The 228094-nt window shown below is 40.9% G+C and overlaps 1 protein-coding gene across 3 annotated transcripts; it reads left to right on the top strand.

The window, feature by feature from the left end:
- Window positions 1-78428: 78428 nt before the first annotated feature.
- On the top strand, window positions 78429-194444 carry CBFA2T2 (CBFA2/RUNX1 partner transcriptional co-repressor 2). 3 transcript variants are annotated; one of them, XM_070744875.1, is made up of 11 exons: window positions 78429-78608; window positions 167351-167494; window positions 175851-176092; window positions 179556-179645; window positions 180662-180843; window positions 181568-181818; window positions 183803-183888; window positions 185276-185471; window positions 188415-188486; window positions 191578-191768; window positions 192983-194444. In XM_070744875.1, exons 2-11 carry the CDS (start codon window positions 167377-167379, stop codon window positions 193271-193273), a joined length of 1719 nt encoding a protein of 572 aa, XP_070600976.1. In that variant the 5' UTR covers window positions 78429-78608; window positions 167351-167376; the 3' UTR covers window positions 193274-194444. The 3 variants fall into 3 exon arrangements, with proteins under 3 accessions (XP_070600976.1, XP_070600973.1, XP_070600975.1); XM_070744872.1 differs by having other exon boundaries at window positions 78435-78633; XM_070744874.1 differs by having other exon boundaries at window positions 78436-78633; window positions 191581-191768.
- The last annotated feature ends 33650 nt before the right edge of the window (window positions 194445-228094 follow it).

Genomic DNA, 228094 nt, shown 5'->3' with positions numbered 1-228094 from the left:
GGTAAAAGGGGCGATCAAGAGAGGAATGGGTGAATGAATGGACGGAGGGTGGGAAGGAAGGAAGGAAAGAGGGAAGGGACAGGAACAGAGGAAGGGTGCAAAGAAAGCAGGGAAAGGTGTGAAAGGGGAGAGTAAGAGAAGAAGGAGTGAAAGAAGGGAATGAGGGAGGAAACAAGGGAGGAAGGAGAAGGAAAGCAAGAAATGGAGGGAGGGAAGGAAGGAAGGAAGGAAGGAAAGAAAGAAAGAAAGAAAGGGGGAAGGGACAGGAACAGAGGAAGGAAGCAAGGAAACTTATGAAAGGGGAGAGTAAGAGAGGAAGGACTGAAGGAAGGGAGGGAGGGAAGAAGGTAGGAAGGAGAAAGAAAAGAAGAAATAGAGGAAGGGAAGGTAAAAGAGAGAAAGAAAAAGCAAGAAAGAAAGCAAGAAAGAGAGAAAGAAAGAATGAAAGAGAAATAAAAATAGAGAGGGGGAATGAAAGAAATGGAAGGAGGGAAGGAAGGAGAGAAAGAAAGAGAAAGAAAGAAAGCAAGAGAAAGAAAAAAGAATGAAAGAGCAAGAGAGCAAGAGAGAAAGAGAAAGAGAGAAAGAAAGAAAGAAAGAAAGAAAGAAAGAAAGAAAGGCAACTTCAAAGAAAGGCTCACTGAGCATCTCTCACTCTCTCTCTCTTTCTATCCCTCTTTCTTTCTCTCTCTTCCTTTCTATCTCTCCTCTTCCTTTCTCTCTCCTCTCTCTCTCCCTCTCTTTCTACCCTCCTTTCTCTTCCTTCCTTCTCTCCCTCCCTCCCCTCCTTCCCTCCTTCCTTCCTCTCCATTTCTCTTTCCCTCCCTCTCTTTCCCTTTTCTTTCTTTTGGACCACTTCTCTCTCTCTCCGCTTCTCCACTTGCCTCCCCCTCGCGCCTCGCCCTTCCCACCCGGCCACCCGCGCGCGCTTACCAGCAGCAGGAATTCAAGTAAGCCCAAAAGAAGCCATTGGCTCCGGGCGGCGTTCATGGCCCCCCCGAACCCCCAGCCCAGCTGGAGCTCCCTCTCGCCGCCGCCATCTCCCTGCGACTGCCTGCGGCCGCTGCAGCCCCCCCCCTCCCACCGGGCCAGAAAGGACATTTGCCGCCGACGCCAGTGAAGCTTCAGCTGGGCGGGGCGCTGCCGGTACTTCCCTCCTGGGGCTCCCGCTCGCAGCTATCCCCCGGCTTCTGCTCGATGCCGCGGTTTTCGGCGCTGTCCTGCTGTGCCCCAAAGACGGAAGGCGGGAAAAAGGCGAGAAGAATGGAGCTCTCCTTCTTCCTGCCTTCCGTCTTTGGGGCCCAGCAGGACAGCGCCGAAAACCGTGGCATCGAGCAGGAGCCAGGGGACAGCTGCGAGCGGGAGCTCAGTGCTAGGAGCCCTGTCTGCGAGCCAGATACGGCCATCAAAAGAGCCATATCTGGCTCGCGAGCCATAGGTTCCCGACCCCTGCTCTATAGTATCATTACATAACCCCAAAACTTTACCCTTAGACTATCCACTGTTGACCTCTCCCGATTCCTAAGAGGTCAGTAAGGGGCGTGCCTTCCGTCCCTGGTCCTAATGTTTCTCTCTTATTAGTATCATGTATATAAATATTGTTAAATCTTTTTATACCACCAATACATACTCTGAATGAATGAATTAATGAATAAATCAATCAATCAATTAATGGAAACTTGCTTTCAGTGTATTCCTTTCCAGAACATAACTTTGCACTTTCCACTCTTTACTGGTGATGGGCACCATTTTCCTCTTCATTTAAACTTCCAGGAGAGATTGAATAGAGTCCATTCCCACCCAGAAAAAAGAACCCAATTGAGCCTGGCGTTTTGAGGTAGAAATTGCTTTTTTCAAATTGGGAAAGGATTAACCTGCTGCATAAATTTCCTTGTTGGGAAAATCTTGTAAACCACATTTTGAAAACTTGTTGAAGTCGTCTACTATTCCACAAGGCTTAAGATCAGGAGTTACTTTCCGTCTGCCGCTAAGCGCAATTCGGGCTGAATTCCACTGGTATTAATGTTAAAATGGGAATAACTTTTGGGCGGATGATCTAATGCAGGGGTCCCCAACCACCGGGCCGCGGACCAGTACCGGGCCGCAGGGCATGTTGCACCGGTCCGTGGAGTCAGCAGCTGCCGGCCCTCATGCCGCCACCCCCTCCCTCCAGCGCTTCGCCTCCCGCCGGGCAAGAGGCCTCGGGAGGCAGGTTCTGCCGGCCACAGGACGATGGATGGGACAGAGGGGCGGGAAGGACCGAGAGGCTCAAGCCTCTTTTGGCTTCTGCCGCGGGGCGCTTTTGCGTTTTTGGCTGGGGGGAGGCAGGAGGGCCAGCCTGACCCCCTCTCTCCAGCGCTTAGCTCCCGCTGGGCAAGAGGGCTTGGGAGGCAGGTTCTGCCGGCCACAGGACGATGGCGGGAAAGAGGGGAGGGGAGGACCAGCACCCCCATGCTTAATCCCGCCCCCAACCACGCCCCTTTCCGCCCCCACTGGGCCATAGAAAAATTGTCTTGCTGAAACTGGTCCCTGGTGGAAAAAACGTTGGGGACCACTGATCTAATGGATCTCAAGACTTTTCAGTTTGAGACACAGCATTACTTGATTGAGTCTAAAATAATAGAAGCAAATTGAAATTTGAAACAAAATAGAAGAGTGTTGCTATTTTATGTTGATTCGGTTTCACCTTCTCTTGAATGTTGTGTTGCCTGTGTGTATACAATGAACAGCACTGCAGCATTGTCCTATTACAGTATAGAATTTCTGACACTTCCTCCACCCCATTTCTTTTCTTAGATGTACTGCTTGTGAAGAACACCCTTTCAAGACTGTGCAGATTAAAATAGGCACACTTGCTTTATATTCGTAACCATAAAAGTAACTATCTCCTGAGCCACAATTAGCAAATGTCAAGAGCAGTCTCCTTCGATGAAGTCCTATGAGTGGCATAACCTGAAGAATTTCTGAACTTAACATGTACTTCTGTTGCCATTTACATAACAGAGACAGGAGAAAGAATGTAAGAAAAAGACTTCTTGAATGTTTGTGAACTCCAGTGATGGGAACACCATTCAATACTGATGGTGTTAACCAGTTAGGTCAGGAGTAGGCAAAGTTGGCTCTTCTATGACTTGTGAACTTCAACTCCCAGAATTCCTGAGCCAATCATGTTAGTACAGAAATTCTGGGAGTTGAAGTCCACGTCATAGAAGAGCCAACTTTGCCTACTCCTGAGTTAGGTAATGCAACAACTACAATCAAGCAGCCAAGTTCAGAGAGTACCAGGAACTTCAAACCTAAGCTACAAATATTATCTCCTGTTGGAATCTGTATTATGCAAGGTTGAAGAAAAGACAAGGTCAGGTAAAGGACAAAGGTCTAAGGCAGGATTGTCATGTACTGGACACGTCCATCTCCCATTTAGTGAAAGAGAAAAAAGGTCCCAATATGTCATGTAATGATGTCATGACTTTGACACTCCTGGTTTAAGGACAAAGATTGGAGACAAGGAAGGAGTATATTGGATGAAGGATCTAAATATCTAAAGAGCCGGGGTGGCGCAGCAGGTAGAATGCTGTACTGCAGGCCACTGAAGCTGACTGTAGATCTGAAGGTCAGCGGTTCAAATCTCATCACCGGCTCAAGGTTGACTCAGCCTTCCATCCTTCCGAGGTGGGTAAAATGAGGACCCGGATTGTGGGGGCAAAATGCTGGCTCTGTTAAAAAGTGCTGTTGCTAACATATTGTAAGCCGCCCGGAGTCTAAGGAGAAGGGCGGCATAAAAATTGAATGAATGAATGAATAAATGAATAAACAAACAAACTAATAAATAAATAAATATCAGGCTCTAAGATTTAAATATAATTAATTTATAAGATATCACACTGATAGGCTTTAATGTATTATATTCTAGGTTACAAATATATGACAGCAAGTTGATAGCACAATAGTGGGGGAGGAAAGGTGGCATTTGGTGAATCTGGAAATTATGATTTTTATTTTATTTTTTCCATTCCAGATGCCCTCTAGATATGTCAAGTTGTAATTGCCATTATCCCTGTGCTGTACTGATCAGGAGTGGTGGAAATTACAGTCAAACACATCTAGAGAATACCAGGAATATAAAAGGCTTCTTTGCAGCAAGCTATAAGTTAATGATAAAACAGGTTCTATGACACTGTCAGAAAGAAACATTGATCAGCCGTTTTTGTTAAAGAATGAGAAAAGGCGCCTTAAAATAGTACACACTGTGTATAAATCAATTAATATTTACCAAACTATTTCTGTGGTTAAAAACATTGTTATGTTGCAATAGTTTAACAAAGCAACAGAGCTCATGGCTGTTATCCCCACTTCAAAATCCCTGATGCAGTCTAGTTTGTTAAAGAATTGTTTTGGGAGATTCTATTACAGGAACATATAGTAAGTCTAGTAAATGTTCTGTTTTGTTAATGGAAAATGAGAGTTCTCCACCTTGGAGATTGTGCCAGTTAATATTGGGATCCCTCATCTAACATTTGGGTTTCTTCGACCATTTAACTGCAGAGACAGAAATTATTGAAAATCTTAATCTCATTTTATATTTTATACCGTCCTGACTTTTGCTGTTGATATTCATATATTACTTGGATTTTAATCATGATTTACATTTTGGATATATATTTTATATTACTTGGATACATTTAAATATATATGGTATAAAAGAAAATTCAGGAAAAAATAAAAAAGTATATAAGAAAATTCAGGAAAAAATAAAAAAGTATATGAGACAATAAAAATGTAAAGAAAAATAAATTAAAGTGACTTCTGATCTTCTTTAGAGTTGTTACAAACTTATTATTCCTCCTTTTCGCTAAGTTCAAATTGCATAGTTTCCCTCTGTCCCATATTAACCCTTTTTACTTAGCAAATCCAGAAATCATCATTTCACACACACACCATTTTCGGTTTAAAAAAAAAAGTCTGTAAAAAGTTTTAGTCTTTTATAAAAGTACTTAGGGTTTTATCTGTGATCAAACAGATCAATTTTGACATTTTTGCAAGTTCTGCCATCTTCACAGCCCACTCCCCCATTGTGGCTATCTCAGTATTTTTCCAGCATCGTGCATAAAATCTCTTGGTGCAGTAAGACATATTTTTTTTAGTGGTAATATTCAATTACTTCAGATATGAAATACTGAAATATTCTTTTTGCAATGTTTGACAGAGTAATGATAGAAATTTTGTCACAGCAGAATGTATAAAATTCATGTTCAAGTGCACACACACTCATCACTTCCACTACAGTATTTGAGACATATGTTGCTATTTAGCAAACAGCAAAAGCAATATCATTTATACTGCCCCACAGTAAACTACACTCTCTGGGCAGTTTACAATGTAGAAGCATTATTTGCGTAATACCCCCAGCAATCTGTGTCCACATTTTACTGACTTCCTGAAGGATGGAAGGCTGAGTCAACTTAGAACCCCATCAGGATCGAACTCTAGACTGTGTCCAGAGTTTGCCTGCAATACTGCACTTTAACCGCTGTGCCAAGCCCTGCATCTTGTTTGTTTGTTTGTTTGTTTGTTTGATTTTTATGCCACTTTTCTCAAGACGACTCAGGGCAGTGTACAACATTAAATACAACAATATGTAAGAAATCTAAATAACTATAAAAGGTTATAGAAATTTACTAAAAAATATTTTAAAATCCCATATACAATCATACACATACATCCAATTCAATCATACTGTATATACTGTCGGCGAGAGAAAGTCCCATCACTCACAGCCCCCATGCCTGCTGGCAGAGGTAGGTTTTCAAAGTTTTATGAAAGACCAGGAGGGAGGGGGCAGTATGTACCTCCAAAGGGAGTTCGTTCCAGAGGGCCGGGGCCACCACACAGAAGGCTCTTCCCCTAGGCCCTGCCAACCAACATTGTCTGGCTGACAGGACCTGGAGAAGGCCGACTCTGTGGAACCTAACTGGCTCCTGGGATACATGAGGCAGAATACGGTCCTGAAGATAATCTGGTCCTAAACCATGTAGGGCTTTGTAGGTCATAACCAGCACTGTGAATTGTACCTGGAGACCAATTGGCAACCAGTGCAGCTCACAATTGCACATATGCAATTGTGGAATAAACAAGGCTTTTTGTATATGGCTTCTAACTCCAGAAACTTGTAAAGGAGACAGCAGTAACACAGTGATATCACTAGGACCAAGACTAAAACCCCTTTTACCTTTTCATGTACTTTCCTTGGCTAGCATGGGGTGGTGGTGGGTGGCAGTTACTAAGTCTTGAAGTTGGTAGAAAACAGGAGAGTGGATGCTGAATTGCTAGAATAATAATTAATAATAATAATAATTTATTGGATTTGTATGCCATCCCTCTCCGTAGGGAAGGTAGGCTCAACAGTGGGATTTATCCAGTAATGGGCAGCTAAATTTTTTACTGCCACACTGTGGGTGTGGCTTATTTTGTGGGTACGGCTTGATGGTCATGTGACTAGGTAGGAGTGGCTTGCTGGCCATGTGACCAGGTGGGAGTGGCTTGAATGATCATCATCATTCAAGTGATCTGTTAAGTCCTCTACTTATAACCTTACCAGTGTCACTCACTGGGGTGACAATTTGCTTTGTGTTTCCCATGCTCTACATCCTGGGTCGCCCTCTGCCTCAGTCTGTTTAGCTAGGTGAACAGGTGCCAATCAGCTGTTGAGAAAACTGTGTTCCACCCCGTCCTGCCTGCTGCCCACCCTGGCTTTATTCAACAAAATGCTGTTCAATGTCAAGAAAAGTTCTGCCTCTAGGTAGGAAAACATACATGTACAGATATAAGATAGGTCATGCCTAGCTCAGCAATAAGATTTGTGAGAAGAATCTGGGTGTCCTGTAGATCACAGTTTAGCAGTCTTTTTCCTTTCATATTCAGATTTCCAAAACATTTTTTCTCATTCACGCCTGCAAAAATGCATACATTGAATTTTCATGATCTAAATGCCACCATGGTTTTAAGTACCTGAATATCCATAATAGGAATCAAAAAGTTTTGTTTTGCACTTCAAATGAGGTCCTGTTTCTCAGCTCTTTTCTTTTGATCAGTTTGTTGTTGAAATTGTCAACAAGCTTTTAGGTGTCATTTTAAAAGATTTTCTTTTCTGGAAGACTTGGGAATGGAGGCAGACGGTACGGTGTGAAACAATAGAATATTTTTTTAAAAAGCTCCTTTGAAATCTTGTCTGCAGTGGCGGTGATGTCTTGAATGTCTAAACAACAGCCTCCTTTGAAAATGTAATCCTGCAACTCTTCTTCACATAGTTGTCAGCAAAAATGTTTTAAAGGACCTAGAAAATTGCAAAGGTTTATTACATATTATATATTAAAGATCTAATATTTCTTGCTGTCAGGAAGTATTAATACACTGGCGCTCACATTTATTGATGCTGTTAGCCATAGACTTCTTCCAGAAGGTAACCGCTGTGCACAATAGCCTCCCCCAATATGGAAAATGTATTGGAGTTCAACTTTCATGTTTCCCAATGTTCACAGTAATGAAAAAATCTGGGTCTTGACATTTAACTGATCTGAGGGCCTTTACCTTTACTAGATGCGGGCACAGCGCTCAAAAATCCTACCCTCAAAATGTCGCTATAGAGCACTGCACGCTAAGACAAAAGAACAATTTTCCCCGAATGCCATCACTCTGCTAAACAAATAAATCCCTCACCACTGCCAAATTATTCACTAAGGCTGTATTACTATTACTGTTAGTTTTTTTTCATCATTTCCATCATCCATCTCCTCCCACCTATGACTGTATGACTGTAACTTGTTGCTTGTATCCAGGGGTGGGCTACTGCCCAGACAGGGGGGGGGGATGCATTGGGGTAGCGAAAATGGAGCTCCACCCCAGAGCACCCAATTTGCACTGAAAGATGTTGAAAGAAAATGCATAAGCACAGTGTGGTAGTAAAGGTACACTGCTTGTATTTTTATGATTTATATTAATATTGATTGTTTCCTGATTGCTTATTTGAACCCTATGACAATCATTAAGTTTTGTAACTCATGATTTTTGACAAATATATCTTGTCTTTTATGTACACTGAGAGCATATGCACCAAGACAAATTGCTTGTGTGTCCAATCACACTTGGCCAATAAAGAATTCTATTCTATTCTATTCTATTCTATTCTATTCTATTCTACTCTACTCTACTCTACTCTATTCTATTCTGTCATTTTTGTTTCCCAGACACACCCTGGACACTCAAGTTTACAGTGGTAGCGTGGCTGCAGCCGCAAGTTCTTTCCTAGTCTGTCTGCTGTTCAAATTATTGCTAAAAAAACCCCATTAATCTATCTTTGAAAACTACTTTGAAGATTACCTTTATATCTTCCCTTCCCTGTCCCGTTACTCTTTGGCTTTGCCTCATCTCCACCATTTTCTTTCCCTTCCCATCTCTGCTACTCTGTCCTATCGCCATTTTGCTGTGTTTTCTCCTCTTTTTACTGTTTCTGTTGGAAAGAGGAAAGGAGGTGTCTGTACTTTTAACAGAAGAGTTTGGTGAAGAGTTTAGGTTATAGCAGGGGGTTTTTTATGGCAAAGAGTCTGATGAAGTAACCTCAGTCTGAAAAGCCTGAATAGATGGAACTCAACTTGCTTGCTAATTTATTTATTGAACACATTTATATGGCTTTCTACCTATCCAGTGAAACTCTAGGTTGTGAAGAAATAATAACATAACCAATCCATTCAAATCACAAAAAAATCATATTGTAACTATAAAAATATCAGCTCTTCCATGGCACAAGTAGCCATGCCATAGCTCCAGTAACTAACATCCTAGCCTCAATGCTGGACAGAATTGCCCCTGTAAGACATTAACACCCTTGAAAATGTTCAAAGATACTTCACCAGAAGAGCCCTTCACTCCTCCACTCGAAATAGAATACCCTACGACAGAGGTCCCCAACCTTTTTTGCACCAGGGACCGGCTTTCAGCTAGACCAGTTTTCCATGGCCCGGTGGGTGGGGGGAGCTAGCTGTCAGCGGCGCCGTAAAAGGGGCGATCAAGAGAGGAATGGGTGAATGAATGGACGGAGGGTGGGAAGGAAGGAAGGAAAGAGGGAAGGTACAGGAACAGAAGAAGGGTGCAAAGAAGCAAAGAAAGGTGTGAAAGGGGAGAGTAAGAGAGGAAGGAGTGAAAGAAGGGAATGAGGGAGGAAAGAAGGGAGGAAGGAAAAGGAAAGCAAGAAATGGAGGGAGGAAAGGAAGGGAGGAAAGGAAGGAAGGAAGAAAGAAGGAAAGAGGGAAGGGACAGGAACAGAGGAAGGAAGCAAGGAAACTTATGAAAGGGGAGAGTAAGAGAGGAAGGACTGGAGGGAGGGAGGGAAGAAGGTAGGAAGGAGAAAGAAAAGAAATAGAGGAAGGAAAGGTAAAAGAGAGAAAGAAAAAGAGCAAGAAAGAAAGAAAGAAAGAGAAAGAAAGAAAGAAAGAAAGAAAGGCAACTTCAAAGAAAGGCTCACTGAGCATCTCTCACTCTCTCTCTCTTTCTATCCCTCTTTCTTTCTTTCTCTTCCTTTCTCTCTCTCCTCTTCCTTTATCTCCTCTTTCTCTCCCCCCTCTCTCCCCCTTTCCCTCTCTCTTTCTCTCTCCCTCTCTTGCTATCTCTCCCCCCTTTCCCTCTCTTTCTCCCTCTCTTTCTCTCTCTCCCCCTCTCTCTTTCTCTCTCTCTCCCCCTCTTTCTCTCTCTTCTTCTCACTTTCTCTCTCTTGTTTTCTTTCTGTCTCTTTTGCTTTCTCTCTCTCTCACTCTTTCTCTCTTGTTTTGTTTCTCACGCTCTTTCTCTCTCTTGTTCTCTCTCTCTTGCTATCTCTTTCTCTCCCCCCCTTTCTCTCACTCTCTCTTTCTCACTTTCTCTCTATCTTGCTGTCTGTTGCTTTCACTCACTCTCGTTCTCTCTCCGTTCTTCTCAGCGGTGACGCGCGCACGCCCTGCCCGCCTCACATTTGCCGAGAGGACTTTCGCCCCGGGCTCTCAGCAAGGGGGTTTGCATGAGAGGCGGGGCCGGCGGAAGGTGATATTCAATGTCGGGGGCGCACGGGCGGTTTTGCGCGCGCTCCCTATCTCCCTGCTAGCCCACTCGGAATACGTATTCAAAATAAGAAAAGCCTTTGCCGGCGAAGGCTTTTCTTATTTTGAATACAGTATTCCGAGTGGGCTAGCAGGGAGATAGGGAGCGCGCGCAAAACCGCCCGTGCGCCCCCGACATTGAATATCACCTTCCGCCGGCCCCGCCTCTCATGCAGCCCCCTTGCTGAGAGCCCGGGGCGAAAGTCCTCTCGGCAAATGTGAGGCGGGCAGGGCGTGCGTTCCGGGTGCGGGAGGAGCTGCGGTGAAAGGCAGGAGGTGGCAGAGGAGCAGAGGGGGCAAATCGGGCGGTGGGCAGCGCGGAAAGGCCGAGGGGCCCCTGGCGCCGCGGACCGGCTGAAAACCCCCAACGGCCCGGTCCCGGTCCGCGGACCAGCGGTTGGAGACCCCTGCCCTACGAGACTAGACTTTCAATCCTGGGCCTAGAAAGCTTAGAACTAAGACGCCTTAAACAAGATCTAAGTATTGCCCACAAGATCATATGCTGCAACGTCCTGCCTGTCGGCGACTACTTCAGCTTCAACCACAACAACACAAGAGCACACAACAGATTTAAACTTAATATTAACCGCTCCAAACTTGACTGTAAAAAATATGACTTCAGTAACAGAGTTGTCGAAGCGTGGAACTCATTACCGGACTCCATAGTGTCATCCCCAAACCCCCAACACTTTACCCTTAGATTATCTACGGTTGACCTATCCAGATTCCTAAGAGGTCAGTAAGGGGTGAGTACAAGTGCACTAGAGTGCCTTCCGTCCCCTGTCCTATTACTCTCCTATATATCCTATATCTCTTCTTCTATTCTTTCATGATATACTCTATTCCTATATATATATATATATATATGTATGTATGTATGTATGTATGTATGTATGTATGTATGTATGCGTATATGTATATGTATGTGTATATGTATGTATATATATGTGTATATATATGTATATGTATGTATATATATATATTCTGTTACTATATTCTATATATTCTATATATTCTGTTCCTATATATTCTATTCCTATATCTTCTTTTCTATTCTTTCTTAGATATATTTTACTATGAGTATCTCCTCTATAACCTTCATCATGTATTTTACTATGTGTATATTGATATATACTCACTAAAACCCTCATTGTGTATTGGACAAAATAAATAAATAAATAAATAAATAAATAAATAAATAAATAAATAAATAAATAAATAAATAAATAAATAAATAAATAAATAAATAAATAAATGTAACATTGGTGTAACATAGACACATTTTGGTGCATGAAAAACTGCACATGCTGCTACACTCTGGACCACCTGAAGTTTTTGCATGTGCCTGAATCTCAGCCTCCAGATAGACTGCACTGTAGTAGTCCAATTTCCCAAAGAGACTCCCTTTATTCAAAAATGTACTTTTATCATTTTGCTAAGAATTTTTCGGAAAGAAGGCTTAGCCCTAGATGATTTCTGATTTACTGCCAGGATATCATAGACGTAGCATGTCATCCATTAGACCAGTGATTTTCAACCTTTTTTGAGCTGTGGCACATTTTTTACATTTACAAAATCCTGGGGCACACCACCAACCAAAAGGACACAAAACGACACTTTAAGACACTCTCCTCTCTTTTTCCATCCCTGTCTCCTCCCTCTTGTGTGTGTGTGTGTATGTGTGTGTGTATACATACTCTTGAACCATTTCCAAAAACAGGTGAGGGCTGGGGGGGTTTCTCTCTTATTTTTTGGGTGCTTTTTATCATATGCTTTAAATCAAGAGTCACTTCTCCCTCTCTCTTTCGTTTCTCTCTCTTTCTTCTCATTCTCTGTCTCAATCATTTTCTCATTTCTCTTTTTTCCTCCCCTATTTGCTGATTTCTCTCTCTCTCTCCCTTCCATGCAGTCAGGCGGTAGGGAAAGCAATTAGGATGCTTGGCTGCATAGCTAGAGGTATAACAAGCAGGAAGAGGGAGATTATGATCCTGCTATATAGAATGCTGGTGAGACCACATTTGGAATACTGTGTTCAGTTCTGGAGACCTCACCTACAAAAAGATATTGACAAAATTGAACGGGTCCAAAGACGGGCTACAAGAATGGTGGAAGGTCTTAAGCATAAAACGTATCAGGAAAGACTTAATGAACTCAATCTGTATAGTCTGGAGGACAGAAGGAAAAGGGGGGACATGATCGAAACATTTAAATATATTAAAGGGTTAAATAAGGTCCAGGAGGGAAGTGTTTTTAAAAGGAAAGTGAACACAAGAACAAGGGGACACAATCTGAAGTTAGTTGGGGGAAAGATCAAAAGCAACATGAGAAAATATTATTTTACTGAAAGAGTAGTAGATCCTTGGAACAAACTTCCAGCAGACGTGGTAGATAAATCCACAGTAACTGAATTTAAACATGCCCGGGATAAACATATATCCATCCTAAGATAAAATACAGAAAATAGTATAAGGGCAGACTAGATGGACCATGAGGTCTTTTTCTGCCGTCAGACTTCTATGTTTCTATGTTTCTATGTTTCCTCTCATTTTCTCTCTCTCTCTCTTTCTCTCTCTTTTCTCTCTCTCTCTTGCTTTCTCTCTCTCGCTTTCTTTCTTTCTCCCACTCTTTCTTTCTCTCTCTCTCTCTCTCAGCAAAAAAGTTGTGAGACCAGAACCTGAGCTTCCTTCTTCGCGGCACACCTGACCATGTCTCGCGGCACATTAGTGTGCCACGGCACACTGGTTGAAAAACATTGCATTAGACAAACCAAAACTCAGACTTCTTTAAAAGACTGCATTCATTTATCTCTTGCCTTCTACCCACCCAAAAAACATAGATTCCATAAAACAGAAGAATGTTCAAAACAAACAATATTAAATTATGTTGAGAAGTACAAAAAACCGAGGAAACTTTATTTTGAAATGGGCTGTGAATGTTCTATTTTTGTTTTATAACGATCCATGTGATAGCTAGTTTTTTTATAAAGTGAAAAGCAAAATAATTGAAACTGAGCTAGCTAGGAGTCAAGTGAAAACCATCTCTCCCAACCAAGAGTAGCTTCAAACCTGTTATGCCATGTAAAGTGAGAGAAAAAGGTGCTAGCATTTGAATCATATTTTACAATAATTGAATCTGATAAATAGCAATCCCTGAAATTCTTTTATAACAGCTTAATCAGCCCTGTTTTTTTTTAAAAAAAACCCCATTTAGCAAGTATTGTGTCCTTGAATGCCTTTTGCCTTCTATTTGTCTAGCTTCTTAAGAGTTGCCAGACAAGAAGATTGTTAAAAATGGTGATAAAAAGTTTGTTACATTTTCAAGATGTGAATATAGTTCTGATTCATTCTCCAACTTGTCATTAAATGAAGAATTCTCAATGGATCGAGCTTGGATGAGGGTGGGGACTTCACCTGTTCAGTATTAGAAAGACAGAGCCATTCCAGGTAGATAATCTTGGATTACACATATGTCCTCACTTTCCATTTATGCACAACAAAGAATGTTCTTTCTGTGCCTGCTCAGGAAGCTCAAACTGCCCAAGGAGCTGCTGATACAGTTCTACAGAGGAATCATTGAGTCTGTCATCTGCACCTCTATAACTGTCTGGTTTGGTGCTGCAACCCAACAGGACCGACACAGACTTCAGAGGATAATCAGAACTGCAGAAAAAACAATTGCTGCCAACCTGCCTTCCATTGAGGACCTGTATACTGCAAGAGTCAAAAAGAGGGCGGGGAAAATATTTACTAACCCCTCACATCCTGGACACAAATTGTTTCAACTCCTACCCTCAAAACGTCGCTACAGAGCACTGCACACCAAGACAACAAGACATAAGAACAGTTTTTTTCTGAATGCCATCACTCTACTAAACAAATAATTCCCTCAACACTGTCAGACTTTCTACTAAATCTGCACTTCTATTCTACTAGTTTTTCTCATCATTCCTATCACCCACTTCCTCCCATGTTGACTGTATGACTGTAACTTGTTGCTTATATCCTAAGATTTTTATTAATATTGCTTCTTCATTGCTTATTTGACCCCTATTACAATCATTAAGTGTTGTACTACATGATTCTTGACAAATGTATATTTTATTTTATGTACGCTGAGAGCATATGCACCAAGACAAATTCCTTGTGTGTCCAATCACACTTGGCCAATAAATATTCTATTCTATTCTAGCCCTTTTATAACACAAAAACTGACATTATTATTTTGTGCATTTAGAGGTTTGAGAAAAAGGTTTGAACTGTATGTAATATAATAATATTTTGCTTTGTTCTTTCTGAATTTGTTTGTTCTTCTTTTTTTAAAAAAGTAAGCAAAACACAAAAACCCACACCCAGTGAGAACTGGCTAGGATAGAGAGATAAAGAAGGGGGAAGATAGAAGAACATAGAGGCTCTTGCTATAAACATTTAAGCAAAAGGCCCAATTAATTAACCTGACATCTGCTGGAAATCTAACTCAGCCAATAGATAGTGGCCTGACAAACTCTTGTTCTCTCTTGCTAATAGCTTCATTTGTCACAGGTGAAAGGAAAAACAAGAGAGCTTGCTATTCTGAACCTACTTCTTAAAAAAGGGAGGAATTGATTGAAGAAATATGACCACCACTTTGTTGGAAAGTGATCACCTTCTATCCAAAGAAGGAGTGACAGAAGAGTTCAACCCACATGCTGGACTTGAAAATCTACATCAGGTATCTTCCAGGTGAAGAATTTTAGTTATTTAAAAACCATCACAACAGTAAAAATAACAGTCTTGCTATCTTATGGTTTGCTCTAACATTACATTGCCACTTTAATATTTCCTGGTCATATTTTTTGTTAACTATTTCTTTCAATATTGAAAGTTTGCATTTTGGATATTTAAAATATATTTTCCCTTTTTAAAAAAAAAACCCCATGATTTTGTTTATCTTTATAAGACTGGTCTGGTTCCCACAAAAGAGAAGAACAGGAAAGGAACAGGAACAGTAGTTCCACATGCATACGGTATACTACAGAGCAAAGGGAAAATAATGTATTAATAATCTTTTATTTAACCGAGTAACTGGGTTGGAAAGGACCTTGGAGATCATGTAGTCCAATGTTGGCAAACCTTTTTGGCATCAAATGCCAAAACGGGAGTGTGTGCATGGGAGAGCACCGGAAACCAGAAGAGCAGCTCCCTGGCCTGCATGTGCGTGGCAGGAAGCTGAGCTTCCAGTGTCCTGATCAAAAGCTTTTGGATCACTTAGCTACTGAACTCATATTTTTGATGGTCGCAGTGTTTCCAGGGGGTCACGTGATCCCCTTTTTGTGCCCTTGAGACAAGCAAAGTCAATGAGGAGGCCAGATTCACATTATTATTATTTATTATTTATTATTTATTATTTATTATTTATTATTTATTATTTATTATTTATTATTTATTATTTATTATTTATTATTTATTATTTATTATTTATTATTTATTATTTATTATTTATTATTTATTATTTATTATTTATTATTTATTATTTATTATTTATTATTTATTATTTATTATTTATTATTTATTATTTATTATTTATTATTTATTATTTATTATTTATTATTTATTATTTATTATTTATTATTTATTATTTATTATTTATTATTTATTATTTATTATTTATTAGATTTGTATGCCGCCCCTCTCCGAAGACTCAGGGCGGCTAACAACAATATAAAAAGACAAAGGAAACAAATCTAATATTAAAAACAATCTAAAAAACCCCAATTTAAAAAACCAGTCATACATAAAAGCATACCATGTATAAATTTTATAAGCCTAGGGGGAAGAGAAATTTCAATTCCCCCACGCCTGACCACAGAGGTGGGTTTTAAGGAGCTTGTGAAAAGCAAGGAGGGTGGGGGCAACTCTGATATCTGGGAGGATCTAGTTCCAGAGGGTCGGGACCGCCACAGAGAAGGCTCTTCTCCTGGGCCCTGCCAAATGACATTGCTTAGTCGATGGGACCCGGAGAAGGCCAACTCTGTGGGACCTAACCGGTCTCTGGGATTTGTGCGGCAGAAGGCGGTCCTGGATATATTCTGGTCCGATGCCATGAAGGGCTTTATAGGTCATAACCAACAATTAATGATTATCTGATGAACAACTGCAGCAATTCACTTAACAACTGTGGCAGGAAAAGATAGTAGAATGGGGAGAAACTCCCTTTACTGTCTCATTTAGCAACAGAGGAAACAGGCTTGATTATGGGTGTAAGTTGAGGACTAGCTGCACTCACTTCTTATGTTATCCTTAAGCTTATTACTGTATTTTTCGGATTATAAGATGCACCAGGTGTATAAGACGCACCACAATTTCAAAGAGTAAGTAAGAAAAATGTTTATGTCCCCCCTACAGGCCTCTCAAACTCTCTGCACACAGTTTTTCGCAAAAACAGACCCATTTTTCACCCATTTTTGTGAAAAACCTGGCATGCAGAGGTTTAGGAAGACTGCAGAGTGCTCCTGGGGGCTGGGGGAAGGCACAAACGCTCATTTTTGCAAAAAAGTGGCCCATTTCCCATTTATTTATTTATTGTATTTATATGCCGCTCATTCCAAAGCAGACTCAGAGCGGCTAACAAATGCGATAAATACAATAACATTAAAATACAATCACAAATACATAATAAAATCAGTAATAACGATAAATAATAACTTTAAAAGAACCATACACACACAGCAGTCAATCTAATTCTGGGCCTGTTGGAAAAGCCAGGTCCTAACAGCTTTTTAGAAGATTGGTAGGGATTGGGGGCCGTTGATTCCATAGGGTCGGAGCTGCCACAGAGAAGACTCTTCCCTGAGGTCCCGCCCACCCACATTGTTTGGCGGAGGGGACCTGGAGAAGGCCGAATCTGTGGGGCCTTAACTGGCTGCAATGGGGGAGGAGGTGGTTCCTGAGCCATTTAGGGCGTTAAAGGTGATAACCAACACCTGGAATTGGGTTTGGAGACAGATTGGCAACTAATGCAGCTCGCGTAGAGATGGAGTAACATGGGCATACCTAGGTATACCCATTATTACACGCGCCACTTCATTTTGCACCAGCTGAAGTCCCTGAACACTCTTCAAGGGTAGCCCCATGCAGAGCGCATTGCAATAGTCAAGATGACAGGTGATGAGGGCATGAGTGACTGTGTGGAGCACCCCCTGGTCTTTCAGTTTTTGGCATGCATGTGCACATGAAGACCAATTGGTTGCTCAGAAGAGCAACAGGCAATGGCTGTTGTGCCCGGAGAGATGGCTCTGTGTGCCACTTCCAGCACATGTGCCATAGGTTCGCCATCACAGATCTAGTCCAACCTCCTGTTCAAGCAAGAAATCCTATGCCACTTCAGACAAACGGTTGTTCAATCTATGATTTCACTCAAACATTGGGGTAGGGGGAGAATGTCAGGTGATCTGCTGTCTGGAAGATAGGGGATAGCAACTAGGACTTTCAGACTGCTAATCAAAGCAAGGAAGCAGGACCTGGTGTTAGACTCAGGGAATTCAAGTTCAGACATGCCATAACACCGTTTTTCCTTCTTTTAGTTATATTTCTTTCATCCCAATAAATGTTTTATACATAGTGATTTGATCTCATTGAAAGGAATTAAAATCTTCCCTCATGCCAGAGTGGTCTTGTCTATACTTTGCCTTTTAGAACTGGGACAAGGTTTGTTAAATTATGTAACACTGGGCTTTGGATGGGAAGATGTAATTCATCTTCCTTGCCAGAGTACTTTTCCTAAAGCTATCCAAAAAGGAGAAGTTCTCCTCAAAAACAAGGGTCAAGAGTTTTAATTCAGCTGGTAGCAGCCCTCTGTAAATAACTTTTATTGAATAAATCTTGAAATAAAGAGTCTTTCAGCAAGTGTTAAACTGTCCTTCGGGTTTGCAACAAATGCTTAATGTCATAATTTTAATTATTGGTTTTAATTCAATTACAATGCAATGTAATTGAATCCTAATTCTGCCAGTGTTGGTGTATGAATACATGTACACAAAAAGTATGAATATATGCATATCACAAGCACATTGGTGTGTGTGTGTGTGTGTGTGTGTGTGTGTGTGTGTATTGGGAAAAATAAGATTGCAAAATGAAATTGACAACCATGGCTGACAGGGTAGAAAAATTGTGCACTGCACAAAACTGTTGTTGACATGTATTGTCCTACCTCCCCGAGTCCTATTGTGTGATCTCATTCAGGATGTGGGGAAGGACATTTCTTGAGAGGGCTAAGAAAAAAATGCCAGGAGAATATAATTCCAGCAGGATCACTGAGCTATGAAGATCATTCCAGCTGCCCAGATAAAGAAAGCAGCACCTGTAGCAGGCATAGTGATATAAGCAGATGCTGGCGACACAAGATCACTCTAGTGACAAAGTCAAGGGGATATTTTTGTACTGGGCAGGAGAAGTTAATGGTCTGACAATATAGCAGTGATTGATAGTTCCTTCAATAGTTCCTTCTTATCAAATGCTGCGCAACATGTTCCAGAGGAAGATTATTATTATTATTATTATTATTATTATTATTATTGTTGTTGTTGTTTTTGTTGTTATTGTTATTATTGTTCTTGTTATTATTGTTGTTGTTGTTGTTGTTGTTCTTATTATTATTATTATTATTATTATTATTATTATTATTATTATTATTATTATTATTTAGATTTGTATGCTGCCCCTCTCCAAAGACTCAGAGCTGAGGATTGGTTAAAATACTAGTAGTGTTTATGATGTGGCTAAATTGAAATATTTGAGATTTTCATCTTACCCTACAGCCACAGGAAAAGAGAATCTAAAGATGCCAAACCAGAATTACAGTGAGGATATGAAATACAGTATAAGTGTCGCTATGGAAAAGCTCAATACTGCGAAATTGACATTGACATATTAGCCATCAACAGATTGAGGCTACTCAGTATTTATTTGATAACTACCCATTATGTGAATTTCATTGCAGTTTACCAATATTAAAACTCAGTAAATAATTATTTACACGTAAAATGTATTTTTTGGAGGAGATATCATATAGTTTTCATGCATCATTTTGGAAACCTGTTTGAGTTAAAGTTACTATAGTTTCGTATATAGCGCCAATGTAGCTTTTTGGCACCCTCTACTGGCCCAAAATACAACATTTAGAGTATAACTTGAAAATAATGAGACATAGCAGATGATTCTAATAGAAGTGTCAGCATTCCAACTAACATCTAAGTTTAAATCAGAGTCCAAGGCAGATACTTCCTCAAAGTTCCAATTTATTCTTAGAGCCATCTTGGCACGTCTCTGGGGAAACCCAGATCTGATTTCCTCAGAATTTCTACTTCTAGGTTACGGTTCAATCTCCTGTACCACACCCATGAAATTTGTCACTAATCTTCTGCTACCAAGTCCATACACGCCCATCTTCTTCCGTCCCGGTGCTAACAAAAGATGACCTTCAAACTCTAAAAGGAATTCAGTTTGTCTACTTCTAATTCCTCGTGCAACCGCCCCTCCTCTCTTCCCACATCAAGAAACATCCCAAAAGAACATAGCATAATGTGGCAGGCTAAAACCTCCAAGCATTCTGGCTTTGGCCTGACAAGAATGTAATTAAACATACAGATGGTTCTTGACTTACAACAGTTCGTTTAATGACCTTCAAAGTTACAACAGCACTGAAAGTAATGATTTATAAATGTTTTCATGCTTGCGACTATCCCCAAAGTCATGTGATCAAAAGTTGGATGGTTGGCAACTGACTCATATTCATGAAGGCTGCAGTGTCCCAAGGTCATGTGATCATCTTTTGCAACCTTTGGAATTTTGGGTTCAATTGTGGTCATACTTCGAGGACAACCTATACTAGTGATGGCGAACCTATGACACCCGTGCCACAGGTGGCACGCAAAGCCAAATCTGAGAGCACACAAGTGATTGTCCTATGTCAGTTCCAGTGGCCATATGTGCCCTAGCCAGCTGATTTTTGGCCTTAGAAACATAGAAACATAGAAGACTGATGGCAGAAAAAGACCTCATGGTCCATCTAGTCTGCCCTTATACTATTTCCTGTATTTTATCTTATAATGGATATATGTTTATCCCAGGCATGTTTAAATTCAGTTACGGTGGATTTACCAATCATGTCTGCTGGAAGTTTGTTTCAAGGATCTACTATCCTTTCAATAAAATAATATTTTCTCATGTTGCTTCTGATCTTTCCCCCAACTAACTTCAGATTGTGTCCCCTTGCTCTTGTGTTCACTTTCCTATTAAAAACACTTCCCTCCTGGACCTTATTTAACCCTTTAACATATTTAAATGTTTCGATCATGTCCCCCCTTTCCCTTCTGTCCTCCAGACTATACAGATTGAGTTCATGAAGTCTTTCCTTCCAGAGAGTGGTGGGAGGTCCAGAGGGGAGGGAGGGAGGATCTTCTGAAACCTGGGGAAGGTGAAAAACAGTCCAAGGGCCCAACCAGAGGTTCATTTCCAAACTTCCAATTTGGTTCGTTGGGTCTGTTTTTTGCCATCCATACACTCCGTTCATTTTCCTGAAACCTGAAGAAGGCAAAAATAATCTCCCACCCTCCGGAAGACCAAAAATCAGATGGAATCTGTTTTTTGCCATCTACAGGCTCTGGAGGCTTCAATGAGTCCTGCACACATGCGTGGGAGGGACGGCAGTGCAGGGGGCATTTGTGCATGCATTCATAGGGGGGGCATTGCATTTTGAGTGTGGTACTGTTCTGCTGGGCTCTCTGATAGGAGCCTCCCAAAAATTCAAGGGTACAAATTTCACACACACACACGTTTGAAAATTCAAAACAATGGTTCTTTATCACAAAATTCAAAATAAACAAAGCAATCTTTTTGTATTGCAACGAGCACTCCTCCCAAAACAACCGGGTAGTCTGTACAATTTCCCTTAAGCAGTCATTAAGTACTTAGCTAGCAGCTGTGAAGAAACTTCACACCCCTTCTTCTTCCAACGAAGTGAGACACACACACACACGTTGCTCTGCTTTGGTTTCAAAGGCGTGAAAAAGCAACCAAGTCCAGCAACACAAGATTCCTGATGAACTCTGATCAGATATTCTTCCACAACAGACAAACCCACATGCTGCTATTTATAGCAGCAGCCCTAATTACTGGAGCCCCACCCAAACACAGGTGGCCTCCCTTATTTCCTGTAATATGTTCTTATTTGGTCTCTTCTACACATAATTCTGTGCTTGCATGGGTCCAAAATGTCATCATCTGAATCAACGGAAGATAAGGGAGAGTGACTGCCTGGGCTGTGTGCCAAGCTCTCCTCTGCCGAGTCACTCCACCTTCTTCTTCATCCAAGGAAACTAAACTCTGAACTGATTCTGTCGGCAATAACACAGGCCTGTGACATGTTGAATTTCCCCCTAAATCCACCTCCCCATTCCCTGGGGAAGGAGCTGGGCCAGAGCCAACCATAACAGGTACGTTCACGTGTGCACTATCATGCGCGCACACACCCTTTTGGCAACCAAGCAAAGAAAGGTTTACCATCACTGATCTATACTATACTATCAACATGTATGCATCAGAGATAGTTTTGGTAACATCATTGTGCATCCACTGTTTTTACCAATGGAACTGAACGTTGTAACTCTCTGAATGAGACCAACATAGAGTGGTACCTCTACTTAAGAACTTAATTCATTCCATGACCAGGTTCTTAAGTAGAAACAATTTTTCCCATAGGAATCAATGTAAAATCAAATAATGCGTGCAAACCAGTTAGGAAAGAAATAAAAGCTCGGAATTTGGGTGGGAGGAGGAGGAGGAGGAGGAAGAAGAGGAGGAGGAGAGTCGCTGCCAAAGGAAGAAGGTGAGGTGAGAGGAATAAAAAAAATCCAAAACTTTAAGGCTTAAAAAAAAGAGGGACTCTGAGGCCGCGAGGAGGAGCACGCGCCTTCAATACACCTGGTGCGAGGCTGCCTCCCATACACTGCCTCCCACACACTGGCTGCTGCTTCCTCTTCCTTCCCATGCTGAAGGGCTCCCCTTTCCTCTCGCTCGCTCGCTTTGTAGCCAGCGCCTTTCCTTCACTGTGGTGACTCCTCGGCTGCCCAGAGCGAAGGGAGCGTTTCTTTTCTCTGGGCGCTGGCAGAGATTTATTCCCTGTCCAAGTGCCCAGAGAAAGGAAAATGCTTCATTCGCTCTGGACTGCCAAAGCCTCCTTAAACACCACCAAAAGGCTCCTCTGGCAGCCCAGATGGCCAGGATTAATGGGGGAATGGCAGGAAACTGTCCGGGCCTTCATTCCGCTCTCAAATTTCCTGGGAAATTTTTCTGGGCTCGGGTTCTTAAGTAGAGGCAAAAAAATCTTGAACACCCAGTTCTTATCTAGAAAAGTCTTAAGTAGAGGTGTTCTTAAGTAGAGGTACCACTGTATCTGCAAGTTTCGTCCACATGAAATTTACTGCAGTACAGTGTAACTATCTCCCTAATCTACTTTATAGAATTGCTATTATCATAAAATGGGATGATCCTAAGGAAGGAGACTACAATTTCAATAAATAATTGGTGAGATTTATTATATTCCTGTTCCACTCAATGTGTTCTGAAATATATCCATTTTACAAATACCCATTGTTCAAAATTTTGTGGGTAGAACTAAAGCTTGACCTCAGTTTTCCCTGACTGGCCCTGCTTCGAAATGTCTCCATTAAGTTGTCATTTTGAAAAAAAGTGATAGATATTTATGCCATAATCACTCCAGTGATGTGAACAATTTCTCTTCCAATTAATGTATACAGTTAATCACACATGTGTAATTTGTGCCCTCTCTTTTAGATGGCTGTTGGGCATAATTACCCTTTTACAGATGTCATTCAAATGCAAGAGATGTCACAGGATTAATTGGACATTCCGTAGTTTATTAAGTTAGAAGAGCATATTTCCCATACAGGCGATGTACAATTCTTTAACAGATATTCAGATCCACATTATGTATTTGGGGATCCCCCAATGTTTGTGAAAATGAAGAATCCTTTAACCATGCCTGTTGTAGGAAAAGATGAACTATCTCATTATCTTGATTTCATTTTATTTTATTTTATTGGATTTGTATGCCGCCCCTCTCCCTAGATTCGGGGCGGCTCACAACAGTAGTAAACAGCATATGACAATCCAATATAAACAGTTAAAAGCCCTTATTGTAAAACCAAACATACATACAGACATACCATGCATAAAATTGTAAAGGCCTAGGGGGAAAGAGTATCTCAATTCCCCCATGCCTGGCGGCAGAGGTGGGTTTTAAGAAGCTTACGAAAGGCAAGGAGGCTGATGCCATATCTGAAACCCGGCTGGGCAAATTTCAGAAAGAGGAACTCCTCCCTCTGGGCCCAGCCAGGTTTCAGTTACACATGCCAGGTCGGCCTCCTCATCCAGGATCAAGTCCCGGATGAGGAGAGCTTTATTTACCACCGACCTGGCATTGAGTAGAAGCAGCTTGAGCCCAGGGCCAGAATCTTGGGGAAAAACCACTTAAAGCAGGAAATACATTCATAATTATTCCAACCATGAAATTTAAAATGAAACATTCGGGATCTCCTGCACACGTCCTGGCCAGTGGTAGAACTGCTTAGCTTCAGCAATACGTCTTCAGATGGGAACCTAGTACTGTTGAGTTATACAGCAGAAATAGCTTAATTCATGGGAAGCATTTTAATATTTAATATATTACAATTATATTCAGAATTTTTCCTTGAGAAATTTAATTGCTAAAATTTAAAGCTGCAGTGTTTATGAAACAGGGAAATAGTAAAACAGGATAATCATACTGTACATATGTTGTCGATAATAATCAGCAGTTCAGTAGAATGTCAAAAATATGAAGACGATAAGGGTCGATCATCCTATTAAATTAGAATCCCAGATGATTGGGAGGAAATGGAGATTTTGCAGTATCCTTCCCCTGCTATGCCCACCAAGCTGTGCTCAACAAGCCACACCGCACCACACTCACTAAGGCTGCTGCTCCTCCTCCTCCTTTTAGCCATTGTTTGTCCACTGCAGGATGAAGGCCTCTTCTACATATTTCCAACCAATAAGATCCTGAGCTTTCTTTTGCCAATTGGGCCCGCAATAATTGCTGATGTTGTTGATCCATCTTTGCATCTTACAATGCGCTAAATTAGATCTTGGAACCACTTGATATAGAACCTTGCTTTACTCAGGGTTTCCCAAATGTGGGAACTTTAAGACTTGTGGACTTCAACTCCCAGAATTCTCCAGCCAGCTATGCTGGCTGGAGAATACTGGGAGTTGAAGTCCGCAAGTCTTAAAGTTCCCACATTTGAAGACCTCTGCTTTACATCAAACTTCATAAAAGTCCTAAGTAGTACAACGAATATAAAGTACAAAAAGATCCAGTTGTTAATATAGAACTCCTGGTGGCTCCTCCTCCCATTATGCAGAACTGCTTCCCCCTGTTCTGTCAGGTCATGTACAGTGTGCATGCAATAAGAGCAGAACTCTCTTATATTATGCCTTACTAAGTGGCAGTGACCTTGAGTGAGGGAAAATTAAGCAGATTCGGACTTGGTGGATACTGTCTTGGAGGCAAGACCATTATGAAATAGCAAACCTGTAGACCAGACTAGACATTTTTTAAGACTCTCCCACCCCACCCCACCCCAAAAAAAGGCAGTGGCAAGAGATTCCATAATTTTGTCAAAAAACTACATGGATGAGTTTTTGAAATTGTCAATTTGAAATTAATTTCAAAACATTGCCTTCTATCTTGTACAACATTTTTTTTTCTGTGGAGGGGGAGACACACAAAAAAATATATAATTTAGGTCTGCCAGTAGGGGGCAGCCAAGAGCTATTCAGTGAACAAAGAAGGAAGGAATTCAAATGAAATGCTTTCATTTTCCTGTGATATAACATAAGCAAATTTTCAAAGAAATTATGGGGTTTAAATTTTCCAGAGAAAATAGTCCCTTGGAGCAAACATGACTACACTACAGCAAGCATGTCCAATCTGTGTTCCATAGGCCGTCTGTGACCCTGGACATTTAGTAATGTGACACCACAAAATCGTAAACTTTTGACATTATGTAATTTTATATTATAAAACTATACTTTATATGTGTCCCAAGACAGTTTCTCTTCACTCAATATGGCCCAGGCAAGCCAAAAGATTGGATAACCACTCTACAGCAGAGTTGAGGCTCTTTTATACTTGTGCACTTCAACTCCCAAAATTCCTGAGCCAACCATACTGGCTCAGGAATTCTGGGAATTAAAGTCCATAAATCATAAAGTGAAGAGCTGCAAAAAAAAATTACTACCACACTGTGTGAATGGCTTATTTTGTGGGTGTGGCTTGCCGGCCATGTGACCAGGTAGAAGTGCCTTGATGATCATGTGACCGGGGGTGAGTTGAAGGTCATGTGACTGGCTTAAAGGTGGCCAACTTGACATTACTCATGTCAAGGGTTGGGTAAGGGTTAGGGTGCCTGGCTCTCCCCGCCTCAAAGAGATACAATTTCCCTTACTATTATTGAACATCCAAAATATACTATTTAATTCTATGTATATATGTCATATGTGTACATACATATTACACACAGGCACACAAAGATATATATTATCTACTATATAATGTACACACACACAGGCATACACAGCTCTTCTAAAATTATACACATTCAACCTCATTTACTGCGATAAGAAAAACATACCCAGACCCAAAAGGGGGGGGAAAAGAAAAAAAAATCATTTTTTTTCCTACTAGTTTTGTGTGCCTGACCAAAATTTTACTACTGGTTCTGCATATATTTGCTATATATGCCATATATATCTGCTCACGGTCACTCATGCCCTCATCACCTCGAGACTTGACTACTATAATGCTCTCTACATGGGGCTACCTTTGAAAAGTGTTTGGAAACTTCAGATCGTGCAGCATGCAGCTGCGAGAGCAATCATGGGCTTTCCCAAATATGCCCATGTTACACCAACACTCCGCAGTCTGCATTGGTTGCCGATCAGTTTCCGGTCACAATTCAAAGTGTTGGTTACGACCTATAAAGCCCTTCATGGCACCGGACCAGATTACCTCAGGGACTGCCTTCTGCTGCACGAATCCCAGCGACCAGTTAGCTCCCACAGAGTGGATCTTCTCCGGGTCCCGTCAACTAAGCAATGTCGCCTGTTGGGACCCAGGGGAAAAGCCTTCTCTGTGGCGACCCCAGCCCTCTGGAACCAACTCCCCCCAGAGATTAGAACTGCCCCCACCCTCCTTGCCTTTCATAAGCAACTTAAAACCCACCTCTGCCGCCAGGCATGGGGGAATTTAGATCCTCTTTCCCCCTAGGCCTTTACAATTCTATGCATGGTATGTATGTATGTATGTTTGGTTTTTATATTAATGGATTTTTAATCATTTCTAATATCAGATTACTATTGTACACTGTTTTATTGTCGCTGTTAGCCGCCCCGAGTCTCCGTAGAGGGGCGGCATACAAATCCAATAAATGAATGAATGAATTAATTAATTAATTAATGAATTAATGCCCATACCTGTAGGAACCCATCATTGGTTCTACAGGATTGATGTAGTAGGAGAAGGGCAGTTGAAGGCACTTCTTTGACAGTCTGTCTGGGACTTAAATAGATTCATGACAAATGACTGGCCAGAAAAAAAAAAGAATATTCAAGGGGTGAGGAATAAACTGATGCAAATGACAGAATGATTCCTAAGTTTAGCCATCCAACAGTTAGGCGAGATGATGCCCCCCACATCAGGACACACTAGACTTAGTTGAATAGAGTCAGAAGCAGAAGTCAGGATTTTGCTTATGGTACCTTATGTAGCACTATCTTCTATCTTAAGGACTGTCCTGTCCAGATTCATCTTAAAAGTTGCCCATTAGCAGTTTATCCAGTATGTCTCAAACTTGGTGGACATCAACTCCTGGGATTCCTCAGCCAGCTGGGAGCTGATGTCCATATATTTTACAAGTTGCCAAGCTTGAGAAACACTGTCTATACCTCAAAGTAGGCATATATGTATCCAGTAATGAGCAGCCAAAATTTTTACTGCCACGCTGCGGATGTGGCTTATTTTGTGGGTGTGGCTTGCTGGTCATGTGACTGGGTAGGAGTGGCTTGCTGGCCATGTGACTTGGGAGTGGCTTGAACGATCATCATCATTCAAGTGCACTGTTATTGCCGCACAATGCCTTTTCATCTCAGCTGTGGGCAGAGTGAGGGCTTCACGAGGGGAAAAAGACCGCAGCCCAGACTGTTTCGGCTTGGCTTTCCTGCCTTGGGAGGTGGCCGCATGAGGCTGGAGAGGAGCCAGGCAGGAGAGAGGGAAGCTCGTCTGAGGCCAGGAAGGAGGAAAGAGGAAAAAAGCGAGGAGCGTGCAGCACCAGGGGGGGGGGAAGGAGAGCCGAGCTGATCCAGGAAGTTACTGCCGCTGGTCAGCTGGAGCTGTGAATGCAGCTTCATTTCCGCCAATGGAACTGCCTGCTGCCCACCCCTGTATGTATCCTAGGCACTGTTCTTGTTGTGATAGAATTTCTCTATTTCTTTTTAATTTTCTAAGACATTAACCTTTCCCCTTATAACTTCCTCATTTTGGGAGACATACATAAGTGGTTGTTTTAAATCATAAATCTATTGGTGCTATCATGCCATAAAAACCAGTATTATTTTGGCTTAATCTTCTGAATTCTTATGATCAATATGTTAGATTTCCATATACTATGTGGCTTTGGCTGAGTGGGCTGTGTGAGCACAGCCAAAATGGTTTGTAAACCATGGTTTAATAGCCCAGAACATTGGGCAAAAGTGGCAGTTGTTGTTCATCAACCCATAGCTTCATATGATATACAAGCCATGTTTCAGTTGCTTCTGGTATATCCTGCAGCATCTCAGTTTGTGGCTGGGTCAACCACATCCAGAAGTGCAGTACTTACTATAATACCTCCCAAAATGTAATTCATCTTCTCTCAGAATATGCCATACCATGCAGATAAAACAACTGAGCGATTGAACGCATGGCTTTTTTTTAAAAAAAGAAAGAGTGGGAGGGAGAGGAGAAAAAGAGAAAAATCCCTCTTAAAATATCCTTATTATTCCCTTGAAAACAGATGTTTTCATTTGCTGCTCACTAGATTTCATCCAAAGCAATTCCCTAGTAATTTCTTCAAATCACAGTAATTACCTCATTACTTTGATATTAATAGAATTCATATGGCACCAGGCAGCTAATTGAAATTAGCTCACTGCTGTCTTTACTAAAGAGAGATTTACAGGCTCTGAAACTCAAGGCCCAGTCCAGATAATGAGACTGTCTGCAAACAGGCACTCAGCTCTCATTCACACAGTCCAGCCTTGGAAAGCTTATGCTTTGCATTGGGAAGGTGACCTGTCTCTTATTGCTTGACAAGTATAATTTTAGGATTGCTTTTTTGGTGGCAAAGAGAAAAGCCTGTATTTCTGCTTTTATGCCAGGCAAAGTAAAGTAAAAGTCTTGGTAAAAGGGATTTATAATACATGATGTTAGATCCTGAATGAAGAGGCCAAGAGACAAGGAATGGATAAGTAACCTTTAATGGAAATGCTAACAGGAGCAACTATATATAAGTTGCCCAGGGGAAGAGCTTTCTTTGTGGTGGCCCCAGCCCTCTGGAATCAACTCCCCCCTGGAGATCAGGACTGCCCCCACCATCCTTGCCTTTCGTAAGCTCCTGAAAACCCACTTATGTCGCCAGGCTTGGGGGAATTAATATACCCCTCAGCTATTATGATTTATGTATGATTTATGTGGTTTGTATGATTGTTTTTTATTACAAGGATTTCAAATACAGTGATACCTTGTTTTACGAACTTAATTGGTTCCAGGATGAGGTTCGTAAGGTGAAAAGTTGGTAAGATGAAACAATGTTTCCCATAGGAATCAATGGAAAAGCAATTAATGCGTGCAAGCCCAAAATTCACCCCTTTTGCCAGCTGAAGCGCCCGTTTTCGCGCTGGTGGGATTCCCCTGAGGCTCCCCTCCATGGGAAAACCCACCTCCGGACTTCCGCGTTTTTGCAATGCTGCAGGGAAACCCAATAGGGGAATCCCAGCATTGCAAATACGGGCGCTTTGCTGGCAGGTTGGGTTTCCCAGCGAGGGAAGCCTCAGCAGAGGGGGGGGGGAGTTGAGAAAGAGAGCTTTGGGAAAGATATGTCTTGCGGCTATTGATTTAAATAGATGTGGTCCCCACCCCTCTGCTGCCCACTTAGACTGAGTATTGGCCATTGTGGTCTGGAAAAAGACACTGTCATTTGGAGTTCACATAAGTGGAGAGATTCTACTTTTTAAACCCAAATGTATTAATTATCTACCCAAGGAATAAAAATATCTTTCCTCTACTTCATGGAAATTTGTTTTTCACGGGTGGTCTTGGAATGCATCCCCCTGCAAAAAAGGAGTGATTACTGTACATGCTATAAAATACCAATATTTGGTAGAGGCCAAGAATTTGCTTTTATACCCACACATTTCTGTAATTTGCATCTAGAATAGGATGATCATAATTGAGCTACAAAAATTAAGACCATCAGTCAATGGCAGTGGTTGTGTATGGCATTGGGCTTTAACCTTAACCATAATAACTTAATTGGAATGCAATGCTTCCAATTATGGTAGCCTAAAGCAGTGTTTCCCAACCTTGGCCACTTGAAGATATTTGGACTTCAACTCCCAGAATTCCCCAGCCAGCGAATGCTGGCTGGGGAATTCTGGGAGTTGAAGTCCAGATATCTTCAAGTGGCCAAGGTTGGGAAACACTGGCCTAAAGGGTCTCACTATAGGATATTCATAGCAGAACATTACTACAGTCCAATCTTGGAGAACCTAAGTCTAGATGAGCACAAACAACTATAAGAGAAAACAAATAATTGTCTCTAAGCATGCCTGCATTACACAATCACTTCTGAATTGGGCCACATTGCCATATTTCCACAAGATCAATGGCAATGACAGAAAACGGTTCTTCATTAGCGCTCACTGATATGCCGTATTTGCTGAATTAAAAAAACAAAACAAAATCGATCTTTTCAAATTACAGCCAAAGATCTATTGTACTTATTGAAAGCTCCCCTTTTGAAAAATTCATGATCAGTTTGAATAGTCCTGAGGTCTGGTTGGATAAATTATGTCCTTCTTCTCCACAAACCTTATTGGGGGGTGGGGGGGGGAGTTGAGAAAGAGAGCTTTGGGAAAGATATATCTTGCGGTTATTGATTTAAATGGATGTGTTGCCCACCCCCTCTGCTGCCCACTTAGCCTGAGTACTCTTGGCCATTGTGGTCTGGAAAAAAGACACTGTCATTTGGAGTTCACATAAGTGGAAAGATTCTACTTTTAAAACCCAAATGTATTAATTATCTACCCAGGGAACAAAGATGGTGCATTTGCAGAATCTGGTTGTCCAGACATCATCATCACCCCTGAGACTATCATCTCCCCCTCCCTTTTTTATTTTCACAGTTCTGATTGAATCTTGTCTGTCCCGTGTCTCTGTGGCAGCTTCGAGCATCTTATGGAGCTATTGAGAGGATCATCCAGGGAACAGATTTTCTCCCACCTGCTCCTCTAGTCAGATGGCAAATGACCCCAGAAACAAAGGGCCTGGTCACCCTATCACCTTTTTCCCTGTGTGCCTTGCCCCAACACATGTCTCTTTAACCTCTTTCTTGGGCCAGCTGTTCAGAAGGCACCCTCCTTTGTCATGATTAATAGGGCCCTGGATCACATGAGTACGCAGACATATCGCCCCATCTGGTCAATGGTCTCTTGTTTGTTTGAGACCCAATGCCCTGTATGAAAATGATATTAAGTCTGCCAGCATAATGCAAACGATGTCCTTCCCTCTCATCTGCCCTGCTAGAGAAGGCAACTGCTGAGGAGGAGAGATTCGAAGACACTGAGTTGTGCACTCGTTCTGCAAAGGTTGCCAGTAAACATCCCCTATCACTACATAAAGACAGAGGTTTATAACTGATATTTGATGTGCCTTGCATCTCTTTAACTAGAGAGGGTTGTTCATGTGCACTTGCTGCTAATTTCATCTGTTTTCCTATACTTCTGCTGCATGCCATCCTGAGAGAGGGGACTTTCGGATAACAGGCTGATAAGAGGCTGAAGCTCAGAAGATCCAAGTCCCCTTCTCCAAGAAGCTGTGTGGGTTTTTTTTTTACCAATCATAATTTCTCAGTGGTGTAATCTATCTCACAGGTAGCTGGAAAAATTAATGAAAGAGGAGATGGCCCATGTATAGAGTTCTGAAGGAAAGGCACAATATCTATATCTATATCTATATATCTATATCTATATATCTATATGTCTGTGTCTATATATATATATCTATGAAAACAAATATCTATATCTCTATGTCTCTATGTCTCTATGTCTCTATGTCTCTATGTCTCTATGTCTCTATGTCTCTGTCTCTATGTCTCTATGTCTCTATGTCTCTATGTCTCTATGTCTCTATGTCTCTATGTCTCTATGTCTCTATGTCTCTATGTCTCTATTTATTTATTTATTTATTTATTTATTTATTTATTTATTTATTTATTTATTTATTTATTTATTTATTTATTTATTTATTTATTTATTTATTTATTTATTTATTTATTTATTTATTTATTTATTTATTTATTTATTTATTTATTTATTTATTTATTTATTTATTTATTTATTAGATTTGTATGCTGCCCCTCTCCGTAGACTCGGGGCGGCTCACAACAACAATAGAAAACAGTTCATAACAAATCTAATAATTTTAACGATTAAAAAAGAAAACATTAAAATCCCCATTATTAAAACATACATACACACAGACTTACTATACTTAAATTGTATAGGCCCGGGGGAGATGATTCAATTCCCCCATGCCTGACAGCAAAGGTGGTACATCTATATGTCTATGTCTATATTTATATCTATATATCTATCTATCATATACCTGCCTGCCTGCCTGCCTGCCTGCCTGCCTGCCTGCCTGCCTGCCTGCCTGCCTGCCTGCCTGCCTGCCTATCTATCTATCTATCTATCTATCTATCTATCTATCTATCTATCTATCTATCTGAAGGTCTTGGCACATTCGAGCTTCTTCGGCTTTGTATTTGGGCGAACAAAGCACCCTAGCACAAAGCAGAAAGCACTAGTGGGACCTCGTCGAAATGTCACCAGGAATCTCTGAAACTTACACAGGAAGAAACCTGAATGTGCCAATACTTTCCTACCTGTACCTGTGAAAAAACAAATTATATATATATGCAAATGTGTGTGTGTGTGTAATCCTGATTCCATGCATGTGCCTTTTTTTCTGTAATGACTGGGCCTTATTAGTAACTCATATTGTTTACTTGTACAGCTTGCCAGAGATCTGAATGCCAGGACTCCTTATAGAGCTCCTACACACGCCCCAACACTTACTTGATTGGGTGGTGTGGCTGTATAAAGGAATTCCAAATTCCCTTCCCTTCTCCTTGCTCAACAGGTTCAGCGCAACATTTACTTTTCATTTCATAAATGGAACTGCAAGGTACACTGTATGGAGACTTGCCAGCCCTACCATTGTAATGTGTTCTTCCCTAGCATCAGCCCTGTTCATCCAACATAATGGGAGCCGTGCTCAATTACACTTAAAACATTTTTTTCCCTAGCCAATTAAATGTTTTATGTAATTTGAAAACATAATTGCAGAATTGCACCTGGGTCTTAATGAATTGGAAACATAAAGGTTTAATTGTGGTATGTATTAAATTCCACACCTCACCAATGATACTTTCATCAGGAGGTCACTGTCCCACAAATAGGGAATAATGTGCTTCTCCCAACAGGAAAGAGATAAGTTTAATAGATCAGACACTATTGCAATAACTAGGGAATCACATGGCTGCCTTTGCTAATGTACAGTGGTACCTCTACTTAAGAACTTAATTCATTCCGTGACCAGGTTCTTGAGTAGAAAAGTTTGTAAGAAGAAGCAATTTTTCCCATAGGAATCAATGTAAAAGCAAATAATGCATGCAATTGGGGAAACCACAGGGAGGGTGGAGGCCCTCTTTCCTCCCAGGAGATTCCTAGAGAGGCCCCACGGAGACTTCTCCCCACCTTTTCCAGACCTGTTTCCTCCCAGGAGATTCCTAGAGAGCCCCCACGGAGGCTTCTCCCCACCTTTTCCAGCCCTGTTTCATCCCAGGAGATTCCTAGAGAGACCCTACGGAGGCTTCTTCCCACCTTTTCCCGGCCCTATTTCCTCCCAGGAGATTCCTAGAGAGGCCCCATGGAGGCTTCTCCCTGCCTTTTCTGGTTACAGTTTCGGAGGCTCTGGTTTGTAAGTGGAAAATGGTTCTTGAGAAGAGGCAAAAAAAATCTTGAACACCCGGTTCTTATCTAGAAAAGTTTGTAAGTAGAGGCATTCTTAGGTAGAGGTACCACTGTATTAGGCATGTACCTCTTCAGACACTGAAATTGTATATTTTATAGGTCTCCAGCACATGTGAACATTATTAATAAAATCAAGAAAATTTGGAGGCAGTGAAAAGATGAGCTATGCTGAACTTGAATAAACCTTCATCTTTATTTATATGCCCATTACATTTCCATATAGAAACATAGAAACATAGAAGACAGACAGCAGAAAAACACCTCATGGTCCATCTATTCTACCCTTATACTATTTCCTGCATTTTATCTTACAATGGATATATGTTTATCCCAGGCATGTTTAAATTCAGTTACTGTGGATTTACCAACCACGTCTGCTGGAAGTTTGTTCCAAGGATCTTCTACTCTTTCAGTAAAATAATATTTTCTCATGTTGCTTTTGATCTTTCCCCCAACTAACTTCAGATTGTGTCCCCTTGTTCTTGTGTTCACTTTCCTATTAAAAACACTTCCCTCCTGAACCTTATTTAACCCTTTAACATATTTAAATGTTTCGATCATGTCCCCCCTTTCCCTTCTGTCCTCCAGACTATACAGATTGAGTTCATTAAGTCTTTCCTGATACGTTTTATGCTTAAGACCTTCCACCATTCTTGTAGCCCGTCTTTGGACCTGTTCAATTTTGTCAATATCTTTTTGTAGGTGAGGTCTCCAGAACTCACCTACAAAATATCGCTTTCTTGGTAGCAGTGCAGAAGTGCTTTTTCAGGATCAGCCAAGGTAAAGCTCTATTTATTAGCAGATGGTCTTGGGAATATGGGTTCCTATTGTTCAAATACCACACTTGGTTACTTTATCTAAATCATAGGAAGTTTCCTTCAAGTGGAACTTTTCCATCTCAATGCCAATTTGGAACATTGAGGGTACATGATGAGGAATTTACAGCAAACGGAAGACAAATTTTCTGTTGTCGATCCTCTACTTTGGAATAATAGAAATTCCCTGGGGGATATGGATGACATTTCCTATATTATTGTTCTGAAGGGTCAAAACTGATCTACAGCACTTTTAATTTGTACAGATTGTGGAGTTCGGCTGTTGCAATTTGTAGCCTTTGTTTTCATGTTTCCTCAAACTTAATGTGATACAAATAGTCGAAAGTGAAATGAAAGAAATAGTAGAAAATATATATAAGATTAAGAATACAAGAGTTAAAGAGATGAGAAGAAAAAATTTACATAAATGGTACTATACACCAGCACAACTTGCACACTTCCAGGGGAAAGGGAAAGGTAATTGTTGGCATGGTTGCCAAAAGAAAGGAATTTTCATGCATATGTTCTGGGAGTGTGTTGAAATTCAGAAATTTTGGAAGGAAGTGCAGAACAAAATAAATAAAATGCTAAATATTAATTGGATAATTACAAAAGAAATAGCGATATTAATTAAACAAAGAGAATTAAGAGATTTTAAAGAAATTAAAACTGCAGCACTGGAAAGCGCTCAAGCGGTAGTGGTATTGGGTTGGAAAGAGTCTATAAAATGGACACTACAGAATTGGTACTGGTACATGGTGGATCACATTCATTTTGAAATCATGGAAATAAGATTAAACAACTTTGATGAAAATAAATTGGAGAAGCTGATGGCACGATGGAATAAGGTGAAAGGTTATATGCTGAGTAGAATCTGTGATGAAAATGTGAAAAATAAACTCCAATCACTCTTATATATATATATATATATAAACTAGTAAATATTTGAATCCCCTGCAATCGGTGGTGGTGGTGATGGTTATTGTCAGTCGGGTGATGGGCACATGCACTGTGCACTGTTTTATGTTCGTTTTATGTAACCTTATGTGCAAAACCAATAAAAATATATTTTTTTAAAAAAATGTGATACAAATAGCACTTAAGTCTAATTTCAAAGCATCTCATAAATACATGGTTGTGATTTGCAACCTTCCACCAACATGAAGTCAGGCTTTATACCACATGGCTTTGGCGAGGGAGAGTTGGATCCCAATTATTGTCATGAAGTGAGAACTACCTGCATTTTTAATAAAACTGGATATTGTAAATCATTGAAAATCATCAACATGCTAAGCTCTAATAACATCCTAAGCTCCAATATGATGTAACTGTTTTGCAACTCAGTATTAGCCGGTGTAGTTTTTCAATATATTGTGGGAGCCATAGTTCCCTTTAAGCTGAGCAGTGAGCAATCGCTCACTTAAAAATCATCATCAACTCAGAGTTTTCCAAACCTGCCCAGAAGCCGAGAGGGAAAGAGTGAGAGGGAAGGAGAGAGAGAGGAAGAGAGAGAAACAGATAGAAAAAAGAGAGGAAAGAAAAGAGAAAGAAAAAGAATGGGAGTAAGGAAGAGAGAAAGAAAATCAAAATCTAGTTTGAAACTAGCTCAACTATTTAAGTGGCATTTTGATATTGATAGAGTTGCCCTATTATGAGCTCACTGTTATAGACACACAGTACAGTATTTTATTTTGAAATTCTCTGAGGCAAAACAGGGTGGGTTTTTTATTTGTTTGTTTGTTTGTTTGTTTGTTTGTTTGTTTGTTTATTATTTCTGTGCCGCCCAGTCCCAAAGGGACTGCCGCTCAGACACTATACTTTTCCGCCCCCCCCCCCAAAAAAAATTAGAGGGAACACTGGTGGGAGCCCCAATAATTTGCTCAACTCAGTAAAATATAATTTGGTAAGCACTTTGAAACAAACATACCCCTTCTTCCCATGCCAATCTGCCTCAATGTCTTGCCTTATGTTTTCTTTCCTTTCTGTTTCTCAACTGCAATTTTCTCAGTACAGAGATCTGTCTTCTTAATTCTTTATGAAGTGCCTAGTGTCTACTGCTATTTTGATTATTATTCATGCCACTATATTTTAATGATTTGGGTAATTATGTTATGCATGGAAGCTAAGCTAAAGTTATCCCCCACTGGTTGACAGAATCCTCCAACTTGGAGTTGCCAAGACAAGTCAGATGGAAGGACTGTCAATATTCCATTGTTAGGGTGCAGAAGTCAGCTTGTCACTGAGGGCTGCTTTGTTTGATTCCTGTGTGACAGCCTAGCAAGAAAGACAGGGGAAGTATTTATTTTATTTATTTATTTATTTTGTCCAATACACAATGAGGGTTTTAGTGGGTATATATATATACACACACATAGTAAAATACATGATGAAGGTTATAGAGGAGATACCCATAGTAAAATATATCTAAGAAAGAATAGAAAAGAAGATATAGTAATAGAACATATCAATGAAAGAATAGAAGAAGAGATAATAATAATAATAATAATAATAATAATAATAATAATAATAATAATAATTATTATTATTATTTATTGGATTTGTATGCCGCCCCTCTCCGTAGACTCGGGGCGGCTAACAACAATGATAAAAACAGCATGTGACAATCCAATAATAAAACAACTAAAAACCCTTATTATAAAACCAAACATACACATAGACATACCATGCATAACTTGTAATGGCCTGGGGGAAGGAATATCTCAACTCCCCCATGCCTGGCGGTATAAATGAGTCTTGAGTAGAACCATACAGGTATAGGAGATATAGGAGAGCAATAGGACAGGGGACGGAAGACACTCTAGTGCACTTGTACTCGTCCCTTACTGACCTCTGGATAGGTCAACCATAGATAATCTAAGGGTAAAGTGTTGGGGGTTTGGGGATGACACTATGGAGTCCAGTAATGAGTTCCATGCTTCGACAACTCAGTTACTGAAGTCATATTTTTTACAGTCAAGTTTGGAGCTGTTAATATTAAATTTAAATCTGTTGTGTGCTCTTGTGTTGTTGTGGTTGAAGCTGAAGTAGTTGCTGACAGGCAGGATGTTGCAGCATATGATCTTGTGGGCAATACTTAGATCTTGTTTAAGGCGTCTTAGTTCTAAGCTTTCTAGGCCCAGGATTGAAAGTCTAGTCTCGTAGGGTATTCTATTTCGAGTGGAGGAGTGAAGGCCTCTTCTGGTGAAGTATCTTTGGACATTTTCAAGGGTGTTAGTGTCTGAGATGCAATATGGGTTCCAAACAGATGAGCTGTATTCGAGGATGGGTCTGGCAAAAGTTTTGTAAGCTCTGGTAAGTAGTGTGGACAGGGTGGACTGCAAATACTAGTGAAGAACAGAGGGACGAAGGAGACAATGGCTGCCTTCTTCCTAACCTGGCTCTTGAAAAGATGGTTGGGTTTTACACATGATTTAACAATGCTTTATTCAAAAGCAACAACCGGCTGACTTTTCGTAGCACTCAGCACCAAAACTAAACAAAATGCATAATGGGTTAGCATGCTGGGTGAACCCAGCAATATGAGAAAGACTGCTGCCTTCCGACATCCTTTGACATACTTACCCACGACGCAGGGGGGATTTCTGACTTACCTCACTGCCAGTTCACTTCCTCACGCACTGCTACTGTGTAAAGCAGCTGCCAAAAAAAGCCAACACAGCTCTTCTCTGCACTCTTTCTAGGATCTCAACATCCTTTTTGCATCATGGCAACCAAAACTGAATGCAGTATTCCAAGTGTGGCCTTACCAAGGCCTTATACTGTGGTATTAACACTTCATGTGATCTTGATTCTAACCCTGTGCTAATGCAGCTTAGAACCTAGAAAGTGCACAGATGTGTCCATGTAGCACCGGACACATTAAAATATATCTCCATTCGGTTAAAGACCTTGGTATACTAATAACAAAAGATTTAAGTGCCAAAGCCCACTGCAACAACATAGCCAAGAAGGCTTCAAGAGTTGTAAACCTAATCCTATGTAGCTTCTGCTCTGGCAATCTCACACTGCTTACAAGAGCTTACAAAACTTTTGCCAGACCCATCCTCGAATACAGCTCATCTGTTTGGAACCCATATCGCTCTATTTTTTTGCAGTGGTTGTTAAGGGAGCACCATGATTATAAAGTAGAATATTGTGGTCATAAAGTAGGATGTTGTGATCATAAAGTAGGATGATGTAAACCAGTGATTCATTATGGCCACAGTTTTACTGAAAACTGAAGTAAATGCTAGTTTTCAGCAAACCTGCTTTGAATGTGGTGATATCACTGTGAGACACTGCAAATGCCTATAAATGCAAGTGGGTTATTAAGAGGCTGAAGTGTTGTCATGTGACCATTGGGGTAACCATCAGAACTTCAATTCTGTATTATAAGTACCTCCGTTGTCTGTCATAACTTTAAAAGGTCATTAAGTGACAGGTCATAGGTCGAGAACTACCTTCAGATACAGTATTCCAAATGCCAATCTATTATGCTCCTACACTCCCTCCTACCTTTTCTTTTACATTCTCATTTTTATGTATTTTAATTGATACATCTTTTTTTTCCTGTTTTTTAACACCTTTTTTTGACTTGGGTGTATTTAAGATTTTTTTCAATTACTGTACCCCACCCTCCTTATGATGTTCCATGACAGGGCGAGGGGGGGGGGGAGATTGGATTTGGTTATTATTTTTTATTATTTTTATTAATTGGATTTATATGCCGCCCCTCTCCGAGGACTTGGGCGGCTTACAGCATATAAAAGAAAAATAATACAGTACAATGTCCTAAATCCAATTAATTTCACTTAACTAATCTAATCTAAAAATATAAAATCCCCAATTACATTAAAAAACGAAGCATTCCCATTCAGACAACAAACATGCTATCACTTTGTTGGTAGAAAGACCATTTAGTATTATTACTGTGATCTTACAGTCTTCCAGAAACATATTTGGGACTGCTTTTTGAAAAGTCATCTACGAATCAGGAGCCCTTTATTCCTAGGTATTACTTTGCCGGAATTTATGGGCAAACTGTGGTTCAATTTCAATTCCATCTGATATGCAATAAGAAACAACAATTAGGCCACGGAGACCAAATTTCTCTTCTATAGGCTGAAATTTGTAGCACTTATAGCAATAATCAGTCCACTGAAATTTGAACCTAAAACCTGATTGGAATTAAAAAAAAAACTTGTACTCGTGCTGCAACACTGAATTATTTTAACATGAATGGGATATTTTAAAAATGGAAGAGTAATTAAGGGGTGACAAGACTGAATCTCACCTATTGATCTGAGCTATTGCTTTATTAGATGTCGTATCCTGTAGCGGTCATTCATCACCAGAAAGAACATTGTTGGTGGAGTAGATCTTCCCCCTCCTCTTTGCAGCTACTACACATTATATTTCTCCAGGGAGCTGGAGGTCTATCAAGAACAGATTGGAGGGAGGTCACAGTGTAGTAAGGAAGAAAGCAAGCAAGGGGAAATGTAGTTATGCTGCTCTGTTGGATGTAGCTTTACATTTATGCAGCCTGCTTGTCTTCCAGAGAGCTTCAGGCAATGTAATTCTCCCTCCTTTTTTATTCCCACAGCAGTCTTCTAGGAGACTGTTTAGCCTGGTTTAATCACACATTTGTTTGGTTTAGGTTTTATCTATTCTTTCTCTTCATGCAGAGGCAGCTGCTGGAGAGCAACAGTGGAAAAAGGTATAGAGATAGAGACCATGTGGAGGTTGTGCACAGCAAACTGCCTACCTCAAACGGGCCTTTCATACCTACATGATCTCACCCAGTTCACATAGCCAGGATGATATAGGACAATATCCCTGGCTGGTACATGATCTCATCTCGATTGTATCAACAGGATAGCAATAGCATTTAGATAAAGGCACTTCACAGTGCCTTACAGCCTTCTCTAAGTGGTTTTCAGAGAATAAGCATGTTGCCCCCAACAATTTGGGTCCTCATTTTACTGACCTTGGAAGGATGGAAAGTTAAGTCAACCTTGACCCTACTGAGATTCGATTTGCCAAAATGCTGGCAGTCGGTGATCAGCAGAAGTAACTTCTGAGGCTCTCTAACAGGATGTTCTTAAGATTGGCGAGGAGAATTCAACAATAAAAATGCTGTTACTTATTCAATTGTATCTTTGCAAGTACAGTAATACCTCATCTTACAAACCCCTCGTCATACAAACTTTTCAAGACACAAACCTGGGGTTTAAGATTTTTTTGCCTCTTCTTCCAAACTATTTTCACCTTACAAACCCAAGCCGCCGCCACTGGGATGCCCCGCCTCTGGATTTCTGTTACCAGCGAAGCGCCCATTTTTGCGCTGCTGGGATTCCCCTGAGGCTCCCCTCCATGGGAAACACCACCTCCGGACTTCCATGTTTTTGCGATGCTGCAGAGGAATCCCAGCAGCGCAAAAATGTGCACCTCGCTGGTAACGGAAGTCCATAGGTGGGGTTTCCCAGCGAGGGGAGCCTCAGCAAAATCGCAGCACCACAAAAACACGGAAGTCCAGAGGTGGGGTTTCGAGGACTTCTGTGTTTTTGCAATGCTGCAATTTCACTGAGACTCCCCTTGCTGGGAAACCCCACCTCTGGACTTCCGTTGCCAGTGAAGCACCCGTTTTTGCACTGCTGGGATTCCCCTGCTGGGATTTCACTGCAGCATCACAAAAACACGGAAGTCCAGAGGTGGGGTTTCCCATGGAGGGGAGCCTCAGGGGAATCCCAGCAGTGCAAAAACAGGCGCTTCGGCTGGCAAAAGAGGTGAGTTTTGGGCTTGCACGCATTAATCGCTTTTCCATTGATTCCTATGGGAAACATTGTTTCGTCTTACAAACTTTTCACCTTACAAACCTTGTCCCGGAACCAATTAAGTTCATAAGATGAGGTATCAGTGTATCTTGTTGACTATGTATGTTTTAATTGTACAAATAAAGTCTATTTGTTTCAAAAAATAAAAAAAATTAAATTAAATTAAATTAAAAAATGCTGTTACTTTCTTCTACCTTTTGCTGCTCGGAAAACTGTATAATAAGCAATAAACACTGCAAATGCAGTCAGACTTCTTAGCATCCTACAATGACCTGTCTCTAATGCCATCAAAAGAATTTGACTTTCCTATATATTTTTGTGAACTCAAATGCATCTGGTTCGTCATTGCCTGATACAGAATGCTGGATTCAGAAGGGTCCTACATTCTTATATTTAAACCATAATTTTACAGACCCTGAGTTTTAAAAGGGAATTTGCTAAATTTCTACATGCTTCCTCATAAAAATGATGTCCAATTCCTGAAATAATCAAGTTCCTCAAGTTATTATTTTATATAGTTTTACTATGCCTTGCTCTTGAATTCTGGTGCTACATGGACACAACTGCAAAATGGCAAAATCATGAAGGTGTTTTACTTGACACTGCCCTTCTGTTGCAATTTTTCAAAAACATAGAATCATAGAGCTGCAAGAAACCTCACAGGTCTTCTAGACCAGGTTTTACCAACCTTCAGACCTGAGGGACCACTCAATTCATAATGTTAAATCTTGTAGACTAGTAATATGATCTGCCTAATGATTGGCTGGATGGGCGTGGCTAGGTGGTCATGTGACTGGGTGGGCATGGCCAACTGGTTGTCATTCTCATCAAGGGGCACCTCGCTGGCTTCTACTTGCCCTTCCCCTCCCAGCCACTCCCCTCCCCTCCCAGCCACTCTTTGTGTGCCCACCCGGGCTCCTTAAGGCCCAACAGGAAACAGTTGTTGTAACTAAGCAGCCACTACAAGAAAGAGTTGGCAAAATAGCTGGCTCAGTTTAAATTGGATCTGGCCAAGAAGGGGGTTTAGCTGAAGCACTTCACTGAGGACTATGGGCATAAGCTTTCCGAGCAGAGGGAAGACCTGAGGGAGTTTAAGGCCAGACACCAGTGCCTGGAGACTCAGCAGGCTGAGTTGGTCAGCCAGTTCCAGGCCATGAGGCAGTCCCACTGGAACAAGACCCTCTAGCTCTTCACCACCAGCCCAGGGCCCCACACCAGGAAGCTAAAGCAAATCCTGAGTTGGAATTTCTGCCCCTCTCTGCCCCACACAAAAAGACTCCAAAGGGAAAGACTCTTTGCAGCAACACAAATGTTCATTGCATGTATTCAGCCCAGGGGTCATAGTTTGTGGACCCCTGATTTAGTGCAATTAAAAATGCAAATAATTTTTTGGGACCACCAAAATTTTTTCACTGACCACCAGTGGTCCACAGACCCCCAGTTGGTGACCGCTATTCTAGACCGACCCCGTGCGCCCAAGGCAGAGGACTTTATTTTACCTGACTTGTCTGAAATATTTGAGGAAAGCATTATTTTCAGGATTAATTATAGTCCAAATTGGACGTACAATTTACATGTACATGATGCACATCTTGAATCAAGTTGATAACATCAGCATTAATTACGGGTGGAATAAAAATCTTGAATACATGGAGTCAAAGAGTTAACAAGCACAACAAAATACTGTAGAATGTTAAACACTCATTCCATCTCATAAGACATTTCAAAAAGCCCAAATTTTTGTAGGGTGTTTTCCCCCTCTTTGGTTAAAATTCCAAAGATCTTTACATGGTATGTAGGGTTTGTTTCTGAAAAGTTATCTGTTGTCCGTTTCACCTCAGTAACTAATCCTTTCTGTATGATAACGTAGTGAGGTCTGTAGCAATGAACTACTGTATGATGCCAAAGGTAAGGGATCATTGCTTCAGTAGTTAAAAATATAAGCCTGGGAAAGAGTTTGTTTTTGCTACAAATGTCTTTGTATATAATGAAGGCAGAAAATGGGAATGTAGAAACTGACAGGTAAGGAAATAATCTGAATTCATTACACAGGTCTACAAAAATATTTTTTGTAATCATCAAAGTTGACCATGTACTTTTCTGAATCATTTTTTGTTCTGATTTCAAAAATGTGTATAGTTTTTCTGTGGCAGGCATAGTTTCCATGGAGAAGCATCATTATTATAAGGTATAGGAAATATACTGGTGACATTAAGAAAACAGTTAAAAAGGTAAAAAGACATTAGGACAGGAACGGTAGGCACAAAGGTGCACTTACTGTAAATTCTCCAAACTGCTCTAGTCTTAAATTTAACTTGTAATTTCTCTATTTTCAGAGTGATTTGACATAACTATAAATATCTTCCCTTGCACTAGAATCATTAAAGGCATTCTTTCAAGCATTGTTTTGTTTCTTTTCTTACTGTTTTGATATTGTTTCAAGCAACATATCCATGTTTATTCCTCTTAAATCTTCAAATGATTCCAAACTTGGAAATTAAAAGATAGAATACAGTTTCAGATCCAATATTTTACTTTGATATAACTGATTCCATCTTTGTTGATTGGCAAAAAACACAGTTAGGCTTTGGTCTGATCCTGTGATTTCTCTCTCGTTCTCTCTTTTTTCCCTTGTGAATAGAAGGAATGCTGCTGCTTGGTATCATTCCCCCCTTTTTTCCTTCCTTACGTTTTTAGATTTTCTTTCATTTCTTTTCTTTTTCTTACTTTAGATTAATTTTCTTTAGTTTTTATTTCATTTTCCAAACTACCTAGTAACAATTACATAAACCAGAGCTGGATTGATTCCAGGATATCAAGTCATATAAAAGAGCAAATGTGAACACTTTAAAGATAATGAGAAATAACCTCAGCAAGAAACACTAAGTTACTTTGAGTAAGTTGTGTTCTTCAATTAAAAAATCTACAAAGACTGGGTTTGGAAAACATTCTTTGCAGAGAATAACAATGAAAGAACTTTCAAGATGGTAAGAGCTGGGAACCTTGTTAGCACCTGGTTAGGGCTGGAAAGAAACTTATTCAGAGCAAGTTAGAGCAATGAAAAAAAAAACTGCAAAGACTTAGGGCTTGGAAAACATATCAGAGCTGCATTTGCGGAAACTAGCCAGCCCAACCAGCAAACCAGCCCAACCAGTTAACCAACCCAACCAGCCAGCCATAAATATGGAGTTTGGTTGAAGTCTTCAATGAAACAGAGCAGCAGTAGGAAGTTGTGGAAAAATATATTTACTTCTTTATACTACTAGTAGAACTACTACTACTACTATCTATACTATACATATAATAAACTAGTATCTTACTAGTACCTTGCTACAACTACCTTAGTTCAATAACTGACAGGAACCAACTTATACAGCAATACAGCTTCTTCAGAGCACTTCTCATGAACAGCAACAGATCACAGCTAACAGCGAACTGACAGAGAAAGAGCAGAGAGCTCTTGCATAGTTAAATACTTTTCATATAATTGCTAGGTTACTGCACACTCAACTGCCTCAGAATGACTCAGCATTCTCAACAGAGGCCTACCTTCTGCATTAAGATATTATCTCAGGATTTTTAATTCCTGACAAAGCATTCTTTGCAGAGAGAAACAATGAAAGAGCCTGCAAGGTAGGAGCTGGGAGGATTGTTAGCAGCTAGTTAAGGCTGGAATAAAAAGTTACATTCAGAGTATAAGATGCACTCAAATTATCAGCCTCTTTTAGGGAGGAAAAAGGTGCGTCTTATACTCCAAATATGTTATGTACAGTCTGCATTTTCTATTTTTGGTGATGCATGTATTTATATAAAAAGCATGTTTGTGGAAGGATATTTCTTCTATCAAATTCCTAGCTTGCAATATCCTTGTTTCCAATGCCACATGGTGTAATAACCCATCTAGTTGCCCAATCAACACTATAGATGTCCCAGCCATTTCAGGCATTTAACCAAGGTCTCCAACAAAAGTGTTCCTAATATGTACGTGGAAAAATAGTACAGCCTGTACTGCAACTGCTTTTCTGATTATTTTTATCATATTATTTCAAAATGAGAAGGAATAACATCACAAGAACAATTTGTACATCAAAAAATAGATTCTAGTTAAACGGATTTTGAAGACTGCTGTACTAGCAGTGGGCATTTCTTCAACATCTATCTCTTCCTGAAATTTATGCACCTGCCTGGTCTCTTGACCTTCTGGAAATAAAAGTTAATTAACACCTTTTAAATGTGGAGCACTTTAGTTATTTAGATGACTTCCCTATCACTTTTGTAATTTTCCAGGGCACTTTTTAAAAAAAAATAAAAACTCAAATCTGTAATTTTTGTGACTATTTACCGGTATTTATTGTAGTTATTTTCTGAGCAGGAATATAACAGCCAGTCTCAAGTTTCAAATCTATACTGTACTTATCATCTCCTGCAGACTGGGCCCAATTTCACAATATTTCTATCCCAGTCCTTAAGCATTATATAAGGAAAAGATAACAGTTTAGCAAATGAGCATTTAAATAAGACTGGCAACCTCACAGATGTTCAAAGGCAAATTTGAGGTAGACCATGACACCTGGGGGGGGGGGACATGGGTTTTGCTACAGAAACCCATGTTAGTTAACTGCCAACATCCCAGACAAAAATGTGATAGTGTCAAGGGCTGGGGAAATCAGCATATTCAGGCAGTTATGAGTATATATGAAATGAGTATAAAGATTTATTGCAAGTTTCAATTCTCTGCAACTACTAACAGGCAAGGGAAATTACCGTATTTTTTAGAGTATAAGAAGAGGCACCTAGGTTTTAGAGGAGGAAAACAAGAAAAAAGGATTCTGAACCAAATGGTATAGTAATATATTATTCAATAAAATACCTGTGTAGCAGAACACTTTTTACAACCATGTACACTTTTTACAAACTTGACAACTTTAAGATTAGTGGACTTCAGTTCCCAGAATTCCTCCTCCAGTCATGCTAGCTCAGGAATGGGAGTTGAATTCCTAAAGTCTTAAACTTGCAAAGTTTGAAGACCCTTGCATTCCTAACCACTAAGTCTTCAAACTTGACAGCTTTAAGACCAGTGGGCGTCAACTCCCAGAATTCCTCCACCAGTTATGCTAGCTCAGGAATGGGAGTTGAAGTCCACAAGTCTCAAACTTGTCAAGTTTGAAGAATCTTGCACCTCTATCCCCTAACCCAGGAGTCTTCCAACGTGGCAACTTTAAGATTAGTGGACTTCAACTCCCAGAATTCTTCCTCCAGTCATGCTGGGTGGGTTAATTAGAAGGCAAAAAAATGGGGTGGGTTTAGAGTTTAGGATGCTTTGGTGCTGGGGGATGGCAAAAATGCCCCTGTTTTCGTGCCCAAGCAGGGAATCCAATAAAATATGCCAGACATTCAGTGGAGTTCAAATAAAATATATTTATTCAACTCAAGGTTGTCAAGTAACATTAGGTAATATCAGCGGAGGGCTATGAGCCAAATGCTAAATTGCGCTTGCCACCGTGGCTCATAAGTTCTTGCGGGACCAGCATGATTTCGCTGCTGCACCTGTGGAGGAAGCAAAATCGTGCATGGAGCCGCAGGTAAAACTTTGTCGAATTTTGCTACCTCCACAGGTGCAGCAGCAAAATTGCACTGGTCCCGCAAGAACCTACGAGCGGTGGCAGTGAGTGCAATTTAGTGTTCCGGCTCATAGATTCGATTAGATTAGATTTATTGGAGTTATATGCCGCCCCTCTCCGCAAACTCGGGGCGGCTCACAACAATAATAAAAAACAGCACAGTACATAATACCAAATCCAATGCCCACCAATCTAATTACAATTTAAAATTAGTAATCTCATAAAAACAGTACCGTATTTTTCGCTCCATAAGACGCAGTTTTTTTCCTCCCAAAGTAGGATGAAAAATGAGCCCTGTCTTATGGAGCGAAGATGCAGGCAGGGGGGGGGGGCGCTGGAGCAGAGGGGGGGGCGATATACAGTAGAACCTCGACATACGAATTTAATTGGTGCCGGAAGGAGGCTCGTGAGTCGAAAAGCTCGTATGTCGAAACATTGTTTCCCATAGGAAACAATGGAAAAGCGATTAATGCGTGCAAGCTGGATACTACATTACTGGCAGCGAACTGGAGCAGCAGCTCCGCCTGCATCCCAGGAAAGCGGCCGCCCGGGCCGAGTGGATGGAAGGAGCCTGGCGGCGGGCGGGGCTTGGCGGCGGGTGGGGCTTGGCGGCGGGCGGGACGCGTGAGGGAGCGAGCGATCCGGCGTGTCGGGCTGCCCGGGAAGGCGAGCGGTGCGTGGTAGGCGCGGGGACGGGGACAGGGGGGGGAATTGTCTGAATGCGGTTCTGAGTTGGGGGTTTGGGGGGGGTGCTGGAAAGCCCCCCAGGCCAGCTGCGATCTTTTAAAACAGCCGCGCCGCTTCCCAGCTGACTCCTGAAGGCAAAAGCGAACTTCCGCGCTTCAGGAGTCAGCTGATAAGTGGCGCGGCTGTTTTAAAAGATCGCAGCCGGCCTGGGGGGCTTTCCAGCACCCCCTTGAACCCCCAACCTGGGTTCGGGGGGGTGCTGGGAAGCCCCCCAGGCCGACTGCGATCTTTTAAAACAGCCGCGCCGCTTCTCAGCTGACTCCTGAAGCCAAAAGCCAAAGGCGAATTTCCGCGCTTCAGGAGTCAGCTGAGAAGCGGCGCGGCTGTTTTAAAAGATCGCAGCCGGCCTGGGGGGCTTCCCAGCATCCCCCGAACCCACTTTCCAGCTGACCCCTGAAGCCGAACGCGGAAGTTCGCCTTTGGCGTTTGGCTTCAGGAGACAGCTGGGAAGCGGCGCGGCTGTTTTAAAAGATCGCAGCCGGCCTGGGGGGCTTCCCAGCACCCCCCCCGAACCTCTAAAATCTAGGTGTGTCTTATCAGCAGGTGCGTCTTATAGAGCGAAAAATACGGTATATATAAAAACAGGCACACAATCAATCAATCAACAAAACAACATGGGCAAGAGGGAGGTGTTTTAGTTCCCCCATGCCTGACGGCAGAGGTGGGTCTTAAGGAGTTTCCGAAAGGCAGGGAGGGTGGGGGCAATCCTATTCTCAGGGGGGAGCTGGTTCCAGAGGGTCGGGGCCCCCACAGAGAAGGCTCTTCCCCTGGGTCCCGCCAGACGACATTGTTTAGTCGACGGGACCCGGAGAAGGCCAACTCTGTGGGACCTAACCGGTCGCTGGGATTCGTGCCCATTCATAGCCCACCACTGGGTAATATCCACGATAGACTGTTCTCTGTCTCTTCTTATAAGCTTTTAGTTTAAAAATTTAGTCAATCATCAGTAGACTGGAATGTGTTAGCTTATTACAATAGTTCTGTTCTATTAGCAGGAACATCTTTCTCCTTTTCATATTCTGTCAAAACAGATGTTTTCTTATCTATAGTTAACCACAGTGCCTGTATATATGAGTATTTTATCTTTCCTATAGATATCTCTTCCTATGCATATGATCTATGTCTTCCTTTATGTATGTTTTGCTATCTGATGTGCAGGCGCCAGCCTTTTCCTTTAACAAAATAGCATTACTGCTACCTAGACAATCTTTCATCAATTCTTAATTTAGACTTATTGTATGCATATAAGGAAAATATACCAACAAAAGGACAGGATAACAGATAAGGTATTTTCTTATAGAGAAAGGTATGGTGTTAAAAGGAATTAAACTTGAGCTTCCCAGCAGAATCATTTAAACTATTGAGTTGTTTGGGTTTGTTTTTTTTTAACTTTGGTTGGTCCCAGTCACTAACACAACAGCTATGTTTTGTCCTCTCTAAATTTACAGGCCCTCTTCTGTTCTGTCGAGCTCTCTGATAGAATCTTCCCAAAAATGCACAGATACAATTTCAGACACACACACATTTGAAAATTCAAAACAATGTTCTTTACAATGAAAATTCACTTAAACCAAGCCCTCTTTTGGGATAGCAAAGAGCACTTGTCTCCAAACAAACTGGTAATTTGTACAAGTCCCTTATCAGTTCTGTGATACTTAGCTTGCAGCTGTGAGGCAATTCACAGTCCTTCTTTTTTCACAAAGTGAAACACACTTTACCCTGGTTTAGTTTCAAAGTGGGGGAAAATCAGCACACAAAAGGTCCAAGTCAGTAAAGCAGTCACGAAACACAATGATTAGATAATCCTCCACAATGGCCAAACCCACAGGCTGCTCTTTATAGCAGCTTCACTAATTACCAAAGCCCCACCCAACCACAGGTGGCCTCATTTTCTTTGATAATAATCTCTCAGTTGTTGTTGCCTATGCATCACTCTCCGCAGCCATGGCTGTATCATTAACTCTTGTTCTGAATCCAAGGAGGAGCTAGATAATTGATCTCCTTCTGAGCTGTCTGCCACACTCTCCTCCTCCCTGTCACTCATGTCTTCTTGGTCAGAGGAGCCTTCATCAGCAGATTCCACGGGGGGGGGGGGCAAAACAGGCCTGCAGCATGTGGATGTCTCCCCCACATCCACAGTCCTTGGGGCAGGAGCTGGGCCAGAGCTAACCACAACATCTTCAAAGGCTTCATAACAGCAGATCCTGTTTTTAAAAATAGGTTGAGCATTGGTTGAGAGCTGTGTTCTATGATTTTTGTTTTACAACATTCACTCATCAAGTTGGGCACTGGGATCAGATGGAAGGATAGAAGAGTGGACTTTTAAAAGCTCTTCTGACTTCACTGGTACTGCATTCCATCATGGGGACACCAGCTGTGCATCTCAACGAAAAGATAAAAAAGATGTCCTAGCAGCTGCATCCCACATGGAGCAACCCCAAAAGAGGGTAAACAGGATACATTTAATGTCTTTCAACTCTCTTTCCAGTATTTAAATAACATGAGCTGTACTGAAGGCCATCGCTGTACGAGTATATCAGAAAGCAACTCCGTATCTTTGGCCTTTTAGTACTAACACTATCTCAGACAGGAATTACCTTCTTATATCTTAAATGGGACCAAATCTGAGCTTTTAAAATCAAGTATTGTTACCAGAGTAAATACAGTTATCAGTGCAATGTTTCAGTGACAAAATGCTGCAGGCTGAAGTGTTATCAACAATTAAATCCAATGCTTTGACCTTCATAAGGGATTCACTTATGTTTTAGAAGCTGCCCATGACTCAGAAGTAAAGCAAGCCCTTGCAGGCAGAAAATACCAGACTCAATTTTCCGTATTTCCAATTAGAAAAGCCTCTAGAAAAGCCACCCATTAAAGCTGACTGGGTGACTTTGAGCTAGAAACACTCTCGCAGCCCAATCTATCTCATAGGTTTTTTGTTCTGAGGAAAATAGGAGGCAATAGTATTAGATCTATTTGCTGCCTCAAATTCATGCACGCCCACTCACACACACACAGAGAGGTGGATAAAAATCTAATAATAAACCAGGGTTGATAGAACTCTGTAAGCTTTTTGAAGTATAACATGCAGGTGCATTCATTTGTATACATGTATAGGATTGATCAAATCATAGTGAACTACCTTTCATAAATCTGGGGCTCCTTCTATATCTTCTGTCTGTCTGTCTGTCTGACTAGCTATCGTGCAGAATGCAGCTGCGAGAGCAATCATGGGCTTTCCCAAATATGCCCATGTTACTCCAACACTCCACAGTCTGCATTGGCTGCTGATCAGTTTCCGGTCACAATTCAAAGTGTTTATCATCACCTATAAAGCCCTTCATGGCACCGGACCAGGGTACCTATGAGGCCGCCTTCTGCCGCATGAATCCCAGCAACTGGTTAGGTCCCACAGAGTTGGTCTCCTCTGGGTCCCGTCAACTAAACAATGTCGTTTGGCGGGACCCGGGGGAAGAGCCTTCTCTGTGGCAGCTCCAACCCTCTGGAATCAGCTCCCTCCAGAGATTAGAACTGCCCCCACCCTTCTTAAAACCCACCTCTGTCGTCAAGCGTGGGGGAACTGAAACATCTCCTCCTGCCTATGTAGTTTTTGTGTATGATATGACTGTATGTATGTTTTTATATACGTATTGGGGTTTCCTGTTTTTTAGACTTTTTAAATGTATTATTGTTATTTTAGATTCTAACTATTAGATTTGTCATTATATATATTTTTTATCATTGCTGTAAGCCGCCCCGAGTCTACGGAGAGGGGTGGCATACAAATCTAATAAATAATAATAAAATAATAATAATAATAATAATAATAATAATAATAATAATAATATCTAGTTATCTAAATATCTAGATATCCAGCTATATTTCTAACTATCCATCTCTAGCTATCTATTGTCAAACCTGGAAGCCATCTTGGGCATTGGATTTTCAGGCGTTCCACATTTAGTGCTGTGGGAAACTGGGAGGTGGGATTTTAGGGAGCTGGGGAGATATCATAGGTAGGTTCCTACCTGTTCAGACCGGTTCTATAGTAATTTGGTGGCCTGGGTTGCAGGAACTGGCAGCGATCCAGGCCTGCCACGTCTCTGAGCTGGTCCTCTTGGTGGAGCAATAGGCAATAAAAGAATCCAGAACCCAACCCTGGGAGATATATAGACATAATGACATTCTTTTCTCAGAGAGTCAAGCTCACTCTACCCTGCACCTAGAGGGGTATGGCTGGGAGGCATCTCCAGTTGGGATGGTGCATTGATTGGACCATGTTAAGGACATGTGGATGCAGGGGAAAGGACTTGGACTTTCTTTTGAGTAGGGAAAACCTGAAAGCTTTCAGATTCAGGTTTTCCCAAATGTGCCAATGTGACATCTCTAATAAAATGGAACTTTGAGGAATGTCTAGCCTTGGAGCCTTCTTTTCTTGGGGATGTTACTTGGAACCTGATAGCTATCTCCAACCAGCTGTGTCTAGCGAGTTATCTATCATCATAGAGGTTGGTCCAACCTATATGCAGTGCACCAGGTTGTGAAGAGATGCATTAAGCCATATTACAGTTTGTATCATTTTAGCTTAGTAAAACTTCTTGAAGGGTTATAACCAGATATGAAGAGGGTTTCTCTACAATTCATCTTTTACTGACCTTCTGGTTCTGGATCTGACCATATGTGTGATCAAAGTGCCAAGGTTCATTTTCAATATATTTTGCACTCCATGCAACAAACTCAGCCCATTCCTAAGTGCTACCCAAAGCAATGTGGCTAGGTTCTTAGGATCGTGCTTCTAAAGATGGTCACAGATGCACAAGGTATTATTATTATTATTATTATTATTATTATTATTATTATTATTATTATTATTTATTGGATTTGTATGCCGCCCCTCTCCGTAGACTCGGGGCAGCTAACAACAGTAGTACAAAACAGCATGTAAATCCAGTACTAAAACAGCTAAAAAACTCTTATTTGTAAAACCAAACATACATACAAATAAACATACCATGCATAAATTGTAAAGGCCTAGGGGGAAAGAATATCTCAGTTCCCCCATGCCTGACAGCAGAGGTGCATTTTAAGGAGCTTTTGAAAGGTGACGAGGGTGGGGGCAATTCTAATCTCCGGGGGGAGTTGGTTCCAGAGGGCCGGGGTCGCCACAGAGAAGGCTCTTCCCCTGGGCCCCGCCAAACGACATTGTTTTGTTGATGGGACCTGGAGAAGGCCCACTCTGTGGGACCTAACCGGTCGCTGGGATTCATGCGGCAGAAGGCGGTCTCGTAAATACCCTGGTCTGGTGCCTTTATCCTGTTGTCTTCTTCCACTACGCTCATCGCCAGTGTTAAGTTTGCATGGGAATGAAGAGTTGAGATGTAGGAACAATTCAGCACCTTTTATTGAAATCAACTCGAACTGAAAATGGACTGCCAGCAAGCTGCAGGGAAGCCTCTTTTAAGGGCAGCCCTGAAACTGGCCAGCCAGTGACAGCAGTCTGGTACTGCTACACTGGCCAATCAGTGGCAGCTATGCAAATTTACTTTGTACGTCATTACATAGCATAATGAATCTTCTTAAGGAAAAGATTCATTATGAAAAATGTCATAAACATCAGATAGGTTAGTAATGAAAGGCAAGGCAATTGTGTTTGTAAGTGCTGTTGAATGTAACAATCCATCTAGCTTGCTGACAGAAGGCTTGATATGGTGACAAACATAGACCTTGATATCTGGCCTGATGCAAAGCCATCAAAAATAACAGCAGAGAAGAATCATTTGATGTATCACAAAACGTCCAGCTATCATGGCAAAGTGCAAGATTTATTTTTTTAAGGATGCAGGAAGCCAGACATTGCGATCTATTTCCCTCCATCCTCTCCACCTAAGTGTAGAATGGACTTTTCATAATAAAAACCATTGTTAATTAAACATCCGTGTCCGTCTTTCATGTCAATTTGGGGGTAACCTGATAACATACTGTATGTGACTATGAAGACATTCGAAGAGTCCAGAAATTATAAGAAGAAAATAATGATTTCTAATAGTTACAGAATTCAGAGGCTGGTAATCATAGAGCACTAACAAGTAAGATGGATGTGTTGTATTTATATTTAAATACAATAAATGTTGTTATATTGATTTATATTTAATGTTTAATGTTGTTATGTTTATTTATATTTAATTAAATAAATGTTGTATTTACCTCCAGAACCGCCTTCTACCGCACAAATCCCAGCGGCCGATTAGGCCCCACATAGTTGGCCTTCTCCAGGTCCTGGCGACAAAACAATGTCATTTGGCGGGCCCCAAGGGAAGAGCCTTCTCTGCGGCGGCCCCGGCCCTCTGGAATCAACTCCCCTCGGAGATTAGAACGGCCCCCACCCTCCTTGTCTTTCGCAAATTACTCAAGATCCACCTATATCACCAGGCATGGGGGAACTGAGACACCTCCCCAGGCTTTTATATTTTATGTTTGGTATGCATGTGTTGTATGGTTTTAATTGTTGGGGTTTTATATATACTTTTTAAAAAATATTAGATTTGTATTACTATTATATTGTTTTTGTTATTGTTGTGAGCCGCCCCGAGTCTTCGGAGAGGGGCGGCATACAAATCTAATAAATTATTATTATTATTATTATTATTATTATTATTATTATTATTAAATTATTATTTAAGATGGCTGTGTTGTATTTATAGGGGAGGAGGATGGGAAGATGCTTTCTGTAAGTTCTCCTTCATACGTCCTTCATGAGGGGTTTAATATTGAATAGTGGTTTTTGTAGGAATCTGTACTCTAGAAATGATATTGAGAAGAGAATAACAAAACTTCTCTGTTTCCAAACATATAAACAAAGTCTTCATATTTGGTGAAGAGGATAGAAAGGATTTCCTAATGTGATGTGTTGGGTGAACATCAGGCCTCAGGGCTGGGAGTTATACAGGCCAGATAATCAGAAGCTGAATCCTCTTGGTTACATGAATATGCAGATTACTAGTCTGAAAGTGTCACTAGAGAAGCTAAATACCTTTCGGAGATTCCTGATATTGAGAACAAGACAAAAAAGATCCATTTGCTCAAATCTGGAACTGAGCATAAACACTAGCCATTCATAATTATACCTTCAGCAAGCTACTATATGTCAAACCTATGGAAGATTCAGTAAATCTGCTACAGAGTGCAGGTCTATTTCAAAGCCTACTTGATTCTATAATACAACAGAAATGACTAAATGTGGAGCATCCCATTGAATGTCTCAGATAACATTAATTTCTGGGGGGCATGGTACCCAATGCCTCCGAAACTGAGATTTTATTACTTTCAAAAAGACCATTCCTAGAGAATTGGAGGTTCATTTCTTTTACCACAAATATTGCACTTAGTTGGTGTTTCAGAAGTAGGAGAAGTAGTGTAATTATGCACAAAATGGTCACATTCTTCATAGAATAAACAGTAAGATGGGATATAAATATAATAAATTTGAGAGTTGGTTATTTGATGCAGTATTTCACATAACTCTAGACAGCTGTGATTTAAAAGTCTGTTATTAATATTATTCAGGGACATCCTGTGTATGTTTATTTGAATGTTAATCTCTTTACAGTCAGTAAAATGTACTCCCTGGAAATTGTGTATATAGAACTGCAGGTTTAATGTGTTTTAGTATGGCCTCAGTAATCTTGTTTAAAATCTCATTGTTACTTGAATGCCATTTTGAAGAAGGTTGTTGTACAATTATAGATCAACCATCAAATCAAATTTTCAACTTAGGGTGGGGGAGGCAGTCTATAAATGACATACTACAAAACCTCCAGAAGGAAGTGGATTCAGAAACATATAAAAATGAGTGACAACTGAGTAGGAAACTCTTGGACCATATGGCAGCCTTGAATGGTTATTGCAATGTTGAAAGAGAGCTGACCAGCTGGGGAGCTAGTAGTTGTTTGCAATGGTAATAATGGGTATCAGATGGTTGGTATGGAATAGTTTATCGAAAAGAATAGACAATAAGCTACATTACTTGTCAGGAAATAATTTCTAAATGTTTTGAAGCTGAATTTTTAAAATATATATTCTCATCTTCAATTATTCCTTGTGACTGTTTCTTACTGTAGGAACCATGCTATAATCATCAGAACTTTTCTGTAAATTTATAAAATGTATCATACATCAGCCATTAAAAGTTATTATGTGTAAAATAACATGCAGCCACTCCCAAAACTAATATAAAGAGGAACTCATTCTAACTTTGAGGCTAATCATCCCCCCAGTATCTGTGAGTTGTATAGGATTAGGAATGTAACCAATCTGGGCAAAAATTCAAGGAGAAGAAAAAGAAAAGCAGAACTCTTATTATATCCAGATATTCACTGACTTCTTGCTGAAGGAAGGAAGTTTAACTGCTTCTTAGAATAGCAAGCAAATGCCAGATGCTTTTCTGAGCCATAAGCTTCTGCTGAGAGCCCGAGGAGTTTCTGTATGCCAAATTTTCAAAGTGCAAGGAATATGGCAATTGGGAGACAGATTGGACAGAAACAAAATTAGGATCCCACTGGACATAACTGCATATTTAACACTTAATGAGATCATCTATGACCAGAATTTCAAACAGAACTCTGGGTCTTGCGCCTAAATCCACTAGCTTCCTTTTTGGAAAAACAAATGATTTCATTGGTACTATTGTTATCTTTCTTCCACATAGTACTTCATGTGCAAATATAATATTACCAGATCCTTAATGTAGCACTCTAGACAGTAGATTACTAATGTGCTAGCAAAGAATTAAGAGTTGTTTACTTCTCTTTGCTACCATATGGTGTTCCTCAGTATTTTTGCAGCCCAAATCTGGTAGTCCTAATAAAATGTTCTGACAGTAATAAGTATCAAAGTTATAAACATTTTATTTCAGGTTGTTTTCAAAGAGGATTTTATTCATAATGCTCCAGTCCAAATGCAGACTCAAAACAGTCAATATCACAGATCCACAATTTATATACTTTATTTTTAAAATTTAGATACTGCCCTTTGTAAGAGTAGCTTCTATATTGATTTACAAAGTTTATTTATTGATTTGATTTTTGATGCCAGCCAACTTCAATGCTAATTACTGAAGAGAATTTTAAGAATCTTATTACAGGACCAGGTAAATGAAGTATTAAATTAAAAGATTTGTAAGAAATTGTTCTATTTAATGGCTCCACCCCAAGGATGAAACCACAGAGAAGACTTGAATTTACTCCTCGGGTTTAGCTCTTTTCTATCCATTGTAAACTGTTTCATAGATGGAAATGGAGCAAGAGACAAGTATGCTATTTTTGTCCTTCCTCTGCTATTATGGCCCATTTATAGAAACATTATGGAGCAAACACCCTCTTCTAGGGTAGACAATTTGGTGCCTCCGATCCCCCTTTTAATCCTAGATTCCTCCTTTGGTGCCCACAATTGTTCTCTTGACTTAGAAAGCTTATTGTAATTAAATAATAATAATAGTCTGGGATCCTGCAAAGGACAAATTGTAGCATAAATTATAAGAATGTGTTTGGCTCACATAAGCTAGATGTTCCTTTGGCCTGGCAAAGAAGATGCATGGGCTACTTTAACTTCTGGTGAATTCATGCTGTGTGACCTGTCAAATTGTAAAATTCATTATAATAGTTATCTTATAAATAGGCAAATCTTCTATGTCCAGTGGGATTCTCATTTTGTTTCTGTCTAATCTGTCTCCCAATTGCCATATTCCTTGCACTTTGAAAATTTGACCCTATAGGCTCTCAGTGTTCTCCTCCCAATGTTTTCTACTTCTTATATTCATGGAAATAGGAATTAAATGCTACTGGTTTGGTCCTGTTCGTGTATACTGGTAGCAGCAGTCATCAGTGGTTTCTTCAACACTCTGTGGCTTGCATTGGCTGCTGATCAGTTTCCGGTCACAATTCAAAGTGTTGGTCATGACCTTTAAAGCCCTACATGGCATTGGACCAGAGTACCTCCGGAACCGCCTGCTACTGCCCGAATCCCAGTGACCGATAAGGTCCCACAGAGTTGGCCTTCTCCGGGTCCCATTGACTAAACAATGTTGTTTGGCGGGCCCCAGGGGAAGAGCCTTCTCTGTGGCGGCCCTGGCCCTCTGGAACCAACTCCCCCCGGAGATTAGAACTGCCCCCACCCTTCCTGTCTTTCGTAAACTACTTAAGACTCACTTATACCGCCAGGTATGGGAGAGTTGAGACACCTTTCCCCCAGGCTTTGGTATGAATGTTGCTGTTTGGTTTTTTAAATAATGATAGGGTTTTATATGTTTTTAATATTAGATTTGTTCCACTGCTATATTGTTTTTATTGCTGTTGTGAGCTGCCCCGAGCCTTCGGAGAGGGGCGGCATACAAATCTAATAAATAAATAAATAAATAAATGAATGAATGAATGAATGAATGAATGAATGAATGAATGAATACATACATACATACATAAATACATAAATACATAAATACATAAATACATAAATACATAAATAAATAAATAAATAAATAAATAAATGAGGCTCCACCCATAAACCCGGGCGTCACTATTTTTTTAACCCCGTGCATGCAAAAAGCCTTCTGTGCATGTGCAGAGGGTGAAAAAGCGTGCATGATGAAATGCCAAATTTTCAGTAGGGAAGGTAAGTAGATTTCACCGCTGCATGCAAAGCCTATGCATAATTTAGACTTAACTCTAGAAAATTGAATTGAAATTGAGACAGCATCCATCTACACAGGATGCTGTATCCTACAAAGAACTAACTCCTCCATGCAGATGATAATTAGGGGTTGTACGTCCTTCAATTTCCTGGAGATTGCTGCTACATCCCATACAGCTGGGTGAAAGAACTACACAGTGAGTTTTCTTTAATGATACTCTTGCGGAGCATATAGAATCTTGGAAACTGCAAGAGAAATTTCTAATCCTCATTTATAGTAAGTTTAGAGTTCCTTGAATGATTTGAAAAGTTTGTTCTTAGTTGCTTTTTTTTGCCTGCTGACTCAATTTCCATTTATAAAAAGCTGCCAATTGATTTGCCTTCTATCTGTTTATTGTTTATGTCAACTTTCCCTTCCATTACTTTCCCAGACTTCACATCTTTGATAATCTCAACCTGCAGTTCCACCGGCGGAAATGAAGATGCGTGCGCCGCTCCAGCTGATTGACAACGGTCACTTCATGGATTACTGGTCTCGGCTACTCTCCTTTTTTCCCCTGCTGCTGCTGCTGTGTCTGCGCTCCTTGCTTTTTTCCTCTTTCCTTCTTACTGGCTTTGGACAAGCTTCCCTCTTTCCTGCCCAGCTCCCCTCCAGCCTCATGCGGCCATTTCCCACTTGAGATGCAAGCAGAAAGCGTGGGTGGAAGCAGCACTGGAATCATTTATGCTTCTGGCAGCACCCGTTCGCCTAGCTACCCAGCCTGAGGTGGGGGGGGGGCGACCCAGGAAGGAGAACACAGGAAACGTGAAGCAAATTGTCACCCCAGCGAGTGACACTTGTAAGATTGTAAGTCGAGGACTTAACAGTTCTCTTGCACGATTATGTTCATTCAAGCCACTCTCACCTGGTCACATGGCTGGCAAGCCACTCCTACCCAGTCACATGACCATTAAGTCACACCCACAGAATAAGCCACACCCACAGTGTGGCAATAAAAATGTTGGCTGCCCATTACTGCCTTTTAGTGTCCTGCAACATGGGGTGGGGGGAATGTCCTATACTTGTCATTTTGATGCGGGGAGGGACGGCATAGAAATCTAATTAATAATAATAATAATAATAATAATAATAATAATAATAATAATAATTTAAGGTGTAAACCTAGGCATTATGGTCCCTATGTATTATCTATTCTGGCAATGCGAAACCTATGGCACGTGTGTCCAAAGTGGCATCCAAAACCATGTCGCCTGGCATGCATGGCCTTACCTGTTTGTCTTTTGGGTTTCTGACGTGCATGAACATGTGACAATCAATGTCCATGTGTGCAGCAGTGTTGAAAACTGGTGTGGCCATGCATGCCGGCCAGATGATTGTCGGATGTACATGTGCACCAGCATCCAGAATTTCACCTTTTCCAGAATGTGATCCCTTCATGCATGTGACAATGCTGAAAACTGACCTGTGCATGCGTGCCAGCCAGCTGATCATTGAGTGTGCATGCGCATTAGGACCTGAAAGTTTGGTTTTTCCAGTGTGTGATCTCTTTGTGATGCAGCAGTGCCACAAACTGGCCTGTGCATGTGTGCCAGCCAGCTGATCGTTGAGTGCACATGGACGCTAAAACCCAAAAGTTCAGCTTTAGTGGAGTGCGACCCCCGATGAGCACGTGAAAAGGTTTGCCATCACAGATCTCTTCTATGTGGCAGTTTCTCTCCAAAGTCTGTCACCTTTTTGGGGTTTTTCTCCCTAAGGTGCTTCGTTAGGGAATGAACTAAGCTAGTGAACTAAGCTTTGTTACTTTTTTTATTCAAGCAAGATTTGCAGCTTTAGCACCGCTGAACAACTTGTTAATCTCAAAGCCTACTTTTTAATTTGCAATGAATGACCCTGAGTGTTCTGCAATTTGAGATTTTATTGCCCCACTGTACAGCTACAGAATGGTACATTCTTCAGTTTTGTTTGGTTGTTTGTATGTTTTCCAAACTGCTCTAATTCAGGCTGTCATGCAGAGGGTGTCATCAGCATGAGAGCCAATGGAATCTGCTGTCAGCCTGTCAGAAGCCAGATGGTATCTGAAGTAGCCATTTGTCTAGTTTGCATGACTCCAACCTGAATGAAGTACAGTTTGGGAAGCAGTTGCATCAGCAATGAAATCAGGGCCGTTTTTATTTATTTTTGGGTACATTCAAGTAACCAGGATGAAAACTACATCTTTTTACTCGTATGTGTTCCCCATTTTTAAACGCCAAACATTATAGATGTTCTATTGTGTAAAAGAGAAAACATGGGATCATTGGGCTGGTAGGCTAGAAGGTCTTCAATCACTTTGAATTTCATTAACATTGGACATAATGTATTCAATATTGTAGCAAGTAATGTATACAGACCAATACTGGTCATATTGTTTCCCAGAATCCTTCTAATAGGTTAGAGAAGATAGCTATTCATTTCAGAGAAAAACCTGATTGTAAACACTGGTTGCGTTCAGGAAGAATGTTTTAGAATTTAAGTGTTGTGGTTGGCTCTGGCCCAGCTCCTGCCCCAGGGAATGGGGAGGTGGATGCAGGGGGAAATTCAACATGTCACAGGCCTGTGTTATTGCCGACAGAATCAGTTCAGAGTTTAGTTTCCTCGGATGAAGAAGAAGGTGGGAGTGACTCGGCAGAGGGGGGCTTGGCACACAGCCCAGGCAGTCAATCTCCCTTATCTTCCATTGATTCAGATGATGACGTTTTGGACCCACGCAAGCGCAGAATTATGCGTAGAAGAGACCAAGTAAGAACATATTACAGGAGATAAGTGAGACCACCTGTGTTTGGGTGGGGCTCCAGTAATTAGGGCTGCTGCTATAAATAGCAGCATGTGGGTTTGGCCGTTGTGGAAGAATATCTGATCGCAGTTTGTCAGGAATCTTGTGTTGCTGGACTTTGTTGCTTTTTCACGCCTTTGAAACCAAAGCAGAGCAATGTGTGTGTGTGTGTGTGAATCACTTCATTGGAAGAAGAAGGGGTGTGAAGTTTCTTGACAGCTGCTTGCTAAGTACTTAATGACTGCTTAAGGGAAATTGTACAGACTACCCGGTTGTTTTGGGACGAGTGCTCTTTGCAATCCAAAAAGAGTGCTTAATTTATTTTGAATTTTGTGATAAAGAACATTGTTTTGAATTTTCAAACATGTGTGTGTCTGAAAATTGTACCCTTGAATTTTCGGGAGGCTCCTATCAGAGAGCCCGGCAGAACATTAAGTGACATCCATATTTACATTTCAGGACTGTTTTGAAGTAATTCTACTCAAGAACCATTCCAGATGTTTACCTAAGCACATGGACAGTGATGTATCCCTATTTCCAGCATTGGACAGATGGTGCACCTATTCTCTAGATATTCACATGACTCAAGGGAGTTTGGTGTATGATTTCCGTGAAAACAGGAACTTCAGTGACAGTTGTCTACTCATATGGAAGACTTTACGATGCAACTTGATATGCAGACATTATGAGAAGAAGTACAGGTCTGCAATATCAGGGACAAGTCTACTTGACATAACTGTTTCTGCTTGGATGTTTTCATACTAAAACTAATTCTTAGGAAGCAAACATCATAAGCATCATCTCTGTCTGAGATCCATATTAGACCAGGATTGTGATACATTAGGGAAAAAAGTGGTCTATATATTATTTCTCTATCATTTCACGTTATCAGTTTTCTTCCCAAGAAACTGAGGGATGGCTTAATCTATGATACCTACTGTACATTGAACTATCCTAATACTCTTAATTTTCTCCTCTCCAAGTACAATATTGATGGAGAGATTTCAGGCATGGTAATTCCCAAATGAGAACAATTTCAGTAACTCATTTATTATATATAGGTTACAATCCTATCTATCTATCTATCTATCTATCTATCTATCTATCTATCTATCTATCTATCTATCTATATATTTGATTTGTATGCCGCCCCTCTCCGAGGACTTGGGGCGGCTCACAGCAACAGAACAATACAAATACAATACAAATCCAATAGTTAAAAACGAGTCTTCGGAGAAGGGCGGCATACAAATCTAATAAATAAATAAATGAATGAATGAATGAATGAATGAATGAATGAATGAATAAATAAATAAATAAATAAATTTTAAACCCTTAATATAAAAAACAATCATACGTCTCATACAAACCATACGTAAAGTGGAAACGGCCTAGGGGAATCAATTTCCCCATGCCTGATGGCAGAGGTGGGTTTTAAGGAGTTTACGAAAGGCAAGGAGGGTGGGGGCAATCCTAATCTCTACGGGGAGTTGATTCCAGAGGGTCGGGGCCGCCACAGAGAAGGCTCTTGCCCTGGGTCCCACCAGACGACATTGTTTCGTCGACGGGACCTGGAGAAGGCCAACTCTGTGGGACCTAACCGGTCGCTGGGATTCGTGCGGTATTTATTCCTTTTGTATAAATACACAAGTTATTGGATTCAATTATCTAAGGTTTTCAGAGAGAGAACATATCATCCTTGCATGAGTCTTGCCTTCCTGATTGTTAGAATTGGCTAGCAGGATATTTGTCTATAGGGCTGCCCTCTGCCCATGTATTATAATTGAATCTGGAATCATTCCAACATGCAGTTCTCACCTGTGACTCCTTGAAATACTATTTGTGTATTGATGTCACACCCCAGCACGTATACCAGCCAGCTGTCTTATTTGGTAGTGAGGTTTGGATGAAAGAGGGTCTTCTTGAGAGCTATGTACACAAGGAACAAGAATGGCACTGAGATATAGAAGTAGCCAAGTGCAGAAATAACAATAGGTAAAGATAACTTCTTTTTCTCAGAGTTGCTTTTTTGTTATTTGGAATCCTCTTGATCAAAATAATGTGCTCAATTCTGAGCTGAAAGTACATGGATGTACACATGTAATTCCTATTTGCAATACTCTGAAGCAGCTGTAGCTTTCCCCAATTCCAAACAAGCAAAAGAAGAATGAATAAACAATGAAAATAAAACACAGAATGGGTTGCTTCATAGTTGTGTTTTACTTTTTAAATATATTCCCATTTTCTGTTTCAGGATAGGCAGCATCTTGTCTACATATGAGGCAAGAAAGCACATAATACTATCCAGCCTCCATGTATTTGTCACTTTAAATGCTAACTAAAAGGGCAGGGTGGCTAAAACTATGACCCCCAATTGTACTGGTCCAGATCCAAAGAATCTCTACAGATTGACAGAATGTCTGCTTGTGTAGGTTGGCATCTCTACCATCAGCCAGCCATCTGCAACTCCTTCTGCCTACTCCCGTATGAGGAAAGAACCTGGACTGTATCACCCACTGCCAGAAGCAGAAATACTACAAATTGACAGAAGGCCAGCTGCTATGGGGTTGGCATAATAATCACCAGCACCCTGACCCCAAGTCCACCATCTGCAGCTCCTCCTGCCCCTCCCTCTGGAGGCGAGAACCTGGAACGTGTATTCTGACAACTGCCAGGAACCAGGAGAGAACACAGATTAGTGGAATCGTTGCCTTGTTGTCTGGCATCTTCATCACCACCCTGTCCTTGTGTCCATTATGGCTGAAGTTCTTTCTGGAGAGAAAAGCTAGAACTTAGTCTAGGAGCAGTTATGATTTTCCATTGAATTTAGAGATTTAACAAACAGAGTTCTGGAAACCCTGGGGTTTCTTGGATTCTTATCAAAGGCTACTCTGTGAAAAGATCAATAATAATGAAGAAGTTTTCCTCACCCTGCCAATATTCTGCACAGCTACTGTTCTATTGATTATGTTCTCTGGCAATACAGTCTCAAAACATGTCAAACAGTGATAAGGCCAATAGTCTTGATATGAACTGATCTGTAACACTTATTGGCCTGTTCCTTCCTTGTCTTCTTCTAGTGTTATATTTATATAAAATTATTATTATTATTATTATTATTATTATTATTGTTATTATTATTATTATTATTATTATTATTATTTATTGGATTTGTATGCTGCCCCTCTCCGCAGACTCGGGGCGGCTAACAACAATGATAAAAGACAACATGTAACAATCCAATTTAATAAAACAACTAAAAATCCTTATTATAAAAACCAAACATACACACAAACATACCATGCATAACTTGTAATGGCCTAGGGGGAAGGAATATCCTAACTCCCCCATGCCTGGCGACAAAGGTGGGTCTTGAGTAATTTGCGAAAGACAAGGAGGGGGGGGCGTTCTAATCTCTGGGGGGAGTTGATTCCAGAGGGCTGGGGCCGCCACAGAGAAGGCTCTTCCCCTGGGGCCCGCCAGACGACATTGTTTGGTCGACGGGACCCGGAGAAGGCCAACTCTGTGGGACCTTATCGGCCGCCAGGATTCGTGCGGTAGCAGGCGGTTCCGGATGTATTCTGGCCCAATGCCATGTAGGGCTTTAAAGGTCATTACCAACACTTTGAATAGTGACTGGAAACTGATCGGCAGCCAGTGCATGCCGCGGAGTGTTGCAGAAACATGGGCGAATCTAGGAAGCCCCATGATGGCTCTCGTGGCCGCATTCTGCACGATCTGAAGTTTTTAAACACTTTTCAAAGGTAGCCCCATGTAGAGAGCATTGCAGTAATTGAACCTCGAGGTGATGAGGGCATGAGTGTCTGTGAGCAATGACTCCCTGTCCAAATAGGGCCGCAACTGGTGCACCAGGCGAACCTGGGCAAACGCCCTCCTCGCCACAGCCGAAAGATGATGTTCCAATGTCAGCTGTGGATCGAGGAGGACGCCCAAGTTGCGGACCCTCTCTAAGGGGGTCAATAGTTCTCCCCCCAGGGTAATGGATGGACAGATGGAATTGTCCTTATTTTCCCCCTCTCACTCTCTGTGCTGCTTCTTTATCCCCCTTTCTATCTAAAATCCACCCTGCCTCTGCGCATGACTCTTACCTGCTTTGGCTTCATCACCTCTTGACACAGCCAGGTTTTGTTGTGTTGGGTGGCTGGGCATACTGAATTTTGTCTTTACCTGCATCTTTCAGTCATCTTTTTGTGGCAGCACCTGCATGGGTCTTCAGGAGCATATAAATGGTGGTTCGGTGTGTGTGTAATTTTGCTTTGAAATGCTTCCAGTCAAGTTCGAGGATTTTTTTCAAAACTTTAAATGAGAAGAAAAACATCTTTGTGCATACCAAAAGGTGCACAAATGCTAGCTTAAGGCATTGAGGAGCAGTTTCTGAAGAGAACTATACACAGATGGCCCTGCTGAATGAAATGAACTGGGGATGGCAAATAAAAATTATAGAGCAGCTGGGTTAACTGTTTTCACTGAATATAGCTTGGGTTAGTTGAACACTGTAAAATCATTATGAAGCTTACTGTGCACAGCAGTATTTTTTTCCTAATCCAATGCAGTTCTGAAGAATTTCTCAGCTGCATGTATATATACTGTTCTGTCGGGCTCTCTGGTACACTCCTCCCAAAAATTCACAGGTACAAATTTCAGACACACACACACGTTTGAAAATTCAAAACAATGTTCTTTAGAATGAAAATTCACTTAAACCAAGCCCTCTTATGGTATAGCAAAGAGCACTGGTCTCCAAACAAACTGGTAATTTGTACAAGTCCCTTATCAGTTCTGTGATACTTAGCTTGCAGCTGTGAGGCAATTCACAGTCCCTTCTTCTTTCACAAAGTGAAACACACTTTGCTCTGGTTTAGTTTCCAAGCGGGGAAAAATCAGCACACAAAAGGTCAAAGTCAGTAAAGCAGTCATGACACACAACGATCAGATAATCCTCCACAATGGCCAAACCCACAGGCTGCTATTTATAGCAGCCTCACTAATTACCACAGCCCCACCCAACCACAGGTGGCCTCATTTTCTTTTATAATAATCTCTCAGTTGTTGTTGCCTATGCATCGCTCTCCACATGTGTGGCTGTATCATTAACTCTTGTTCTGAATCCAAGGAGGAGCTAGATAATTGATCTCCTTCTGAGCTGTCTGCCACACTCTCCTCCTCCCTGTCACTTATGTCTTCTTGGTCAGAGGAGCCTTCATCATCCGATTCCACCGGGGGGGGGGCAAAACAGGCCTGCAGCATGTGGATGTCTCCCCCACATCCACAGTCCTTGGGGCAGGAGCTGGGCCAGAGCTAACCACAACATATATAAGGTTCATGTAATCAGAAGATGGGGGAAGGTCAATCTTGAGAATCTATCAGCACAAAATTAGGGAATAAAATTTTCTCAGGAAAACTAAAATCTTGAGTGGAAAGGATGGATACCCAATTTCCTAAAATGGAAATTCTAGGGGAACCTACCAAAATACAGCAACCAACTCCTTCAATCTTGTTGAGTACATTTTCAGATACCTGGATTATGAAGGATTTATTATCACAGAATTAAAAACGATTTAGATACGGGCAGATGATGCCTCTCAAAAAAGCAAGATGGAAAAATTCTCAAGTTGTTAAACAGGGTTCATTAGCTTGTGCTTTCTCCTACCATTTTTGTGGTAATGCCTTTGATTTCAATTGATGCATGCTGGGCAGGTTCAAGTGTGAGTATATGATTTTTGAATGGCAATTGCACCTTCTTATTGACCAGTAGTCCAGGTTATCTGCAGCAATTAGTGAACGGATGTCATCTTTTTTCCTCCCAGAGCCACACATCTAAATGGGTCTCTTAGGACTGTTTGAGTGACATGCTGAAATCTTCACTCCATTTTTATTTGTTTTTGTAGGGTGGGTGGGTTGAGGGGGGAAGGATTCTAACAAAACTTGACTGTAAAAAATATGACTTCAGTAACCGAGTTGTTGAAGCGTGGAACTCATTACCGGACTCCATAGTGTCATCCCCAAACCCCCAACACTTTACCCTTAGATTATCTACAGTTGACCTATCCAGATTCCTAAGAGGTCAGTAAGGGGTGAGTACAAGTGCACTAGAGTGCCTTCCGTCCCCTGTCCTATTGCTCTCCTATATCTCCTATACCTTTCCTCTATTCCTATATCTCTTCTTCTATTCTTTCATTGATATACTGTATTCTATTACTATATCTTCTTTTCTATTATTTCTTAGATATATTTTACTATGACTATCTCCTCTATAACCTTCATCATGTATTTTACTATGTGTATATTGATATATACCCACTAAAACCCTCATTGTGTATTGGACAAAATAAATAAATAAAATAAAATAAAAACTATATGTTCTAAGGCTCCTGATGCCTTAACATAATTTGTTTAAAAACAGAGCAAAATAGCACCCTTTACCTGTTAATTTACCTTGGATCCTTCTGGAAACCATACAAATGACATGATCGAAACATTTAAATATGTTAAAGGGTTAAATAAGGTTCAGGAGGGAAGTGTTTTTAATAGGAAAGTGAACACAAGAACAAGGGGACACAATCTGAAGTTAGTTGGGGGAAAGATCAGAAGCAACGTGAGAAAATATTATTTTACTGAAAGAGTAGTAGATCCTTGGAACAAACTTCCAGCAGACGTGGTTGGTAAATCCACAGTAACTGACTTTAAACATGCCTGGGATAAACATATATCCATTGTAAGATAGAATACAGGAAATAGTATAAGGGCAGACTAGATGGACCATGAGGTCTTTTTCTGCTGTCAGTCTTCTATGTTTCTAAATGAGCTTTGAACAGTTAAGATGTCTTAACACAAATGGTTGAAAAACAAAGGAAAACAGCACCCTTTACCTATTAATTTACCTTGGATCCAGCAGTGGGCTACTAGCCAGAACGCTAAATTGCGCTCGCCGCCGCGGCTCATTTCTCCTGCACCTGTGGAGGTAGCAAAATTGTGCACGGAGCCGCAGATGCACCTGTGTTTTGGCATGCGTGAAAGCAAAAAAACCCCACAGAAACACGGGCGCACCTGCGTCTCCATGCATGATTTTGTTACCTCCACAGGTGCAGAAGCAAAATCACGCTGGCCCCGCAAGCACTTACAAGCCGCAGCGGCAAGCACAATTTAGCTAGTAGCCCACTGCTGCTGGATCCTTCTGGGAACCATACAAATGAGCTTTGAACAGCTAAGATTTCTCTTCCCCACTTCAACCCGGTGGAATTCACTAAATAAGAATGAAACCTGGCACAAAAACCTGGTTACAAAATTGTAAGGGTTGAGGAAAGAAGGAAAAAATGGTCTGGTATTTTTTAATTGACCTCAAAGCTTGAAAAAGTGGCCAGGCGAAGTTCTTTTTTGATTTGGGTAGCCTGCCTGCATAAAATATCTGGATTAATTTTGCCTCTTGAATAGATTAGGCTGGACAGCCTGCATTTTGCCATGAGAAGTACTTCTTTTCCTTCTTCCCCTTCAGAATCAAAGTGCAACCTTCTCCTTTACAGTGTTCCCTCGATTTTTGCGGGTTCAAACTTCGCGGATAGCCTATACCACGGTTTTTCAAAAAATATTAATTAAAAATACTTTGTGGTTTTTTCCCCATACCACGGTTTTTTCCATTCGATGACGTCATACGTCATCACCAAACTAATAATTTTGGCAAATAAATAACAAAAAAGTAATTATTATTAATAAATAATGATGTTTATAAATATCAGGATCACTATTCAGTGGTGAGTACCAGTAATAATGGTGAGTAAATGGTTGTTAAGGGAATGGGAAATGGTAATTTAGGAGTTTAAAGTGTTGAGGGATGGCTTGTGATACTGTCCATAGCCAAAAATGGTGTATTTACTTCTGCATCTCTGCTTCGTGGAAATTCGACTTTCACGGGTGGTCTCGGAACGCATCCCCCACGGAAATCGAGGGAACACTGTACTTCATTATACTGGTAAAGTGGGAGAAAACAGCCACCAGAATTGCCCATTTCTTGTTGCCTTGCCTTTTCCTCAGCCTCCGAGCCCACATACAGTACCAGCTCCTGGGTTAATGGGTTTACTTTATCATGCCTAGAAGGTAATGGTCTTGGCAAGTGGATGTTAATTTGTTATTCTAAACCAGCAGCTGTGTGGTGGGTTTGAAAGAGCAGGTGGCAGCCTAGCAGTCACTGGGGAGAAGTAGGAGGGGGCAGCCTAGGAGAGGAGAAGGTTACTCGGGAGTTCACGATGTCCTGTATTGATGGATTAAGCATCTTGTGACATCAGACTTTGGATTCACGCCAAGTCTATTTATTCTGTTTCATATGCATATTCTCCACTTCCCAAGATTTACTATTAACCAGTCTTTACTTCCAGATACGTTCTTTGATGCTTCAGCTGTTGCCAAGTTTTTTTGCTCTAATTTCCTGATCTATTGTTTCTCACTCTTTCTTTAAAAAGAAGATTGGGAATACAATAATGAGCTGAAAATTGCAAATTATATGTTGGAGTCCTCTTCCATAGAGCAGGCTTTGAGTGGACAAAGAGAGAAAGTGTTTCGATTTTCACTCCTAAAGAAACAGTAAAAGAATGAAATATATGTAGAAGAAATCAGTCAAATTACTGATCCTCACATGAAATAAACCACCCAGATTCTTCTGCTGATAGTTCATGTTTTGACTTTCTATCTTGTTTTGAGTTGATATTAAAATGTTGCTGCATCAAATAATCTTGTTTGCTTAATATTTCCCATTTGTTGCAGAAGATGCTGGCTTTCCAAAACCACTTAGATTAACATTACAACAAATTTGCTTAGAAAGGAGTTAGATGATTTGGAAAAGGAAAATGGCAGGTTAGGGTTGAATATATATTTATTTATTTATTTATTTATTTATTTATTCATTCATTCATTCATTCATTCATTCATTCATTCATTCATTTATTTATTTATTAGATTTCTATGTCGCCCTTCTCCACAGACTCAGAGTGGCTTACAACCAAAATAAATACAATACAGTATTACAATATATAAGAAATCTAAACTTTAAAATCAGATCTAAAACCCCTGTTCATTAAAAACAATCATCCACATTCATCCCATATACATTCGAAGCGTTGGCTGGAGCTAGGTGTAACACTCAACGGCCCCAAGCCTGCTGGCAAAGGTCAGTTTTTAAAGCCTTCCGGAAGGCCAGGAGGGTGGGGGCGGTATGGATCGCTGAGGGGAGTTGATTCCAAAAGCTGGAGCTGCCAAAGAGAAGGCTCTTCCTCTAGGCCAATGATGATGAACCTATGGCATGGGTGCCACAGGTGGCACAGGGAGCCATATTTGCTGGCACGCGAGCCATTGTCCCAGCTCAGTTCCAATGTACATGTTTGTGCTGGCCAGCTGATTTTTGGCTTGCACAGAGGCTCTGGGAGGGTGTTTTTGGCTTCCAGGGAGCCTTTGGGAGGATGAGGGAGGGCATTTTTATGCTTCCCTGTCTCCAAGGCTTCAAAGGGAAGCCTTTGAAGCCTGGAAAGGGTGAAACACAAGCCTATTGGGCCCACCAGAAGTTGGGAAACAGGCTGTTTCTGGCCTCAAGAGGGCCTCTGAGGGAGTAGGGGAAATTGTTTTCACTCTCCCCAAGCACTGAATTAACTTGTGGGCACTCATGTATGTGCGATAGCACGCACATTTGCTCTTTTGGCACCGGAAGAAAAAAAGGTTTGCCATCACTGCTCTAGGGCCTGCCAGGCAACATTGAGTGATGGTGAGACATGGGCATATTTTTAGGAGGCCCATGATAGCCTGCACGGCTGCATATTGTACTACCTGAAGTCTCCAAACATAGCCCCATGTAGAGAGCATTACACTAATCGAATTTCGAGGCATTAGTGACTGTGAGAAGAGACTCCCTGTCCAAATAGGGCCGCAACTGGTGCACCAGGTGAATCAGTGCAAACGTCCCCCTTGCCACAGCTGTAAGGTAGTGTTCTAAGCTCGTCTGTAGATCAAGGAGGACGCTCAAGTTGCGGACCCTCTCTGAGGGAGGCAAGAGCTCTCCCCCCCACCAGAGTAATGGATGGGCAGATGGAATTGTCCTTTTTTTGATTCCCCTCACTTCACCTTCTTCCTTCAGAAGCGACTGTCCTCCTCCTCTTCTTCCTCCTCCTCCTCCCACCCAAATTCCAAGCTTTTATTTGTTTCCTAATGGGTTTGCACGCATTATTTGCTTTTACATTGATTCCTATGGGAAAAATTGATTTTACTTACAAACTTTTCTACTTAGGAACCTGGTCACAGAAAGAATTAAGTTCTTAAGTAGAGGTACCACTGTATCAGCCAGCAAGCAAAGATGTTAAGAATATACAAATTTATCACCTGATTAATGAAACAAATTGTCTATGGGTCTCAATCTGGAGCACAGTGGGACTTCAGTTTCCCTAGGGTCATCAAGCAAATTTCCCCTCAGGAAAGAACTGTTGTTCCTAGCATCTGCTAAGCAGAATGCTCCCAATGTCTATTTACTTTTCAAAAAGCAAATACTAATTTCAGGATGCTGTTTACGTAACAAAGCACATATAGCTTTAAGCCATTGCCTTTTTCTAGGTGTCACATGGCATTGCTGTGTATTTAACATTTTACTGTATGTTGTTTTGCTAATGGCAGATGGCAGGCAGTCTGCTAGGCTAGGCACTGAGATAGGTTCCTGCTATTCTGCAAGTGAGAAGTTTGTAAAATACAAGACAGAAAAGTTTTTTAACAACCTATCTGAAAATTGGGGGAAAGATATTTGAAAACTGCTGATTGGGGCACTCAAAGAGAAAAAGATAAGAGAAGCTAAAGGTAAATTTGCCCTGTGACCGACTTCCAAATACAGTGGTCCCTCGATTTTCGCGGGTTCGAACTTCACGAAACGGCTGTACCACGGTTTTTCAAAAATATTAATTAAAAAATACTTTGCTGTTTTTTCCCCTATACCACGGTTTTTCCTGCCTGATGACGTCATACATCATTGCCAAACTTTCGTCCGCCTTTAATAAATATTTTTTTTAATAAACTTTAATAAATAAACATGGTGAGTAATAATCTAAATGGTTGCTAAGGGAATGAGAAATTGCAGTTTAGGGGTTTAAAGTGTTAAGGGAAGGCTTGTGATACTGTTCATAGCCAAAAATAGTATATTTACTTCCGCATCTCTACTTCGCGGAAATTCAACTTTCGCGGGCGGTCTCAGAACGCAACCCCCGCGAAAATCGAGGGAACACTGTACAGACTGTAAGCAAAATTATCAATGCAGATCAGCCTTTGGAATTCAACTTTACATGACTTGAGGCTTTATATGTGCATGTATGTATGTGTTTGCCACTTTTCTTGAAATGTATTTTGAGTGGAAGCTAAAAACCAAAATGTTCTATGTGCATTTTTATTTCATATTAGTTCTATCAATGTTTTAATAATCCATCTTTGGGAAAATATGAATTTTAGGCAGGCCAGGGCAGCATATTAGTGATTCTAACCAAAAAACAAAAAAACATCAGTTAGAGACTTTTCCTACTTTGTTTTAGATTTATTTGACAATCATCCGTCACTATGTGATATCACCAGTATATTATGCTCATGGTACTCATTTATATATCTCTAACCTGGGTGAAATGAATGATGCTCTAGACATTTTTTCCATGGTGCCTAGAGGCTATGGGGGCTTATATGGGGAACAACAGACTTCAGCTGCACTCTAGTAAGATGGAGTGGCTATGGATGGGTATCCAGAAGTTTGTTATCTTTGATTTTGGATGGGGTTGCACTGGGTTAACAGCTCCTGCTCAAACACCAGGTGGCAGCTGCGGTTAGAGGAGCCTTTTGCTCAACTTCCTATTGTGTACCAGTTACACCCTTCCTGAATAAAGAGGCTCTCCCCTTGGTTACTCATGCCCTGGTCATCCCCCATCTGGACCATTGCAATGTGCTCTACACGGGGCTATCCTTGAAAAGTATTTGGAATGTGGCTGTGTGAGTGATCTTGAGTGCCCAAAGAATGGCACATATAACACCTTTGCTGCATGAACTGTGTTGGATGCCAGTTTAATTCTGGGAACAAATTTATTTATTTATTTATTCATTCATTCATTCATTCATTCATTCATTCATTCATTCATTCATTTATTTGTCAAACAATTATAGGGTGGTAATTTGTACATATAAAACATTAGATAAGTAATGATAAAAAGTAAACAATAGGACAGGGACGGTAGGCACAATGGTGCGCTTATGCACGCCCCTTACAGACCTCTTAGAAAGGGGGAGAAGTCAATTGTAGATAGTCTAAGGTTAAAGGTTTTGGGGTTAGGAGTAAAAACCACAGAATCAGGTAGTGCATTCCAGGCGTTGATTACTCTGTTGCTGAAGTCATATTTTTTGCAGTCAAGTTTGGAGCAGTTGACATTTAGTTTAAATCGATTTCATGCTCGTGTGTTGTTGCGGTTGAAGGCGAAGTAGTCGCCAACAGGTAGGACACTCTGGTATATGATTTTATGTACTATAATTAAGTCGGAACGGAGACGACGGAGTTGTAAGTTGTCTAAACCAAGAATTTCAAGTCTGGCGGAGTAAGGTATTTTGTTGTGAGAAGAGGAATGAAGGACTCTTCTTGTGAAATATTTCTGGACTCTCTCAATTGTGTTGATGTCAGATATGCAATGTGGGTTCCATACAGGAGAGCTGTATTCTAGGATTGGTCTAGGATGTTGTGGATCCCATCAGTTAAAGAATTCCAATTAGTGGGTCCTGGAAGAGAACTTTCTCTTCCATTGTCCCCACCCTTTGGAGCATCCTCCCCCCTCAGAGGAGCCAGGCCCCCACTCTCCTGACATTCCAGAAAAATGCAAAAACATGGCTCTGTGCCCTTGTGTAAGGAACTCAGAGCAAAGTATGATGATTTCCTTTTGCATCAAAAGTGGGGGAAAGAAGGGGATGCGAAGTACATTTTGCTGAACAGAGAAACCTATAAATCTGGACTCAGCCCTCAGGACAGAATTTATTTTTTATTTTATTTTATTTATTTGATTTGTATGCCGCCCCCAACCCCTCTACTGGTATGACTGCCTTGAGTATGATCAATGGGCCAAATATATTCACACAAACATACATACTAAATTATTGAAATTTTGAAAGATCTGAATAATTTTCTTCCTAGTGTCCCCCCCATTGCAGATGCAAGTTTTTGATTGCAAGAGAAATTGACTGAGCAGGTTGTCACCCAAGCCTGAGAGACTGGTCCAAAGTCACCCATTTTAGGCTTTCATGCCTAAAATGGAACTAGAACTCCCAGTCTTCTGGTTTATAGCTTAGAGTCTTAACCACTCATCCAAACTCCCCAGGAAATTTGGGTGATGCCTTTTTCAGCTATCTGTCTTTTATCTTTTCGATTCCCCCCTCCCCAATTTTGCATGCAAGTTAGGGTGATATTGGAGCCCATAAATTAATCAGGCAGAATAAAAACTTTACTAATCCTCAAGCCCATCCCATTTACCCTATCATTTAATTTCAATGACAAAACATTTTTAAAGTGTTCTTAAAGCTATCTCTCTGAGATAGATCACTATCCTTATCTTTAGTTTAGATCAGGAAGTTCAAATTAACAATTGCTGGCCTTTTTAAACTGCCTTCTAAATTAAGTTAAATAGAACTTCCACATTCTATTTGAATAGTTTTTTCTGGGTTGATGCTCATCCACTTTGGTAGTGTAGAAGACTCTTGATAATATGGGCTACAAAAATGGTGGAAGGTCTTAAGCATAAACCTTATCAGGAAAGACTTAATGAACTCAATCTGTATAGTCTGGAGAATAGAAGGAAAAGGGGGGGGGGACACATGATTTAAATATGTCAAAGGGTTAAATAAGGTTCAGGAGGGAAGTGTTTTTAATAGGAAAGTGAACACAAGAACAAGGGGACACAATCTGAAGTTAGTTGGGGGAAAGATCAAAAGCAACATGAGAAAATATTATTCTACTGAAAGAGTAGTAGATCCTTGGAACAAACTTCCAGCAGACGTGGTTGGTAAATCCACAGTAATTGAATTTAAACATGCCTGGGATAAAAATAGATCCATCCTAAGATAAAATACAAAAAATAGTATAAGGGCAGACTAGATGGATCATGAGGTCTTTTTCTGCCATCAGTTTTCTATGTTTAACCCTGAACTACAAATATACTCCTTTATTGGTTTACACTCTCCTGGATAAAATTACAGGAAAACTTTGTGACACATTAAACAAAAAAAATATCTGTACTGTGCTCTTTCATAGAAACATAGAAACATAGAAGACTGACAGGAAGAGAAGTTTGCCAATCTAATCAGTGTTTTCTTGGAATTCCTTTTTAAGTGCTCAGAAGATACCATGCAAATTTCAGGCTAGTCTTCTAAACCATTTTTTGTGTGCATTAAAATAGAGTATTTCTCTTAGGGCTGATAAGAAAACAAGCATGCTGTGGAGATTCTGTCCCCCAAATCATAGTTATCCCCAAAGCAACTGGACTATTTTTAAAACAAAGCCAATTTTCCTTTTGAAAAAGCACCTTTGGCACAAGCTCACTTCAAAGTTATCTATTTTATAGCAACATGTTTCATCATTTTTAAATTTAAGGAGGCAGATGTCATATCATTTAGCAAGGCATGAATAGTTTTAACAAAGTAAACATTTACCGGTATATGTATGTATTTATGTATTTATTTATTTTATCTCTCCTGTCTTTATTATTTTTATAAATAACTCGAGGTGGCAAAATACCTAATACCCCTTCCTCTTCCTATTTTCTCTACAATAGCCCTGCGGCATGGGTTGGGTTGAGATATAGTGACTGGTCCAAAGTCGCCCATCTGGTTAAAAAAACATAGGATTTTTCTGTAATACATTATGTATCCATACTTTTTTCTTCTTAGCATATTTTTCATCAAGTGCAGAGGTGAGTTCCTACCGGTGGGGTCTGGTACGGTAGTCCAATAGTGGCCTGCTGATTGCGCAATTTGTGCACGATAGCATCAGTGCTGTCTTTCTGGTCTGTGCGTGGCACCATTTTTAAAAAACTAATTTTGGGGCTTTTTTGCTTCTGCGCATGCACGGAAGCAAAATTGCACAAGGTGACGCTTGGGTGCACCCGATTTCTGGGTTTTTTTTGCTTCTGCGCATGTGTGGAAGCAAAATCACATGAAACATCATGAAGCGCATGCAGCGCACCGGTATGGAGATAAGAAGAACCCGCCCCTGATCAAGTGTAATACTTGTGGATTACTGTTGATCCATTGGTTGCAACATTGACCTACAGACTTGTCCTCTAAGCCTGATGCTGTAGGCTGGGAGAGAGTAACTGGCCCAAAGTCACCCAACCTGTTTGTATTTTTCTTGCATACATATATGATTATCAATTTTATTCCCAATCAGTATCTTTTGTCCTATTTTTAAAACTATATTGTACTATACAGTGATCCCTCGAGTATCGTGAGGGTTATGTTCCAAGACCCCTCGCGATACTCGATTTTTCGCGATATAGTGGTGCAGAAGTAAAACCACCATCTGCGCATGCGCGCCACTTTTCCATGGTGTTTTTACTTCCACTACATACAGCTCGCTGCCCGCCCGCCCGCCGCTTGTCCGCCGCCTGCCCGCCCGCCGCTTGTCCGCCGCCCGCCCGCCCCTTGTCCGCCGCTCGTCCGCCCGTCCGCTCGCCGCTACCGCCCCTCTCACCGCTGAGTCCTCCTGCAGCAGCGCTGGCGGCCACCGTTCCCCGTAAGCACCCACCCGCCCGCCACTCGCCCGCCCGCCTGCTCACTCGCCGCTACCGCCCCTCTCACCGCCGAGTCCAGCGCTGGCGGCCACCGTCCCCCGTAGGCACCCGCCCGCCCGCCAACCCCCCCGAAAGAGATGAGAGAGGGAGGAAGAGAGTGTGAGAGAGGAAGAAAGAGAGAGAGAAGAGTGGAAGGAAGAGAGAGAGAAATGATAGAAAAAAAGACGCCATCGGGTGAGAAAAACCATGGTACAGTATAGCAAAAAAACCGGGGAGTATTTTTAATTTATTATTTTTTGAAAAATCGCGATATAGCGTTTCGCGAAGATCGAGATCGCGAAAATCGAGGGATCACTGTATACTGTAAGTAACCATAATAAAGCCGAATTCTATTAGCATTTCAAAGACAGTGACTTTCAGAAAAGGGTTGAATTTCAATAATTCCCTACTACTGGAAATTAAGGAAAGGAAGAAAACTTTTTCATATAACAGCAGTTGTTTATATATTCCTTTCTCTAGACACTGTTCAGACATCCCATGGTCTGTTATCTGCAAAAGCTTGTGATAATAAACATAGTTAACCTCTATGACCACGTTTGGTGATGTATTTTAAAGATAGACCTAACTTTTTAGATTTTTCCTGATAAAAATGGAAAACCAATGTAATGATAGATCAATAAAAGAACAGAGAACAGAAATATAGAAATAACTTTGAGTCAAGCTATATTCCTGTAGGCTATTAGCCAAGTTTGAACCCGTGAAAATTGAGGGAACACTGTAATGCTATACAGGACATAAGGTAAAAATAATAGAATAGTAAATACAGTAGTCAAAAGCATAACCAGTGACTCACTACCTGACTCTGTAGTATCATCACCTAACTCCCAAACTTTACCCTTAGACTAACCACTGTTGACCTCTTCCGATTCCTAAGAGGTCAGTAAGAGGGGTGCATAAGTGCACCAGCATGCCTTCCATCCCCTGTCCTAATATTTCTCTCTTACTATTATCATGTATATAAACATTGTTATATCTTTGTATACCACCAATACGTCCTTGACAAAATAAATAAATAAAATAAAAAAAAACTCAAGGCAACCAAACTCCTTTGAACAAAATGAGGGTCCAGGAATTAAGTCTGAGCAAAGTTCTCAGTGGTGCAAAGGAGTAACAAAAAAATCTCTTAAGAATTCATTAAATGGGAAAATGAGCATTGCTGCAGTAAGCAATATACTGTACACTGCTCAAAAAAAAATAAAGGGAACACTTAAACAACACAATATAACTCCAAGTAAATCAAACTTCTGTGAAATCAAACGGTCCAGTTAGTGCACATTCAACTTTGTACAGAACAAAGTATTCAATGAGAATATTTCATTCATTCAGATCTAGGATGTGTTCTTTGAGTATCCCCTTTATTATTATTTTGAGCAGTATAAAGTATATGGTATCCATATAAAATGTCATGCAATGAGAACACTCACACATATATTAGCGGAATAAGGAATAAGCCCCGCCTCCTCCTCACCCCAAACCCTGCCAAAGCGCAACTCCAACCGCTCCCCCCCTAGAGACGAGACCGCGGTGGGAGGAGCAAAGTGGCGTCACGGGAGCGGGGTGGAGCCTAGGCAAAGGCCTAGCGCGGGGCCGGGAGTACCGCTGCTGCTTTCTTGCTGGCGCTCGTGTCCGTGTCGGGCTCGGCTTGGAGAGAGCGAAACAAAAGGAAGTCCGTGCCCGGATCCGGCGATGGTGGGCATTCCGGGAGCTTCTCAGTGTAAGACCCCCCTCCTCCTCCGCTCTAGGAGCGATGCCATCTCCTTTCCCTTCCACCTCTCCTGATTTATCCTCTCGCTTAGCGCTTCCCGCGTCCTCAGGACGGCAAGCCGGAGCGACGCCGAGGCTCCGAAGGCTGCGGTCCCAGGGAAGGGGCTTCATTCTCCGTAGACGTGGCTGCGGGCAGGCTGGGGTGCGTGTCTGGCATTCCCCAGACAATGCACGCGCACCTTCGCTTCTCTATTGCAACCCTCTATTGCAGTGTTTCCCAACCTTGGCAACTTGAAGATATTTGGACTTCAACTCCCAGAATTCCCCAGCCAGCGAATGCTGGCTGGGGAATTCTGGGAGTTGAAGTCCAGGTATCTTCAAGTTGCCAAGGTTGGGAAACACTGCTCTACTGCACCAGCCTTGGGTTTCACTTCACTATTGCACCCCCCTTTGCTACATTGTTTTTTTAATCCTCTGTGGCTGGAATAACGTTGCGTATCTTTCCTTACTGCTGGACCTTTTCTCCGTGTCCTCCGTTCTCTTGTTATACTTCTTTCCTCCCCTGCTTTCCGAATAGTTTCCCCTGCTTTCCAATAGTTCGGTTTCCGAATATTTACAACAGCCTTTCCCAACTGGGTGGCCTGTGGAAGTGTGTTTTATAGTTGCCTTCATCCTCAGCTGAGGATAAGGGGAGCTGGCTTTAGTTAGGGAAGTCTTGGTCTGTAGGACCTGGTTTGTATCAGGTAAAGCGGAATAAGGCCTTCTCTTATGAATGGTAGTTTCTTATTTTTCTGCCAACCTGTTTAGGGTTTTGCTTTTTTTGGTACTTCTGAGGAGTTCTTTATCCTAGTTTATTCTTTCACCAAGGACAGTTTTTGTACTTTCATTATTTTCTTCTTTGGTCTATGTAGATTGGGTTGCCTAATATTTTGGATTGTGCTGGTATGTGCTTCTGTGACAGCATTTGGAAATCAGAAAGCGACTAGGTTAGTGAAGAAGTGATATTTTAGAACTGATTTGCTAAAATATATATACTGCTCAAAAAATAAAAGGAACACTTAAATAACACTTAAATATGAATCAAAGAAATATTCTCATTGAATATTTCATTTGCACAACTATTCCATTTGCACAACAGCATGTGAAATTGATTGTCAATCAGTGTTGCTTCTTAAGTGGACAGTTTGATTTCACAGAAGTTACTTGGAGTTGTATTCTGTTGTTTAAATGTTCCCTTTATTTTTTTTTGAGCAGTCTATATACCAGGCATTGACCCTGCGTTTTTTCACTCTTGACAGTTAAATAACTCTGCAACAGTTTCTTCTCAAATAGTGCTGGAAAGGATGCCTGCTTTGTGGAATAATCAGCTTTATTATGGTAAATAAATATGTAAGAAGCGTTTGTGTTAGCATTGCAGACTTGTATTACTTTTGGAACAGAGATCATTATTAGGAATGCCTTAAAACATTAAAAAAAAATCTTCATTTCCATTAGAGAAATCTTGTTGGGTCCAGTGTTACCAGTTTTGAACAACTTAGGTAAATGTGATCTTAAATATTCCCATCTTGTTTTTTGACAATGGTAGCATATTGAAACTTTAAAAAATGTTGCCTGTCCTCAGATTTAGATTTACATGTTTCCCCTTTAATCGTGGGGTGTGTGGGTATATGTATTTCAAATTAATTTTTTTCCATCCTATTTTCTCAGTGGAGGGGAGTTATACATTTTTATACATTTCAAGAATGGAAATACATCATGAATAAATGATCATATTTTAAGTTGGATTGTACATGAATCCAAAAATTGGGTTACTAACAATTCTTTATTAGTATCATAGATTAGAATCAGCATGTTACTCCAGTGAAACCACAGTAGAAAGAAAAAAAATTTGGGAGGGAGGAGAGAGTATATTATTGTACTATTCAACCCAGACAGCTATAACATTTATTTTAAAACCAAACTTGTTAATTATTTTATATTCAGTAATTTTTAACAGCATTATGCTCAAATTATTGTAAAGTGCATTCATCATTGTTCCATAGTATGATTTATTCCAGCATTATAACCTGGAATCGTTCAGTGTTCAAAGCTGTTCATGTTGCCAACTGATTGAGGGTGATGGATTTTGTAGCCTAAGATTGTTGGAAGATGCCTGGCTAGAGGATAATTATTTATACCAAAGTGTTGTCTTTACAACATGTATAGTGTCACAATTCCTTGTGGTGCAAGACTGAATGAATCAAAAGAGCTATTTTGCTAATTTTATTTGTTCAATTCAGACATTTATAAGTTGCATTTAAAGGCAGAACTCTGAGGACAGCATAAAACAAGGTCATAATACATCAAGCATCAATAATACTGCAGTTTAAATTGGATATTACTTTTGAAACAGTGCTAAATTTACTCATTAAGTGCCAGCAAAATAGCCCCACACATATCCCTCAAATTGGGGAATATGTACTGGCTTTTTTTCCCTTGTGTCTACCAGTTTATTCATCTGATACAAAGATTGCCTTATGAACTGAAAAGCTGTCATTACTTGATCGTGCAATATATATCAAGTCAATTTCAGAAATTTAAATTTGGCCTTGAAAATCTGCATAAATACATAAACAGTATAGCATGTTATAATTGGGTTCACAATTATGCTTGTATTTTATGAAAAAATTAAAAGACTGCAATACCTATGTTGCAGCCCAATAATCTAGAAATATACAACATTAGAGAATCTTTGCAACGTCAAACCAAAAGTCTGTACAATTTAGCGTTCTATTTACACAGGAGCTTACTACATATTTTTGAGTAATACATAAGGAAAATATGGGAGGAGTAGGATTCTGGTAGCTACATTGAAAAATACAATACTACCTTTAATAATATAAAAGATACTGAGCTATTATGATTAGTAGCAATTGCTAGTACTGTACTATCTTTCATAGAATTAACTTTTCAAGGTAACCAAATGAATGGCCATTATTACATTCTACCATTTACCTCTGTGCTTCATTTTATTTCTATGCTTTATTTTAACAAGAATCATCAGCATGTTTAAGAGCTCTATCTTTTTTTGTGTGTGGCCACAATTGCAATGAGATTCAAATACTGTTAATTGAAGTTAAATAAAAGTATTATGATACTAGTTGTTTTCTTAAAATATAAATTTCTACTGATGTCTCATATATGTTTGTCAATGTAGAATGGGCATATATCGGCTAGATGTTTGGTACACAGCCCATTTTATCCTAGGATTTTCCTTATTCCACTAACGTGTGAGATATTGTTCTCAATGCATGGCATTTTATATGGATACATGTATGCATTGCTTCCTGCAGTGATGTTCATTTAATGAATTCTTTGAAATTTTTTGTTACTCCTTTGCACCACTGAGAACTCTGCTCAGACTTAATTCCTGTACCAGTTTGATGAGTAATCTTGGTTTCTGCTTCCTATTACTACACTCTATGTATGGGTCAATTTTTCATCCATCAAACTTCTTAGATATTTCCCAAGGTTGTTAAATTTGCTTAGAATGTGGGAGCCATTATCAGAAGTCTTTAAAAGTGATTCCAAACATATGTTATACTCAACATTCAAAAAGGTTAATGATGTATACATTTACAAAACCATGTTTTGCATTACATTCTTTAGCAAAGATTGTCTTTGTGAGTACTGACATCTTTCCTGATTTTCCCAGAATTCATGTTAATCTGACCAGTTTATATATATTTAGCCTAATTTTAAAAACTAGCATTACATTTGTTGCTTTTCCTGGTTTAGTGACTATTCCTAATTGATCTTTCCTTAGATAATGAGAGATTTAACCTTTTAATTCTAGAAAAGTTTTAAGATAAATGTTATCCTATAATTCTGTTATCACTATTTACCTTGATTTACTTCCTGAACATAGCAATTTAGGCAGAGTTAACTTACCTGTATATTTTGTAAGATCCACTTCCCATTTACCCTGTTTCCCCGATAGTAAGACACCCCCGATTGTAAGACGTATCGGGGGTTTCAGGGGGGTCGGCTAATATAAGCCGTACCCCGAAAGTAAGACATATGTCTTACTTTTGGGGAAACACGGGGGTATTGCCAGGGGGGAGCCCGATGACATCGCTTCCAAGCTCCCCGCGCGCCCCTCGCCTTCGCCTCACTGCGGCGCCACCACCTCTTCCCCGGCTTGGCAAAGCGAAGGACGGCGCTGGTCCGAAGCGAGCCGAGCAGGCGGCGGCTTGCAGCGAAGGCGCTCGTCCCAGCAACCGAGTCCTGCCGAGGCTCGGCTGCAAGCGGCCAGCGAGGCCGACCGGCTCCGAGGCGAGCGGCCGGAGCTGCGCCCTCCTTCGCCCGCCTCCTTTCCGGCAGGCAGGTGGGGCTGCCCAACTGCGCAGAGCGGCTCCTCCCCTCCAGACACACGCTTCCCCGACATGCGTCTGTGGCTCCACGCGTGCACGCCGCTTGGAGCCCTGAGGTTGAACTTGGAAAAGGGCTCACGAGGCTCCTGTCCCGCGGCTGCCCTTCTGGACTCTGGGGAGATGCCTTCAGGAACGCGACCCTTTCAATTTTTTTCCAATGTAAGACATACCCCGAAAGTAAGACGTAGTGGGGCTTTTGGGGGTAAAAAGAAAGTAAGACACTGTCTTACTTTCGGGGAAACACGGTATTAGTGATTTGGTTTTTACCCCCCTTTCCTTTCAATTTTTCCTAACTTGCATGTCAATAATACTTCCCTCCTTCCACTCCCTTTAATGGACACAGCTCTTCAAGTGATTCTCCAATGCACTTAAGTCAAGGTTATATCAAAGGTTGTGCTGAAGAACAGCTCATCCCTACCTTGTGGTATATGTCCATCTGTTCTAAAAACTATGAAGAGCAATAGAGGCATTGTAGTACTCTATTTGACATTCTGACCCATTCTAAAAATATTTCGAAAACAGCTTGGTTTTGAGTTTAAAAAACTTCCAGACAGGTATATAAACAATCTATTTTAAAATTGAGGCAACTCTTCGGAATAAGAAATTGAATATTTTCTGCTTTAAACTTGAAGTTTAGTTTGCTATTTTGTAAGGATAAGAGTTTTATTTAAAAAACTACTTACCGGTAATATGCCATTACGAGGATTCAGTACAAAGTTACACGCTAGTATCTCTTTTGACATGAAATTCCTGAATAGAATTTAGCAGCAGGTGTGTTTCTGTTCAGTTAGATGACCATTGACCATCTTTCCTCACTACAGATGTTAAATATAGAACTAATTAAGATTGTCTTATTACATTTCTTTTGAATGAGTTTGACTGTGTTTGCTTTTTTGTATGTTTAAGCAATGAGATCATATTGTTAAAAACAATTACAGTTCCATGCATTTAAGTAAATTTAGGGCTATTGTTTAATTCTCTCTTCCCCTCCTCACCCAAATCATTCAAACATGTTAGTTATCACATCTGCCAATTTCATATAACTTGTCATGCATCTTATAAAATAGCCTTTATTGCATAAATGTGTCAACAAATCTACTTGCATTTGAGATATACACTAAATTCTTTGTTTGATGCAGTAAAGTAACAAAGCTCTCCCTCTGGAAATTCTTATATTTTTTCCTGAAGGTTCAAAACACACAACATCTTAGCTTTCAGCATCCTATTTTCTTTTAAATGAAGCCACATCTACTTGTCCCTCCCTTTTGTTAGGTTTCCCAACATCTGCAAGAATTCCCATTCTTGCTGTTGCTTGTGGCATTGTAGGAGTGTTTCTTTTTTGTCTAGTATTCCTATCTTCTCTCCTCCACTAAAGAGGATAATTTAATCTTACAAATATTTTTATATTATTTTCCTATTATAGTAATAGTTTTTACAATAGCTTTATTTTTTTATTTAAAACTACTTTCTCCTTCTTTCATGATTCAGTGACTGAAAGCTTAGAAAGTTTTGATTAAATAACACTCTCAAACTCAAATTTATTATTACACTCATAGGCCATAACAAATAAAAACACTTAGTAAATACACGACCAAAAGTTGCAGGATAAAATGATAACATTTCTGTAGTTAGTAATCTGACTTCTCAAGAAATTGGAGACAAGAGACTGGACTTGAAACACTTTCCATTTTCTAGATCAGTGATGGCGAACCTTTTTTTCATCGAGTGCCGGAAGACCATTTGGGCACACTGTCATGCATGCATGAGTGCCCATACCCATAACTCAATGTCTGGGGAGGGCGAAAACAGCTTCCCCTGCCCCCCGGAGCCTCCCTGGAGGCTGGAAGTGGTCTGATTTCCAACTTCTGGTGGGCCCAGTAGGCTCGTGTTTTGCCCTTTCCAGGCTTCAAATGCTTCCTTGGAGCCAGGGGAAGGTAAAACACCTCCCCCCCAAGGCTCTCTGGAAGCCAAAAACTCCCTCCCAGAGCCTCTGTGTGAGCAAAAAATCAGCTGGCCGGTACATGCACGGTGGAGCTGAGCTAGGGCAACGGCTCACTTGCAAGTAGACATGGCTCCCTGTACCACCTGTGGCACTTGTGCCATAGGTTTGCCATCAGTGCCCTAGATGTTACCTCCATCTCTGTTAATGTGACTTCAAAATTCTTTTTTGGTATTAAAAAATCATTTGAGGCTTGCTTACTCTCTAATCCTGATCTTAGACAAGTGGCTATTGTGATTTTGTTAATTATGACGGTAGTAATATGATGTTGCCATAAATCTTTCATAAATGAAATATACTCCCATGGGTGATCAAATAGAGAATTTTGTTAGATTTTAATGAAAATGCTTTTTTTATTTATATTGTAATCTTTCTTTGAGAATCCTATATTCACAGTTGATCTTAATTGTACTAAAGTCAATTGAGAAAAAATATGATAGATGCATAGTTACCAAGTGGGTTTCTGATCTGTGCAATAAATTAAACCTGGATTGCTCAAATCTACACCCAGAGTTCTATTCTCTCTACTACTTCCAACTGCTTACTATTGATAGCTATAAAAAAGAAAGGTCCTCTAAAGATGACAATAAAAGTTCAAGAGCATTTAAGTAGTTTTCCTTTAATACTTGAATATTCATTATAGTCAAAGCTCATGTGATACAGTTGGTGCTTAAAAAGATACTGCCTCTGGGCTTGAAATCAGCCTAAAAAAACCCTTGTCCCATTGATAAAAGACCCAGTGAGAGTAAATAAAAACGGTTTCTCTTTGTGATAGTTGTGCAGAGTTTGTTTGTTTGGCAATTGAATAAGAATTTACTTTAGATTTTTGAGGTTTGGCACTTTTGTTTTCCTTTATTGAAGGCTAATACTATAGGATTATTTTACTCAATTGTTTGAGCATAAAAGCAAATAAAAGGAACACTTGCATTTTTGTAATATTTGCATACTGTGCTTAAACTTTTTCTGTACCTGTGAATATCTCAGATTGGGAAACTAATAATAATAGAAACATAGAAACATAGAAGATTGACGGCCCTTATACTATTTCCTATATTTTATCTTAGGATGGATAAATATTTATCCCAGGCATATTTAATTTCAGTTACCAACCACGACTGCTGGAAATTTGTTCCAAGCATCTACTAGTCTTTCAGTAAAACAATATTTTCTCATGTTGCTTCTGATCATTCCCCCAACTACGGAGTCTATGGAGAGGGGCGGCATATAAATCAAACAAACAAACAAACAAACAAACAAACAAACAAACACACCTTAGATTTTGCCCCCTTGTTCTTGTGTTCACTTTCCTATTAAAAACACTTCCATCCTGAACCTTATTTAACCCTTTAACATATTTAAATGTTTTGATCATGACCCCCCCTTTCCCTTCTGTCCTCCAGGCTATACAGACTGAGTTCATTAAGTCTTTCCTGATACGTTTTATGCTTAAGACCTTCCACCATTCTTGTAGCCCGTCTTTGGACCCGTTCAATTTTGTCAATATCTTTTTGTAGGTGAGGTTTCCAGAACTGAACACAGTATTCCAAATGGGGTCTCACCAGCGCTCTATACAGCGGGATCCTCCCTCTTCCTGCTTGTTATACCTCTAGCTATGCAGCCAAGCATTCTACTACTGCCTGACCGCACTGTCCACCCATTTTGAGGCTGTCGGAAATCACTACCCCTAAATCCCTCTCTTCTGAAGGTTTTGCTAATGATTGCCAAACTAGTGCAGGGAAATACACAGAAGAAAAAAAAATCATATCTGTATTTCATTACCATCCTGGGGGCATCAAGATTCATAGTGATGCATCCCAGTGGTACCTTCCTGTTCCTGGAAATGAGGCTTTCTTAGTATTAGTTCTGACATAATTATCCATTTGTGAGTGCTGCCAGACAGCTCTTAACAACATATAATTTGCTTTGCTGGATTAGACCAAAGTCCATTTAACCCTACTCCTTGTTTCCAACAGCAGCCAGCCAAATGCCTCTGGATATTCACAGTAAGTAATAAATAGTAAACCTCCTTTGAGCTGAACTCTACTACTGATGACTTCATTGACATGTCCAAGTTGTTTTCTTGGCAACACCGTGGAAAATATTTGACACAGCTGTGGGAATCTTCCCTAACAGATGTTTACATACATAATATCCCCACCCCAGGACTGTATTCCATGCATCTGATCTGTGAAAGCTTACATAAAAATAAGTATGTTAGTCTTTTATGACATCCTGGCTATTAAAAACAGATAAGCATTAGATAATATGCATTAATAGATATTTTGGATACAGCTCAAGGTTGGTTGGATACTGCTGTTTTACCCTTTGGGTGATGAAAAAAGCTTTTGCTGTAGTTCAGATTAACTTTCTAAAGCAAGTCAGAAAGGTATGGTATGGATTTTGCCTATTTTATTAAATTCCATTTTATTAAATAGATTGCAATTTACTGTTCACAACCAACAACAATAATAATGGCAAATTAATTTATGGGCAAATTGAGTTCTAGTGTGAAACCAGTCTGGTTTGTCCACTTTCTCCATTACTAATTAATAGTCAAGCCTTTAGCAAATAGGTCATCTCATTACTAATACATTTAAGGAATATGTTGTTTTTATGTTCTTTTATAATTTGGCAATATTACTGCCTAATATTTAGGCAATATTTCATAATTATTCTGCTTCATTGTCTAACTTGAAATTGGTGATTTAGCAATTTGGTAAAATATTCTGATTGTAAAATTAAATTGGGATATCATAAGGCCCTTTTATTCTAGTCTTTTCAGATTATTATTTGTAATAAGAAAAAAGGAGCAATCTAGTAGATTTGGAAAGAAGCAGGTGGAAATAAAATTAAAGTGGATATTAAGGAAAGCTGTGTGTTTAAAATGTAAATTCAAATCTCCTAGGCAAGTTTGACTCTTGTTTTCATGGAAACATGTAATTTTATTGGCAACAGCATAGAAGTAGTTTGTCATTCCTTTCTTCTGAAATATGTTTTGATTTCCTGACTTTGGTTTGTAGTCCTGGCTTTACATACAGATTCTGAATTGGGTTGATCATACTTAACTCACAATTAAATAGCAAGCCAAGCCAAGATCATCAAGAGGCTACTACTGCCTACCACTGTAGGTAGTAGTAGCTTCTAACAATTGATTTTGTTGAAGATAATCCTTTTTTCAATAAACTTTGATCAATATTATTTTGAAAGTTGACTAAGATGATAGCTATAGCCACTGGTATAATACATTTTGTTAATTAGATATATAATCTATTATGCAAGAACAAAAATGCATACATAAAGGTATCAATTGGCCCAAAGAACAATTTAATCCAGCACCCATTTCTTCCAGACAATGTGGACAAGATATTAGAAGAGGGAGTTGAGCTATTCTCCAAAGCACCTGAAGGCAGGACAAGAAACAATAGATGGAAACTAACCAAGAAGAGAAACAACCTTGAACTAAGGAGAAATTTCATGACAGAACAATTAATGAGTAGAACAACTTGCCTCCCCAAATTGCGGGTACTGCAACATCGGAAGTTTTAAAGAAGACATTGGGCAACCATTTGTCTGAAATGGTGTAGGGCAGTGATGGCAAACCTTTTTTTCCTTGGGTGCCGAAAGAGAGTGTACACACGCTATTGTGCATGCGTGAGTACCCACACCCATAATTCAATGTCTGGGGAGGGCAAAAACAGCTTTCTCTGCCCCCCTCTGGAGGCCAGAAATGGCCTGTTACCCAACTTCTGGTGGGCACAGTAGCCTCATGTTTCGCCCTCTCCCCTGTAGCCAGGGGAGGGTAAAAGCACCCTCCCGCATACTCCCGGAAGCTCTCTGGAAGCCAAGAACGCTGGCCAGCATACACATGCATGTTGGAGCCGAGTTAGGCAACGGCTCACATGCCAGCAGATATGGCTCTGTGTGACACCTGTGGCACCCGTGCAGTAGGTTCGCCATCACTGGTATAGGGTTTCTTGCCTGAGCAGGGGTTTGAACTAGAAGACCTCCAAGGTCCCTTCCAACTCTGTTATTCTGTTGGAATGGGTGCATGTATCTTATGATTTGTGCTTTTACTGAGGCTCAATGGGTGTCCATGTAAATTGGATTGGATTGGAATAGATGAATGGATGGATGGATGGATGGTAGGTAGGTAGGTAGGTAGGATGGACCTATGTGAAGTCCACATCAGAATATGAAAGCAATAGCGTTCTCCTCTAGATTGCTCTGCAGAAGTAATACTTAATAATTATGACCAGTAGTGATCAGTTGTCTTTTTCTCCACAGGTTTGTTTTCTTCTCTTTCTTTAGTCAAGTCCTAGTTTACTTCTTGAAGTATATATAAACTTAATTTTTGAACTGAATCCATATTCAAAATATATTTTATGAATGCTAAAGTATTTATTCACTTATGAGTCTGAAAAAAGACATGCCTGCTGAATCTGTTGTTGAGTTTCTTTCATTCAGTTCAGTGGTCATCTTGTTTTCTTTTTGCTAGATACTTCTGCCATTGAACTCTTATTATTTAAATTCAGAAAATTCCTAATCCAGGATAGAAAATGCTATTGCTCTTTCCTTGAGCATGATTTACTTGTTGCTTCTACCCTCATTAAATAGCTGTGATTGGAACTTTTAGAAAGGGATCAATGAGAAACAACCGTTCTGTTTTGAAATTGCCATCATAAGATTATTTCACAAGATGCCAGACGTAAAATCCAACAAATATGTTTTAGAATTTTAATATTTTCCATTACTTTGCTGGTAGCTAACTAAAGTAAATATTTAGTGTCTTTTACTTTTTACTTAATCTTTAATTTGTTTGAAATAATACTGTAGAAGAATCATATTATTTGTTTAAATGTCAATAATGATCTCAGCAGAATAATTTAAAGTTTGGACTTTATTTAAGCTGCATGTGTGTATGACACATTTATAACTCATTTGTGTTTCTTTTTTCTCTATGTTCATGTTCTTAAGAGCAAATCCAATTTTTATTTGTAGCTGATGTATCTTATAAAATATTTCTATTTTTCATATTACTAGGTAAAATCTGATTTTTTTTCAGTAAGTACAGCCTAACCATAGTTTGAATCAGCTGCAGTTGGCTATGTTTAAACATGCTAGGTCCTAAATTATGGTTTACAACAGATTAATCTGAAATTAAACTAAATTAATTAAACTTGGAATAAGCAATGATATTTGGAATAAGTTTTGAATCATCACTATTTCCAAATATTGGAGATTTATGCATTAATAATCATACTTTCCCATTGTTGGTATGAGATATATTTTTGTTCATTGCTGTTGTCAGTTATGGGACTGATTATTAAACTTTACTAAAATAATGATTAAAAGAGCTACAATCATGTACAAAGTCTGTTGTACTTCTTCCATTAGTCTCCTTATAGGAAACCACTCCACCGCACATGAAATAGCAATAACGTTTAGACTTATATACTGCTTTACAGTGCTTTACAGCCCTCTCTAAGCGGTTTACAGAGTCAGCATATTGCCCCTAACAACTTTCTAAGGAAAAATTGGTACTGTACTCAAGTCATTACATCCAGTAATTTAAATTTAGCTTTGCATTAATTAAGCTCCTTTATAAGAGAAAGAAGATTGATCTATTGAGTACCAAATATTCTAGATTACAGTATTCCTTTTTCTGAACAATTGACTTCAGTCTTTATTATGTAGAGATCTTTAAGTATCCAAGCAAACAGCCTTTCAATACTTAATGATATAACATCATTGAAGCAAAATTGGGCCTTCTTAACTGTTGAATAGAAATAATTGTATCCTCTCATGCAAACTGAATTACTGTATGCTTTTGTTTTTTGTTTTAAAGAGCAAGCAATAGTGGAATTAGTTTTTCTTCTATCCTTTCATTTCTTCAACCACTCTTAGAGCAATTACGTTAATATTTTGTTTTGGCGGAATAATTTTTCTGTGTTGTCTGTACTTTGACTCCCTAAGAGTCTTGTCCCTCTTCAGTTGTTAACATGGAGCATAAGGCATATAAATTTTTCCAGGGTTAGAAACTAAATTTATCTGATGACATCACTGCCTTTTCTGGCATTTCACTAACAGAAACAGTAACTTGCACTAAGCTTGCTTTATCTTTGGCCATGTTTTTTTGATTAAAGGCAAAGCTCTGTAAATATTTTTTAAATGATTGAATGTCGAAGCTATAGAAAACACATGGCAGGAGTCAGGCGCACTGAACACCATGTGTGTTCAGCTGTAGCATCATCTTTGAGCTTATGAGTGCTAATGCAGATCTGAGAACTGTGGGTGATAGGTTTATCGGGGATGATTGGCAAGGATTTATAAAGCAAAGGGGGATTTTCTTACTGACCCCCTACCCTCCTTTTCCATCTCCATTTCTTTTTTCTCAGAAAAAGGAAATTGGGATCACATTAAAGCCTTAATTGGTTTGGCTCCAGAAGTAGTTCAGTGGTTGCCAAACAGTTAATTTATTGTGTGAGTTTGGCCATGTGTTGAACAGCAAATTTGTTCTAAGCAAAACATTGTTCCATGTGTCTGGGTTTGTTTCTTTGTGTGTGTGTGTATGCATATGTGTGTATATATGTGTATGCATATACATATACTTATACATATACATATACTGTATATGAGTATAAGACACACTTTAGTTTTTGGGGAGGGAAGATAAGAAAAAAGCTAACTGTGGGTGGATGGGCCTCCTGGAATACCCACAATCAGCTGTTCCCATTGCTTTCTTCCCCTGCCTCTGAAATCTCATTATCAGAGGCTTTTTTTCATCCTTTGAAACCCCCATTTAAGAGGCAGGGTGGGCTGCATTCAGAATACTGTATAAGATGCACCCAGATTTTCACCCTCATTTTTTTTGGGTAAAGGTTGTTCTTATACTCTGAAATACAGTGTGCACACCTACCCTAACCAAATGAATTGTGCATGGCATAACCATAGGCCATGTTTTTCAAAAGTCCTGTTTTTCAAAACAGTTAGACTCTGATAAGGGGGATTTCATATACTATTGATGTCACTCACTAGAGAAGAAGTTTACCTTTCTGGATTCTTTTGAGATATACCTTTGTTAGTCCATCTTTTTCACTGATCAGAAGGCTATCTTAGAGAAAGATTAAATTTCATAATTCAAAGGAAGACACTGTTGATTGTATGTCATCATTTACAACCATATTTATTTCGAATGGGGACATGTGTTCTGTGTTTGGAATCTTTCTGAAATGTCTGAAATGTATTTTATGAAAATTATATTTATTGGCAAATCCTTTAATGTTAGAGGGATGGGTTTAGCAAAATTATGTAATATGTCCTGCTGGCTGCTTACCAGTAAAATCTACTTGGCATTGAAATAACACTTTTAAAAATCATTGAGAGTTGTCAGAATTATGAATTTTTAAAAGGCTTAAAATACTTATGGAAAGTTGTTTTAGGGCCTGCAAACACTTCATGTCAATTGCTGTATAGCTATTTAGATGTCTGTGCACCTACATCAGTGTATAATGCAAGTACGTCATATATTAAATGTTGGATTAGATATTTCAAAAATTCTACATATATAGTATTAATTGAATTAATTTTTTAAAAGATCTTCCTTCCTATACTCTTATTGTGGGATATGATGTTGTAGGCCCGTGATGGTGAACTTATGGTACATGTGGCACGCAGAGCCATATATGCTGGCACGAAAGCTATAGCTCAGCTCCAGCACTGGCCAGCTGATTTTCGGCTTGTGCAGAGCCTCAGAAAGGGCGTTTGCAGCCTACAGAGGGTTTTGGGGGGGCTGGGGGGCTGTTTTCACCCTCCCCAGGCTCCAGGGAAGCCTGGAGCTTGGGGAGGGCAAAAAACAGCCCTACGGGACCCATCAGAAGTCAGGAAACTGGATCATATGTGGATGCGCAGGAGAGTGGGGCACATGGGATGCATTGAATTATGGATATGGGCATACATGTATGTGCAATAGTGTGCACACACATGCTTTTGGCACCCGAGGAACAAAAAGTTCGCTAGCACTGTTGTAGGCTATTATTATTATTATTATTATTATTATTATTATTATTATTATTATTTATTAGATTTGTATGCCACCCCTCTAAGCAGACTCGAGGTGGCTCACAACAGTGATAAAACAATATACAGTAACAAATCTAATCTGCTCCACTGTTATATATCCCAAAAACATTTAGTCATCATAGATACGGCTTACAAGATGTATCTCAGATCTACATAGCTTTATCACTCTAACTGTAGCTCAGTATAGAAACACTTTGACTTGGATCAGATGAAACATTTGTCTTACAGTTTTCACATCTATGGTATGGATTGCAAAACTCCAGACACACATTAGGTGGCAGGAAAAAGACACAAGTTGCTTTTATGTCATAAGTCATCTGGATTTTTTGCAGTGCAAACATGATGTCCCTAATTCTGATATAAATTACAGGTCTCAATGTTGTATGTTCTTTTTCAATGAGGTGCCACTGTATTACCACAAATTTAATGCAGGACTAATGAATGATGGATTGTCCTGGCACCTAATGGATAACTGGGGTTTTACCGACCAGGTATGACAGTTTTTGATAGAGATAAATCTAATTTTCTTCATCATAGAGATCGGTTACTAGGCTGAAAGAACAAATAAGTGCTTCTTTTAATCCTCATACTTTGGGTTATAGTAATCTCATCCAATATGTGATAAATCTAGTAATCTTTAAGGCAAATATCTAACAAAGCCTTACTATTTTTGTTTATGTCTGCTACATTTGAAAGCCCCAGGGTCCTTATGAAAGGGTAAAAAACAAAGGCTCCTCCTGCACCCAGTTTCCTTTTGAGGTACAGAAACATCAGCATTAATATAGCTAAATGTTAACCATCTTTTGCTGAGAACTGTAGGGAGGAAGATGAGAACAAGCTGTTGAACTTCTTTGTAGGCAGTCGGCTTTTGCCTGAGGCCGTCTGGAGCTGCCACATGTTCTCCTGACATACTAGCTAACACACTCAGCGTGTGTCAGTTTTTAAGTTTTTAACAAGGCCATGTAGAAGTCACTGCTTTTATCCAGAAAGTCTGGAAGTATACCGAGCCAGGAAAACAATAAGAATCTGCAGCATTTGCACATGATGGTCTCCCCTCCTCCTCTTTTCATTCTACTGCCAAGCTAAATTCAGCATGTTACAATTAATGGAAATGTTTGATTGTCAATGGCTTCAAGGAAAGAAATTGAATATAGGCCAGTGATGGTCAACCTTTTTTGGTTCACGTGCCAAAAGGGGGAGCACGGGGTGGGAGGGTCGCGCATGTACCTGTATCATAATTCCATGTGCCATAATACCATGTGCCCCCACAAGCATGCGCATGTGGCCCCCTGCTCTCTCTCTCTCTCTCTCACACACACACACACACTTACTTATTTATTTATTTATTTCATTATATTTGTATGCTGCCCCTCTCCGAGGACACCTAGCGGCTTCCAATAAGCAATACAGTTTACAAACCCAATATTTAAAAACAAAACACATTAAGAAACCCTTATTAAAAACAATCACACAACTCAACAAACCAGGCATAAAATGGGACAGCTGGGGGAATCAATTTCCCCATGCCTGGTGACATAGGTAGGTCTTTAAGAGTTTGCGGAAGGCAAGAAGGGTGGGGGCAGTCCTAATCCCCAGGGGGAGCTGATTCCAGAGGGCCGGGGCCACCACAGAGAAGGCTCTTCCCCTGGGCCCCGCCAAACAACATTGTTTTGTCGACGGAACCCGGAGAAGGCCGACTCTGCGGGACCTAATCGGTCACTCGGATTTGTGTGGCAGAAGACAGTCCAAAAGATATTCTGGCCTGATGCCATGTAGGCATGTGATGGCACACCCATTTGTCACTGTCCCTGGGCTTCAGAGCATTTCCAGGAGCCTGGGGAGGACAAAAACGTCCTTCCCCACCTCTGGATGGCCTATTTTAAGTTGGGAAATGAGCCATTTCTGGCCTCCGGGAGGGTGGGGAAGACAGTTTTCATTCTCCCTAAGCTCCTGGAAAGGCTTTAGGGGAGAGCATAAAACCCCCAATGGAAATCCAACCAGAAGTCGGTAAATGGGCTGTTTACAGCTTCTGGAGGACCTTGGGGGGGGGGGAAGCCTCCTTTGCCCTCCTAGGCTGGTAGAAAGGCTCTGGAGCTTGGGAAGAGCAAAAAATGAGACTTCCCCACTTCCAGAGGCTGTAAACAGCCTATTTCCTGACTCCCAGTGGGCCCAGAAAGCCTGAAAATCAACTAAGCTCACATGCCCACCAATATGACTCCATGTACTACTTGTGGCACTCATGCCATAGGTTTGCTATCACTGATATAGGCTATATTTGGGTGTACATTTTCCTGGGGAGCAGGTTTGCCTCTTAAAATCATATTAAATAACGTTGAGTCTTATTGAGAAAGGTGCCTATCTGCATAAATTCAGGGCTTCTTCACTTTTTGATATTCTTTTAATAAATATACTGCTATACTGGAAGAGACCCATGTATTTGGAGAGGTAAAAGAATGGGGGAGAAGGGCTTTGCTTTGAGATAAGTAATAAAGTAAATAGATTTGTTAAAGGAAAAGGATTATGGAAGACTGTCCACTTATTCAACATTTTTAGCCTACAATTTTAGCATACAAATTTATTAATTTTATATTGAAAATAGATACGATGAATCAAGCATATTACTGGCAATTCCAGCAGCATAGCTGTCCTCTCTTTCCCACTTTTTCTGCCAAGTTGCTGCTACTTGTTTTTCACTATACAGTAAATTAAATTATAATTTGGGGGGGGGGGGGAGGAAAAGCCCAATAAATTCTTTGAAAAATCTAAACAATAATTAGAAATAGCACATGGAATTTGTTTGGAATTAATTAGATCAGCTGCATCCTAGGTTGGTACTGATGAAGCTATCACTGTCAGTTGTTTGTTGGTCTGCAAGAAGAAGTAAACATTTTAATTTTAATGTTATATTTATTATTTTATTTATGTCCCATTTATAGCCCTTTTTCAGCCTTTTCCAGACCTGTTTTGGGGGCTTTTTTCCGGCCTGATTTTTAGGCCTTTTGGGTCTGTTCTTGAAGCTTTTTTCTGTCCACTTTTTGAGGCTTTTTCTGGCTCGTGTTTGAGGCCTTTTTTGTCAATTTGAGGCTTTCTTTGGGCCTGTTTTCAAGGCTTTTCCCATCCCATTTATGAGGCTTTTTTTTACTCTTTTTCTGGAAAACAAGGAGCAAAAAGTCTCAAAATCAGGCTGGAAAAAGCCTCAAAAATGGGCTGGAAAAAAGTCTTGAAAATGGGCAGAAAGAAGGCTGGAAAGGGGTTGAAAATGGGGTGTTACTGAGGTAAAAAACTTTTTTTTGTTTCTTTTCCCCTTCAAAATTTAGGCCCGTCTTATAGTCTTATAGCCCCAAAAATACAGTATGTAAGAGAAAATGTGTAGCTAGGCATTGGATGTGCTACTAAAAGTGTGATGGGTACCTCTGAGCTGAGTTTATATTGAGCATGGATTTCTGTAAGGAGAAGGGAAGTGCAACAGTGTGATACGTGGTTGCAGCACAAGCCATTTTACTTGCTACAGGTGTCAGGGTACAAACATAAAAGACTAGGATTTGCATTCTGATCTTATGCATGTTTGGCAATTTTTCATCATTATGACTTGTAACAGATGCCTATACCATTCGCTGCACGAATCCCAGCGACCAGTCAGGTCCCACAGAGTTGGCCTTCTCCGGGTCCCGTCAACTAAACAATGTCGTTTGGCGGGACCCAGGGAAAGAGCCTTCCCTGTGGCGGCCCCGGCCCTTTGGAACCAACTCTCCCCAGAGATTAGAATTGCCCCCACCCTCCTTGCCTTTCGTAAGCTTCTTAAAACCCACCTCTGCCGTCAGCCATGGGGGAACTGAGATATTCTTTTCCCATAGGCCTTACAATTTACGCATGGTATGTTTGTATGTATGTTTGGTTTTATAGTAAGGTTTTTTTTAGTTGTTTAGTATTGAATTGTTACATGCTGTTTTTTATCACTGTTGTTAGCCGCCCCGAGTCTGCGGAGAGGGGCGGCATACAAATCCAATAAATCAATCAATAAACAAACAAACCTTAGTAATACATAATTGTAACTTAATAGAAAAGAAGCTAGTAAAGCATAATATGTGATGTCTGTGCAAAAAAAATTAAAACTTTGTTGACTCTTTTCTGGAATATTTGTAGGCATTTAAGTCATTCAGCAAATAAAACTAGTCTTGTTTAATAAATCTTTATTAAAGTCTTTAATAAGCTGAAATTGATTGACTTTAACACTGTCTAAGCCAATAATCATGGTTTATCTGATTGTACTAGCTTGGCTTAAGGTAAAGGTAAAGGTTCCTCTCACACACGTGGGCTAGTCATTCCCGACTCTAGGGGGCAGTGTTCATCTCTGTTTCTAAGCTGAAGAGCCAGCGCTGTCTGATGACAATTTCATTGCCGAACTGCCAATCTTTCTGATTGACAAGCTCAGCATCTTAGCCCCTGAGTTACTGCATCCCCTAGTTTGGCTTACATAACATCAATTAAAAACTAAACAACCTACATTATCCTAGTATCATTGAATTGGCACATAGGTCAGACATTTTCTAGTACAAACCTCTGGCCAGTGTAGGGAATTATTACTACGGCTGAACACGATAGGTGAACCCATTAAAGTAATTTATTTATTTATTGGATTTCTATGCTGCCCCGCTCCGAAGACTCAGGGCAGCTAATCTTTAATATTTTAGCTGGGTTCATGCTATAGCAAGCTAAATTTTTAGATTGCTGCCTATGAAAGTCAATATGAAATTGTGCATTTTGTGGGGGGAGGGAGGGGGGAAGGAAAGAAAGAAACAAGCACTTTAATTCTGTTTGATGCCATATGTATGTATATGCATGAAAATCTCAAGCTTGAATGTATGGAGTACATAGAATGTTGCTTGTCCCAAGTCAGTCCGTTATTATATTTAAATGCCTGTTCGTGGTTTTTCAGGTGTTAAAATTGGAATCTTTCTCAGGACAAACCTGAAAGGCCAAGGAATAAATCCAGGATCTTTTGAAGACAAAACTGCTTCTAGTTTTTAACTGATTTTCTGGGTGTGATTTAAATGGTTGAAGAATAGTTTACAAGGAGATTATTCTATTCTTTTGAATATGTGTTTATGAGGGGACAATATTGGGATATTTACTTAAAATTACTCAGTAATGTGGGTTAATTTATTTTAGCTAAGTGTGATATTAGATCTTCCCAAGATAATGATGCAAAAATATGATTTGAGCTGGTCATTTATTCTTCAAGTGAAACTTTAGGTGATGCTCCAATTATTCATTTGTTTCAGTCACTTGGTTAAAGTTAGGTCCCCCAAAGGGCTTCATGGTCATTAATTTCTCCTTATTTGGGACATTCACATCTCATATATCTTCAGTTTCTTAATTGCTGATAGTAGTCATATTACAGTTCATTGAAACTTCCAAGTCTGTTGCTGACATAAGAGACAATACAAACCAGTGAAATAGGTGTATTTTTTTCTCCTGAAAGACAACTTTGCAGCGCCAGAATTAAATAGTTAAAATGCTAAATATTAAAGCAGAGCATATTGTCTATTCTAATCAGCTACTACCTAGATAAAATTGTCTGCATTTCAGCTAAATATTCATCTCTTTTAAATACTCACTGTGTAAATGGGAAAAACCAGGTGTTTGCCTAGAACTGTAGCAGCTGTAGAGCAGATGGAGATGTTTAACATAGCAGGCAAAATTCACCTGGTCATAGTTAAGGAAAATCAACAAGTGAATTGTTCTCATCAAGATGGAATTAATCTAAAATACATCTTTGAATACTGAGAACATATACTTTCATTCAAAAATTCCTAAACTGCATCAGAAGCAGTAGAATATATGGTACCAGATAAGCAAACAACATTTAACACAGGGATGGCTTCAAATCAGGTAAAGGATAGAACTGTCCTCAGATTCAACCACAACCATCCCAACACAAACCTAAGTTGTACTTTCATGGTGTTCACAAATACATCATTAAGCTTTTATGATGCAAAAGACTATATTTATCCCCAAAAAGGAAATAGAAGTTCTGAGAAGGAACAATTGAAGGACAAGGACATGGGGTGAGGTATCATCAATATGCCGATGATACCCAGCTTTACATCTCCACCCCATGCCCAGTCAACGAAGCGGTGGAAGTGATGTGCCGGTGCCTGGAGGCTGTTGGGGCCTGGATGGGTGTCAACAGACTCAAGCTCAACCCGGATAAGACGGAGTGGCTGTGGGTTTTGCCTCCCAAGGACAATCCCATCTGTCCGTCCATTACCCTGGGGGGGGGAATTACTGACCCCCTCAGAGAGGGTCCGCAACTTGGGCGTCCTCCTCGATCCACAGCTCACATTAGAGAACCATCTTTCAGCTGTGGCGAGGGGGGCGTTTGCCCAGGTTCGCCTGGTGCACCAGTTGCGGCCCTACCTGGACCGGGACTCATTGCTCACAGTCACTCATGCCCTCATCACCTCGAGGTTCGACTACTGTAATGCTCTCTACATGGGGCTACCTTTGAAAAGTGTTCGGAAACTTCAGATCGTGCAGAATGCAGCTGCGAGAGCAGTCATGGGCTTACCCAGGTATGCCCATGTTTCACCATCACTCCGCAGCCTGCATTGGCTGCCGATCAGTTTCCGGTCACAATTCAAAGTGTTGGTTATGACCTTTAAAGCCCTTCATGGCACTGGACCAGAATATCTCCGAGACCGCCTTCTGCCGCACGAATCCCAGCGACCGATTAGGTCCCACAGAGTGGGCCTCCTCCGGGTCCCGTCAACTAAACAATGCCGGTTGGCGGGCCCCAGGGGGAGAGCCTTCTCTGTGGCGGCACCGACTCTCTGGAACCAACTCCCCCCGGAGATCAGAACTGCCCCTACTCTTCCTGCCTTCCGTAAACTCCTCAAAACCCACCTTTGCCGTCAGGCATGGGGAAACTAAACATCTTCCCCTGGGCACGTTGAATTTATATATGGTATGCTTGTGTGTGTGTATGTTAGTATAGGGGTTTTTCTTAAATTTATAATATTTTAATTAATTGGATTAATGTATTGGATTGTCTTTTCACTTGTTGTGAGCCGCCCCGAGTTTTCGGAGAGGGGAGGCATACAAATCCAAATAATAAATAAATAAATAAATAAATAAATAAATAAATAATATACTTCCACTGCAAAGCACTTTTCATTTTATTCTCTGTATTCTCAGTTATCCAATCTGACTATTCACTTTTTAATGTCCTGAATAGCATAAAGAGGCAGAATTAGGAAGGCTTTAACCTTTCAATCAAGGTGGGGTATTTGTAATGAATGAGAGGCTCCACAGAGAGTGATTCCAATATACAGTATAGTAATTTGCAATGAATGACAATAGTACTTTCACTCTTTTTTTTAAATTGCAAAATAGGCAGCAAGGGCAATTCTTTAGGTAGGGCTAGCATGAGGTAGGGATTTCATTTATGTTAAATAATAAACTCCAGAACTGCCTGTGCAAGAAAAATTGGCTCATTGGGCAATTAGCAATCTTCTTGATCTAAAACAACATATGGTAAGTTTTAGATATGTTTCCATTCCCAGTAAGAAAAGTCCACTCTTTCTATAGTATTTGTGTGATTGAGAAGGAGGCACGCACGCGCGCACACACACACACACACAAATTTTAGATAGTTCCCTCAAATATTTAGGGGAAGGATTTAGGGGTAGTGATTTCTGACAGTCTCAAAATGGGTGAGCAGTGTGGTTGGGCGGTAGGAAAAGCAAGTAGGATGCTTGGCTGCATAGCTAGAGGTATAAAAAGCAGGAAGAGGGAGATTGTGATCCCGCTATATAGAGCGCTGGTGAGACCACATTTGGAATACTTTGTTCAGTTCTGGAGACCTCACCTACAAAAAGATATTGACAAAATTGAACGGGTCCAAAGACGGGCTACAAGAATGGTGGAAGGTCTTAGGCATAAAACATATCAGGAAAGACTTAATGAACTCAATCTGTATAGTCTGGAGCAGAGGTCCCCAACCGCCGGTCCGCGGACCGGGACCGGGCCGTTGGGGTTTTCCAGCCGGTCCGCGGCGGCGCTGCCCTCCCGGCAGAGGACATTATGCAGGACAGGGTGGGGCGTCGGGCAGGGCGGGGAGAATCAGAAGGCTCCTTTGGCGGCTGGGGGCTGCCTGGCTTTGTGATTTTGGCTGGGGGGGAGTTAGGAAGGTCCTACTTCTCCCCCCCAGCCCAAAACTCAAAGCCTATCTGCTGGATACGGGCGATGAGCGGGACGAGCGGCGCCGAAGCCGGTGGCTGTGGCAGCTGCTGCAAGAGGCTTCCGCGCCGCTCTGTCCCACTCATCGCCCGTATCCAACAGATAGGCTTTGAATTTTTGGCTGGGGGGGGGAGAAGTAGGACCTTCCTAACTCCCCCCCCAGCCAAAATCACAAAGCCAGGCAGCCCCCAGCCGTGAGGTGCCCCCTCCCCTCCCATGGAGCCCTGCCCTGTTTGGTGCCCGCTGGCCGGGCAACGGCCTCCCTCCCTCCCTGCCTCGTGTTTGCAGAGCTCCGCCGGGCAAAATTCGGACGCCTTCCGGGCGCACGCACACATCCACACCTCCACCCCCCCGGGAGGAATTCGCCCCCTGCCCAGAATTGGTCAGCCCAGCAACGCTGCCCTGCTCCCTTCGGAGGTGCGGAGAGGGCGGGGAGAGGAATTTAACCCCGAAAGTGGCCGGGGTTGCGCAGAAATTCCCCCAACCTTCGCTGGTTTCGGGCCAGGGAAGAGGGGGCCGTGTTTACCTGGCTGATTCGGGGATGAGAGACCACCAGGAGCTCCGCAAGGCTGCGTGACTTGGATTGGGAAGTCCGAAAAAGACCCCCGGGATGGGTGAGTGGAGGGAGAGGGAGAAAGAGAGAGGGAGAGAGGGGGGAGAAAGAGATAGCAAGAGAGGGAGAGAGAGAAAGAGATAGGGAGAGAGGGGGGAGAGAAAGAGATAGCAAGAGAGGGAGAGAGAGAAAGAGAGAGGGAGAGAGGGGGGAGAGAGAGAGAAAGAGAGGGAGAAGGAGAAAGAGAGAGGGAGAGAGGGGGGAAGAAAGAGAGAGAAAGAGATAGCAAGAGAGGGAGAGAGAGAAAGAGAGAGGGAGAGAGGGGGGAGAGAAAGAGATAGCAAGAGAGGGAGAGAGAGAAAGAGAGAGGGAGAGGGGGGGAGAGAGAGAGAAAGAGAGGGAGAGGGAGAGAGATGGAGAGAGGGGGAGAGAGAGAAAGAGAGGGAGAGGGAGAAAGAGAGAGGGAGAGAGGGGGGAGAAAGAGAGAGAGGGAGAGAGAGAAAGAGAGAGGGAGAGGGGGGATAGATAGCAAGAGAGGAAGAGAGAGAAAGAGAGAGGGAGAGAGGGGGGAGAGAAAGAGACAGCAAGAGAGGGAGAGAGAGAAAGAGAGAGGGAGAGAGGGGGGAGAGAGAGAGAAAGAGAGGGAGAGGGAGAAAGAGAGATGGAGAGAGGGGGAGAGAGAGAAAGAGAGGGAGAGGGAGAAAGAGAGAGGGAGAGAGGGGGGAGAAAGAGAGAGAGGGAGAGAGAGAAAGAGAGAGGGAGAGGGGGGATAGATAGCAAGAGAGGGAGAGAGGGAAAGAGGGGGGAGAGAGGGGGCAGAGAAAGAGAGAGGGAGAGAGGGAGAGGAGATAAAGGAAGAGGAGAGATAGAAAGGAAGAGAGAGAAAGAAAGAGGGATAGAAAGAGAGTGAGAGATGCTCAGTGAGCCTTTCTTTGAAGTTGCCTTTCTTTCTTTCTTTCTTTCTCTCTTTTGCTCTCTTGCTCTCTTGCTCTTTCATTCTTTTTTCTCTCTCTTGCTTTCTTTCTTTCTCTTTCTTTCTCTCCTTCCTTCCCTCCTTCCATTTCTTTCATTCCCCCTCTCTATTTTTATTTCTCTTTCATTTTCTTTCTTGCTTTCTTTCTTGCTCTTTTTCTTTCTCTCTTTTACCTTCCCTTCCTCTATTTCTTCTTTTCTTTCTCCTTCCTACCTTCTTCCCTCCCTCCCTTCCTTCAGTCTTTCCTCTCTTACTCTCCCCTTTCATAAGTTTCCTTGCTTCCTTCCTCTGTTCCTGTCCCTTCCCTCTTTCTTTCTTTCTTTCTTTCTTTCTTTCTTTCTTTCTTTCTTTCCTCCTTCATTCATGAAGGTAGCCTCCATTTCTTGCTTTCCTTTTCCTTCCTCCCTTCTTTCCTCCCTCATTCCCTTCTTTCACTCCTTCCTCTCTTACTCTCCCCTTTCACCCCTCCCCAAAGAAGGTAAATTTCATACATAATTGGTATGTCGCAAAATAAAGTAGTTTTAAAATGGTGGGGAGGGGGGGCCCCCCAGACACTTAGGCTGTATGGGGCCCCAAAATTCCTGATGGCGGCCCTGGCTCCACCCCTCCATAACCCCACCCCCATATGACCAAAGCCCCCCCCCCCCCACCGGGCCATGGAAAACTGGTCTAGCTTAAAGCCGGTCCCTGGTGCAAAAAAGGTTGGGGACCTCTGGTCTGGAGGACAGAAGGAAAAGGGGGGACATGATCGAAACATTTAAATACAGTATGTCAAAGGGTTAAATAAGGTTCAGGAGGGAAGTGTTTTAATAGGAAAGTGAACACAAGAACAAGGGGACACAATCTGAAGTTAGTTGGGGGAAAGATCAGAAGCAACATGAGAAAATATTATTTTACTGAAAGAGTAGTAGATTCTTGGAACAAACTTCCAGCAGACGTGGTTGGTAACTCCACAGTAACTGAATTTAAATATGCTTGGGATAAACATAGATCCATCCTAAGATAAAATACAAAAAATAGTATAAGGGCAGACTAGATGAATCATGAGGTCTTTTTCTGCTGTCAGTCTTCTATGTTTCTATATTTCTATTTATATAGAGGAATTCCCACTATAGTCAGAACTGCATGACTGCAGACACAAGAGTAGTGTATTCCCATCTCTCTGTTCCCCCTAAACTGTCCTAGTATAGTTTCTACAAAGCCCAAAAGATGAGTACACATGCACACTTACATGTGGCTTCTCAACAGTATTAACATTTGCTCATATCATTGAATAGATTATTAGTATGGAGGGGAAAAAAACATGGCCAGGATCAGAAAAAAAGACAGACCTTTTGTGCCTGCCCTAACATTCCAAGCTTCCTGCTCCTGGCTCCACAAAGTCTGATTCTGCAGCAGTGCTGGAAGTGATTAGTTTATGAAAAGACCAGCCCGCCCACCCAAGCACAGACGGACTGAGAGGGTCTCCTCTTACACCATCACCATGTGCCTTTCATTCTGTGCTAGAGAAACCCAAAAGGTTGTGGTTTTCACTTAAGACAGAAACCAATAAAAAAAGAGAAGAGTCAGAAGAGAAGAGACCAGAAGTCAAAAGAACAGGCAAGATTTCTGTCCCAGGAAATATGAGTTGATGTACAGCTTATTGGACAATTTTGGCACATTACTATCAATTAGCCTATTCAGTGGGAACTAATGAGTTCTTTGCATTTTATCCTGCCCTTTCTGCTTTTATTCCACTACAGTACACCCCCTTTTCCCATTTTTCTTTCCTCATAGAGAATAGGCACTGCTAAATGCATTTCAAAATATCTCAGTGATTCTTCATTTCCTGTTTTAATTTTTATAATTTTAGACACATTTTGAATGGAATGTATGTGAAACTATCTACCAAAACAACTGTAACCCCTAAGAAGTGGATTCCGTCCTCTTATTCTCTGAATTCAGAAGTTAAACAGGGATAATTCTGGGTAGATTTCAGTCAGAGGCCAGCATAAAATTCATAGCTATACCTACTAGGAAGTTTAAAAATCCTTTGAGAAAGCAATGGCAAAACATTTTCAGATTGTTGAAAACTACATCATTTTGACCATCTAGGCCAGTGTTTCCCAACCTTGGCCACTTGAAGATATTTGGAGTTCAATTCCCAGAATTCCCCAGCCAGTGAATGCTGAGGAATTCTGGGAATTGAAGTCCAGATATCTTCAAGTGGCCAAGGTTAGGAAACACTGATCTAGGCAACAGGAGCCAGGCTTCATTTGAGAAAAACTACCCTTTTTAATATTAGTTATGATATATAACTATGGGGGAGAATTATTACTATGCAGCAGGTCAGAGGGTATGTCTATGCTTATAAATGCAGGGGTCTACAAATAGAAGCCTATATAGCATGTTAGCATATTGTTTGCAGCACAGTAATGAAAAAGCAGACAAAAGATTGAAAAATGGATTGACACCAAGGTCCTTTGGGTCATCAAAAGTGGAACTCTTTATGTATACTCCTGGAAACTGAAGTGAGAATTCTTTTTCTAGTACAGTACTATACTCTGAAATATATTCCCAGGAAGTGTTCTGGTTTTCTTCTGTACTTGACATTGGACATTAAATAAAGCCCCCTGCCATTTGGCCTAATGTCTGGTGCTAATCAAGATTGTATATTGGTCCTTAATTTTGGGGGCCAGTCATATTTTGTTTTGGTTGTTCGGCTTTTATTTTACTTTGCTATGCCTTTTTATTTAATTGGTGGTGGTTTTATATTTGGAGAGCCTTGTTGGGTGCAAAGATAGAGTACTCCTCCTTTTTTTAAAAAAACATTGGTTGGTATTTTTATTTCAAAATTGGGTTTTCTCTTCATTATACTGTAATAATAAAATTGCTGCTGTGAAAACACTCCCCACATTATTGGCAGCAGGATGAGTAGTCTGTTGTATTGGGTATCTCTGCAAGCTTGTTTCATTTTTAGTCCCCAAATCTCTGATAAAAAGAATGTAAGATAAGCATCAAAATTAAGTGGGTGTGCAGCTTGCTCCTTCCATTTGCTATAAAATTCAATCCTGAAAAACAGTGGTTTCACAGAGTTGTAATTGTTATTGTTGCGCAATTGTTTTCATGAAATTGAGCGTATAAACTGACCCAACCTTTGTTGTGATTGCAAATGTGAATAGATACTTTCCAGAAATAGTTTAAATATTAAATAGTTAAAAATTTAAAGCATCAACTATTTACTGCAGTGTCAACTATAAATTGCAATCCTGTTTAAACTACTTATATATGTACTGCAGCCTTTTGAAGTATCACTGTATAATCAAATGTGGTAAAAATTGTTGCATACCTCTTGTTCCTTTTAGAAATGAACAGAGAAACAGCATCCAGCTAGAATTAGTCTCAGAGAAGTGTGTACCTCTGGTTTCCTAAAAGCTTCATTAAAGCATGCCAAGCCTATGCTTGCCTTAAATAATCAATTACTTTTAGTGGAGGCAGCAAATCTGTGAAAACAAACCTAATGATGTCACATCATGAACATTAATACAAATCAGTACAAGTTCAGCTTTGTCGGAGTTCAGGAAATGTACTATGATAGGCACAGCATTTTTGGCTCAAAACTTGATATACCATATTTTTCCAGATTTACTTGTGTTTCCTTATAAGCCTCTTTAAAGTACAAGCATGAATAGCCTTCTGTCCTCAGATATTGGTTTCTTAATAAGCTGCTTGGAAAGTGTGTGAAAAAACTGAAAACCAAATAAGTGATTTTCCTATTCATTTGAGGCAGCGCTATTTATTTTCATAGAATTTTTACTGTCTGGGTTACAAAATTGCTGGCAGTCTCTAATACACTCATTGAGCTAGAATTTATTTATCGATGCCCAAATATATTATATTATGCCATTTTTAGCATGCTTATTTTCTATATGCATTTGTGAATAGTTGATTGGGCAGATTTGAATAGGCAACACTTTTAAAGTTATATTTCATAAAAGACTTAAACTAAACTACAGTGATACCTTGTCTTATAAACTTAATTGGTTCCAGGACGAGGTTCTTAAGGTGAAAGGTTTGTAAGATGAAACAATTTTCCCCATAGGAATGAATGGAAAAGCGATTAATGCGTACCTCTTTTGCCAGCTGAAGTGCCTGTTTTTGCGCTGCTGGGATTCCCCTGAGGCTCCCCTCCATGGGAAACCCCACCTCTGGACTTCTGTGTGTTTGTGATGCTGCAGGGGAATCCCAGCATCGCAAAAAGGAGTGCTTCACTGGCAACGGAGGTCCGGAGGTGGGGTTTCCCAGCGAAGGGAGCATCAGTGAAATCGCAGCATCGCAAAAACACCAAGTCCTTGAAACACTACCTCCGGACCTCTGTTTTTGCAATGCTGTGATTTCACTGAGGCTCCCCTCGCTGGGAAACCCCACCTCTGGACTTCCGTTGCCAGTGAAGCTCCCGTTTTTGCGCTGCTGGGATTCCCCTGCAGCATTACAAAAACACGGAAGTCCGGAGGTGGGGTTTCCCATTGAAGGGAGCCTCAGGGGAATCCCAGCAGCACAAAAACAGGAGCTTCGCTGGCAATGGAAGTCCGGACACGGGGCATCCCAGCAGCGGCGGTGGGTTTGTAAGGTGAAAATAGTTTGTAAGAAGAGGCAAAAAAATCTTAAACCCCGGGTTTGTATCTCGAAAAGTTTGTATGACAAGGCGTTTGTAAGACAAGATATCACTGTATTACCATTTTACAAGTTTGGCTGAGGTCACCAAACTGTCATAGACAAAGTTGATATTCCTGAAAATAGTGAGGTAATTGAATTCATAAAAACATTTAAAAGCAAGGTTAGCTAACTTGCCGACCATAAGCTATTTCAAGGATCGACAAACCCAGGCGCCTGGTCGCCAGTGGCGCCTAGAAAATGTTGTCTGGCGCCTAGGTCCCCAACCGCCGGTCCGCGGACCGGGAGCGGGCCGTTGGGGCTTTTCAGCCGGTCCGCGGCGCAAGGGCCCCCTCGGCCTTTCCGCACCACCAGCAGCGCTCCCCCCGCCAGCCAGCCAAGCCCCGCGCCCGCCGGAACCGGCTCCTCGCTCTCCCCCCGCCGCCCGCCGCGTTTGCAGGAGGTGGGGAGGGTTGGGCGGCCCGCCAAGGCCAGGAGGGACGCCGCTGCCCCCCCCCTTCCCTCTCTCCGCCCGCCGCTGCGCCTCCTTGACGCCGAGAGGAAATGCCGGCAAAGGCTTTCCTCAGCGGAGGCCGGCGAAGGTGATATTGAATGTCGGGGGAGAACGAGCGGTTGCACGCGCTGCCTATCTCCCTGCTAGCCCACTCGGAATATTCAAAATAAGAAAAGCCTTTGCCGGCGAAGGCTTTTCTTATTTTGAATATTCCGAGTGGGCTAGCAGGGGGATAGGCAGCGCGTGCAACCGCTCGTTCTCCCCCGACATTCAATATCACTTTCGCCGGCCCCGCCTCTCCTGCAAACCCCCTTGCTGAGAGCCCGGGGCGAAAGTGCTCTCGCAAAGGTGAGGCGGGCAGGGCGTGCGCGCGTCATCGCTGAGAAGAACGGAGAACGAGAGTGAGTGATAGCAACAGACAGCAAGATAGAGAGAAAGTGAGAAAGAGAGAGTGAGAAAGGGGGGGAGAGAAAGAGATAGCAAGAGAGAGAACAAGAGAGAGAAAGAGCGTGAGAAAGAAAACAAGAAAGAGTGTGAGAGAGAGAAAGCAAAAGAGACAGAAAGAAAACAAGAGAGAGAAAGTGAGAAGAAGAGAGAGAAAGAGGGGGAGAGAGAGAGAAAGAGAGAGGGGGGGAGAGAGAGAAAGAGAGGGAGAGGGAGAAAGAGAGAGGGAGAGGGGGGAGAGATAGCAAGAAAGGGAGAGAGGAAAAGGGGGAGAGAGGGGGGAGAGAAAGAGAGAGGGAGAGAGAGAGGAGATAAAGGAAGAGGAGAGAGAGAAAGGAAGAGAAAGAAAGAAAGAGGGATAGAAAGAGAGAGAGAGTGAGAGATGCTCAGTGAGCCTTTCTTTGAAGTTGCCTTTCTTTCTTTCTCTTTCTTGCTTTGTTTCTTGCTCTTTTTCTTTCTCTCTTTTACCTTCCCTTCCTCTATTTCTTCTTTTCTTTCTCCTTCCTACCTTCTTCCCTTACTCTCCCCTTTCATAAGTTTCCTTGCTTCCTTCCTCTGTTCCTGTCCCTTCCCCCTTTCTTTCTTTCCTTCCTTTCCTCCCTCCATTTCTTGCTTTCCTTTTCCTTCCTCCCTTCTTTCCTCCCTCATTCCCTTCTTTCACTCCTTCCTCTCTTACTCTCCCCTTTCACACCTTTCCTTGCTTCCTTTGCACCCTTCTTCTGTTCCTGTCCCTTCCCTCTTTCCTTCCTTCCTTCCCACCCTCCGTCCATTCATTCACCCATTCCTCTCTTGATCGCCCCTTTTACGGCGCCGCTGACAGCTAGCTCCCCCCCCCCCCACCGGGCCATGGAAAACTGGTCTAGCTTAAAGCCGGTCCCTGGTGCAAAAAAGGTTGGGGACCTCTGGCCTAGAAAATGTTGCCTGCTGTACTGTATGTATACAGTATATTTTTCCCGCCTTGTGTTTACGCCCAGAAATGGTACATCTTGGCTTCCGTAGCTCCGCCCATCAACCTCGGAGCGAGCTGCTTTCCCAGCGTCCCCTGCGCTTGCGTGCGTCTCTCCCTCCCCCCCTTGCCTCCATTCCGCCTCCTACTCGAACCCCTTCACTCCCCCCCACCGCACACAGACGCTCCGATCTTGGCCGCTCACCCGCCTTCGGAGAGAAGCGGAAGCCCCTCCCCTCCCGGCGTGAGGTTTTGTTCATTCCTCCTCCGGCCGCGTGCGCGGTGACTTCCGACCAGTAACCCCTCCTCCCCCCTCCCCCCCCTCCCCCGCGTCCCCGGCCCGGTCTCCCTTTCCTTCTTCTCTGTTTCGGTTTCTGACTAACGGTCTCCCCTCGGATCCCGACGGGAGTACAGCAGAGCCGGCTCGGCGGAGCCAGGCCTGCGCCGGGGGGGAGGGGGTGAAAGCGATGTCAGGTGGAGACTCGGCAAAAAACCAAGTTTGCTTAAAAAAAATTCTGGCTCCTAAATTTTTTGGCTGGCTCCTAGATTCTGAACAACTTTGTCGACCCCTGAGCTATTTATCTCTTTACTCAGTCAGATAGCTTGGTACTTAGTTATCCCAGGCTAATGAAAAGGATGATTTCAAGGTTGGATGTCTGTCTGTCTGTCTGTCTAGTATGTTTTTGTGCTGTGCGGGTAGTTGGACTAAATAATATAAATGTTGCCTTTCTGCGATTTTGTACATGCATTTGTAGTTCATGTGACAATTCAAAATGCATTGATTAAATCAAAAATAGTGTGTGTAAACATTTGAAAAACTACCTTTGTAGCCATTCCAAAGGTTATCTGAGATGAAGAGGACAATCATATGTTCACCGTCATGGCAGTTGTCATTTCCTTCTGTTAGACCTCAAGTGCCTTTTGACAGCTGTGTGACATGCAGACTTGTAGCAGATCAAAGTGCTTTATTGTAGGTTGTGAGTGTGTCTGAGTGACTTCTCTTGGATTTCTACATACACTTTCGGGTAGGGAAAAGATAGGCCATACCTCTTATCCTAGAATTTATGGGCTACGGTTAACTACCCACATAGTGCCTTTTCTGAAAATATGTCCCATAAGGTTCCCCAGCACTCCAAAGCTGCTTCAAAACTATGGAGTTGGGGGGGGGGGGAGAACATGGAAAAATAACTATCCATCAGTCCTTAAATGGACAAAATGGAATTTGCCATGCTGTCAGGAAACCAAAGGCACTCAATAATCCTGATGGTCATATGAGAAAAAACCTAACCTTCAAATACTGCAAAAGCAGGGAACTTGTGCATATATTAATGATCTTTTTAGCTCTGCTTAATTGCTCTACAATAAGTAGGCTGTAACATAGTCTATTTTCTGCATATCAGATTTGTTATTTTTATGGCAAGTACTGTAATAAAATAATTAAGCAAATACACTGTGGCTTGTAGTGTTTCCAATGCTGGGGACAATATGCTGACTCTATAAACTGCTTAGAGAGAGTTGTAAAGTACTCTGAAGTGGCATATAAGTTTAAATGCTACTGCTATTGTTCAGGTGTTGTAAAAATGCTTTATTTAAATCTTGTGAACTTAGTATTTGGCTTCACAACTCATGGAGGTTGGTTTTACTGGTAACTCACAGAGTTATTGGTTCTCTGAGCCTTATCCTGTTGATTGGCTGGATTCATACAATAGATGTGGCTTATTTGGTTTTGGATTCCTGTATACAAAGCATCATGTGCTATCTAAATCCAATGATTAAATTGTAATTAAACCTATTGTATTATTAATACAGCATTATATTTATTATATAATAAATAATATATTTTTATCCCACTTTTTATATACTTGGCCAACTCAAGATGGTGAACATATAAAATACTCCTGCTTCCTATTTTCTTCACAACAGCCCTGAGCGATGAAGCGGGTTGAGAGAGAGAGAGTGACTGTCGCAAAATCACCTTTCATGCCTAATTGATGGATTAATCTTAGCAATGTAAGATGTGTATTTTAAAAATGGTTGTATTATGCTAAGGTATAAACCGTTTCTAGGCCAAACCAAGCAAACTATTCTACTATCTACCTCTGTTTTATTTGAAATTTCTATTATTTCTGTTAGGAAATGAGTTATTTATTTATTTATTTATTCGTCCGTCCGTCCATTTAATTAATTAATTAATTAATTAATTGATTGCCGGTATTTATTTATTTTACTTATATGCCTCCCTTCTCCTTTAAAAAAAAAACCTAAAATTTTATTTATAAACATATATACACATAACACACAAAACCAGGACTTTTAAAAGCATTGGATATTTGTGTAGCAAATCTGAGTTACAATTCTTACTGTGCTCATAATCTATTACACAGGACTTAGGGTGGCTCACAAATTTCCAATTGCTGAAACAATTTTCTTAGTTCTTTTTTTAAATTCACATGAAAACCACTATAGCAAAAGTAATTGAATGGTTATGTCACTTCAAATGTATTGTTCTGGATAGACTGGATTTAAATGGTATTTGTTATTAGTGGGATAAAAATCCTCAGATAAAAATTGAAAACATAATTTTTCTCATTTGTACTTTCTATAATTTGGGTGGGGTTATACACACAGTTAATATATGAAAAAGTAAAAGTTCAGGGCTATTAAGATATCTATTACCTTGTTCAATTCCGAATTGTGTTGCCTTCCATCCATTATTGTTAAGCACAGGGTTTTTAAGAAGTTTATTGGAACAATGTGTGATTTTGACTCCAGGAATTTTAAAAGCCTGCTTTAATCATTGGCACCCATCTTTAGATGTATAATTAATGGGAGTCAAGCCTTCTTAATTTATGCTGTGTTTGCTGTGATGGCTCAAAAATCCCAGAAGTACTAATCCATTATTATGTGCTATGCTCTGAAGCATATTTTCTTAACTCAAACCACTGGGACTTCCTATCAGGGAGGGAGGTCTTCTGTAAGCATGCAATTCCTGTGTTTAGTATTTCTCCCCAAACATCAAAAGCCAATCGGTCCTTCCCCTTCCCCAAAACCTGCCTGCTAATTGCTTGCATATGTCACATTTGGATCGTTGCACATATTGTGGCCAAGATAGGGGAGGCAATTTTTCAGGAAAGATGCACATGCTCTTGGGTGTCTTCCGAGAATGAATGTGCTAACTTCCAAAACTGGAAACCAAGTTTTCCAACCCTAAAGGGGCTGGAAACCAAGACATACGAAGAGAGGTGCTGGAACTGGGCATGGATAATTTATCAAAAAGGAGGGCCAGAGGGGACATGATAGCAGTACAGTGATCCCTCAATTTTCGCGATCTCGATCTTCGCGAAACGCTATATCGCGATTTTTCAAAAAATATTAATTAAAAAATACTCCACGGTTTTTTTGCTATACCGCGGTTTTTCCCACCCGATGACGTCACTCTCTTCCTTTCTCATCTTTCTTTCTCTCTCTCTTTCTCTATCTTGCTTCTTCCTCTCTCACACTCTCTTCCTCCCTCTCTCATCTCTTTCTTTCCTTCTCTCTCTTTCTCTATCTCTCCCCCTCTTGCTCTCGAGCGGCGGGCGGGCGAGCGGCGGGCGGGCAGCAGCAAGGAGCCGAAGATCGGGGTTTCCCCTTTGCGTGGGCGGCGGGGAAGACCCAGGGAAGGTTTCTTCGGCCGCCCAGCAGCTGATCTGCTCGGCAGCGCGGCAGCAGCGAGGAGACGAAGATCGGGGTTTCCCCTTTGCGTGGGCGGCGGGGAAGACCCAGGGAAGGTTTCTTCGGCCGCCCAGCAGCTGATCTGCTTGGCAGCGCGGCAGCAGCGAGGAGACGAAGATCGGGGTTTCCCCTTTGCGTGGGCGGCGGGGAAACCCCGATCTTCGGCTCCTCGCTGCTGCTGCGCTGCCGAGCAGATCAGCTGCTGGGCGGCCGAAGAAACCTTCCCTGGGTCTTCCCCGCCGCCCACGCAAACTCCACCATCTGCGCATGCGCAGCCATGGAAAAAGGGCGCACATGCGCAGATGGTGTTTTTACTTCCGCACCACTATATCGCGAAAAATCGAGTATCGCGAGGGGTCTTGGAACGTAACCCTCGCGATATTCGAGGGATCACTGTATACAGATACAGTATTTGAGGGGTTGCCACAGAGGGGGTGACACTATTTTCCAGGGCGCCAGAGGGCCAGACCAGGAGCAACGGATGAAAACTTACCAAGGGGAGATTCAACCTGGAAATAAGGAAGAAATTTGTGACTGTGAGAGCGATCAACCAGTGGAATGGCCTGCCAGCAGGGGTTGTGAACGCCCCATCACTTGATACATTCAAAAGAAAATTGAACTGCCATCTGGTTGGGGTGGTTAGGGTTTCCTGCTTGAGCAGGGGGTTGGACTTGATCACCTGCAAGGTCCCTTTCAACTCAAACAATCAAACAAATAATAAAAACTGTTCTACCAGATCTTGTGACAAGTTTCAGAGAACTTCCATATATTGGCCTAAGCATTTGTATTCATTTTCTGTTTTAGCCCACAAAAACTAAAATGCATAGGTTTGAATTCTTTCATAAATCATCCATCTTAATAAGAATTAATTCAACATATGGCTCTCAGTATTTATGGAGATTGTCAGTCATCCAGGTCATAGTTGTCCCAAAGTTGCTTCTTCAGTGGCAACTGGACTTTCTGATTTTTCTTTGAAGACATTCCACTTCTCATCCAAGAAGCTTCTTCAGCTCTGAATGAAGAAGAGAGCTTCTTGGATGTGAAGCAGAATGTCTTCAAAGAAGAAAGTCCAGTTGCCTCTTTAAAGAAAAAAAGCACCTTTGGGACATATAGCTCTCAGGTTCTCCTCCTTCCCAGTAAGGGTGGCTTCAGCCATCTAAAAGTTGCTCTCTTCTGTTTTATAGTATGGGAATCATTACAAGGGGATCCTGGTTTTAAAAGATTATTTGATGGAAATAATTGGATCAGATATTTCTCAACAGTTGAGCACATAGAATAATAGCATCTTCAGTCACAAGCAGAGAAGAGCAACAAAGATGATTAGGGGCCTGGAGGCTAAAACATATGGAGAACGGTTGCAGGAACTGGGCATGGCTAGTTTAATGAAAAGAAGGAGCATGATAGCAGTGTTCCAATATCTCAGGGGTTGCCACAAAGAAGAAGGAGTCAACCTATTCTCCAAAGCATCTGAGGGTAGTACAAGGAGAGAAGTAACTTAGAACTATGGAGAAACTTCCCGACAGTCAGAATGGCTGACCAATGGAACAGCTTGCCTCCAGAAGTTGTGAATGCCCCAACACTGGAAGTTTTTAAGCAAATGTTGAATCTGTCTGAAGTAGGGTAGGGTCTCCTGCCCGAGCAGGGGTTTGGACTAGAAGACCTCCAAGGTTGCTTCCAACTCTGTTGTTGTTGTTGTTATTATTATTATTACTATTATGTAGCTTCTCAAGTGAAATGGCGATACTTTTATAGCATCCATGAAAGTGGAGACTATAAGAGTATATTATTGTTCTGTTCTACTCTACTCTATTCTATTTTTATGGTTTTACTATTAAAGACTTCAAAGTTTCTGAACACCTTTTAAGGATAGTGTTTTATGGGAATCAAACATGGAAGTGATTTCAGCATAAATTATGGCAAAAGGTTTAATGTACACAGTTGATAAATCAAATGAAGAAAGAAAACTTTAAAACTCTTGGAATTTGGATTCCATATGGAATGGAAATATATTACAAAAGCAGTTTCCCTTCTTTTAGTTATTTTTCTATGCTGATTTATGGTTTCTAGTTGGAGTGAGCCATACCATTCTGATGGATTGGCTCTGGAATTATTCGATGGCTGTTTCTGTTCTCTCTTTTATCACATGAGCATTACTTTGTTAAACACCACAAACGTAACAGATTGGCAGTTAGATTGGTACAAAGGAGCCAACCCTAGGTTCAAGGCTTCCTCTGTCTTGAAGGCTCACTGTATCTTGCTTGCAGGATAGTTGAAAGCACTCTGTACACCCTTCTTGAACTCCAGAACAAAGAGGAGTCTGAAATGAAACAAAACTAATGAATATCTCATATATTTGTCCATTAAAGTCTTTATAGACACAGACACATATATATTTATATTTGCAAAGTCGGGTGAAATGTAAAGATTCATATGAAACACATTTCATGTACTGTTAGTTTGCAAGGGTTCTGTGGTTTTTCTTGCTTAAGAGGTTTTATGAAAGTTACGGTACTTTTTATTTACAAAACTCTCAGAACATGCCCTCCCCACTCCAAAAAAAATGCTCCAAAGCAAACAAAAAACGATTTCTGACAGTCTCAAAATGGGTGAGCAGTGTGGTCGGGCAGTAGGAAAAGCAAGTAGGATGCTTGGCTGCATAGCTAGAGGTATAACAAGTAGGAAGAGGGAGATTGTGATCCCCTTATATAGAGCGCTGGTGAGACCACATTTGGAATACAAAGTACTGTGTTCAGTTCTGGAGACCTCACCTACAAAAAGATATTGACAAAATTGAATGGGTCCAAAGACGGGCTACAAGAATGGTGGAAGGTCTTAAGCATAAAACGTGTCAGGAAAGACTTAATGAACTCAATCTGTATAGTCTGGAGGACAGAAGGAAAAGGGGGGACATGATCGAAACATTTAAATATGTTAAAGGGTTAAATAAGGTTCAGGAGGGAAGTGTTTTTAATAGGAAAGTGAACACAAGAACAAGGGGACACAATCTGAAGTTAGTTGGGGGAAAGATCAAAAGCAACGTGAGAAAATATTATTTCACTGAAAGAATAGTAGATCCTTGGAACAAACTTCCAGCAGACGTGGTTGGTAAATCCACAGTAACTGAATTTAAACATGCCTGGGATAAACATATATCCATTGTAAGATAAAATACAGGAAATAGTATAAGGGCAGACTAGTATATCCATTATAAGATAAAATGGACCATCTTTTTTTGCCGTCAGTCTTCTATGTTTCTGTGTTTCTAAAACACAAGGTTTTGAAAAGGGGGCAGTCCATTGTCCACAAGGTGCAGTCCTGGTCTTTGAAGTTCTTGCTCACTCGGGATGTAGTTCTATCCCAATATCGTTTGTACTGTTGGCCAAAAACAAATTACGTGTCTTTCACACATTAATGTCTTATTAAATGAAAGCTGCTGGTAGGTGTGGATTTAGTGACATCAGTTGGCAAAGATCCCTGGGAGAGAGCAAGCAGCAAGGAGGCAAAAGAGAGCTAGTTAGAAGGTGTGTGTGTGTTTGCGTGTATGTATGTATACATCTATACATAGATACACACATATCTAGAGATTCTGGCAAGGTAAAGAGCTTGTCTGTTTGGCAGGACTTCCCCATCTGGGATCCATCTGTGTTTCTCTGTAATCGGACAGGCAGCTCTAGCCAGTGAAAAATCGCAGATGTGAGGGAGCTGACACATGTCCAGCTAATGAAAAGAGAAGGAAGGCTAGTTCCAGTCTGAGCTTGAAGATTAAGAGCCACAAAAGAGGGACCCATTTTTATTCATATTTTTAAAAAGCTTTTTCCAACAGCGGCCTGCTTTGTTTTAGCATTTGAATATATACGGTAAGCAAACTGCTTTGGATGTTTATCTAAAGGTTGTAGATGTCAGGATTCCTAGGGTCCTGTGTGTGCACACGCTTAAATTGGAAGCCTAATTTTCTTGTTGTGATGTGACTGTGTGCCTGTGTAGGCAAAAAATTAAATGTTAACAGATGATGTACTTTAAAATCCTTCATCCTGTTCTCTTTTTAACCATCCTCAGTTTTCAGTGCAATGATGTCAAAACTTCATTAGAAGAGCTGAACGCTTACATGGATTTTTTTGCGGTTCCAAAAATAGCTAGCAGAACTAAAGATCCATTTTTCTTTTATTGTAGCTTGGAGGGATGCTAGCTTTTCAAACTCTTAATTGTCTTCAAAACTGTTTGATCATTTTTGATATATTAATTTAGTACTATTTCATATTTCTTAACCACCCACCTTCCTCGGATGTGTGTGTTTGTGTGTATTTCACAATCAGTAATCTATCTATCTATCTATCTATCTATCTATCTATCTATCTATCTATCTATCTATCTATCTATCTATCTATCTATCTATCTATCTGTCTATCCCAGTAAGGGTATGGCTAGCTGATGAGAGCTAAACAGCTTGAAATAGTTCTATATTAGTCTACCTTCATTTTCAATATGTTATACATACATACATATGCACATATACACATACATACAGTATGTATGTATATATGTGTGCGTGTATACACACACATATATACATACATACAGTATGTATGTGTATATGTGCATATGTACACATACACATATACATATATATATACGAGTCAGTCATGGCTCATATGCTGTAATACGTTTGAAACCCAAAGGCAACTGATAGAGTTGTTCATGATATTTATGGTGTGTGTGTGTGTGTGTGTGTGTGTGTGTAGACAGGTGTACTCTGTTTCATTCTTCTCTGTGTTTTCTAGCAAAATAATGAGTCTTTCCTTAGATAAAAAATGATAAATTGAAGATTCTGGTACTTTTAGTTGCTTATGGTCAATTTTCCTTAGTTTTCTCAATTTGAGACATCTTATTATATTCAGCATAATGTCATCTTTAACAACCTAGATGCTTTCCTGAACCAAAAACATTAGGATTGTGTTAAAATTACTTTCACCTTAGTAATTATTCAGAGATGACACTACCTATGTGCATATTATCTGTTGTTATGTAGTAACATAGTGATGCAAAACAAATGTAGCAGCTAGGCATTATTATTTTTTCTAAGCGGTCCAGTTTAAAGCAATTACTGCACCCCACAAATTGTCAGTTATTATGCCATAATTCATCATATTCTAGTGTATACCCCTTCTTCTTTTTCTTTTTGTACACTGAGAGCATATGCACCAAAGAAAAATTCCTTGTATGTCCATTCAGATTTGGCCAATAAAGAATTATATTCTGTTCTATTCCTATTCTATTCAGCATTCCTATAACCTATTTAGTTTCAGTTGTATATAATACTATGGTGGGAATACAATTAAAGTTTGTTTTTTAATTGAAACAAAGTAAACATCAAAGATAACAAGCATACAAGGGCAGACTTGGAAGCAGCCATATGTAATGTCCATTAAATGTTTTTTAAAATAGGATTTCAAAGTCTGAGATACCACAAAAAAGTAGAGGATGCTAGAATGAGACAGAAGACAGAGAACAAGAAGTAAATGCAGATGAGGACAGAAGGGAAAAATACCTGAAAAGGGGAACTATCACTAATTTAATACCACAAGATTAATAACTGTAGAATGTTGAGAAAGAATGTAAAGCTTTTGAACATTCTTGTACATAACACAAGAAAATAAATGTTTGATTTCCAAAGAGCACCAAAAAACCAACAAATTACAATATCAGTTGAATGTGAGTATGAATTGACATGATAAATGATAGAGCTTGCATTGAAGAGAGTGATGGACTGGATGTAGGGAGAGTAAGTTGTTATTTAATAGTGATACTATGATATTTAGCCATCAGTGATCCCTTGCTAAAGTTAAAGCAAAACATGTATATGCATGATGGGCTATGCAAATTTTTTTGGGGGGCAGGGGACACACATATAGAGAACAAATGAATATAATAAAAGGAAATAACCATTGTATAATGAAGCCTTCATGAATATACCAACCTATATTCACTATTTAAGAGAACCGATCTGGTTTTGTGGTATAGTACAAGATATAGTAAAAATAGTAAAAGACAAATCGTAACACAAGACTCCAGTTAGCAATTCTTCTAAAAGTGCTATGTCCCATTGAGTTCATGAAAACAAATATCTTGCCAAGATATACAAACAGATAGGACGAAAAAAGTTTATAAAAAAATCAGGGTATCTGGAGAATAACCAAATTTTTAGCTGTTACTTCTTAATTTTACAATTTTAAGAATAACATATACATACATAACTTTTAGAAACAGGTTGGTGTTAGAGTATTCTTTAAAAGTTTAGAGTCATGAATAGTTCTGCAACCCAACAAGACCAACACAGACTTCAGAAGATGATCAGAACTGCAGAAAAAACAATTGCTGCCAACCTGCCTTCCATTGAGGACCTGTATACTGCACAAGTCAAATAGAGGCAGTGAAAATATTTACTGACTCCTCACATCCTGGACATAAACTGTTTTGACTCCTACCCTCACAACGTCGATACAGAGCACTGCACACCAAGACAACTATATACAAGAACAGTTTTTTCCCAAATGCCATCACTCTGCTAAACAAATAATTCCCTCAAACCGGAGCCTCCGAAACTGTAACCAGAAAAGGCAGGAAGAAACCTCTGTGGGGCCTCTCTAGGAATCTCCTGGGAGGAAAAAAGACTGGAAAAGGGGCGGAGAAGCCTCCATGGGGCCTCTCTAGGAATCTCCACCCTCCCTGTGGTTTCTCCAATCGCATACATTGTTTACTTTTACATTGATTCCTGTGGGGAAAATTGCTTCTTCTTACAAACTTTTTTACTTAAGAACCTGGTCATGGAACGAATTAAGTTCCTAAGTAGAGGTACCACTGTACCTATAATTTCCAATCTTCAGAAGTACTTTTCAAATGAACTTGTTTTCTTTCGTCTGCACTACACTGGCACAGTGACTTTGAATATGGCCTTCAGTGTAATCAAACAAGGCTAGTCAGGTTGGCCATAATGAAAGCTAATGAGGTAGCCATAGAGAAAGTCTTCAATTGTTAGGGATTATGAGATTTGAAGAACAATGTGCTGGGCTATGCTTTTTAATTAAATTCAAAAAGGGTACTAGATATTTTTACCCTTTTTAAAACAAGTTATATCTCTGATTTAACTTATATTGTCACAGTTATAATTGTGGACAAATAAGCTCTACAAAGAATCATTAAAACTGCCCAGAATATAATTGGGCTCCAGCTACCGGCGCTGGATGATATTTTTGCATCTCTCTGTTCTAGGAAATTGCACAACATTCTCAGAGATTCTTCTCATCCTGCTTACAATCTTTTTGGACTGTTGCCTTCTGGCAAAAGATACAGAACAATTAAAACTTGGACGACACGTTTTTTGAACAGTTTTTATCTCAGAGCTATAATTGCACTTAACAATGAACTAAAGGGTCACCATCAGTGTGCTGATGGACAGTGTTACTTGGTTTGTTGTATGTTTGGATGGTTCAGGGTGGGAAATTTGTGGTGGGTGAGGGCATGTTGATGTATGTTAGGCCTGATCTTTAGGTGTTATGTTAATTTCATTTTATAGGTATACTGTGTATACGTGTACAATTACAATAGTAATATTATTGTCATTGTACATGTATACACAGTATACCTATAAAATACCAAAATTATGGCACATTCTGATCATTTACAATTTACAACTATTCATTTAGAGTCTACTTGAATTTACAACAGCACTGAAAAAAAGGGTGGATCTCCAGCGCTCACAATTGTGACTAGCAACATCCCCATGATCAGGTGATTGTGATTTGGTTGCTTCACATTTGGCATGTATTTGCAACATTCCAAGCTGACTTCTGACAAGCAAAGTCAATCGGAGAACCCAAATTTGTTTAACAACAGTGGTTAAAAAAAAGCTATAAAATCAGTTTCATTGTGGTTAACAACCACATTGTTTAGTGCAGGGCTAGGCAAAGTTGGCTCTTGAATGACTTGTGGACTTCAACTCCCAGAATTCCTGAGCCAGTCATGCTGGCTCAGGAATTCTGGGAGTTGAAGTCCGTATGTCATAGAAGAGCCAGCTTTGCCTACCCCCTGGCTCAGTGAATTTTTTAGCAGAAAGCTCTGGTCCCTATTGATAATACATTAAGAGCTACTTATATAAATTTAGAATAGAACTGCATGCTTTCAGAATCTTTGCAGTGACTCCAAAATATTCACCATATTAAGTGTAATTATATCTTGCAAAGATAGTACCTTAAAAGCGAAATATATTCTGATCATAATCATATTTAACCAACCTGTTCCTTTTTAGACATTTTCATTAGTGTGAAACTATTTTAAATTCAAGGCGTTTCATGCATTAGTTTGCAGAATATTCTGGACCATTTGGGAAATGAGAGGATAAACATGGAGTAATAGGTTGAATTGTGTTTTGATATTATTGTCATAGCTGTCAGAGTAAAAAAATTTGAAACCATACATCCATAGACTTGGAAAACTTCCAGTTCTGTGATGCACTAGTGCATAGAATATTAATGCTGCTACTCATGATTTGTTTTTCTTCACAGTGCTAATACGATTTCTACAAATACAGTGGTACTTCTACTTACAAACTTAATTCGTTCCGTGACCAGGTTCTTAAGTAGGAAAGTTTGTAAGGAGAAGCAATTTTTCCCATAGAAATCAAGTGACATATAATGACATATCGTGATGTTTTTTACCTTTGCAGAACCGGAGTGGGCGTGGCACATGATGCATCTGGCCCGCAGGCCACCAGTTTGATAGGCCTGCCTTAGGTGTTTTGATACAAACGTATGGTTTATATGAGATGTATGATTGTTTTTTATATTAAGGGTTTTAAATTGTTTTAACCATTGGATTTGTACTGTTTTGTTGTTGTGAGCCGCTCCGAGTGTCCGGAGAGGGGCGGCATACAAATCTTAATAATAATAATAATAATAATAATAATAATAATAATAATAACAACAACAACAACAACAATAATAATATAATAATAACAATAATAACAATAATAAGAATTAGAATTCCATACCGTCTGCTCTGAGCTATATTTAAAATCCTAAATAAGATACAGACAAGTATTGGACAAAATGAAATATGAGATTTAAAAAACTACTACACTCAAAACAAACGTAGATGATGTCCTTTATTTTTTACAGTTTATGCAGTAACAGAAGAAATAAAGCCATGGTGTAACTTCATATTTGGCACCACTTTCACTTCAACTGTTAAGTTTCCAGGTCATAAATTATTTCAGGAAGTGGATCACTCCTGCTATAGAGAATAAGTAGCTCTTAGTTCATCAGTAGCTGCACAAACCATGGTTATTTCTGCAAGCTAGAACCTGCATAATATTGAAAGGCTCATCCGTCCTAAAAAACAGTAGGCTGTCTTCATTTGCAGACTTTTAGGTCCTTTTTATTATGACATTCATGGTTTTACTAGGGTCCCCCCCCCCCCCCCCCCTGTTCTATGAGACTGTGACAGCTTCAACTCCTTCTAGGGAGCTATAGCAGACTAAAGGAGCTTTGAAAGAACTCAAACTTGTTGCTGAACAGCAGAAGCCGTGAATGTTTAAAGATCTTGTGTATGGCTGGTGGGGAAGGAAAGGGGGATGGGTAACTTATGGAGGGTTACAGATGTGTCCTACGCTGTTAACGCGTGCCAGCTCTGTTCCTCTGCTCCTAACACCAGGTGCAACTATTGTTCTGGTAGGTCTCTATTCATCCAGTCTCGTCTGTTTTTCTGCTCTTTCTAGTGCATTGTTTTGGAGGGGAAATTAGCATTAAAAACCAATCCTAAACCTCCATGTCTCTCAACTGCAGGTGACTGTTATTGGCCCCAGCTGCTACTCTTGCGCTTGATTACTTCCATATGGGCTTGTAGTATCCCCCTACCAGTTACTCCAACCTGCAACACATACACTTTTTTTTTAATCTGCAAAGAACAATATCCCAAAAATCAATTAGACTACCCCATAGACTTTCCATCAGCCCATATTATAACTATAGTGAATTCATTACAAGTGAAGCTAATTATGCCCTTTTCTGCCCTATTTTTTTTCCTTCCCAAATGGGCAATAAAATTGGCTACTGAATGAATGCTCTGAAATAATGTTCTCTGAGGATTCTTGCTGCCAGCATTTCAATGATCTCTAGTGGAAAATATTTAGTCAATGAAGTCTTAATCTAGTTGAACCACTCCTATAAATGAGATGAACAGAATGATGCCACAAGATTAAAGTGATATCATGTTGCACATTACTTTGCTGAAGTTGGTTCAATATAAGCAAAAATTATAGTTTTTCTTTTAGAGTTAGCTTGCCTAGGAGACCTCTGAGGCTCCTTCTACCCCCTTTGATTCTGTGATTCAAACTGTGACCAAATGTTTTCCTGTATAAATACTGTTTAAGTGAATAGTAGCTTATCTCTGCTTATGCTTTAGTAACATCCACTGAAAAAAATTAAATCACAGTCAACGCATCCTTCTGCAAACCTACAGAGGAATAATAACTTGTTGACTATGATTTAATATCAATAGATGTTACCAAAGCATAAGCAGAAATGGGATTTATTTTTTTTTGGTATTCATACCATATCATTTCTAAGTTGGTGGAAATAATATTTTGAATAACTAAGAGGACTTTATTTTTTAAAGGTAGAAGATAGGCAGTATAATCTGAACAAGAAAATGCTGTAAATTTAGGAACAGGGAGGCTAAATTTTAGACCAAAAGCTGTTCTTAATATAATGGTGTCTTGAGATCACCTGAGATGGAGTAACATAATGAAGTGATTGAATGCAGCATTAAGATTTAAGCCCAATTTTATTCCTTTACAGGTACATAAAGACTTTTTTCCCAATTTTGAAAAATTATGTTCTTACTTATCAGATTATGTTGAATTTAAGGAGCATAACTTTGATAGCCTATGACAGGGGTGTCAAACTGGCAGTCCATGGGCAGGATGCATCACACGCAGGTCACGCCCAACCCAGCTCCGCGAAAGGAGGAAAAAGTCACGATACATCACCTGACGGCAACGTGACGGCACGAGTTTGACAAAAAATATTTGGGGTTGCATACATCCCATAGGTTGCCCGCCCTTCCATTAGTTTTTTCAGGCAATAGTGAGATTGTTTTGTTGTATTTAATAATTAACATGTTTTTCAGGACAGTACATATTTTTTTTAAAAAACTATGTACTTGGTCAATTTTCCTATAAATGAGAATAGCCATACTTGCATCTTGTATATGTTCTTGTAGATGAGGAAACTTGGGAAAATAGCTCTGTCAACTCTTCTAACAGATGTCTTCAAGTAGATGTTCTCACAGTATCCCTTCAAAGCGCTTTGCCTTAATTGTACAGGGGTCGCCCAGAAGGTAATGCACCAATTTTTTTTCCTAGGCTACAATAATGGTACAAATGCGAAACTTTAGATATTCATTATTTGAATTGTCAGGAGTGTGTGTGTAAATTTTGCGTTTCTTCAGACAGATAGTGTAGCTGCAGGAGTGTTTTGAAATGGCATCTGTAAGTGATGTACGTTACAAGCAGCGTGTCGTCATTGAATTTCTCACTGCGGAGAAAGAAACTGTTGGGAACATTCACAAATGTTTGTGTATAGTTTATGGAGAATCTGCATGGATGCCATTCGCGGAAGACATTTTGAGAATGACGAAGAGGTGATTCGCGCACAGTGCAGAAATGGCTTCATGATCAGAATAAGGAGTGGTATCGACAGGGCATACACGCCCTTATGTCTCGCTGGAGGAAAGCCATAGAACAGAACAGAGATTACATGGAAAAATAGGGAGGGTAGAAGAAACATCATTCTTTCTTGTGTGTAAGTTTCGTTGTGTTCAATAAATAATTGTTGAAGAAAAGAAATGTGGTGCATCACTTTCTGGGCGACCCTCATAGCACAAAATCTGCCCATGATCCAAAGGTTGGTGTAAAGCATACCATTCTCAATCCTGTCCCTCTTGTATTTTTTTTAACCCAGGTCATTCCTCTGATTGACTTATTTCCAAGACTTTATTTGCAGTTGGCAAAATATGACTTATACAAACAAAAAAGGTAAACATTAGAATCAAGGAATTAATGGAGTAAAGATAGAGTGACAGCTTGTGGCACCTTCCCAGACTTCCAAATGGAAAATAATGTCCTACCTTAATGAATGGTCTCTTTAAAAATAAGAAAAAGAAATGTGATGGCTTCTAGTATGTGTATTTTCATCCCAATCTTTAAAAAACTGTCTGGAGTTGATGCATGGAAATATTGATATCTGTCTTTGTAGTCTGTTTCCCTGAAGTAATGAATGATATACATATAATGTGTATCTGAGGCTCATTTTAAAATAATAAGCAAGTTCAACATTTTCATTCTGAAGGAAATATTGGTATATCCACCAATTCAGAGTGGTTGAGGCTGGATTATTACCAAAGCAATGTGTATGTAGAACCAATCAGGACGTCTGGGTACTTATATATATCATCTGCAAAATGTTTCCATCTTAGGATATGTTGTAATTGCTGGGCATATTCCACAGAGGGCCGTGGACTCATGAGTAAAATATTTATTTTATTCTTATAGCATTCTTATAGTATTGTAATACCGTATATACTCGAGTATAAGCCGACCCGAGTATAAGCCGAGGCACCAATTTTTGCCACAAAAACTGGGAAAACGTATTGACCCGAGTATAAGCCGAGGTTAGAAAATGCAGTGGCTACTGGTAACTTATAAAAATGGAAAACAATAAAATTACATTAATTGAGACATGTTTTAGAATATTTATTTTAAAGAAAACCAGTAAACTAGCTCTGTAAATTTAAAAGAGGGTAAACAAATTAACAATATTAACAATAAATTAAAAAGTAAAAAAAGTAGCTCGATCAGGAACAAAGCTAAAACCTAACAGTTAAAATCCTTCAAAACTGGATTCCTTCTCATCATTAATTGGATTTACATTATTGTTCTGTTTTTATATATGCTGTGAGCCACCCTGAGTCCTTGGAGAGGGATTGCATACAAATCCAATTAAATAAATAAACAAACAAACAAACAAATAAATAAGTGTATCCAAAGAAGAGCTTCAGCATTAGCTGCTGTGAGGTTATCAGCATAGAAAACCAAATAGATAGATAGATAGATAGATAGATAGATAGATAGAGATAGACAGACAGACAGACAGACAGACAGACAGAAAAATAGATAGATAGATAGATAGATAGATAGAAATAGATACAGATAGATAGATAGATAGATAGATATAGATAGAAAGATAGACAGACAGATAGACAGACACACAGACAGATAGAAAAATAGATAGATAGATAGAAATAGATACAGATAGATAGATAGATAGATAGATAGATAGAAAGAAAAATAGATAGATAGAAAAATAGATAGAAAGATAGAAAAATAGACAGATAGAAATAGATACAGATAGATAGATAGATAGATAGATAGATATAGATAGAAAGATAGATAGATAGACAGATAGACAGACACACAGACAGATAGAAAAATAGATAGATAGATAGATAGAAATAGATACAGATAGATAGATAGATAGAAAGAAAAATAGATAGATAGAAAAATAGATACAGATAGATAGATAGATGATAGATAGATAGATAGATAGACAGATAGATATAGATAGAAAGATAGATAGACAGACAGACAGATAGAAAAATAGATAGATAGATAGATAGAAATAGATACAGATAGATAGATTGATAGAAAAATAGATAGATAGAAAAATAGATAGATAGAAAGATAGACAGATAGAAAAAGAATTCCTGTCTAGCTCTGCCTCATAACACATTATTAGATCCTATCCAAGCAAGGACAGCAACTACCACAAAATACCATTTTTTAAACAGTTTAAATCCTTTCAAAGGAGGGGGAGGAGAATCTGACAGCAGGGGGCCTTTTTAATCCGACTAAGGACAATGCAGAGAGAGCAAAGAATAGTTACTCACCATTGCTTTTCCCCCCTCTCGGTTGGAGCAAATGGCTGCCTCATTTGCTTGAGGCAGGGAGAGGAACTACGGCGTGCCAGAGGGGACAAAAGCTGGTGCCTCCTCGCTCTGGCTCAAGCAATGGCGCCCTCGTGTGGTGACTTTGTCAATGACCCAAGTATAAGCCGAGGCTGTGTTTTTCAGCCCATTTTTTGGGCTGAAAAACTCGGCTTATACTCGAGTATATACGGTATATACTTGCAATTTTCTCTAAACCAAAATCGAACAAGTTTTGAAAGATGGATTAATTTTATTGTACAATTTTTTTTCTGCAATGGAGACAAGAATAATATTTAAGCACACATTTCAGACAACCATAAGAATATATAATGGTACTATTAGTACTGACCTCTTAATCTTTGTAGTTTAAAAAAAAACCCTAAATGCTTACAATGTGACTGCGGTGGGTCAAAGATTTCTATTCAAATTGTCTCCATACAGGAGAAATATGAAGCTGCTTTCTCAAAGGGAACTGTATAACCAAATGAAAATGGATGTGTATTCCTTTCTAGAAAGTGTATCCCCATAGAAGAAATGACAACTGCTTCTTATTCTTCTATTGTATCAGAAGATTAGGGAGTTTATGGGAATATACAGTGGTACCTCATCTTACGAACGCCTCTTCTAATGAACTTTTCAAGATAGGAACCCGGTGTTTAAGATTTTTTTGCCTCTTCTTCCGAATTATTTTCACCTTACGAACCCAAGCAGCTGCTGCTGGGATGAAGGGGTTTCTTTATTTCCCCTTTTTTGAAGAAAGAAAAGAGGGGCTGCTTGGAGTAGGAAACACTTTGCAGAGAACAACGTGCTTGCAAAGGAACTGAAAGGGTGTCTTTTTAAGAAAGAAAAGGGAGGAGGGAGGGGCAGCTTGGGGGAGGAAAATTTTTGCAGAGAACAACGTGCTTGCAAAAGAATTGAAACGTGTCTTTTGAAGAAAGAAAAGGGAGGGGCGCCCCTCTTGCCTTTCTTCCTTCCCACTCACCCTTTAGCCTAGCCTTGCTTCTTCCACCCGCCCCCTTTAGCTGCTCCTCCCTGCCCTCTGTTCGCCTCCCTTCTAAAGTTTGGGATTTTCCTGAAGGATTTGCACGCATTATTTGCTTTTACATTGATTCCTATGGGAAACATTGTTTCATCTTACGAACTTTTCACCTTACGAACCTCCTCCTGGAACCAATTAAGTTCGTATTTGACATGGTCAGAACTTATAATGCAGACTGTTCTATATGTGTGTGTTTGTATGCACATACATACAGAAAGACAGATGGATAGATTCATACACACCCTAAAGAGTTTTTTTTCCAATTACAAGACATGCAGAATTTCAAAAGTAACTGAAATAAAATGAATCTTGCCTAATAATAAATAAGTTGAAGTCAACTTTCACTTCAGTGTTTTAAAAATTACTGAATTTAGTTTAATGATTGTGGCATTTGTTTAATGACAGTGGAGTTTGCTTAACTGTTGCAAAAAGGTTATAAAAATCCTGATGATCCACTTAAGTTACTTAATTCTGGACTCAGTTATAGTCATAAGTCAAGGACACCCCGTAGAACAGTGTTTCTCAACCTCAGCAACTTAAAATGTGTGTATTTCACTTCTCAGAATTATCCAGCCAGTGTTGAGAAAGATTGATATAGAGCACAACCATTATGTTCAACTATAATACTAATCAAGAATCAAAAATACAGATTATCAGTTTATATAGTGCGGTGCTTAACAATCTATTTCTCATGAATTGTAGTTAATAGCATATTATATGGTACAGTGGCCTCTCAGAAAAACTAGGTAATTTATATGATTTGAGCATACAGTAACATTATATTAATATAATAATGTTGCCTGCTGGTTAACCTGACTGTGTGATAAAATGTAGGTATTATATTGCCACAGTATAGCACTCATAATGTGTAAGCATCGGTAAATACTATAATTACTCACTTTTCTCAACCTGTTTAGCACTGTTAGTTCCTGCTGTCAGCAAATAGGGGTCTGGGCAATTAATAACTTGGTTCCCACCAGTTTCTAACAGATCTCACTCTAATTTTATCTTTCCATAACATCTCCTGAATTAGAGCTGAAAAAGCAGATTCAGGGTTCTGTCCATCATTGGTGAATGAGAATTAATTTTTTCTGCCATATTTTTTAAAATTGACATGAAAATCTGCTTAAAATTTGAATTAGTTGGTAGTAATTAAGAAAGCAGTTTGCGTCCAATTGTTGACATAACCTTTTAGTTAAACATGGCTGCAGAAACCTACCGTACTTTGAGAAATAACCAGAGGAAGTTCTAAGATGCTAGGATTCAAAATTCTGTCAGAAGAGAATTTGCAGGTGATTTTATCTCTGTTTTCTGTGCTGCTTCTGTAGCACACAAACAAGAAGTTAATAGTAAAAATACGTATCGAATGCCGTAGTAGTATTGCTCAATTTTCTCCTGTCATGGGACGTCCTGTCATTTTCCACAGATATTTTTCGTAACAGATACAAAGTTGCTCATGATATCTATCAAATCTAGCTGGTGTTTTTACCCAATGTTTCTATGAGAAAAATGAATTTGTATTTGTAGTTCAGCTAAAATTTCTTCTTCATCATAGTTACAGTGATCCCCCGCTCTTTGCGAGGGTTCTGTTCCAGGACCCCCCGCAACGAGCGGGTTTTCGCGAAGTAGCGCTGCGGAAGTAAAAACACCATCTGCGCATGTGCAGATGGTGTTTTTACTTCCGCAGCGCTAGCGAGGAGCCGAAGATTGGGGGCGGCGCGGGTGTTTTAAAACGTCCCCGCCGACATGGGGGGCTCGCTAGCACCCCCCTAACCCGGGTTGGGGGTTCGGGGGTGTGCTAGCGAGCCCCCCATGTCGGCGGGGATGTTTTAAAACACCCGCACGACTTTCCAATGAGTCCCGAAGACAACGCGTTTGTCTTCGGGACTCATTGGAAAGTCGCGCGGGTGTTTTAAAACATCCCCGCCGACATGGGAGGCTCGCTAGCACACCCCCGAACCCCCAACCCGGGTTTGGGGGTGTGCTAGCGAGCCCCTCATGTCGGCGGGGATGTTTTAAAACACCCGCGCGACTTTCCAATGAGTCCCGAAGACAACGCGTTTGTCTTCGGGACTCATTGGAAAGTCGCGCGGGTGTTTTAAAACATCCCCGCCGACATGGGAGGCTCGCTAGCACACCCCCGAACCCCCAACCCGGGTTTGGGGGTGTGCTAGCGAGCCCCTCATGTCGGCGGGGATGTTTTAAAACACCCGCGCGACTTTCCAATGAGTCCCGAAGACAACGCGTTTGTCTTCGGGACTCATTGGAAAGTCGCGCGGGTGTTTTAAAACATCCCCGCCGACATGGGAGGCTCGCTAGCACACCCCCGAACCCCCAACCCGGGTTTGGGGGTGTGCTAGCGAGCCCCTCATGTCGGCGGGGATGTTTTAAAACACCCGCGCGACTTTCCAATGAGTCCCGAAGACAACGCGTTTTGTCTTCGGGACTCATTGGAAAGTCGCGCGGGTGTTTTAAAACATCCCCGCCGACATGGGAGGCTCGCTAGCACACCCCCCGAACCCCCAACCCGGGTTTGGGGGTGTGCTAGCGAGCCCCTCATGTCGGCGGGGATGTTTTAAAACACCCGCGCGACTTTCCAATGAGTCCCGAAGACAACGCGTTTGTCTTCGGGACTCATTGGAAAGTCGCGCGGGTGTTTTAAAACATCCCCGCCGACATGGGAGGCTCGCTAGCACACCCCCGAACCCCCAACCTGGGTTTGGGGGTGTGCTAGCGAGCCCCTCATGTCGGCGGGGATGTTTTAAAACACCCGCGCGACTTTCCAATGAGTCCCGAAGACAACGCGTTTGTCTTCGGGACTCATTGGAAAGTCGCGCGGGTGTTTTAAAACATCCCCGCCGACATGGGAGGCTCGCTAGCACACCCCCGAACCCCCAACCCGGGTTTGGGGGTGTGCTAGCGAGCCCCTCATGTCGGCGGGGATGTTTTAAAACACCCGCGCGACTTTCCAATGAGTCCCGAAGACAACGCGTTTGTCTTCGGGACTCATTGGAAAGTCGCGCGGGTGTTTTAAAACGTCCCCGCCGGCATGGGGGGCTTCCTAGCAGCCCCCCAAACCCGGGTTGGGGGTCCGGGGGGTGCTGGTAAGCCCCCCATGCCGGTGGCGACGTCGCGCCGCCCCCAATCTTCGGCTCCTCGCTAGCGGGCAGGCAGGCGGCTCCTCGCTAGTGGGCAGGCAGGCGAGAGCTAGCGCCAGCGAACAGCTTGTCCGCGCTCGCTCTGGCCGCGAGAATGAACGGTGTGGGCGGGCGAAGGGCGGGCGGCAGCGAGGAGTTTGCGTGGGCGGTGGGGAAACTCCTTGCTGATGCCCGCTGCTCGCCCTCTCGCCAGCAAGAGGGGGAAGACCCAGGGAAGCCGCCCAGCAGCTGATCTGCCAGGCACCATCTACGCATGCGTGCCCATAGAAAAAAGGGCACGCATGGGCAGATGGTGTTTTGACTTCCGGGTTGAAAAATCGCGAATTACCCTGTTCGCAATGGTCGGGGACGCAATAACCGGGGGATCACTGTATTTCTAACTCATTGAGGCGTCTGTTACAAATATACTCTGTAGCTGTGTTAGCATTGTCCAGCAGCAAACCTCCTGTTGGGTCTTCTGTCTGTTCAGTGTTCCATTATTTATTATTATTATTATTTATTAGATTTGTATGCCGCCCCTCTCCGTAGACTCGGGGAGGCTTACAGCAATGATAAAAACAATATATAATGACAAATCTAATAGTTAGAATCTAAAATAACAATAATACATTTTAAAAGTCTAAAAAACAAGAAACCCCAATATATAAAAACATACATGCAGTCATATCATACACAAAAAAGCTACATAGGCAGGGGGGGATGTTTCAGTTCCCCCACGCTTGACGACAGACGGGTTTTAAGGAGTTTACGAAAGGCAAGGAGGGTGGAGGCAGTTCTAATCTCTGGAGGGAGCTGATTCCAGAGGGTCGGAGCCTCCACAGAGAAGGCTCTTCCCCTGGGTCCCGCCAAATGACATTGTTTAGTTGACGGGAGCCGGAGGAGACCTATGGTGACAAGGCCTAGGAAGAACTTTAGGACTAGGTAAATCCTTTACAGTTACAGATGAAAAACTGTTGAGATGGCAGCCCCTTCTGAAACTTTGGTATGGCTGCTTTCCTGGCTGGTGTAGATCAGGTGTCATCAACCTACGGCTCCAGAGCCACATGAGGCTCTTCAACCCCTCTCCTGTGGCTCCCTACTCACTTAGTTGCACAGCCTGCCAAGAAGGCATGAGTCTCTGCAGAGCCGCGTGGCTGGAGCGACCCTAGTGTTTTGTCCACACCAACCATGACCTGCTTTTTGTGATTCTGCCTCCATTAATGGACAGGCAGTGCCATTCGTGGTCCCCTTCATGTCAGCTCAGGAAGAAGGGAAACAGGGAGGAGTAGCTGTTGCAGCCTGATGCCGGAAGGGAAGATGGACAGAGTGAACGAGGGAGAGGAAAGAGAGAAACAAATGAGAGAAAGAGAGAAGGGGGAGAGGGATATAGAAATGAGAAATGAGGGAGAGAATGAGAGAGGGAAAAGAGGGAAACAATGAGAGAGAGAGAAAGGGAGAGGGAAATGAAAAAGAAATGAGAGGGAGAGAAAGAAAAAGAAATGAGAGAGAAAAGGGGAGAAAAAGAGAAATGAGAAAATGATGGAGAGAGAGAATGAGAGGAAAAACAGGGAGAGAAAGGAGAGAGAAAAGAAAGAGGAAAAATGTGAGAGGGAAGGGAGGATAGAAAGGATAGAAAAACAGAAGTGAGAAGGGTGAAGAGAGAGAGAAAGAGACAGAGACATTTTCCAAAGAAAACACCAGGACCCACAAAATCTGGATAGGCGTGGTTGGGGGGGGGTGTCGTGTCATGATTTGGAGTGACATTGAGTTAGCCACGCCCACCTATGTTTTGTGGCTGCTGGTGTTTTCTTTTTTGTGGGAAATGGGTCTTTGACTGTTTAAGGTTGCAGACCCCTGGTGTAGATGGTTTCTACCAGGATTAATAACAAAGCATAAGGTCGGAATGCTGTGATCCTGGTGTCCCTTTGAAGGATTTGTCTAGGCTTGATAATTTTCTTGCATTCAAGTCTTCATGATCATTTCCAAGTTAGTATTGTTGAACTCTGGACAATAACCCTTATATGTCATTCCCAACATTCTCTTGTTTAAGAAGAAGAGACTACTATATAGAATGCTGGTGAGACCACATTTGGAATACTGTGTTCAGTTCTGGAGACCTCACCTACAAAAAGATATTGACAAAATTGAACGGGTCCAAAGACGGGCTACAAGAATGGTGGAAGGTCTTAAGCATAAAACGTATCAGGAAAGACTTCATGAACTCAATCTGTAAAGTCTGGAGGACAGAAGGAAAAGGGGGGACATGATCGAAACATTTAAATATGTTAAAGGGTTAAATAAGGTCCAGGAGGGAAGTCTTTTTAATAGGAAAGTGAACACAAGAACAAGGGGACACAATCTGAAGTTAGTTGGGGGAAAGATCAAAAGCAACATTATAAAATATTATTTTACTGAAAGAGTAGTAGATCCTTGGAACAAAATTCCAGCAGACGTGGTAGATAAATCCACAGTAACTGAATTTAAACATGCCTGGGATAAACATATATCCATCCTAAGATAAAATACAGGAAATAGTATACGGGCAGACTAGATGGACCATGAGGTCTTTTTCTGCCGTCAGACTTCTATGTTTCTAAGATCTCCTTTCATTTCAGATTTCACTGTGTGCACACATTTCATTCTGTCAGCATTTTCTTTTAATTTTGTATCAAGTGTTCTATAGTTGATTCATATAAGTGTGAAGTTTGTAACACCTTGAAGCATTAGATGATAGGTAAATCAATGATTTAGCTGAAAATTAAACTGATTGCTTGGACTGTTTTGCTCCATAATAGCTGGAAGAGAAAGTCCAGCTTTCAGCAGGAACAATAATTTCCAGCATCTGTTTACATAATTCATGGACATATTGTATCTATTTTTTCTTAAGGCCTCTTTCTTGTGATGCTTACCTTCGCCTGTAGAAACCCAATTTGCTTAATAGCCTTGTAAATGTAATTGAAAGACTTTCTGTCCTAAGTAATTGTGCGGAAGCTCACCTGTGTCCAAGCTCTGCTATGGCTCCATCTGCGTTGTTAACGGTATTACTGGCCCCATGTTACCAACTGTCTCTTTGAAAAATGAGGAGCCTTTATTTCTTTTTGTGTGGTCCTTATGACTGCAGCGTTTAAACACTGTTATAGGAGTGGTTTTTATCTATTTTTGTGATTTTATTAAACCATTAAATCATTACCAACATAAGAAATATGTTTATTGCTTAGAAACATATAATAAATATTGTTTATTCCCAAATAATAGCCATGTCAACAAGCTAAAAAAATAAATAAATTGATATACATAAACCATAATCTAACACGCTGTAGATTGGTGGTTTTTTTCCAAATTCAATAATTGGTCTGTTTTTGTTTTTTCTTGTGCAGTAATCAGTAATAAACTTGAAAAAAGTTTATTACTACAGTATGACCAAAATTTCCCTAAGATTTAAAAAAAGAAAACTGCAGTGAGAACTATTATATTTGCAACTCTTATTTATCTTTATGCTTAGTGATGTTTGATTGGGCTTTCTTAAAGAAAAACTTGGACAATTAATGCAACTTCTTTTCAATATCACTAATTATTCTAGTCTGTGTGGAAAAAAGGGGGGCAGTTGGGGATTGCAAACTACTCTACTTTGATGACCATGGTTTTCCCCATTTCCTAGAAATAAAATAAAAGTTTACCAGCCTTTAATCATAAAGACTTTCACTCAGTTTGAATTTTGACATCTTCAGATTCAGAGAGAGAGTTTTTTCTGGAATGATTTCATGGTCCATTAATAATGATATGTATACCCTGTTTCCCTGAAAATAAGACCCTATCTTACATTTTTTGAACCCAGAAATAATCACTTGGCCTTATTGCCATGCACTCAAAAGCCTGATTGGGCTTATTATCAGGGGATGTCTTATTTGGGAGAAACAGGGCAGTATTTAAGCAAATTCCTTTAAAGTTGCTGGAGTGGGTGGGGCTTTAGTTTTCACAATTACTGCATGAGGAGAGTTTACTTGTTAGATATCAAGAAAAGTTAATTTTGCACAGACTGCTTTCTTATTTATCTCTTTCTGCTTGCAAGCTTGTTTAAATATTCTAGAACTTGGATATTTTGTATTTTAATTACAATATTCCTTTCCTACTTTTGTATTTGTATTCTTTTTTCTAAATTGGTTTCCTGTTGGGACCCAAATTAGCTTTCCAAACCTAGATAAACTATCCAAAATGATTAAAAGTGATTTTTCTTTCAGTTATGACACATGAATCCATACATGGTCTTACAGAGCAAATGACTGAGCTGAGGTCAAGCAGTCAATGCAAAATGTTATTTTAATTTGATTCTTTCTAGTTAACAATTCATGATGAATTCCCTGTGGGAGTTGATGATGCCATGATGCAATTATTGCTACTTCCAAGCAAGTTACAGATGAAATAGGATATTACATGATATTACATACTCTAATAATTACACATAAATTATAATGAACTTTTTATAATCTAAGAAGCTCAATTCATTCCTTCCAGTGTAATTTTTAAAAGAAGTTTATAAAATAATGATGAGGTATTATATGTGGTCCAAGACTTAATTTTATATTTGTTATATATTATTGTTAATGGAAATGGACTGTATTAAGAACCAAGAAGCAATTTTTGCAGCTTATTTGGTAGAAAATTGTGCATATCATTCTATTTAAATACCAAGTAGTTCAATAATCCATTTTCTAACATGATCACGTCGAGATGAATTTGATATAAAAATTTAATATAATGATTCAAATCACAATTTATTATTCAGGAAAATGTTATTATTATTAATGAAAGTGCATTTTTTCTGAATGTGTATTCTTCAGTACAGTTGAAACTTGAAAAATTAGAATATCATGCAAAAATTCATTTATTTCAGTAATGCAACTTAAAAGGTGAAACGTAATATATGAGAGACTTATTACATGCAAGGCAAGATAGTTCAAGCTGTGATTTGTCATAATTGTGATGTTTATGGTGTACAATTCATAAAAACCCCAAATCCACCATCTCAGAAAATTAGAAAATTAGAATATTACATGCAATCAATAAAAAAAAGGATTGTACAGGGGGTCCTCGAGTTACATCAATCCAGAGTTACGATGGTTCGTGGTTATGACATGAACCCCAGCCCCTCCTCCTGCCGCGCTCGCTTGGCTCGCTCTCACCACGGGATAAATACACAAAACAGGAAGGGGGGTACATGCATCTCATGAGCAAATTGATGCACAGCATCAGTATTAAGCTACAAGATGTTTCGATAGCAGCAAAGCCCATTTGGGGAAGCGGGGGTAGGGTTGCTCCCTGTTGTACACCAAAATCTGGTTCGGAGCCGAACCTTGGCGAAGGGTTTGGGGGAGGGGGGGCTCAGGCTTGTTGCCTAGCGAGCCCTCCATACAGCTATTATTAACCCTATCCTCCGGGCCCCCTCCTCCTGCCACACCGCACTCGCTTGGCTCGCGCTCACCGCATTTGCTGGCTCCAGTGCTTTCTGAAGTGCAGGGGTGGGAAGAAGGCGCGAATGTAGCGCTTTAGCAAGCAGGCATTTCTTTAGTTGCCTAAAGTAGCTGGTTATGCGTGGTGATGACATCATGATGTGGCGACCTGGGGGGCAGCAAGGCCCTTCAAACGTGCAAACTCAGTGTAGCTGGCCATGCTTCAGGGTTGGGGGAATCAGACAAGCGAGCGTTAGAGCGAAGTGGAGGAAGATCAGGAATGTCCCGACTTACACCGAAATTCGGTTTATGACGCGACGTAGGAACGGATCAATGTCGTAAGTCGGGTCCCCCTATACATAGAACAATATTGGATGTCTGAAAAGTATAAGGATGCATAAGTACTCAATACTTCATTTGGGCCCCTTTTGCAGCAATTACTGCCTCAATGTGGCATGGGATGGAAGCTATCAGCCTATGGCACTGCTCAGGTGTTATAGGAGTCCAGGATGCTTCAATAGCGGCATTCTGCTCTTCTGCATTGTTTGGTCTCATGTCTCTCATCTTTTTCTGGGCAACGCCCCATAGATTCTCTATGGGGTTCAAGTCAGGCGAATTTGTTGGCCAATCAAGCACAGTAATCCCACAGTCATTGAACCAGGTTTTGGTGCTTTTAGCAGTGTAGACAGGTGCCAAGTCCTGCTGAAAAATGAAGTCGGCATCCCCATAAAGCTCATCTGTGGAAGGAACTATGAAGTGCTCCAAAATCTCCTGGTAGACGGCTGAGTTGACCCTGGACTTAATGAAGCACAGTGGACCAACACCAGCAGATGATATCCCCCCCCCCCCAAATTAATTAATTAATTCTATGCCGCCCAACTCAGGGCGGCTCACAACAGGTATAAAGAAATATAATTGGGGGAAAGATCAAAAGCAACATGAGAAAATATTAGTTTACTGAAAGAGTAGTAGATCCTTGGAACAAACTTCCAGCAGACGTGGTTGGTAAATCCACAGTAACTGAATTTAAACATGCCTAGGATATATCAATCCTAAGATAAAATACAGAAAATAGTATAAGGGCAGACTAGATGGATCATGAGGTCTTTTTCTGCTGTCAGTCTTCTATGTTTCTATAAAGAAGGTTTTAATTTAAAATAGTTACAGTCATCCATACATTCATGGGCTGACCTCGCTAATCATGCCACCAAGGTCAGTGGTCCCTGGCCTGTTGGAAAAGTCAGGTCTTTACGGCTTTCCAGAAAGCCAGTAAGATGGGGGCTAGTGTGGATCTCAGGAGGTAGCTGATTCTAGAAAGTCGGCGAACCATAGAGAAGGCTCTCCCCTGCGGACCCACCAGTTGACATTGTTTAGTTGACAGGACCCAAAGGAGGCCAACTCTGTGGGCTCTTACCGGTCACTGGGAGGTATGTGGTAGAAGGTGGTCTTGAAGATACTCTGGCCCTGAGACCACTGGGAGAAGGAATTGCTCAACTGGATAAACCCAGTCCTTATCCACCAGGGCACTGGTTAACTTATGTTTTAACAAGTGTGCATACTGATTGGAAAATATAATAATAAAATGTACTGATTGGCAAGTAGACCCTTGAATCTACAAATGTTATCTGATCATGTGTAGAGGAAAATATGGACTGATAATGAAAACACTTGAGAATGAATGAATTCTTATTTGCTCTTCTCAGCTGTGTAAGAACATCAAGTGCTGAAAAAGCTAGAACTTTCCAATGTTGGGTGGGAGATATAATGATTTATGAGATTATCAATAGTTAACATATGGTAATACTGTGTGCTTGCACTTGCAGGGCCAGCTGAATTGCTGATTGCTTCCCTTGGCAGGAATGAGGTGGAGCTTTGGCTATAAAAACAGAATTCTTGAGCAAGGGAAAATCAATGTAATTCTTGGAATGTAGATGAAAATCTGTAAAAAATTATGCCTTGAATTGAATTGGAGCTAATAACGTGTACAGCTTGAAATATATTTCTGGGAGTAAAAGACTTTATTTTTATTTTTGCATTTTTAAAAATTAAACACCCTGATTTAAAAATCAGACATCAGAAATTGGACGACCTTTAGAGACATGTATGTTTTTTAACTTTTAACTGTTTTAATTACTGGTTTTATATTGCTTTGATCTGTTTTAATAGGGTTTTATATAATATTTTTGGTATATTTGGCTGTGAGCTGCCCAGAGTCCTCTGGGAGTTGAGTGACATGTAAGTCCAAATAATAATAAATAAATCCTCTCCCTTCCTGATTAGGAAAGGAAGTGAAAATAGGTCGGCAAGTGTTGTATTGCCTCTGTACAAATTGATTGTGAGACCATATTTGGAGTACTGAGTATAGTTCTGGTAACCGCACTTCAAGAAGAAGTCGGGTTTCAGGCCCGGTTACAGCACGGAAACCGCTTTGGTCGCGTTGATGGATGATCTCTGGCGGGCCCGGGACAGGGGTTTATCCTCTGTCCTGGTGCTCCTCGATCTCTCAGCGGCTTTCGATACCATCGACCATGGTATCCTTTTGCACTGGTTGGAGGGGCTGGGGGTGGGAGGCACTGTTCTTCAGTGGTTCTCCTCCTACCTCTCTGGCCGGTCGCAGTCGGTGTTAGTGGGGGGTCAGAGGTCGGCTCCGAGGTCTCTCCCTTGTGGGGTGCCTCAGGGGTCGGTCCTCTCCCCCTTGCTATTTAACATCTACATGAAACCGCTGGGTGAGATCATCCAAGGACATGGGGTGAGGTATCATCAATATGCCGATGATACCCAGCTTTACATCTCCACCCCATGCCCAGTCAACGAAGCGGTGGAAGTGATGTGCCGGTGCCTGGAGGCTGTTGGGACCTGGATGGGTGTCAACAGACTCAAGCTCAACCCGGATAAGACGGAATGGCTGTGGGTTTTGCCTCCCAAGGACAATTCCATCTGTCCGTCCATTACCCTGGGGGGGGGGAATTATTGACCCCCTCAGAGAGGGTCCGCAACTTGGGCGTCCTCCTCGATCCACAGCTCACATTAGAAAACCATCTCTCAGCTGTGGCGAGGGGGGCGTTTGCCCAGGTTCGCCTGGTGCACCAGTTGCGGCCCTATCTGGACCGGGATTCATTGCTCACAGTCACTCACGCCCTCATCACCTCGAGATTCGACTACTGTAACGCTCTCTACATGGGGCTACCTTTGAAAAGTGTTCGGAAACTTCAGATCGTGCAGAATGCAGCTGCGAGAGCAGTCATGGGCTTACCTAGGTATGCCCATGTTTCACCATCATTCCGCAGTCTGCATTGGCTGCCGATCAATTTCCGGTTACAATTCAAAGTGTTGGTTATGACCTTTAAAGCCCTTCATGGCATCGGACCAGAATATCTCCGAGACCGCCTTCTGCCGCACAAATCCCAGCGACCGATTAGGTCCCACAGAGTGGGCCTTCTCCGGGTCCCGTCAACTAAACAATGTCGGTTGGCGGGCCCCAGGGGAAGAGCCTTCTCTGTGGCGGCCCCGGCCCTCTGGAACCAACTCCCCCCGGAGATTAGAACTGCCCCTACTCTCCCTGCCTTCCGTAAAGCTCTTAAAACCCACCTTTGTCGTCAGGCATGGGGGAACTGAAACACCTCCCCCGGCCACGTACAATTTATGTATGGTATGTTTGTGTGTGTGCTTGTTAATATAGTGGGGTTCTTTTTAAAACTATTTTAAATACTTAAATTTATTGAATTTATTTGGATTTGTACGATTGTTTATATTTTTTGTTGTGAGCCACCCCGAGTTCGCGGAGAGGGGCGGCATACAAATCTAAATAATAAATAATAAATAAATAAATAAATAATGGAACTGGAAAAAGTGCAAAAAAGGACAACAAGAATGATCAAGGAAATGGAGCACCTCCCTTATGAAACCAAGTTGCAACACCTTGGTCTTTTCAGCCTTGAAACACAGCATTTAAGAATTGACTTGATCGAAGTGTATAGCATCATGCATGGGATAGAAAAGGTGGATAGAGAAAAATTCTTTCCTCTACCACACAATACTAGGACGAGGGGGCACTCCCTAAAGCTCATAGGTAAGAAAGTGAGGACAAATAAAGGGAAATATTTTTTCACCCAGAGGGTCATTAGTTTATGGAATTCACTTCCAGAAGAGGTTGTGACAGCTGTCAGCCTGGATAGCTTCAAGGGAGGATTAGACAGATACATGGATGCCAAGTGTATCGGTGGTTATTGAAACAGATATCCAAGTGCCTCCTCTATGTTGGTTGAGGCAGGCAGGATTCCCTTGGGTACCATTTGTTGGAGGTCAAGGGAAAGTTTTGCCTTCTTTCTTCTCAAGATCCCCATGGTGGACTCGATGTTGGCCCAATTCAGCATGGATCTTCCTATGTTCTCCCCTAAATAATTTTGGAGTTTTGAATTCGAGGCATTTTTTGAATAAAGCAGGCAAGATTTGCCACACATTGAATTAAGCTAGCATATACTTTAGAGACCATTTCACATTGTAATTACAGTACACTGTTCAATGTGCCAATTTTCGATATGCCAATTTTATCTGTGGCTAATTCTATCAACAGCAGAGTTTAATAAGTCACTTCTATATCACCCTGCAGCTTTCAGATAATACTGTGTTACCAGGTTCTATGGAGCAGCACCTAAAATTCATCAGACGATACCTATGCTATAAATTATATTTAATGAATACCTGGTTTGCCATATTACAGTACTTTGTAACGTCCACATTTTTGGGCTGCCTTACACCAGGCTACTACAGTGATCCCTCGATTTTCGTGGGTTCAAACTTCGCGAAACGGCTATACCACTGTTTTTCAAAAAATATTAATTAAAAAATACTCCACGGTTTTTTTTCTATACCACAGTTTTTCCCACCCGATGACGTCATACGTTATCACCAAGAGTCACTCCTCTCTCTCTTTCTCTTTCTTTCCTGTCATTCTCTGCTTCAATCATTTTCTCATTTCTCTTTTTTTCTCCCTTTTTCTATCATTTGTCTCTCTCTATCTTCCACTCTCCCCCCTCTTGCTCTCTCTCTCTTTCTCCCTCTCTCTCTCCCTCTCTGTGAGAACGTCTGCCCCACCTCTCCTGCAGCCCCCTCGCTGATAGCTGGGACGAAAACGCTCTCAGCTAAGGGACTGTGAGAGGGGCGAGGCAGGCATTCTCAAAGCGCTTAGAGCGGCTACCGGCCGAATGAGGAGGATGAGAAGCCGTAGCCGCCAGCGCTGCTGCAGGAGGGCTGTGTCCCAAGAAAGCCGGTGAGACGGGTGGATCGGGCGGGCGGGCGGTAGCGGCGAGGGGGCCGGAGGCGCTGGGGGGGCGGGGGCAGCCGACATTCAAAGCAATCTTTGCCGGCCTCCGCACTTTCGTCGCTCCCCGCCCCCAACTTCAAGCCCGGCTCCTCGCGCTGCCTTGAAAAAGGGTGCGTGGGGGTAGTTTTTGGCTGTCCATAGCCAAAAATGATGTTTTTACTTCCGCACCGCTATTTCGCGGAAATTCGACTTTCGTGGGCGGTCTTGGAACGCAACCCCCGCGAAAATCGAGGGAACACTGTACTCCTATCCCTTTTTTAAGATTCTTATATATATGGTTAATTTTTAATTCAAGTATATTTTATATCTTCTAACTTTTTGTAATTGTTTTAAATTTTTAGTTATTCTTGCTGCCTGTACCCACTTTTGTACGCTAGTCTAAAACTATAATAAAGATTTGATTTGATGTAAAGATTTATGTACATTTATATAGAACGGTTCCAAAGGAATTCCAGTTAGTACTATGTAGTAAATGCAAGTGCTATTTCTAGTTCAGATTCTTGTCGTCTTTTTCTTGCCTGCAAGAAAGTCTTCTTGTTATTCTCTTTTGGGCATAGAAATTATTTCCACCTGGTTAGCAGACAAACCCTACTGCCAGACTCTGTTAGGCAATTTTCTAAGGTTTTGGTTCTTGCTCACATCTGTTTCCAAGCTCACATCCTTTCAAAGCTGCTCCCAGTTTGTATGCAAAGCTACTTTGCATTTTTATGAGCATACCCCATGCATATTATAAGGCAACTCTGGGTGGTTTACAATTGTTAAAACATTTTAAAAAACAAAGAATACCAAAAACATAAAAGGACACCAGACAAAGGACAATAATGGTAGAGGGGAAATAAAAGAAGAAAGAGGGATCAGTCTTCCTCTGCAAAGGCCAAGTTCTCAAGCACCATGTCTTTAATAAAGCTGTTGAATCCCAGCTGTTCAAATTTGGGGTGGGGTGGGAGACTTTCTTCTAGAGATCGGGCACTGCTGCAGAGAAGATGCACTTCCAGGCTCTTGATAAGGTGGCATTGTTTAGTTGATGGAACCTGGAATGTGCCAACCTTGTTAGATCAAATTGGTTGGGCAGCTATTATGGGAGATCCCTCATTCTGAAGGATTTGCCCACCTATTTCCACATTCTGGCTATTATAATACTTCATTAGAGGGAGATTGTGATCCCCTTATATAGAGCGCTGGTGAGACCACATTTGGAGTACTGTGTTCAGTTCTGGAGACCTCACCTACAAAAAGATATTGACAAAATTGAACGGGTCCAAAGACGGGCTACAGGACTGGTGGAAGGTCTTAAGTATAAAACGTATCAGGAAAGACTTAATGAACTCAATCTGTATAGTCTGGAGGACAGAAGGAAAAGGGGGGACATGATCGAAACATTTAAATATGTTAAAGGGTTAAATAAGGTCCAGGAGGGAAGTGTTTTTAATAGGAAAGTGAACACAAGAACAAGGGGACACAATCTGAAGTTAGTTGGGGGAAAGATCAAAGGCAACATGAGAAAATATTATTTTACTGAAAGAGTAGTAGATCCTTGGAACAAACTTCCAGCAGACGTGGTTGGTAAATCCACAGTAACTGAATTTAAACATGCCTGGGATAAACATAGATCCATCCTAAGATAAAATACAGGAAATAGTATAAGGGCAGACTAGATGGACCATGAGGTCTTTTTCTGCTGTCAGTCTTCTATGTTTCTATGTTTCTTCAGGAGCCAGGTACAATTCGTAGGCAGATGTATTGTTAAGGGGGAGACTTGCTTGTGCCAATCCCAACAGCTGAGAAACTATTAATCAGATTAATTGTAGATAAGACATAGCTAAGCAAGGCAGGTTTCCAAACATATCAACCCAATGTAAAGCCAAAGATTTATGATGTCGGATCAAGGGTGGCCAAGTTAACAGAATCCCATGGTTGTTAGAAGAGCCAAGGAGGGTGGGAACAGTTCCAATCTCCAGGGGGAGCTGATTCCAGAGGGCCAGGGCTGCCACAGAGAAGGCTCTTCCCCTGGGTCCCGCCAGACGGCATTGTTTAGTCGATGGGACCCGGAGAAGACCAACTCGGTGGGACCTAATCGGTCGCTGGGATTCGTGCGGCAGCAGGTATTGTAACTTAACAGTTGCTGAACATAGTCATAAGTCTGCCGCACGAATCCCAGCGACCGATTAGGTCCCACAGAGTGGGCCTCCTCCGGGTCCCGTCAACTAAACAATGTCGGTTGGCGGGCCCCAGGGGGAGAGCCTTCTCTGTGGCAGCACCGACTCTCTGGAACCAACTCCCCCCGGAGATCAGAACTGCCCCTACTCTTCCTGCCTTCCGTAAACTCCTCAAAACCCACCTTTGCCGTCAGGCATGGGGGAACTAAACATCTCCCCCTGGGCACATTTAATTTATACATGGTATGCCTGTGTGTGTGTCTGTTAGTATATGGGGTTTTTTAAATCTTTAAATATTTTAATTAATTGAATTATTTATGATTTGTTTTACACTTGTTGTGAGCCGCCCCGAGTCTTCGGAGAGGGGCGGCATACAAATCCAAATAATAAATAAATAAATAAATAAGTTGACATATAGTCACATGGTCCTAGGTTGAGGACTACCTGTAAATGCATCCTGCTCATGTGCATTACTTAACTGCTCCGGTGAAACAGTACATGGGCTAATTTGCCTGGGTGTATGAATTGATAATGTAACAAAATGAAGTATTTTTAGTTGCAGGGATGGTGAATCCCTTTTCTCTCCAAGAGTGCATTCACCAACCAGCCACATGGAAAGGCTAAACGTTCAATAGATATACACTGCTCAAAAAAAAAATAAAGGGAGCACTTAAACAACACAATATAACTCCAAGTAAATCAAACTTCTGTGAAATCAAACTGTCCACTTAGGAAGCAACACTGATTGACAATCAATTTCACATGCTGTTGTGCACATTCAACTTTGTACAGAACAAAGTATTCAGGGGGAATATTTCATTCATTCAGATCCAGGATGTGTTACAGGGTTCCCTCGATTTTCGCGAAAAGCCTATACCACGGTTTTTCAAAAATATTAATTAAAAAATACTTTGCGGTTTTCCCCCCTATACCACGGTTTTTCCTGCCCGATGATGTCATATGTCATCGCCAAACTTTCGTCTGCCTTTAATAAATATTTTTTTTTAATAAACTTTAATAAATAAACATGGCGAGTAATAATCTATATGGTTGCTAAGGGAATGAGAAATTTTAATTTAGGGGTTTAAAGTGCACCGGGATGGCTTGTGACACTGTTCACTGTATTTACTTCCGCATCTCTACTTCGTGGAAATTCGACTTTCGCGGGCCATCTCGGAACGCATCCCCCGCGAAAATCGAGGGAACACTGTATTTCAGTGTTCCCTTTATTTTTTGAGCAGTATAGATCACAAGCTAGGCATATCATTGATTCCCCCCCTCCCCCCTCAAATTCTCCTGTCTAGATCCTCATAACAAAACAGATCAGATTATTCTAGCTAAAAATCTGACCCGGCTGCTTGTTTAGGACTATTGAATCTTGGCTGTGGGCTACATAAAAGTTTAAGTTGAGTATGCAACCTAAATTGTCTATCTCAATTTATTCTCACTTGCGTTAGTGCTCCAAGGACCAGAATAAGACCTTTCCTTTTAAATGAGACCTCATGCTAAGTATGTATTGTGCCAGTGAACTGTAAAGCAACACATCACATTATTATTTGTGATGAGCACTGAGCTTAACACTGAGCACCAGTAGCAAATGCCACAGCTCTCAGAATTGCTGTATTGTTTCGTAGATCACCACCTATTTCTGATGCATGCTGTCTGGTGGCCCTGTGCAGTGGGTACATTTCTTTGCAATCCATATTTTATGGCCTTTCAAGGATGCAGCAGGCAATAGTGTGACCTTGTCATCTCAGACTGCAAGAAGAATTTCTGTAGTTCTTCTAAATTTTGTTGTCGGGCATATGGTGCCGCTTCAGTTTCCTTTATATATAACGATGGATTTTTAAAACACGGCCAACCTTCCACACTGTGATACTTCCAGCAGAGTACCTGTCAATCCTGGGGCACTTAATCCAGTGCATTAGAAGAGGCGCGTAGTAGGGAAAAGACAGGGCATCTTGCCCAGAAGCTGAGCAAATTTTCCTAACTGTCACTGAGAGGTAATCCACGCCTTACTCTCAAGTACCAGCCCTTTTTAAGTCTATCATATGTTCCTATTCACAGTTTGGCTTCTGGGCTGGAGAAAATGTAAATATATATCCTTAGTTTTGAATGATAGTTATGTACCAAACTTTCTACTTTGGATGATGAGTCTAATCATTTCGGAGCTTAGGGTTTACTTGCTCGCCAAATCTTTGATTTGTGGGTGGCCTGGAATCACTCTTGTAATTCTAAGTTGTAAAAAAAAGTATGCGAAGAATTTTGCTCCTCGCCCTATGTTTCAAAGACAGCATAATTAGTGAAATAAATTTCACTTTAGAATAAGGATAAATACGTATTTCATGTTTGAAGCATTGGAAGATGTCCTGGGTTTAAAGAAGATTTAATAATAGGAACTATCACTCCAGAGTATTCTTAAATTTTCGTTATGACTGACCAGTTCTGTACTTTTGGAGTCATTAATCTTCCTCATGTTTTCTTGGCTGGAGCATATCAGAAACAGATGTTCACATCTGGAAAGCTTGTGCTGGTCTTTGTTGAAGTAAAATAGTTTAAATTGCAGCAGAGATTGCTGGAGGAAAAAACAATGCTTGTACTGCATTGAAACTTATCTGCCACATTATTAAACTTTTGTCATATTCAACTTTAATCAATATTTAAAGCAGAGGGATGGGGATTAATGCACTTTTTATTAAATTTGTAGAAATTTCCTAAAGACTGTTGTCCTCTATATAGCTACTCTATAATCACACGACTTTCGTTGCCAATGACAATTCGTTGTTTTGACAATGACAATAAATTTATTATTATTATTATTATTATTAATAATAATAATATTAATATTATTATTATTACTTCTGAATGTTTAGCAGCCAGTTCTTCTAATTAACATTTTATTTTGACTGCTTAAGAGCAATTTTTTTCTCTATTCTACACCATTGAATTATTGATGTTTCCAGAAAATGTATGTACAAGAAACTCTATTAAGAATAAATTATTGGATGCAATCAAAACAAAGCTGGAAGGGATCTTGGAGGTCTTCTAGTCCAGCCCCCTGCTCAAGCAGGAGACCTTATATCAGTGATACCGAACGGTTTTTTTGCTTGGGTGCCAAAAGGGTGCGCATGTGTCCACACTTATAATGCAATGCACTCCCCCTCACGCATAAGCGCACAATGCCCTCGCACTGCCTCCACACACATGCGTGCAGGGATCACTGAAGCCTCCAGACTTCCGTACGCCTGTTGGGCCGTTCTTCGCCCCCTCCAGGCTGTGGATGGCGAAAAACGAATCCAACAATCTACCGCAATTTCAGAACCAAACTTCCAGTTGGGCCATTTTTCACCTTCCCCAGCCTCCTGAAGCCTGGGGAGGGTGAAAAATGGCCCAATGGCACAACTGGAAGTTCATTTCTGATCTTCCGATAGGCCTGTTGGATCCATTTTACGCCATCCACAACTTCTGGTTGTGATTCCCTTAGCTTAGCTTTTACCACACTCTTTAATTTGGAGATAATAGCGAGTTCACTTTCAGGGTTTCTGTAAGAAAGTGTGGTTTCTCATAATGTACACACTTGTGACCAAGTATTAAATTAGCATGAAATAGGCAAATAATGTTGTTACCTTGAAAAACTTTGTCTTACTTTTTGGTCATCTCATGCTTACAATCTCCATGGCATTCTTTTTTTGCCACTTTACACCCAGCACTCTGCTACCATAATAATTCATCCCTATGTGATCTGGCATAATCTTTATATTGGCATATGTTTATTTCCTGATCTTCTGCAAACACTGTGTGTTTGATTGTTCAGTACACTGCTGCTGCCTATGATATTTTTTCTACTCTTTTCAGTTGCCCAAAGATTTTGCTGTGCTCATTTGAAAACAAACATTACTTTTTTATTTTGCTTCCCTGTATACTTCCAGAACACTTTGCAGTATTATTTTTATGACTTCATTCAAAATCCCCCTTTAACATCTCTTTCCACAAAGCCTTTGGCATAACCTATTAGTTATCATTCCCTAACTTGATTTAGCCAATCAACAAAGATTTAAGCAGTATGTATATTTGAAAATACCATCCCTGTTATCTTAATTTTCTCTCTCCTTTTTTTTTTGTATCTCTCAGGTTTAGTCTTAACTTGCATGATATATGGAGCTGGGAAAATATTATTTTAGATTGTTTTATCTATAGAGATTATTATTCAGAAGATAAATACATCAGTGGCTTACATGCATAGAAGAAGATTTAAAACTTTTTTAAATATTTAAATTTATTTGAATCTATTTGGAATTGTACGATTTGTTTATGCCTTGTTGTGAGCCGCCCCGAGTTTGCGGAGAGGGGCGGCATACAAATCTAAATAATAAAATGAATAATAAAATAATAAATAAAGATTGATGATACTACAATTTTGATGGGATTGTATGAGAAGTGGATAACCCTATCACAGCTATGGCAAACCTTTTTTCCCTCCGGTACCGAAAGAGTGTGCACATGCACTATTGCGCATGCTTGAGTGCCCACACCCATAATTCAATGCCTGGGGAGGGCGAAAACGGCTTCCCCCAACCCCTGGAGGCCCTCTAGAGGCGGGAAATGGCCTGTTCCCCAACTTCTGCTGGGCTCGTGTTTCACCCTTCCCAGACTCCAAAGGCTTCCTTGGAGCCGGAGGAGGGTAAAAATGCCCTCTCTCATCCCCCTGGAGGCTCTCTGGAAGCCAAAAACACATCCCAGAGTCTCTGTACGAGCCAAAAATCAACTGGCCGGCATACACATGCACATTGGAACTGAGCTAGGGCAACAGCTCGTGTACCAGCAGATATCGCTCCATGTGCCACCTGTGACACCGTGCCACAGGTTCGCCATCACTGCCCTATCAATGCAGAATGCTGCTGAAAAGATGCTCTTGTACCAAGAGTCTAAAATCGCAAAAAAATTCTGCCGCTGTTTGTTGCAGAAATCCTTGTATAATGACGTAGCTTGCTTTGCTTGTTCCTTGCTTCTGAATCTGAACATTTTGTTGTCTTTATAGAAAAGATGGGATCAAAATCCCTTGTAAAAGATACCACTGTTTATGGGCATGTGACATTTCTCCAGTATTAACAGATTAATAGAATTGGAAGGGACCTTGTAGGTCATCCGGTCCAACCCTCCCCTCAAGTAGGAGACACTACACCAGTGAGGGAGAACCTTTTTTAGTTTGCGTGCCAAAAGTGTGAGTGTGCTAGCATGCGTGCACATGCCCACACCACTTCACTCTCCCTCATGCATGTGCACACACAGCCATGCTGCACCACACATGCGCACTATCTCCCCTGTCCCTGCACATGGGTACAGGCCTAATTGAAGCCTGAGATGTGAAAAAAACCGGGCAAACCGGAAGTTAGGAAAAATGAACTTCCAGTTTGCCTTTTGTGCTGTTTTTTGCATTCCGGAAGGTTCAGGGAAGCACAACGGGCAAACCAGAAGTTTGGAAAATGCACTTCTGGTTTTCCGTTGTGCTCCTTTTTTTGCACTCTGGGGCTTCATGAAGCTTCCCTGAACCCCCCAGAGTGCAAAAAACACCACAAGGGCAAAATGGAAGTGCATTTTCTAAACTTCCGGTTTGCCTGTTGGGTGGGTTGTTTTTCATTCCAGGGCTTCAGGGAAGCTTTCCTGACATTCAGAGTGCAAAACAGCCTTTCCCAAGGCCGAAAATCAGCTAGCCAGAGCACACATGCGCGCTGGAGCTGACAGGGCAACATCTTGCGTGCCCTCTGATATCGTTCCATGTGCCACCTGTTTCACGCGTATCATAGATTCACCGTCACGGCCCTACACCATTTCTGACAAACGGCAGTCCAATCTCAGAGATTCAAAAGAATTTGAGGACTTCGCTCTGCTGACCCGCATGGTGCTTACAGATTGGTTGGTGCTTTGAAGACTCTTCCCCTGCCTTTTAAGTTTTAATACATTCTATCCTTGTTTTATCTGTCTCCTTTTATTGAAATATAGTATTTTTATCGTCTCTCTAATGTGTTTTCATTAACCACCCAAAGTTGCTCTGAGTAATGGATGGTCTCTTAATTTGATAAATAAGATAAAGTAATTAATATTTAATACCTTTATAGATACAGAAAGTTCTTAATTCTCATAAATGAAAGCAAATATCTGTGTCCCAAGATAATATTGTAGCATCCAATCTAGGTTGATTACTGTGACCGAAGGTTTAGTCTTCTGAGCTTTTGGACTTGTGCTGTAACCACATTTGGAGTACTGTGTTCAGTTCTGGAGACCTCACCTACAAAATTGACGAAATTGAACGGGTCCAAAGACGGGCTACAAGAATGGTGGAAGGTCTTAAGCATAAAACGTTTCAGGAAAGACTTAATGAACTCAATCTGTATAGTCTGGAGGACAGAAGGAAAAGGGGGGACATGATCGAATCATTTAAATATGTTAAAGGGTTAAATAGGGTTCAGGAGGGAAGTGTTTTTAACAGGAAAGTGAACATAAGAACAAGGGGACACAATCTGAAGTTAGTTGGGGGAAAGATCAAAAGCAACGTGAGGAAATATTATTTTACTGAAAGATCCTTGGAACAAACTTCCAGCAGACGTGGTTGGTAAATCCACAGTAACTGAATTTAAACATGCCTGGGATAAACATATATCCATCCTAAGATTAAATACAGGAAATAGTATAAGGGCAGACTAGACGGACCATGAGGTCTTTTTCTGCCGTCAGTCTTCTATGTTTCTATGTAACCCACCTTCATGGAATGTCTCTCTATTGGAATGTGATACACATACTCTCTGTGTGTGTGTGTGTGTGTGTGAGAGAGAGAGAGAGAGAGAGAGAGAGATGTATGGATATGTATGTTTTTAAATAATGGAATATTCTGCTCCATTAACCTTTGCACATATTTTTATTGCCGAATTGAATATGAAATGAAGCAGCTGTGTGTGTGGGAGAGACATGTATTTATTTTAGAATTACTTAGTACAGTATCTTGTCCATGCTTCAAGGGTTGAATGCTACAAGCTGCTGAGAGCTCACAAGAGGTGTCAAATCCCTTCCCCTCCCACTACATCCTGTGAAATCTGAATGCCAAGGGATCCCTTTCCATCAGTTCTCTGACATCCACTTCTTTAAACATTATGATCATGGTGGACTGATTTCTGGAAGGAGCACGGAAGAAAACAGCAATAGGATTTAAAATATTCTAGACATTAAGATTGTTTCAGTAAAGAGGCCTGTTTCCAAAAAAGCTACGTGTACTTTTTCAAGTCCATCATTGTGGTTAAGAATATAAAAATATCTGTCAACAGATTGTAAAATCTAAATATATCTTCTGCCCATCCCAAGTGACAGGCACCAGTCCAACTGATTTTACCAGCTATGAGCTGGTATCCTCACCCTGCTATATTCTATCTCTGAATAAATCCAGATCAGATCTATTCTAGAAGAATAGATTATTCAAACCATCCAAATGTTTTCTCTCACAAGTGATGAAGCTAAACTGTAGAGGGATATAGAGATTGGTGAACTATCTATATTGAAAATATTTCTATTCAATTAATGTTGATTGAAACACGTAAAAGGAGATGTTGGAAATCTGTAATCTGAAAAGAATGCTTTGTATGGCCTTTAATCTTGAAAAATCTGGATGTTTTCTATAAAGCATTTCTTTCAGGCTTTCTGAAAACAATTTTAATTAAATGTTTTTTGAGAAGGAAAACCCCCTTTTAATGTAAAAGATGTTGTGGATTACTTCATGGTAGTAATTAATTCTGTTGTCTGAAATAAATTTAGTGACAAAAGAATACACTTATCTATGCACATTCAGAGTAAGTGAATGTATATATATTGATTAAAACAGCCTCTCTATATATTATTATTTTCTTTTAGCGTGAGAGACCTTTGAAACCTCTGTAAAATGATCCCATAAGATGGCAACAGCCTGCTCCTTCCAATTCTCTTTTCATACAAACATGTTCAAAAATAAGTAGATAGGTAGATGGATGGATGGATGATCAAAACCAATCAGAAAGGGTTTTTTTATTGTATTATTTTCTTCTCTCCCTCATTATTTCTGTTCAGGTAGAAAATCCATTTTGCATGGTTGAAGAAACCATAGGTTTCAGTCAAAACGGCCACTCTCTTTTGTTACCAGAATGACAGGTCCCATCAGGCAAGTAGTGTCAGGTCACCCAATCAAGGCCTTGGCAATATACATATACATACACATATACATTGCCAAGGCCTTGATTGGGTGACCTGACACTACTTGCCTGATGGGACCTGTCATTCTTTATGAGTTATATATATATAACTCCTGATTTTCTACAGCTAAATTCTGGATTTCACAGAAATGTCATATGTCCAGTTTGGCTCAGTAAATATCATTAGTGCTGGTAAGAAGGAAGACATAGAGACATTTGATTGTGTTAAGTACCTGTTATACACATGAGAGCTCAAACCCATAGCTTTTTCTTCTTGCATACGTCTTACATATTGTTCAGTGTTTGGTAGCCTTGAACACTTAGGTTGTCAAGCATTTATATGATTGTCAGTTTTAACTTAGGTACTACTAGTCCTTTGTGTATCACACCTGGATGTGGGCAAGGTTGGGGCTCCCAAGAGCCCTTTGTCTTTGCCCCACAGATGTGTTTATGGTACACCCACTGGACATGCAATGAAACCTTCAACTGTGAAGATGCTGTTGGTAGAGCTGGTCCTTTCCAGTTCTCTCCTAAGCTATCTCTGTATTTCTTTCATCACTCCAGGCAACTTTCATGTTTATATGTTTTAGGGACATCTTGCAATAACTCAGGTTCTCCAAGGATTCATGTCTCAGTGGAACTGCTATTTTACTTAAATCAGAAACTTACTGGCAAATGTCAATTTTCTTTAACAGAAAGAACTGAGTTAAAGAACCAACCTATATGTATTATTTCTTTTTCAAGATAATTCCTCCCCTTTCCAATGTGAAAAAATATCTTATGGAAGCTGAAAACAGATGGTGAGCAGATGAAGTACATAAGTGTGTTTCTCCGTACTGAAGGAGCGGGTCCAGCAGTCACATGGGTTGCTCATGTCCAATCCGGTTGAACTGAGCCTAGTATTAAAAAAGCTTGCCGGATCCGCCCCTTCCCCAGAATTCGCTCAGTTCGCATATCCTGCGGTTGTATTGTGATAGCTCGTTCAACATTCTAACACCTTCCCTTCGATCCTTTTCTTCAAAAGTAGTAAGAATTGTTTTACCATTATTATTTACTTGCACTAATAGCGCCAGCCGTTTGCGGCTCGGCTTTTTTCCCTTGGAGAAGTTGCGGTTTCGTTTTCCCCCGGCGGTTTTGCCGTGTACGATCCCCGCGGCCGCTTGTGGATTCTTTTAATCCTTTGGCCTGGAGGTTCTAGTGCAAGTATTAATTGATTGCCTTATTGATTCTTTATTGCATATATTTTAAAGGGCTTAAGAAATACCTCCTGCGGAGTGAGACGGCTTTCTAGTCTCCTGGACTTAGTCGATCGCTTCCCCTTTAAGGCATATTCGGAGCGATTTTTCGGCGCGAAGGCCTTCGCGCCCTTTTTAAATTTAGGCCTCTCGTGTTGGCCTCCTGCCAGCCGCGTAGGCCTCAGTCCACCGCGTGGATCCCGGAGCGGGCCTTGGGACGCCCAGGCTAAATTCTCCACCGGCTAAGCCTCCAACCAGAGTGCCTTGGTTTACTTAATTGAAAAGTTTAGGGAGGCTGGCCCCGCTGGATTTGGGGGCACGAACTCTGGGTTTGCCCAGATTGTCCTCACGTCTCAGCAGCTTCGAGGCCTCGAAGCAGGATCCATTCCTCTTGGGAAGTCCTTAAGATTCTTCTCCTTTTCTATTCAGTTATTGGCTCAGCCTTGTCTTCTGTTAATTATCAGACTATGGCTTCCTTTCCCAAGAGAGGCACAACTAAAGGTCCCAGAGAGGCCAGGCCTACAGGTGATGAGATTACTAGTATCCCCCAGGCCTCTTCCTCCTCTTCTCCTGGGGCCCGCCCCTCGACTAAGGTCACCAGGGCCGAGAAGAGAAGGGACCTAGCCCTACAAAGAATCCATGACAAATCAGCAAAACGTTTAAAAGTGCAGGCCCAAGTACTCAGTAGTCAAGACCCCCCAGAGGCTTCTAGTCTACCTCCTTCTGGGGTCCCTGTGTTATCTCTGGATGAGCCTAACCTAGACAGACCCCAACCTAACCTATGGGGCATAGGGCCAGAGGAACCAGATATTATTGAAGATTCCCCCCAGCCAGGATCCTCCCAGGCCTTTAGGGATTCTTCTGCCATTCCTGCTGATATTTCTAATTTACCTCCTGAGTTCCAATCTATTTTTGCTGTGTTGTCTAAGGCCATTGATGCCAAACTCTCTTCCATCAATGAGCTTCCCTTACCTCCTCCTCCTTCTCGTCCCTCCCGCCCCTTGGGTTCTTCCCCAGCGGTTAGGGCTCCTATTCAGGATGATTCAGATTCCTCTCAGGACGAATATGAGGATATGGAGGATGATGAGGACCCTTTCCAAGGGCTATCAGATGATGAGGAATCCCAAATAAAGGTTCCTTCTCCAATTACCATTTTCCCTTCTCAATTATTCAAATCTCTCCTCCTCAAAGCTAGGATTTCTACGGGATTAGCGGCCCAGGAGAAACAAGCCTCCACTTCCACTGATCCCCCGGAGGAGAATTTACCTTACTTCACTGAGGAACAGGAGGATAACGAGGTAATTCCTATGCCTAAATTGTTTAAAGATGCCTTACTCAAACAGTGGGATTTCCCAGCCTCTAGTCTTAATCCCTCCACCAAAGACAGAAAGTTGTACAAACTTTCCTCTTCCTATGAAGAGCTTCTATCCTTTCCCAAACCGGATGAACCTGTCAAGATCCTTCATTCGGCAGCGGCTGTGCCAGGAGAGGCGGAGGAAGTCCTCCGCCCAGAGGACAAGCGCATTGAACAAATGCTCAAAAGAGGATTCACGGCAGATTCCTGGGCCATTAAAAGTTCTGCAGCAGCCTCCTTTTTCTCCAGAGCCATGCTGCTGTGGCTTCGCCAACTTCAACAGCATATTCCTCCCGATGACTTGAGAGGTCAACAAGACTTCAACAAGGTCTTTGCAGCTGCCCAGTACGTGGCTGATGCCACCTTGCAATCTACCAGATTTTCTGCTAAGTCTATTGCAGCTTCTACAACGGCAAGGAGACTCCTATGGATTCGCCCTTGGCAAGCGGGAGTACGCCAGAAGTGGCAGTTATCCCAGGGACCCTTAAAGCGCGACCTTCTTTTCGGTGATCTTCTGGATCCACTCCTCACGGAAACCACGGATAAGAAGAAAGTTTTGGGTCCAACCACAAAAAAGGCTACCAAAATGCAGTCCTTTCGTCGCCCGGGGCGCCAGCAAGATCAAGCGGCTTCCTATCAGAGATCTCCAGGTCAGTATTCCCCCCGCTTTCGTTCCCAAGGTAGGAACTCCAGGGGTAGAGGTTTTCGCTTCCAAAGGGGAGCTTCTTCTAACAGGGCCTCAAAAAAACCTAGATGGTAATCTTTCCTCTATTCCCATAGGGGGTCGCCTAGCTCATTTCGCCTCAAATTGGCGTCTCACCTCCAAGGACCCCTGGGTCATTGACACTGTTCAAACAGGCCTTCTTTTAGAATTTATTTCTCCTCCCCCCAAACGTTTTATTTCCTGCCCTTCTCCCAGGTCCTCCTCAGATTGTAACCGTATGGAGGAGGCCATTTCTCATCTATTGTCCATCAGAGCCATTCAACCGGTTCCTTCCGGTCAGAAGGGCCTAGGCTTTTACTCCATTTTATTTATGGTTCCAAATCCTCCGGAGGTTGGAGAGCTATTTTGGATTTAAAGAAACTAAACCTATTCATCAAATATAGGAAGTTTAAAATGCACTCCTTATCTTCTATTTTGGCCGCCATTCACTCGGGAGATTTCATGGTCTCCTTAGACCTCACTGAGGCCTACCTTCACATTCCTATAGCCAAATGCCACAGGAAGTTTTTACGTTTTTCCTTTCAAGGCAGGCATTTCCAGTATAGGGCGATGCCATTTGGCCTTTCCTCGGCCCCTCGGGTCTTTACAAAGCTCTTGGGGTCCCTGGCGGCCTATATCCGGGCGTCTCCCATTCACATTTTATGTTATCTTGATGATATTTTGATTCATGGGAACTCCCTAGAGAAAGTGAAAACAGACCTTTCTGTCACCATGTCAGTCCTTCAGGACCATGGTTTTTCCATCAACTTTGAAAAAAGTCACCTCCAACCTTCCACATCCATTTCTCACCTGGGTTCCATTATCAATTCAGAATCTTCCCAGGTTTTTCTCTCTCCCGAGAGAAAACTCAGTATAGGGGAGTTAATTTCTAACATTTTATCTAATTCTTCAGTATCCATAGTAACTCTGTCTTCCCTTTTGGGGAAGATGGTGTCATGCATAGGCATCATTCCCTGGGCTCGCCTTCATGCTAGGGAACTCCAGTGGCTCCTATTACCCTTTCAGAGATCGGGGCACAGCAACTCAAATCGGCGCATTGTCATCCCACCAAGTGTTCGCAGATCCTTCAAGTGGTGGAAGTCTCCGGCCATGGACAAAGGATCCCCGTTCAGGTGCCCGGATCAATTTGTCATCACTACAGATGCCAGTCTATCGGGATGGGGCGCCCACGCCCAGGGGATGATAGCCCAGGGCACGTGGTCCCCGGAGGAAGCTTCCAGGCCAATCAATTGGCTGGAGTTAAGAGCCGTTTCCCTGGCTCTGAAGCACTTCTCTCCTCGCATTCCCAACCGGCACGTTCTCATTCTCACCGACAACATTGCCACAAAAAGCCATATCTGCAGACAAGGGGGCACGAGATCCAAGGCTCTCATGAGGGAGGCCCTCAAGTTAGGCCTTTGGGCGGAAAAACATCTTCGGTCGCTCCTAGCCGATCACATCTCGGGGAGCCTCAACGTCCAGGCGGACTGGCTATCTCGAGCAACGATAGACCCAGGAGAGTGGAACCTCCATCACGACCTGTTCCACCAAATCAGCCTCAGATTCGGCCTACCAGTCCTGGATCTCTTCGCGACCAATGCGAACGCCCAACTCCCTCGCTTCTTTTCCAGATTTCCATCCCCGGGAGCGGAAGCAATCAATGCCCTCCGGAGTCCATGGCCTCCAGGCCTACTCTACGCATTTCCTCCAATTCCCATTCTCCCGGACGTGATTCACAAGGTCCTCACCGAGAGGGCCCGAATAATCTTAATCGCCCCGCATTGGCCCCGCCGGCCCTGGTTCGCGGATCTCCAACAGCTGTCCGTCCAGGACCCTTGGCGACTCCCCGTTTCGGGGGATATGCTGCGGCAGGGGGCCTCTTTCCATCCAGACCCGGAGTGGTTCCACCTCACCGCCTGGCTGTTATCAGGAGAGACTTAGAACTGCGTGGCCATGATCCAGATTCAGTGGAGGTCATTTTAAAGGCCAGAAGGGGTTCGACCAATCGAATCTACGACCACACGTGGTCCAAGTTTCACCAGTGGTGTCTACAGGAAGGTCTCTCCCCTCTGTGCATCCCCATACACAGAATTATTTCCTTCCTTATGCAAGGCTTCCATAAAGGACTTTCCACCAGCACCCTCCGGCGTCATCTGGCAGCCATTTCATCTGTCCTAGGGGGTCCCCGCAGACAGCCTCTCCGATCCTTCCCTGAAGTTCAGGAATTCCTCAAGGGCATTGCCAACCTCAGACCTTACAAGGTCCACAGGTATCCATCCTGGGATTTGCCACGGGTTCTCCATTCCCTCACGCAGGCACCATACGAACCCCTAAGATCGGCGTCCCTCAGGTACCTATCCTTTAAGGTAGCATTCCTGGTGGCTATTACCTCTGCCCGACGCATTTCGGAGCTGGCTGCCCTCTCAATCAGGCAGGACCTTTGTCAATTCCATCAGGACAAGGTAGTCTTGCGACTGGACCCCACCTTCTTACCCAAGGTCAGTTCCATGTTCCACAGATCTCAGGATATTGTCCTACCTTCCTTCTGCCTCCAACGAGACCATCCCTTGGCAATTAGATGGCACACCCTGGATCTCATCAGAGCGCTGAGAATCTATATCCAACGCACAGGACCCTTTCGGAGGTCAGAAGCACTTTTTGTAGCCTATCACCCCAGAGTCATGGGGGCCAAAGTGTCTTCAACAGTAATAGGCCGTTGGATCAGAGGGACTATATCTAAGGCCTATGAGTCGGCCTCCCTCTCAGTTCCAAGGAACATCACAGCGCATTCCACCAGGAGCGCAGCCACCTCGGCCGCTTGGGCGACTCAAGCCCCGTTGGAGGAGGTCTGCAAAGCAGCCACTTGGGCCTCGCCAAATTCCTTCATCAGGCACTACAAAATTGATGCTTACGCTTCAGCGGACGCTGCCTTCGGCAGAAGGGTACTCCAATCCGTTATCTCACACGATAGCAATCTAACCCCACCCTAGGGACCATCTATTGGGTATGTCCCATGTGACTGCTGGACCCGCTCCTTCAGTACGGAGAATAGGCGTTGATTGCTTACCTGAACGCCTCTTCTCGTACGGTGAGCGGGTACAGCAGTCACTTCCCGCCCTTGTATGTGTCTTCTTTACCTTTCTATAATCCTTTTTCCTCTAACAATAAGAGTTGAACACTACAGAGCTTCACAGCTGAGCCTAGTCTATGGATTCGCGAATTCTGGGGAAGGGGCGGATCCGGCAAGCTTTTTTAATACTAGGCTCAGTTCCACCGGATTGGACATGAGCAACCCATGTGACTGCTGTACCCGCTCACCGTACGAGAAGAGGCGTTCAGGTAAGCAATCAACGCCTATTTTCAAAATAAGCATTTAGGCTGGGGAGGTGACAAGCCATATTTACTTTCTTATCCACTCAGTAATACCTTCTTTTAGCTGTTTTAAAAAACCTAACACCCCCAACTACCAGGGAAACACAACAGAGTTCTTCATATAATGTGGATGAAAAGACAACACCAATTTCTAGCCTTTTGCAGATTCTAAGTAAATCTTCTATCTTCTTTTCCTAAATTGCTTTCCTGGAATATCTTGCCTTAAAATGTAACTTAGAAACATAGAAACATAGAAGTCTGACGGCAGAAAAAGACCTCATGGTCCATCTAGTCTGCCCGTATACTATTTCCTGTATTTTATCTTAGGATGGATATATGTTTATCCCAGGCATGTTTAAATTCAGTTACCGTGGATTTATCTACCATGTCTGCTGGAAGTTTGTTCCAAGGATCTACTACTCTTTCAGTAAAATAATATTTTCTCATGTTGCTTTTGATCTTTCCCCCAACTAACTTCAGATTGTGTCCCCTTGTTCTTGTGTTCACTTTCCTATTAAAAACACTTCCCTCCTGGACCCTATTTAACCTTTTAACATATTTAAATGTTTCGATCATGTCCCCCCCTTTTCCTTCTGTCCTCCAGACTATACAGATTGAGTTCATTAAGTCTTTCCTGATACTTATTACATTAGGATAGATACATGTTTTTTATTTCAAAACAATTTTTAAAGAAATGAACTGGTAACATATACAGTAGTCCCTCACCTATCGCTGGTGTTACGTTCCAGACCTGGCCGCGATAGGTGAAATCCGCGATGTGGAATTTATCGACTGATAGTACTTATTTAAGTATTTATATTGTAATTGTTTGGTAAGTTTTCATTGTTTTAAGTGTTTATAAACCCTTCCCACACAGTATTTATTTTAGATACAGTATTTAAATACAGTATTTATAATTTTAGATATTTTTTTTTTTTGTGAAAAACCTGCCGATCGACTTTGGCGGGCTGTTTAAATCTGCCAATAGGCTTCCTCAGAAACCCGCGATGAAGTGAAGCCGCAGTAGGTGAAGCGCGGTATAGCGAGGGACTACTGTAGGTTAATAAGAAAATTTCTCTTTGGAATTCAAAGTGAAGTCTGTGACTTGCTTTGAATTTCAACCTGGGAATCATGTGAGGTTTTTTTTCTTTCTTTCTGTATTTCTTTCTTTCTGTCCCTCTGACCACCAGCTTAGAAAACCTGTAGTCTCTCTGCATTTTGTATTACTAGAAGTGAAGTGAGTACTGCAATTAGAAGCCTGAGAACATGGAATATGCATAATACACATAAAATGGAAAAATTCATGCTCTTTAAAATCATTTTCATTTTCAGTTAATTTGAGGTATCCTCTCTTTTAGAATACAGATTTAGAAATTGCTTTTCCAGAGAATGATTCAGTATTGCATATCTATTAGTAAATAAAGGGCAACAGAGGTAGACTTAAAACTGTTGCAGCAATTTATGTACTCTGGATTAACATAAGAAAGTTATTGAGCTTTTCATTGTGGTTTGATAACAATAGGTGTTAATTGGTTCATTAATGCTAAAATGGTATGTTTTCTTCAAACAATTATTTGTTTGAATGGCCACTATTATTAAACTAATTATTCATCCTGCAATCCATTTCTTTCAGAGTTCACTTATAAATCTTCTTGCCCTGAATCCTAGCCATGAATTTAAGAGCCAGATTAAACTGGGAGGTTAGACTTGTAGAGACTTACTTGTCCTCTGAAAATCCTAAGGGAATCCATTTTTTCTTCACAAACGTGATGCTGTTCTCAGGTCTTTAGTTAGGGTAAAGTAAAGATATATCAGAGTAGAAGTTCCTTTTCATTTGGTTGAGAAAACACTATTTACTACTGAGAAATGTCTTGTACATTTGTAATACTGTAATAAAAAAACATTCATGATGGTAGTCAACAGGGAGGTAAATTGAAGTAAGCCATGAAGCTTATGATTTCTAGGTACAGAACCAAGACTGTAGGATATCTTTCTCATTGTTTTCAGCAGAGGTCTACAAACATGGCCACTTTAAGACTTGTGGACTTCAACTCCCAGAATTCTCCAGCCAGCATAGCTGGATGGAGAATTCTGGGACTTGAAGTCCACAAGTCTTAAAGTGGCTAAGTTTGAGGACCCCTGGTTTTCAGTCATCACTGTATACTGTATCATCCTCAAGAAAGGTATAAGGAAACAATGGATGACATTTTTGAAATTATCAGATTGGTAAAATAGTCAACCTTAATTTAAATCCTGCTGTCCCCGGAATAAATAGTTTTCTCTTGTTTACCTTGTAGTAAGGGAAGGATCTATTGTTTTTCTGCCTTGCTGTTTATAATAGAAAATCTAAATTATAGTTTTTTGCCCCAAGTACTTGAAATAAATTAAGTCCTGAAGTTGAGCTCAACTTCTGAAGTCTAGCAAAGCCCTCACTTATGAGGGCATTTGGGAAGCTCTGTTGCTAAGTAGCGCACCAATAAAATGAAATGTTACATAAATGGCTGCTGCATCCACAGAGAAACGCAGTGATGGAGCTCAAATTGGATTTGATTTAAATTCTCCTCCAGTGTAACTTTGAAGAGTCTGAATAAAGGGTCGGTCAGCAAGGTCTACATGCCCTGGAACACATCCGTGCAGCTTTCTTGACAGTTGTAGGGATGGATTTTGCCATTGTTTCCTTCCCGGTTTGATTTGATTTGACTTTACATTCCAGGCTATAATCCTGAGACTCCCTGGTGGTTTCCCAGGAAAAAATTCGAATGGAGTCTGGCCTTGTCAGTTTTTGTATCCAGACAAAGGCCTGCCAGGTGCTGCAGTCTGCATTCAAATCATTTAGATACATGGAAATGCATGCTAGAATTCTGTTTCACAGTTGTGTATGCACTATAGAATTTGAATCTTGCCCAACAAGGTCTATTTTTAAAGGAGCATTACAGTAGCGCTCGAGGTATGTTCATCCACATTAATAGAATTAATTTTTCTACATTGAATAATAATAATAATAATAATAATAATAATAATAATAATAATAATAATAATAATTTATTGGATTTGTATGCCGCCCCTCTCCATAGACTCGGGGCGGCTAACAACAATAATAAAAACAACTACAAACCCCTATTATAAAACCAAACATACACACAAACATACCATGCATAACTTGTAATGGCCTAGGGGGAAGAGCTATCTCAACTCCCCCATGCCTGGCGGTATAAATGAGTCTTGAGTAGTTTACGAAAGACAGGGAGGGTGGGGGCAGTTCTAATCTCCGGGGGGAGTTGGTTCCAGAGGGCCGGGGCCACCACAGAGAAGGCTCTTCCCCTGGGGCCCGCCAAACGACATTGTTTAGTCGACGGGACCCGGAGAAGGCCAACTCTGTGGGACCTTATCTGTCGCTGGAATTCGTGCGGTAGCAGGCGGTTTCGGAGGTAATCTGGTCCATTGCCATGTAGGGCTTTAAAGGTCATAACCAACACTTTGAATTGTGACCGGAAACTGACTGGCAGCCAATGAATGGAATGATAGGGTATGTACTTCAATGTGTTTGATGGGTATTCGGTTTGGAAGGGCTGGCCCCAAATTCACTGGTTCCTGAAATTTAAGTACTTTGTGAACAACATTTTCAAGTTCTGAATAAGCAGAAAACATAAAGGGCATCAGTGGCTGTCATTCTAATACAGGGGAAGGCAAACATCTGGGTTGGAGGCCCCACAACTCATCAGTTGGCAGGAAATCTTCCAGTGGCATCATTGGAAAGGGTTGGATTCAAAACATTAGCCGCATTTGTTCATAATTTAGAGGATTTTACAATTGGAAGCAGAAATAGCTCCTCTTCCTGCTCTTATCTTAACCTCTTTTTAAAACTGTACAAATTCCATCAGTTATTTTGCAGAATTTTAGCATTGTGACATTGATTCAAGAGCTGAACGCGGGATGCTTGTGGGCCAACAGTCAATGGGTTGAGCATCTCTTCTAGTATGTTATAAAACAGACCTTTTCCAGTGTGGTTTTGTAAATAACAGGTTGCTTCATATCTTTTGTCTGTTATGTGACAAAACTCTTAATGAAGAACTGCTGTCATGTCTATTACTATTGGAGAGAACCCAAACCATCCCCGTCCCCTTCATTTGCTGTTTTTCTTCTTCTCAGAAATAGGGTCTGACAACTCTGGCAGAATGTGTGACTTAGACAGGTGTTTGAATTTCCACATTTTAGGTGAAGGACAGTAAAAGTCAGCACTGTATACAGAAGAGTTCTTTTGGTAGTTAAGATCCTCACCTATTTTCACACCGTGACACTTCTTCCTATTTTTTAAATCCAATGAACAGATTGCCAACAGAAATTGTACAATAGCTGTTTGTTTGTTTGTTTAACTTCTGTGTTACTCATCTCACTGAAGCAAATCTAGGCATCTTACAGTCTTTCCATAAAATGTCATATCAAACATTAAAACAATAAAAGATCATAAATTTAAAATTCAGCTAACCCTGCTGTTGTGTTTTGCATTTACAGTGTTCCCTCGATTTTCGCGGGAGTTACGTTCCAAGACCCCGTGAAAGTCGATTTTCCGCGAAGTAGCGGTGCGGAAGTAAAAACACAATTTTTGGCTATGGACAGCCAAAAACTACCCCTCTCACCGGCTTTCTTCGGACACGGGTCCTCCTGCAGCAGCGCTGGCGGCCACCGTTCCCCGTAGGCACCCGCCGTTCGCCCGCCGCTCGCCCGTTCACCCGCCCGCTGTTCGCCTGCCCGCTGTTCGCCCGTCGTTTGCCTGGCCACCCGCCGTTCGCCCGGCCGCTCGCTCGCCGTTCGCCCGGCCGCCTGCCCGCCGTTCACCCGCCCGCCGTTCGCCCGCTTGCCGCCCGCTCCACCTCTCTTTCTCCTCTGCTGCAAGAGAGGCGGGACAGGCATTCTCCGGAGGCTGGTGGGTGCACGGGCCGGCGCGTGAGAGAGAAAGGGGGGAGAGCAAGAGATAGCAAGAGAGAGAAAGAGAGTGAGAGAAAGAAAACAAGAGAGGGAAAGTGAGAAAAAGAGAGAGCAAGAGGGGGAGAGATAGAGAAAGAGAGAGAATGACAGGAAAGAAAGAGAAAGAGACAGAGAAGTGATTCTTGGTGATGACGTATGATTTCATCGGGTGGGAAAAACCGTGGTATAGAAAAAAAAACGTGGAGTATTTTTTAATTATTATTTTTTGAAAAACCGTGGTATAGCGTTTCGCAAAAATTGAGACCGCGAAAATCGAGGGATCGCTGTACTATACACTTGTATTGTTTTGGGTGTAGCTAAATTTAACAATCAGCGTGTAGCAAAAAGTAAACAAAATGGGGGGGAAAAACCCACACTCATAGTAAGAACCCCTCAAATGAGGAAAAATCAATTAATCACAAGTTTCAGATCCGCATGACAAATAATCTATAGGGTCTCAAATTTCTGAGCATAGGAGCAGGGTTAAAGTTATTTAGTCTTCCCTCGATTTTCGTGGGTTCGAACTTCGCAAATAGCCTATACCACGGTTTTTCAAAAAATATTAATTAAAAAATACTTTATGGGTTTTTTTCTATACCACGGTTTTCCCCGCCCGATGACATCATACGTCATCGGCAAACTAATAATTTTTGCAAATAAATAAGAAAAAAATATTGTTAATAAATAAATTTGTTTATAAATATCAGGATCACTAAGTGTCTTATTCAGTGGTGAGTACCAGTAATAATGGTGAGTAAATGGTTGTTAAGGGAATGGGCAGTGGTAATTTAGGGGTTTAAAGTGTTGAGGGATGGCTTGTGATACTGTTCATAGCCAAAAATAGTGTATTTACTTCTGCATTTCTACTTCGCGGAAATTCGACTTTCCCGGGCGGTCTCGGAACGCATCCCCCGCGAAAATCGAGGGAACACTGTATTTGCATTTTGGTCATTCATTGAAATCCCGAAATTCCATTTTTCTTGACTTTGGGTCTTCCATTTTCCTGGCTTAGCAGTTCTTGCTTCTCTCTGGAGAACTTTTCCTGCTACAAGAACTAAAATACCTCAGGTTGCTATAAATGTCTTCTTTAACTTTAATAGAAAGCACATTTGCTTTCTTATCTGCCTTTGCTGTATTACCTATTCTTAAAGTTATATTGTGATTCTGGGATGATTTCATGTTCTAATGTACGAGGAAGAAATATATTTTACTTAATAAACAATTAACTTGTTTATATACCAGTAAAGATTACAATTTCTACCCATACTAAAATATGATTAAACCTCTCTTTTCATATTCAAATTCAAATTTTGGTTTATTCTTATTCCTAGTTTCTGCACAGGTTGTTGTGTAGAATCTTGAGTGACAGTTACTAATGACAAGAAATATAATCTATAACTTCATGTCTAAACTTCTGATTGGGCAATTCAGTCTTGTCTGCTAGCGAATATTGCTGAATTCCAACATTGTGCCAAGTGTTGAAGGTTGGTTGCAATGTGACTAACTGCAAAGATTTCCTGTGGGCCTTTTCACACCCATTGCTGAAAAAGCAGGTGGTTTGAAGTGAGGGCTCCCTCTGGGATTTCACACTCCATGCACAACATGCACAAGTGAAAGACAACCATCCGTTCTGTCCATCCCTGAGTCCCGTCCCCCCCTTAACAATGGGAGAACAGGGAGGGGGGCAGAGAAGTTGAACACAGATGGATATGTTGGAAATCTGTCAATATAAGGAAATGCTGCAGCAGGCTCCCAGATTGCCTGGGAAGTAATTAAATGAGACAGACAACCATTTGTTTATTGAACAAATAACGGGTGGGTGTGTTGTTTAAGCAGATAAGGAGCATACATTTGGATAGGCAACAGTATAAGAACATTTCTTGCAACAGGTTGGTTAGCACAGTGGGTTTGGCATACTCAAAATAGCTAAAGGTGTTAGGACCTTTTGTCATTTTAGAAAAAAAATGTTTCAATTGAATTCTTCACAGTTTCAGATACAATTCTAGATTATTGTAAGTATAAAATACCAGCATTCTCTTCTGTGTTTTGTAAAGGTTGCTTTATAGCTAAATACAGTGTTCCCTCGATTTTCGCGGGGCATGCATTCCGAGACCGCCCGCGAAAGTTGAATTTCCGCGAAGTAGAAATGCAGAAGTAAATACACTATTTTTGGCTATGAAAAGTATCACAAGCCATCCCTTAACATTTTAAACCCCTAAATTGCAATTTCCCATTCCCTTAGCAACCATTTAGATTATTACTCACCATGTTTCTTTATTAAAGTTTATTTAAAAAAATATTCATTAAAGGTGGACGAAAGTTTGGTGATGACATATGACATCATCGGGCGGGAAAAACTGTGGTATAGGGGGAAAAAACCGCAAAGTATTTTTTAGTTAATATTTTTGAAAAACCGTGGTATAGACTTTTCGCGAAGTTCGAACCCGCGAAAATCGAGGGAACACTGTACTCCTTTGCCAGTCTGTTATGACTCTTCATAACCACCTGAGAGTAATTCCCTCCATCCTTTATTCTACCGTAACATCTCTAATACAATACTGAATTGGGAATGTTCAGAATGAACCTTATTGTTCATCTATTTATGACGTTTTCCTATTTGGTAATAGGAGGAAATAGATCACTGTTTAGACTGTCTTTGGGACTCACTGGGACACTTTTTATTAACCGACTAACATGATTATGTTGTTAAGAGCCTTGCTCATACTTAGGCTAGAAATGGTGGATTTGTTGGATATTATTGAAATACATCTAACTGCAGACTACATTCATTTCTATAAGGTGAATTCTAACAATTTTCATCAAGTCGGTCTGCCTATATACTGTATTCCATTATCTAAGAAAGGTCCAGGGGGGTGCACTAGATGAGCTTCAATGACCCTCCCAGCTTTATATTCTGCAGTGTGTTTGATCTGAATCAATTAGTTGAATTTAGTCTCTCTGCCTTTGTTATTCTCTTTCTCTCTCTCTTACATGGAGAGAGAGAGTGAGAGAGATACAAACTGGCTTGGAGATCAGATTTCTCAAAGAGTTGTTATGTAAGGATTACTGAAATATAATGTATAGAAGTGTTTTGAACTTTCTGAAGCACTGTATAAAAGATTAATATGATTCGAACTTGCTTTTCCCCCCCTGTGCCCTACTTTTCTATTTTTTGCCAAGAATATCCAGAGATCTTTTTTTTTAAACAGTATTCTTGATTTTTTTCCCACATTTCACTTTAGTTGCTGGTGAGAAGAGAGTGTCAGTAATGCCAGGATCCCCTGTGGAAGTCAAGATACAGTCAAGATCTTCTCCATCCAATATGCCACCGTTACCACCCGTCAACCCCAGCGGCCCCCGGCCTGTTTCGTTTACCCCGGCAGCATGTAAGAAAGTTGTAATTTTTGTATTTGAGACTATTATTCCTAAACCTTTTTTTTCCCTATATAAAAATAAATCCTTTTAAGAAACTTACTACAGGCCTTTTCAATTTAATGTCAACAACTGTCAAATGTCACATGTGGCAAGATGACGGATGCAGCGCTGCGATTCATGCTCTACCCCTGTGTGTATGACTGCAGGTGTTGATCTCTTCCCACCACAAGCGTTGATGGCCAGAGGTTGGAAAGAGCTTCTTAAATTATTTTTAATCAACAATGAGTAGAAGCATTTTTCTCCAGTGGAATAATTTTTGGGAAAAGGCCATGGCTTTGTGTGATTTTGTCATACTCATTGCTTACAGAAAAGGACACTAAGAAGACCAATGTTTTTCTACATCCAGATATGAAATATTTCATCATTTTTGGAGGACAGAAATTATCAAATACAGTAGTACCTCTAGATACGAGCTGCTCCACATGCGAGTATTCCAAGTTACGAGCCGAGACGCGAGCAAAATTTCTGTTCTACCCGGGCTCAAAATCGGGATATGAGACGAGCTTCCACTAGGTGGTGCAAGAATTCCTTGCTTCCAGTTATCTCGGCGTGAAAAACAAAGTCTAAAGGCATTCATTCGAGATGCGAGTTGATCGACATACGAGCTCGGGTCTGGAACGAATTAGACTCGTATGCCGAGGTGCCACTGTAATATAAATTTCCCAAAGCTAAGTAAAAGTAAAGCAACTTTTTTGTGTGTTTAAATTTGAACATATTGGTTCATATAGTCTAGCATTGCTAATTCTAAATATTGGTTCATATAGTCTAGCATTGCTAATTCTAAAAATAGGTAGTTCTCCGTACTGAAGGAGCGGGTCCAGCAGTCACATGGGTTGCTCATGTCCAATCCGGTGGAACTGAGCCTAGTATTAAAAAAGCTTGCCGGATCCGCCCCTTCCCCAGAATTCGCTCAGTTCGCATATCCTGCGGTTGTATTGTGATAGCTCGTTCAACATTCTAACACCTTCCCTTCGATCTTTCCTTCAAAAAAGTAGTAAGATTTATTGTCTTTATTTAATTACTTGCACTAATTGCGCCAGCCGTTTAAAAGAAAAAAAAAAAGAAAAAAAGCGGCTCGGCTTTTTTCCTTGGGAGAAGTTGCGGTTTCGTTTTCCCCCGGCGGTTTTGCCGGTTACGATTCCTGCGGCCGCTTGTGGATTCTTCTAATCCCTTGGCCTGGAGGTCCTGGTGCAAGTATTTATCATTGAATTATTGTCTATTTATTGTATACAAATATTTAAGGGCTTATAAAATACCTCCTGCGGAGTGAGACGCCTTCTAGTCTCCTGGACTTAGTCGATCGCTTTTCCCTTAAGAAATTCTACGGAGCGATTTTTTTCGGCGCGAAGGCCTTCGCGCCCTTTTTTTAAAAATCTAGGCCTCTCGTGTTGGCCTTCTGCCAGCCGCGTAGGCCTCAGTCCACCGCGTGGATCCGGGAGCGGGCCTTGGGGGTCCCAGGCTAAATTCTCCACCGGCTAAGCCTCCAACCAGAGTGCCTTGGTTTACTTAATTGCAAAGTTTAGGGAGGCTGGCCCCGCTGGATTTGGGGGCACGAACTCTGGGTTTGCCCAGATTGTCCTCACGTTTCAGCAGCTTCGAGGCCTCGAAGCAGGATCCATTCCTCTTGGGAAGTCCTTGAAATCTTCTCCTTATAATTTAGTTATTGGCTCAGCCTTGTCTTCTGTTAATTGTCAGACTATGGCTACTTTTCCCAAGAGAGGCACAACTAAAGGTCCCAGAGAGGCCAGGCCTACAGGCGATGAGATTACTAGTATCCCCCAGGCCTCTTCCTCCTCTTCTCCAGGGGCCCGCCCCTCGACCAAGGTCACCAGGGCCGAGAAGAGAAGGGACCTAGCCCTACAAAAAATTCATGACAAATCAGCAAAACGTTTGAAAGTGCAGGCCCAAGTAATCAGTAGTCAAGACCCACCAGAGGCCTCTAGTCTGCCTCCTTCTGGGGTCCCTGTGTTATCTCTGGATGAGCCAAACCTAGACAGACCCCAACCTAACCTATGGGGCATAGGTCCAGAGGAACCAGATATTATTGAAGATTCCCCCCAGCCAGGATCCTCCCAGGCCTTTAGGGATTCTTCTGCCATTTCTGCTGATATTTCCAGTTTACCTCCTGAGTTCCAATCTATTTTTGCTGTGTTGTCCAAAGCCATTGATGCCAAACTCTCCTCCATCAATGAGCTTCCTTTACCTCTTCCTCCTTCTCGTTCCTCCCGCCCCTTGGGTTCTTCCCCAGCGGTCAGAGCTCCTATTCAGGATGATTCAGAATCCTCCCAGGATGAATATGAGGATGTAGAGGAGGATGAAGACCCTTTTCAGGGCTTATCAGAGGATGAGGAATCCCAAATAAAGGTCCCTCCTCCAATTACTATATTTCCTTCTCAACTATTCAAATCTCTCCTCCTCAAAGCTAGAATTTCTACGGGATTAGCGGCCCAGGAGAAACAAGCCTCCACTTCCACTGATCCCCCGGAGGAGAATTTACCTTACTTCACAGAGGAACAGGAGGATAACGAGGTAATTCCTATGCCTAAATTGTTTAAAGATGCCTTACTCAAACAGTGGGATTTTCCAGCCTCTGGCCTCAATCCCTCCACCAAGGACAGAAAGTTGTATAAACTCTCCTCTTCCTATGAAGAGCTTCTATCTTTTCCCAAACCAGATGAACCTGTCAAGATTCTTCACTCGGCAGCGGCTGTGCCAGGCGAGGCGGAGGAAGTCCTCCGTCCAGAGGACAAGCGCATCGAGCAAATGCTCAAAAGAGGATTCTCCGCTGATTCCTGGGCCATTAAAAGTTCTGCAGCGGCCTCCTTCTTCTCCAGAGCCATGCTGCTGTGGCTTCGCCAACTTCAACAGCACATTCCTCCCGATGACTTGAGAGGTCAACAAGACTTCAACAAAGTCTTTGCAGCTGCCCAGTACGTGGCTGATGCCACCTTGCAATCTACTAGATTTTCTGCTAAGTCTATTGCAGCTTCTACAACGGCAAGAAGACTCCTATGGATTCGCCCTTGGCAAGCGGGAGTTCGCCAAAAGTGGCAGTTATCCCAGGGCCCCTTAAAGCGCGACCTTCTCTTCGGTGATCTTCTGGATCCACTCCTCACGGAGACCACGGACAAGAAGAAGGTTTTGGGTCCAACCACGAAAAAGGTTACCAAAACGCAGTCCTTTCGTCGCCCAGGGCGCCAGCAAGATCAAGCGGCTTCCTATCAGAGATCTCCAGGTCAGTATTCCCCCCGCTTTCGTTCCCAAGGTAGGAACTCCAGGGGTAGAGGTTTTCGTTTCCAAAGGGGAGCTTCCTCTAACAGGGCTTCAAAAAAACCTAGATGGTAATCTTTCCTCCATTCCCATAGGGGGTCGCCTAGCTCATTTCGCTTCTAATTGGCGTCTCACCTCCAAGGACCCTTGGGTCATTGACACTGTTCAAACAGGCCTTCTTTTAGAATTTATTTCTCCTCCCCCTAAACGTTTTATTTCCTGCCCTTCTCCCAGGTCATCCTCAGATTGTAACCGTATGGAGGAGGCCATTTCTCATCTATTGTCCATTAGAGCCATTCAACCGGTCCCTTCCGGTCAGAAGGGCCTAGGTTTTTACTCCATCCTATTTATGGTTCCAAAGTCTTCCGGAGGTTGGAGAGCCATTTTGGATTTAAAGAAACTAAACCTATTCATCAAATATAGGAAGTTTAAGATGCACTCCTTGTCTTCTATTTTGGCCGCCATTCACTCGGGAGATTTCATGGTCTCCTTAGACCTCACTGAGGCCTACCTTCACATTCCTATAGCCAAATGCCACAGAAAATTTTTACGTTTTTCCTTTCAAGGCAGGCATTTCCAGTATAGGGCGATGCCATTTGGCCTTTCCTCGGCCCCTCGGGTCTTTACAAAGCTCTTGGGGTCCCTGGCGGCCTATATCCGGGCGTCTCCCATCCACATTTTATGTTATCTTGATGATATTTTAATTCATGGGAACTCCCTAGAGAGAGTGGAATCAGACCTTTCTGTCACCATGTCAGTCCTTCAGGACCATGGGTTTGCCATCAACTTTGAAAAAAGTCACCTCCAACCTTCCACTTCCATTCCTCACCTGGGATCCATTATTGATTCAAAATCTTCCCAGGTTTTTCTCTCTCCCGAGAGAAAACTCAGTATAGTGGAGTTAATTTCTAACATTTTATCTAATCCTTCAGTATCCATAGTTACTCTATCTTCCCTTTTGGGGAAGATGGTGTCATGCATAGGCATCATTCCCTGGGCTCGCCTTCATGCTAGGGAACTCCAGTGGCTTCTGTTGCCTTTTCAGAGATCGGGGCACAGCAACTCAAATCGACGCATTGTCATCCCACTGAGTGTTCGCAGATCCTTCAAGTGGTGGAAGTCTCCGGCCATGGACAGAGGATCCCCGTTCAGGTGCCCGGATCAATTTGTCATCACCACAGATGCCAGTCTATCGGGATGGGGCGCCCACGCCCAGGGGATGATAGCCCAGGGCACGTGGTCCCCGGAGGAAGCTTCCAGGCCAATCAATTGGCTAGAGTTAAGAGCCGTTTCCCTGGCTCTGAAGCATTTCTCTCCTCGCATTCCCAACCGGCACGTTCTCATTCTCACCGACAACATTGCCACAAAAAGCCATATCTGCAGACAGGGGGGCACGAGATCCAAGGCTCTCATGAGGGAGGCCCTCAAGTTGGGCCTTTGGGCGGAAAAACATCTCCAGTCGCTCCTAGCCGATCACATCTCGGGGAGTCTCAACGTCCAGGCGGATTGGCTATCCCGAGCAACGATAGACCCAGGAGAGTGGAACCTCCATCAAGACCTGTTCCATCAAATCACCCTCAGATTCGGCCTACCAGTTCTGGATCTCTTCGCGACCAATGCGAACGCCCAACTCCCTCGCTTCTATTCCAGATTTCCATCCCCGGGAGCGGAAGCAATCAATGCCCTCCGGAGTCCATGGCCTCCAGGCCTACTCTACGCATTTCCTCCAATTCCAATCCTCCCGGACGTGATTCACAAGGTCCTCACCGAGAGGGCCCGAGTAATCTTAATCGCCCCTCATTGGCCCCGCCGGCCCTGGTTCGCGGATCTCCAACAGCTGTCCGTCCAGGACCCTTGGCGACTCCCCGTTTCGGGGGATATGCTGCGGCAGGGGGCCTCTTTCCATCCAGACCCGGAGTGGTTCCACCTCACCGCTTGGCTGTTATCAGGAGAGATTTAGAACTGCGTGGGCATGACCCCGATTCAGTGGAGGTCATTTTAAAGGCCAGAAGGGGCTCGACCAATCGAATCTACGACCACACGTGGTCCAAGTTTCACCAGTGGTGTCTACAGGAAGGTCTCTCCCCTCTGTGCATCCCCATACACAGAATTATTTCCTTCCTTATGCAAGGCTTCCATAAAGGACTTTCCACCAGCACCCTCCGGCGTCATCTGGCAGCCATTTCATCTGTCCTAGGGGGTCCCCGCAGACAGCCTCTCCGATCCCTCCCTGAAGTTCAGGAATTCCTCAAGAGCATAGCCAACCTCAGACCTTCCAAGGTCCACAGGTATCCATCCTGGGATTTGCCACGGGTTCTCCATTCCCTCACGCAGGCACCATACGAACCCCTAAAATCGGCGTCCCTCAGGTACCTATCCTTTAAGGTAGCTTTCCTGGTGGCTATTACCTCTGCCCGACGCATTTCGGAGCTGGCTGCCCTCTCAATCAGGCAGGACCTTTGTCAATTCCATCAGGACAAGGTAGTCTTGCGACTGGACCCCACCTTCTTACCCAAGGTCAGTTCCATGTTCCACAGATCTCAGGATATTGTCCTACCTTCCTTCTGCCTCCAACGAGACCATCCCTTGGCAATTAGATGGCACACCCTGGATCTCACCAGAGCGCTGAGAATATATATCCAACGCACAGGACCCTTTCGGAGGTCAGAAGCACTTTTTGTAGCCTATCATCCCAGAGTCATGGGGGCCAAAGTGTCTTCAACAGTAATAGGCCGTTGGATCAGAGGGACTATATCTAAGGCCTATGAGTCGGCCTCCCTCTCAGTTCCAAGGAACATCACTGCGCATTCCACCAGGAGCGCAGCCACCTCGGCCGCTTGGGCGACTCAAGCCCCGTTGGAGGAGGTCTGCAAAGCAGCCACTTGGGCCTCGCCAAATTCCTTCATCAGGCACTACAAAATTGATTCTTATGCTTCAGCGGACGCTGCCTTCGGCAGAAGGGTACTCCAATCCGTTATCTCTCACGATAGCAAGCTAATCCCACCCTAGGGACCATCTATTGGGTATGTCCCATGTGACTGCTGGACCCGCTCCTTCAGTACGGAGAATAGGCGTTGATTGCTTACCTGAACGCCTCTTCTCGTACGGTGAGCGGGTACAGCAGTCACTTCCCGCCCTTGTATGTGTCTTCTTTACCTTTCTATACCTTTCTTCCTCTAACAATGAGAGTTGAACACTACAGAGCTTCACAACTGAGCCTAGTCTATGGATTCGCGAATTCTGGGGAAGGGGCGGATCCGGCAAGCTTTTTTAATACTAGGCTCAGTTCCACCGGATTGGACATGAGCAACCCATGTGACTGCTGTACCCGCTCACCGTACGAGAAGAGGCGTTCAGGTAAGCAATCAACGCCTATTCTCACATTATAACTAAAATCTCAAGTGTTGATCTTGCTCCCCATCCCATCAGTCCCAGGGGGATCAGACCTGATCCCTGTCCCACCTGGCCCAGGAGTCCTCAGCCAGTTACAGATCCCACAAGTGTGTTCCAACCTTCGCTCTTTTTTGCAGCTGCTGACAGGTGGTTCAGCTCCATTTCCCTAATTTTTCCGAATACTCCTAGCCTTCTGAAGGTGTACAAGAACATTCACCCTTGCAATGTTTTGAAAGCCTTCCAAAAAAATCATGAGATTGGTGCCCGCTCTTGCAGTACTTTAGAAGCCTTCTAAACAATTGTGAGAACAGCACCCTCTGAGATGCTGCAGAAAAAGAGTGAAAGTAATTGGGGTGCTTCGCATGTGAGCCCTGTAACCAGCTGAGGCCTCTCAAAGCCTTATCAGATGGGGAACAATCCCAGGTTTCTATGGCAGCAGGCAGGTTTGTGCATGTTGGTGAGCTGGGTGCCTGGTTGATGGAGGAAGAGATAAATGAATGGGGTGTTGCAGCACCCCTGCAGTCATAAGGGCAGGTTGGATTGACAAGCACCCAAATATGTCCCTTCATTCAGCACTATTACAGTTTTGAATGATTGCTGAATGGATGGTCATTAGTGAGGACTATTGTATTTATATTGTCCAAGATCAGCATTCAGCTAATTCATAATTAGAAACCAAGAATTCTAAATCCTGGAATTTTATATGTTCCTACTGTTACAAAAATATTCCAACAAAAAAAGAACACAGACAAATCACAAACAGTAAATCTTACTTTGAGATTCTCAATGAACAATTGAGAACATGAGAAAAATACAATTTACATAGTTACATAAACAACCCATTGCAATGAGGTCCAGAGATGATAGCTAGGTCTGGCAAGGAATAGCTACAATCGGTGGCCATGACCTGTCCCCATCTTTTTGTACCCTCTTTTTTTTTACAGATATTACAAAATTATAGATATTTTCTACTACTTCATTTCCTTGTTCCTTCGCACTGACCATCAATTCAGCATCCAGACTCTCGGTTCAGCATATACTTGCATGTACAAATGAAACCTTTTATTCTCCATCATGGTTGGAGCCATCATTTAGGATGGAATGTCCTCGTTCACTCAGAATGAGGACCGAGTCTGCTACTTTTTGCTTTATCCGCCCTCCTGGGACTCAGTTTCGACTTGGTCCTCAGACTGGATGGATGTGGCTACCTTTCTCTGTTACTTTCAGTTCCCTTAATATCCTTAATATCTCTCGGTTCCTTCATTACAAATAGCTTATAAAATTATCTATTTAGCAAATACACATTATAAATTCCCAGTAGCATAGCAGATTACAAATAATGTTCTATTCTTGTGGAAGCATTCCCTATCGTATTGTTAATACATAGCAATTTTGTTTAGACCTGCTATCTTCTTTTAGGCCTGCCTATCAAACACACTAAGGGGGTCTTCTCACACTACCATTATTGAGCTAAAATATCCCGTTGAAAAAGTTTATTTTAAAATGTTAAATGTGACACACGCACACTCCAGATTGTCTTCCTTACAATACATTAGTCTCACCATCTCAGAGAAGCTTTTTGCAGCTCATTGTTGAATATAGCATATTTCTTCTTTATCATGCATCTTCATTTCCTCACTGTAGTATCTAACGGGATGAACCATTCTCCCCCGACTTTGAATGGAGCTCCTTCACCTCCCCAGAGGTTTAGCAATGGTCCTGCGTCATCTTCCTCATCTTCACTGACGAATCAACAGCTTCCAGCTACCTGTGGGGCTCGTCAGCTGAGCAAACTGAAACGCTTTCTTACCACTCTTCAACAGTTTGGCAATGATATTTCACCAGAAATTGGAGAAAAGGTCCGGACTCTTGTTTTGGCATTAGTGGTGAGTATCAAAGCACCAACGTCAGCCAAAACTGCAGAAACAGTGGGTTTATGTTTGGTCATGGCAGTGCTTGTCAACCTGAGCTACTTTAAAAGGGGGAGACTGCAAAAGGGGGAGACAGGCTAGTTGGAGAATCCTGGGAGTTGAAATCCACCTATTTTAAAGTAGCTGAAGTTGTGAAGCACTAAATCAGTGATGGTGAATCTATGGCACGGGTGCCACAGGTGGCACACGGAGCCATATCTGCTGGCACGCGAGCTGTTGCCCTAGCTCAGTTCCAACGTGCATGTGCATGCCGGTCAGCTGATTTTTGGCTTACACAGAGGCTCTGGGAGGGCATTTTTGGCTTTCAGAGAGCCTCCGGGGGATGGGGGAGGGTGTTTTTACCCTCCCCCGGCTTTAGGGAAGCCTTTGGAGCCTGAGGAGGACAAAACACAAGCCTACTGGGCCAACAAAAATTTGGGACACAGGCCGTTTCCGGCACCCAGAGGGCCTCTGGGGGGCGGGGAAAGCTGTTTTCGCCCTCCCCAGGCATTGAAATTTGGGTGTGGGCACTCGCGCATGCGCATGCTCTTTCGGCACCTGAGGAAAAAAAGGTTCACCATCACTGCACTAGATTATGGAATTAGAGTTGGTAAGAAACTACTGTGGCTTATTTATATTACCAACTCTGCTCTATTATTTATCTTTGCAATTTTGAGATGTTCAGTTTCCAATAACTGCTGTTATCATTTGGACCATGATGAAAACCTGTGTTTGCAGCAATATAGTGCCAGCAATGGGAATCTAATTGCTAAAAATGCTAATGACTCTTGGCTTGCATTAATAAAATCATAATGTCCAGATCTGTACTGTGTTGGCAGGCTCTTGCATCTCAATCCCAGTGAGTCAAATCACTGTAACTAATCATGGTTCAGGTTGTCCTGTTTAAAGATAGACATTAACAAATTATAGTATGTCTAGATAATTATAACAAGCAGCAAGAGTAAATCAGAAAACAAGACTTACGAGAATTATAGAAAAAGCAAGCATATTCAGCCTGCAAGAGAGAAGATAAAGGAGACATTTGGTAATAGTTAAAAACATGTAAAAGATGAAAATGAATGAAAAACCTTTTATTGTGAAAAAAATAAAAGATGAAAATGGATTTGTTTTATTCTCTGACACTTCAGATCAGTGGTCCTACGGCCCGTGGGCCACATGCGGCCCACTGAGGCCATTTATCTGGCCCGCCAGTGAGTGACAAGAGCACAGGGAAAAGAGAGAGAGAAAGAAAGAAAAGGGAAAGAGGTGGAGAGGAAGGAAGGAAGGAGAAATGGAGGGAACAAGGAAGGAAGGAAGAATGAAGTGGAGGGACAGAGGAAGGAAGGACTGTTTTGGGGGGGTGTAATTTTTTTAAATTTTTCTCTCAACATACATTCAAACAACACAGTGTACCATCTAATTTTCCATGAATAAAATGTGGTATTTTGTTAGTAACTAATATCAATAATCAAAAAAGTTGCAAAAGTTTTTTTTTCTAATTTTGTAATCCAGTTACATTCATTTTCTTTTAATTAAATTCCCTCCTTAATGTTCCTTCAAAAAGTGCAACACCAATTATATTTCTAACTTATTAACCATTATGCCAAAGTGCTTCCTTCTTTCTTTATACATTTTTCATAAGCCAAGAAAGCCTTGTATAGCCAATCAGATGTTAACAAAATAAAATTAAAAACTAAACATAAACATATATGAATTTCAGATCTTCTCCCCCCTCTAAATAGTACATTCCCATTTTGTTTTTTACTTTAAAACAAGGTATGTGCAGTGTGCATAGGGATTTGTTCATAGGTTTTTTTAATAGTCCGGCCCTCCAACAGTCCAAGGGACAGTGAACTGGCTCCCTGTGTAAAAAGTTTGGGGACCCCTGCTTCAGATGGCAGGTTCAGAAATTGCAAGGTGGCAGATTTTAGTTAAGCATTAGCTAATGGGTTTTTTAATGATAAATCTTGTTTTAAAGGTTGTAGGAAGTTTCACTTTGTGGGAAGTATTAAAGGCAGAGGTCAGACTTATCAATTTTTAGGAAATTTTATGGTTGTATCCAATTTTGAGAAGTACATTGTTCTAGAATAGGGGTGTCAAACTCAAGGCCCAGGGGCCGGATCCAGCCCGCAGGGTAACATCGATCTGGCCCGCGGTGCCACCCGTGAAGGACTGGCCCATAATGCCTCTGACAGTGAAAACAGAACTCACAAAGGTTGCAGGCAGCCTTCCTGGCCTCTGTTTTCATTGGCATAGGATTGAAGGAGGATGTCACAGCTGAAAACTGAGCTTGAAAGAGTCATGGACAACTCTTGTGAGTTCTGTTTTCGCTGGCAGAGGGTTGCAGGAGGTTGTTGCAGCTGAAAACTAAGCTTGGGAGCCCATTTTCAGTGGCAGAGTGCTCAGGCCACCACAAGCACCGACACGAATGATGTTCAGCTGGCCCTGCCCCCCTGGCCATCCCCCCCCCGAGGTCAAACATAAACATGATGCTTCCCTCAATGAAATTGTGTTTGACATCCCTGATCTAGAAGATTTCTCTAGAAGATAATGTACTTCACAGTCCTACGATTCTGTCTTTAGTTTTTACTTTTTATTTATTATTTATTTATTAATTTGGATTATTATGCCGCCCCTCTCCAAGGACTCGGGGTGGCTCACAATATATAATAAAACAATACATAACATTTCGGGGCCAATTAATTAAATATAAAATCTAAAGCTAAAAACCCCAAAAAACCAGTCATTCTCATTCAATCAGTTTCTCTCAGTCCATTCATCGGCAGGGGGCAAGAATTTAATGGCCCCAAGCCTGGTGACATAAGTGAGTCTTGAGACTCTTGCAGAAGGCAAGGAGGGTGGGACAGGTGGATCTCCAGGGGGAGTTGATTCCAGAGGGCCGCCCCCCCCCCCCACAGAGAAGGCTCTTCCCCTAGGCCCCGCCAACTGGCATTGTCTAGTTGATGGGACCTGGAGAAGGCCAGGTGGGACCTAACCGGTCGTTGGGATTCATGCGGCAGGAGGCGGTCCCGTAGGTATTCTGGCCCGATGCCATGTAGGGCTCTATAGGTCATAACCAACATTTTGAATTGCTTAGCAACTGTTTGACGTGGAAAGGCAATTTTATGACTGGTCTCAGCATCTATGGCTTTTTACAGCATTCCCATAGTCATCTGACCAGGATTATGCAAGACTGGTGGGCATTCACAACCATCATAGCATTCCAGATGATCACTATTTGCCTGCTATTCCCAGTTGATTTCCAACAAGCAGAATCAATGCAGAATCTGGCAGTATAATTGCAAGTCAAGGTCACATGAGGTTTTGCTTCATGACCGCAGCAGGAATGAGGTCATAAGTCTATTGCAGTCATGTGTTGATAAACAAAGAGAGCAGCCAATTTTTATTTAATTCTGATCAATTTTCTTTCTTTTTGCAGAATTCAACAGTGACAATAGAGGAATTTCATTGCAAGCTTCAGGAGGCTACAAACTTTCCTTTGCGTCCATTTGTAATTCCATTCCTAAAGGTAATTATTGTCCCCTGTTGGTTAGCTTTCAAGACACACAAGAATAATTTTATAATATCTCCCAAAGGATGCTTATGGAATATACAGATCTCTGTCTCTGTCTGTCTGTCTCTCTTCTCTCTCACATACATATGACCTTACTGTCTTCAACATGGTATGTTTGTGTGTATGTTTGCTTTTAATAATGGGTTTTTTAGTGTTTTTAAATTATTAGATTTGTCGTACATTGTTTTATTGTTGCTGTGAGCCTCCCCAAGTCTACAGAGAGGGGTGGTATACAAATCTAATAGATAGATAGATAGATAGATAGATAGATAGATAGATAGATAGATAGATAGATAGATAGATAGATAGATAGATAGATAAAACATAACCTGTTTTAACAAGTAAACAGGAAAACACCTAGAAGCAAACAAAGTAATAACCAAAAGCCAACATGGGTTTGTCAAAAACAGATCATGCCAGACTAATCTTATTACATTATTTGACAAAGTGACAAAAATTAGTGGACTAGAGGAATATTGTCAATATAATTTACTCGGACTTAAGGCATTTGATAATTAAACCATAACCTACTACTACATAATGTAGAAAAACATGGGCTAGGCAGGATCACCACCACAAGCAGAAAGCAAACTGAAATTCAGATTTCTCTTGTATCTGATAAGGTGGTTCACTGAAGCTTATTTGGTCATCTGTCTCCAAGGGACAGAATATCTTGTTTATTTTTCCGTAGAGCTACGTGAGGTTTAGCCTCTTTCTCCAACTCGTCCTCTCTAGAACACGATGGCTGCTAATGATCATTCAGTTGATGACAAGTGTTATCTGTGCTAATGAAAGTCACATTATTTTGCCATAGTAGTCCTTAGGAAGATTAGTACCATCTATAGCTGAGTGTTGCTTGTATTTGGAGAATCTCTGTTTCAAACGCTTGGTTTGCTGCTTTACCTAAAGAGTAACATCAGCTTCTCCAAAGCTTCAAAACCTAAATGGGTAACTGTACCATTGTTTTGTAGGCCAACCTTCCTCTCCTCCAGAGGGAATTGTTGCACTGTGCTCGAGCAGCCAAGCAAACCCCTTCTCAATACTTGGCCCAACATGAGCATATTCTGCTGAATACAAACACGGCATCCCCAGCTGACTCTTCGGAATTACTAATGGAAGTAAATGGAAATGGAAAGAGGCATAGTCCAGACAGGTAAGAGGATTCAAATAACTCAGAAATATGCCACTGGTGATATCAAGGTACACAGATTAAGGGGGGTGGGTTCCACTTATCTTCGCCATTGGTTCGAATTGCAACATTTCATATGCAAACTGCTCACACCGCTCTCGCATGCGCATCCCCTCGTGCATTTTTTACTTCTGTGCATGCTCAGTTGCAAGTTTCAGCCTGAAAGATAGATAGCTGAAGAGCTTGTCAGCTTTGCTTCAGGTGAAGATATAAAGGTCAGTATTAACCCAGGGGGTGGGTGGGTTGACTCTTTTCAAAGGAGAGGAAGAGGAGAAGCCTTCAGAATAAGTAAAAATTAGCGGGGGGGTTTCTATACCACGGTTTTTCCCGCCCGATGACGTCATATGTCATCGCCAGACTAATAATTTTTGCAAATAAATAACAAAGAAAAAATATTGTTAATAAATAATTATGTTTATAAATATCAGGATCACTAAATGTCTTATTCAATGGTGAGTATCAGTAATAATGGTGAGTCAATGGTTGTTAAGGGAATGGGAAAAGGTAATTTAGGGGTTTAAAGTCTTAAGGGATGGCTTGTGATACTGTCCATAGCCAAAAATTGTGTATTTACTTCCGCATCGCGGGTGGTCTCGGAACGCATCCCCCGCAAAAATCGAGGGAACACTGTAATGCAATAATTCTCAGAATGCTAATGGAGATTTTTCTTTTCTTGTCTTGCTTACAGAAGGGAAGAGAATAACTTTGAGAGAGAGTCGATCCCTTCAGAGCCTCCTGCCAAAAGGGTTTGCACCATTAGCCCAGCACCTCGGCATAGTCCGTCCCTCATGTTGCCCATCATAAACGCAGCTGGGCAATTTCATCCTACACCTCCTCCACTCCAGCATTATACCCTAGAAGACATTGCAACATCCCATTTATATAGAGATGCAAGCAAGATGCTGGAACATAGGGATTTGCGGGAAAGACATAGTATAGGTAATGAAACCTGCTCCATAGGACAAGTATGCCTATATTTTCCAGTGTACTCTAATTGCAGTCCAAATGCTGATCACCAGCATTTGTTTTCTAATTTTCTATTTTTTATTTTTTATTTATTATTTTATTTATTGGATTTGTATGCCGCCCCCCTCCATAGACTTGGGGCAGCTAACAACAGTAATAAAAACAGCATATAACAATCCAATATTAAAACAGTTAAAAACCCTTATTATAAAACCAAACATACATACAGACATACCATGCATAAAATTGTAAAAGCCTAGGGGGAAAGAGTATCTCATTTCCCCCATGCCTGGCGGCAGAGGTGGGTTTTAAGAAGCTTATGAAAGGCAAGGAGGGTGGGGGCAATTCTAATCTCTGGGGGGAGTTGGTTCCAGAGGGCCGGGGCTGCCACAGAGAAGGCTCTTTTCCTGGGTCCTGCCAAGCGACATTGTTTAGTTGACGGGACCCGGAGAAGACCCACTCTGTGGGACCTAACTGGTCGCTGGGATTCGTGCAGCAGAAGGCGGTCCCTGAGATAATCTGGTCCGGTGCCATAAAGGGCTTTATAGGTCATAACCAACACTTTGAATTGTGACCGGAAACTGATCGGCAACCAATGCAATAATGCGTTGGTAAGACCACACTCAAAATACTGCCTCCAGTTTTGATCGCCACAATATAAAAATGATGTTGAGAAAGAGTACAGAGAAGAGCAACAAAGATGCTTAGGGGACTGGAGGCTAAAACATAAAGAACAGTTGCTGGAATTGGGTATGCCTAGTTTAACGAAAAGAAGGATTGGGGTGACATGATTGCAGTGTTCCAATATCTCAGGGGCTGCCACAAAGAAGAGGGAGTCAAACTATTCTCCAAAACAAATAAAGTCAAATAAATAAAACACTTGAAGGCAGTGCAAGAAGCAATGGATGGAAATTATTTAAGGAATGAAGCAACCTAGAAATAAGGTGAAATTTTCTGACAGAACAGTTAATCAGTGAACAGCTTTGCCTCCAGAAGTTGTGAATGCACCAATACTTGAAGTATTTAAGAAGAGATTGGACAACAGTGATTTAAATGATATAGTTTCCTGCCAGAGATCGGTGTTGGACTAAAAGACTGCCAAAGTCCCTTCCAACACTCTTATTCTGTTATTCCTGCTCTAATATAAGATATAAGATATATGGCACCGGACCAGACTATCTCAGGGACCGCCTTCTGCTGCACATATCTCAGTGACCAGTTAGGTCCCACAGAGTGGGTCTTCTCCGGATCCCGTCAACTAAACAATGTCGTTTGGCGGGACCCAGGGGAAGAGCCTTCTCTGTGGCGGCCCTGGCCCTCTGCAACCAACTCCCCCCATTGATTAGAATTGCCCCCACCCTCCTTGCCTTTCGTAAGCTTCTTAAAACCCACCTCTGCTGCCAGGTATGGGGAAACTGAGATATTCTTTCCCCCTAGGCATTTACAATGTTATGCATGGTATGTTTGTATGTATGTTTGGTTTTATAATAAGTTTTTTTTTAGTTGTTTTAGTATTGGATTGTTACATGCTGTTTTTATTACTGTTGTTAGCCGCCCCGAGTCTACGGAGAGGGGCGGCATACAAATCCAATAAATAAAATAAATAAATAAAATAAATTTGTCAAATTTTAGCAGAGATTAAGCATGTTAGGATGCAGAACTAAATATCATATTTATTTATTTGTTATTATTTATTTATTTATTTATTTATTTAGATTTGTATGCCGCCCCTCTCCGCAGAAACCATATAGTGGTTTCTGTTATTTCATAGCAAAATTTGATGTTCCTTACTGATCTTACAGATGGCCAAGGTTTTGTAAATCCAATATGTATTTACATTTCTATATGTTGACAGAAATAATCTCTTTCACCCTTTCCTCCTTTTTGTGTATCACACTGTCAGGATTCTAGACTATACGATTTTCAGATTTTAATATTTCCTTGCATTTCCTAACAGGATTAAATGGAGGCTACCAGGATGAACTGGTGGATCATCGCCTAACAGAGAGGGAATGGGCTGATGAATGGAAGCATCTGGATCATGTAAGAACCTGGGATGAAAAAAAAAAGCAGTGTACAAATATGACTGTCCTACTGCTCTCCTAAGCATGAGCATCATAACATTCTATTAAAATTATATAGACAAGAACCAATCTTACAATAACTCAGGTTGTTCATGTAACCTGATAAATTTCTGGCAGAGGCTCTTCGGCACCTTGGGCAGAGGTCCACCTTGTCATTTTCTACTGAACCCTTTTATTTGGAATTAAATCTGGATTCTTGACATACAAAGCATGTGTTGTATCTTTGAGTTGTGTATGCACACAGCCAACTACATGTCTGTATGATTAGGTGATTGTTTAGTCTAGAGAGGATTTAACTTACTGGTAGAGCATGGGTGATGCATATACATGGTTCTAGGTTTGATTCCTGCCATGCTGATTAATTGTATGGGGAGAGGGGTTGGGGGGAAAAGAGAGAGGCAACCTGGAATTAAGGAGAAACTTCCTAACAGTGAGAAGAATTCACCAGCGGAACAGCTTGCTTTCCGAAGTGGTGGCTGCTTAATCAGTGAAGGTTTTTAGGAAAGACTGAATAGCTACTTATCTCAAATTGTATAGGTCTCCTGCCTGAGCAGGAGGTTGGACTAAAAGACCTCCAAGGTCCCTTCCAGCTCTTTAGTAACAGCAATAGCATTTAGAATTATATACCGCTTCATAGTGCTTTTACAGCCTTCTCTAAGTGGTTTATAGAATCAGCATATTGTCCCCAACAATCTGGGTCCTCGTTTTACCCATTCAGAAGGATGGAAGGATGGGTCAACCTTGAGCCAGTGGAGAGATTGATTGATTGACTGACTGACTGACTGACTGACTGACTGACTGACTGACCGACCTACCTACCTACCTACCTACCTACCTACTTACTTACTTACTTACTTACTTACTTACTTATTAGATTTGTATGCCGCCCCTCCCTGAAGACTCGGGGCGGCTAACAACAATATAAAAAAACAAATCTAATATTAAAAATAATCTAAAAAACCCCAATTTAAAAAACCACTCATACATACAAGCATACCATGTATATTTGAACTGCTGAACTACAGCTAGCAGTTAGATGAAGGAACCTGCACTGTGCCACCCTGGCTCTTATTCTGATTGATTGATACCATATGATCTTGCCTATGTTTCAAATGGTCCTGTATAATACCTGTTTTATAAAGAAATCCTCATTTTTAGCACCATTTATACAGACTAAATTAATTATTGGGAGGTAGCTCATCGGATATTCCAGAATCTGTCCCTGCAGGATGGATAGTGAAGCATAACAAAACCTCATACATAGGCAACTGTGCAGGAAAACTCTGCTTACTGTCCTTTGTGAAGCCGACGTGTTTCAAGATGTCCTCTTCTTTTCCCTGTCAAAGGCATTGAATTGTATTATGGAAATGGTAGAAAAGACCAGGCGTTCCATGGCTGTCCTCCGCCGTTGTCAAGAAGCTGACAGGGAAGAGCTCAATTACTGGAAACGAAGATGCAGTGAGCCCACCGAGCCGCGGAAAGGAGGGAGTGATTCAGCCTTGCGTCAGCATAGTCCTGCGAGCTCAGACACTGTCAACAGCGGTATGCATGGGGGCCCTGAATTTAAGGCAATGGCTTTGTATTACTGTACTCTAGATCAGTGTTTCTCAACCTTGGCAACTTTTAGCTGGGGAATTTGGGGAATTGAGAAACACCAATCTAGATTTTTGTCTGAATAAAAGAATGAAGAAAAATATTTTGTATTCCGTGCAGTCAGGCGGTAGGGAAACCAAGTAGGATGCTTGGCTGCATAGCTAGAGGTATAACAAGCAGGAAGAGGAAGATTATGATCCCGCTATATAGAGTGCTGGTGAGACCACATTTGGAATACAGTGTTCAGTTCTGGAGACCTCACCTACAAAAAGATATTGACAACATTGAACGGTCCAAAGACGGGCTGCAAGAATGGTGGAAGGTTTTAAGCATAAAACGTATCAGGAAAGACTTAATGAACTCAATCTGTATAGTCTGGAGGACAGAAGGAAAAGGGGGGACATGATCGAAACATTTAAATATGTTAAAGGGTTAAATAAGGTCCAGGAGGGAAGTGTTTTTAATAGGAAAGTGAACACAAGGACAAGGGGACACAATCTGAAGTTAGTTGGGGGAAAGATCAAAAGCAACATGAGAAAATATTATTTTACTGAAAGAGTAGTAGATCCTTGGAACAAACTTCCAGCAGACGTGGTAGATAAATCCACAGTAACTGAATTTAAACATGCCTGGGATAAACATATATCCATCCTAAGATAAAATACAGAAAATAGTATAAGGGCAGACTAGATGGACCATGAGATCTTTTTCTGCCGTCAGACTTCTATGTTTCCTTTACAGCGCTCTCTGTAAGCTTAAACACATTTGTGGAGTTAAAGAGCACACTGTTATCAATAAATATAGAACATTATAAAGTATCTTGGACCTCCCTTTTTGGATTCTATCTCTCTTAAGATTAAAGAGCAGATTTCAAGCTAATGTTTACAAAATTCGAGGCAAAAATAATGAATCAATTACGATTCTAAACTTCTTCAACATTCCGAAGTAGAACAAAATGCTCTGCACTCTCTACTAACATTTCAGCAACATTTTAAGCATAATGATGCTTTTGAATCTTCCCCATTGATTTGCAACACCTTACTATGAATTCAATCATGGGTGTTCTCATGGTATTGATGCAGTTTGGCTTCAATTTCACTTTCCCAAAAGGAAGTGCAAATTAGCCCTGAGAACTGAATCCAGAAGTGACATGTACATTCCCCCCTCCTCCCTATTTTACTCTCCCTTCAAAATCATAATGAAGTTGGAAAGGATATAATCTGATATTTTGTGAAGACACAATACCTAATTTATTTGTAACATTTGCATCGTTACAGAGGTTTGGCAGTCACACAAAAAAAACTCTATACATTTTTGGATCTAACATCCAAAAAGTTTTTCAAAGTGACTTGCATATAATTGGTACCAGAAGCTAATAATCTAAAAGATAAGATACAGCAGGGGTGGGAACCAGGTAGCCTCAGAGGAAGTTGTGATAGGAAGCAGATGTCATTCATCAACCTTGGAGGGAGACCTGCTTTGTTAAATTCCTTTTCCCTCTAAATTGTTTCCAGCTGGCCATTTCTTTGGGATGGACACTTAGTTTAAGTGTTGGTGCCTGAATTAGCACATTGCATCAGATTGGGGGGAGTGGGGGTAGGTCCAGCTTCAGAAGTAGTGTAAAATAAAGGCATTTCATATTTCAAGCTACTTCTTGGCTTTAGATTCAGAGTAAATTTTTCAATGATAAACATGAATATTCTATTCCCCCCGCCTCTTTATTTAAAACGATAGTTAATTCTGTTGGCTGACTTGAATACAGAAAGATAGGCTATACATTGAATGAATGAATAAATAATCAACCAAGTTGGGTTTGCAATACAGTATAATGCTTTGAATTGGGCTTTTGTCTAGGTTTCCAAACCATTAGCTAAAACAGTTTTCAAGTTGCTCCAGTTCCATTTCCGCTGTGCTTTTTTCTTCAGCCTGCCAGTACTTTGTCATAATGTTTCTAGCATCCAGTTAGGTCAGTTCAAGCTTGGGGATTTCTCTGAGCATTTAAGCATTTTGGCTGTGTAAAAATCCACACTTAGGAAATGAGTTTGCTATTAGTATACATATTGAATGCATTCTATATTTGATGAATGGTAATCTGGAGGCCAGATTTTCTATCAGCAGCATCTGTGCAGTCCTTGAGCATAATGTACAGGTTTAATGGAACTTTTAAAATGCTTTGCTAAACTAAAAATCCATTCCATTCTTTCTACAACACTGTGCCAAATATGCCTTTCGATTGTCCTCATAGCGTTAGCTAATAATGTATGTTGTTTCCGAATAAATGCCATTTCTCCTACTTTGGCTAATAAGGATTTATATGAGTTGAATTCTAATATTTTGAGCTACAGACAAAAAATACCCTCTTCCACAGTGCTGCCTTTACTTTACACTATTTTTTAAGGTGGAACTTTTATGTTTGTATTCTATCTTGTGTACAGACTCTCAGGGAAAAGAAATATGAGAGATGATGTAGAGGTGAAGTATGCCTATGTCTGGGTAAAATAAAAGCATTGTTTTCAAATTTAAAATATGCAAATTTTACATCTAATTGCCATATTATTTGGGATTGGGAATATACAGTAATCGGTAAGAAACATTGTCAACTGACTCCTTAAAATACAAGGCACTATTAGCAAAGATTATGTTGTGGTTTTTAAAGATGAAAATTATGTTGCGCAAAAAATTATGCCGTGATTAAATTAAATTAAAATTAAAAGGGATCATCCATCGTTTTGACATTGTTGAACACTGTTTAACTGCAAATATCTCTTGGTTTGGTTTTAGTGATTAATTCCTCCTGTTCTCTTGCTACACAGATGCTGAATATAAATTTTTTAGCTTGGCAGGGCTTGATTTCCATGCTTAATATTATTGCCATCCGTCTTCCTTCTGCAGAATCTCAACGGGAAAGCAGTAGCAGGCCAGGAACAGCAGGTTATGTCACAGAAGAGATATGGAAAAAGGCTGGTAAGTAAAGAAGCCTGTTTCAGTACATTGCTATGAGACATTATTTTGTTTAGAAGTATCTGGAAAGTACAGATTCCTATCACTGACCTAAAGAGAGGATATCTAGAAAGTTAGAGTAAATAAAAAATTGCAAATAAATAGCAGAGGTAGATCTGAATTACAACTGAACAGGGAAGCAGCTGCTCTGAGATGTTGGCATGAGGTCCAAGATTCATCCTAGTATATTCAAACTGGAGATTTCCTGGGTAACTGGTGGCAGTGGCAACACCCACTCTGTTTTAGAAAAGACATAGCCAAAAAAGGAAAATGGTCCTGTCCTGAAGAGACAAAGAAGAGGGGACAAATGGAAAACAAAAATCAATACATCTTGGTTTACGTTAAAAGTATAATTTTTAAAAACGCTTTTTGCAAATGTCTTTGCAACATTCTATAGGCATTAAGGTTTGTCTAGCTATGGATAAATGTTTCAAGTAATTTAGGAGAACTTTAAATTATATAAGAAATAGTTTCACAACTAATTCAGATGTTGACCAAAAAGATATGTGTACATATCATTGGTTTGCCTTTATCTTTTGGGAAGAGTCATTAATCATATATAATTAATAACTAAATCTTTAAATAAAAAAAGCTCTGTCAAAATAGAGTACATGGGCCACATATTTCTCCTAGACATTGGCATTATTATGAAAACTGTAACATGGATAATGTAGTTATGAAACCTGTAAATGAAAGAGAAGTAGAATATTGATACCAAGAAAAAGTAAAACCCTTGAAAAAGGCTTGAGTTTTAATTTCTACAAAGATTTTTATACAACTTTGGACAATTTGGCATTTTTCAATTACTTTCCAAGAGTTGTGGTGACGTAGTGGTTAGGATGCTAACTGCCCAAAGTCAGGAGTTCAATCCTGACTGGTTGAAAGTTGACTCATCCTTCTATCCTTCTGTGGTTGGTAAAACGAGGACCCTGGTTGTTGGGGGCAATATATTGACATTGTAAACTGCTCAGAGTGCTGTAAAGCACTATGGAGTGGCATGTAAGTGCTATTACAATTGCTCTTCCAAACTTTTTATAAGGAGGGGATGAAGTTTTATAAGTTAATTTCATTTATTGTAAGAACTTTTCCCATACCTTCCCTCTCTGATAAGTGAACTGACTCCTCTCCTTTCATAGATTATATCTGAGTCATTTGCTCTAATTACTTTGAAGCTGAGCTTAAAAAAATGTTGTAGTTGTGGAAAGATCTTGTCTGTACAGTATTGCCTAGTTGCCTTGTCTTCAGACCAGGCAGGCAAATGTCCCTGTTGAATGTCCCAAGGGTACTTTTTTAGGTGACAACTGAACTTTTTTGTTTTTTCTTTCAGGATGTTTCACTTCTTATCCAAGAAGCTACTTCAGCTCCGACAGGATAGTGGGGAAACGGAAGGATTTATACCGCTTGCATTCAAATCCTTCCATTTCCCCACTATCCTGGCAGAGCTGAAGAAGCTTCTTGGACAAAAAGTGAAATGTCTTCAAAGAAGAAAGAAGAAAGTTCAGTTGCCTCCTAAAAAAAAGTCCCTTTGGGACATCCAACAAAGACATTTGCCTACCTGTTCTGAAGACAAGACAACTAGGCAATACAGACAAGATCTTTGGGACAACCGGGACCTAGATGATTGAGAATCTCTACAGAATCTTTGTTGGATGATATTGCCCTCCGTACACACACACACACACACACACACACACACACACACACACACACACGATCAAAATGGTCTCAGGGTGCCTTTTTCTGCTCCACTTTGCAAGCACACTGCCTTGTCAACCTGAGCACTCTGTTCATTTGGGAAAGCGTGTTTCCATTGATTGCATATCAACCCAGCAGTTTTATCAGCTACTTTGCTAAAGACAAAAATGAATGCCTGTTCAAATGGGTCAGAGCTTAATCATTTTTAAAGCTGCCCATTTACCACAAATAACTATAAAACCACAATAATTCTATGAGTATTTGCCTTCAAAATAGGCGGTTGCTGGTCCTATCCTTAGCAGAAAGTTTTTAAATTACAGTAATACGTTGGTACTCAACTGCTTTGAAACTCATCTAATATTGTATTTAAGTCATTTTGATGCTCATTGTTTGTATGGTACTCAACGCAAGCTAGAACTTGTTGGTCAGCTGCCTTGTGACTCACTATATTATTCCTTATGGGGAAAAATATTGTTTGGTACTCATCATTTTTTGTACTCATGGTGCCTCCTGGAACCAATTAATGATGAGTTTTAAGGTGCTGTTGTGTTATTTTTCTTTCCCTAAGCTTGACTTCCCTGCCCTGTTTTACTTGTTTTCCAGTAACTTGTGTAAAAGGTTTTCCACTCAGTTTCCAAATAGCTCAAATATTCTAAATAGTAAAATGAAGATGATCCTTAAGTTCAGGAACCCTTCAGAGAAAACTTCATGGCATCGGACCAGAATATCTCCGGAACCGCCTTCTGCCGCACGAATCCCAGCGACTGATTAGGTCCCACAGAGTTGGCCTTCTCCGGGTCCCGTCGACCAAACAATGTCAGTTGGCGGGACACAGGGGAAGAGCCTTCTCTGTGGTGGCCCCGACCCTCTGGAACCAGCTCCCTACAGAGATTAGAATTGCCCCCACCCTCCCTGCCTTTCGTAAACTCCTTAAAACCCACCTTTGTCGTCAGCCATGGGGGAACTGAGATATTCCTTCCCCCTCTCAGGCCTATACAATTTATGCATGGTATGTTTGTATGTATGTTTCGTTTTAATAAGGGTTTTTAGTCATTTTTAATATTAGATTTGTTTCATGTTGTTTTATTGTTGTTGTTAGCCGCCCCGAGTCTGCGGAGAGGGGCAGCATACAAATCAAATCAAATAAAATAAAATAAAATAAAATAAAATAAATAAATAAATAAATAAAGTAAGTAAGTAAGTAAGTAAGTAAGTAAGTAAGTAAGTAAGTAAGTAAGTAAGTAAGTTATCTGTGACTTTGGGCTTTTATTATAGAGTTTATTGTAATTTCCTTCTTCAGAGATTACATTTTACTTTCCATCATGAATCTGCTTGATGTACAACCTTTGTTTTCTTTCAGAAGAAGCTGTGAATGAAGTCAAACGCCAGGCTATGTCTGAAGTCCAAAAAGCAGTAGCAGAGGCTGAGCAGAAAGCATTTGAAATGATAGCATCAGAAAGGGCTAGAATGGAGCAGACCATTGCTGATGCCAAACGCCAAGCTACTGAAGACGCTTTCCTAGTGATTAATGAGCAAGAAGAGTCTACAGAGGTGAGGACTAAGCAGAAATATCTGGTGTTTTGGGAAACTCTTGGACATCACCTTAAAGATGAAGTAATTTTGGGTTTGTTTGCGGGAGGAGGGAAATTGCCTGGTATTTTTTTTAGAATTTCATCACTCCTTTTTATGTTTCAAATTAATCTAATTTGTCTGTGGAGATTCTCACTGACTGTTGCTGATTATATTTGTGCCAAGGAAAAACCTTATTCACCTAGTTTGCCTAGTGCACCAGTTGCAGCACCAGTTGTGGCCCTATTTGGATCAGAAGTCTTTTCTCACAGTCACTTGTGCCCTTTTCACCTTGCGGCTCGACTTGCAATGTGCTCTACATGGGGCTACCTTTGAAAAGCATCCGTGAGCCGCACTGGCTTCCAATTTGTCTCCAGATGCAATGTAAGGTTATCACCTATAAAGCCCTATACATGGCATAGGGCCAGACTACATACGGAACCTTCTTCTGCCTCATACTTACCTGCGATCGATTAGGGCCACAGGGTTGACCTTCTCTGGGCCGCATCGGCCAAACAATGCCAATTGGTGGGACTGCGGGGCAGAGCCTTCTCTGTAGTGGCACCGGCTCTCTAGAACCAGCTGCCTCCAGAAATCTGTACCACCCCCATCCTCCTGGCCTTCCAGAAAGCCATGAAAACCTGGCTCTACTAGCAGGCCTGGGGCCATTGAGCATTACCACCTACCTCCGGCCAAGAAGAATTTGAATGTTTTTATTTCAGGGGTTTTAACTGTTTTTGTCTGTTGTATGCCATCCAGGGTCCAGAAGGAGTTGAGTGGCTTATAAATTTAATAAATTAAATTAAATTAATTGTTGGGATTGCTAGGAACACCTTCATGGAAATGTAATTTCACAAATCTATGAACGTATCATATGGCAGTGTTTCCCAACCTTGGCCACTTGAAGATATTTGGACTTCAACTCCCAGAATTCCCCAGCCAGCGAATGCTGGATGGGGGATTCTGGGAGTTGAAGTCCAAATATCTTCAAGTGGCCAAGGTTGGGAAAGACTGTCATATGGCAATGACAGCTGATGTAATTATAGCTAGGTTGCCATTTGACAAACTGTTCTATGTTATTCTGGACAACATTCGAATTTAATTATACAAAGAGCTTTCTTACTAGTGGTATTGAAGTGCTACCTTAAGAACAGTATTTTGGCAGTATTTTGAAAGTTTGTTCTTTGGTTTTTCAGAGCTGCTGGAATTGTGGCCGCAAAGCCAGCGAGACGTGCAGTGGATGCAACATCGCTCGTTATTGCGGCTCCTTCTGCCAGCACAAAGATTGGGAGAGACACCACCGAATCTGTGGGCAAGGCCTGCACAGCCAAGTTAAGCCAGTGTCCTTATCAGCCAGTCGGCCTTCAGCCGCCACCCTCAATGCAGTCGATGGAGTTGCAAGTCCAGCTCTGGAAAAAACATCCACAGCCACTTCCCGGTCCTCCACTCCAGCCTCCGTAACAGCAGTAGATACAAACGCACTCTAAAAGGGAACTCTGCATTCAGTACATTTTTTTCGTTGTTATTTTGTACTTTGGAAAACAGAAACCTCAATGCATCATTCAAAATTTATATTCCCGCACTTTGGAATTCAGGCTATTTGGCTTTTCCACAATATCACGGCGATATTTTTAGAAATCTACGTTAGCCTTTCCAATTTGGGATCTCAGAATGATCTCAATCTTTCCTGGAATATGGAGGACTTTGTTTTGATGGAACTTTCTCAAAAAGATACTCTATATTGATATGATTTTAAGCATCTAACGAGCAGATTGTTCTCTCTTTTTATCATGAAGCAAAGCTGCTTGGAAAGCCTGTTCTCTCCGTTTAATGTTCCCATTCCTCCTCTGTATTATCTGAACAATTTCACCAGGGAAGGGCTGCCCGTCGCCAGCACTACCGGTGCCCTCCTGGCGGCAGGCGCATGCACGGGTCGGCTCAAGGTTCAGTTTCCGGTGCATGCACAGAACTGAATCTCGTGCAAGAATTCTCGCGTGAGATTTGGCTTCCTGTGCATGCGTAGGAGCTGAATCTCACGCCAACGCGTGTACCCGCCAAAGCTGAAGCTGTGCGCCCAGCTCCATTTTTCCAGTCGCAACTACACCTGGCCATGCTGGCTGCAGCCCAATACTGGATTTCCCTACCATTGCTATTTGAGTACCTCTAGGCTTTTTACATATTGTGACAGAATAAGTGGACCATTTCATAATCAGGCAGAACTATGTAAATAAAATATAATATAAATAAGCCTGACTGTTCTTTTTACCCTTTGTACTCTGGCATTGAAGATCTTTTTTGTTTTCATTTTCATGTTTTCCATCATTCCTGAAATGGACACATGACTGAAAGATGTTGTTCTTGTGCTGTAAAAGGAAGATCCCAGATTTGTTCACATAATGACTCATTGGCTTTTTCGCTTACTAATTTTGGTAACTTATGGATGCAGAGCAGAATGTTTACGAATTGGTCAGAGGGCCTAAACAGATTAAAATGTTCTGTTCAAAGATTTTTCCAAAACTTCTTATTGGATCTTTTAACAAATCAGGTGGTTTATTTTTTTTATCCCAACTCTGACACACTCTTCTCAGCATAAATGTTGATGGCTTTATATATTTTGTTTTAAAGGTGCTTTAGTGAATAAATTACACATACCACTCATGACTCGAAACAGTTATAATCTAGTCCAGGCTTTCGTGTTCAGGTGCCCTCTAGATACATTGGTTTTCAGTTTTCATATTTCCCCCCGATTAGATAACCAGTGACATAACTGTCTATGGGATTTATTGAACCTGAAGTCCAATACCTGTAAAGAATGTTGTGTTGGGGAAGATAAAGTTAGTATCTCAGTACATGTTGGTTAAATTGTAGAAGATTCATGTCATTTAATAACATTCATGAGCAGGCGTATTTAATTCTCTTTTTCTGTAAGGAAACTAAAATTGTTCACTGTATTGTAGAATTTCATGTATTAAACTGTCATGGCATCTTTCCAAGATAAGCCATGAAGTTCGTAGATTCCAATATTTCAAGATCTACCCACTGTTTATAATGTACCATATTTTTGGGAATATAAGACACGCACACCCAAAAGAGGATAGAAATGTTGGTATGTCTTTTACACCAAATACAGTTTCCAAATCCCCCACCCTGTGTGTCCCGTTTTTGCAAAAATGGGGTGTACAGAGGGTTTGGAAGGCCTGCAATTGCTCCTAGGAGCTGGGGAGGTCAAAAACGATACATGGGGAATTTGGGAGGTGAAAAACTGGCCCATCTTTTGCAAAGGTGTGCAGAAGGTTTTGGAAGCCTGTAGAGTGATCCTGGAAGGCGGGGAGGATAAAAACGAGTGAAAAATTGACCTGTTCTTCACAAAAATGGGGCTGTTTTTGCTCTCTTCAGCTCCCAGGAACACTCTGCAGGCTTTCCAAACTCTCTGCACAGCCCGTTTTTTGGAAAAACGGAACACAGAGAGAGTTTGAGAGACCTGCAGAGTGCTCCTAGGGGCCAGGGAGGGCAAAAAATTTTTTTTATCTCTTCAAAATCTTGATGTACCTTATAGTCTGAAAAATACGGTACCCAATTGTTTTGCTGAATTTAAGAAGGACGTTTTGTGATTTTTCCATCTTAAACATGCTAGATTGATATAGATCGAGATCAGCAGACAGTAGGCAAACCACAACCACAGATGGAAAAGCAGGTTTTGTTAGCTTTAAGATTCAAATTCCTAGAAAACTAGAGTTAAGGTGAGGATGGTTGAAAAGAGTTACACTCTTAAATTATCCCTAGTAATACAGCTGCTATTTGCCAATAGTAACATTAGAAATTATTGGGAAATACATATTTATGCATCTACTTCGAATCTCAGAGGAGTGGCTTCGTATAAAGACTTTTATTTTTGAAAGGTTATCAGAATTTATTCAGATTTATGAAAATCCAGTGTCCTAATTTCTAATCCCCTACATGTGGTTTACCACAAACATCTGTTTTGCCGTACTCAGATATATTAGTGTGTCTTATTATTAAATTGGGATAATAAATATACTGCACCGAGGAAGAAAGCATTTATATGGAAGTAAAGACTTTATTCATATGATGCCAAAATTTTATCGTTTGATGTCATGTTTGAACTAAGTCATTGTAGCAAAATGGTTTTCTGGGTGTATGGCATACGCTAAAGCACAGGTGTCAAACTCGCATTGTCAGGGTGCTATCATGTGACATATTGCAATTTTCCCCCCCTTTGTGGAGCTGGGGTGAGGGAGGCCCATGTGTGACACATCCAGCCCATAGGCTGCCAGTTTGACACCCCTGCTCTAAAGAATTATTTTGGAGATTCTTTGGGTTTCCTCTTTCTTTCTTTCTTTCTTTCTTTCTTTCTTTCTTTCTTTCTTTCTTTCTTTCTTTCTTTCTTTCTTTCTTTCCTTCCTTCCTTCTTTCTTTCTTTCTTTCCTTCCTTCCTTCTTTCTTTCTTTCCTTCCTTCCTTCTTTCCTTCCTTCTTTCTTTCTTTCTTTCCTTCCTTCTTTCCTTCTTTCTTTCTTTCCTTCCTTCCTTCTTTCCTTCCTTCCTTCCTTCCTTCTTTCCTTCCTTCTTTCCTTCCTTCTTTCTTTCTTTCTTTCTTTCTTTCTTTCTAGTTCCATTTATGCATATGCGTTGCTTGGAGAAAAATATTTGATTTACACCTGGAATTCATCCTTTAATGATAATTTACCAAAGAGGGATATTTAAAAAAAAAAAAAAAAAAATCAGGTTGTTTAAAAAGAATGAAAATTCAAGGTTATGAGTTCACACACTTTTATAGATACATTTGTAGCGTTTGTTTTAAGAAAAGGTTTGTAGCACTCCAAGGAACTATCAAGTTTGAACCGTTTCCAAGATTTTTCACAGAATGTGAAAATACGAATTAAAGCTGTGGTGCTAACATTACTTAATTGTTTCAAAACTAACTGTTACCTGATTCTCTCCATAGAACAGAATGATACAAGATCAGCTCCAAAGAAAAGTATGAATGTATGTTTGTCTGAGAGAGAGAAAAATTATGTGTGTCTGCGAGGAAAAACATTCATTGGCATTCTAAGAGTATATGTAAATAGACAGTCTTCCATAATTTAACATGCAACTACAATAGCTTGCTGTGTATGAAGTGAAAAATACATTAATGTACATATGGTACAATATTACCAGTCATAATTTTAAAATGATTTTTTGAAAATGGAAATGAAAGATATGAAATGCTACTATGGGAATACTTTGTGGATTCTGTTTTCTATATATTTTTGCCATTTGATTCTATATTAGGAATTTTTGTTACCAATTTCATGTGCATAACTTATTTAATATACTGTATAAAAGAACCCAAACCATTACAGATGTATTTAGTTTGTTCTACTCATAGCAGTCAATAAAAACTATGTTCACCTTATAATATGTTGATTTACCTTGTTTTATAGAATATAATTTCAGCCAAAGGCTGGATTGACACATTACTATTATTAAAAAATCATGTCGCCCTTTTTGTCTAGGAAATCAAGACACGAGGATCTTCTTTTGTTTCATCCTCATAAGGTAGTTTGAGCAGAGAACCCTCTGGAGTGCAAAAAACATCACAACGGGCAAACCGGAAGTCCGTTTTTCCGAACTTCCGTTTTTCCTGTTGGCCCGTTTTTTTCACATCCCAGGCTTCAGTGAGGCCTGTGCACATGTGCGGGGATGGGAGGGGATTGTGCACATGCGCGGGGCAGCGCAGAGATGCGGGTATGCATGCATGGGGGAAGGGAATGGGTGTGGCACGTGCACCCACCCTTTTGGCACGCAAAACAAAAAAAGGTTCATCATCACTGGTCTAACATCTCAATCAACTTCCATTGTTGAAGCTAGATTTGAACTTGAGTCCCTCTGATATTATTCCAACACCTTAACTATTGCACCACTACTACATTAGCAGTAATGCTTTGGTTTTGGATTCGTTTGTCGTGTGAATCTAGTCACTGGTTTGTAAGCCATGCTTGGAGTTTTGCGAATCGTGTAAACTAAGCCACAGTGGATTCCACAAATCAGGATTTTTAAAAACCAGTATAATTTAAACCTAAACAATGACAATTGTTACAATTTTGTGTGCATAAAATACAGAGATTACTACAGGCAAAAGCCAGTCTGGTATAATTACTGTTTAATGTATGAAAGCATGTTTAATTGTTGTTCTGTTTTCCAAGCCAAGTTTGAAAGGATAAATTATGAGGTTTCATAAGATCAGGTAGAAAAACTGGGAATATCCATTGAGAACAAAATTACTGAGAACAGTACCAGAAACCCTCCATATAATGTGAAAAAAGACAGATTAAGATTTATGAAAGAGAGATGTATTTAATGTAACTTGTTGCTTGTATCCTAAGATTTTTATTAATATTGATTGTTTCTTCATTGCTTATTTGACCCCTATGACAATCATTAAGTGTTGAACCACATGATTCTTTTCACAAATCTATATTTTTCTTTTATGTACACTGAGAGCATATGCACCAAGACAAATTCCTTGTGTGTCCAATCACACTTGGCCAATAAAGAATTCTATTCTATTCTTCTATTAAGTCTGAAATATAGCCCTATCTAAACATCCCCAGATTAATGTATGTAATTGATTATGGACATTTTAGTAGACTCACGATTAAGAAATTATTTCATTATATTAAGAAATTATCTTTAGAACAAGTTTGGCTAAAATCACTTTAAAAGCACATTCATGACCATTTCTTGTAGAATGTGTTTATCCATTTAACCATAAATGGAAGGAGGGGTTGCTTCAGAGAGGCATGCTTTTACAGAAGATGTGGTTGGAAAAGGATCCCATAATGAAATAAAGCCACAGGCATCTGCACAAGAGGAAAGTTAAAAAATATATATAGTGGTACCTCTAGTTACAAACTTAATTTGTTACGTGACCAGGTTCTTAAGTAGAAAGGTTTGTAAGAAGAAGCTATTTTTCCCATAGGAATCAATGTAAAAGCAAATAATGGGGAAACCACAGGGAGGGGGGAGGCCCTGTTTCCTCCCAGGAGATTCCTAGAGAGGCCCCACGGAGGCTTCTCCCTGCCTTTCCCGGTTCAGTTTCGGAGGCTTGGGTTTGTAAGTGGAAAATGGTTCTTGAGAAGAGGCAAAAAAATCTTGAACACCCGGTTCTTATCTAGAAAAGTTCATAAGTAGAGGTGTTCTTAGGTAGAGGTACCACTGTATACTGTGATACGGCCCCCTGTCTCATCCCAGCCTCACCCACTCTCATGTGAATGATGTGATACCAGCACAAAGCTTGAATAATGATATAGCATACATTTCATACTGGCATATTGAGCCTAGGATCGGATGACTACATTTAAGCCACTGTTACCTGCATGCTGTCTTATTTAGCAGCATCTAAATCAGAGGTCTCCAACTTTGGCAGTTTTAGGATTTGTGGACTTCAACTCCCAGCATTCCACTGGCTGAGGAATTCTGGGAGTTGAAGTTCACAAGTTTTAAAGTTGCCGAGGTTGGAGACCCCTGATCTAGAATAAGATGTCATAATAGCTTTGTACCTTATCTGATCCAGAAAGCTCCTTCCCATAATTATTGAAAAAGATAGTCTACTATGCTGAATAAAATGCCTAATACTATAACAATACTTCAGGTTTCAGGATTATCTGAAAGCAATTTGCATTTATAAAATAGCAAAATCCAGACAGCCTCTGGCTTTCTACCTGAGTCCTTCTTCTGTCTGTCTAGAATGTGCTTTTGCTAAATGAAGACAAGATGCGAGGAAACTTTTAAAAACCTTTATCCACTTCTAAGTCAAAAACACTTAATTAATATCATACCCTATTTGTACCACAGTGTGGCGTCTGAAGTCCATCTTGAGGGAACCTTTAAGGCTTTTGTTTGTCTGATAATTATTTCTCTTTCTCACTGGGTGTGTGCTTAATTTCCATATATCTTGATAGCACAAACAAAAGCCAAAATGACATCTGACTAAAAGAATTGCTTTCAGCACCTGAAACTTGGCAATGTAAAATGTAGAACTTCACTGGCTTATTTAGAATCTGACTGGAAAATGTCTACACAGAGGGGCGGCATACAAATCAAATCAAATCAATCAATCAATCAATAAAATGTTTAGAAGTTTAAAAATTTTTATAATAATCTATAGATTTGTGTGTGTGTGTGTTCATGCATGTATTTATATATATTTCATTCAGAAAGATTTCTACAGGAAGAAACCAATGCAGTTTTTAGAAATCCAGTAACATGAAAAATTCCATTAAAAATATATAAAATCACTACCTTTTTTCAAGCCTAATTAAAACTCTAAGTAGGATATCACCTTTGAAGCATGCATTCTCATTTCATTTTTAAAAGCATTTGTTGCTATTTGAGATTTTTTCAGAAATCTCAGTCTGATCAAAACTAGAATTTCAATAAACTCTTGGCTTCATGTCCTCACTAAACTGAAACAATTGGTTGTTGTTGTTGTTATTGTTATTGTTGTAATTATTATTATTATTATTATTATTATTATTATTATTAAGTAGAATTTCAGTAGCGCCTAGAGACCACCCAAAGAATTCCAAGTTTCAAGTTTTATTGGATTTATATGCCGCCCCTCTCCGAAAACTCGGGGCGGCTAACAGCAATCATAGACAATATACAATAATAATCCAATACTGAAAGCAAATTAAAACCCCTTAATATAGAAAACCAAACACACATACAAACATACCATGCATACCATTGTAACGGCCTAGGGGGAAAAGAAATCTTAATTCCCCCATGCCTGGCGGCAGAGGTGGGTCTTAAGTAGCTTACGAAAGGCAAGGAGGTGGGGGCAATTCTAATCTCTGGGGGGGAGTTGGTTCCAGAGGGCCAGGGCCACCACAGAGAAGGCTCTTCCCCTGGGTCCCGCCAAGCAACATTGTTTAGTTGACGGGACCCGGAGAAGACCCACTCTGTGGGACCTAACTGGTCGCTGGGATTCGTGCGGCAGAAGGCGGTCCCTGAGATAATCTGGTCCGGTGCCATGAAGAATCCCAAACGTTCTATAGTTTTAACTTGCAGATGAGGAAAGATGTTAGCAGGTTGTGATTAAACCTTTTGTCCTCGTAATCTCACATTCAGCACAGAAAGTTTAAAAAGAAGGGCAATTCTGGAATTCTCTGTTCACTGTTTGCCCCTTTGTCTCTTAATAAATATGTAAATAAGTTAATAATTATTGTTACTATGATATATTTAAATAATAAAAGTTCACATTTATCAGACCCCCATATATTTCAGAAACTTTACTGACAAGCTAAGATTGCACATTCCATTAATCTGTGGTTTGCTCAATATGACTTGTAGACTAAGCCATATCTGGTTAACACATTTCACTAAACCCAAGCCATGACTGCCAATCCACAATGAGTAAGTTCACATGATGCAACCCAGTCACAAAATGACTTAGTCCACTATGCACTAATCTGGATCCTTATTTTCTTTTGGAATAACAGAACCTTTTGTGAAGTTTCTTCCTTTTTTAACTAAAGGCATTTCAGTCAGCTGTGATTAATTGAATTAAGTCAGTTGCCTGGATTCATACAACTCATTGAACTCTATTGGTTCAATCAAGGGCTAGATTCATATAAACATTAAGCTACAACAGTGGTAGAAACATAGAAGATTGATGGTAGGTTCTAAACCCATTGTTACTGGTTCATGCATGCACTTGTACATGCATATGATGCTTTTTCTCATGCTCAAAAGTGTCCTAGGTGGGTGGAGTGGCAGAACCTCCTGCCACTACCAGTTCGAAGAACCAGGCTGAATTGGAAGCAACCCATCTCTGAGCCACAATCAACCAAATTTTAATCTATCAAGTCATACTTTGACTCATTTGATAATGAATAGTGCTACCAATTCCGGGCTACAACAGTCTGGAATCTGATGATCAGTAGATGAAAGAAAAGAGATAAAACAAATTCTAAATCTCTGCTGCCATTTAAAGATCATCTAGAAGTTTGCTGCCCATATTTAGAAGAGCTAGAATAAATAATTAAATCAGGATATTTAAAAAAATCTCATTCATTTATGGTAACTGGAAATGTGATTGTAGATTATCCTTGGAACTGTAGAGTATATCCTACTGAAGAACTGATTATCAGAATTTATTACAAACTCTGAAAAATTAATGCTGCCACCTGCCTGATTCAGATTTATGGAATAAATAACATGTCTTTTGATTACATAAATATTAGATTTCAGTAAAGCATATTTGACATTCTTTGATGGTTAGATATTTATCTTACAGAAACTCCAGCTTTTTTCAAGAAATATTTTTCAAATTGTGTCGGGTAGTCAGAATTCCACAGAAAACAGTCTTTGATATGCTTATTATTTATATAAAAAATTAGCAACCTGAGATAAACATATAACCAGGTGCAGGGTTTTTTTTAAAAAGCAATGCTAAATTCAGCACGTCAAAATAGTGTTTACTGACATTCTTTCATGAAATGCAATTTACTATAGTCCCAAGAATTAAGTACTTCAAAAACTGTCCCTCTTTATAATATCCTGATAATAGGAACTGGGAAATTATTTTTAAAAGCATTTCCTTCCATGTGGAATCCTCTTTAATATCAGATTCTAGTTCCCCAAATTTCGTAGATGCTTTACTGGCTAGAGATTTTGGAAATTGGAGGGAATAATAATAATAACAATAGAGTTGGAAGGGAACTTGGAGGTCTTCTAGTCTTCTAGTCATTCATATTGAATGAATGAATGAACAAACGAATGAATGAGTGAGTGAGTGAGTGAGTGATTTCAAAGCACTTATTTTCTACCATAGTAGTTATATTTATTTCCATTGGCAGGGCATTGTTTCAAGAAAGGTCCCAAATCAATAGCAGTGGTGTGAAGTATAGTAGTTAAAGCAAATATACACAGATTCTATTATCACTGCTTAAGATGCCTTATTTGTCAGAGAGCTAGCAAATGCACAACTGACTCCTAAATGCCAATCTAACATGAATTATTTATTTTTAGCTTAATATATGTGTATACCCATCAATTGTGATATATAAACTATGAGTTATATCTTAGCCTTACCAATGATCAGTATGAGTTGTTCAACAACTGTTGTGTAGGGTGAAATAAACCTAGACCAGTGATGGCAAACCTTTTTTTCCTCGGGTGCCGAAAGAGCGTGCGCGGGCGGTATCACACATGCACGAGTGCCCATACCCATAATTCAATGCCTGGGGAGGATGAAAACAGCTTCCCCTGCCCCCAAGAGGCCATTTGGAGGCCAGAAATAGCCTGTTTTCCAACTTCTGGTGGGCTCAGTAGGCTCATGTTTTGCCCTCCCCAGGCTCCAAAGGTTTCTCTAGAGCTCAGGGAGAGTAAAAACAACCTCCCCCATCACCCCGGTGGCTCTCTGGAAGCCAAAAACACCCTCCCAGAGCCTCTGTGCAAGCCAAAAATCAGCTGGCCGGCACACACATGCACATTGGAGCTGACCTAGGGCAATGGCTTGCGTGCCAGCAGATATGGCTCCACGTGTGACCTGTGGCACTTATGCCATAGGTTCGCCATCACTGGCCTAGACCATAGACAGCTTTGAATAAGAAAAGAATAGGGTGAATGATCAGAGTCATGAGTCAATGAAGTAAATATGTCCGTTATGCAGGAAAAATATCTGCATATGTACCTTTTCATGGGACAGAAATAAGTTTTATTTAGTTTTACAGAAATAAGTGGCTTGCCTTTTGTTGTTGTTTTTGTTTTAACAGATTTCCTACGTGGCATCGCGTTGGCTGATAGGTCAACTTGTACATTGCACTGAGACTTCATCTATTTGTTTCACATATTTACTGAGGAGCATTTGTGATTATGGTGAAAAATAGCTTGTGGTCATTTTTAGCAAAGGTGATTAATAGTTCTTTTAAAAACTAAAAAAAAATAAAATCTAAACATCAAGGAGATATTTGACTTTGCTGACTCTCCTCACTACCTAGAAATAGAAAAAAGACTGTAGATTGACTGGATTGAAGTCATATTATTTATGACAATAAATAGTGTCATAAAATTTTGAGTCCTGATCTTTTTTGATATTTCCTGGGAAATCTGTTTTTCAGGACGGCTCACACCACGTTGAAATCTAACATTACGTATTAAAATTGTCATAATTAAAAGTTAATTATGTTAATTAATTATATTAATTATGTTAATTGTGTTATGAAGATGTTAAAGAGGATTCAACTAAATAGCAGGGAATCCTCAATTTCTGCTAGAAATCCAGTTTAAAGTTTAAACAGTGATCTTGTTCTTACAAAAGCGTTAAGAAACAAACACAAATGTGTATTCACAGAGACATTTATTTATTCATTCATTCATTCATTCATTCATTCATTTATTTATTAGATTTGTATGTCGCCCCTCTCCGTAGACTCAGGGCGGCTCACAGCAATAATTAAAGCAACGTACAACAAATCTAATATTTAAAAATATCTAAAACCCCTTATTTAAAAAGCCAAACATAAACTATATAGGCCTGGGGGAGAATTGCTCTTAAAAGGGCAAAAAAGCAGATTTCAAAGAAATAAGGTTTTTTTACTGGAAAAACCACATTTAACCAAAGCCCTAGATTGCTCCTTCTTTGATGCCACAATCTTTTCTTGAAGAGATTTTAGTTTTTAAAGGACAGTGATGTGAAAATGATTTGTATATATATATATTCTCTCTCTGATTAAAACAGTGTCACATGTTCCAGATTGGATCAAGTTCTGAAAACGATCTGCGGCTCTAGAGCAGTGTTTCCCAACCTTGTCAACTTGAAGATATTTGGACTTCAACTCCCAGAATTCACTGGCTGGTGAATTCTGGGAGTTGAAGTCCAAATATCTTCAAGTTGACAAGGTTGGGAAACACTGCTCTAGAGGCTTAATTATAAAATCCCGATAACACCAACAAATAGGTTGCATTTCCACAAACTGCTCCTTGTGCAAGACAAAGAAAAGGATATAAAACCATTGATATGCAGTTCAATGAACTCATTTTTATATCCTTTACATTCAGTGGTGGGTTGCTGCCAGTTCAAAACAGTGCGGCCAAATCGGTAGTGGAAATTTGCTCCTGCTCGCCAAACCAGCCGTAGTGGCCAGGTGGCCATGCCTCCGAATCAGTCCTCTGAAAGCAGCTGACAAAGAAGCCTTTGCGCATGCGCAAAGGCTTCTACACATGCACCGAGAGTCATTTCCTTGATGTGACACACTCATTTCCTCGATGTGACACCCACTTCCGACGCAATGGAAGGTAAGAGGAACCCACCTCTGATTACATTCATTTCCTCCCATCACTCTCAGGGTTTCTGGTACAGTGGTACCTCTACTTAAGAACTTAAGTCGTTCTGTGACCTGGTTCTTAAGTAGAAAAGTTTGTAAGTAGAAGCAATTTTTCCCATAGGAATCAATATAAAAGCAAATAATGTGTGCGATTGGGGAAACCACAGGGAGGGTGGAGGCCCTGTTTCCTCCTAGGAGATTCCTAGAGAGGCCCCATAGAGGCTTCTTCATGCCATTAGGAAAGAAATAAAAGCTTGGAATTTGGGTGGGAAGAAGAAGAGGAGGGCAGTCACTCTTGAAGGAAGAAAGTGAACTGAGGGGAATCAAAGAAATCCAAAACTTTAAGGTTTAAAAAAAAAAAGGACTCAGGCAGCGAAGAGGAGCACCCGCCTCCCATACACCCGGCATGAGGCTGCCTTCCATACACTGCGCCAGAGAGAGAAACCCAGGGGGAATGGCAGGAAACTGGCCGGGCCATCTGCTGCTCTCAAATTTCCTGGGAAATTTTTCCGGGCTCGGGTTCTTAAGTAGAAAATGGTTCCTAAGAAAAGGCAAAAAAAATCTTGAACATCCGGTTCTTATCTAGAAAAGTTCTTAAGTAGAGGCTTTCTTAGGTAGAGGTACTACTGTATTTTGTAGCAACGTTGTACAATGCAGTGTGATATCACTGTGCGAGACCACCTTCTGCTGCACAAATCCCAGCGGCCGGTTAAGTCCCACAGAGTTGCCGTCCCGTCGACTAAACAATGTCGGCTGGCGGAACCCAGGGGAAGAGCCTTCTCTGTGGTGGTTCCGACCCTCTGGAACCAGCTCCCCCAAGAGATTAGGATTGCCCCCACCCTCCTTGCCTTTCGTAAACTCCTTAAAACCCACCTCTGCCATCAGGCATGGGGGAACTGAGACATCTCCCCCTTGCCCATGTAGTTTTTGTGTATGATATGATTGTGTGTGTTTTTATATATTGGGTTTTTTTTAGACTTTTTAATGTAAAATTGTTATTTTTAGATTTTAAATATTAAATATCCGATTTATTACCATGTATTGTTTTTTATCACTGTTGTGAGCCGCCCCGGGTCTATGGAGAGAGGCAGCATACAAATCTAATAAATACTAACAATAACAATGCCCCCCAACCTTTGGGAAGGGATTTTTGGGGGAGCAAACGTTTCCAGGGAAAAGTTGGTTAAAGTTGTTTTTTTTCCCCACACACCCCATCCCCCTTCTGGTAAGAGCAAATTTAGAATCTCAGCTAGTATTTATGAGAATTATTTTTAAGGTGTTTCCCTCTCTCAACTCTGGCACAGCACAGAAAACAGATGGCTCAAAATCAATGCCTGTTATTAGTAAGTCTGTTGGTGATTTTGTGAAACAGAGCATGGCTGTAGCCTGTCCCCAATCTAATACCTTCCTAATGTGCTGGAGATTAACTGCTAAAGCATATATAGAGATGCTAGAGTTGAACTCTAGCATCTCTCATTGGCTTTCACGGAAGGATTGGGTTCAAATAGCAGATTAATCTAAATTACAGAGGTCCTCAAATCTGGCATCTTTAAGACCTCTGGACTTCAACTCCCAGAATTCTCCAGCCAGCTATGGGAGTTGGAGTCCATAAGTCTTAAAGTTGCCAAGTTTGAGGACCCCTGAATGTAACCAGCAAGTTCAGTGCTTCCCAACCTGGCAGTCGGAACCCCTTTGGGGGTCCAATGACCATTTCAATGGGGTCGTCTAAGTCTATGGGAAAAGACTAATTTCTCATGGTGTTAGGAACTAAAGTTTCTATTCTGGCTCATTGGAACATATTTTTACAATCTGACCAATCAGCGTTTAGAGTGGGGGTAGTTATTTATTTTATTTATTTGACTTGACTTCTATGCAGATTCAGGGCAGCTTACAAAAATATAAAAATACAATGCATTAGTGAAAAAAAGTCAAATATTAAATGCTAAAAACTATTTTAAAAACCCCTTTATTAAACCCACTGCACTATCTAATCAAAACAAACATGCATACCAATCAATCATAATTCGGTCGTGAGAGATGTTAGCATTCACAGTCCCCAGGCCTGCCGGTAAAGCCAGGCCTTCACAGCCTTTCGGAAGGCCAGTAGGGTGGGAGCAGTATGGACATTGACCATTGATTCCAAAGAGTCGGGGCAGCCACAGAGAAGACCCTCCCCGTATTCCTGCCAACCTGCATTGCTTAGTCGACAGGACCTGTGTGATTTTATTGGCCTCTGGGATGTATGTTGCAGAAGATGGTCCCATAAACAGTCTGGTCCTAAGCCATGAAGTATTCCTCTGACCTTCCTGCCAATCAGCTTAAAGCTTTGTTAGGAGAATTGGTGCTGGACTTATGGTTGGGGGTCACCACAACATGAGGAACTGTATTAAGGGGTTGCAGCATTAGAAAGGTTGAGAACCACTGAGCTAGTTCATGGCTCAGTATGTGATGGCATTGATTAATTCAGTAAGCATTGGTTCAGATAATCATGTATTTGGACTAGCCATAAGACATTTCTGCCATATCTAATGTCCTCTTAATAACTTAAAATTATTCCCTCAAACAAACAGTTTTTAAAAGTCAGATAAATAAAGCAAGAGGTGGAAGGTTTGCTGAAAATCAGTATAGTGATTGCTAGTTAGAAATAATTTGCAAATTAAAAGGAAATGTAATCAAAAATAATTTCTTAAGGGCTTGTTTATACATGCAGAATCCCTAAATAAAAGTACATTTTCCCTCCTGAACCCACTACAACTGTACAAGAAAACTATCCCCAAATTCTAAGAGAGAAAAAGAAAAGCAAGGCAGGATGGTTCTGATAAGAAAATTAAACTACATAATAGAGGATAAGGATAATGATGGATTGTGAAAGACAAGTGAGGAGGACTTTTGGGGAAATATTCAATTGATTTGGTACAAGGAAGCTCCTCTACAAAGCAGAGCAAGTCATTTCAAATAAAGGTACATTTTTTCTTCTTCTACTCAAGCTTGGCTTCTGGTGACTTCATCGATATCTCCATATAGTTGTCTTGACAACAATATGAAAATGGTTTGCTGCTGTCTACTCCCAATATTTTTTTTATTTCTCAATCTAGCTTTCAACTCCAATATTCTCTGGAAATTTCCTATCCAAATATGAATAACTTTAGCTTTCAAGATGAATCAAAGTAAGTTAGATACTGTCACCCTAGCTGGACATCACGAATGGAGATCATTAACCCCCTTTTTTAAAGGTAGAATTTAGTATATACTTTTTTTTATGAAGAGCATAGGATGGATATATGTTTATTCCAGGCATATTTAAATTCAGTTTACCAACCACGTCTGTTGGAAGTTTGCATCTGCTACTCTTTCAGTAAAATAACATTTTCTCAGGTTGCTTCTGTTCTTTCCCCCATCTAACTTCAGATTTTGCCCCCTTTGAGTTCACGTTCCTATTAAAGACAATTCCCTCCTGAACTTTATTTAACCTTTAACATATTTAAATGTTTCGATCATGTCCCCCCTTTCCCTTCTGTCCTCCAGACTATACAGATTGAGTTCATTAACTCTTTCCTGATAGGTTTTATGCTTAAGACCTTCCACCATTTTTGTAGCCCGTCTTTGGACTAGTTCAAATTTATCAATATCTTTTTGTAGGTGAGGTCTCCAGAACTGAACACAGTATTCCAAATGTGATCTCACCAGCACTCTATACAAACTCCCTCTTCCTGCTTGTTATACCTCTAGCTATGCAGCCAAGCATTCTACTTGCTTTCCTCACTTCCTGACCACACTGTCCACCCATTTTGAGACTGTCAGAAATCACTACCCCTAAATCTTTCTCTTTTTTTGCTAACACAGAACTGTTAGCTTCTTGACTTTTGATACTTCCTTATAACTTTCATAGATGTTCATCTTTATTTTCATTATATGTTAGCTGGTGTTGTGATTCTGTCTGAGGCCCCTCAAGGAACGGCTGATCCTCTGCCGGCTTCCTGCTCAGAGGGGGAGGATGAGGAACAGGAGGTTCAGGCAGACGGGGAGGAGGAATCTCAGGCTGAGGGAGAGGGAGGACAGCCAGAGTCCCCCGAGAGGGAGCTCTCCCCAGCAAGCAGCCTGGATTCCTTAGATGAAAATGCACAAGCAATAATCGATCTTCGGCAGAGAAGAGCAACACAACGAAGGGGACAATTAGCCAGGTACTTTCAGCACTAAAGAGGCAACAGCTGGGTTTGGGTGTGGTGCTCTCTGGAAAGGCTGAAAAGGCAGACCCACCCTTCCTGGCTTGTGGAGTATTATCTTTGGGAGTCCTGGGACCTGGCTGTGATCTTTGGCGTCTTGGAATTCTGGTTTGTGACTTTGAATACTGAAACCTTGGGGGGAAAAGGTGTGGGTCTTATTCTCTACAGTGGTGGGTGTGCCAGCAAGAAGTCTGCTGTATTGTCTGGCCATCAGGACTCTGCTGTGAAGTCTCATAGCCTGCCTGTTGGGAAGAACAGGTTTTTCTCTGTGTTTATTTTTCAAACTATAAAGTGCTTTTGCTTTTACCAGCGTGTCTAGCTGCTTTTTCCAGTTGGTGTTGAAGTCTGGGGGCACCCAGACAGAACAGCTGGGTTTACCCTGTTACCTAATACAAAGTTTGGTCAGTGTTTCCCAACCTTGGCAACTTGAAGATATCTGGACTTCTGCATTCGCTTGAAGATATCTGGACTTCTGCATTCGCTGGCTGGGGAATTCTGGGAGTTGAAGTCCTAAGGGAAACACTGTATTAGGTAAACCCAGCTAATACTATAATGAAAATCTGGTTTAGGCATCACACTAAGCTAAAACAAATGAATCTCTTGGATGGTGCAGGAACCAAGCAAAAGATAATAAAATCCGATGGCTAGTTTTGTATGAACATTTGCCTTCCCAGAAAACTAGATAACTATGAGGATACAGATGTCATCTCACTTATCAATTAGCATTAAACCTATATTGTTCCAAAATTTAATTAATACCCAGAATACTTTTTACTGATCAAAAGAGACAAGCAAGATACTTTTTTAAAATTCACACTAGAGTTGAAATGCAACTCTTCTTAGTTTACAGATGGAGATGATTTCAGATGAGGATACTAATAAAGATGGTAAAATAGCAATAAATGATAAGGTAAAAAGAACCTGTGGGGTAGCTGGTTACAGGCAATCTCCTGGTAGACAGCTGTGTTGACCCTGCACTTAATGAAGCACAGTGAACCAACACCAGCAGATGACAGGGCTCCCCAAATCAACACAGACCGTGGAAACTTTTGCATCTTATTTGGAAACCAAGGACCCAGAGTATGGAGGAAGAATGGAGAGGCACACACTGCAGAATGCATGAATTCCATGTCGCTTGGCGGGACCCAGAGGAAGAGCCTTCTCTGTGGCGGCCCCGACCCTCTGGAACCAACTCCCCCCAGAGATTAGAATTGCCCCCACCCTCCTTGCCTTTCGTAAGCTGCTTAAAACCCACCTCTGTCGCCAGGCATGGGGGAACTAAGATACACTTTCCCCCTAGGCCTTTACAATTTTATGTATGGTATGTTTGTATGTATGATTGGGTTTTTATATAATGGTTTTTTAACTGTTTTTTAGTATTGGATTTTGTTGTACTATTTTACTGCTGCTGTTAGCCGCCCCGAGTCTGCGGAGAGGGGCGGCAAACAAATCCAATTAATAATAATAATAATAATAATAATAATAATAATAATAATAATGTGAAATTTCCACACTCTGTTTTGTCAGCAGGGTATAACTGTCATTCTAGACATCTGTACAAAACTCATCTGTTTTCCAAGTCTACTTCCATTCCACATTGAAGACGTATTATTGATGGATGTTGTTTTCCTGTTTGCTGATGATCTTTTGTAGAGTAGGAAGGATAAAGCCGGGAGACACCACCATCATGTTTATTTAGATGCCCTGTACACTTTAAAAAGGACAAGACCTTTTACTGACATTGTGACTTTAGTGGGACAGAGATTGCCAATGGAAAGAATATGTATGTAGTTTTCTGCCAACACAAAGACTAATGGGTACTGCTTCACCTCTGCTATGGAAAGAAAATTCTTCTTCTTAATTCATTACTGGACTCAATTGTGTCAACCCCTAACCCCCAACATTTCTCCCTTAGACTCTCCACGATTGACCTCTCCAGGTTCCTAAGAGGCCAGTAAGGGGCATACATAAGTGCACTGGTGTGCCTTTCATCCCCTGTCCAATTGTCTTTCCTTTCTCTCACATCATATATATTCTCTCTCCTTCATATATCCTCTCCTCTAAGTTCACTTTTACCCTTATATATATTACTACTGTTGTGGTTAGCTCTGGCCCTGCTCCTGCCCCAAGGACTGTGGATGTGGGGGAGACATCCACATGCTGCAGGCCTGTTTTGCCCCCGGAGGAATCTGATGATGAAGGCTCCTCTGACCAAGAAGACATGAGTGACAGGGAGGAGGAGAGTGTGGCAGACAGCTCAAAAGGATATCACTTATCTAGCTCCTCCTTGGATTCAGAACAAGAGTTAATGATACAGCCACACATGAGGAGAGCGATGCATAGGCAACAACAACCGAGAGATTATTATCAAAGAAATTGAGGCCACCTGTGGTTGGGTGGGGCTGTGGTAATTAGTGAGGCTGCTATAAATAGCAGCCTGTGGGTTTGGCCATTGTGGAGGATTATCTGATCTTTGTGTTTCGTGACTGCTTTACTGACTTTGACTTTTTGTGTGCTGATTTTTCCCGGCTTTGAAACTAAACCAGAGCAAAGTGTGTGTCACTTTGTGAAAGAAGGACTGTGAATTGCCTCACAGCTGCAAGCTAAGTATCACAGAACTGATAAGGGACTTGTACAAATTACCAGTTTGTTTGGAGACGAGTGCTATACCAAAAGAGGGCTTGGTTTAAGTGAATTTTCATTATAAAGAACATTGTTTTGAATTTTCAAACGTGTGTGTGTGTCTGAAATTTGTACCTGTGAATTTTTGGGAGGATTCTACCAGAGAGCCCGACAGAACAACTACATGTCTATTTTTCTTCCTATGTATTTGTGTATTGGACAAATGAATAAATAAATAAATATTACTATAATTCCCTCTTCCCACATGCTATCATTTTAACAAAAATGCAGAAGACAATATCCTTGTTTTTCATATTAATCATATCCACTGTCTTAGATTTTGGATCTAGGTTCTTTTGCAAAAAGACTGAACAGGTATCTCTCCTGTATACCAACAGTTTTTTGACAGTAATGGTGCTGGGGAAACATTAAGTGCACAATCTGCTCATCCCCTGCTTTATCCACACACACCCTATTTAGAAAGAGACTTTGTTTAAGAAAAGTAACAGATGCCTCAAATCACATTCAGCTGTTTCTTTGGAAGTGTGTCAGCTAAATTAACTTCGATGAATCATAGCTAGATGAGTCTTTGAAAGTACCGGTCTTGAACATGTTGTCTGATTTCCTTATTTTTAATACCTCGCCCATTTTTAGATATCCAAGACTTGCTGTCAGAGATAATCAATCAACTGTTGCCACTGGATTTAATGAAGTCTCTACCTAAGACAATCAAAGGCATAAACAAGCTTTTAAAAAGCAGAGAAGATCCACATATAATTGGACACTTGGAAAACAAGATTGGCAACAATGATATGCTCAAACTGATGCAAAGTATGACACAGTGAGTATATCCATTATGAGACTGCTCACATGTAAAGCCTGGAAGAGCATAGTATGATTTTAACTAATGCTAAAATCAATGGTTATTACTACACTTGTTATAAAATTAGCTAGGTCTTCAACTGACCCAAGTTAAGTACTGTATGTTGCATTTTTCTATGATCTTAGCCTTTAAAACTTTTTTTTTTGTCATAGTGTTGCATTTCTGGAACAGCTGTCCCCAGCTTGTATTATTCAGTTATACTAGACTACAACATTCATCATTCCATTATTAAGGTCAAAGTTTTGTAAGTTTTGTATTAAGTATGTTAGTAACAAATGAAACCAACTGATAAATATAACAATGGACAATAGTTTGCATTTCAGATTGTAAAGAATTAACCAATTCTTAAATTTATTTATTTATTTAGCCTCCCTCTTTTCATACTTCCTCCTGTCTTTTTCTCCCAGTCTGGCCATTGAAAAACAAATATTTCTTCCAACGTTGATGAGATTTGCACCTGATGATGTGGTCCATCTTTCTCTCCCAGTTGAAATTGGCATAGAAGGTAAAAGGTAATTAGCCAAGGATCATGGATAGATAAAAAGAAATACACAGATTAATCTAGGGTCTAGGCTACCATCAAAAGCATTTTCTCATCCATTTTGAATAGTCTGTTGAAACAATATGGTTCTGTCAAGCAGCAGAATTTAATCTCTTAGTAGATTAAATTCTGTGTCTCATCTCTATAGATCAGTGTTTCTCATTCTTGGCCACTTTAACAGAGGTGGACTTCAACTCGCAGATTGTCTCAGCCAGCTTGCCAGTTCTAGCTGAAGCTTTCATTTGGTTAATGTTGTGCCAGTTCTTCCATCTGTATCTTAAATCCTAATGAATTTAGTTCAACAAATTCCCAATAACTCATTTCTATCCACAGAATATAATTTAATTTATGTATGGTATGTTTGTAGGTATGTCTGCTTAAAAATGGGGTTTTTTAACTGTTTTAAATTTTAAATTTTAAATTATTAGATTTGTCAGGAACTGTTTTTATTGTGTTGTGAGCCGCCCTGAGTCTGTGGAGAGGGGCGGCATACAAATCTAATAAATAAATAAATTAATTTTAAAAAATCTGTTTTCTAATAAGAGCAAATACACTTAAACAATTAAGATATGTTTGCAGGGGAACAATCAATCCAAGATTACTATGTTGATTTCCAATAAAACTATGATTTGATTAAATGTTCAGTTGTCACTTAGGCTTTTTATTAATAAAGTAAAATTGCTTTATTACTTTTATTACTTTTAACTCTCAACTTTTATCTAGAACAGAGGTCCCCAACCTGTAGGCCAGTGATGGCAAACCTTTTTTCCTTCAGGTGCCGAAAGAGTGTGGGGTGTGCTATCGCGCATGCGTGAGTGCCCACACCCATAATTCAATGCCCGGGGAGGGCAAAAACGGCTTCTTCCGCCCCCCAGAGGGTCTCTGGAGGCCAGAAATGGCCTGTTTCCCAAATTGTGGTGGGCCCAGTAGGTTCTTGTTTCGCCCTCCCCAGGCTCCAAAGGCTTCCGTGGAGCTGGGGGAGAGTAAAACACCCTCTCCCTCCTCCCCAGAGGCTCTCTGGAAGCCAAAAATGCCTCCCAGAGCCTCTGTGTGAGCCAAAAATCAGCTGTCTGGAACACACATGCACATTGGAGCTGAGCTATGGCAACAGCTCACGTGCCAGCAGGTTTGCCCCTACTGGGCCATGACCTATTCATAACTGGACTATGTGAGCATACACACATGGTGTGAGCATACACACATGTGCATGCAGCCTCAGTTGCACAAGCAGTGGCCGCTGGTGCTTTCAGCCCCACAAATGAAGATGTGCTCATGGGCATGTGTGTGCACCTGCTTCTCACACGAAACCATCCCCTCTGCTCACGCCCCACCCCACTGGTGCTAGCCTGTAAACCTGTAAAGGTTGGGGAACGCTGATCTAGGAGTAAGATCCACTGAAATCAAAGGGACTTTATTTTGGGAAAATAAACATACTATTGTGGTCCAAATGTGCAGGGACCACCTTCTGCTGCACGAATCCCAGCGACGGGTTAGGTCCCACAGAATGGGTCTTCTCCGGGTCCCGTCAACTAAACAATGCCGCTTGGCGGGACCCAGGGGAAGAGCCTTCTCTGTGGCGGCCCCGGGCCTCTGGAACCAACTCCCCCCAGAGATTAGAATTGCCCCCACCCTTCTTGCCTTTCGTAAGCTACTTAAACCCACCTCTGCCGCCAGGCATGGGGGAATTGAGATGCTCTTTCCCCCTGGGCCTTTACAATTTCATGTATGTATGTATGTCTGTATGTATGTTTGTTTTTTTATATTAATGAGTTTTTAAATCATTTTTAGTATTTATTGGATTATTATTGTACATTGTTTTATTACTGTTGTTAGCCGCCCCGAGTTTCCGGAGAGGGGCGGCATACAAATTCAATCAATCAATCAATCAATCAATCAATAAATAAATAAATATCATAAAACTAAAATTTAGTTCATCCCCGTTATTTTTTGCCATTTACTGACTGTCCTATATTTTCACCCTAAAATGTTGTAACACAATATACAGAAATAAATAGCCATAAAAACAGCATATTTTTGTTAACATGTGCGTTTTGAGACATATACTTTGATTAATATAATACTTTGAGACAGAGAATGCCTTTAAATATGTATGTAAATGACAAATATAGATGGGGAACAGTACAATTATAGACTGAAACATTTGAAAATTACTTGGATCATAGATTGAGTTTTCCATCTGGAAATTTGGCTGCGATTCAGACCTAATTATACTAAAATGAACCCACCCACTCCCAATAATATTATTAACATCAGGAAAGAGGTTGTGATTACTTTTAGATGAACACAGGTACATTCAGTTACATGTTCATTTTCTGCCAAAATCCGTAATTCCTCTAACTAATATTTGTCTTCTTTTCCTTTATTCTTGGGGTCTAGCACTGAGAATGGTTTCTTTGCAGCATCAGTGAAAGTCAAGGTAGATGGATTAGATTAGATTTATTGGATTTATATGCCGCCCCTCTCCGCAGACTCGGGGTGGCTCACAACAATGGTGAAGAACAATACATAGTAACAAATCTAATATTTAAAAATCTAGGTTACAGTTTTAGATTAAAAAGTCCAAAAAAAGAAACCCCAATATATAAAAAACAACACACAACTGAATCATAAACAAAAACTACATGGGCAAGGGGGAGATGTTTCAATTCCCCCATGCCTGATGGGAGAGGTGGGTTTTAAGAAGTTTATGAAAGGCAAGGAGGGTGGGGGCAATCCTGATCTCTGGGGGGAGCTGGTTCCAGAAGGTCGGAGCCACCACAGAGAAGGCTCTTCCCCTGGGTCCCGCCAGACGACGTTGTTTAATCGACGGGACCCGGAGAAGGCCAACTCTGTGGGACCTAACCGGTCGCTGGGATTCGTGCGGCAGAAGGCGGTCTCGCAGATATCCTGGTCCGATGCCATGAAGGGCTTTATAGGTCATAACCAACACTTTGAATTGTGACCGGAAACTGATCGGCAGCCAATGCAGATGGAATATCATTATAATGTTAAACAATTCTATGAAGCCCTCAGATCCATGTATGGATCTCAGCCCAGGGAGATCTTCTCTACTGGACACAGCTGGTGCAACTCTCATCACTGAGAAGACCCTGATTCTACAGCTTTGGGCCAAGCACCTCCAATCTGTATTGCACCGCCCATCTTTCATCAACAATGAGGCAACCAACAGAATGCCCCAGATGGATATCGATCACTCAGTCACTATCATTCCAGTTAAAAAGAACATGCAGTTTATGGTCTGGATAATTTTGATTGATGTGGTAAGTTGGCCAATGTATCACCCCTTAAAGTACACACAAATATTAACATTTTTGCTTTAATGAAAGTGATCAGTAGTATCTCAGCATAGGTTTGAAAGTTGGGCAATATATATTGAATGCAGAATGTATCTTACTACCTTCCATTTATACTAGCTTCCCCTTATCTGGTGTGATCATGTTCTATCCCACCATGTAATACCAAGAGTAGCATTCCCAAAACATCTGGATGGCACCCTACTAGAGAAGGTCAATTTATATTAAACTAAAGGAGTAAGTTTCAATTGATAGATATATGTTTGATAGATTATGATCCCGCTATATAGAGCGCTGGTGAGACCACATTTGAATACTGTGTTGAGTTCTGGAGACCTCACCTACAAAAAGATATTGACAAAATGGAACAGGTCCAAAGACGGGCTACAAGAATGGTGGAAGGTCTTAAGCATAAAACGTATCAGGAAAGACTTAATGAACTCAATCTGTATAGTCTGGAGGTCAGAAGGGAAAGGGGGGACATGATCGAAACATTTAAATATGTTAAAGGGTTAAATAAAGTTCAGGAGGGAATTGCCTTTAATAGGAACGTGAACTCAAAGGGGGCAAAATCTGAAGTTAGTTGGGGGAAAAATCAAAAGCAACATGAGAAAATATTATTTTACTGAAAGAGTAGTAGATCCTTGGAACAAACTTCCAGCAGACGTGGTTGGTCAATCCACAGTAACTGAATTTAAACATGCCTGGGATAAACATATATCCATCCTACAGAAAATACAGAAAATAGTATAAGGGCAGACTAGATGGATCATGAGGTCTTTTTCTGCCGTCAGTCTTCTATGTTTCTATGTAGACTACTTAAATGAGATTTAATCACTCCAAAATTGAAAAGCAATAGAAGGGAGACTAGTAATGACTTGCAATACTTTGTCATTTAGATATACCATATTATAGTTTGCCCACATGCTTGCTTTTGATTTACAAGTTACAGAGGTTTTCATATGACAAGCACCATTCCTTGATTTTCAAGTATATTTTGAATATAATTCAAATTTATTTTATTTTTATCCTGTCTTTCTCTTTTAAGATCAATCCGTGCACTCAATTGGTAGCTGATCTTCTTAACGTGTCATTTACGAGTATGCTCACTTGTAAGTTGCAGATAATATATACTTAACATGAATCTTTATTAGGCTTCCAAGGAGGAAAAACTTTCTGGGAAACAGCATAGAGCGGCTAACTGAAAAACATATCTCGGAAAGAAAATCAGCTGATTATTCAAGTACTCTACGCTCTAAGGAAGACAGCTGGTATTCAATTTCACAGGGATTTACTAAAGATAACTCAAAACAGTATTTATTCTGGAACAGCCACTGCTTCTAGGAATTGCTTCTGCACAAATCCCGGAGCACCATAGTTTTCAATAACAAATAGCAATTAATTGCCTTATTGCATTAAAAAAGATGGTCCAGGTTTCATTACCTACATGCAAATTGGATACTTATCTCACTTCATGGAGGGCAGTCATTTGTTTCAAGACATCCTGAATGTGAAGAGCTGCTTCGGTTTACTGTAAGTCTTGCTTTAAAATAAAGAGTTATAAGAAAGTGGAGCAGAGCTGGTGAATTTGTTTGAGGTCAATTAGTCTCTAATCAGCAGATGGTGTAGGTATCTAGTTGATTACAATGTCCTACTTCAGAGTGGAATGCGGTGTATTAGCCTTTCCTAAAAGAGCTCTGTATTTCTCTCTATGAAAATTAGCATAGGCAGTTTTTGCACAGATTTGTGTCACCTTTTGTGCTATTTGATTGACCTCGCCAGGTTCCTAAGAGGTCAGTAAGGGGCGTACATAAGTGCACCAGTGTGCCTTTCGTCTCTTGTCCAATTTGTCTCCCCTTATCCCATATGTCATATATCTTTCCTCCCTTTCATATATCTTCTCCTCCATTTTAATATCTTTTCCTTATATGTAATACTTCATTTCCCTCAATATGTTTTGTGTATTGGACAAATAAATAAATAAAATAAATAAATAAATATTTCTTTGGAAATGCAATAGTAGCCATTTTTCATTAATTGATAAAATTGTTTTTTATCTTTAGGAATTCTAAGATGTGTGGACTCAAATTGGCTGGGGAATTCTGGGAACTGAAGTCCACACATCTTGTCAAGGTTGAGAAACACTACTATAAGCCATATTTAAATCAATGTTTTTTTAAAATGTCTTTGCAGCTGCAGCACCAATTGGGACATTGGAGGTCGTCCAGTATGACCCCACATGGTAACTAAAAAACATTTCCTGATTTCATATCAGGTAAGTATTACTTTTGACTTTTGGTTCAGAATCTGATAAGAAATGGCCCCGAGTCTGCGGAGAGGGGCGGCATACAAATCTAAATAATAAATAAAATAAATAAATAAATGTTATGAAATTACTGCTAATTCTCAAGTCTTGAATTTCAATAAGCTTCTTTTCTGCCTTTATTATTAAGGAGGTTGGATGTTCCACGAGACTTGATATTTGGGGCTTGGAAAACGTCGCCTTTGACCTGATCTAAATGTAATTCATATAATCATCTACCATAATGTCCTACTAGTCAATGAATACTTCAGCTTCAACCGCAACAACACACATGCACAAAATAGATTCAAACTCAATATAAAGCGCCTGAAATTTGACTGCAGAAAATACGACTTCAGCAACAAAGTGATCAATGCATGGAATTGAAAGGCCAGCTGCTCGAGGCCGGCCAATATTTGCAGCAAGGCCGTAAGCACTTGGCCACCGCCGCCAAAGGCAGAGATGGGGGTGGTCGTGTGAGAATGTGCATGACCACCCAGCATGCCCAGCGACGGGCCAGAGGGTGGAGCGGCGAGTCCCGGTATACAAGGGACCAACTCGCCGCTCCCCGCCCTCTTTGGATTTTGATCGTTGGCCCAGTTGACTGACAAACAAACAAACAAACAAAACAAATAAACAAATAAATAAATAATATTGATATCCTTTTAGATTCCATTTCTGCATATATATCAAAAGAGCTGAATTTATGTTTAAAATGCATGCTGCAAAAAGCCCAAGAAAAAGAAATTCTACCTTAATAAACCTTCTACCTTAATAACCTAGGGCTGAAGATTACTATTGTTGTCTTCAAGATTTTATTCTTCTAATTCTTGCATTGAAGCTACCAATTGATTCTTACTCTCTTGCATTCCACGCATCCTTAATTCTTTTTTATTCTCAATGTCCTTTTTCTTTATCCGTTTCTCAAAGACCCCCTTCTCAAAAGTCCTCCGTCTCCTCTAAGGTGCATATTTCAGAGTTTTGCTCCAATCTCACTTCAAATAGTGGGATCAAAACAAATAGTTTTCCATCAAAGATGGATCAGCAGAAACCTGAAAGAGAGAGCTTAGCTTTCTTTCTATCTATCCTTCAGGTGTGTTTTATCTAAAAAGGAATAGTTTCAACACATGTAAGCCCACATATATGGCTAAAAGCATACTCTACTGTCTACAAGCTTGTTGATCTCAAAAGGAATGAAAGGCAAGGAGGTAAACTGAGCTTTTCAATGTTAAAAGCCAAAGATAGAAACATAGAAGATTGACGGCAGAAAAGATCTCACGGTCCATCTAGTCTGCCCTTATACTATTTCCTATATTTTATCTTAGGATGGAGATATGTTTATCCCAGGCATATTTAAATTCAGATGTAGAAGAAAGGTTTTACTTTTATCAGCACTGTCTACAGACTCAATTAAAATTATTGGGAGATGGTACTACTATTGATCCTGCCTTTAAAGATTAATGAATACTTCTGTGTTTTCATATAATTCTCATCAGGCAACATTCAAGGTTTCTCTACCAGGAAGACCACCCACAACCACATCATTCCTTGTGATGCCACAGCCTGGAACTAATCTGCACATGGTCTAAAGCAGTGATGGTGCCAAAAGAGTGTGGGCACATGTTATCGTGCATGCGCGAGTGCCCACACTCCTAATTCAATGCCTGGGGAGGGCGAAAACAGCACCCTGGAAGCCCTGTGAAGGCCGGAAACAGCCTGTTTCCCAGTACGCCCAATAGAAGGCTTGGGTTTCACTCTTGTGTTTTGCTGTCCCCAGGCTTCAAATGCTTCCTTGAAGCCAGGGGAGGGTAAAAACGCCCTCCATCATCCTCCCAAAGGCTCTCTGGAAGCCAAAAATACCCTCCCAGAGCCTCTGTGTGAGCCAAAAATCAGCTGGCCAGCACACACATGCACGTTGGAGCTGAGCTAGAGCAACGGCTCACGTGCCAATAGATATGGCTTCACATGCCACCTGTGGCACCTGTGCCAGAGGTTCTCCATCACTAGTCTAAAGCAAGGATTTTATCAGCTATGGGATTGCTGCTATTAGTGGTGGGAGCAGTGCCACACTTAAAAAAGAAGCAGGAGTGTGCTCATAATTTCAACTGGCATTGAGCTTCCTGGTATTCAAAGACACAAGACCAATGATTGAATAGATTTTGCAATCCTGTGTTTCAGGACCAGTTAATGCATCAGCTGTTATGTAGGAAATAATTTCATATATCATATTACTTGTGATTTTCTTAAGATCATCTTTTTAGCCATTCTAAAATTAAAATCAACAGCAGCTGAAAGAGAAACTGACTTTAGGCAAATCCATGAAAGTACTTCAGAAATTACGCCAGTGACAGATGTTCGAGTTTAATTCACTTATCAATAGTTTTTGACAGGAGAAATTGCTCATGACAACTGCATTAACAAATGCAATTCCTAAGGTCAGTGAATTTCCTTTTGGGCTATTGTTGTATGCAGTCTAAATCAATTGCTTTATATATAGTGTATTTTTACATTTAGTAGTTAAGTTCCAGTGAATTGGATGGGGCATAAAGACCTCCTTAAGAATGGAAAGTTGAACTTATTTGGGTCCAACATCTCAAAACTGAATTTTGTTTGCTTATAAGAAAATAAAGCTATCATCAGGGGGAAAGATCTAAAGATCCCAGGCCTGGCAACAAAGATGAGTCTTTAAACTTTTTTGGAAGGCAAGGAGGGTGGGGGCAGTGCGAATCTCTGGGGGGAGCTGATTCCAGTGGGGCGGGGGCCCCCACAGAGAAGGCTCTTTCCATAGGTCCCACCAGCTAACATTGTCTGGCTGATGGGTCCCTGATGAGACCAACTCTGTGGGACCTGACCGGATGCTGGGATTTGTGCAGCAGAAGGTGGTCCTATGCCATGTAGGGCTTGAGAGTTTTCATAGCACACAGATGTCAGGGGAGTTGTTGGAATAGAGCTTCAAGAAGGCAGTAAATTAGTCAGAAGTAGGAAGCTACATGGGTAAGCAGTTGTAGAACTTAATGATGTAGGAAGTAATAGAGGTCTAAAATAGGGAGACTGCTTAGAAGCTGAATTAATTCTTTATGTCTGATGGGAGTTGATCCAAACATAAGGGAGCCAGATTGCTTTAATCTTTTTTTAGAACTTTAGACACAGACTAAGATATTTGTGAAAGATAAAGTTTTCAAATGTATATATTAATTTAATATATCAAATTTGTTATGGCTACCCAGTCCATTAGATTCTGGGAGGCTTACAAAATCCAAATATTAAAAATACATTACATATATTACCTTCAATTTCTGCAGTAGTTACTCCTAACAGAAATAGCTGGGAAAAGGAATGGATTTGAATGGACCACTTGATTAGTCACTGTGGACAGAATTCTCAGACTAGATAGGATTTTAATCTGATTATCATGGTTTTTCTTATGATCTTCCACACTGCAGCTGGAAGGGAAAATTGGAGTATCATTTCCAATTAAGAAGATGGCACAAGGCCACAATATTGTCACACATAAGTAATCCAAATTTGGCTGGTTTGGAGTTTTTTAAATCTTCTTTTCCTATTTATTTATTTTAAACATGTAGAAATATATATATGCAATAGAGTCTGGAAACAAGATAGAAAAAAACACAATCTAGAATGGTCTGCAAACTTCTTTACTATGTAATCAATTGCTAGTCAATTTCCATACTTAATTCATAATTATCTGCTTGGACTTTACAGGCCTAAAATGGTTTAGGTCGGACCAGGTTACCTGAAATAGCAACTTCTTCAGCATGTACTTACCTGGAGTTTAAGATCATTTAATGAGAGCATCAGCCAAAGAGGTTTAACCACACTAGCAGCACTTTGGTACCATGTGAAGACTTTTCTTTTCCCCCATGATTTCTAACTGGCTTTCAATTGTATTTCAATTTTAGCATTTTAGTTTTGCAATAATTGCCTTGCAGATGCTTAGTTTTATATAATGACTGGATATTATGTCTATGTGTTATTATTCAAATTGTATATTTTGGTGTATTATTGTAATTTCCCAGGTTGTGTCAGCTATTTGGCTGCTTAAAAACTGATTTTTAAAAAAAAAAAATACTTGCAACATTGAAGTTCTAACCGGATAGAAAAAACCCACTCTTTCTCTATGTATTAGTTTTTGAGGAAGTAAAAAAACCATCTCATTGTCCTCCAGATATTGAATGGACTGATATGGCTGCTGGGAACTGTATTTCAGAAATTCTGGAGAATAATGCCCCTATTTTTAGCAGATGGGCTTAAAATAAAAGAACTGTCAATGTCGCATCCGAAATAGTTTGACAGTCGCGGGAATAGGTGCAGCTACCAAGCTACTTCCCTTTTCTACTTTCACTCAATTCATAGCATGCTTCCTCCCCCTAATTAGATGCACCTGGTTTTTTCTCTTTTTAGTTTTGACATTGTTCAAGCATCTTCTTCTGTTGGCCTTATCAATGTATGTTTCCTTGAGTTATCTCATAGGCAAATCATATTGTTTTACATTAAACTTTATTCGTGATATAATGAACCCTGCATGGCATTCTAACAGTAGTAAAATGTAGATCATGGAAATTGAGAATCTGATGAAAAAGGACTTGAGTACACTGACTGAACCTTTTATACCCAGTTACTAAAACTCTCTTCATTACCTGGGTGTCACTGAGTTATTTTGTTACTGCCAATACTATGTTTACTGAACATTGAGGTTCGGACACAATTGCAGGAAATTGGGATAGGGTAAACTGCCCTAGATCAGGGGTGTCAAACTCAATTTCATTGAGGGACGCATCAGGGCTGTGTTTGACCTCAGAGGGCCAGAGTAGGTGGGGCCAGGTGGGTGTGGCCAGCTCAACCTCATTCGTGTTGGGGTGCTTGTGGTGGCCTGAGTACTCTGCCAGTGAAAATAGGCTTCTGAGCTCCATTTTTTGGATGTGACTGCCTCCTGCAACTCTCCGCCAGGAAATGAAACTCAAAAGGCTGCCTGAAGCCCTCCCAAGCTCTATTTTCTCTGACAAAGTCATCCTCGACCAGTCCTTTGCTGTTTCCAGAGTAGACCCACGGACCAGATGTAAGCACCCCATGGGCTGGATTCAGGCGAAGAGCTTTGAGTTTGACACCCCTGCCCTAGATGAAGAACCTTTCAGCTCTATATTTACATGAAATATTGTTCCCATGATTGTGTATGTATTTATTTCTGTCTGGTTCAGAAACAGCATTATGGTTTTAATGCAAAAAGTGAATACATTTGCACATTATATAAACAGTAATTAATGTGTGAATTGACTCCTGGTCAATTGACACAGTTGTAGTCATCTTGGTGTTGCACATATAACACATTTCTAAGAGGAGGAAGTGATTGTTTTTGACATATATTATGTATTGTCATACTTCCTTCAGTTAATAAAATTTTCATGTATGCCATTAAGGTGAAAAATGATGTGTCACAGAATTTCACATATACCTATGACTTTTTGTACAGTGCCCTGGTGATATCAATGTGTTCAATCCAATGATATGCATCATCCAGAGCATCCAGTAATCAGAGAACATTAAAAGTGATCGAAATTCATGTTGATAAAGGTAACGCTTAACACATCATTTTTCAGCTTCTAATCTTTAGAAAGTTAAGGCTCTTAATGAAGACTGTTGTAATTGCATATCATAATAGATTGTTCATGTGATTACCAAATATGCAAAAATTGAGAGCTTCATTTCTCAGTGAATCATCTTTAAAATATCTTGTTACTTATATGAAATATTATTGTTGAGGTTTTATAGAGAAATAAGTCAAGTAGGCAATGTGCAAAAATTAATACCAAACGGAATACTGAAAATTACATAGTCAGATTTAAATTAGTGATCTAAATGTTGTTGGAGTGTGTCCATCTAGGGATGGCCATATTACCTGGTTTATGGTCACATGAAACCGGTAGGTTAAAATATCCATGATTGTGTGATGCAATGTAAGTCTCATTATTCCTGTTTGAGTTGGAAACTTTTATATTCTCTTTTTCTATAGATACATCTGTATGAATACATTTGCATAAGAAATACTGTGTTTATTCTGAATGGTAGTGGTGATGATGATTGACAGTGATTCAGTAGCCTCTAATTATAAGTCTAGAATAGAATAGAATAGAATAGAATAAAATAGAATTCTTTATTGGCCAAGTGTGATTGGACACACAAGGAATTTGTCTTGGTGCGTATGCTCTCAGTGTACATAAAAGACACGATACATTTGTCAAGAATCATGAGATACAACACTTAATGATTGCCATAGGGGTCAAATAAGCAATGATGAAAAGGAAAGTCTTTTAATAACTATTTATCTATCTATCATCAAGGAGGCAAACCTATCTATCGCTCTGCTTCCAGTTGACCCACAACAGTGAATTGAGTCAGTCTGAGTGAGACAATGATTGACCCAAAGTCCCCAGCTAATCTTCTTGCCTAAAGGAGGCCTAGAATTCATAGCTTCCTGGTTTCACAGCTAGCATCTCAACTATTATACCAAATTGGTTCTCAGATCTCAATTCTATTGCTACATATACATAATCTCACCAACTCCCTCTGTGTTGGGAATTAGAATTCAACTTTCTGTTTATCTAATGCTTCGATTGGTGCCAGGGTTTAATGGCAGTACATTACCCAGTTTGCAGTGTTGTTTGATTTCACTGTGAATCAGTAACCCAGATTGATAAGCACTGTCACATGTGTTCCTTATTAAACATGCCAAATATTTTCCCCATCTTCTCTGAATTGACATTTTGCCCTAATGTTATGCTGAGAGAAAGAAGGGAGCAGCTCCCTATACTCTCAGGTAAAGGCTTGGTTTATTTATTATTCAAAGGACATAGCAAGATTTTTAGAGTGAGAGATAAGTGTCAAGCTCACAACCAGGAGAAGGAGTAAGACTTTATTTACTTTGGTTTCCTCGCTCTCCCTGCTGAGACCATCTGTGCACTAACTTTGTTTGGCTGTAGAGTCAGAAACAGAGATTTAAATAAAATGCAGATTTATGCAAACATAATGCCAATAAAGGCTCAAAGGAGGAGTTGCAAAGAAATTAGCTAAATCACCAGATAAGGAAGCAGTCCAACATATGAAATCCATGCTCTACTGAAATAATAATGCCAGGTACTGTTAATACTCTAGTTATACAAATGGTAAACCTATAGGAAGTATGTTTACCGGAGATATCCCTAACTTATTGATTAGCTGAATTGCCTGGGTTTGCCCAACATATTGACCTATAAAACCATGATGGGTTCAAAGAACACAGTAGGCTGGAATGTGGTTCCCTAGGTTGTAATTCAATCTATAATGGAAGCAGAATTGCTATGCTCAAAGAAAAGGACCATTAAATGGGATGGTGAGTGAGTTTAGCAACACTGTATATTCGTGGTGAGAAAAGATTAGTAGTTAGCACTCCTCAGTGTAAGTCAATTAATTCTTAGTTGTTTGATTCCGACTGAACAATTATTAATATTCTTTCACTAAAAGATTAATGTATTATAAGGTGGGGTTGAAAGTCTACAAGAAGCAATACTGAGATTTTACTACTCTGTTCAGAATTACTACAGAAATTGAAAGTCTGATCCAGAACCCTTCCCAGAATGCTTGACAATTGAAACAGGAGGGGGACAGGGTCCAGAAGATTCCATGGGTGTGTGGGAGAGTGTCTTCTTTGAAAGTCATACTCATATGAACATTTCTCTGACATCATAGCTTTTAACACACTCTGGGAATTAGAAATCAGTGGAAGACTCAAGACCATTTCTAAAACAATGATTTAGTTACTGGATTCTCTTAGGTATATGTTCGAGCTAACTATGAGCTGAGGTTCTAGAATTGTAGTGGGAATGCAAACATTACTGACTGTCAGTAATGATAAGCATCCTGAGGGCTTTCAGTGTGATTTCAGGGACTGGAAAATCAGGATCCTCGACTATATACAGAACTGTGGTGGACAAAGTTCTTCATCTTGGTTTCTGTTATTCATATACATGGGTTATATGAGTCACACAGAACTCTACTGGAATCTTCTGGAACATACAGGTTTACTTTGTGAGAGGACCCTGTCTCTCTCTTCCCCATCTCCCCCACGGTTACTGAAATGGTCGGAGGCTAGAGTCGGTAACCAAAGGCTTTATTCAGTGTGTAGAAACGACGTACAGAGATGAGGAACAGAGGCCATGACAAATGACAGGGTTTATATACTCATGCCGGCTGAGGTAACAACCAATCGGGTGACAGGCTTTTGCCGCCCTTGCTTCTGACGATAACTTAACCAATTAACAACTAGTCTCCAAGCATACTTCCTTTAATCACTGGGCAGGACATAATACTCCTCCCCCCTTATGTTGGAACAAATGTAATCTCCCAAGTATGCAGGACTGCGACGCACCCTTTCCGAGCGGCGAGGACTGATGACATTTTCCGGTCCAACTTACCAAATGACAAAGCATAATCTTCCATTTGTTTTGGAACAGTATATTAGCACTGGTGTCTCCAACCTTAGCAACTTTAAGACTTGTGGACTTCAACTCTGGGACTTCAACTCTGGGAGTTGAAGTCCACAAGTCTTAAGGTTGCTAAGGTCCATCTTTGAAATGGCTATGTTGCTAACATCTGTCTTTGAAATGGCTGTGTTTTGCTTTATCAAAATTCTTTATTATTTTATGTACTCTTCACTCGTCTTCTTTGAAAGGACACCATTTTCACTTTCCTATGGTGTAGTGATTAAGATATTATATGAAGCTCACTGGGTGACTTTGGACCAGTCATATAATTGTATATTGGCCAGGTGTGATTGGACACACAAGGAATTTGTCTTTGGTGTATATGCTCTCATTCTATTTCAATCCCATCTACCTCATAGGGATTTTGCTGAGGGCAAAAATAGAAGGAGGGAGCACTACACAGGCCAACGTGAGCTCCTAATACAAAGGAAATGGTATTTACCAGTAACGGTGTAGTAATTAATCACATTCTGTCCTTTCTGCCTCTGAAGGGCAACAGCTCAACTGTACAAAAAATAGCTATCTATAAAAAAAGACTGCATTTATCAACAATG

Source organism: Erythrolamprus reginae, chromosome 3, assembly GCF_031021105.1.
Source record: "Erythrolamprus reginae isolate rEryReg1 chromosome 3, rEryReg1.hap1, whole genome shotgun sequence".
NCBI classification, from domain to species: Eukaryota; Metazoa; Chordata; class Lepidosauria; order Squamata; family Dipsadidae; genus Erythrolamprus; species Erythrolamprus reginae.
This window is presented reverse-complemented; position numbering and strand designations above follow the sequence as displayed.

Excerpts from the sequence above, each read along its gene's own strand:
- CBFA2T2 (XM_070744872.1), top strand. The coding sequence starts at position 78,606 with ATGGTGGGCATTCCGGGAGCTTCTCAGT. Across the intron at positions 167,495-175,850 it reads TTCGTTTACCCCGGCAGCAT|TATCTAACGGGATGAACCAT; the intron begins GTAAGAAAGTTG and ends TCCTCACTGTAG. Across the intron at positions 188,487-191,577 it reads AGAGATATGGAAAAAGGCTG|AAGAAGCTGTGAATGAAGTC; the intron begins GTAAGTAAAGAA and ends GTTTTCTTTCAG.